The sequence below is a fragment of the Globicephala melas genome, chromosome 2 (genome assembly GCF_963455315.2).
Source record: "Globicephala melas chromosome 2, mGloMel1.2, whole genome shotgun sequence".
Taxonomy (NCBI): domain Eukaryota; kingdom Metazoa; phylum Chordata; class Mammalia; order Artiodactyla; family Delphinidae; genus Globicephala; species Globicephala melas.
Genome location: NC_083315.2, coordinates 149,725,769 through 150,014,126, shown reverse-complemented (window position 1 = coordinate 150,014,126; position 288,358 = coordinate 149,725,769). Strand labels below are relative to the sequence as shown.

The 288,358-nt window shown below is 43.6% G+C and overlaps 7 protein-coding genes, 1 non-coding gene and 1 pseudogene across 19 annotated transcripts; 4 read left to right on the top strand and 5 right to left on the bottom strand.

Annotated features, from left to right (window-relative positions):
• The first annotated feature begins 9,430 nt into the window (after nt 1-9,430).
• Nucleotides 9,431-22,904, top strand: PGF (placental growth factor). Of its 3 annotated transcripts, none has more exons than XM_070044998.1 (7): nt 9,431-9,844; nt 11,089-11,128; nt 15,468-15,664; nt 16,475-16,551; nt 18,569-18,598; nt 18,704-18,766; nt 21,436-22,904. In XM_070044998.1, the coding sequence occupies exons 1-7, from the start codon at nt 9,770-9,772 to the stop codon at nt 21,461-21,463; spliced, it is 510 nt and encodes a 169-aa protein (XP_069901099.1). In that variant the 5' UTR covers nt 9,431-9,769; the 3' UTR covers nt 21,464-22,904. The 3 variants fall into 3 exon arrangements, with proteins under 3 accessions (XP_069901099.1, XP_030687627.1, XP_030687629.1); XM_030831767.2 differs by having other exon boundaries at nt 11,086-11,128; XM_030831769.2 differs by lacking the exon at nt 18,704-18,766 and having other exon boundaries at nt 11,086-11,128.
• Nucleotides 22,905-37,241: 14,337 nt separating this feature from the next.
• On the top strand, nt 37,242-52,253 carry RPS6KL1 (ribosomal protein S6 kinase like 1). 2 transcript variants are annotated; one of them, XM_030831756.3, is made up of 12 exons: nt 37,247-37,371; nt 37,819-38,511; nt 38,770-39,054; nt 40,343-40,467; nt 41,446-41,538; nt 47,203-47,250; nt 47,644-47,776; nt 48,567-49,154; nt 49,603-49,692; nt 49,859-49,941; nt 51,332-51,427; nt 51,695-52,253. In XM_030831756.3, exons 3-12 carry the CDS (start codon nt 38,919-38,921, stop codon nt 51,803-51,805), a joined length of 1,503 nt encoding a protein of 500 aa, XP_030687616.1. In that variant the 5' UTR covers nt 37,247-37,371; nt 37,819-38,511; nt 38,770-38,918; the 3' UTR covers nt 51,806-52,253. The 2 variants fall into 2 exon arrangements, with proteins under 2 accessions (XP_030687618.1, XP_030687616.1); XM_030831758.3 differs by lacking the exon at nt 37,819-38,511 and having other exon boundaries at nt 37,242-37,371.
• Nucleotides 52,254-54,641: 2,388 nt separating this feature from the next.
• On the bottom strand, nt 54,642-74,430 carry DLST (dihydrolipoamide S-succinyltransferase). Its single transcript, XM_030831760.2, has 15 exons — nt 74,304-74,430; nt 73,694-73,727; nt 71,037-71,085; nt 68,213-68,268; nt 68,000-68,074; nt 67,725-67,780; nt 67,115-67,226; nt 65,453-65,608; nt 65,003-65,079; nt 63,096-63,193; nt 59,594-59,724; nt 58,122-58,195; nt 57,730-57,813; nt 57,160-57,327; nt 54,642-56,125 (listed from the first exon to the last, which is right to left on the bottom strand). The coding sequence occupies exons 1-15, from the start codon at nt 74,364-74,366 to the stop codon at nt 55,991-55,993; spliced, it is 1,368 nt and encodes a 455-aa protein (XP_030687620.1). The 5' UTR covers nt 74,367-74,430; the 3' UTR covers nt 54,642-55,990.
• Nucleotides 74,431-90,743: 16,313 nt separating this feature from the next.
• PROX2 (prospero homeobox 2) lies at nt 90,744-99,227 on the top strand. The gene is made up of 4 exons (XM_030831754.1): nt 90,744-92,061; nt 96,167-96,276; nt 97,328-97,522; nt 99,042-99,227. Exons 1-4 carry the CDS (start codon nt 90,744-90,746, stop codon nt 99,225-99,227), a joined length of 1,809 nt encoding a protein of 602 aa, XP_030687614.1.
• Nucleotides 99,228-119,432: 20,205 nt separating this feature from the next.
• Nucleotides 119,433-185,019, bottom strand: YLPM1 (YLP motif containing 1). 6 transcript variants are annotated; one of them, XM_030831747.2, is made up of 21 exons: nt 183,983-185,019; nt 174,408-174,644; nt 173,281-173,460; nt 171,022-172,016; nt 152,827-154,938; nt 150,042-150,162; nt 144,251-144,671; nt 144,045-144,137; nt 142,640-142,835; nt 142,045-142,163; nt 140,985-141,139; nt 137,723-137,785; nt 137,319-137,438; nt 136,926-137,102; nt 136,755-136,838; nt 136,383-136,466; nt 134,018-134,098; nt 130,788-130,839; nt 125,600-125,730; nt 120,164-120,346; nt 119,433-119,830 (listed from the first exon to the last, which is right to left on the bottom strand). In XM_030831747.2, exons 1-20 carry the CDS (start codon nt 184,853-184,855, stop codon nt 120,200-120,202), a joined length of 6,441 nt encoding a protein of 2,146 aa, XP_030687607.2. In that variant the 5' UTR covers nt 184,856-185,019; the 3' UTR covers nt 119,433-119,830; nt 120,164-120,199. The 6 variants fall into 6 exon arrangements, 4 of the variants coding, with proteins under 4 accessions (XP_030687607.2, XP_030687608.2, XP_030687609.2 ...); XM_030831748.2 differs by having other exon boundaries at nt 142,640-142,754; XM_030831749.3 differs by lacking the exons at nt 119,433-119,830; nt 120,164-120,346 and adding an exon at nt 123,342-124,580.
• Nucleotides 185,020-197,331: 12,312 nt separating this feature from the next.
• On the bottom strand, nt 197,332-203,880 carry LOC115839706 (protein SET-like; annotated as a pseudogene).
• A 2,356-nt stretch (nt 203,881-206,236) lies between these two features.
• FCF1 (FCF1 rRNA-processing protein) lies at nt 206,237-225,528 on the bottom strand. Its single transcript, XM_030831744.2, has 8 exons — nt 225,482-225,528; nt 225,113-225,180; nt 223,849-223,920; nt 223,094-223,242; nt 211,590-211,662; nt 209,750-209,837; nt 208,426-208,520; nt 206,237-207,563 (listed from the first exon to the last, which is right to left on the bottom strand). The coding sequence occupies exons 1-8, from the start codon at nt 225,482-225,484 to the stop codon at nt 207,515-207,517; spliced, it is 597 nt and encodes a 198-aa protein (XP_030687604.1). The 5' UTR covers nt 225,485-225,528; the 3' UTR covers nt 206,237-207,514.
• On the bottom strand, nt 215,275-215,347 carry TRNAE-CUC (transfer RNA glutamic acid (anticodon CUC)). The gene has a single exon. It is a non-coding gene; the product is annotated as a tRNA-Glu (tRNA).
• A 61-nt stretch (nt 225,529-225,589) lies between the features above and the next one.
• Nucleotides 225,590-269,294, top strand: AREL1 (apoptosis resistant E3 ubiquitin protein ligase 1). Of its 4 annotated transcripts, none has more exons than XM_030831735.2 (20): nt 225,590-225,744; nt 243,852-244,167; nt 248,063-248,123; nt 248,955-249,181; nt 250,117-250,354; nt 253,808-253,977; nt 254,221-254,401; nt 254,601-254,848; nt 256,961-257,038; nt 257,813-257,954; nt 258,066-258,187; nt 259,503-259,578; nt 260,106-260,215; nt 261,753-261,932; nt 262,106-262,231; nt 263,966-264,095; nt 264,183-264,241; nt 266,153-266,242; nt 266,669-266,844; nt 266,954-269,294. In XM_030831735.2, the coding sequence occupies exons 3-20, from the start codon at nt 248,108-248,110 to the stop codon at nt 267,054-267,056; spliced, it is 2,472 nt and encodes an 823-aa protein (XP_030687595.1). In that variant the 5' UTR covers nt 225,590-225,744; nt 243,852-244,167; nt 248,063-248,107; the 3' UTR covers nt 267,057-269,294. The 4 variants fall into 4 exon arrangements, with proteins under 4 accessions (XP_030687595.1, XP_060151039.1, XP_030687593.1 ...); XM_060295056.1 differs by having other exon boundaries at nt 243,847-244,167; nt 248,955-249,151; XM_030831733.2 differs by having other exon boundaries at nt 243,847-244,167.
• The last annotated feature ends 19,064 nt before the right edge of the window (nt 269,295-288,358 follow it).

Genomic DNA, 288,358 nt, shown 5'->3' with positions numbered 1-288,358 from the left:
CTGCCACTGGGGCTCCCCAGCACTGTCCAGCACAAAAAAACCTGGTCTTTGGGGTCACGTGTCTAGTATCACTTGACAAGTTCCAGCTCCGTCACTTACTGGCTAGGTGACCTAAGGCAAGTTACTTAACCTGTTGGTGCCTCATCATTCTCATCACTAAAATGGGGCAATGCCGACTCTCAGGACTATTGTGAGGATGGAGTGAGATCGCACATGTGTACAAAAGACCTGACACATAGCAAGTGCTAAGTAAATATGGGTTCCAGAGAACTCCTGCAGGTTCCTGGAAGGAAGGGAAGTGATTCACAGTATATGACATCATCTGGATCATTTGATTCATAATTGGGGAGAATTGGACTCACCAGAGCTGTTCTGGTCTAAAGCTAGAGCTGGAAAGTTAGAGAGTTAAAGTGCAGCTGTCAGCTCCATCTCCACTCCCATCTCCCACCTTCACCACATAATACCCAAGGCAGGCGCCAATTCTGCCCCCTTAGGGTCTCTTGAGCTATAGATTCGAGGCCCCTGGTATTCTCCAAGATGAGGGGAGCTGGAGGAAGAGGAAGATCTTTGGAGGAGCAGCCAAGTGTTCTTTGACTCATAAGAGAGCCGGGGGCCCAAGGGGCCAGCTGGAGGTCCACTGTCTGTCTGCTGAAAGCTCTGCTAGACTTTCTGTCTCCTCCACCCCTGGGAATCCAACCATAAGAGTAACTAATCTGGCTCCCCTCTGCATCCCTTGTCCCCAGCACAGTTTCCTTCTTGTGCTCTCTGGGAGAAGATGAGAGCTGGGAAAAGAGGGATGCGGCTGGGGAGGCAGGTCCAGCTCAGCTGGCCCACAACATCTGTACCCTTAACTGTGGCCTCCCCATGCCTGCTTCGAACTGAGAGGGGATTGGAGAGCGCCAGTTCTCCCTAGGAAGCAGTAATCTGACTCACTCTCCAGGATAAGCCATGGACGATAGCAGTCTTTTTTCCATAAAACTCATATAGAACTGTGGAACTCATGTTCTCACCTTTATAAGGCAAAATGTGGAATAGCACATGTGTTAACAGAAAACTGCAAAATAATGACGACTTAAACAAGATGGAAATTAATTTTCTCCTCACATGAAATAATTTTGGAGTTAAATAGGCCAGGGCTGTTATGAAGACCCTGCAAAGTTTTCAGGGACCCAGTTTCCTTCCAACTCATCTTCAAGGTGCAAGATGACTGCAAGGGCTCCTACCATCATATTCAAGTTCCAGGCAAAAGCTTGGCAGATAGAGAAGTAAGACATGCTTCTTCCTTTAAGGAGACTTTCCAAAGGTCAAACCCCAAACTTCCATGTACACCCAAAACTCTAAGAAGCCCTAAGGGGCAAGGATTGCCAGAACTTAGGCATAAAGTCACTGCCAGCTCCAGAGATGGCTGGGAAGTGAACTCTTTTATCTGGGTGGCATTGGGTCCCATCCCGTCTCCTCACACAGCCACTGTCCTGATTCAGGCCTCTCTCAACTCTATGATAAGCACAGATCTGGTCTTCCTGCCTCCAGGCCAACCCTCCACATCTGGCCATGTCACCCCCTTGCTCAAGAACCTGCAGTGGCTCCTTGAAGCCCTTCGAAGAATAAACTACCAGCTCCCAGTATGACCTGCAAAGCTCTTCACAATCTGACTCCAGACTTCCCTTCCAGACTCATCTCCAGGTACAGATGCACACCCTCCGCACCCTGCACACAGTCCAGCCGCACCAGATTCCTCTATGTCCCTCAAAGGATCTATACCTCACCAAGGTACTCCCCTTGACTACAATGCTCTTTCCACCCTTTGATTCCTGATAAACTTCCATTCATCTTGTGAGATGCTACACAAGCATTACCTTCTCCATGTGAAGCCTTACTTCTGTCCTCTGTGGACCTCCCGGAAAGTCTCTGGAACACTCTCTCACATGTCTGAATGCCCTCGAGAAGACGGCCATCTAAGGTTCAGAGCCGCCCACCCGCATGCTACCACGGGCCTGCAGCAGCGGCCTTGGAGGCTTTGTTTTGCACAGACTTAGTATTGTTTAAGACAGCATTATTAAGCCCTTCGCGCTGCACCGGAAGCTCCTCCAGCACCATCGCTGTCTTGGTGTCCCCAGCAGTGAGCCCAGGGGCTGGCACTGAGCAGGGCTGAATGAGCGAAGGACCCACAGAAGACGCAGCTCCTTCTCTCTCCCATTGTAGCTCAGAGCCCTGCCGATTCACCGGCCTGGCCCCCTCCCTCCGAAGTGCAGAATGACAGCTTGACCAAGGACTAACACTCTTAGGGATGACATTAAAATGGAACAGATACGGGCCCTCACAGCAATCCTCACCCAGATCCACGACGTTCCAATTATGAGATGTTTAGTCTATACTGTCTCCACTGACCTTTCGCCCCATAACAGACAACGTCATTCCTGACGAGAACAGAAGCCCCTTGCCACCCCCTGGGCTCCCAACACTGGGGAAGCACCGAGCCAAGAGTCTGGGTCCTTCGTCCCCTGCCAGCTCTGGGAGGCCGAACGGAAGACAGACTGGCTGCCCAGACTCCGCAGCCTCTGGACATGGTGCTCTGAGGGTGAGGCGTGGGGGTGGGGCTTCTGGTTGCTATTTTCTTCTACCTCTCCCCAAGTGCCCCACCGCCATCAAGTGCTAGGAAGTCCTTCAGTTACTACCCAGAAAGTAGGCAGGACGTTTTTCCTTTGGGGGAGTCCCTGCAGAAGACTTTTGTCACACTGCCACCTTGATGAAGTGGCTGGGGCATTAAGACCTCCTTCCCCAGGAAGCATTAGGCCCTGGTTCTAGGGCCCATCTCCCTTCCCCTTCCAGCTTCTGGGTGGGTGCCTCGTCTGGGGGAAGGGACGGTCAAGATTCTCAGGCCAGGGAGGTCCAATATTGATTTTGATCCCCCATCCCTACACATGCACGCACACGCACCAGCAGCCTTCTCCCCACTCTTTCTGCTCCCGTAGCACTTTGCAGCTTGACTCTGGTTCTATAGAGGCTAAGTCATAATTAACTGTGATTGTCTATGACCTGGGAGCATCTGTCTCCTTAGGTGAATGGTACAGAGAAGGGGCCCGATGGATGTGGGCGCCCTCTCCTCTCCCATCCTCTCCCACTCTGTGGAGAAGGAGGTTTCTGAGGTTGGCTCCACCCCTTGAAGGGCAGAAGAATAACCCAGAAGCCTTGCCTCCTCTGGGATGGTTTTCCTGCCATCCGTGGTAACCATGGTGACCATGGCGAGGTCTGCTTGAAGCTCAGTGGGGGTAATCTGGCCCACCTCGTTCCCCTCTCCCCAGGAAATGATTATAGCAGCTGAAGTTATTAAACACTCACAGTGTACCAGACACTCTGCTATGTGATCGACTTCCACTTTCTCACTCAAGCCACACAACCAGTCTCTGAGATGGGGTTAGAAAGCTGAAAAGACTTGCCCAAGGTCACACAGCTAGAAAGAGCCAGGCTCTTAATCCCTGCCTGACGCTCCTTCCTTGCACAGCCTCAGCTAGTCCTTGCCCATCCCTCTCCCTTCTGCTGCTTGCCTGGAACACAAGAGGTACTACCCCGGCGGGAGCTACTACCCACCATCATCCCTCAGGCCTCCTTGGTGGAGTGGGGGAGGAGAAGGTTGACCTGCCACCCAAGCCACCCAGCTGTTGCAGAGGCAGGACAGCCCGGAGCTGTCACAGACTCTCCAGTTCTCAGAAAGCTCTGTTCCACATCACAGCCGATTAGTTACAAATTGCTTCCTCTCCTCGTGTATCACTTACACAACAGAGAGAAAGGGGAGATTGTTCCTGAGGGCAGTCTCCCCGGGGCCTCGCACCAGGGCAGCTGGGAGACACAATGGGAAAGAGAGGAGGGGCTAGGAGGAGAAAGGGGGAATAGTCACAGGAAATAGGATGTGGGGGGTCCCAGCAGTTGGGGAGGGACCCACTGTGTCCACCCCGGTAGGCAGCAAGCAGGCAGGGGACCAAGGCTTAGCAAGGGCCCTGAGCTGTGAGGGCAGAAAGGGGAAGCAGCTATGGTACCAGCTCAGAGGCTCAGTTCCTGGAAAGCAGCTTGCCAAGGACCCCCAGCTTCGGAGGACAGCCCCTGATTGGGTAGCCGGAGCACAGCAGGTGCCCGGCCTCTGGATTTCTCGAGAGCTTTGGACACCCTGGGATCTGAACAAATGCCCTCCCTCAAAGCAGCTGGCCGGCCCTCCAGCCCGTCTGGTTTCAATAAAGCTCTTCCAGTCTGGAAGAGCCTGGAAGGAAGTTCAGTGTCAGTGAGGCTGCTGGACACGAGGTGCTGGCTGTGGCCCCAGAGCCTCCCTGTGCCCTTGGTGTTCCTTGACTTTGCTGCCGCCACTAAGCTACATCCCTCCGTTAAAGCAGAGGGCCAAGCATGCACAGAGTACCCCTTTGTCATTCCACTTAGCACAGCTGAGACCAGCTGGCATTTTCACAAAGGGCTTTACTAAAATACTAAGGGAGAACAAAAGGGAAATAATTACAGAAAACACAAAAAACCCAGGCCCGGCTGCCAAGTTCCCAAAGTACGGGTTTCTGATCCTTTGGTGATGACACGTTGCCCCAAAGGCCTGGGACAAGGCCGCAGGCACCTTGCCTGGCCGCCCTTGTTCGCAGCCTCGTGGTGGGCGCCATCTTAGTTTCCAGCCCTGGGAACCACTGGGTCTCCCGTGGGCTCTGCTTTTGTCTCCCTTCCAACTCGGACCCGCCCTAGGCCTCCCACGGGGTTCTGGTGTCTGGGCCGAGGCGAGGCGTGAGCCTTGTCCCCTGGGGGCTGGCAGGGCTGTGGTGACCATCCCAGGGCATGATTACATGGCAACGGGAAGTTGTTTTCCCACACTTACCCCACCAGAGAGGCCCACACAAGCTGTCTTGAGCACAGGGTCTAGAAGGGCTACCTCTGAGGGCTGAAGGACATCTGCGTAAAGAATGAGCAGGCTTGGGACGTTTTCCCTGTGGAGAGAGGAGAGAGTGCTCTGAGGATGGGCCCACCTCAACAAACATCAAGTAAGCCCCTACTGTGTGCCGGGCACTGCACAGGGTGCTGGGAATCCAAGGGTGAACAAGTGTCTGCCCTCTCAGATCTTACAGACTGAGGAAAGACAGACCAGCGTCTGGGCAGTGATGGTGCTGAGGGCCAGGCACCGCGATGGGAGGGAAATTCCAAGTGCTGGGGGAGCCTAGGTGAGGAGTGTCTCACCCAGTGGTGGCAGCCAGGGAGGCCATTGGAGCCTGAATGAAGTGCATGGAGAGGAGGAGAGAGGCTCAGGGTTGAGGCTGAGGAAATCCCAGCCCAGAAGGCAGGAGGAGAAGGCAGAGAGGGCAACCAGCCATCTTCTTGCTGGTGACTTTGGCTAGCTGGTGGCTGCGGCACGTCCAGCCTATAGCGGACAGGCCTTCAACCTGCGCTGCCCGCTGCCGCTCTCCCTGCCAGCCAGGAAACAGGAGATTCTAGTCCTTGGACGCTCTGCTGCTCACCCACCTCTGGCCACATCCAGATCTGGGGCTCAGGGACAAGGTCAGAGGGAGTGTGCTTCTCTAGGGCCACCTGAGATGCCACTGCAGAGGCTGATGCTCGATGTCATCAAGGGAGACGGAAGAGGTCATAGTCGGGAAATAGATCAGAGGGTCAAGACTCCGAAGAGGCCAGGCCAAAATGAGAAAATGAGTCAGGAAGCTAAAAGCCAAGAAATAGGGATGGGCTGACGCAAGCGTTTCAGGCTAAGACCATGACTAATGCAAGGTGTGGGAAGCCCTGTGTTTTAGGGCAGCCCCGGAAGGCAGCCCAGCATGCAGGACTAGAACCCATGGCTGCTCAGGGTGACTACTGTCATGGTCCAATCAGTGTTTCTACGGCCTAGACCCTTGTGTTTACCTGTATTTACCTGTGACAGGGTCAATTCCAGGCCCGGGATGACAGTGTCTGTCTCCCACACACCAACCTTCAGAGCTTGTCAAGCAACCACTCTGCTCCAGCAAAGGGAAGATCGAGAAAAGCTTTGGGACACCAGCTCTGCCTTCAAGGTATTTGCTACCTGCTTGCAGAGAGAGCTTGTGCTCACTGGAAAGAGCGCTGGAGAAAGACCTAAGCTTGATCCCCATCTCTGTTCCTTCCCTGGTAGCTAAAGGTCTATGGCCCAATTACTTAAACTCCCTGCACCTCCATTTTCCCATCTTCAAAATGGGAATATTTAAAACCTACCTCATAGGGTTGTTATGAGAATTCAATGAGTCGAAGTGCTAAAAGTGCCAGGCACACTGCTTGACACATAATAAGTGCTCAAAAAATACTTGTTCTCTCCCTGAAACAACAACAAATGATCACCATCCTACAGCTAAATGTTGAGTTGTGAACGCTGATGCTACCAGTGCTCAGCACCTGGATCTACTCAGAAGGTGTCAGGGACAGCTGGGGACTGATTGCCTGGATGGTGATGGTGAGAAGTTGCGTGTGTGTGTCTGTGTGTGTGCACGCATGTACATGCATGCACACATGCACATCCACGCGCACGCAAATCCCTGCATCCTTTTTCTCCTCTGCATTTGGCAGAAGCATAAGATTCTTCTTTTTCTGTCTCATGTCCAAGATGGTGAGGACTCTACTCTGCAGTGTCTTTTTTTTTTTTTTTTTTTGCGGTACGCGGGCCTCTCACTGTTGTGGCCTCTCCCGTCGCGGAGCACAGGCTCCGGACGCGCAGGCTCAGCGGCCATGGCTCACGGGCCCAGCTGCTCCGCGGCATGTGGGATCTTCCCGGACCGGGGCACGAACCCGTGTCCCCTGCATTGGCAGGCGGACTCTCAACTGCTGCGCCACCAGGGAAGCCCTGCAGTGTCTTTATATCTCTAATAAGAATCAAAAGTTGAATTAGAAATCATGCCTAACAGCTACCATTTCCTGTACCCCAGGTGCTTTAGCAGTCCTCACCTATGAGGTAAGCACTGTTATTATTCCCACTTTAGATGGAGGAAGTCTGGGCTCTGAGAAGTAAAGGAAGTTACTTGAAGTTATACAGCTGGTAAGGACTGGAGTCACAATCCAGGACAGCAGAGCCTCAGCACACCTGCCCTGGACTGGATGTGAGTAACAGTAAACCTCTATCTGACTCATGGATATTCTGAAAGTCTAATTGGTTTCCCCTAGCCTGCCCTAGCTAATTCATCTCGCAACCCAAGAAGCCAAGTTTAGAAGGATATGGTCTCCAGTTTAGTGACAAAAAGACTGAGGTGCACTTGTAGGAATCGCAGACACTGCCCAGGCATCAAGCTTATTCCAGAGAGTAGAAAGGGAGCTGCAGCATTCCCACCCATCTGTACCTACCCACCACCCCCCTCCTTGGCCCTGGCTGTGAACGTAAACTTCAAGGGAACCACCACACCACATGCCCAGTGCCTAGAACATAGTAGGGCTGAAGCAATACATGTTGCATGAAAGGACGGATAAATGAAAACAAACACACACAACACGTACAATCTATGCACCCTTATACATACACAGTTATAGGCAAAGGTGCCCAATGCATAAGTGCTCAAAACACTCAGTTATAGACAAGCATATACAAAACAGATACTTCAACACACACACTCATACACAAAACACACCCATGTCCACATTCACAAATCCAAAACATGCATATGTATACACAGATATCATGAGCAAGCATATATGATCCAGATATGCACAAACACACATCTACTCACCCCAGCGATGCCCAGACATCCTCCACCAAGACCCTGGGCCCAGGAAGGAATCTGTCTGCTCCATGAGCCTTAGCATGTTGGAGCTTGTCAGAAAGTTCTTTGCCCCCCCTTAGCTGGCTGGTGACTGGCCCCTGGCTCCTGGACCTCCGGGTTTGGGGCCGGCCAGGCAGGAGGCAGCATCTCCGGCAGCCCCGCGTGGGTGGGCGGGCAGGCAACGGACGCAGAGGTCACTGGGGTGAGAGCTGGGGCTGCCCTGGCCTCTCTTTTCCTGGCTGGAATGTGAGATGTAGGGGCCACCTCTCAGGCCTCCCTCCTCTCTCCCAGCCGCCCACCAGCCCCAGGCCCAGGCCAACCCATGACCCCAAATCCTGCCAGGTTCTCGTAGCCAGGAAGTGTGCGCGGAGGGTGGTGGTGGTGATGAACACTCGAGGACCGTGGGAGGCATACACAAATAACACAGAGATGCACAGTCACACACAGAAGCTGGCCCGGATACTCACCCACGAAGACACACACACAAAGACACAGGCAGGCATACAAGTTCACAATCCCACTGAATGCACATTAGACACACTTCCAAACACAGAAGAAAAATCAGGCACATCCATCACACACACACACACACACACACACACACACACGCAATCACACAGGCATACAGAGATACCAAGAGACCAGACGCCCACAAAGCGACATTTGCACATACAGCAGATGCACACAGACACTCAGACCACACAGAGACTGATAGCACACGTGGATCTTCACAACTGCACGCAAATGCCCACACACAGGCACAGAGACACGCACACACAGACCCCTTCCGGCAGACCCCTGCCATGTCGGAGCACTTCCTCCTCCTCCCGGGACCAGGAGGAAATGCTGCACTAGTAGGCCACTCTCCAAGCCACATGTGGCCGGCTTGCAGGCAGGGCCCGGAAAACTGCTTGCCACAAGAGGAAATAGTGCTGAAGCCCCCGCCAGGTGCCTGCCGTCTGAGTGCCTGGCCAGGAGGATGGTGCATGGGCTGAAGAGACAGCCACATGGCATGGGTTTTGTCTCTGTATGTTAAACACACACGCACACGCACACACACACACACTTTTCAGGAGTACATATGTATGTACAACGTATACAGGGAGGGGCACTCTTGGAACCTCAGTTTCTTCATCTATAGCATAGGGTTGATAATTCTTTCACCCTTGAGGATTATGGGGATGGCATAAGGTGGCACTGTGACGTACCAGAGCAAATCACTGCCTTCCTGGGGGTCTGGAGCTGCATCTCTGCAGAGGCCTAATGTCAGGAGCCTTGTTCGCAGGCGTTGGGCTCCACACCTTGCTGCCCCCGCCCAAGGTGGCCGGCCTGGAAGAGCCGGAGCCAAGCTGGGGGCCCCTCTCCTGGGCCAGCACTGGGCGCTGCCTGGCTCAGCCGGCGCCCCGGGCAGCAGGCTCCGAGCGTCCCGGGAGAAGCTGCGGGCTGGGCTCCGCCGGGCGGTGAAGCCCGCGTCTGGAGGGCCCCTTCCACGCACTGCCGCCCGAGCTCGCTCAGGTCCGCGCCGCCCGCCCGGCCTCTGGCCCCGCGCGGCGCCCGGCCGCTCCCTAGGACTCGGGTCTGGAGCCTCGTCGGCGGTGGGCGGGGCGGGCCTGCAGCCCCGCCCCCACTCGCGGGCCCTGAAACCCAGCGGCCGACAAGCTTCAGTCCCAGAAGGGAGCTGCTGTCTGAGGAAGAAGCTGCATCTTCACTCGCCAGCCACGAGAGGACCTGGGGTCGCGCCGGGCGCCCGACGGACCCTCCTCAGGGACCCGCCTGCCCCACACCGACCGGCCCTGCCGGGCCCTCCGCACCAGGTGCCCCAGCCGCAGCCTTACCTGCGGGCTCCAGAATCCCCAGGGCTTCTAGAGGATGCTCGGGCCACCGACAGGGACCTCGGGGCAGCAGTGAGGGGGGGCACCCAGCCCCCCATTCAGCTCCTGTCCTCCTGTGCCAGGGGCTCCCCCGGGGTACGAGCATGGTGGTTTTCCCTTGGAGCCCCCTGGCTTGGTACGTCTGAGAAGATGCCTGCCATGAGGCTGTTCACTTGCTTCCTGCAGCTCCTGGCTGGGCTGGCCCTGCCTGCTGTGCCCCCCCAGGTAAGACCCCCACGCCCCAGCCTGGCTTCCCTAATCTTCCCACCCCCAGCACTGGGAACAGGGGGCTCTGAACTCACAGACCCACTCCCGGGAGCAGCACTTCCAAGGATGTCCACACACTTCCCACGAGCCAGGCTGGACCACGTCGTCTGGGAGGAGTCCGCAGGCTGGGCTGTCCCAGACCTCAGCTCCGGGGTCTGTCTTGGCGGGGGCAGGGAAGCCACAGGGAAGGGAGGGAGGTTTCCTGTCTGGCCCCTGGAGCCCTGGTGGCTTTGCTAAAAGCATCTCTCCACTAATCCCAGGCGGGTCCCTGGCCTTGTGGTCAGGGTCGAGGCCCTGTGACCAGGCAGGCGCCCCCAGGACCTCTGACCTGGCCTGGTGGAGGGAAAGCCGGCTGAAAAGACTACTGGTGGGGAGGCTGGGCCCTGCCCCCACCAAGGCTCCAGGCTGAGCCCAGGCCTCCTGGGTGGGCTGGGGGCAAGACAAGGGTCCCACTGCTGTGCCCTCTCTCCCGGATGGGCAGCTGGAGGTCCTGAGTGCAGGGCCTGGGGAAGTGAGCAGGGCCCTTTTCCCAGGAGCTGGGTGAGTCTGGCTGTGAGCCAGCTTGGGCAGCGAAATCCTGACAAAGCCAATGAGCTCCCTTCCCACTGCGCTGTCCCACTGCCCTGGGAGTCCCGAGCCCCAGCCCAGAAGTGGGTGGGCTGGGCAGTTCCACGGGGCGGAAGGGCCATACCACCCGCCACCCGCCGCCCGCTTGCCTGCTGCAGGGCTGGTCAGAGGTGTCACTTTACCGGCAGCACCGGCTCCTGGCGCCACCCGCTCCAGCACCTCGGCTCTCACCAGCTGATCGCCTCCCCCTGGGCTCTGGCACCCAGCCAAGGCGAGCTGCACAGGGCCCAGCAGGGCTGCCTGGGGGCTGGGTAGAAGGGAGACCCCAAAGGATCGCCAGATCTTTGGGACAGAGCAGGCAAAGGGTCTCCAAAAGCTTCCAGCCTCCCACCCTTTCTAAATGAGGAAACTGAGGCCAGAGACGGGGTGGGATCCACGGGACCCACCCAGGGTCCCTTGAGTTTTTCTCGTTGAACCTGGAAGGAGCCAGCCGTGAGACAGGGCAGAGTGTGTGCAGCGGGTGGGAAGGAGCTCAGAGTCAGAGGGGCCTCTATGATCTTACCGACACACTGGGCCCCAGAGCGCAGAGGCCCAAGGTGGTCCCCCTCATCTCTGCACCTTTCTGTCCACAGCAGTGGGCCTTGTCTGCTGCGAACGGCTCATCAGAGGTGGAAGGTAAGCTGCCTGGGCCCAGGGGGCGGGGGCGGGGCTGGAGGGGCTGGTGCACAGCTCGCCAAGTCCTCACCTCCTGGGCCTCTGCAGAGGATGGGAAGGGTTGGGAAGGGTGGGTGCAGGCTGATACTGAGCTGGGGAGAGTCTGCAAACTGGCTGACGCCCTGGCCGACAGAGTTGGCAGGGCCTGAGAGATCCCCCCATTGTGACCCAGAGGCCTAGAGAGGTGTCTTCCTGGGCCAGGGTCACCCGGCGCACAGAGAGCAGGGCTGGGGCCCGTTTACCCAGGATTCGTCAGGTTGGGGTTCATCAGAGCCCCTTCCCAGCATGATGTAAGGGGGGCAGATGGGGTCTTTGAGGGCAGTGCAGGCAATGAGTGCCAAGGGCCAGGCTGGGGGTCTGTGAGCTGGATGCAGTGGTCCAGCAGTCAAGAGGACCAGGGAGGGGCAAGAGGACCTTCCCAGTAGCCAGCCCTGGAGGAGCTTCAGGGACCTGACGAGGCCTTTCCATTGATTACAAACAGACAGAATGAGTTGTGCCTTCCCTGGCCCCGGCACTCCCCATCCAGGGTTGTATCAAGAGGGAATCTTCAAAGGGTGAGACAATTTGCCTAAGAGACATACGTGCAGAAGGCAGGAGGCCCATGCCAGGCCCCCTGCCTTGCCCCTCCCTCCCTGCCTCTCCAAGACGTGCAGCCAGGCCACACACCACTTTCCACGGAAGAAAGGGAGCATGTAAGGACATGCACATGCACACGCGTGGTGACCTCTGTGAGCTGGGAACACCCTCCCTCTACTGCCTGTAGCCAGCCTCTCCTGGGCCTGACCATGCTCTGACGGCTGAGTCCCAGGCCCCTTGGGCACTGAGAAGGTGGGGGTGGTAGCAGACGTTGATTTCATTGATATCCTCTCCCTCCCCCTGCTTGCCCTCTGGGATTGGCACAATTTTATGCTCTCTGGGATTTGGAGAGAGACCCATCACCTACCTCCACCCCATGGCCTTTTTGATGCTTTTAGTATATTTCAGATAACAGCTATCAAGGAAGTCTGAGCCTCAGTTTCATCATCTATAAAATGGGAGCATTAAACTACATGATATCTAAGGTTCTTTTTCTCAGATTGTAGGATTCTCTGACTCCATGGAGGAGACACAGGAGTATATTTCTCCCAGGGACCCGAGTGAGGAGGGACCCGGGAAGTGTCGATCCATTAGGACAGCTCACCTGTCATCCTGATCAATTAGGGAGCCTGTATCATGACCAGGGAAAGAGCTTTGGACCCCAGTTATCAAAATCCTGAAAATGCCATCCCCTCCTAACACCAGACAAGAGACAGAATGGTCTGTGCTTTGCAGCCGCAGACGTTGATTTTTTACTATTACTACTCATGGTAATATTATCAGGCATTTACTATAACTCTGTGCCACAAGCTGTGAACTAGGAAGGCACTCGTATTCTCCACGTTTTATAGATGAAGGCTCTGAGGCTCACAGAGGCCCTTGGGGTCACCTAAAGCCTTGGACACTCTTCAGTGCATGTGACAGAGCTGGAGCGCGTGGCACCGAGCCTCCCCACGGCTCACAGCTGAGCAGGCATTGAGCAGGGTGTCCCCTGCCGCAGGCTGGGTGTGTGCCCCACCGGTGACCACCAAGAGGATACCTGCTGGGCTCGGGCTGGTGGCCAGTGGCTCTGCCCAACCCGGTCCCCCCACCCTCCCAGTGCCCCCCCCCCCCGGAGCTTGCTCTCAGGATGAAACACTTCCCATCTGGGGTCTCCTCTGTCCTGGGTGGTAGGCAGCTGGAGCCAGACGGGAGGCTCACCCAGGGGCTGGCAAGAGAGCCGAGAGCCCACTTTTTGGCCCCGGGAGCAGCCAGGCGCCTGCCTCGGCCACAGCCTCCTGTTCCTCTCCCCGCACCCCGGCCTCTGAGCAGGTCTGGGGCTGCCCTCAGGAGCAGCTGAGCAGAGCTCTTTGCCGAGGGGCTCAGCCCACAGCTGGGGGCGGTCACAGCACTCCCTCAGCCAGCCCCTCGCCCAGCCCCCTCTGTTTCTCCCACACACCCAGACAGCAGCCCCAGGAATGAGCTGCCCCCTTTCCTGGTGTCTGCCAGGTAAACCAGGCCCAGCCCACCTCCTTCTCAGCCCTCTCCCAACACCATCCGGCCATGAGGCCCAGAAAGCGGTGGGCTTCAGGGCCCCGGAGCCTGGGTCCTGTTGCCGCAGTCTGCCTGGTGGATGAGGGGAAAGGAAATCCCTTCTGCCTCCTAGGCCCTGCGGCTCTGCTTAACCTGGCGGTGGCCCCATGGCCCAGCTGGGTGGAGTTTGCTTGCAGGATGGTAGGGGGACGGGGTGCCCCTTCTCTGCTGCTCTCCCCCTCCCTGATGGCTGGTCCCGGGGCAGGACCCTGAACCTTCTGTGGCACTTTGGCAGCTGGCTATCCCTCTGCTGTTATTTATGTTTTCCGAGGCAGAGATTAAATGTTCAGAGTTGTGTAGTGCTTATGAAGGTTTTAGACTAAACACGCACTCATAGAGTTATAATAGGGAGGTGCTCCTCTGACCTCTCCCTGCAAAGGCTGGCTTCCCTGGGGCTTTGGAACGACCTGGAGGAGAGGGCCTTGTTTCCCACTTGGGTCCAGGGAGAGTGACCCAGTGGCCTGGAGAGGCAGGATCAGGGAGGTCTCTGGTCTCCCTCCCATCCCTGGGCCCAGCCCCAGTGCCCCCTAAGCAGACAGGGCAGAATGGAGCAGCAGACGCTCAGATAAGCACAGTTTATTGCTCTGTGGCCGCTTCAGCCAGCTCCACGTGGACACACTGCCTCTTGGGTATTTTCCACCGGCTTGCAGCCTTTCCCGAGGGCCTCTGCTAGGGCTGAAGTTTATTTTTCCTCTGAGATTACCCTGAGACTCACGTCCTCGTAGGCTCAGTAGAATGGACTTCAGCCCCTTCTGCCTCCTAGGAAGGGACATGGAAGGTAGTGAGGGGCTGCTAGGAGAGGCCATTGCCCTAGGGCAGAGGCTGCAGCGTCCCCAGGTGGCCCAGCTTCCCTGTCCTCCCCCACCAGCTGAGGATGACCACCAGGTACAGAGCAGGATGACCCAGGACTGGAGATGTGTCTCTGCTCACGGTCTCACAGCTGGGCTGCGTTGTGTGCACAGAATCACAGACTGCCTGTCAGATCTGGGAGAGCCCTTAGCAACCATCTATTCCCAACCTTCTTCTTTTTCCTCAGCTGAGGAAACTGATATACCCAGAAAGGTGAAGTGACCGCCCCAAGGTCACACAGCCAGTGTAGGGCCAGGACTAGAAGCCAGGTCTCCTGGCTCTGGCTACTCACTTCCTGTGAGCCTCTGTTTGGGACCAGGCCCCAGGCCCTCCCCTGAAGGAGCAACGTCTTTTGAGAGACTCCAGATCAGCCCGCAGAAGTTCCTGGTCAAGACCACCAGGACATCGTGGGGGTCAGGGATGTCCCTGATAACCTTCAGTGAATTCTCATCTAATCAATCAGTAATTACTTAGCCTGTGTTTACTGGGTGCTTGGGTCCGTGTCTTCAAGGATCCTCAACTTGCTTGTAAAAAAGATAAGAGCCACCAGTGACGGAGATAAGGCAAGCCCTTGGGGCTGAGTTATGCTCAAAAAAGGAACATCTGTTCACGCTGGACAAGTAGGAGAAGGCTTCGGAGAGGAGGAAGGGAGGCGGGCCTGGGGAAGTGGGAAGTGGGCTTTATTTGGTTAGAAACGAGAAGGGGGCAAGGAGCATGGACCTCAAGTGGGAATTAGGATGATGTGGCCCCGAGCTCTCACGAGGGTGGCCTGACCGAAATGGAGCACGGGAATGGGGCATGTTGCTGACTGCAGTCTTGGCCACCAGGCAGAGGAGCTGGCCCAGTGTGGGCAGGAAACAAGGACTAAGGGGAAGGCTAACCCTCCCTGTGGGACTCTGCAAGCCAGTCTTGCAGAACTGACTGTTTTCTGCCAATTCCCCAAGACTGAGGAAGCACCAGGTCAGGGCTAAGAAAGATCCAGAGGGCCTGGGGAGCTGCCAGAGCACGCTCCTCGAAGCTTCAAGGCACCGAGGCAGATGCGGCCCCTGACTTGAGAATAGAGCTGAGAGCTCAAGACACTGAGAAATTCCGTTCCACTGGGATTTCCATCCGGCAGACGGGTTGGAGGTCCAGCTGTCATCCCAGAGGGATCACATCAGGAGTTCAGAGCCAGGGGAGCTCACATAGGCAGGGGGCTTCCTGGAGGAGGGGGTGTGGGCTGAACCTGGGAGGACCCGCAGGGCCTAGGCTTCAAGGAGCAGGCCCCTCCTGGCCTGACGCAGCTGTCTGTGCCTCCTCGCAGTGGTGCCCTTCCAGGAAGTGTGGGGCCGTAGCTACTGCCGGGCCCTGGAGAGGCTGGTGGACATCGTGTCTGAGTACCCCGGCGAGGTTGAGCACATGTTCAGCCCGTCCTGCGTCTCCCTGCTGCGCTGCACGGGCTGCTGTGGCGATGAGAACCTGCACTGTGTTCCAGTGGAGACGGTCAATGTCACCATGCAGGTAAGCGGGCTCTCCTCCTCGTGTCCGGGCCTGCCCCTCTGTCCACATGCTGCTCAGAGGGCCACAGAACCTGCCCCCGAGGGGGCCCGGGAGGGAAGGAGGGCAGGCCAGGGTCACAGGACTGGGACTTACGCCCAGGCCTATCCTCTTACCACAGTGCCCCTCCTTCCTGAACCCCTGCCCCAGCTTTGAGCCCCCTCACCTCCTCCCTTACCAGCTTTCTCAGCCTCTGGCTTAGCCCTGCCCCAGGACCTAGGATATCTGGTTGAGGTTGGAAAAGAAATCTGTTCGGATTCAAGATGTCCCTGTTTATACCAGGGACATTTGGCATTTCACGCCCTGAGCTTTCTTACACACTCACACCTACAGTGGTTTTTTGAGCACTAGTTGAATAATGCCAAGCGCTATGCTAGGTGCTTCAGAAATGTTACCTCAACATTCGATCCTTGGAGCTAAGTGATATTCCCATTTCACAGATGAGGAACCTGAGGTTCAGAGATGTTATTTCACTTGCTCAGCAGGTGGAAGAGCCAAGCTTTGAACATAGGTCTCGCTGCCTCCAGAGCAGGGACCCCCTTCCTACACTATTGCTATGCTGGTGGCCCTGGGACGGGAGGGACAGGGGCCTCCCTCAGCTCCACATGCAGGCGGGAGGGCTATTTGCCCCACACTCAAAGCGAAATGAGGGTGTGTAGTCCAAAGGCTGGTGGGAAATAGGGAGCCTGGTCCTCATGCAAGGGGAGGCTGGAGGGAGTATTGGAAACCCCAGGCCGCCCCCAATCCAGTCACCCAACCTTCCTCTCCCCTCAGCTCCTGAAGATCCGCTCTGGGGACCGGCCCTCCTACGTGGAGCTGACGTTCTCTCAGCATGTGCGCTGCGAGTGCAGGTGGGTCCTCGGGTGTGGCAGGGACAGCCCCCACGAGCCTGGCAGCTTCAGCCAGGGGCTGCCCGTCCCTGCTTCCTAGTTGAGGGAGACCAGGGAAATCGGCGACCAGTGGCAGCTGCTTGTGTCTCCCCATCAGCCGGTTTTGCCCAGGGAGCTGGCCCCAGCAGCTGGACTACAGCTGCTGAGAAACCACAGGGATGGAGGGAGCCAGGGTCCCTCCCAAACTTGCCAGGCTCAGGGCACGCCATCTCCCTCCTCAAGCTGGGAGGCAGCTGCCACGGCCCTGGAAGAAGTGACTGGACTTAGTTCTAGGCCAGGCTGGTGCCCACGGGAGGGGTCAACTGGCTGAGGCGCGCAGAGACGGACAAGCCCTGGTGGGAGGGAGGGGCAGAGGGAAGGAGCTTTCTTTAAAGTCGCTCCCCCACCCGGGAGAGCCTGTCACCAGCACATCTTGCTGCTGGCGCCCAGGGTACTCTGAGCACTAGTTACCAGGAGCAGCAGGCCTGGCACTGCCAACCGGGCACAGGGAAGAGAGAAATGGGCTCAGGTGCTCTCCTGGTACCCCTGGGCCATGGATGGAGACACCAGACAAGAGGTCCTGAGCCCTATCCTGGGGCAGGAGGAGGGGGAGGACCACCATTTATGGTGCATCTCCTCTGTGCCTCGCCACGCATTAGGCACCTGACTGTGTTTTCTCATTTATTCAATAAACATCCATTGAGCACCGACTGTATGCTAGGCACTGTCCCAGCTCCTTGGGATACAGTGGTGAGCAAGAGAGACCAAGTCCCAGCTCGCCTAACAACCCTAGGAGATAGGTACCATTGTCGTCCCATTTTACGGATGAAGAAACTGAGGCTTGCTATGGTTACATGATTTGCCACAGCTAGTGAGTGGACCCCAGCCTGTCTAACCCCTAAGCTTGCCCTTTTTCTTGCTACCTCTCGTGGCCGTTACCACACTCTCCAGGAGCCCCGGTACTGCCCTGGGCTTGGTCCTGCCTACTGTCCTGGGCTCTGGCCACCCCTTTTGGATCTGTACCACTGTTAGAGGCCCTGCCCCAATCTGTTTCCTCCTGTCCCCCCTTGCCAGGGCTTGGCCATATAACAACAGTTCAGTAACAAACCCTCCCGGGCACAGTGCTTGACAGTGACCTTTCACCTTCCACATCACCTTTGCCCTCACAGCCTCTCTGTTGGGGCAGACAGATGAGAAGACTGAGGGTCCAAGAGTGTCTCTGACTGGTCCCAGATGGCAGAGACACGACCAGGCAGTCCCAGGAGGCGCTGGTACCCTGCCCTGGCTCCCAAGGGAGATGGCCAGCCTAGGGAGTCTTCCCTGACCTCAAAGCTTGCTGTCGCTGCGCTGCCCCATGCCCCCACTCTGGCTCCCAGGGGAGACTGAGGCCCTGTCCCCTTCCAGAGGGCTGGGCAACAGGGCCACCTTTCTTCTCTCTTCTGGGTCAACAGCCACAGCGCCCGGAGGCAGAGCCAGGACAAGCCTGGTGACTGTGGGGCGTTCAATCAGCTCCCCTCACCCCACCCTTCACCCTGGCCCCCTGATGTTGCCTGCACCGTCACACATCCTCAGGGTGGGGGGTGGCGCGATGTCCACCTGACAGGTGGCCTTGCGCCTCATTCACTGTCAGCGAGGAAACTCCCAGAGGGCGCCCAGGAAGGAAGGGCAGATGCGAGGGAAGGAAGTGAACAGAGAAAGGCAGCAGAGAGCAGACTCATTCCCCAGATTTGATGCCAAGAGGCAGAGGAGAGCAGAGGGTGTGGAGAGGACCCCCAAGAGGGCATTCACACCTCTCTTGGTGGGGTCACCAGGGGCTAGAGTGGGAGCGGAAGCCCCAAGGCCTCTGGGCATCTCTCCCTAACTAGCTCCATGCTACCCCCTAGTGGCTTCAGTGCCAACTACAGGACCAGCGCCGGTGATGTCCGAGGGGGCTTAGCGGGGCAGGGAGCCCCCGCTTACTGCTTTCCTGATTCTCCCCTGCTCCTCTCTGTTTTCCCAGGCCTCTGCGGGAGAAGATGAAGCCAGAAAGGTAAGCAGCCTGGCTGGGGCACCGGGCTGTTCTCAGGCCTGCCAGCCCCTGTCCTAGCATGGGGGTCCCCAGCCACTCTGTCCTGACGCTTTTGGCTTATTACAGGAGGAGACCCAAGGGCAGGGGGAAGAGGAAGAGAGAGAAGCAGAGACACACAGACTGCCACCTGTGAGTGCGCGGGGGGCCCAGGGATGGCAAGGAGGCTGGGCCAGAGGGGAGCCCAACCCTGCCAGCAGGGTCAGTGGTCGGGGAGGGACAAAGCCAGTGGTCGGGGGCCACAACCTAGAGATTCTAGGGCCTAGGAAGCCTCAGGTGAACCAGGACAGGAACCAGGAAGCCTTGCTTCTTGTCCTGGCTTAGCTCTAAGTTTCTGTGTGGCCTTGAGCAGGTCACGTCACCTCTCTGAGCCAAGTTTTTCTCTGTGTGTAGAATGAGGGGTCAGGGGGTCCACCAAGCATTCAGTCGGTCTACATTTACTAAGCACTTACTGTGTGCCAGGTACGTCAGTGGGCAAACCAACAAGCTTCCTGCTCTTACAGGGCTTACATTCTAGTGCTAAAACGTCCAAACACTCAGCCAGGGCTACCTCCTGGTGGCCCTGGGGAAGGTGTAGCCCCTCACCGGCTCCCAGACCAATATTTCTTCCACCCTCCCAGGGAGCCTTGGGGTCCACTCGCTTCCCTTTCCCTCTCCATGTTACCTGCCCATTTGGCTTCACATCCGGAGGACTAGGCTGGAGTCCAAGCCTGAGTGTTGGGAGAGCAGGATTAGAGAAGGGAAAACCCAAATCTGTGAGAGTAAAGAGTAAAAATAAAGGATTTCATCATGCACAGTAACTCAGTCACACCACGGTTCTCCTTCAGGGCCTGTCTCCTTCCACCAACAGGACTCAGGAAATCATTTCATGCCATGGGACTGGGGCTGGCCAAGTCCTACCCCATGAGCCCAACCCTGCACGAGCGGAGACCTCCACCCCACTCTGTGAAGATAGGGATGCTGGGGAGGATTCTGGGTGGGTCCTCTGCAGGCACATGGCACTAATTTCTCCCCTGGGCCCAAGCAGCGACTGGGGGAGGAGCTGGCAGTGTAGTCAGTGCGGGGCTCCCCAGCTGGGCAGCCCCAGATGGAAAGCGGCCTGTCCTCTATCTGCTAGGGCAGCAGTCTTCAAACGTTTCATTCGGGAATCTCTTGAAAGAAATTCAAAAACTCACGTGCTCCCTTGTTCACTTTTAAGTTGACATTGAACTTTTTCATCAAAATTGTAAATAGTTGCAAAGGATGTAACTTCTGGCCGATCATGAATATTAATATTTTAATATAAAGCCATTATATCACTCTCCAAATGTATCCTGTGGAATAAGCCATCCTAATTTAATACCATCATCCACTCTTAAAAAAACTGAACAACAGCAACAAAAAAAATACATGAACGCTCTCCTTTGATAGTTGAATATTTCCATTGCTTCTTTTTTCCTTGAACTTGTCTTTCCACTTTACTTTCCCCACAGAATTTCAGCCTAATGTAGTATTTTTTTTAATATTCAAATGTCTTTTATTTATCACCTTGTCATATTTATCTGCCACAACAATGGTTTGAATTATTTTAAATTTTCTGTGAGCAGAAAACTCGAAATTCAATTTTCTCTTGGAATGAATTATCACAATAATTATTATCAGTAGCAACTGATCAAAACAGCACAAATACATCATATTTTACTAGATGCTAAACGCAGAAGTACAACCCATCTTATTGGGAATGCACCTCAATGAGATGGATGCAGCTACTTCTTTTCAATTAGTTAATGAACTCAGTAACGAATGTTACCTCCTGCCAGATTGAGGCAGGATTCAATAGTAATCCCATTCCTGTGCATCGTTTTTTATAGATGAAAAGACTGAAAAACCATGTTCACATAAACAGGTAAATGGGACTGGAAGTCACTCAATCACTTGAACTCCTTCCAAGTTGTTTGCCAAAAACCTCAAGGTGATCTGCTACAAAAATTACTTCTCATGACAGATTAACTGACAATTTGGTTAAGCTGTTCTTCAATTTTGTTGAAAGCAGACTTGGAAACCACCCCACTTGCAAAATGCTTGCTTACCCAGTCAGTCACCATATTTCCTTTCTCAACGCCTACAACAATGTCTCAGATGGTTATTTTATTCAGTGTCCCCTCGAATCCTTCTTACCTTGGGGAAAAGTACGGTAACAGGATTTAGAATGGACAAGATGCTTCCTTCCTTCCTAAGGGAGAAGGGCAACTGGGAACAAGATGGTGGGAAGCAGACCTCAGGTGGAGAAGATGGGGGAAGCGGACCTCTCATGCAGACAGTTTTCAGGCAGAGTACATGGGAAGGCTGAAAACGAATTTCTTTAAAACCATCAGTACATACACCTTGGAAAACCTTCACGTACACCTAGGGGTTCCCATATCCTCATTTGAAGACTGCTGTCCCAGAGTAAGCAAAGGCATTGGTGCATGGAGCCAAATTGCGTTCAAAGTAGACTTCGTCTCTGACTAGCTGTGTGACCTTGGGCAAGTTTCTTAACCTCTCTGAGCCTCAGTTTCCTCATCTGCAAAAGGATGATAGTGCCTTACTCATGGGATATTTTTAAGGGTAAACGAGAGAGTGCTTAGCGCGGGGCTGGGCACCTGGGTGCGTGCTTGGTGAGGGGTAGCTCCTAGATGCTTCTTGGCCTCGTGCAAGCAGAGATCCAGGCTTCCCATGCTCCCTGTCCAAGCTTCCCCTCTGGGTTTGTCCCCCCTCCCATAGGAGGGACCCCACCCTCCACACTGGGCTGATACCCCCTTTCTGTGTCTGATCTCTGGCAGGTGCGGCGATACTGTTCCCCGGAGGTAACCAGCCCCTCGGAGGAGAGAGACCCCACACCCAGCTCGTGTATTTATTACCGTCCCACTCTCAGTTACCTCCCTGCTGGCACCTGCCCTCTATTTATTAGCCAATTGTATCCCTGCTGAATGACTCACTCCCTCCAAGAGGAGGGGCAGGGAGGGACAGGACCCTCAGGAATTCAGTGCCTTAAACAGAACGTGAGAGAAAGACAGAAGACAGACCCATGTGGCTTCAGCTTGGGAAGAAGCAAGACGTGTGGCTTTGTGAGGGGCAGGCCAGGCCCCAGAGGCTCCGGGGGTCACCAGGGGGCTGGAGAGGGAAGGACTGGAGACCCACCGCCTGCCCCCCGGCCTTGGGCTCCGCATGGACCAGCAGCCCTTGCTGGGGGAGCTCCTGGCTGGGGTGGGAGTGGAGAAGCCTGCTCCCACTGGCCCTGCTGGGAGAGTGAGCAGGCAGCAGCTCTGCACCCTCTTCCTGGCAGCAGCTCTACCCCTGGAGATCAGAACATTCAGCTGTGGAGAACAGTGGTTGCCTGGGGGCCTTGGCCACTCCTTGTCCCCTAGGTCTGGCCTCACATCTTGCCACTGCTTGTGCTGGGACATTGTTCTTTACGGCTAAGGCGTCACCATCCTGCCCCTCCCAGGGACACAGGCAAAGAGTGGCCCCAGGCTGGACATGGAGCGAGCTGCCCCCGCGTGGCTGTTTGACCACCAAGCCAGATTCTCTTGAATAAAGTATTTTAGTCTGGAAACAGCTTTCCAGGGGAGTGTGTCGGCCAGAGCAGCGGGCAATAGCAGGACATGGAAGCAGGACAGAAGTAAAGGGACCGTGGGCTCCAGGGCTCCCCGGGGGTAGCTCGAGCCTGTTGCTGCAGCTCCCTGGGGCATCTTCTCCCAGGTGCTTTAGGCACGACCCTGAGGCCCACTCCTCCCGTAATGAGGGGTTCCCAGGATGGAGGCTTGGCCCCAAACTTGGGAGGCCCTGACCCCAGCCACCCCGATCACCCTCAAATTCAAGAGCACAGTCCCCTTCCTCTCCCCGCCAGGGCCACCCTATACCCAGCCCAGTGCCCGACCCTCTGGACCCTGAGTGAATGGGGGCTCCCAGGTGCCACAGACTGTGGCCCTGGGGGACTGAACTGCACCACCTCCAACCCACGCTGGCTGCTGAACGCAGGGATTGGCAGATGCTGCCTGATCTCTTCCTCCTTTGACCTCCTGTCTTCCTCTGTCTTCCTCCTGAACACCTTGGCATGAAATGAGAAAAAAATGTTTTTTCTTTTTTCAATCCCATACACTTACTCTCTGATTCCCTTCTGCCTTTGACCCACAAGATGTGTTTGTTTTCCTGTTGTGTTTTGGGAAGGGGAGCTCCCTGTTCTCTCTAATTGCAGGCTGCTCAGACAAAGCCACAAGGCCCGGGGGCAGGGGCCCGCCCCAGGCTTTGGAAGGAAGCCACGGACCTCCAGTGAGGTAGGTGGAGTGGGGAGGCCCTGCTGAGGCCCTTGGTGGTCTGTTCACCGAGGCCTGGGCCCCCCTGGAGGACAGTCTGGTCAGAATGTGCTTCTGGCTGGTGATCACAGAGTAGGGGTGGGCCAGCCCCGGGGGACACGCTTTGCAAAAAAAACGCACTTTCTCTCCAGCGTCTCCACTCTTGGGCTGTACGCATTCTGAGCCGTTGCCTCCGACAGACTGAGAACTGAGAAGAGCACCCCTCCCCCTTAGGCTCTGATGTGGCCCCAGGGACCCTACCGCAGCCCTTGCAGCATCTCCAAGGCTCTCAGATTCACAAGTCACCCACATGGAGGTCTGCCTCCCCACCCAGACCAGCCACCTCTGTAGAGAACTAGACAGAGACCAGGGGAGCATCCAGAGGCCAGAAGCAGAAGTCTGCATCCGGGCCAGAGCCTCACAGCAGGAGTCAGTAGGAAAGGAGCTGACTGTCCACCTGACTACACTGGTCGTCCTTTCAAATCATTTAGGACCTAGAGGGCCCTTTTCCTTTGCTCTTTATATATTTGTGGAGCCCCACCTGTGTACCTGACACTGTCCTAGGCCCCAAGGACTCAGTGGGAAATAAAACTCCCAGGACCTGCTCTCATGGATCTTGTATTTAGTGGAGAGACAGACCATAATCGTGGTCCAATAAGGATGTTGGGTGGACTTTATTCTTTTTCAAATTGGAGACTGGACCATAACTTAGGAAAAAGGGGTCTTGAGTATCCCACACTCTAAAACAAAGAAGAAGCAATTTGGGGCTGGACACATCTGCCTACAGGATTTATTAAGAGATGGCTGAAGTAATCCTGCTAGGCTCAAACATCACCCAGCATCCCCTTCCTCAGTCTCCATAAGCGGAGGACCAGGGAGGGGGAAAGGAGAGAGAAGGAGGGGAGGTCACCAGAGACCTGGGTTGCTGGCCCCTTCTCGTCTCCCTGGAGCTGGATTTGTCATTCAGATTAGCCCATGTGCTAGCTGGCTGGGAGTTGGAGGAATGGAGAACTGAATAGTGAGTAACAGAGGATGGGGAGAGGGGACACCTCAGCACCTCCAGCGGGAGTTTCCAGGGGGACATAGGGGAAGGTGAATGGCCACGAGCCTCCTTTCCCGTGTTCTCCCAAGAGGGATACGTGCAGATGAGGAAACCCCAGAGGCTCGAGGCTGTGGACCTAGGGTTGGGACAGTAGCTGAGTGGAGGTGTCAGGTATAGATCTGGAAAGGGCACACAGTAGGGAGCAGTGCGTGGGGTAGCCCTGTAGTGTGCAGTGCACCCACGTGAGAGTGGGCATCTAGATGCCCGTCATACGAGGCACATTCATAGCTGGAGAAGAAATGGCCACAGCGAAGAGAAACTTTCCCCTAATTTCTCCTTCCCGGCCCTGTGAAAAAAGAGAAAGGGACTTTGGCGAGGAAAATAGAGAGGAGTACAGGGGCAGACTACGCCTCTCCCCGCTCCCTTGAGCCAAGTCCAGGCCCTGCCCAGGGGAGAGAAAGGGCTTAGTCTTAAATTGGATGGACCAGCCTAGATGGGGCTGGACCTTTAATAAATTAAAGTGACAGGAACATTAGAAGGTCTGCCCAAGATGCTATTAAGAAACAGGAAAAGGAGGATCAACATAGTTAATCTACAAGCAATGAGGAGAGAAAGAAACTGGTTTGTTTGTGCTCCCACGGTTTGCTCAATAAGCAATCTATACATGTAAACAGAGAAATTAACGAGAAAATGACTTATTGCCAGAATACGGTTCTGGCATATTAGAGATGGCCCTTCCTTTGAGTTGACCTGGGTCTGCTTTGATCAATAGAGTATAGCAGAAGGGACTTTATAATTGTTCCAAGTCCTTTAAAGAGCACTGGCAGCTTCTGCCTTGGTCTCTTGGAACCCTGGGCTGCCATGTAAGCAGTCCAACTATTGTGAGGTCACCATGTTGGAAGGAAGCCCAAGCTAGCAATTTAGATACGTATGGATATGTAGGCAGGGGTAGCAGCCAGCTTCCAGTTGCTCCAGCTCCCAGGCATTACAGTCATCTCAGCTGAAGCCCCAGACCCCATAGAGAAGAGAGACATTAGCTGTACCCACTGTCCCCTGTTTGATTTCCTAATCCATAGAATTATGAGATGTAATAAAAACAAAGTGTCTGGGGGCAGTTTGCTATGCAGCAATAGGGGCTGAATGGAAAATAAGGAAAGGTGATGAGATAGTGTTTGGGGAAGGTTCTCTAGACCAGGAGGTCACGGAAGGCCTCTCTGTGGAGGTGACATTTATGGTGAAGTTATGGTCATGTGAAGATCACTCCAAAACAGGACAAGAGCCCTTTGAACAGAAAACACAGCTGATGCAAAGGCCTAGAAGGAATCCCAGTGTGGCTAGAGCGTGATGAGTAAGGAAGGAAGGGCCAGGAGATGTGATGTTAGAGGTAGGCAGGTCATGAAGGGCTTTGCAGGGTAAGGAGTTTGAATTTTGTTGTAATGTAGAGGGAAACCACTGGAGGGTTTCAAGCAGGGGAATGAAGTGGCATTACGTACATTTTTGAAAGATCACTCTGCCTTCCATGCGGAGGATGGACTCTAAGGGCACAAGCCCAGAGGTACAAATACCACCTAGAAGGCTATAGCAAATCCAGACAACCAATTATGGTGGCTTTGTCTAGGAAGAAGCACATGGAATGGAGAGAAGTAGAGTTTGGTCTTAATTATGCATGTGGGCTCGTTACTCCGATCATTCATTCATTCATGAACATTTTTTGAGTCTACTAGGACCAGGCATTTTGTAGCAGATACATGTGTGAAGGGGCAAAATATGTTAGCACATGAAAGTCTTTCCAGCGTCCCCACTTCCTAAAGAAAATCCCATTCTGGAAGAAATAAGGATAAAGAGAGAGGTCTTAGCTGGAAAGACTAAGTTGTCTACCTGAGAACTAAGAGAGAGAAGGCACGATTCTGAGAGAGAAATAAAAGATGCCAGGGCCAGAGCTAGAGAAAGAGCTTGGTGCTCTGCTTGGAGCTTCTGATGATTTAAGACAGCGTGGGGAGCGAAGGAAGGGTTTGGGGAATGTTGCTACACTTCCCTAATGCTGAAGGCCCTAATGTTCTTAGGCAGAAACCCAACCCAGTGAAACACCTGGATTAGCTAGGATTACACAGAGATAGCTAAGACATTGTCCCTGCTCCTAGAAAAACTCGTCAAAGGAATCAGATACGCACAGGTGATCACAACAGAAGTAAAGAAGGCCACATAGCTTCAGCAAAGGCAGATGGAGTGCTACTAAAGAAATCTGAGCTGAGCTGATTTACCCATGGAGAAAGTCAAGGCCAGCTTTGCAAAGTCAGTGACATTGAGGAATAGGCAAGCCTGAGTGCAGGGAGATGGCTGGGGAAGGTGTTCTAGGTGGAGGCAACCCACTAACAAAGACCCAGAGGTGCCCCCTCCCCCAAATCCAGGGTAAAAGCCAGGGCTTTTCCAGTGGTTCAGTGTGACTGATGCGTAAGGTAGGTGCAGCAGAGGAGTGATGGTTAAGGCCAGAAGGTGGGCTGGGCCCCAGGCGCCATCCTCGGGGAGTCAGGACTTTGCGAAGCAGCGGGAGGCACGGAAGTGTTCTAGGCAGGAGGGTGACGTGATCTTGGAATTCCAGGCTGAAAGAAAATTTACAAATAATCCATTTCCATACCCTCATTTTGCCAATGAAGAAGCTGAGGGCCAGGTGCGTCCAAAGCCGTGGAAGTTAAGTGAGTCAGAATTTCACAATTGACCAGTAAGTGACAGGAATGGAATTGAATCCAGATCTGGATCCAAACTCCGTGCTCTCTACCCCTCACCGCATCATGTCTCCTCAGGATGGAGCGCAGAGGAGAGGAGGGGAGGAGAACTGTGTCTGCTCCAAACCTAAGAGGCAGGCCAGACATCTGCGTGGTGGGTCCACAGAACGGGCCCCTCTGCACACACTGGTGGGAAACCGAGGCTCCAGACAGGGCGGTGACAGGACAGAGCCTTGGTGTGGAAGACGGCTCTGTCAGCACCGGAGCCCGGCAGCTGTTTTCCTAGAGAAGGCCGACCCTTCCCTTTCCTGAGGGAAGCCTGGAGTGTGCTCTCCCTACCCCGACGCTGGCTGTGACAGGCAGATGAGGGCCTGGTCCCTGCTAGCCATCTGTGGATCCCACCTCACAGGCCACAGGGCTCCAGGCCAAAAAGATAGTGTTTCTAGCCCCTGAGGTAGCTTTTTACCATGGCAACCACCAGGCAGGACAGTCCGGCGGGGAGGAGGGTGAGGGCTTCCCCACGGGGCTGGGCACCCTCCCACCTGCATTCCTCCCACGGAGAGGGCGTTACCTGGGTGACGGGCAGAGGGCCCTGCGGCCATACTGACCTTCCGTCGAGGCACTTTGGAGAATCAGCCCCTGTCCTCACTGGACTCGGAAGAGGAGAGTCCCCCACCGCCAGCTCCCATCTCTAGGCCTATCCCTTCTTCTCTCCCATCTAAGGCCCCGGCTCCCCCACCCCCACCCCCACCCCCACCCAGCAGTCAGCCCGGGCCCCCCATGAGTCACCGTGTGAGCCACTCAGCAACGGGAGCCTCTGTGCTCACACAGCCAGGCCGGCAGCCCTGGTTGTTTACAGACATGTAACCGCCTGACGCCCCCAGCGGGGGTCTGAGGTTTAGACTGTAATGATGGTGATATCCGCCCCTCCTTGAGCTCTTTATCCCTCCCAAAGCTGTCCCTGCCACAGTCCTCTTCGGAAGCCTGTGAAGTCTTTTCATTTGCCAGACAAGTTGGAAGGAAGTACTGAGAGGGTGAGAAATCTGCCCGAGGAATTCCAGCCCCAGAGTCTCTGGAGGGTCCAGGGGGCTGACAGCTGGCCGCGGCTGCCACACAGCGAGGCAGAAGCTGAGGCCTCGCGGGCTCTGATCAGCTCGTGGACCCCGGGCCAGCCCTTTGGGGTCATGGAGGTCATCACTCAGGAGGGAGGGCCCAATCGGAACCTGAGGGTAGGGGGGAACCTGAGGGTAGGGGGGCACCCGGGAGCTATGCCTCCCCCACCCCAGGTCACTGGAAATACAACTTCTCACCAGACCCACGGAGGTAAGGAGGGGATAGCACTCTTCTCTCACAACCAAGTCGTGAGTCCCAATCCAGGAAGCTCTGGGTGCCTTTGGGATCCTTCTTTAGAAACCAGTCCTGGCCAATCAGGATTAGCTCTAGCACAAAGACTCCCCCTGGGCTGTTTCACTGAGACCCTTCATCTTCATGTATGTGTGGACTGCCCTGCCATCTCTTCCCTTCTCTTTCCTTCTCTTCCCATCCTCTCAGGAAAAGATGGATTGTTATGTGGCTATAGTAACAAGTAACTCTTAGCACCAGTTATCTACCCGGCTTCTTCTATGACCACTTATTTCAGTAACCATGCTCCTGGAGCCGCACGCTCCAGCAGTCATAGCCCACCCTTCTGAGAATAACCAGCCAGCAGCGAGCTCACTCCATTGACGGCGCTTCTAGAGCCAAAGGTCGACCATTCCTAAACACTCTGAAAGTTGACCCATCGCTGAACTCCACGCTTCCCCAAAGCCTATATGAGATGACCTCTCCCCCTTGCTCAGAGATGCCTTTGCAGGTACAGCTCTCTTAAGCAAGCAGTACACTCAAGACTCCTGTTTCTGATAGTGAGCGGTCACATCTTCCTTTAAAACTCTGCCCCCCACCCAGATATTTCCTATAACCTATCACAAATTCCTCCAAAATCCAGAGAACGAGCAATACATTTTTTTCAGCTTTGGTATAAATTTGGCCTAAGCTGGGACCACAAGTGCCTTCCTTCTTATCCCTCTGCCCTCCCCCAACATTCCAGCTCCATCCTGGACCCACATGGAGCATCCACAAGACAAATAAACCTCTCTTTTGATAAAGTGGATCACTTCCCTTGGCATAATTTTGGGCATGTTGCGTTATGTCAAATGACCCCCTCCTCCTCCCACCACCAGGCATGAAGACAGGGAGAAGGGAGGAGGTGGAGGAGACATCCTGACACCGAAATGAGATCGTAATATATTCATGATGTTATAACTTGCTTCTTAAACTTCATATGTTGTAGACATTCCCCACGATAGATATTCTTCTACGATATAGTTTTTTAAGCACTGAATTGCTTTGCGTCACTTGGATATCCCGTAATTTGATTACTCGATCTGTTGCTGGATATTTAGTTTCTCTTTGTTGTTGTTGTAATAAACAATACTATGATGAACGTCCTTGTGGATATGTCTTTGTGTGTAAAAGTCTTTCCCATCATAAAAATAACAACAGCAGCCGGAATTAAACCCAGACTTCAATGGCACGTTCACCCTCCAGGGGCCTCCCTATCCCAGTCTTGTGCTTTAGATCCCCGTGTTTTGAGATTTGTCTATATTTTCAGTCTCTTTCTTGGCATTTCTACTCACTATCATAACATAGCCCTGCGAAAGTGATTCCAGCGATTTCCATGGTGCCAATCAGAGTGTCCAGTTTTCATCTTACCCAACAGCACACAATATTCTGAGAATTAAACTCCCAGTCCTTTCCTCAGCCTACAGGCCTCCATGAGGTCAGAGCCCTGTCCAACTCCCCAACCTCATCTCAAGCCATGTCCCCTCTTTCTCTAAAGCCTAACACACTTACCTTTTCTTAGTTCTGGGAATTTGTGGTACCCCCCCTCAGGGCCTTTGCTCATGCAGTTTCTTATGCCAGGAAATCTTTCCACCCTCCCACGCCCAACTCCTTACCCTTGCTGACTAATACACATGCATCATCCACAACTCAGCTCAAAGACACTTCCTCAGGCAAGTTTCCCAAACATCCCTCCGCATCAGACTAGGTCTAGCCCACCATTAAAGGCTATGGAGCACTGTCTACTTCCTTGTAGCATTAATCACTATATGCTGAAAAATAATTATATATTTTCATGTATATATATATATATATATTTCATATGTAATTTTTTTTTTTTTTTTTTGTGGTATGTGGGCCTCTCACTGTTGTGGCCTCTCCTGTTGCGGAGCACAGGCTCCGGACGCACAGGCTCAGCGGCCATGGCTCACGGGCCCAGCCGCTCCGCGGCATGTGGGATCTTCCCGGACCGGGGCGCGAACCCGTGTCCCCTGCATCGGCAGGCGGACTCTCAACCACTGCGCCACCAGGGAAGCCCCCATATGTAATTTTTAAAAATTAATTTATTATCACAAATAATATACGAGTTTACTTTGCCCTTTAAAAACATAGAACATTACAGGTATTGCAGAGCTTTATTTGACCACTACCCAGCTCCTCCCCCAAGTCTCGCTCCCTGCCTTCCCCCACTTCCTAGATAACATCACTGTTATGAGCTTAAGATGATCAGCATCGTGGCTCAGAGGTTCGGTTCTGGAGCCAAACTGCTAAGATTTGAGTCCCAGTGCTTGCTCCTACTTCCTATGTAACCTTAAGCAAGTTACTTAATCTTTCTCTGCCTCAGTTCTAACATCTGTAAACTATGGATTAATAATCTTAACTAATAGGGTAGGATTAAGATTTATATGAGATGTTCCATGTTAAGTGATTGGGGTAGTGCCAGGCTCATAATAAGTGCTGAGTAGAAGTTAACTATTACTATATGTGATAGTTAATTTTATGTGTCAGCTTGACCGGGTCATGGGGTGCCCAGATATATGGTTAAACGTTATTTCTGGATGTGTCTGTGAGAATGTTTCCAGACGAGATTAGCATTTGTATTGGTAGATTCAGTAAAGCAGATTGCCCTCCCCAATGTGGATGAGCGTCATTCAATCCACTGAGGGCCTGAATAGAACAAAACAGTGAAGGAGGGGAAAATCCACTCTCTCTGCCTGACTGAGCTGGGACGCTGATCGGAGACTTATGCCCAGTGTTCCTGGTTCTCAGGCCTTCAGACTCAGACTGGAGCTAGGCCAGGCTTTTCTAGGTCTACAGCTTGCAGACATCAGATCAGCAGCTCATGGGACGTCTCAGCCTCCATAATTGCACGAGTCATTTTCTTACGGTAAGCAACCTATCACCTATCTATCTATCTATCTATCTATCTATCTGTTTATCCAACCTATTGGTTCTGTTTTTCTGGAGAGTCCTAATACTCTATAATATATAGATCGTATACAGTATTTGTGTGTGTGTGTAGTTTAAAAATATAAATATAGGGACTTCCCTGGTGGTTAAGAGTCCACCTTCCAATGCAGGGGACCCAGGTTCGATTCCTGGTTGGGGAACTAAGATCCCACATGCTGTGGGGCGACTAAGCCCGCGTGCCACAGCTACTGAGCCCACACACTCTGGAGCCCACACGCTGCAACGAAGAGCCCTCAAGCTCTGGAGCCTGCACGCCACAACTAGAGAGAAGCCCGTGCGCCACAAAGAAGAGCCTGCATGCCGCGACTAAGACCCCACGTAACCAAAAAATAAAATAAATAAATAAAAAATAAATATTAAAAATATAGGACTTTCCTGGTGGCGCAGTGGTTAAGAACCCGCCCACCAATGCTGGGGACATGGGTTCAATCCCTGTTCTGGGAGGATCCCACATGCCACGGAGCAACTAAGCCCATGCGCCACAACTACCGAGCCTGCGCTCTAGAGCCCGTGAGCCACAACTACTGAGCCCGTGCGCCACAGCTACTGAAGCCTGTGCACCTACAGCCCATGCTCCGCAACAAGAGAAGCCACCGCAATGAGAAGCCCGCGCACTACCACAAAGAGTAGCCCCCGCTTGCCGCAACTAGAGAAAGCCCATGTGCAGCAATGAAGACGCAACGCAGCCAAAAATTTTTTTAAAAATTACAAAAAATAAATACATAAATCAAAAATATATATAAATATAAATGGCATCATATGGCAGGTAGCTCTTAGGAACTGACTGTTTTTACTCAACAATATGTTTTTCAGATCTTGCATGTTCGTACACAGAGATTTAGTTCTGTTTCATTCCTTTAAAATGCTGAATAATAATAATAACTCAATATATGAATATACCACATTTTATTAATTCATTTCTACATTGATATTTCACAAGATACTAAATTTGGAATTTTTTCCAATTTTTTAATATTGCAGGCAATGCTGCAGTGGATATCCATGTATATCCTTACGTATCTTAGCAAGTGTTTTTTTATTTTTAGATTAAATGTCTAGAAGTGGAATTGATAGGTCATAGATTATGTGTATTTCCATTTTAAATAGTTCTGATAAATCACCCTCCAAATATACTAATTCCCATATCCCTCCCCACCAGGAATATTTAAAAGGTGATTTCTACCTGAAGATCGTGCTGATATTCTTCGATACTTTCTTCTAAAATTTTGAGGTTGTTCTCTTTTTTTTAATTTAGAATTTTAAACTTGAATTTAATTTTGTATAAGGTATGAGGAAGAGATCAATTTTTTTTCCTTAAGTCAATTGTCCCGACACCTCTCATGAAGAATTCATCCTTAGCCCACTGGTTCGAAATGCCTTCTTTATCCTAAGTCAAATCCCCTAGATACATGAATTTTTTTTTTTGGACTCCAGTCTATTCTTATCTATTTATGTGTACCAACGTCACCTCTTTTAAAAATTGCAGCTTTATAATAACTCTTTAGATCTGGTAAGGCAAGATCCTAACCCCCACCATTTGTTTTTTTCCAAGGGGCTGGGCTATTGTTGTATATTTCCATATACTGTGTAAAATCGTCATGAGATATTATGTATCTGTATGTCTGTGTCTTTACTACTGTTTTTCTCCATTAGAAAAAGAGCTCCAGGAAGGCGTTTTTGTTTTGTTTTATTTACCACCATCTCCTTACTATCTAGAACAGGGTTAGGCCCATAGTAGGCCCTCCATAAGTTTTTGTTAAGGGAATGAATAAACATATGGATTTTAGAAGCATCCCATCAAGTACTACAGAGTGTTTTTAGTATTTTGATTGAGATTGCATTGAAGTTTTAAATTATTTCGGAGAGAATCAACATCTTTACGACGATAGTCATTCCCTTATTGAACACAGCACGTCTCTCCATTTTTTGTGACTTTCAATTTTATTATTTCCTCCATGAAGGTCTTATATACTTCTGATTAGTTTATTCATAAGCATTTCATAGTTTTTGTTACTGTGATGAATGGGATTTTAAAGTTATTATTACATTTTCAAATTGTTATTGTTGATATATAGAAAAGTTCTCTTGATTTGTAAATATTGAACCGTTCTAACTCACTAATTGTTGCTCTGGGTTTTCTAGGTGAGTAATCACATTATCACAAATAATGGCAATTTGGTCTCTCCCTTTCCAATCTTTAAACCTCTTCTTTTTTTTTGTTTTGGCTTGTTTGTTTGTTTACATCTTTATTGGAGTATAATTGCTTTACAATGTTGTGTTAGTTTCTGCTGTACAACAAAGTTAATCAGCTATATGTATACATATATCCCCATATCCCCTCCCTCCCACCCTCCCTATCCCACCCCTCTAGGTGGTCACAAAGGACCAAGCTGATCTCCCTGTGCTATGCAGCAGCTTCCCACTAGCTATTAGCTATTTTACATTTGGTAGTGTATATATGTCATTGCTACTCTCTCACTACCTCCCAGCTTCCCCTTCCCCCCCTCACCCCGTGTCCCTAAGTCAGTTCTCTTCATCTGCGTCTTTATTCTCTTCTTTGTTTTTAATTTCTTATCGTGTTAGTTGTAACTTCCAGTATATTGTTGACGAGTAGAGATCTTGGCTCATTTCTGACTGCACTGGGGTATCATTCAAGATAGGTCAAGGTTTGCTGCAGTAACAAACAGTCCCAAAATCTAGTGGCTCAACACAATCAAAATTTATTTCTCATTTACACCTCATATTCAACACAAGTCATGGGTCAGGGAGGGGTTCCTTATTGTTATTTCTCAGAGACTCAGGCTGATGGAGGCTAAGCATGTGGACGTGTGCTTCCACAATCACTATGGCAGGAGGAATTATGTACTGGCTTTTGAAGCTTCCACCCTGAAGTAACTGCTGTTCGGTCCACTGACATTTCAAAGCAAGTCGCATGGCCAAGCCTAACTTCCAAAGGGGTAGGGAAGTGTGATCCTTCCATATGCCAGAAGAACAGCTGGACCGTGGGAATGCTTCTCATGCTCCACCGTTACACATGGTGTTTGCTCTAAGTTTCTGGTAGATAACCCTTTATCAAGTTTAGAAGTAAGTGCACGAGTTTGTTTAGAACTTGTTAAGTAAAGAGTTTCTCCTTATCATGAATGAGTGTTAAATTTTATCAACTGTTTTTATGTCATCTGTTTGATGTGTAAATGTTATTTTTCTCCCTTAATTTGTTAAGGCATTTATATATGCTGTTTCTTTACCCAGAACATTCTCCTCCGCTGTCCTCTTCAAACAGTTTTCCTGGTTAATTCTCATTCTTTAGAGCTCATTCACTCATCCAGCCAATATTGATTGAGCAATGCTATGTGCCAGATGTTGTTCTAGGCACCTGGGATACATCTGTGATACATCTGGGATACAGAGCAGATAAAGGTCTTGCCCATGTGGATCTTACACTGGGGGGAGGTAAGAAAAGAAACGTATAAAATAAATAAGTAAATTAGATAGCATGCCAATAGTCTTGAGTACAACAGAGAAGAAGCAGAGCAGGGCAAGGGAGAAATGGAGATGTTGGGAGGGTATAGTCAGAGTAGGTTTCTCATGATATCAGGGCAACGACTCAAAGCAGGGGCAGAGTTTACTAGGTAGGTATCCAAAAGCAGACTGTTCCAGGCAGAGGGTAGCAGTGGGGCAAAGGCCCTGGGGTGGGAATTGCCCTGTGGGTTCTAGAAGCAGTGAGGAAGTTCCGGGATTGAAGCTGAGTGAGTGAGCCCGGCAAGGGATGAAGCTGGAGAAATAGTAGAGGAGGGTGACTGTGAGGGCCTTAGAGGTCATAGCAGGGCCTTTGAGTTTTTCTTGGACTAAGATGGGAGCCCTTGCAGACTTTTGAACAGAAGGACAGAATCTGACTGAGCTTTGAAAGGATCCCCCTGATGCAGTGGTGAGAACCACCTTTAGGGTGGCAAGGGTAGAAACAGGAAGACAGGAGGAATCGCCTACGATAACTCAGGTGTGAGATGAAGATGCTCCTACGAGAGTCATAGCAGTGGAGGTGGTGAGAAGTGCTGAGATTCTGGATACATTCTGAAGGAAAAACCATGATGATATTCTAATGGACTAGATGTGGAGTGTGAGAAAATAAGAGAAGCCAGGATGGCTTTATGGCTTTAATGGAGCTGGAAGAGTGGAAGAGGCTTTAGGTGGAGAAGGTTTCAGGTGGGGGAGGATCAAGGGTTCAGGTTTTTTTTTTCTTTTTCATTATGATAATTATTTTATTGAGATAAAATTCACATATCATAAAATTCACCTCTTTAAAATGTGACTTCGATGGTTCTTAGAATATTCATGAGTTGTGCAACCATCACACTAATTCCAGAACATTTGTTGACCCCCCCAAAAGGAACCCATACCCATTATCCACTCTCCTTCCCCCCCCCAGACATCTACTTTCTGTCTCTATGTATCTGCCTATTTTGGAAATGATATATAGATGGAATCATACAGTATGTAGCCTTTTGTGTCTGACTTCTTTCATTCAGCATAATTTTTCCAAGGTTCTGGACTCTTTGAATTTGAGGTGTTTTATTAGACTATTAAATATTTAAGTCTGGTAGAGAGGTGAGGGCTAAAGGATACAGAAAATATAAGATATCTGTAAATATATATATAGAATCATCAATATATGGAAGAATACTACTTAAAATCATGAGACTAGGTGCAATCCCTCATCAAGTGAGTAAGGACAGAGAGAAGGAAGATGCCCAAAACTGGCACACTCGAACATCTGGAAGAGAAGAAGCCATCACAGGGGACAGAGAAGGGGCTGCTGGTGAGAGGGAGGCAATAGAGAGTATGGGTCCTGGAAGCCTGGGGAGAAAGTGCATGGACAGAAGGCTGTGATCACCTGGGTCAGATGCTCCTAAGAGGTCAAGTAAGATGAGGACTGAGAAATGACCATTGGGTTTAGCACCCAGGAGGTCATGGAGCTCCTGGTTGACCAAGAGCTATTTCAGAGGGATGTCAGGGAAGAAAACCTCATCAGAGCGGGTTCAAGAATGAGTGGGAGAAGAGAAACTGGAGACAGGAGAGACATCTCTTTTGAGGAGTTTTGCTGCAAACCTGGGGTGGTAGATAGGAGAGAAGTGAGGCCAAGAGTGTTTTTTGTTTTGTTTTCAAGATGGGAGAATCAGCATGATGTTTGTTTCAGACAGGAATGAACGAGCAGTGGGAGCCAAAAATTAATGATGTAGGAGAGAAAGGGGAGAATTGCCGGACGGGGTTCCTTGAGGAGGTGACGGGACAAGATTGATCCCAAGGGGAAGGTTGGCCTTTGATGGGGCTCGGACAGGTCATCTGTCGAAAGAGATGGGGAGACAGTATGTGGGTGCAGACCTGGCCAGAAGGCAGATAGTAGGCAGGGTAGGAGTCTGTGTTCCTAAATTTTCAAGCGATGGAAGAAGCATGGTCTTTGGCTGAGTGAGGGGGAGGAGGTGTTGGGAATTAGAAGGGAATGGAGTGAAAAGGTATCTAGAAGAGAGCAAGTGCACTAGGGAAGAATAGTGTGAGTCCAGGCAGCATTAGGGTGCAGGTGAGGTCTGTGTGCCCAGTTCAGATATCACCCCCTCCTGAAAGTCTTCTCACCCCCAGACTAGGTCACTCCCCTTGCTGCCTCATGGCCCCTGTGGTGCTTCTCTCTCGCAACTCTGATCACAACTGGAATGAAATATCAACTGCATTCTTTAATTCTTTAATCCCTGTAACCCTCCCTAGACTGTAAACCCCATGAAGACATGAGCAGAGACTGTCCCCTCCGTCGCGGTATCTTGGCATCTAGCTCCTCCCACACAGTAGTCTCTCAATACATAATATTTAAATAGTTGAATAAATGAATGAAGTAATGGATGAGAAAAGTCCTGGAAGCTACATGTGTGCTTTTAGTCGGCCTAGATTTCTGAAGCAACTCCTTCCGCATCCCTGTGAGATTCTGGACCTCCTCTTTTCGCAGTTTTTACCCCCACCCCAATCCCTTCCCCGCCCCCCTCCCCTTCCCCCCCCTCCCCCCCCTCCCCCAGCGTTCCGTTTTGCGGGCGCTTCTGCTTTAAGGGCCCCGCAGAAGTCGAGCCGGGCGCTGATTGGTGGTTTATTCTAACGGATAGAGGATGAGCTCATCTGCAACCAATGACCGAGCTGCATCCGGCCAGACCCCTGCACCTGGGCGGAGGGCTGAAAGCAGCCGCCCACGGTGCAAGGTCCCCCGCGGGGGCGAAGGGGCAGTGGCGGCCGGGCTGGGTCTGGCCACGCGGACCGAGCTCCTGGCTCGGGCAGGTACGGTGTTTGCCCGGCTCCTCCTCCATCCCCCTCCCCTAGGAGAGGATGCCCCCTCTTCTCACTCCCCCAGCCCGCCTTCCTCGGAGACCCCCGAGAGGCGGTGCACCTTGCGTACCGGGGACTCGCGGGTTGGACGCGACGCTTTCTGGGTCCAGGCGCGGCTATGCGGTTCTGCCCGGAGGGACCCGGCCCGGCGGGTGGTCCCGGAAACCGGGCCCTGACACAGAGCAGCCCGCCCTGTCGGCCTTGGTGCCTCTGAGCACGGGACTCAGCGCGGCATGTCCCTGGTGACTAGGCCGAGTGGGGAGGGTGCGGCTTCCCTTCCCCCCTCCCTCCACCTCCTGGCCGCATCCTGGCCAGAGTTCAGCTCCCCGCTGGCTTCACAATGTGGGTTTTCCTCCCCGCCCCACTCCCCATCCTGTTCTCTCCTCCCTCTCTCCACAGAGGCAGAAATGACCTGGAGTTGGCAATTTGGGCCCTGCTCCTTCCCAGTGGGGCCTGAGGGAGCGAAGGTGCAGAGGCTGCAGTGAGGGGCAAAGGCAGCTCTGCTGGCCTCTCTCTGAGCCCTTTCCTTTCCTGAAGACACTGCGCTTATCCCTTTGGCCACTTGTATCGCACACTGCTCAGGGAGGAGCTGCTGTACGGTCCTTGGAGGCCACGTGGCCTCCTGACCTTCTCAGAGACAGAGCCAGGAGGCCAGAGGCATCCCCTCCCTAGGGCTGCTTGGGCTCTGACCTCATTCCTCTAACTCCACCCAGAGTGGCACTGAATCTGCCACTCAGTCATCTCATTTGCCCGCAGACTTTAAGGCCAAGCCCTGTGCCCGGCTCTCTGCCTGGCTTCTTGGGGGTCCTCACTCCCTGGCCACACTGACCTCAGGACCTAGGGAAATGAAATAAAGCAGGGGCAATCCATTCTGTTCGAGGAGGTACCATGGAGCCGAACCTTGAAGGATAAATGAGATTCCCATGGGAGGACCAGGGAGGGGAGAACAGGCAGGATGGAGGGAACCGTATAAGGAATGGCCTTTGGGCCCCGGGCCCTGGCTTCAGCCTCAGAGTGTGTGACCTCCATGTTTAATGTGTATAGAGGCCCTTTGCAGGCATATCCTCAGCTCTCTCCAGTGCTCAACACATAGTAAGTGCTCAAGAAATACTTGATGAACTGAATTTGAATTGAAAACAAAAAACCCAGAGCCCAAAGCATGTTATTATTCTGTTATTACCACCACTTAGGAAAGGTCTGGCTCAGTGAGGGATATTACCCACATTAGCTCTGATCCCTCCAGCCCTTGGACGTGAGCATTAGTCTTCCCAATACTCAGTGGAGGAAACCAGGGTGCAGATGGGGTGTTACTCCCAGCAGGATTCTCCCTAATGCCTCTGCTCATTCCAGGTCCCTGCTCCAGGGCAGCCATGAGCCTGGTGGCCCGTGAGTGTCCCCCTGGCCCTGGCCTGGACCCCGAGCCCTGCTCATGAGTGCGGTCCCAGGCCCTAGTGTACCGGGAGCAGATTCGCAACCGGGTCACTCCAGGGGCATCTGACATGACCAAGCGCGACTACCTTGTGGATGCAGCCACACAGATCCGGCTGGCCCTGGAGCGTGATGTCAGTGAGGAGTATGAGGCAGCCTTCAGCCACTACCAGAATGGCGTGGACGTTCTGCTCCGAGGCGTAAATGGTGAGGCTGGGGCTGGGCAGGGACGGAGGCCGGTGGTGAAGGGCTCATCCCGCCATCTGTCCATCTGAGCTGGGCGAGCAGGGCTCTCTGTGTGGGCCCTGCAGGGCCTCTGCAAAGGACAGTAATAACAGTTCTCATTTATCGAACGGTTCCTATACACCAGGCGCTGGTCTAAGGGCTTTACTTGTATCAACTCATTTCCCATTCACAGTAATACAAATCACTGTATATGTTCTTGCATGTACTTCCAAATATATAAGAATGATTTTTATTCCTGTTTTCCAGATGAGGAAACTGAGGCACAGGGCAGTTAACTAGCTTGCTTGAGACCCCACAGCTGTCAAGTGGCAAAGCTGGGGTTTGAACAGTGTGGGCTCCAGAGGCTGTGCGCTTAGCTCACTCAGCTTGCCCGCCCCTGGAGCTGGGCTGGGGTCCTGCCCTCGGGAGGCTTGCATTCTAATGGGGGAGATTGATGAGTTGATGATGGACTATTATAGTCCCAGGTGGCAAGAACAATGAGGAGGAACTGAAGGGAGGGAAGAGGGAAACTGAGGCCAGATTAGGCTGGCATAGGGCGTTTTCTAGAAGTCAGAACCCTAATCTGAGTACTGAAGAATGGTGGGCATGTTGTCCAGCTGAAGGGCTGGGTGGGGCTCCAGAGGGAGAACCGCACAGGCCTGGAGGTGAGAGGGGAGGCCTGTTCAGGGAAAAGGAAGGCATTTCCAAGTAGGGGGAGAGGCTGGCCCTGAGGCCACTTGGAGACCCCTGAGGGCCTTGGTGGCCAGGCTGGGGGTAGGAGTCAGGCCCCAGTTCACGCTTCCTACCCTCCCTCCGATGAGACCTCTCGACACCTGGGCTTCGTGCCTGTCCAGTGACTTCCTTTACCCTCCCGTCCTGATCCCCATTCTGGCCTCTTTCACACTGGGCATCAGAGATAGATAGAACGTGTGCTCTCTGGGGGCTTCTGTCTCCTACTCTGAAAAACGGACATGGAAATCCACACTGTGTCCCTTCCCAGGGTGTGATGGTGGCCAGCGAGGTAGTAGGTGCCAACTGTAAAGTGCTGTAGGCTGAGTGGCGACTGTGGTTCCCAACCTCTCCTGCCACCATCCCTCCTCCTCCTCCCCTGCTGGTCTCCCATCCAGAGGAGGACCCAAGGACAGAGGTGGGGTCAGAATCCACTGAGCAGCATCAGAAATAGGCACTACCTCCTCTGGAGGGCAGAGGGCGGGCAGTGGGAGCCCAAACCCCAGCGTCCTCCCAAGGACAGGACCCCTCCTCCCCACAGTCGACCCCAACAAGGAGAGATGTGAGGCTGTAAAGCTGAAAATTACCAAGTACCTGCGGCGGGCGGAGGAGATCTTTAATTGCCACCTGCAGAGGACGCTGGGCAGTGGAGCCAGCCCTGACACGGTAAGGAGACCCCAAAGGCCTGAGGGCTCTGAGGGGAGAGAGCTGAGGCCCTCACCCCACAGGCCAAGGAGCTGTCGCCCGCCATCCTGGGCGGCAGGCAGATGGTGGAGAGCACTGTTCGGCTGGTGTGTGTGCCAGGGCTGCCCTCCTCCCCGCTCCTGGCTTCCTCTCTATCCCACACTCTCCGTAATTCATTCATTTGCAAACGCTTAGTGAATCATCTCCAGTCCAGTCTTACGCCCCCACAGAGTACACACACACACACACACACACACACACACACACCCCTCCCTACCCTCACGCATGGCCCGTACACGTGCTCACCTGTGCGCACACTCAGGCTCCCAGATCTCTCTGTGTTTGGCTGGGCTGCAGTGAGTATTCGGAGCAGACACAAATACCCACGTGCATATACACACACATGAATGTGTGCATATATAAATGTGCAGAAGTCCTCTCCCCAGACGGCTTTTCTTGACCCAGTGGGCACTCAGACAGGGTTGAAGATGCACGCACACTTCTCAAGCCCACAGGTGTGCACGTACACACCCCTTCTAGGCTTGCTGCACCTTGTAAGCTGCTTCCCCCAAAGCAGGTGCCTGGGCCACATGCCTTGGTCTTCGAGGCGTGTTCCCCGAGATGCACATGTTCCCAGGTTACTTCCCCCCTCCCTGGGCGTATCTGCCTCCTGTGGATGAGGCTTCTGAGAGGGGGTTTCTGAAGCCCTGAGAACTCCCTGTGTCTGGGAGGAGGGCTAGGTGGGGACCGAGCTGAGAGGGTGGCCTGGCCACCCTGGACCAAGGTCAGCTTCTCTGCTCAGTCTGTCCCTGTGAGGTGGGCCCTGCCTGTACCCTGGTCCTGCCCTCTGTGGCCACTGCTCTCCTGGCAGCCAGGGCCCTGCCCACTGCCTGCTGAGAAGGCTGTGGCTGAGTAGGACTCACCCTGAGGCCGCTACGTGGCTCTCTCCTGCCTCTGCAGGGTTTTAGCAGCCTGAGGCTGCGGCCCATCCGCACACTGAGCTCTGCCCTAGAGCAGCTGAGGGGCTGCAAGGTGGTTGCGGTCATCGAGAAGGTGAGTGAGCACCGCCCGAGGTGTGGGAGGAGGTGTTGCGTATAATTGGGAGGGGCAGGTGTTGGAAAGGGGTCAGAGGGTCCAAGGGGAGGAGATGGCTGTGGCGGTCCCGCACCCTTCCTCCACCCCAGCCCACGCCAGTCAGCTCTGGAAAGGAAAATGTGAGGAAAAAGCAGAGGCGCGCAGCTCCTCTCCACAGCCCGCCAGCTCAGACGCAGAAAGCCACTCCCTCCGGGGCCCCCAGCCAGCCCGCGCTGCCCTGCCTGCCTGCCCCATTCCACTTCGCCAGGGCTGCAGCCAGGAGTCTCCCCACCTAGCACAGCCCAGAGGTTCCTGTGGTGGGAGTGCGCTTATCTCCAGAAACCCGTTCTGCGGATGGTCGAAGTGGGCTGGTGCCTTGTCCAGGGCCTTGGCAGCTCTGCCCTTTCTCTCCTGGCTCCTCCGGCCACCCCCCCATCCTGACCCCATCTGGGATCTTTTCCCTTAATTCAGGGCAGACAGGAAGATAGGAGCTGACAGCCAAACCTGAACCTGGGACACTCTTCAGAAGGACAGACGAGTTGGGTCAAATGAGATTTGAGCCAATATTGGATCGCTCTCCGCCCCAGCCCAGGGATACCTGAATATTTGCTAAAGCGTTTTTTTCCTCAAACTGGCTGTTTATCAGAATCCCCTCGGGGAGCTTCCTAAAAATACAGATGCCCGGGCCCCATCCCAAACCCACTGAGTCAGAATTTCTAGGGTTGAGCCCAGGCACCTGTAATTTAAAACACTCATGGGGGATTTGGACGGGTCTGGGAGCCCGCAGAGAAAAGGGGACCGGTGTGTGCTCCCCGACATGCCGAGGGTGAAGTGCTGGCCGGGCTGGCACCGCGTGGCCACAGACGAGCTCCTTTCCCTGTCTGGGCGCTGGTTTCCTCATCTGGAAGTGGAGGTAAGGATCCTCCCACCCACCCCCGCCCCACCCAGCGTGATGTGGGAACTAAAGTGAAATGATTCGGGGGAAAGGCCTAGCACACGCTAAAGCATTTGATACAAGTTTGGTGGCCGTGAAGGCGAATGACGAGAGTGTGTGGCGAGCAGGCTTCCCATCCCAGCCTTGCTCCAGCTGCTGCTCCCAGGTCCCTGGAACAGGCCCCAGTCTGTCAGCCAAGGCCCAGCAGCTTCCATCTGCCCAGCCCTTCCCTCCCATTGCGCGAGTCCACGTGGCTTGGCCGCTTCCCCGGGCAGGCGGAGGAGGTGACAGCCACCACTGTTTCCCCGTGTGGGATCCCACCGAACCAGTGGTGTTTTGGAGAGAGGGGTTCTGGGTCAAATAAGTTTTGGAAACAGTGAGTTAAAGTTACATTACTTCAGTTTTTTAAGTATAGGAAGTTTCAAGCTTTTAGGATGCAGATGTACACAGTGAATCTCCAAGAGGGAGGTCTGTGACAGTATTCCCCGAATTTGAATTTAACCCCGGACACACATGTGCAAAGCATTTTTGGAATCCCATATACTGAGGCCTGTGCATATGGGCATTAGAAATTCAGGCCAAGCCCAGCCATTCTGTCTTGAGAGTGCCCTCTTTTCTTTCTTTTTATATACTTTCTTGGGCACTCAATTTACTTACTCCACCTCCCTCGTAAAATCCTGCTTTCGTTTTCTGAGTCATTCCCAAGCCAGGAACACCAATCTCCTCAAATTAGGAGAGGTGTTGGGGCCACTGGGCCCAGGTCGCTGCAGCCAGGCCTGGATGAGTATCACCACATTCCATACCACAGCTCTGCCCAGGCAGATCTGGGCAGGCAGGTGGGAGGGCAGTACCAGCCTGCAGCAGCTCGCAGACTCAGGGGGAGCAGAGGGCCTGGCTCAGGAAGCCTTGAGTGCCCCCAGAAACACCCCACTGTGAGGGTTAAAGGGGCTGGGGAGCGGGGGGTCCCTCGGGACCGAAGAGATACTGGCAGGGGTAGGGGGTGGCAGGGAAGAGCAAGGAGGGTGGATCAAGGACTAGGCAGGCAGCAGGCCAGGAGAGCCAGGGTCTGCTCTTGGGGAGCCTGGGGGGCTTGGGACACAATGCTGCCTATTTGCTGAGCTTTGTCCTGGAGCCAGGCCCTGAGTCAGGGAGGGGAAGAAAGAGAAGACCAGCCAAGTCACTTCCGTGTTTTTGGCTCAAACACAGGGGTGTTTTTTGAATTATTGTTAGTTATCAGCATTTAAAAATTGGCAGGTTTCGTAGAGAAGTCCAGATTTCCTACTTATCCTGAGAAATCAGAAGCTCTGGAAATGCTGCCTCACATTCATGTCAGCCGGAGCAGAGGACGGGCTGCCCGATTTAATGGGGCACCTGCCCTCCGTCGGCCCCTTTCTCATCCTGCCCATTGGCTCACATGCCCAGCCCCTGTGGACCTTAGTGCTTGAGAACCTGCTTGAAACTTCTGGATTTGTTTGCTCCAGGAGGAGTCCTCCTGGCCTTGGTACTGTGGACATTTTAAAAGAAAGTGCTAATGTGTTTCACCAAAGCTTTCATTGTCCCTGAATCCCGAGAACTCAGTGGGTTTCATTTTTAAAAAAGAGATTTCCCTTTTTATTTTTTATTATTTATTTATGGCTGCATTTGGTCTTTGTTGCTGTGCACGGGCTTCTCATTGCGGTGGCTTCTCGTGTTGCTGAGCACAGGCTCTAGGTGCGCGGGCTTCAGTAGCTGTGGCTCGAAGGCTCTAGAGCTCAGGCTCAGTAGTTGTGGCTCACAGGCTTAGTTGCTCCGCGGCATGTGGGATCTTCCCGGACCAGGGCTCAAACCCGTGTCCGTTGCGTTGGCAGGCGGATTCTTAACCACTGCGCCACCAGGGAAGCCCGAGATTTCCCATTTTAAAATGATGAAGGCAGGCACCCTTCACCAGAACTGCCTTCCACCTTCCCGATAGCAATACTCACCTGACATTCGTAAGGCCCATTCTAGTTTGCCAAGCTGTCGCATTAAACCCGCTCGGTCACCCTGGGGAGGAAAAGGGTTATAAACCTGTGCAGTCCGCTACAGTAGTCACCAGCCACATAAGACTATTTTAATTCATTACAATTAATCAAAATTAAATATTCTATTTCTCAGTGGCACCAGCCACCTTTCAAGGGCTTGATAGCCACATGTGGCTAATGGCTTCTAATGGACAGTGCAGATATATAATATTTCCATCATGGCAGAAAGTCCTACTGGACAGTGCTGCATTTTTTTAAAGGTATTTATGTATTTATTTATTTTGGCTGTGCCAGGTCCTAGTTGCGGCATGTGGACTTCTTAGTTGTGGCATGTGCGACCTTGTAGTTGTGGCATGCATGTGGGATCTAGTTCCCCAGCCAGGGATCGAACCCAGGCCCCCTGCATTGGGAGTGCCGAGTCTTTCTTACTCACTGGACCACCAGGGAAGTCCCTGGACAGTGCTGCATTTTAATCATTGTCTTACAGAGAATGTAACTGAGGTTCATAGAGGTCAAGGGACAAACTAGTGCTCTATAGCACAGAGCAAAAGAGGAAGGGGATTTTTTTTATTTGCTTGGTTTAATGGGAAAATGCCCCCTTTTGAAATACCATGAAAGAGAAAGGAGTTTAGAACAGAAAAGAAAAAAAAATTCCCCACCATCCTATCTAATTCCGAGATAATCACTGTTAATGGCTTGGTCTAATTCTTTCTTGATAGATGTGTGTGTATATATACATTTTTTCTTCTCTTTTTTAACACACTTGTTTCAATGTACTGATCAAGTTTTATTTCTGGCCTCCACGACCTTCACTGCTGTTTTTTTGTAAACGAGAAGACTTGCCCAAGACAAGACAAGGTGGAGGGGAATCCCACTTGGCAAGTGGCAGTAGGGAATTATCCGGGGTGTCAGCACTTGTGGGAAACTGTATTATCCTAAATGACCCCAGAGTTCTCTTTCTTTCTTTTTCAAGCTTTGCGTAAATTTGGCCAAAGAGTGGGGACTAGGCTGGACTCCATCTCTGGCTGTTGGAGGAGAGACCTCTAGTGGTCAGAAGGGATGCCTCACGCCTGCTGCCCCTGTGCTCAGAGTCCACCACCTTCATCTCACTGACGATGGGGAAACTGAGGCCCAGAGGGGAAGGCATGCACCAGGTCACCTGGTTGTGCCCCTATTTGCAGTTATGTCTCCAGGGCTCCGGGATCAGCCTGTCTGGATTCACATCTTGGCTCTACTACTTTTTAGCAGGGGGACCGTAGGCAACGTAACCTCTCTGAACCTCAATTTCTTCATCAGTAAAATGAGTCACTAGTAATGCTCACCTGGTAGGGCTGGCGAATGAAACTAAATGACCTAGATAAAGCCCTTAGCGCAGAGTAAATGCTGTATAGCCAGTGTGGGGTTTCCCTGTGATGATATTAATAATCGTCACTATAGACTATCGAGAGCATGTTATGTGGCAGGCACAGGCTGCTGCTGTACTTGAGTTGCTCGCTTTAATAGAATCCTCCTAATGGCCTTCTGAAGGAGGTACTGCTATGACCCATTTTGCAGTGAAGAAGGCCAAGGTTCACAGAGGCCATGTGACTTGGCAAATGTAACTGACATTCCCACCGCCTTTACATTCTCCAAGGGCCTTCCCATTGGTGGCCTCAACAAACCAGTGATAAGGGAGGGTGGGCATTTGTAATTCCTGTTTGGTAGATGAGAAAATCAATTCACTCACCCAAGATCTGAACCCCAATCCTAGGCTGCAGCCTTCGTCACTGTCCAGTGGCCTGGCCTCAGGGCCTGGTTCCCATGTGCCACTACGGGGAACGTGTGCAGGGCAGGCTGACGGCTAAGAAGTCACAACACCAGGGTGTTGGCCTTGCCCCCCACATGCCCCTCATCTGGGCCGAATCTTCCGCTTTCCTCCCCTGACGTGTCCTCTCCTATGGCTGGGGTCCACCCCTGCCCACCATGGAGATGAGTCTAGGGCCCAACTCCAAACAAGGCTCTGCCCAGCAATTGGCAGACCACTGCCTCCAAGCAAAACCAACAGGAGAAGGAATGGACTGCCCTCCAAAGATAGCCTCCAGAAAGAAAGACCATTTAAGAGAAGGGGCTAGGGGCAGGGGACGAGACCTGAAGGAGCACAGCAAGACCACAAGGTCTCGGGCACCACTGGGGCCACATTCTCAGAGCCTTGGCTTCTTCACCTGTAACATAAGAGATCAGAGAAGGTGACTGGCTCTGAGGTCCCTTCCAGCCATGACACCCTCGGACCGTACAGGATGGACCACTCAGCATGCATGCGGGAAGCACCGACTACCTCCCTGTCCTATGCAGGCCTCTGGGAGTACAGAGCTGGCCACGTGGTCCCTGCCCTCTCGGAGCTCACAGCCCAGCGGGGAGACAGGAAATTAGGCACAGTGTGATAGGGTGAGCCCAGAGAGCACTGGAGACAGAGTAGGAGCCCCAGCCTAACGTGAGGGTTGGGAAGGCTTCCTGGAGGAGGTGGTACCTGAGCTAAGACCTGCAGATCTAACAAGGGTGGATGAGCAGGACAGGTTCGATGTCAGTTTGGCGGTGGGGGGTACACTCTGCACTACCAAAGCCTGGCCTCCCAGCCCAGCCTTGGTGGAGGACCCTGGGAGGCTGGGGCTGGGGCCATGGAGTCCCGGGAACTAGCATGTGACTTGACTAGTGCCACCTGGACCTCGGCAGGTGCAGCTGGTCCAGGACCCAGCGACTGGAGGGACCTTCGTGGTGAAGGCAGGTGCCGCCCAACCCCCTGCCGTTCTGCATTCCCCTTTGGACTTTCTCAGAGCTCTTGGAAACCCCTACCCCCTGGGGAACCTCTACCCAGAAGCCGTATGGGAAACCCACACTCCCTCCAATTCAACAGCTGTTGTTCTGCCCCCAGCATGCACCCCGCCTCCCAGAAATGTGCACGTGTGCACACGCACACACACATTGCCTCATCCTTGGACCAGAGATGGGAGGGCCTGCCTTCCAGGGTGTAAAGAGGGTTGAGGGTCAGGTTAGGAACTGGGGGCAGGCAGCTGCTCTCCAGGGTGGCTCCCACCCTTCGTCTGGTTGCCCCTGAAGAGCAGAGCAGCCTCTGGCCAGTCCCCAGCTGATCTGCCTGCTCTGCTCCCTCCCCAGAGCCTGTCCAGGTGCCACGCGGTGAGCCGGGAGCGGCTGACCATCATCCCACACGGCGTCCCCTACATGACCAAGCTGCTGCGGTATTTTGTGAGCGAGGACTCCATCTTCCTGCACCTGGAGCATGTGCAAGGTGAGGGGGCCCTGTCAGCTCCTCAGGCCTTTGGGATGTCGTCCTGTCTCATCCTCTTAAACTGCCGAGCCCAGATGCCCAGCACAGACCAGGGGACCCAGCCTTCCTGGAGGATGATGGCTGCTGGGGGCTTCTGTGTGGTGCCAGGGGGGCAGGGGACGTCCTGGGAGGATGTTCACATCTTGGGCGGGTGAGAGGGCATTTATGCAGATGTCCCCTTTGTCACCCTCTCCTCCAGTCTTGGCTCTTTTCACTTTCCTAGTCTGTGCCCACCCCTCAGAGTGGCCCCGTGGGGTGATGGTGCTGAAGCTGTAAGGACAGGAACTGGGTCACGTAGCAGATATTTATTGATCAACTATGACTTTTTTTTAAATGAGGTACACCTCTCTGGGTCATGATATACAGTCGTCGCAGGTCCGTGCCTGGCCTTGTTTTTATTTTACTTACTTAAGCTTCATTACACTTTTCTCCCTTAAAAAAAATTATAATACATTGAACACTGGCGAACCCACCACCTAGACCAAGGACATTAAGAATAATTTACATCTCCTTAGGGGTTAAGCACCTATTTTGTGCCAGGTTGTGAAGCTGGGGCCACTTTAGGTGGGTGGAGAGGAGGGGAGAGGGCATCCTAGGCTGAGGGAGGGGAGGGAGCAGAGGTGAGGACCTGGAAGGCAAAGGGTCCGTGCCCAAGACGGGGGGTGGGGGGTGGCGGGAGTGGGAGAGGGACCTGGGCCCCACGCTCTTTTACTCCTGTCCCCATGCTTGCTGCACCCTCTGCACGGCCCAGGAGGCACTCTGTGGTCCCACCTGCTCTCCCAGCCGTGCCTCCAACAGTCTGGGACTAGGTCTGGCTCCAGCCTGGAGAGGATGAAGGCTCAGCTCGACTCCCGACTCAGTCTCCAGACCCCAGCTCGCTTCCCACCTGGCCACACCTGCCTGCAGGACGGAATCCCCCTGGAGCCTCCCCGGACTTCTCAGAACCTTACCCCGGCCAGGGGGGCCGCAGCCATCAGACCCCAGAGAGAGGCTGAAGGTGAACCCTCAGCCGGGACCGGCCCTTCCTGCTCCTGGGACCTTCCAAAGGCCCCAGGTGGCCACCTGCACCACCAAGCCAGGCGGGGGCCCGGCCAGAGCTCTGATCCGGGGCCCCCTTGTGGGCTCCCTTGGGTTCGTGCAGGGGCCGGCCGGGTGCTGGGGGGCTGTGGCCGAGGCAGAGGTCGGAGCCGCCCCTCAACCGGTGGAGCCGCCTGGAGTGTGAGGGAGGAGCAGGTGAAGCAGTGGGCAGCCGAGATGCTGGTGGCCCTGGAGGCGCTGCACGAGCAGGGGGTGCTGTGCCGGGACCTCAATCCCCGGAACCTGCTCCTGGACCAGGCAGGTAGGAGCCCTGGGCCCAGGGGGAGAAGAGTGGGCCCTCACCCTACCCCACCCTCTGGCGGGAGGCCCCCGAAGCCTCAAGACGGAGAAGGAAATTTCCCCAAAGTCAAGCGGATGCAGAGGTTATCTGCTTCTTCCCTTGCCTCCCCTCCCCGGCCTTTTCAGGAAGGACTCTGCTGAGCCTGGTTGGTCAGGGTTGAGCTTGGGAAACAAACCCTTTCCCTCGATGAGCTCAGGGCAAGGCTCCTGTGAAGACCAGGTTGTTTCGGGGCCTCGGCGTTGCGGGGGGGCGGGCCCTTAGGGAGCTTCTGCCCAGCGCAGCCGCTGGCCGCTGCCTTGTGGCTGTTGGGAGAAGCGCTGGAGTCCCCTGCGTCACGCCTGCAGCTCCAAGATGACTAATAGCAATTTTTGTCCCCTTTTATTCCTCCCTGCATGCACTGCATGACAAGGCCACATCCGGCTCACGTATTTCGGCCAGTGGTCAGAGGTGGAGCCCCAGTGCTGCAGGGAGGCTTTGGACAAACTCTACAGCGCCCCAGGCAAGAAGGGAAGGGGTAGGGGGTAGCCCTTGGGTGTCTTTATGTGGGTTGAGCCAGGGGACTGAGGATGATGGAGGGACCTGGGGCACCTGGGTAGGGTGAGTGGAGGGGAGACACGCCTCCTTGGGCAGGCGAGACTGAGACACGTATGTTCTTGTTCCCACAGAGGTGGGTGGGATTTCTGAGCTGACCGAAGCCTGCGACTGGTGGAGCTTTGGGTCTCTGCTGTATGAACTGCTGACGGGAACGGTGAGCGGTGTGTGGGCAGGGTGTAGGGCCTCGTGGGTGTCACTGAATGTAGGAGGGGCTGGGGTTAGTCCAGCCAGTCGGTGTTGGGGCAGAGCCTGTCTGGTTCCCGGAGACCTGGCCGTCGGGCCCAGTGTTCTGCCAGCACAGCTCCCGCCTCCACCGCCAAGACCATGAGAGACCATGGAAGCCACTCCCACCCAGGCCATGGCCACACTTCGCACCGCTGCCAGATGAGTGGCTATAGCTAGGGAGACTGTCAACTCAGTGAGAGTGGAGTCGGGATGATCAGGGAAGGTTTCTGGAAGACAGCGTCCGGGCCTGGATCTGGAGGGAGGGTGGAGTTTGACACAGCCCTTTTACTTAGAAGGCCACCGGATCATCCCCCAAGCCTCCTCTCCCCGCTGCTCACTCCCCGCATCCACACCCTTCAGAGCTATAACCCCCAGACTTTGGCTGGACGACCAGAGAGAGGGCCTCCTTCATCCCAGGCTGGCAGCTGCCCTGTCCGGCCTGGGTCAACCCAGAGCTTAAAGTTCCCCTGGCAAGTACCCTTGCTCAGGATGATGGCCTCCGCCCTCCATCCTCCCTCGTGAGCTCAACGCCACACCTGGGGCTGGTTAGGTCGGGCAGCAGGGAGAGGCCAAACTGCATTTGAGCAGGAAATGCCCCAAGTGGATGCAGTGTGACCGGAAGTCCAGATCTGACGGGTCCCTCCTGGCTCCCTCCTGGTTTGGTCCTGTAGCCAGGGCCTTTGAGAGCCCTGGTTGCACACAGCCCCACAGAGTGGCTCTCTCCTCTTGGCCTCCCACGTCTCCAGATCAGGGCTTCTGGCCTTCCTCCTGGTCGCTTCTTGCCTCTCTTCCTGACCTCCAGACAGACCTCTCTGCTCCCTGCAGCTGCACCCTTCTGGAGCACAGAGAGGTCCTACCTTCTTCCCTCGCCACAGCCCTGCCTTGGCCCTGGCAGTAGGACGCCATGTCAAATGAGTCGCCCATGGAAATTTTTTTTCTGTAAGGAGACAAGTTTCAGTGCTATTCCTGATAGAGTGCCTGCCCTGACTGCAACCCAAGACCGATGTTTCTAGCAAGCTTGGAGCCAGAGGGACCTGGGTTCAAACCCTGAACTCAGCACAAATCCCTTGACCTCTCTGAGCCTGCTTCTTGTCTTTAAAATGGGGGTAGTAATACTTACTCTGAAGGTTGTTGTGGAAATTACGGATAATGGGTCTCAGGCATCTTCCGCAGCCTGACATGCAGTAGATCTAAAGCAAGAGGCAACAAGCAGCAGCAGCATCATCCCCATGAGATGTGACACAGGGGGAAAAAGATAAAACCTGGCCGCCATTGGAGTGTACAGACCCTCCTGGGGTCGCCCCCGTGTGTCTTCCCAGGCGCTGTCCCAGAGCCACCCCTCAGGAATCCAACCCCACACCCAGCTCCAGCTGCCCGAGTGGCTCAGTCGCCCCGCAGCCTCCCTGCTGACTGAGGTGAGGTGTGGCCGGCCCGGAGCAGGCAGCTTCTTTGGCCTGAGGGTGGACAGAAGGGAGGACAGAGCCCTGTGTGTGAACAAGCCGCCCAGCCTATTAGGTGTCTGATGTGGGTGCAGGAGGTTAATGGGGACAACAAATTTCTATATGTTGGTGGCCAAACACCAGTGTCTCCCAGGGTAACACTGGGGGTTCTGTGGGCTGGGCTGGCTGGGAGCAACGGGGTTGGGAAGGCCTGCCCAGTGCTGACTGGGCCTTTCTCCACAGCTGCTGAAGTTTGAGCCCACCGGGCGCCTGGGCGCTGGAGGAGGCGGTGTCAACAAACTCAAGTCCCACCCCTTTTTCAGCACCATCCAGTGGAGCAAACTGGTGGGGTAACCGGAGGGGGTGGAGTAGGCAGTGGAAGCAGCTGGACTGGTCTGGATCTCCTCTCTTCTCTTTGCCTGCCACCCAGAGCTGGCCATTCTAATCAGCGGCCCTCGGGCAAAGAATGAAAGGCAGCTTGCCTTTCCTGCTCGGGCCCCTTGGGCCTCAGAAGTCTCTTCACTGACCAGGAAGGGCCTACGGAGTCCCCCAGCCACGTCCTGGAGAAACCCTTCCTAGATGGTGCTGAGCGGGAGGGAGAGAGAGATCTCAGCCTGTTAGGCAGCTTGAACCCCTCCACCCATCAGTCAACAGTCACCTGCTGAGTGCACACCCTGGACTTGAACTTGGACCTACCATGTTAAAAGGTGCCTTCCTTTGCATTAGCTCTGAGCTACTGACCACCTGCTGAGCCGTGAAATTTTGTGACTCATTATCTGCCATGTGCCCCACTCGGGATGTCTCTGGAGACTCACCTCAGGATACTAGTCCACTGGCTTAGTGGTCCCAAACCAGGGCTGCCCTGGCTGGTCATCTTAACCATGCAACTAGTGGGCCTCTTCCACCAGAGGCTACTTTTGCAGGGGGTCGGGAGGCTGGGGAAGCAGGCAAGAAGTCTGTAGTGGGCATGGGGTGGGGTGAGGGAATGGGGCAGGACAACCCATTCCCCTCTCCTGACCATGCCCCTTATCTTGTGATTACAGACTTTGGAGAGCAAAAGGAAAGGAGGGGAGGAAAATAAGGATAAAGAGGAATGGGGGGAGAGAGGAAGGCACAGCTCTGCCACTTAGAGAAATTTTGGAAACAAAGAGCTCCCTTCCCCGGCTAGCCCACCCATGTGGAGAGAAAGGAAAACCTGCCCCATGGGTCTGAGGGGAGACCGCCATTCAGTCTCCAGGCTGAAGCCACTTGAAGAAAAGTTGTACCCACTAGGACTCCCTTCTCGGACGTTCGTCCTGTTTACCATTTTGCATTTTAGTCTTGAGGGTCCACTCAATCCACTGCCCACTGTGACTTCATATCCTTTTGAAATGAAACCACAAAACACATGGAATGATTGCCCAAGCTTTTAGCCGGAAGCAAAATGTTTCTGGTCTCGGAAGAACTGGGGTAAGTAGTTATCCCCAAAGACAATTCCCTCCCCAGATTTGGGGGCCTTCTTCCTCTCAGGACTCACCCTGTCACTGGGGTGTGGCATCTAAGACAAACTTCCACAGATCTCCACCAACTCCTTCCCGCCTGCGTCTCCGGCACCACCAGGTGGCGCCTCTGACACCACCCTCCAGTCTGGCTGTGAAGGCCCAGCTCTAAATCTGGGGCTGGGGACCTGTTGTGGGCATGGCGCGAAGCTCCTCAGGCCCTCTGGACGCGTCTGGGGGACGTGGCAGGTGCAGCCTTTGGAAGGTCCTGGCTCTCCCTGGGGCTTGCCCACGTCCCTCCACCCCGACTCCAATAAAGCCTGCTGTTGCCTCTGGTGTCCTTGCCTCATTAACGCAATGAGAGGGGATGGGGAGATGGGAGGGTTCCTCCAGAGCAAGCTCCACGATAACCAAGAGTGTGCTTGGATCCTGCTAGGAAGGAGGAAGCAGGGCTGGTAGTGAACAGCACGCCAGCCTGTACCTAGCAGAGCAGTTGTGAGCCCCCCAGAAAGTGGCAGTACTGGGCTCCATGAGAAGTAAAACAGGAAAAGACATCTTTGAAGAGGGTCATGGTGCCTGGGGGTGGTGCAGGGGAGTGGACCTAACCCTCACGGTGACCTCTTCAACAGATGGTGGCTCCTGAGAACTGGAATTCAAAGAGGGAAATGACAGGACCCGGCCAGAGCCTGGTGGAACCCGCTCCAAGTCTGTTCCTTCCGCTACACTCCCTCAGTCAGGTCAGAGCACCTCCAACTACTGTACAAAGTGCAAGTTGCTTCTGGAACTTCTGGGCCTCATTCATGCAATGAACACTGCACATCCGGCACTTTGCTAGGCCCTGACTTTAGAATACTGTGGTCCCAGCCCTTAAGAGGCGTACAGTCTATTTCCATTTGATAAAAATGGGGCTAAATGTACCTCCTTTGTAGGTTTACTAAAGAAATTAAAGCTTCTAGCTCCATGCCCCAAACCTGACCTAAAATTCTTCCTTTCACTGAACCCAAGCTTTTTCTACTAGCTCTAGTTCTACCCTCTAGGAGCCACTCTGTTCCCGTGACAGACCTTCACATGAACATGGTATCACCGCAAGCGAGATCAGCAGGCAGGGACTGCGTGTGGAAAAGCCAGGCTGAGTTTAAGCCTGGACACCATCAAGCCTATCACACGTAGTCAGCGCAGATTATCTCTCAACCCCGTCTACTCGCCGTCACACACCACTTGCTCCTAGGAGGTGATCTACCCTCATTTGTTCAAATCAACCTTGAGCATCTGGGTACCCACGTGGCAATCAAGTGCAAAATGCGAAACTATGTTGCTCCACCACTCCCCCATCCATCCCAGAAATAACGCAAGGCAACGCCACCAAAATCTAAATGTCTGTTGGTGTTTGAAGGGGCTTCACGCAGGTGAGAACCAGTTTCTCTTCAACAGTGTGGCTTGCCGGGCTCACCAGGTTCAAGGAAGGAAGTGCCCTGGAAGGAAGCCAGGGCACTTTTCTGGATGAGAGGGACATTACGTGTCTTTCAGTGCTAATGACAGTTACAGTGCTGGAGACTTGCACAACCTCAGTAACCAAAAGAAGTACAGAAGCAGGAACCCTGTCTGCGAACATTTGCCCTTTAATTTGCATTTAAAATCAGTTTCTTTAAATATTTTAGTTACAAGTTCTGAATAGTGAAGACATAGGAGATGCTGCAGGCACTCAGTACTGGCTCCCACCCCTTCCCCCTACCCCAACCCCCAGGCCTTGCTTCTTCGCTCAAAATACAAATGGGCACCCTGCACTAAATAAATGGCTCCCTGTGTCAAGTGTCAGCAGCCTCAGGCCTGGATGCAGTTGGATACGAAGCGATGAAGCCCAGTAGCTTTCATGACAAGACGTGTGCATTCAACCATCCTCCGAAGAATTCCAATGACTGTGTCCAGACCCAAAGCAGTACCTCGTAGGTGACATCGGCCATTTCCCCACTGTGCACTAGCATCTTGGGCTGGTTTCCACCACAATCCATCCTCTCCCAGACCTGTGTTCTGTGGAGGAAGCGCTAAGGCTCCGCTCCCTAAGGGCCATGATACAGGAAGGAACAGAACTGCCTCTTCAGCCCACAGGCTTAAACCAATGGAATTTAAAAGCTCAAGACAATGTGAGCCAGTCCACAGTATGCCTCCTTCACTCCAATCTCTACCAGGCGCCATCCAGCCCTTGGTTGTGACACGCTGTCTCCCTGCCATGTGCTAGAATCTGCTCTAGATGAGAATAATGTGGTAGAATGGTCCCAGTGGTCTGGAAAGGTCGGCACAACCACAGCTGGGCATGCTTGTGCCAAAATGGGTCTTCCTGGTACAAAGCTATGACGGAGAGTGTGAGGGCAGGCCTGGGCTCTGCTCCAGCCTCATTTATAACCTCTGACCTCAGAAGCTGTCCTCCCCTCAACACTGCCTACCCATCCCCTGCCCCTCCAGATCCCCCAGCCTGTGCTTCCTGGAAGAGGTAGAAGAGGCAGCTTGAAGTCAGTGACAGCTGAGAATGAAGATGCCATTTAAGAAGCAAAGCAGCACCTCCTGGCCTGTGGTCAATACCTCCACACGGGTGGAACCGAGTAAGGACGTGCACAGCCAGGACAGAAGTTGCTCCGAGCTTGGGAGGCACAGCACCCTCCTAGGCATCTCTGGAGAACAGACTTTCAAGAGATAGAAACTTAATCACATGGTCCCCGGCAGTTTCCCTATGGTATACTGGACGGGGGAGAAGCAAAATCATCTCAGCGGAGGGCTAATGGAGAAAGGCAGGAATATTAATGAGCATCCATTAAGGCTCTCTCTCTCCCTCAAGCCTAAGGAAATCAGATATTCGAGGGTAAGAGAACGGCGCAGAGAGGGAGAGAGCCTGGCAGGAACACCAAGAGACCTGTGACTGCTGGTTACATAGTGCCCTGGTTTCCTTGCTTGAGAACAACAGCATATGCCTGTCTGTCACCAGGCTAACCCGGGGCCCGTGAGGGGACAGGGAGAAGACTGGTTTTCAGTTCCTGCATGGTTGATGTGTAGGGCGCATGGCTTCCTCCTACAGGTCCAATAGGAGGACTCTGGGATCCTCTACCGCTGCCTTGATTTTCCGGAGGAAAGTCACGGCCTCTCTGCCATCGATCAGCCGGTGATCATATGTCAGGGCCACGTACATCATGGGCCGCACCTCCACCTACAGAGAAGAGAGGTCGACAGGTTTGTCTGCCCCGTTGTCTGCAGCGGGGCAGAGAAAGCCCAGATGAAAGGGGAGATGACACAGCACAGCCCATAGTTAAGTTCCCAGTTGCAGAGCCTTTCCTGCTTTGCTGCTTCTGGATACGTACAGTACATTCAAAGACCAAGCCCTACCCTGAGTGCAAAGCTCCCACACTCAAAAGCTTAAACCAAGAAAACAGGAGTCTCCTTACAACTGCCTTTAAAAACACAAAACAAAAGAAAACAAAACACCATGCTCTGCCCTCTCACTTGTCTGCTGTCTACAGGGAAGTTCCTCTTCAGTTCTGGCTGCCTGCAGTTGCTTCTTTCCGGTTATAGTAACAACAAAAAAATTTTTTTTTATCCTGGGGTCCACAAATTCTCTGAAACTCTATGCAAAGTTGGGTGTATGAGCATTTTCAGGGAAGATCTATGATTTTTAGATTGAAAAAGGAGTTAGTGACCCAAAAAGGTTCTAAACATAGGAGTCCCAGAAAACATTTTCCTACCAACATATCTTCTAGGGCCAGCTCCAGACCCTTTGCCCTCATTCCGTGAACTCCCAGAAAACCTCTAAGCCTCATCATTACAACTTGGCAGCTTGTAGATGGCTCTGCCCTGCTGTCCTCTGTTCCCCAGGAGCAAGGACCATGTCTTCAACTGTATCCCCACTCTCTACAGCACCTAGAGAATGAAGCCTGTTGACTAGTCCCAGATGAAGGAGCAAGCTTTCTCAGCTCAAAGGTTCTCAAACTTTAACGTGCATCAGAATCATCTGTACTTTCTGCTTCACTAGGTCTCGGAAGGGGTCCAAGAATTTGCATTTCCAACAAGTTCCCAGGTGCTGCTACTCCACACACAATTTAAGAACCAGTGCCTCAGCTAGTAATTAGAAACTAGGAGATGCAACTTATGCCTGAAAGTATAGCAAATCTTTTATAATGAGCATCTAGTTAGACTTACCTCTCCTTATCGCCTAGCTGCTAGGACATTAATGGTGATGTTCCCTACCTTGCCTCCCACGACCACTGGCCTATCAACGATGGCATGCATGCCCAGGATGGCAGACTGAGGGGGGTTGATGATGGGCGTTCCAAAGAGTGAGCCAAAAACGCCTCCGTTGCTGATGGTGAAAGTACCACCATCCATATCTTCAATGGCAAGTTCATTCTTCCGGGCCTAAAAACAGATTTTACAATTGAAAGGTAAGGTCAACCCAGCTTTCTTCACCTAAAGGAAGTCCAGAAGGCTCATATCTAAGATCAACAATCCAAGGTCTAGCTTTAACGCGAAAGCATTCAGCTAAGATGCCTATGACTAGTGCTCCACCAGGGGAAAGGACTTCAGAATCTTTACTTTTCTGTGGTTTCCTCTGATGAGCTCTTCAGTCTTAAGAGCACGATAAGCTCCACCAGGAAGCTGTACTTCAGCTCTCGCTTGTGACTGCTGTTCACAGGGGCCACGCACTCCTTTCAGAAGAAAGTGAGGCTCCAGCTCCCTGAGCACCGCTCACTGGCCCAGCCTTCCCCAGGCTCTCTTCCCTGACCTGCCCAGCAGCTCATACCATCCTTTCTCTTTTACCTTCTCTCCCAGTTCACTGATGGTTCGCTCAATATCGGCATAATTCATAGTTTCCACATTCCTGATGACGGGAACCACCAGACCCTGATGAGAGTGAAAAGTTCTTTTCAGTTGCAAATTAATAGTACCCTTTATAGTTGTAACTCTCTTGATTCAAGCTTATGGTCTCCCCTCCCCCAGAATATCCCCCAGACTCATGATTAACAGAGTCTAAAATATTTAGGCTTGCCAGAGATAGAAGAACGTGGTATGGTCAAAAACAGGTTACTCTTCTAGTAACTCCCTTCTAAAAAGACAGAACTACAGGAAAGATCTCTCCCAGGGGTCTGCTTCTTCACACAGGTAAGGAGAGAGTCAAAGATCAGAGCTCCCCACTTCTTGCCCCAACATACCCGAGGCGTGGCCACTGCAACGCTGATGTCAATATAATCCCTATACACCACCTCTTTGGTTGTATCGTCAATCACTATGAGAGAGAAAACACACATTACATACAACTCCCTAGGCCTAGGCTAGTGAGGAAAAATTTGCATTCATAGAGGAAAAAACCACGGTGCTTGGTACAGTGTGGGGTGACCAACTAGCACAAAACCCACCACGTTACAAGTGGCAGCTGACACTCCTCTTACTCCCATGCCAGCCAACTGTAACTTCTCCCAAGTGCCCTGACTAAGCATGAGCACAGGGGCATCCGTTTCCTTGGCAGCCCTCAGAGGGATCAATACACAGGCTAACACAGGATAAGTATGTGCCAAAGTTCTTGTTAGCTAGCTCTACTCCAGCCCTCCCTTAGCTAACGGCAGGTTTAAAAAGTGTTCCCAAAAAGGGCAAATTAGTAAAGGAAGTGGGGGGATGGGGATGCTGCCCCTTCTGCTGCCCACTCTCAACAAGAAGGCAAGCCTCTTTCTAGGAGACTCGGTAGGAAGCAGGGTGGTCTGAGAGAGCAAACCAGCAGCTAAAAATTTAGGTCTGGTGCTCGTGAGAAAATACAGGCTTGGGAATCTTTTTCATAGAAAGTCTGCATTGTATTACAGATAAGACATCCCGGGAAAAGCATGTAAAGTGAGAAAGAGGTCAGGGGAACTCTGAGAAATGCCTACATGTATGTGTAGGCAGAAGCGATGGAGAGAGTCATCAGGAAGCATAAGAAGAACGGAAGAAATAAAGAGATACACATCAGGGTGAAACAAAGCCCTTCCACCCACCTTAGGGCACACCACTTGGCGGAAGGGACTAGGACTTCTATTTCTAGACCTTTAGGGACCCTGCACTGCTGAGGGTTGCAGAAGTGCCACTGTCCTCTCTAATCTTCCAGGGAACAGAGAATTGTCTCAATGGAAAAGAGAACTGCTTGTTAGGTCAACATTCCAATGATGTAGGTGAGCAAAAAGTAAGGAAAATGGGCACCAAGTCCAGGAAAGAGGGGCCAGGCCCAAGACCTCCCAATGAGGTCCACTGACCAGAAATCAAAGGTCACCCTGGAGCTATGCCAGGTGTAAGAGTCAGGTCCCAAGATAACAGGGCTTGTGGGAGGGTGGGCATCAGCCAGAACACAAGTCTCCACACTGACACGAGAAGCCTGGATGGCTGACCTGGCTCAGAACTGCCTGTCGCCACAGCAGCTGCCAGGCTATGCACTGTGAAGAGAACCTGTTCTGTCCAGCTGCGGGGGAGGAAGTAATCATGACGTCCATTTGGGAAGGTGAGTCAAGAAATCCCCAGGGAAGGTACTCAAGTTTTCACACGTATGAAATAAGAAGTCTTAGTCTGTCGACCGCCGTCTTTGTGTCTGTGTGTGGGAGCAGGTGTGTGTTTACACGCACACCTCCCAGGACCTCTGTGATTCTAGCCACCACAAACTCACCTGCATTTACAACAGGCTGCTCCTGCAAGGCAAAGGCTGAGGCCTTCACGAATGCCGACATGAAGCCTAGTTTGAGGTTATGTTTCTTCAGAAAAGCATCTCTGTGCCGAGACCTCATCTCCTGGATGTTACTGCAAAGACACATTAACATTACAAAACAAACTGACCACAAAAGCAGCCTCAATTCTGACTTTCATACTGGTTTCTAACTCTGTGTACACAGCTGCGTAAGCTTTATTCCCTTACTGTAGACCATCTACCTAAGTTCAAGTTTTGAAATAGTCCACCAGAGGTCAACACAATAACTTTATTCCTTTACAAAACCTGGACCCAAAGGAACCGGATCCAATCTGTCTTTAAGGTAGATTGAGTCCTTTACAGGGCTCCTTTGTGTTCCAGAAGTCAAAGATTTCAGTTACAGACAATATGAACGAGAGCTCAGACAGCACAGCAACATCCTCACCCTGGACAAGAAAGTGACTTCCAGCTACACTACAATCATAAGCCATCCACACCGAAAAAAGCTTTTTTTTTAAGCATAAACAAAGTCTGCAAAATAAGCACCATTCTTTTTATCTCATTTGATTTATTTTCAAAATACCACCAAACCTGATTATGACTTCCTTGTGACATTCCTCCTGTCTCCTAACTAGTGAAGATGAAATAAACCCCAAAGCCCCACAGGTTCATGGGCTTCATGGGAGCAAAAGCAGTCATGACTATCTGTGGATGGGTATAATCCAGTGTTGTTTTAGGCTCACAAGAAAGTCAGTAGATTCATTCATCTCCCCAGAGTTAGCAGTTCCATCCGCTTGTTCCTTCTACCGTTTTTTTTTTTTTTTGCGGTATGCGGGCCTCTCACTGCTGTGGCCTCTCCCGTTGCGGAGCACAGGCTCCGGACGCGCAGGCTCAGTGGCCATAGCTCACGGGTCCAGCTGCTCCGCGGCATGTGGGATCTTCCCAGACCGGGGCACGAACCCGTGTCCCCTGCATCGGCAGGTGGACTCTCAACCACTGCGCCACCACGGAAGCCCCCGCTTGTTCCTTCAAACAGGTACTAACACCCACCACACGTGGGGGTCAATGCAGGGCACCAAGATATAAAGATAATAAAAGACACAGTTCCTGCTGTTAAGATTAGTTTGATGGACGTGGTTTCCCTGGTATTTAGAAAAGTGACCATGTGCGGACCTAAGCTTTTTAAAGTACAAGCAGCAAGGCCCCTGAGAAGCCTTTGCAAGGTGACCAGTCTTTGTTCCTTCAGGGCTGGTTTTTCACATACATACAACACATGTGCAACAGAGTTAGTGGGAAATGGCTTTCCCATCATTTTGCTGCAGAAACCTCTGTATTTATGGGAATACAGTTCCGTGATGGAAATCGAATTTAACTTTATCTTAGGCCCAAATGCTCAGTTCTCCCTTTCTCTCTATAATGGCCTAATTTGACATTAGCACGAAAGATAAGATGATATAACTTTAACTCCCCCCTTATACCTTTTGTTTTTTAAAAGGGAAGTTTTCCTAGGGAGACTGATTGGTTTTAAAATGTTTTGTTTTCCTGAGTCTAACCTCATTTAGTGCTAGGATTACCACCCTAAAGACATTACTGGTTCCCAAGACACAAGAGCTGCAGAAGAGGGAAAGAGAAGTGATAAACATCTCTGCTCTCAAAACTGCCCAAATGCTATTGTCTGGTCATTAAGTAGTTTCTATTTCAGAGCTCTGCCCTTGCAGGCAGAGGCTGGGACAACAGGGGAGAGGAGAAGGTCTCAGAAAGGCCCCTTATGGGTTAGCTGATCAGTGCAAGACCCAAAGGGCACTCAATCTAAACCAGATTACTGACTGCAGTAAGACCCCAGGCCATCATTAAGTGACACTTCGATTAGCTGCTGAAAGGAGATCCAGCTATTGTACTTACCTTCAATCAAAGCTGTTGGGCCAACTGCATCTTTCAAGGCCACAAATATTTACATGTTTTGTCTTAAGGAATTGGGTAGAATTTCAAAGCCCAATTCGATTTGTGTACAATTTGGCCCTAATGCACTGAAACATAAGCTGCAGCCCTTGTGATTCATTAGTCAAGGTCCTTCCCTACATCCTATGGATAGGAGAGAAATCTTTGGCTTGAATGACATCCAGTCTTTTGGGAAGCTTCACAATAGAATGTATGACATCTAGTGAAATGGGCCACAGAGTCCTACTCTGTGAGTGCCACAGCACACTCCCCTCTCTACACTTCTCAGACTCCTTCCAAAGGAGACCAATTTCCTTAATGAAATGTAGATTCACAGACTAAACACTTGGGACAAAAATAAAAAACAAAGAGATGACCTGAAGACTTGATGGTTTTACCTCCTGTATTAACTATGAACTCTTACTCTGGCACTTAAAACATTCTGAAGTATGGATCCAACTTTCTTTACCATTCTTTCTTACACATATTTCTCACAGCGATTGTTTCTCAAATGTGTCATGTACTTTCCTGTCTGTGCCAGGTCCATATTGTTAACATCTTCTGGAATGACCTTCCTCCACTATGTCAAAGTGCTAGTCGTTCTTTAAGGTCTATTAAAAATCTCTTTCCTCCAGGAAGCCTTTCCTGATCCCTACCTCCACCCTGTCACCTCATAAACAAATGATCTCATTCTCTTCTCCACTTCATACGTTTTATATCCTCCTGATACTGATACTAGAGATTTTACTTTCTATTTATCTAAGCAAGATGGTAGCTCTATGAAGGTAAGGGCTCTTTTTCACTCATCTTTGCATCCCCCTCAAATATAGTGTAATATACTGTGCACAGTAAGCACTCAAAAACTGTTTGTTGACTTTAACTACATTCTCTTCCCTACAGTCCTGACACCTATAAACATCAAAGTCTTGAAGAAGATAAGTGAGTCAACGATTAGCTCACTACAGAAATGGGTACACTGAATTAGCCCCTTTGGTTAATTCTGAAGTTTTTCTTTAAAAGCACAACTTGCTTCCCATTTCATTATCAAAGCTGGGAAAGGTGAAAGATACGACAAGCCTATGCCTTTCCACCCACTCAATTCTGAGTCGCTTAGGAACACACATAAGGAGCAGTCCCAGTGAGAAGGAAGCAGGGTATGGCGCCTGACTCTGGACACGCTGTCAAGTGATTCTGTATCCCTAGGGGAGCCTTGTCAGCCTGGATGCCCTATCTCTCTACTTGTCAGCTCGACAGTAGTCATTAGATTTTAAGACTATTACCAGCCTCGTTTATCAGAAATCACAAGATTCAGGTATAAAAGTAAAAGGCTAAGTTTTTTAGGTCACAGAGGAGGCAGGCACAGTATTAGGAAAGTCGATTAGAGAGTGAAACCAGTGGGTCACTCTGTATAAGTCAACAAGCACTGCAAAGAAGTACTTCTTTCCTGTTAAGTTAGTTTTAGAATCAGCACTAGGTAGGGACTTGGGCAAGTTCAAGTGTTCTCCAAGAAAATGGGCACAGGGAGGAAGAGGACTAGAGCTCTCACCTCATGTCAATCTCATTGAAAGTGGTAAGCATTGCGCAGGTATTCTGAGCCTCCTTCAGACGCTGAGCAATGCGCTGCCGCATCCTATTCATTTTCTCCTGAAAGGGAAAGTGGGACAAGTATTGACCACCTGGTCTCTCTGGAACTAACCCTTCACACTTAGTCTGAGGGAGCACTGGGCTTCCTAGGAGTGGATAAGGACAGACTGTAGTATCTAAATACAGGGAGAGATCCAGGCTTCCTCTTTCCTGTGGTGGCCTTGCTCCTCTGTGCAAGAACAAGGAAACGCAAACTACCCACTCAGATGTGCCTGAAGTTTGACCAAGAATAGAGGCCTACAACAAACACATGAAAAGATGCTCAACATCACTAATCATTAGAGAAATGCAAATCAAAACTACAATGAGGTTATCACCTCACACTAGTCAGAATGGCCATTATCAAAAAATCTACAAACAATAAATGCTGGAGAGGGTGTGGAGAAAAGGGAACCCTCTTACACTGTTAGTGGGAATGTAAATTGATAAGCCACTATGGAGAACAGTATGGAAGTTCCTTAAAAAACTAAAAATAGAACTACGATATGACCCAGCAATCCCACTACTGGGCATATACCCTGAGAAAACCATAATTCAAAAAGAGTCATGTACCACAATGTTCACTGCAGCACTATTTACAATAGCCAAGACATGGAAGCAACCTAAGAGTCCATCGACAGATGAATGGATAAGGAAGATGTGGCACGTATATACAATGGAATATTACTCAGCTATAAAAAGAAATGAAATTGAGTTATTTGTAGTGAGGTGGATGGACCTAGAGTCTGTCATACAGAGTGGAGTCAGAAAGAGAAAAACAAATACCGTGTGCTAACACATATATATGGAATCTAAAAAAAAAAATGGTTCTGATGACCCTAGGGGCAGGACAGGAATAAAGACACAGACATAGAGAATGGACTTGAGGACACGGGGAGGGGGAAGGGTAAGCTGGGAAGAAGTGAGAGAGCGGCATGGACATATATACACTTCCAAATGTAAAACAGATAGCTAGTGGGAAGCAGCCGCACAGCACAGGGAGATCAGCTCGGTGCTTTGTGACCACCTAGAGGGGTGGGATGAGGGTGGGAGACGCAAGAGGGAGGGGATATGGGGATATACGTATGCATATAGCTGATTCACTTTGTTATACAGCAGAAACTAACACAACATTGTAAAGCAGTTATACTCCAATAAAGATGTTTCTATTAAAAAAAAAAAAGAATAGAGGCCTCGGATATGGTTTGATTTAAAAACCAAAACCAATTTATGGAAGAGTGTGGGGTAGGGCTAGCCAGCCCAGGAGTCATTGCACAAAGGGAAATTTCTGGTAATAAAGACTTGCACGAGAATAGCTACTGGTGGAATGGAAACTCAGAGGCAACAAACTTTTGAGGCTATAGTATTTTTAGGAGGTATTCTCAGGCAGAGGAACCCACCCTCTTGACCATACTTCCTTGAGGTCTTATGTCTGCTCCTGACTGCCACTGGGTAGCCCTCAGCTAAGTATCCCGGAAGTATAGGAATAGAGCTCACTAAACCACCTCTCTGAAGTATGCGTTATCGTGGGAGGGAAGGGATGCGTCACTAGGCTACCATCCCCTGCGTATATCTTACTCACCCACAGCATCTCGCTGCTGGCATAACAAAGTGGGAAAAACCAATGGACAAGTGTTCAGAAGACCTCTGGTTCTAGTCCTGTCATTTGACAGTCATGTCACTGAACAAGTCGCATCCTAAACTCAATTTCCTTGTCAAGGCCAAGGGAATCAGCTGCCAGCCATTCAAACGTAGGCAGAGCACACCCACTCCATTAATCTCAGCACTGCCCCTCGGCTTCTTTCTTGGAAGTGGTCCTCAGAGACTTACCCGATGTTCTGAACGCAGACCTGTGCCAGCTCCTGGCTCAGCTACTGGAGGGGCAGCAGTGGGTTTTACGGCAGACACTGAAAATGAAGAAAGGGTACACTGCATCAGAAAATGAGAAAAATTTACTTGAGTACATGCCAGTGCTTTCATACCGTACTGTCACTTAATCTTCAAGATATGCTGAGGTGAATTACTATCATTCCTACTTCACGAACGAACAATCTGCTCAGAGAAGTTAAATAACTAGCCTAAAGTCACACAGCTATATACTCAGCTAAAAAGCTGAGATGCAAACCCTTTGTATCAGGTCTTCTGATACAAAGTCTAGAATTCTTTCTACAAAGCAGACAGTGGAGCCTGTTCAGAGCCGTAATTAGTCTTAGACTGTGAGGGAACATAAGATGAGATGTTGTTCTCCCACATAAAGACACGTGGGAGCCAGAGGCTTACCTGGTTTGCTAGTGAGAGGTTGTGAGGGCGAGGGCACTGGTGGCATCTGAGTGGGTACAGATGCTGCAGGGGGAGGAGGAACTGCCGATGCTGCAGGTTCTGCTTTTGGGGCTGCAGCAGCAGGAGCTTCGGCTGGCCTGGCCTTAGCAGGAACAGCTGAAAAACAGGAAAAATAGATGCCATTGGCACTATCTAGAATGGAAAGCAACCAAATTGCAGATACTAAGTAGAATTTAGCAGCAAAAGCTCTATCTCCAATCAATTAACAAATGCTTCCTGAGTATTTGCTATACATGTAAAGCTTTGAGATACACAGAATGATTTAAGGCACTATGCTTCTATTCCCCAGGGCTCCTAGATGTCCTACATTAGATAACTGACTTAATTCAGCTGCCTTCCTGATTTCACAAATATCTACTGATCATCAAATTCAGCCAGTACTTTCAAAGCACCTACTGAAGTCCATGGTAATGTAAACTTCAAAGCAAAAGAAACCCAGGTAATTTAAGATGTTAAGATACACACGTAAGAGCAACACCTTTCTAGTTATGGTAATACCGATCGTCTCCTCTTCTATTTTAACATCCCATGTGGGAGAATACTCTTAACTATTAAAACTTAAAAGTTTAAATAATCAAGGGCACATTTAGACTGAAGACTTCAAAGCATTTTATCTAGGGTAACTTTATAAACCAATGAGGTGGTCAAGCAATATAAATTCACAACTTTAAATATTTTTGATTTTACCAATTTGGACATCACATCTGGGTTTACATTTAAATTAGAAGAACAATCTCTTAAGGAATGATCAGAAGATGAAATTCTCCAACTAGAAGAATCAATCTTATCCCCTAGCCTTCTACTGTATGTTGTTTCCATTCTGGGCTTCTGGTCTTGCCCTGATCAATCATAACGATGCAATCTACCATCTTTCTGCTTAACTATCTTAACAATGAAAAAAATACTTTAGTAGTTACAGCATTTAATTAAGAATCAGAAAGTTCTTTTCTAATCTCTAATACTGGCTGTGAGATCCAGTACAAATTCATTTCCTTATTTCTCATTTCTTCCCAAGAGAAATCCAACTCTCCCTAAAAAATGTTATGAGAGAATAGATATGAAAAAACTACACCAAATTCTCTATAACAGACAGGATGAAATACTACTTCTCGTTTTAGAAGAGTGGCTCCCAGCCCTAGCTGTGTATCAGAATCACTTGGAGAGCGTTAAAAATAACAACAACAACAACAATGAAAACTATGATAAGATAACCAGGATCTGAAAACCCCAGATTTAATATATCAGAATCCCTGGGACTCAGAATCTAGGCATTTGTATTATTTTTAAAGCCTCCATGTGACTCTGATGCCGGGGTTGGGGTGGGGGGAAATCACTGTCTTTAGAATCTTCTTCATTCCTATTTAAGAAAAGGTCCAGCACAATAAAGAACAGAGTATTATGAGCTTTACTTTTTTAATACCCTTTTCTTCTAAAACTTGACATTTAAAGTTCACAATATAAATAGCTCCCCTCTTACTGCCTCAAAAAGGGCAGAGGGAATGCCAAATGGTCTTTGAGGTATAAAGGAATTAGTATATTATGCTCAGCCCCAGTTCCAAGGGGGAACACTGGAGACCTTGACAACCAGGAGAACTTCTTTACCGCCAGTTTTCCTGAGTGTGAAAAGAGGAGTGCCTCCTTCTACTTTTCCCCCATCAGGTACCAAAAGAGCTTCAATCATGCCATTTGCTGGTGATGGAACCTGCACAGATGTCTTGAAAAGAAGACAGATGGAGAAAGAGTCCAAATTTTTACTCAGCATTAGAAAATTAATTGTATAGAATCTCAAATGAGTCACAAGAGTTGCAACACAGATACACAAGACCCTGTATATAGAAACACCAAGGCCACACTTTCAGAGTAAGAGTAATCAATGCTACTGTGAAGATTCACCCTTTCTGTCCTTTCTCAGAACACTAAAGCAAGATTCAGTTAATGTGTTTCCAAGTGATACATAAAAACAACTGGAAACAGCTCATGCACACACACACAAAAGCTATAAAACTAAAGCTATTAAAGTACATAGTACATACACCTAGAACAATCTAAAATTAAACTTTTAATGTTTTCTTTTTAATGAGCTATTCCAACAATTTTACAACTGAGGCAGTTAAAAATTATCTATAACCAACAGTTAAGTCCCTGTTCCTTTCATTAGGTTAAGAAACCAAGGGGAGACCATGAAAAGTTGGTACTAATAGGACAAGCCTACCTTGTCAGTTTCAATCTCACAAACCACTTCATCTTCTGCAACTGTGTCTCCAACAGCTGAAAAGATAGTCAAAGGCTACCTCTTAGGGTGCAGGGGGGAACCCTCCAGTAGCCACAAAATCCCCATTGGCAGGTGTGTTACAAGACCCCTTTCCTAAAGCCAGGGGAAAGTACACTGCAGGTAAAGAAAAGGGTGGAGCCACTGATTATCGTGGGGGTAAAGGGGACTTTTCAAAAGTATTTAAACTTAAGAAGTGAGAAGGCACTAAATCTTACCTTTCTCCCACCTGACATCCCCTTCTGTGACAGATTCTGCAAATGCTGGGGTATTGACTGTAATCACATCATCCTCTAGTAAAAGAGGGGGAAAAAAAATCACATAGTCCACATTTCTCCTTTTTAATTTTTTTCTTTAATTAAATTCAGTCAATTGTTGTTCTTCCCATTAAAACTCCATTCCCAATAAGGTAGGGAGCTGAAGGTACTTACTGCACACCGCTGTAGTTCTGAAAAAGCGAACACTGAAGACACTACCGCTGTTAATGCTAGAAAACAAACATAAAAGTAAACTCCTTTAACAGGTGATTCACTCACATTTTAGTCTAGATAAGGCATCACGGGTCACCTTCCCTTTTTTATTTTCATTTTTTAAATTTTTATTCGAGTATAGTTGATTTACAATGTTGTGTTAGTTTCTGCTGTCAGCAAAGTGAATCAGTTATACATATATCCACTCTTTTTTAGATTCTTTCACCTTCCCTTTATTTTTTATTATTATTATTATTATTTTTTTGCGGTACGCGGGCCTCTCACTGTTGTGGCCTCTCCCATTGCGGAGCACAGTCTCCGGGCACGCAGGCTCAGCGGCCATGGCTCACGGGCCCAGCCGCTCCGCGGCATGTGGGATCCTCCCGGACCAGGGCGCGAACCTGCGTCCCCTGCATCAGCAGGCGGACTCTCAACCACTGCACCACCACAGAAGCCCCACCTTCCCTTTAAATCAGTGATTCTTGACTAGGAGTGCCCATCAGTGTTACCTGGGAGAACTTTTTCAAAGCATACATGTCTAGGCCCCATTCCCAGAGATTCTGACTCAGCATGTCTAGAGCAAAGCCTGGATGACTTGGGTGCCTTAAACAGTGAGTCCCTTGGGTGAGTGAAATGTGCTGCAGTGAAATGCCAGCTCTCCGAGAACAGATCTAGTTTGGGTCTTTGAAGAAAAAGATAGCATCTTGGCCCTTTGCATACCCACCAAAAGGACTCAGCTTCCTGATGACGTTTTTTTCTTAACTAAATGCAAGTAAGATAAATTGTGTGTCCTCAGGGTACATGCCACTGTGCCACATACAACAGAATTTCTGTCCACACGATTATAGATTTATATAGGACAGCAAGATGAGACAGTTAACAAGTAAAACAAAGTGTTATATGCAAAACAAACAAACAAACAAAACACCAAAAAACTGATACAGTATCTCCTAATCTGTTCTCTTGCCAGGAGGCAGCATATCAGTCCATTCTGGACTCATTCAAGAGGAACTTCAAAAGAGCAAGGTAGGGCTTCCCTGGTGGCGCAGTGGTTGAGAGTCCGCCTGCCGATGCAGGGGACACGGGTTCATGCCCCGGTCTGGGAAGATCCCACATGCCGCGAAGCGGCTGGGCCCAGTGAGCCATGGCCGCTGAGCCTGCGCATCCAGAGCCTGTGCTCCGCAATGGGAGAGGCCACAACAGTGAGAGGCCCGCGTACCACAAAAAATATATATATATATTACCTTGTATGCACAAAATCATTAATAGTGGTTACCACTGGAGAGTGGGAAACGTAGATATATATGGTATCTATGGTTATCTGTTACATACACACACATTTTGGAAGAGTGATTTGGACTGATGGGGACTTTCACTTTCTACACTTCAGGACTGTTTGAATATTCTACCATAAGCATCTTTATAACAGAAAAGTATAACAGATTTAAGTTGCCTTTTGATATTTTTATTTTTATAATTTCAAAATAACTATAAGGTCTATGTAAAATCAAGGGGAAAATGTATGTTATTAAAAAAATACAGAACACAAAGTGTTCTGCCAACAGTTTACAACCATGTATAGGTACATGTTCGTAGGCAAGAACTAACAGGTAATGTATAAATGCAGAGACTGCTCTCTGAGGACACCCGAGAACATGGAGCACTGGCTGCCTCTGGGAAGAGAAACTTGGTGGCACCGGAGAACAGGAAAAAATCTTCTCATGGACACTCATTTTACTTCTGAACCATGTAAATTTATAAGCTATTAAATAAAAACATAAAACCAAAAATAGTTTTACAATAAAAGATTTTTAAGTAAAATGGGTACCTTATTCATGAAAAAAGACAATATACAACACAAAAACAGTTATTAGAGTAATACCCTAATGTGTGATCCTTATCCCTCAAAGTTTAGGGTATTTTAAAATAATTTACTTTTGAATAGTTATTTATTGCATTTATTGCATAGGATTTGTGGCTGCTCCACTTTTCATTTAAACTGCAGATGAGTAACACATTTTGAATATCCCTAAATAACTTTTAAATTACAAAAGTATTAGATGTTAACAGTAGAATACTTAGAAACAGCAAAAGGAACATTTACAATGGGATTATGCTTGTAATGCACAGTGAAGAAGGAGCCAATCTGCTCACCCTTCATTTTGAAGATCCTACCTGTAGAGAAAATAGCTTGACAGCTGCTCAACAGGTAACTAAAGAGCATCCTCTTACCACCACCCTGAAAATACTTGGAATGCAAAGTAGCATTAAGCAACATTCATAAGCAGAAGTTAATCTGAAACACACATGGGTGGCCTTTCCCCAAACTTTGCATTATGCAATAATAGCATTCCCTCTGAACTAGGCAAAGTCCCATGACTCAACTGACTAGTCTTCTGCTTTTACTGTTTCTAAAATGAGTAACCATGCAACCAAACAGATGCTCTTAATCTCCACAATAAATGTAACCTCCAGTCCCTCAGCTTCACTTGTATCCAACCAGAATATTTAGGAGCACCCTTCTATATCTATTCCCATAAAAAGAGGATTCCAGCTTCACTTTCATTATAATCTAAACACCTCAGGACAGACACACTCCTGGTCCAGCACTTAACATGGGGCTGAAGCTCAAGCACATGTCATAAATTAACATCAAGATTAGGTAGAGGGACTCAACATAACCAGCTTGATTACTGGGCTTGAAAGACAGTTAAGACAGCAGATGGTTCAACTGGTGTCTTAAATACCCCATGTCCACATATCTGTGCTTCCCAGTGATACTTACACAGTCTTCCTGCTGTCAGGGTAACCTGGTCCCTGACATAAGGAGATCCCTGCAAGAAACAAAACAACTCTTAACCAACAACTCTTTATCTTATACAGGATACCTGCTGGGAATGGAAAAGAAGTCTGTTCACCCCCTAACTCTGAGGTAGAACAGGATCAACAGCAGGCAACAACATAATCTTTATCACACAGAGTCCTGCTTCTTAAACTTTTCCACCATAGCAATAGTAATGGCAGAGAACAACAGGCATGTGGGACTTCGGGTGGGAATGGCTTTGAGGAAGAAAGGGGAGAATTCTATAATCTTATTTATCTTAAAACTCATAAACTTGCATTATCCCTTTATGTTTTCATAATAAAATGCTCTACTCCCCAAGACTTCAAATACAATTGAAGCTTGAAAAAGACACATGATGGCTTATCCTGTGACTACATATAGCCTAATCAGAGAAGCAGTGGGAATGTTTGATCTGAGTTTGTTTCCCTGGTTACTTAAAATGCACTGAGCAGGAAGTCTTGTTGCCTGAACCCCAGTAGCAAAGACTAGGCTACTTCAGGCCTAAGGTCTCCAGCTTGCTCTAGGACCGAGCAAATCATTGTCCCTCCTTTCAGTTTATTGTCTTCCTACACTCTTCCCGAGGCCTTCCACTCTGGTCATACTCAACAAGGTGGGAGCTCCCTTCTGCCCCACCAATTGTCCTTATCACAGATAACTGCACTTCTTCAACTGACAACTAATTACTATATCTGCTTCACCTGATTATATTCTTTCATGTGTCTTATTTTTTCAGATCTATTAACAACTCTTTCTGAACCACGGGCACGGTAAACACCAAATGGGAGACAATTCTCTCTTGTGCCCTCCTCCTTACAAACAACCCCAGGGTTTCAGAGGCAAGTTAAGTCACCTCTATATCCAGTAACCAATGATGCTGCAGTACAAATCCCAAACACAGCATATATTTGAGCTAGAACAGTCAGCAGCCCTTACTGATTTTTGGAACCCTAACTCCAATTTAGAGTTCATCCTATAGCAAGTTTCATTTGTACAGCATTTAAGAGTTTATAAAAAGCTTTCACGTAATGACCTCATTTTGATTTTTGTGTCTCACAACTCCCTGAAGTGGAACGACCATCTGCCATTACTCCCGTTTCATATATAAGCAGGGCTTCTGGAGGTTAAGTGACTAGCCCAAGGAGAAGCCCTGAACCACAACGCAACCCCCAAATACAAGGCTCTTCCCACTGTCCTGCCAATCTATGAAGTGGAGAAAATGTTTACTGACATTTTTCAAAATTCCAAGTTAAAAAGTTTATTACTGAGAGTCCACTATGAGCGAACACTGTGCTAGGTGCCTATGATCTCATGACTCTAAGGATAAAGTCCAAAAACTTTCCATATTCCTGTCTAGCCCTCCCAGACAGGCTTCCTTTCCATTTCTATGACCGGTCAAGTCTCTTCCTGCCTGAAAACCTTTGCACAAGCAATCCCCTTTGTTTAGAATATCGTTCTCCTGGCCAACTCCTATGTATTCTTCAAGACTTAGCTTAAATGTCACTTCTTTGGGGAAGCCTTTACTGACGTTGCCACCACACTCTCCACCCTCCCAAGCCTGGCTACATCATCCCATCCTCTCATTACACTCCACTTCTCCTTTATAGTAATCACAATGTAATTATGTCCTTAGGTATGCATAAATATATATTTGTTTTCTCTCCAAGTAGCTCCTAAGATCCTGGAGGGTAGAGACCACCTCTATCCCTGTCACGTAGCACACTGCCTGGCATGTAGTAAGAATTCAATAATCTGTTGATTATATGAGTAAATGATAACATGGTGGGTTAGGAGTTCGGGCTGAGGAATAGGCAGACCTGGCTTGACCAACAGTTGGCTGCATCACCTTGGTCAAGGCACTTAACCTCTCTTAAGTCTTGAGTTATACATTTGTAAAATAGAGAAAACACCTCTTTTACTCTTTCTTGATGATTAACTGAAAAAATGCACAGGAAGCACTCAGAACAATGCCTGGCACACAGAATGCCCACAATAAGATCAACTCATTCAACAAATACTTATGCCACGCATATAAAGAACTGTTGAGATAAAACCTAAATTCTCGCTAGTCTCTATGCCATCTTCTATCTCATGCCACTCTCTCCCTCAACTAAAATGCTCTGGCCAAACCACCCTTTTTCCAGTTCCAAAATACTGCCAAGCTTTTCCCTCCTCAGGGACTTTGTACATGCTATTCTCTTTCTTTCTCCTGCTTTTCATCCGGCTGGCCTGTCACATCCTCTGGGTCACAGCTTTAGTGTCCAGCTTCGTATGTTTCCTTCTCAGCATTTAACCAAGATTCACAATAGTTCACTTGTTTAGCAATTTACATTTTGTCTTTCCCACTAGACTGTAAGCTCCAGGAGGGCGAGAACCCATCACTGCTGGATCCCTTGTGAGGGCCTAGCATGGTGCCTGACACTCAGCAGATACTGAGTAGCTAAGTGCTAAATGAATAAATGATAGCTGTTATTAAACAACACCTGTTTCACTTCTATCTATCTGAACACGATGCGAAGAAACACAGGCACCCCGATTTCCTCGCATACTGCTCTGCCCAGGAGGAGAGCATTTTAGGTGACGGCAAGGGCAGAACTTACCAGGCAGGGAACGTCTCCCTAGAGGGCAGTTCCCCTGTTGAGAAAGAAGACATTATCGACGTCACCCAAGACGAAAGGGGAGAATAAACAGCTTTCTCTTTCAAGCACAGACTCAAAGCTGCCCAGGTGCCGGTGACAGGCGAATCTCATGACTCCAAAAGGTGAAGGCAACAGCCTGGGCGGGCTCTCAGTCCGTCAGCACACGGGGCCTGCCAAACTATCTCAACTTCCCAACCGGATTGATATCCACCAACTTAAACAGAAAGGAAACGGGCCCCCGAATCCCGTCGGGGCTTCCGCGGCGCCTTCTCCCGAACTCTGAGTCTCGTGCGGGGGCGGGCGCGGCTCTAAGGCGGCTCCTCCGCCCGGGCGGAGGGTGGGGTCCAGCAGGGGACGGGGCGCCGGCTGTCTCGGGAAGGCGACGGGCCGGTGAGCTCCGCAAGACGGCCCCGAGGGCAACAGCGGCTCTGGGCCGCCCAGCCCGCGGCCTCCGAGTCCCAGTGCCCTTGGTGCCCGGCCTGGCCGGGGCGCCACGCCCCTGTCCCCAAGCCGCCCGTCCGCCGCCGGCGAGTTTCTCACCCGCCGGGGCCCCGGCCCGGCCGTACCATACCTTCTGGAAGGCGGAGAGCGAGCGGCTGAACGCCCGGGACAGGAAGCGGGACCGGGACAGCATCGCGCCGGCGGTGGCGGAGGCGGCGGAGCGGAGGGCAGGCGACCACCGGATATAGGGCCCGGCAACAACCGGAAGCGGGGCGGGCCGCGGCACCCGCCGCTCGTGGAGGGGTGTTCGGAGCGAACCACTGGCGGGCGGGGGGAACCGACGGGCAGCGCGGAGCTGCCACCGCCTCAAGCCAGCTGTCCGCGCTGGTGAGGCTGCCGCGCTGCCAGCTGGCCGGGGCCGGTCCTCCCGAAGGTGCCCCTCTGTCCTGGCACCCAGGGGCACCGCGCCGTTCCTCCTCTGCACTACCGGAAAAGAGCCGAAGGCGGCATGGGCTTCGGACTCGGACCTTGGCAGACTTGCCTGCCTTATCTTACACTTGTGTGGCCTTGGGCAGGTGACATTGCCTTCCTAAGCCTCAGGTTCCTCAAATATTGAAAAAAGCAATAATCACTTGCCTCGGTCCCTAACACCGGAACAAAGAAACAGAACCCCAAGGAACCTCTAAAGGGCTCCCATTGCCCTTTAACCGAGCTGAAGATCTTCACCAAGTAGACTGACTTCTGCATCCACATCTCCTGATCTGCCATAGTGCCAACTCAAACTGTCTCCAGCTGAGCTAATTGTTCCCCATACATCCTGTACATTTTGAAGGCCATTCATTTGTCACTCTACCCCCAGAATATAAAATCCATAAGATTAGGGACCTTGTCTGGTTCACTGATGTATCCCCAGCAATTTTTTAAAATTACAGTTTTGTTGCGATATAATTGACATGTAGCACTGTGTAAGTTTAAGATATACAGCATAATGATTTATGTGTATCATGAAGTGATTATAACAAAAAGTTTAATGAATATCCGTTGTCTCATATAGGTACAAAATTAGAGAAATTAAAAAAATTTTTTTCTTGTGATGAGAACTCATGACTTATGCTCTTAAAAACTTTCATATATAACATACAGCAGTGTTAATCTATCATGTTGTGCGTTACCTCCCTAGTACTTATTTATCTTATAACTGGAAGTTTATACCTTCATCCAATTCCCCCACCTCCCTCACCTCTGGTAACCACAAATAAGATTTCTTTCTCTATGAGTCTGTTTGCTTGTTTTTGAAGTATAATGTATCCCCAGCCCTTAGAACAGAGACTGTCACAGTTTAGGTGTGCAATAAATATTTGTGGGCTGAATTTGGGCCTCCCAGCTTTGGGCAGACCATGCTTCAAAGTGAAAGCAGGTAGCCCTCCCTCTACTCTTTAGTTTCTCCTCCCCTTAAAGCCCCAGGCCCCTGAGTATCCACTTTTATAGTTTGCCTTCCTAATAGAAAAGGTGTTCTATAAGCTTCAGTTTGAATTAAGAATGAATGAGCCACTTGGTGCCTACTCACGTTGGTTTCTTTAGCTGAGTCTTCTTGCCTGGTCCTTAGGAGCTTTACGATGCCTTCACTCACCCAAACCCTGAAAGCACTTCCACTGCAATTCTGGAGGGATGAGCAGAAGCCCTAACTTTAAATAGAGAAAACACCCTTGTCCTGCAGCTGCCTCTGATCAAGTCCTCAGCATCCTTCACCTGGATTGTTTAAAAAACTTCCTGGGGACTTCCCTGGTGGTGCAGTGGTTAAGACTCCCCCTGCCAATACAGGGGACGTAGGTTCGAGCCCTGGTCCGGGAAGATCCCACATGCCACGGAGCAACTAAGCCCATGCACCACATCTACTGAGCCTGCGCTCTAGAGTCCGCGAGCCACAACTACTAAGCCCACACACCGCAACTACTGAAGCCCGGGCGCCTAGAGCCCATGCTCCGCAACAAGAGAAGCCACCGCAGTGAGAAGCCCGAGCACCGCAACGAAGAGTAGCCCTCACTCACCGCAACTAGAGAAAGCCCACACGCAGCCAAAAATAAATAAATAAATAAATTTATAAAAAATGTAAAAAGCTTCCTGAAAGGACCTGGGCCTCCACTCTCACTTTCTCTAACTCATCCTCCACACCTGTGTCAAAGATGTCTTTAAAATGCAAATCTAATCCTGTCACTCCCCTGCTTAAAGTCCTTCGGTTGCTTCTCTGTCAGTAGGGTAAAGTCCAAACTCTTCAACTTGACCAGGCACCTGATAACCTGGCCTCTGGCTATATTGCGATCCTCTCCCTAACCTTCCCCACCCCCATTCTCCCAGGTGCTGAACTTTAGTGCTATTTCACTCCTTCACATCTTTGCCCAGGCTGCTCCCAACTCCTATTTACCTAGGGACTCCTAATCATCCTCTAAAAGTCTTTTGAATCCCTTCCTAATCCCCTTTAGCAGAGTTAACAGGTATCTTTTCTGTTTTTCCAAAGCATTGTGTCTGTATCTCTACCTTGATTGTAATGTCATTTTTACCTGTCTGTCTCCTCTATTGGGCACAACAGCAGAAGGAAAGAGATGGCTCTATTTTCCTAAATCCCCTGCACAGGACACAATGGCTGGTACTCTGTAGGTACTCAATAAATACAACTGGAATGATTAAATACTGCCATGCTGACAGCACTGCTGGATGCAGCTAAAGAGTCCAGAAACAGTAATCAGGACTTGTGGCAATCCTTTGCAGGGGTTGCTGTTAATATTTCTTAGATAACTGCTTATTTTTTTCAGTTTTACATAATTAATTTTTGAGATTCTGATTGAGAGTTTAGAAGTTCAGGCCTGGATAATGTGGCAAAGCATTTCTCCTGGAGTTTCAGTGATTGCCCAAGTTAATTAGATGTTATAGTCAGACACCACACACGTAGGAGTGCACACACACACACAGTTGCGTGCAAAATTTCTCTCACAGGATAAAGGTTAAAACTGATTTCCTTGAGAGTCACATATGAGCTTCCGTGGAGCCCAGGGTCCAACTCAATAAGCTCACACCTTCTTCTGTATCTAAAGCCTTTCAGGACACAGCATCACCTATTGGGACAGGAGTTGATAAATACAAGTTCATAAACTTGTGTTTATGGCAGGGTTCGAAAGAAGATTTTTATGGCAAAATATATATTCAAAAGGGTGTATAAATATATGTGTATGATTTAAAGAAAAGTAACAAAAAGAATACCCACACTCGCCATGCAGCTTAAGAAATGACAAAGCCCTATGTGACCCTCCTTGCTGGTCGTCCCAGTTAACCACTGCTATACTGAATTATATATTAACCATCCCCAGGCTTTCATTGCAGCTTCAATATGCATGTGTCCTAAACTGTACACATGTTTTTGTTTATTCTTTAAATTGAGGAAAAGATGTATTTAGTTTCAAATTATATAAGAAAAAGAAATGTGTTTCTAGGAAGAATAAGTGGCTCAGTTAATTTATAAAAACACCACAGAGAGGGCAGCTCAGCTTCAATAATACACACAGCATTCTTTTTCTTTAACTGAAATTCCCCAGTATTCATAAGTGTGGTCTGAACCATACACTCACATCCTTACTTATATTTTTTCTAATATTATTGACCAGATGATAGATGGAGCTAGAGCCTGGGGTCCATAAAATAGAGACTATACCCTATATTCACTTTGAATTACTCATGATACCTAGATTCCATCTATCTCTTCATTCAGTTTAATTAAAAATAACGGATAGATGAGTACTCAGCGAAAATCTAGACATTTTGGCCTTTTTTTTTTTTTTGCGGTACGCAGGCCTCTCACTGTGGTGGCCCCTCCCGCTGCGGAGCACAGGCTCCGGACGCGCAGGCCCAGCGGCCATGGCTCACGCGCCCAGCCGCTCCGTGGCATGTGGGATCCTCCCGGACCGGGGCACGAACCCGCGTCCCCTGCATCGGCAGGTGGACTCTCAACCACTGCGCCACCAGGGAAGCCCCTTGGCCTATTTTTAAACGTAATATAAATGGAATACCTGTGTCATTCTGTAATATAAATGGAATACCTGTGTCATTCTGTGATTTGCATCTTTCACTCAACATTACATTTTGAGGCTTTATCCATGTTGAATTGAGCTTTAGTGCATCGATTTTCATTGCTGTATTTCACAACATTCACTCCACTTCCCAAAATGAAGGAGGAGAAGTTGCTAAAATTCTAGTGATGTTGGGGGGAAATGATTTGGCCAGTGAGTTCTCCCCAGCTCTGCCAAAGAAGGGGGCTTTTGGCCCAGCAAACAGCCTCCCCAAAAGTGTTCAGACCTCTGCTGGAGGGAGAAGCTGCATAGCCTTCCTGCAGAGCCGAGATGCCATATTTTTGGCGCTGGCCTGGTTTCCATATCCTCAGGATGCGTGAGGGGTAAGGAGAAAGATGTTCACTTTGGAGCTGACTCTCTGGAGAATCTGGAAGCCGAGGTCAGGAGCTCCCTGCTGGAGGCCAGTGTAATGGGCGAAGCTGGGTAACTCAGTCTCAAAATATCAAGGGGCTCCGTGGATCCTTAGGCAAGGACAGAAGAGATGGCCTTTCAAGAAGGTCCTCTCTGAGCTGGCTTTTCTGGACATCTGAGATGGGGTGGGAGTGGGAGATGGCAGGGGGGCAGCCAACCAGCTCTGGCCTCTATCTGCATATTCATAACCCCCCCACACTGGTTGGCTGCAATAGGCAGCCCTCACTGTCCCCAGTGCCAGCGGCTGCAGCAGGGCTGGGTCTGTCAGATGGTGCCTTGCACTGAGAAGAGGTGGGAGGCTTCCCTTACCCAGCCACAGGCACCAGGCCTGCCTGGGGAGGAAGCAGGGAAACCAAAATCACTTCATGACTGTGGCTGTGTTGCTGCTCCAGTTCCTGGGGTGGCGAGCCCCACCTGGCTGAAGAGCCCAGGACCGGACCTCCCGAGGGCATCTTCTCTGTGAGTAACACCATCCCTTCCATTTACCTTTCCAGAGCACTTTTTATGATGATGGAATGTTCATTTTAAAAAATTTCAAGTATGCAGAAAAGTGGAGAGACTAGAGTAACAACACCCATCTATAAACCCATCACCTAGATTTAACCATTGTTCATATGTTGCCATATTTGCTTCATCTATTTTTGTTGGCAGAAATAGTTTCAAGTAGATCACAGACAGTGAGACTTTTCACTCCTAACACCTCACTCTCTAATACCCTGGTATGCATCTCCGAGCAGTTTTGAAGCTCATCTTTCATTAGGTTCTCAGACAGTCTTAGTGAGGGGGTGATTATCATCCCCATTTTAGAAAAACAGGTAAGGCATAAAGTGTGGCTTGCGGGCAAATGGCTGGGAGTAGAGCCCAGACCTACTAACTCTCAGCTTGGAGCACCTGTCTCAGCCACATGAAAGGAACTCTTTATGTCCAGGGGTGTTGTCCTAGATAACAGTGAGACATGGCAGCCGCTGTGTGACCTTGGGCATGTCACTTCTACCTCTCTGGGCTTCAGCTGCCTCATCCATAAAGCACAGGCATGGTTTGACAATCAGAGGTTCCTGAACACTGGTCTGTGATGTTTTCCTGATTTTCGGAAAAGACAATATAAAGAGTTTTTTTTACAAAGCTAAATTTATTTGGATATTATGCCCTTCCTGTTTTTTTTTTTTAAACAGGGTGGTTAAGATTCTTTTTTTATGAAATAAAAATGATAGGTTGCAGTCTTTTATACTTATTTTTGTGCCCTTAACCGCAAATAAAGTGTCAGCAACTCTCAAGCTGATCCTTTTGTTTTTTTTCATTTTATTAATGATTGAAATCTAAAAGCCTGGAAACCACCCACTGTACCAGGTGATTCCTAAGCCCGTTCCAGTGCTAAAGGTCCATGGCTATGGGGCCTTCCAAATCTGCCCTACGGGGAAAGGAAGCTGCAATTTAAGGAGCACCTATTATCAGTGCTGGAGAGTGCAAGCACTGGACATGTGTTAACACCTGTGATCCTCACCTAACCCCTAGTAAATGGCATTGTTATCAACCCCATTTTACAGACAAAGAAACTGAGGGAGGGAAGAGGCAAAGTTAACTTGTATGAGATCACCTAAGAGCTGGTGAGTCTGACCCAGATCCAACACCAGTAGATGATTCTATAATTCATGGGCACTAGTCACGCAGACCACCAGGGCTTCCGACTTGGTTGTATCTATGTCTGTCGATGGTCAGGGCTGTGCACATTGGGCCGTCAGGCTGACCTCCTCTCACCATTTCCATCATCAGCCAGTGCAGCGGGGAGAGCTACTCAGGGCTGGACCAGAGATGAACGGGTGCCCCCGCTCCCACCCACAGCCATGTGGGGATGGATGACGCAGGGGACCCTCAGAAAATGAAGCAGAGGTGAGGTCGTATATGAAAACACCTTAGTAAAGCACGGAAATGCTGTATGTCCTTGAGATGTGCCACCTTGAACAAGTCTTAGGTGGCAGCTAAAGTTTGCTGAGCCTGCTAAGTACGAGGATGGGAGGCTGTTCAGAAATACTATGGATCAGGCAAGAATGTATTCGTATATAAATGTGTGATTAAGTGATCGTTATTATGAATCACCCGTGGTGGGCCCTTAGATCCCAGGACATCTGTACAGAAGAGGCTGTTTCAGGATAAGGCATTTTCCTCCGTATTTCTCCAACCATATTGGAGTGGTGATCTACTAGGTTGGTCCAATCGGAATCCAGCTGAGTCTAGGAAGTGAATGAAAAAAATCCTGCAAAGATAAACACTAAAATTTCCCAACAAAAACCTTGCAGGAACATTATCAAGGAAGTAACAATAAACCTCATATAAATCTGGTCTGAGCGTCAGTCATAGGGATGAGAATGACCTAGCATCTCGTGGGCTTCACATGGTGCCTCTTATCTAAGGACTCCTCGTAAGCCCACCTTGTTTTATTGATTGGTTCTTAGTGGCCCTGCTGGAGTTTGTCAGAAGTGTTTGCCGTTCCCTAAATGTGGACACACCACAGAAGGGGAAATACGGCCTGTGAGCTGCTAGTCTCACCCCAGGTGGCCCTGTGGGCAGCTCTTCCCCTTTGCCCTCTTGGGCAGAGCTTTTGGGAGATCTCAAGGGAGATCCCATGGAAGGGCACAGACTCGCAGGGAGAAAGGCTCTCATGTCAGGAGGTGATCTGTGCAGTTGAGCTGTCCTTTTAGCTCGTACCCATGGTTTCAAATACTTCAGCTGAAAAGAGATGACACACAGCTTCTTTCTTATGTCTATTATTTACTTGAAATTCAACCTCACCCTCATTTTACACTTTCTAGCTATAAAATCCTACATACCTTTGGAGTTAACTTATAAGCCCTGTGTTCTGTGCTTGTGTTTGTAGCTGAATTTTCTTCTCCAGTGAGGTTCTTCCTGTCTGGTCCCAGAAATGTATGTCTGGGAAAGAGTCAATAAGAGAAAAACACCAGTTTTGTTTGTTTGTTTTAATAGACTTTATTTTTTGGAACAGTTTTAGGTTCATGGCAAAATTAAGCAGAAAGTACAGAGATTTCCCATATATATTCTGACCCCAAACATGCGTAGGCTACCCTATAAATGCAAGTTTTATTAAATTATCCAAGGCAAGGGATGCCTTTTTTTTTTTTAATTACGAGAGTGAGAACATACCCACTATGGAAAATACAGAAAAGTAAAAAGAAGAAATAGAGAAAAAAATTACCTATGGTTCTATCACCCATGAAGAACTATTGCTAACATTTTAATGTATTTCTTTCTCATCCTTTTCTTCTTTGTATTTTTAATATGTGATTTTTCTCTCCTTACTATAAAATAATGTTTGACAAACTCTTCTCAAACATGATTTTTTAAATGGCTGCATAGTATAGCATCACATAGATGATATCATACTTTATAGTTTGTTTAACCACTCTCTAGTCTTATAAATAATATTAAGATAATCATTCTTGATATAAATCTGTGGGTATCAGATCATTTTTAATTTTTTTTAATTTTTATTTTTAAAAATTTAAAAATTTATTTTTGGCTGCATTGGGTCTTCGTTGCTGTGCGTGGGCTTTTTCTAGTTGCAGCTAGCGGGGTCTACTCTTCGCTGCGGTGCACAGGCTTCTCATTGCGGTGGCTTCTCCCGTTGCGAAACATGGGTTCCAGGCGCACGGGCTTCAGTAGCTGTGTCTCGCGGGCTCTAGATCATAGGCTCAGCAATTGTGGCGCATGGGCTTAGTTGCTCCACGGTGTATGGGATCTTCCCGGACCAGGGCTCGAAACCGTGTCCCCTGCATTGGCAGGCGGATTCTTAACCACTGCACCACCAGAGAAGCCCTCATTTTCTTTTTTTAATTTTTAAAAATGTATTGTATTTTATTTTATTTATTTATTTATTTATTTTTGCTGTATGCGGGCCTCTCACTGTTGTGGCCTCCCCCACTGTGGAGCACAGGCTCCGGACGCGCAGGCTCAGCAGCCATGGCTCACGGGCCCAGCCGCTCCGCGGCATGTGGGATCTTCCCGGACCGGGGCACGAACCCGTGTCCCCTGCATCGGCAGGCGGACTCTCAACCACTGCGCCACCAGGGAAGCCCAAAAACAATGTATTTTATTTTTTAATAGCATCTTGATTTTACTTCGTAGATGTAGAGTCATTGACTCAAATGATATAAACATGTTTAAGTTTTGTAATATACACAACATAACTATTTCTCCCAAAATATATGAAAAATGAGCAAGAAATACAAATGATGAGATAACATTTTCACCCATCATATTGGCAAAGATTTAGAAGACTAACTCTGACAAAAGACTGACATGCTCACTGTTGCTGAGGATGAGACGATATGTGTTCTTTTAAAGATATGTTGGTAAGAGAGCAAACTGGCTATTTAAAAGTGTATATACAAGTAATGCATGAGTACTTTCTTATGAAAATTCAATTAATGCAGAAATATACAGTCAAAATGGAAAATTCTCCTTCAGACCCTCATCTTTACTCCCGATCAGTTGGATATAAACTGGAGGGCAGCTGTGTGACAAGTATGAAAGTTTAACATATGCCTAGTTTTGGACCCAGAATTTCCACTTCTAGAAATGTAACATAAGAAAATAATAGGATAAGTTGCCAAGGATATAGATAGGAGTGTTCAACCCAATACTACTCATAATAACAATAGCTAACACATCAGCAATTTACTATGTGCCAGGAGCTGCTCTAAAAATGTGACATATGTTAACTCATTGGATCCTCACAACACCCCTATGATAACAGTATGTACTATGGTTATTCCCATTTTTTTGACGGGAAGGCTCAGTACAGAGAGGTCACAAAGCTAGTAAGTGGCTCTAGGGATTCAAATCTAGGCAGTCAGGGGCTTTCCTCGTGGTACAGTGGTTAAGAATACACCTGCCAATGCAGGGGACCTGGGTTCAAACCCTATTTCAGGAAGATCCCACATGCCGCGGAGCAACTAAGCCCGTGCGCCACAACTACTGAGCCTGTGCTCTAGAGCCCGCAAGCCACAACTACTGAGCCCACGTGCCTAGAGCCCGTGCTCCACGACAAGAGAAGCCACTGCAATGAGAAGCCTGCACACCATAACGAAGAGTAGCCCCTGCTCGACAAACTAGAGAAAAGCTCACGGGCAGCAACGAAGACCCAATGCAGCCAAAAAATTAATTAAATAATTTTTTAAAAAAATCTAGGCAGTCAGACTCCAAGGTCCATGCTACGGCTATAATGGTGAAAACATAAGAATGAACTAACTGTCCCTAGAAAGGGAATTTATTAAATAAGTTATGGTACATCCATACAGTGGACTAACTGGCTTTCACAGTGCTGCTGTAGATTAATATTCATTGACACGAAAGAGGCAAAAAAATTGGAAGCTATAGAACTATGCATTTATGATTCCATTGTTGGTTTTTTAATGAAAATAATTATGGAAATTTATCTGTACACAGAGAAAAACATTGGAAAAAATGATGAACACCAAAATGTTAGCTGTGATTTTTTTTCTAGGAGGAAGTGTCTTTCTTCTCCTATTAATACATTTCTATATTTGGGGTAAAATGATTCTGTATTACTTTCATAATCTAAGAAAGGCAGTAAACCTATTTTTAAAGGGTTGTGACAATGGCTACTTCGATCAGTGAATGTGAGAGTGCTGCTAGTTAATTTTCAGACAGAAAGCATTGTTGCTTCAGGCCACACCCAGATCAAGGGCTCTGGGCAGCAGGCTGGCTCCAGCACAGAGGTTTCCTGTTTCTCAGCTGCCCAGATGCAGAGTTTCCATGATTGTCCTACAGAGACGGGCGTAAACGTCTCTGGGCACCCAACCACAGCAGAGTCTGGCTGGACTTCCAGTTTCTGACCTCAAGGCATTCTTGCTGATTTTTGCTTCATTGAACACACTGAGTCCTGTCTTTTACTCTAGCAGTTGTGCCTTCCGGGGCACAAAGACTACACGGAACACTGGCAACAATACCTTCAATAACCCACAAGGGAGATTTGGCAGTTGGTGGTTCTATGCTCTTCTGTCTATCTGTCTGTCTGTCTGTCTCTCGGTCTGTCTGTGTTGATTTTGTTTCATGCACAAGGCTCTGTGCTAGGTGCTAGAGAGATCTGAAATAATGTACCTCTAATGAGGAGACAAAAGTCAGTCTAAAGCGCTGAGAGAATAATTTATTTAACTGAGTCACCACAAATCTGGTGACAATTCATGGTCAGGCACTACTTGGGGACACAAGGCGGGAGCTCAGAGTCTGAAGGAGAGATGCACTGATAGCTTCAGAAAGGAGCTGATATTTCAGTTGGATTTTGAAAGAGGAGTAGAGGTTTCTCAGGTGGAAAAGCAGGAGAAGGGCCTTCCAGGTGGAGGGAACAGTAGGTGCAAAGACCCAGAGGCATGAAGGGGTTTGGTGAGCTCAGGAAACACAGCCCAGGACAGTGCAATGCAGGTAACTGTTTTTTGTTTTCTTTTTTTACAAATTATTATTGTTTGTTTATTCATTTATTTATTTATTTATGGCTGCATTGGGTCTTCGTTGCTGCGTGCGGGCTTTCTCTAGTTGTGGCGAGCGGGGGCTACTCTTCGTTGCGGCACGTGGGCTTCTCATTGTGGTGGCTTCTCTTGTTGAGGAGCACGGGCTCTAGGCGCCTGGGCTTCAGTAGTTGTGGCATGCGGGCTCCATAGTTGTGGCTCGTGGGCTCTAGAGCGCAGGCTCAGTAGTTGTGGTGCACGGGCTTAGTTGCTCCGCGGCATGTGGGTTCTTCCTGGACCAGAGATCAAACCCGCGTCCCCTGCATTGGCAGGCAGATTCTTAACCACTCAATGCAGGTAACTGTTGAGGGTAGTGGCTCCAGAGGAGTTAGAATAAGACCATGTTATGAGGAGCTGAAACATCTGAACCTTATGGTTGATAGGAAGTTAGCAAAGGCTTTGATTCCATGGATGGGCATAAGCAGACCTACAGTTCAGAAAATTCATGCCAATGACAATGTTGCTGAGAAAACTGAAATAATCAAAAGGGACTTCCCCCAGCTCCCATCACCGCATCTACCCACATGCCAGCACCTGCCCACATACCTGCCTTTCTACTGCCACCACCGATAAACTGAGGGTTCTCCTCTCTAAAATCAGCCCTCCTCGTGTGCACCACATCACACCCCCTCCTTCCTACCCAAAGACAAGGCTCCAGAAATTCTCCCCCTCTTGCCTATATTAACAAATACTATCTTTCTACAACATCATTGCTATTAGCCTGCAAATATCCTGTTATTCCTCCTGTCTTGAGAAATCCTCTCTCTTTCTTTTTTTTTTTTTTGCGGTACACAGGCCTCTCACTGCTGTGACCTCTCCTGTTGCGGAGCACAGGCTCCGGACGCGCAGGCTCAGCGGCCACGGCTCACGGGCCCAGCCGCTCCGTGGCACGTGGGATCTTCCTGCACCGGGGCACGAACCCGTGTCCCCTGCATCGGCAGGCGGACTCTCAACCACTGTGCCACCAGGGAAGCCCTCTCTTTTTTTTAAATTTATTTTTTATTGACATATAGTTGATTTACAATGTATTAGTTTCGGGTGTACAGTTATACATATATACTCTTTTTCAGGTTCTTTTCTATTATAAGATATTGAATATAGTTCCCTGTGCTATACAGGAAGTCCTTTGTTTATCTGTTATCTGTCTCATATATAGTAGTGTGTATATGTTAATTCCAAACTCCTAATTTATCCCTCCCCCCCATCTCCCCTTTGGTAATCATAAATTTGTTTTCCATGTCTGTGGGTCTACTTCTGTTTTGTAAATAAGTTCATTTGTATCACTTTTTTTAGAGTCCGCATATAAGTGATATCATATGATATTCGTCTCTGTCTGACTTACTTCACTTAGTATGATCATCTCTAGGTCCATCCATGTTGCTGAAAATGGCATTATTTCATTTTTTTTTATGGCTGATTAGTAGTCCACTGTCTCTATATACCACATCTTCTTTATCCATTCATCTGTTGATGGACATTCGGGTTGCTTCCACGTCTTGGCTATTGTAAATAGTACTGCTATGAACACTGGGGTGCACGTATCTATTTTTTTATTCTTTTCCACCCGGCATGCGGGATCTTAGTTCCCTGACCAGGGATCGAACCCATGCCCCCTGCAGTGGAAACACGGAGGCCTAACCACTAGACTGCCAGGGAATTCCCAACATGTATCTTTTTGAATTAGAGTTTTCTCCTGACATATGTGCAGGAGTGGGATTCCTGGATCATACGGTAGCTCTATTTTTAGTTTTTTAGGAACCTCCATTCTGTTCTCCACATTGGCTGCACTGGTTTGCATTCCCACCAAAAGTGTGGGAGGGTTCCTTTGAGAAACCCTCTCTTGACCCACTTCTCCTTCCAGCTACTGTCCCATTTCTCTCTTCTTTACAAAACACCTTGAAAAAGTTGTCATGGTTAATGTCACCAATTCCCCTTCTTGTCCTCTCCCTAAAATTCAATCCAACCAGGCTTTCCCCCCCTCCACTCCACCGAAACTGCTCTGATCAAGATCCCAAATGACTCTGATTAACATCTGGAATTACTAACTTGAACGGTCAATTCACAATCCTTATGTGACTTGACCTCTCCCGACTCCTAGAAACACTTTCTTCACTTGGCTCCCAGGACCTCACACACTCCTAGACTAGACTAGATTTCTTCCTAGGACTGATTGGTCCTTGTGTTTCCTGTTTGGGTCCCCTCTGGCCCCAGCCTCTTCATGCTGTTAAGTCCTAGGACTCAGACCTCAGCCCCCTCTCTATCTACATTGACTCCTTGATGAGTTCACCCATCTACACACCAGCAACTCTCAATTTTATATTTCTAGCCCAGATCTCCCCACTGAACCTGAGGCTTAGTTATCCGACTGCTTTCTCAACACCCTCATTTAGATGTCTAATAATTACCTCAAATTTATCATGTCCAAAACTGGGTTCCTGGTATTCCTCCCCAAGCCCGCTCCTTCTGCAGCCCTCCCCAGCTCAGTTCATGCAACTCCATCCTTCCAGGCCAGACACTTCAGAGTCATCATCAGTAATACTTCTTTTTCTCTTGAGCCTCACATCTCATCTGCTAGTAAATCCCATTGGCTCCAGCTTCAACATATATCCAAGACCTGACACAAGTTCCCACTTCCATTATTGCCACCATGGTCCAAGCCATCTCATCAGGGTTATTATCATCTAGATTATCGCAAGAGCCTCCTAAGTAGTCTCCCTGTTTCAACCCTTGCTCCCCACCCCCTTGTTTATTCCCCACCCAGTAGAGAATGAGCCTTTTAAAACTAAGTCAGGTCACATTGCTCATAACCTTCCAATGGGTCTTCGTTTATCTCAGAGTAAAGCCCAACGTTTTTACAAATGACTAACAAGGCCCTATATAATGGCCTTCCATTACTTAGTACGTTATTACATCTGCCTCCCTTTGCATGGATGTTAGCTTCACATGGGCAGAGGATTTTGTCTGTTGTCAGCACTCAATCCATGTTTGTTGAATGAATAAATGAATGAATGTAGAAGAAGGACCAGAGTAAGGAGAGGCTAGAGGATGGGGACCAGTCATGAGGTATTGGAATTGTCCAGGTGAAAAGTTATGAGACGTGGAATCGGGAAAACATAAGGGGAAAAGCATGGCAGAATGTAGTTCAGAGACATTTTTGCCCAAAAATTTACCAGCCATGGTGACCAAATTAATGTTGAGGATAAGGAGGTGGGCAGGGGTCAAAGAGACTCTCCAGCTTGTGGCTTGAACAATAAGATAGGTAGCAGAGAGGTAAGGCAGAGGGGCAGCTCTAGAGTTTGGGTTTGAAAATGTTGAGTTTAGGAAATATTCACTAAGTAGTTAGAATAACTATAACCAAACCTCTCTTCTTTTTGGAAGCTACTTAACTGAAAATATACATGGTTTATACTATTGTTGTATAGTTCCTCTTGGTTAAAATATCAATTCTTCCCGTGTAGTGATCATTATTAGTTAGAAAGCAGCTAAGGCATGCTCAATGACCCAGTTATGCTTATTAGATGATGTGATTTTAAAATAATTTTTTCATATGATACAAATAATATATATTCATTGCCAAATGGTCACAGAAGTTAAATGTTTCTCTCTCCAAGAGGTGGTAAACCATCCAAACTGTTGGTAAAACTTGGTGATAACAAATTATTTAATTTATATTAATTTGGTAAGTCACATTTTTTTTTTAGTAATTTACAAATGTATTCCTTACTCAAAGCCAGAATCTTCTAATCACTCTGAGCTGAGAACCTAGCCTTCTTTCAGTGGCGCTTCCCCCATGACGGCATGGCAGATGCCACCACCTCCCACCCTCTGCCCGGGCACTTGGTATGACGTTGCTCATAGAAAGCTTGTGTTGTGCGGCTGCCAGTCACCTGCCGGCTCCAGGTGGAGGCTGTGGTCAAGTCTACTGACTAGAACCCACTGGATGCAGAAGAGCTGAGATTTCCTGGAGCAGAGAATTCCAAGTAAGCTTCAGGATGAAAGTGGGAAGAAGAAAGCAAGCTCTCTCCCGCCATCATTTGGACTAGAGCAGCAATCGACAGTGAAAATTTGTAAAGAAAAGAGAAATTCACTTACCTTTTCTAGGAAAGGATGAAACTTTTTAACAGGCAGAGAAGTCGGTCTCTTATGCAGGTCTTTTCATCTTCAGGGAGGGAGCTGAAGTGTGGCTGCAACAGAAGAATTGGAATCTTGTAACTGAGAGCCACTCAGCCTCACTGAGCCTCAGTTTCCTCATCTATAAAATGGGAGAATTACACTGACTCTCAAGGTTGGTGTGAGATGCAATGACGTTACATGAACGAATGTTTCGTAAACTCAAAGTGCCTTATACCTGCTACCGGAAGCCTCCTGGTTCAAGTGCAGTGTACTTTGATACTCATGGGAATAAAACAGCTTTACTCAGTCTTTTCTAACATAGCTCTCTCCTTCTCCCCATACCTTCATCCCAATTTCCAGTCCCTTATTGTGCTTTTTCTTCATAGCAGTTAGCACGACCTGAAAATGTACTTATTTATTCTCTCTTCCCGTTACACGCCCAGCTCTGTGAGAGCAAGACTCTGCTGTCTTGTTCACCACCGACTCTCCAAGTGCCCAGAAGGCCTGATGTATAGTAGATGCTTAAAAAGTAGCTGTGAAACGTGGAAAGGTAGATGCATAACCTGACACTTCCAGGAGCAAGATAGCATAGCGGTCAAACAGCGGCTTCTCAAAATTTAGTTTGCTTGTTTTAAAGGCAGGTGCCCTGCCCCAGCACCAAGAGATTCTGATTAATTAGGACTGGCAGGCCTACTGAATTTGCTTGTTTTAACAAGCGCCCAGGGTGATTCTGTTGCAGATAGTCACTCTGAATCAAGACAAATATTGTTCTGACTCCAGCCTGACACTTACTAGCTGTATGACCTTAGGGAGGTAACTTCTTAACTCCTCTGAGCCTGTTTCCTTATCTGTAAAATAGGACTGACAACATTCCCACAGAGCTGTGATGAGAAATAAATTAGGTAATGGATGTAAAGTTCTTGGCCCAATGCCAGTTATGCAGTTAGCTGCCATTATCATTATCATTACAGATTATTTTATTGTTATGCCCTGGCAGGAGAAGAATCTTCTTGGAGAATTGCTCTTCAGAATCTCCTCAAAGTGTGGTCTGGACCAACAGCATCACCTGGGAGCTGGTTAGGGATGCAGAATCTCTGCCCCACTCCAGACCTGCAGACTCAGAATCTGCATTTTAACAAGATTCCAAGGTGATTTGTTTGCACGTACAAGTTTGAAAAGCACCGCTCAAAGTCACACGTACTGTTTTCTCCTGTCTCTAATTTCAGAGTCTGACCAGGAGGTGGGTAAGCCCCGGCATCGTAGAGTCTGAATCCTTCCTCTTTGTGAAGAGAAGCCCCCAGCTCACTGTAGGTGCACCTCCAGCTGAGGACCTGAGGGGGAGGAATTCTCTCACAGCACCCTGACTAACAGCCTCTGAGGAGCCAAGGGATGAATCCAAACTTCAGCTTGCTTTCTCAACCATCCCGGGACTGCTCATACCTGGCAGAACCTCGTACCAAAGATGGAAGAAGCCCGTCCCCCAGAGAACAGGGCAGAGACTCCCCATTTCCCTGGAGCCAGGTCCCCAGCTCCAGCCTCGCTGACCCTGACTGGTTTTGGGATGAGCACATCCAGGCAAAGAGAGCCAGAGTAGAGACCATCGTCCGAGGCATGTGCCTCTCCCCTAACCCTCCGGTGCCAGGCAATGCCCCAGCCAGGGACGGCCCGTGCTGCCCAGAGAAGGCCCGGGAGCGGAAGAGGAAGCAGAATCTTCCCGTGCAGCAAGGCCCCCTGAAGCCAGGCCCTGCCGGGGACCGGGGAAGCAGGAAGGGGGGCCCTCGGGTGAGAGAACAGCTTCACCTGCTGAAGCAACAGCTAAAACACCTGCAGGAGCACATCCTGCAGGCTGCTGAGCCCAAGGCCCCAGCTCAGGGCCCGGGAGGCTCAGAGACAGGGAAGGACCCTCTGAGTGTAAAGCAGAGGGATGGCTCTGGGTCTAGGTCCTGGGCTGTGCACAGTGACCACCGCCAGGGTTCCAGCGGGGACCTCTCCAGGGTGGAGAAGCACAGAGTGTCTGAGGTCAAACACCAGTCTGAGGAACCCAGGCTCCTTCCTTCTGGAGCGCGAGCTTTGCTGGAGATTCTGAAGAAAGAATTGACGGGGGCCATATCCCAGGCTGTGGACTCAGTATTACAGAAGGTGCTATTGGATCCATCAGGCCACCTGACTCACCTGGGCAGAAGCTTCCCGGGACTGGTGCCAGATGGTAGAAGCGAGCCCTCGCCTCCTGAGGGAGGTGGCTGTAAAGATCCCCTTCCTCTGGCTGTCTTGCCCAGGAGGGCCCAGCCACAGACAGGGGCTCCACTGGGAAACTTATCTCTGGCCAAGTCTCTAGATTCTCCCAGGTACCCTGTCTCTCCGAGAATGATCCCCAAACCCTGTCAGGGTCCCCCAGCAAACTGTCCCTTGACTGTGCCTGCCCACATCCAGGAAGATCAGATTCTCAACCAGCTACTGGGCCATAGGCCCAGTGGCCACTGGAGGGGCAATCTTCCGCAGGACTCATCTCCCCAGAGCCACCCCTCCTCAGAGGCGGCCCTGCAACCTTGGCGAGCTGCCAAACTGCGACCACTGGCTTTGAGCCAGCAACAGTGCCCTTGGCTCTTCAGGTCCACCTGTTTGGAAAGACTGCCCCTCGTTCCCTCAGTGAAAATGGAGCAAGGTGGCCTGCAGGCCGTCACGGACGCACTTCCTTTCTCTTCAGCCCTTTACATATCCTTTACTAGTAATCGAAGTTCTCGTTGTCACAGCCCAGAGAGACAGGAAGTCTGGACGATGAGGGGAGGGGGGGACAAATAAGTACCCAGCGCAGGGAACAGCTCTTCTTTCCCGGTGGTCTTCTTAACGTTGCTTCTGGGCCTCCCTCCCCTGTGGCTCGTATGTGTTAGGCTCCTGAGAAAGTGGTGACCACAGTCTGGGATTTAAGGATGCTTGGAGGGGTCCGTCACCTTCCTCTGTGACACATCAGATTCTACCACTACTGACTGAGTCCTTTGGGTCTGAAAGGGTTTTGTCTGTTTTTAAACCCAAATTGGCTCCCAAAATACCCTGTGGAAGGAAAAACCCCACCATTTGGTTGTCAGCTGCCCATAGACCTTGGCACAGCGGGTCAAAGGAATGGCCTCACCGGAGGCATGGCTCCTGGAGCCTCTTGGCCCTACAGGCAAAAGGCCTGCTCTGACCAGATAATTCACGGGGAAGAGATGAGGGACCAGAAACTTCTGGAGCAGATGGGAAAGGGGAAGTTTTCTGCAGGGACTAGACCTGAGGGGTGAGCTGAAAGGGCTAAGAAGATTTCAGTTTAAGGACTAACTTCTAAGCTGCAGCTGAGGAGAGAGCACACATGTGGAGGAAGAGGAGGCCCCCATGGGGAAGCCTGCGGGGCCCAGGCTGGTCTGAGAGGGTCCGAATCTTTTTTTTTCAATTTTTATTTATTTATGTATTTTTGGCTGCGTTGGGTCTTTGTTGCTGCGCGCGGGCTTTCTCTAGTTGCGGTGAGTGAGGGCTACTATTCGTTGTGGTGCGCGAGTTTCTCATTGCGGTGGCTTCTCTTGTTGCGGAGCACGGGCTCTAGGTGCGTGGGCTTCAGTAGCTGTGGCACTCAGGCTCAGTAGTTGTGGCTCGCAGGCTCTAGAGCGCAGGCTCAGTAGTTGTGGCTCACAGGCTTAGTTGCTCCGCGGCACGTGGGATCGTCCCGGACCAGGGCTCGAACCCGTGTCCCCTGCATTGGCAGGCAGATTCTCAACCACTGCACCACCAGAGAAATCCCAAGGGTCTGAATCTTATTGCATCATCTTTGCAACCCTTAGGCAGACCCCACTCTTAAACAGTTTTTTCTTCAGAGTAACTCTCCCTCAGGATGTTAACAGTTGTTGAAGTAGGAGAAAAAGTAGCTTGGGTAAATAAACACTGGGTTAGTTCCATTACTGCGGGACTTGTCAGAGCCATGCTTAAGTCCAATGAAAAGCTCTAAGAGGAGAATGTATGCAGCCCCAAACTCATATGACCAAAGGATCCTTTTCCAACAGGCATCTGTAGGACTCAAGTTCCTGAGAACATATTTTGGATGTTGCTTTTTTAGGGAGCCAAGCCCACGCTGCTGCTTCTCAGGGACAGCCTTACGTCGAATCTCCTTGTGCCTGTGGAGTCACACAAGCAGGTGTGAACAGTCGTGCCCTCTACCTGGCAAGCAGTGGTGAGGACGCAGGATGGGATGGGGCCAGCTCACTACCACGCCAGGCCTGCCCTTGTGTCCTAAATGCTATGAGCACCCCCTGCTGGTCACGGGTGTTAGAAACACTCCCGAAGCTCTGGCCCCGCTGGCTGCTTTCCTGGCAGGCAGTGAGCAGCTACAAAACCAACGCTGAGAGCACCTCACCAGCCACCAGTAGGCATAGAGATATCAACATAGGCAGAATTTCTCATCAGGTGATAGCCCTCTGTGAGGAAAGCTATCTGTCGGGCCTCTGATAAGAGGTTACTGGTTAAGACTCTCTGTCAAAGTCAGGTGGTGGAAGAACCTCAAGGGCTCAGTCCCCAAAGATTCTCTGCTGTCCTTCCCCTGTGAGGGGCACCTGGCCCTGAGAAATACACACACAGGGGTGTGCCTGGCCCTGCCTCATGACATGAGGATTGGGCTCCAAGAGCTTCAGGAGGTTTCGGGGGGCACCCGGGTCAGGTACTTGGCTACCTTTGGAATGATTGGGGGCCCCCAGGCAGCATCCTGGCCCCAATTATTCCCTCATTCCAGCATTAGAGATTTATTCCTCTGGGCCATGAAAGCCACCTAAGAGCAAGTTCTTCACGTGGCACGTGGAATACAATGTTGAATGGATAAGGTTCTTGCTCTCAAGGACCTGCACATTCACATGATACCCCTGTGAAACAGGTAGAGCAGGTATGATGATGAGACAATGACGATTTACTGCACACCTTCTCTGCGGCGGGCACTGCGACTCGCAGTTCCCCTGCTCACCCCCTTAGCCACAGTTCTGAGACACAAAACGCTCTGAAAACCTCTATTTCTTTCCCCTAAGGTTGATGGGAACTCACTTGGTTGCAAAACCTGACTGCACTGATAGGAGGCTATTTATAGACTATCTCACTTAGCATAATTAGTCATTGATTTTGCTGTGGGAATATTAAACGGATTAGACTCCTGCCACAGACCCTGCTGTGGGTGTTAACTAACACATCGTACATGCACCGTATTACCTTTATAAAATAACAGGGATTCTGAAGTCTGGCCTCCATTTGGCCCAGAGTTTCAGATAACGGATTGTGGGCCTGTGTTATCTTACCCTCCTCAATCATCCACTCTAGATCAGTATCAGGGAGGCAGAGACAGAGAAGCAAAATAACTTGCCCAAAGTCAAAGACAGACACATGCAGAGACAGGATTCAAACCCAGCATCTGACTGCTAAGCACAAGCTTCAACCACTACACTCCACAGTTTAGAAATCAGGCCCAGAGAACATAAGTGGCTTGCCCAAGGTCACACAGGGTCTTGGTGGCAAAATCTGTATCTGAAACTGGGTCTTTGGACTCAATCCAGGATTCTGTCCACAGCATTTATGAAGGATAAGAAGTAGGGCCAATGAGGCAGGGAGCAGGGGCCTCCTGGACAGCAGCCTGGGTGACTGGCCAGCTATAATTATAATCAGTTGCTTGGTTTCCTTCGGGTAAACTGACATATCCTACTGAGAAGTCTTTATTGTCCTAAGGCTACAGCTCAGGCCTGAGCTCCGGGGTAACTCTGTATGCTTGCACTCAGCCCTAGGATTGTTCCTGGGAATGCTAAGTGTTCTTGTGTAAGAATCTTTTATTTCCCTCTCACCCTGGTGCTAGTTTTCACACCACAGCCCCCTACTCTTATTAAAGGGGAAGGAATCTGTTCCCAGAGTGAGGAATGAGTTGGAATAGAATTGCCATATTTGTGTATGGATTAAAGTTGACCATTTAATCACTCCCTCATTCCTTCATCCAACAAACATTTATTGAGCACCTACTATGTTCCTAGCACCGGGCTAGGCACGTGGAATACAAAGATGAAAGGATAAGGTCTCTGCTCTCAAGGAGCTAACAGTCTAAATGGGGAGACAAACATGCAATAAAATTCCAATAGTGTCATTGTTACAAAAAAAGGTTTATACAAAGAGTGTTGGTAGCCCAGGGTAAGGAAGGCCTAATTTGGCAAGAAAAGGTTTCACAGCAGAGGGAACATCTGATTTGAGATGGGAAGGATGAGGGAAAATTCTGCCAGGCAAATGGAGAGCAGTTGCAGCCCAGCAATTCAAGCTTCTTGAGCCAAAGTTAACTGTGATCTGGTACTCAGTCTGGTTAGATGCTCGTTGGCGTCAACACTGCAAAGGCAATGATGAGAGCCAGAATGGGACCATCGAGTCGACTCCTCTCATTTTACAGATGAGGAAACTGAGGCAGAGAGAAGTAAATCTCTACCTGAGGTTTTGAAATGGTTTATCTGGGAGAGAGTTGCCATCTCTTCCCATCGTATTGTGAAATCACACACACAGTACAACAAACTGTATTTGATATCACATGTGCCATAGAACTTTTACACATCAAAATGCTTTATAAATTCTGCAACTTTACTGTACATATATGGTATTCAGCATCTGGAAAGAAAAAGCTTATCTGATCATACTTGCTAGAGGCAGAAAAACAGAGCAAATACATCATTCAACCAGAAAAAAAATAAAATAGAAAGCATAAGGAACAGGGCAATTTACTATTTGGATAATTTGACAAAATTATTTGATAAACTGGTATTAGTTTTCCTTGACCCTGGGATAAATCCAGGAGGGCCTCAACCCTGGTCACTTGAAGAAGGCCAAACTAATGTTTTTCTTCACACGCTATCCCAGTTCCAACCTCCTGAAGGCTTATTTTCCTGATGTTCAGGTAAACTCCTTCAACTCAGTTTCAGCCTCTGCAAAACTCCCAAGTGGCAGCGGGTTTTTCCCATGTGAGGCAAGTCCTAGGTCATCATATGTGCACTTTAGCTCCCCTTCATGTTGTGGATGGAATTGGTGGCATTTTTGGTCTGGGCTGAGAAACTGCCTGAATCATCAGGGGTAACTTTGAGGGTAGGAAAGTTGGGTGTCTGAATTTAAGCTTTTGAACTGTAGGTATACCCAGAAACATACGGGGAGAGAGGCAGGGTTAGAAAGAACCACTAGGAAATGGCGTCTTTGGCCTAGTGTTCTGTCTTTGCTGGGGACGCTATGAAAAAAAGAAAGAGTGTATCAAGAGTTGGACACTGTCCCTGTCAACTTTACATTCAAACTGCTGTGTTTCAAAATCGACTGAAGGTGCATACAGATCAATGTGACAATAAGAAAAATGAAGGTCTGGTGGCTGGAACCAGGCCTTGCCTGTTTCCATAAAGTTTCTGAGGGCCTCCTTTACCCTGGGTATTGGGTTAGGGGCTGTTAATACTTTGTATCTATATCATCCCTTTGCTGTTTTTGAGCTCTTGCCCTCATATCCAATTGCTCGGTTGATCCCTGCACCAAGCTCTCATTCTGATTCATTCCGCAACTCCGAGTTGCCAGTAAATGGCTCTCTGATCTTTACCTTTACCCCTTTCCTTGGCTCTCTACCTGGCAGAGGGCTCTGGGGCTGCCATGCAGTCTACCTGGGTGCAGCAGAAGCTGGGACCACACTAGTCTTGACCCTGGACCCTCCCAAAGTCACACTTCAAGAGTGAAAAACCTTTATAAATCTAGGCTATAAAATACATTTTCTAATGGGCATTATGGCCTAATTCAGATTTTTCTGTGTATAACTGTATAGGCTTAGAAAACAGCTGTGGCTTCTTTTTTAAAGAAAGCCCTTTTTAGTGTTGCTTGAAGCCATTCTTGTTAACCCCTGTGTTGAACTGGAAGCTGACAGTTCTGACCGAGCACCTCACGGCAAACGTCTGAGTTCATGGACCCTGTTGTTTGTACAGTTCAACCGCTGCATTACCTCCCAGATGATCAAGTGGTTCAGCAACTTCCGTGAGTTTTATTATATCCAGATGGAGAAATTTGCCCGGCAAGCAATTTCAGATGGTGTCACAAATCCCAAAATGCTGGTGGTTCTCCGCAACTCGGAGCTTTTTCGAGCTCTCAATATGCACTATAACAAGGGAAACGACTTTGAGGTAAGATCATGTGCTTGGGTCCCAGGAGGACTGATGAGTGCCTTCCCTTTGTGATTGGAGTTTTAGAAAAGATCCCCTTCCGTGTCTGTCCTTACATCACTGAGAGCAGGGCAGCCTGGGGCCAATCTCTGTACCATCCACAAAGATTACAGCCTGCACATCTTCTCTTAGGCAACTGATGGATGCTGCAAACTGAATGTACAGCCAGTCTTTATTCATAAACTTGGCCAGAGGTCAGCTGTTATGCCATTTTAGACAATACTCTGTAATGACCGAGTTACACAGCCTGTCGACCTTCTCACCTTAGCGCCAGGAGGCCCAGGACTGAATGCAGGGCTCAGCTGCAGCGCCTAGTCTTGGCCTAGGTTTTCTTTACAACAGTCTCTGTTCTTTCAATCATTTGGTTCTTATCTTCATTCTCCCTTGAACAGTTTTATCTGTGGGTCTCCCATGGCAAGTCACCTCAAATCCTTTCTGGAAATAATAAACAATCCTCAAGCTTCTCAGTCCTTTGGGGATCTCTGTGAAGGCACGCTGGTGGCACCGTAGAGGTAAAGCATCAGTAAAGGGTGAGCAGGTGGCCTAAGTGTCGCTGGTGAGAACTCGTAAGCTTCCTTGTGTGTGGCTGACAGCTCGGTTAGGCTGGCATCTTGTTCTGCAGGTGCTGGGTGTGTCTGGTCACTGACTACACTTCCCTCTTCTCGCATTTCTCACTTGACTGTGATCACAAAGCAGTGTAATGACACCTCCAAAAAAGAGAAGCACTGCTGGCATCCACTGGTTAGATGCTCCATCAGAGTATGTTTGGAAACCTAAGCCTACCTGTGGGGAAAATGGACCACGCCTCCTTTGTGAGGCTCGTGGGGGTCAAGGCATGTGGTTGGGAGGCAGCGCTGCCACGTCTTTCCACGTGCGGGTGTCATCTGGCACGCAGTGGTGGCAAGCCCCAGGCCAGGCTGGATCTGGAGGCCCTGTAGGATGTCCCATCATTAATGGTGCCAGTCTGGGTGAGGTCCTGGAACATCTTCTTGAGGCCCCCCCACACCCCTGCAAGCCTCCTGGTTGGCTTTGGGAGCAGGAATGATTCCAAGTCCTTCGAACCCAGTCCCAAAAGATGGCAGAATGAGGTACGACAGTCGTAAGCTTGGGGGCAGTTCTTTCCACATGAGGCACTAAGGAAAAGAATACGAAAAACCTCTTCTGAACCACAGATTTAACTTCAATCAGAGTCAGTTTCCCACTTACTAAAAACGCCACTCATTAGTGGAATCAGCTACTCCTGCAAAGGAAGTGTCCCTAATACGCTTTCTCCCAGGGCTGTCTCATCAGTACCATCATTTTAAGGTATGTATTTGATGAGGGAGGAAGAGATTCCACAAGTCAGGGGCCAGTAGAGCAGGGATGCTCTGATCAGCCCACAACCCTAGGAACAGGCAGCATCAGGCAGTGAGGTCTGTATGGTGCCAGTGCTTCACAGCCTCACGTCTTTTCTTCCTTGTGGGTCTCTTTGGGAGTGCAGGTCCCAGATTGCTTCTTGGAAATCGCCAGCTTGACATTACAGGAGTTCTTCAGGGCTGTCTCCGCAGGCAAAGACTCAGATCCTTCCTGGAAGAAACCCATTTACAAAATTATTTCGAAACTGGACAGTGACATCCCAGAGATATTCAAATCTTCCAGCTATCCCCAGGAGCTGTTTCGGAATTAAGGTCCCACAAAGTGAGGGGCGACTGGCCTGGGTTTCCTGGGTTTATCTTAAATGGCAGTCAGTACAGCTGTAGTCATATAAAAAGAGCATAAGGAGAAACCCCTCAAATAGGTACCATTACCATTTTTGATCATTTATTTCCTTTTCCAGAATTACCAGAGGCTTAACATTAACTATAAAATATTGTAAAAGGAACACAACAGTTTGGAACCAGAAGTATCTCCACGCCACTGTTTCCAGGTATCATGACCCTGGGAACTTGCAGGTGTCTCTGCATCTGTAACATGAGGTTGTATGGATAAAAAGACGTGTCCTAAAGTGCTCTGTGAAATGTTTCTCACTACACAAATGTTATTTTTTTTCTCCTTCATCCTTCAGATAAGGCTATCTTATTTGGGGTTTTTATAAATTGCTGTTTCGAGTTACCTATTTATCAAGCTCCACTTATTTGAAAGACACTTTCAAATACATTACCTTTAAGCTTTTTACCCTGAAACATTTTTAAAACAACCAAACAGAAGTTTTAGAACTGTAAGATAACTCGCCAAAGGCTATGAGGCTAGGGCATTTGGGTTGGTAGGGGCAGTCAGGAGTGTGGAGCAACCCATGGCCTTCTGATGCCAGGCTGCATGTGGACCACCTCATGCTGCCGCCCATGCTCTCACACAGGCCACCACCCCCGGTGAGCATCCAGCACTGATGCGGCACTAGATTCTGACAACCCCTGCCTGGCACTTAGGAGTGCTTCATCACCCGGATGTCCACCGATCGTTCCAGCAAAGCCGACACAAACTTTCTGCAGGACCTGAGTGTTGCCGTACATTCACATTTATCTGCTGGAAGAGTTTATCAGCTGAATAACCCACACAGTCTCTAGGTGACCAATGCAATTAATGCCCCAACTTCCCATGTGCAGAAGAAACTGAACTTCAGACCACGAAAGCTAGAAGGGCCTTAGGGGCTCATCTGGCCTACCCTGCTTAAAAGAGGAAGGAGGAATGAAGCCCAGATGCGAGGCTTTGCACAGACCATGGATGGCTTAAGTGGGACAAATACAGCATCACACAGCAATGGAAATTCTCCTGCTCCATAAGGACATTACAGCCCATGGTCAATCTTTCACAGATAAAGGAATTCATGAAATCAACATTCCTTTCACCTACTGCTCCAACACAAATTGTGACTTGCTCTGAGCATATAGGCAAGACATCTGCAAAGCTGAGTAACTGTATCTAGCTTCCCAGCTAGTCAGGGTCAAGTCTTTGAAAGGATGCCAAAGGTGCGCAGGCCAGGATAGGCGTCACAGAGCTTGAGCTCTGTGCTCTGATTAAGGGGTGTCTGTGACTTCGTTAGTTTACTTCTTTTCCCTCTGTGCAAAACAAGTTTCCACATTTAACTACTCCACTTCCTTGACTTTTCAGGTCAGCTGGATCAGATAAGATGAAATCCCTAAATTATTGCTAGATGTATCAACATAAAAAGGTAGGAAAGACGACTTTCTTTTGAATTTTCTCTTACTCCAAATAGCTAAGAGGAAAAACAAAACAAACATACTCAGCCCAAGCCAGTCTTTTTGGGCTGCTTTAAGGCTATTTGTAAGTGTCCTTCATCACATCCAACTGCACTCAGATGATCTTTGCCCTATTTTCTCCCACAATGTTCTCTTCACAAAAATGAAGGACTCCGCCAAACCTCAGTTTTAAAAGCAAGCAGGCACTGAGTATCCTGAGCAAGGGCAATCAGGCATCTGTGTTTGGGGACAGAAGAACCTGCTGTCCAGAGTGACATTACATAGTTATTTAAGACATTCATGGGAAACAATTCCAAGTTCACATGATTGTCCAATATGAACAGCCACTTTCTGTCCCAAACCTGAAATTCATTAGTTTTAAACACTGAGCCAAGCCACCTCCAGGGCAGTGAACCTTGTCCCAGGGACCAATTAGATGAAATGTACAACTCAAATTGAAAACATTTGGGTACTGCAGTCTTTCCAGGAAGTGTTCTCTAACCACTGAGCTAAACACACAAGAATGCATAAATATATATGCTCTGCCAACAGAAGAATTCTAGTTTACTATATTTTTCTGTCTCTACCAAGTATGGTGGGAACACATTCGAGCATAAGCTGAGATGGTTATTGTGTTCTTTTAGCAGTCATAATATTGCCAAAGGTCTGCTTATTCTTTCCATCAAGGTGTTATGTGGATATACCCAAATTAGACATGCTCAGTGTCTGGTCAAATACTGCATAATTGTCCAATCCTTCTTTGTTGGACAGCAGGGGCTGGACTGTGGTTTAAGATGATGGCACTATTGAGGACTTAATATCCAATGATCAATTGAAAGCAGGCAGTTAACTGGCATTCCATGCAGAAAAATGTTCATTAGGACCCTTTATTTCAAACATGGTTGTATACAGTATACACAGCTCCAGACCGGATTCATACGGTGAAGAGGCGAAAGGCATCTCCTAGGTATATAAGGGGCTACCCGAGCCATTTTCTTTCCATCAGAGGAAGGGCATACCTGGCAGCGATAGCACAGCACTCTTTAATAAAGTTCTGCACCCCAGACCCAGGGAGGTACACAGGTCCACTTTTAAAAATTGTCTTTGTTTTCAATGACGTAATATAGAATCCTCAGAAAGAATAATTTAAAATAAGCCTTCCATAACATAATTTTACATGTGCCTTTAAGAAAATATTTCTTTTAAAATCTTTATAAAATTGGCTGAAATTTTGGTAACCAGTTTCCTGGATGAAGTATATATTCTAAATGTTCATATTTATTTATTTATTTATTTTTTGGCGGTACACGGACCTCTCACTGTTGTGGCCTCTCCGGTTGCGGAGCACAGGCTCCGGACGCGCAGGCTCAGCGGCCATGGCTCACGGGCCCAGCCGCTCCGCGACATGTGGGATCCTCCCGGACCGGGGCACGAACCCGCGTCCCCTGCATCGGCAGGCAGACCCTCAACCAACTGCGCCACCAGGGAAGCCCTTTTTTTTTTTTTTTTTAAGTGAAGTACAGTTGATGTTGTGGTAGTTTTTGGTGTACAGCAAAGTGTAAATGTTCGTAATACTGGATTCTATCGTTTTTCTTTTATAGTTTTGAACCTTTGCTCTGTAAAGCAGATCAAACATAGTTTGATGATGCATGCATTCAAAACAAAACAGAACGTTTAAAAATCCATTGATTTTTTACACAAACTCTATTAGGTAATTTGTTATTTCACATAATACATGTGTATTTGTATTTCACACAATGTAAGATCATTTTCTCAGGACTGAGAAAATCAGAAAAGATAATGAGATAAAGTGATGAGGGGGAGAGCTGAAGTTATAGTTCTGTCAGGCTGATGCTTGTGACAATATGGCAAATACAATACTTCTCATGAAAGTATATTCTTGGTCAGATTTAAGTATATACAACACACACTGTAAAGACTGAGCTCTGGTTACATATTTGAGAGCATTACTAATGCATGCTGTATCTCTGAGGTAGATCATGGTACCTACACTTAAAACTGTGTACTAAGTGCTCACCCATGGAGAAAGATAATTCTTGAAAAGGGTATTTTTCAGGGGTAGACAATTTCTATAGACCAGAAGAAGCTCTTTCAGACTATATAAACCTAAAGAGTATAACCAAGTGTCCAGGAGTTGAATGCTCAATCATATTCTTTTAGAAAACCAGATGCTAGGCCCCAGAGGAAGAAGGGAATGTCTGATGAAACGTTGAGGGCAGGTACAGACAACGAAAACAGTATAGGAACACCCACTCCAAACCCCACCAGTTTCACATGTCCATCTACTCACACTGAGGAGTCTGCCTGCTCTTTCACCAAGGGTCTCTCGGGGTTATTTGTTTCTAACAATCTTACCCTTCACACTGACAAACTCTTGTTTTGCCATTTCCCAATTCTCCAGCATCACCCCTCAAACAAACGTCAGGTCCTAGAGTCTTCCCTTAGAAAACCCTTTTTCTCCCCATATTTACTGATTTCTGTGGCTCAGACTCCTTATCTCCTTGACAACTGCTTCTCCTTAACTAAGTCTGAAAAGTAAGCAAGCACTGAGTACCTCAAGCAAGAATGTCGTCTCTCCCCTTCCCTTTCCCCCACTTTATCCTCAGCTATCTGATCTGCTGCCCACCCCCCACCTTCACTTTCCCCCTCAACCAATACCTTTCCTAAGTAGAGTTCTGTGGTTAGGTGCATGAGTTCTGGAGTGCCTTGTCATTCTGGCTCAAGTACCTACCAGCTCTGATCTCTGCAAGTTACTTATTCCCTTGGCCTCAGCTTTTCCATTTGTAAAACAGAGATAATAAAATAGTACCTACCTCATAGTACTGATGTAAGTTTTAGGTAAAATCATACATGAAATTCTCAGCACACTCCTAGCGTACAGTAGGTGCTCAGTAAATATTATTAGCTACATTATTACTCAGCAGTCATAAACTGTTAGCAAAATCATGAACTTGTACTCCTAACAGTGAAGGAGAATTATTTCTTAAGAACAGCACTGATGTGTGTGACATTACTGATATAAAACATATTCTGAATTTCATTTTTACTATAACCATGTAGTAACATGTACTAGTATCTGTAAAGATAGCAAAAAACTTAGCTTTAAAGTGGTATGTTAACGTTTTCTGAGAGGTAAACAAAACCCAGCCTAAAAAAAAAGCCATGTGCCATAAACTCTATATGCTTCCCTCACTCTTTATAACAATCCTATGTTGATGTGCTGTTTACCTGACACATGACATAGCTATTATTGCTATTTGCTAGTTGGTTGCTAAGACATCAACCTGCTTTTCTGTAGGCCAATACATTGCCTTTTTGACACCCTTTTAATTATAAGCTTTGTGACTGATGTAGTATTTCTAAAATTATTCAACTTGCTGTCTTCAGCAACTGCTTTTTGAGGCTGTAGCAGTATCCATTGGATAGACTGTTTCTGGCTTGAGTATTTTCTGAATTAACTTCTGCCATTTATTCAAAACATCTTTGTAGTTGTTCCACTTGTTAAAGAGGCTGTTTCATTGTTTTCTTGATTGGGTGGGTGGGTGGGTAGGGGGAGCATGTACTGACACAACCCTGATTTTCCTCTCTTAACCTTTAAAATCTATTTACATTTCCACAAAGAAAAGCGTGCTTTCTTATTGAAAATAACCTGACCTCTTCTCTGGTTCTTTTTCATTTAATAGTCATTAAAGTTGATTATTTTCTTCCTCTGTTCTCTCATGAATATGGGTCCGTGATTACCATTTTCAGAATATTTAAGACTCTAAATGTTTTTTTGGCTACTGTTTCTAAATAAACTGACTTTTTCAAATCAAGATTTATGAGACAATAGGATTATCAATTTGATGCTTTGCTGAATTCTCACTCTATGAATCCCTAACAAAAAAATACACAATTACATTTGGTAGAATATATTCTTTATAAATACCACAAAGCTGCTTTTATTCAAGATTACTATCTTGGTGTTTAGACACTTTATTCCTCATCATATATCCCCTTACTTCATCAGGGCTGAGCTTACTGACTCTGGACCAACCAGAACAAACTCCAGAACTCCTCTCCTATGGAACTCTTGCCAAAAATAGTGTCAGAAATAAGAGTTTCTAGAGAAGAGAATGGGGTGCAGGTATTAGAACAGAACACACATATGAACAGTTTTTGCTAGACTGTAGATTTGTCGGCAAATCCTGGGAACAGAAAGCTTAAAATCACTGGACTTACATTCCTAAACACCTTAGTTTTGCTATACTAGATGCAAAGATAATTAAAATCCTCATACCATGTGAATGGTAGTTATGATAATGTATCCTTTCTCTCTTGAGTGAGGCAGAGTTTAATATGTTGACAATGCTGAGAATATGCTATTAAGTGACAGTTTTCACTTCTTTACTATAGAATCATGGCTATTCACTTCAAATGTATCAGGGCATTTCTCTGGCAGATGGACAGTCTTCTCACTGTTTCAGGAACTAGAAAGATGCACTATTTATTGAGCAAATCTCAAATGTTCCAAAACTTGGCAGAAAAAGAACTCCCAAGCATTGAGTCCATTGCTGTTGTACCAGAACTGGTGAATTTGCCCCCAAAATGAAGATCAATAACAGATTTTTCGGCTTTGGGGTATATACTTAACAGTTCACTTCCTTTAAATAAAGCGACCACAATTTACCTTTTCAAAGCATAGTTACCGAGAAACACACTTGTATTGATGATCCCATGAAAAAAAGACCAAAAGCCACTTGAGGTTGCAAAAGCTATGTGGCACCTCCCAGCAATACAAAGTCCTGAACTCAAGTTGGGGATGGGACTACGAGCAAAGTGACTCATTCCATATCTTTTAACAGTTCTTCAAAATCCCATGTGAAGTACTGTATCATGATTATGGTAGTGGTTACGCAAAGCCACACATGATAAAACGGCATAGAATTACACACACATACACACTTGAGTGCTTGTAAAACTGGTGAAATCTGAACAAGCTCTGTGGAGTATACCAATGCTAATTTCTTGGTTCTTATGTAAGATGCTAACATAGGGGAGGCTGGGAGAAGGATGCATGAGGACTTCCCTGTACATTTTTTTTAAAAAACTTCCCATGAATCTATAATTATTTCAAAATAAAAAGTTAAAGAAAAAAACATAACCCACATAGAATCAGAATCTTTAAGAAAGGGTTCTATTGAAGGAGAGATGCACTCTAAGGAAGAAGCATACAAAGGCCCACACCAGCACAGACTGGAGTGCTTCTATAAGGACACAATTTTCATTGTTAGGGTCTGTTTGGTCTTGTTCTGTTCTGAGTACACAGATAATCGAACTATCAGCTAGTTCTGCTCTTTGGGATCAGAAAGAAGTCATGGAAAAACAACCTGTCCTGCGTGCTCACCACACTCCTCATCTGTCTACAACCTCCCCACAAATCACATTTCCCCTCTAAACTTCCAAGTTGAAGTAACATCGTACAGCAATTCATTTCTTTGTATTGTTAGGAATCTTCACCACAACTGTGAATGTCTTGGCTTGTTTTCAGGCCCAGGGGCACATATGTGTTTTAGATTAAAAGACGTTTTAAATCTTGGCTTTATTTGCTCCCAATAAGCCAGATTCTTCCTGTGCCTAAGCTGTTCCTTGGCTATCAAGGACCTTTGGAAACTAACACTAACTCTTTCAGGCTAGGTGGATTTTATTTTTCACTTTAGGAGTTTCCTATTAACAAACAGCCTTCCTACACCTCCAATTTCTTCCACACTTGCGAAGTTACTGACAGACCAGGGCCTTTGGAAAGTGTGATCAATGAACCTACCTTCAGACGGAGATAAAATAAAATTTAAAACCTCCTTTAGCCTACCAGTTCTCAAGCTTGGCTACATATTGGAACTACCCAGTGGACTTTAAAAATTACCAGTGTCTGAGTCCCACCTCTAGATTCTGATTTAATTGCTATGAGGTGTAGCCTGAACTTTGGGAGTTTTAACAGATCCCTAGATAATTCTTATATGCAAAGTTTGATAACTACTGCTTTCGCACACAACTCTTCACATGGAACACTTTTCATATTTCATCACTCTTCCAAACATGCATAAAGAAAAGAGTAATCATATGCTTTAGTGCTCATGAAATACTAAGCAATTATTCAACTTGAAACATATCAACTCTTGGATTAGGGCCTCCACTGTCAGTACCCTTCCCTGACCATAAAACTTTGGGAATGCCTTGTAGAGGCCCTACTGACACGCTCAGGTTCATATCTAATGAAAGTGGAAGGCTCATATGAAAAAGAGGAGATCCTCTCTTTTCCTCTCTCTCCCCCTCCCTCTCTGTCTCTGTCCTTCTATATATATATATTTTTAAAAACACTTTATTTTTTAGAGCCATTTTGGGTTCACAGCAAAATGGAGCAGAAGGTACAGAGATTTCCCATATATACTCCCTGCCTCCATTTAAGCACAGCCTTCTCCATTATCAACATCCCCACCAGAGTGGTACATTACAAATGATGAATCTACATTGATATATTGGCATCACGCAAAGTCCATAGTCTTCATTAGAGTTCTCTCGGTATTGTACATCCTATGGGTTTGAACAAGTGTATAATGACATGTATCCACCATTACTGTATCATACAAAATAGTTTCACTGCCCTAAAAATCCCTCCTTTTCCATTAACCCCTAGCAATCACACTAATCTTTACTGTCTCCATAGTTTTGCCTTTTCCAGAATGTCATATAGTTGGACTCATGTAGCATTTTAGACTGGCTTCTTTCATTTAGTAATATGCATTTAAGTTTCCTCCATGTCTTTTGATGGCTTGATAGTTCAATTCTTTTTAGAGCTGAATAATATTCTATTGTCTGGATGTACCACAGTTTATTTATCCCCTCACCTACTGAAGGATATCTTGGTTGCTTCCAAATTTTGACAATTATAGAATAGAGCTGCTGCAAACATCCATGTGCAGGTTATTGTGTGCCCATAGTTTTCAGCTCCTTTGGGTAAACACCAAGGAGTGTGACTGCTAGACTGTATGATAAGAACACGTCTACTTTTGTAAGAAACTGCCAAACTGTCTTCCAAAGTAGCTGCACCATTTTGTGTTACTACCAGCAATGAATGAGAGTTCCTGTTGCTCCACATCCTCACCAACATTTGACACTGTCCACGTTCTCGATTTTGGCCATTATAACAGGTGTGTAGTTGTACCTCATTGTTTTAATTTGCATTTCCCTAAAGACATATAATGTGAAGCAACTTTTCATATGCTTATCATCTGTATACCTTCTTTGGTGAGGTGTCAAGGTCTATGGCCCATTTTTAAATTGGGTTGTTTTCTTATTGTTGAGCTTTAAGACTTCTTTTTGATTTTGGATAATAGTCCTTTATCAGATATGTGGTTTGCAAATATTTTCTCCCAGCCTGTGGCCTGTATTTTTATTCTCTTGAATGTGTCTTTAGCAGAGCAGAAATTTGAATTTGAATGAAGTCCAACTCATCAATTCTTGCTTTCCTGGGTTATGCCAAGATCATCTAGATTTTCTCCTATGTTCCCTTCTAGGAGTTTTATGGTTTTGTGTTTTACATTTAGGTCTGTGATCCACTTGGAGTTAATTTTTGTGAAGGGTGTATTCACTTATTTGCATGTCAATGTCCAGTTGTTCCAGCACCATCTGTTGAAAATACTATCTTTGCTCCATTATATTGCCTTTGATCCTTTGTCAAAGATCAGTTGATTATATTCATGTGCATCTATTTTGGGCTCTCAATTCTATTCCATTTAATTATTTTTGTCTGTTCTTTCACAAATACCACACTGTCTTGATTACTATAGTTGTAATAGTAAGTCTTGAAGTCCAAATTCAAGTAAGTAGTACCAGTCCTTCAATTCTGTTCTTCAATATTGTGTTAGCTATTCCAGGTCTTTTGCCTCTCCATATAAACTTTAGAATCAGTTTGTTGACACCCACAAAAAATTTTGCTGAATTTTGATTGGGATTACATTGAATCTATAGATCAATTTGGGAAGAGCTGACATCTTGACGATATTGAGTCTTCCTATCCATGAACATGGAATATCTGTATTTAATTTCTTGCATCAGAGTTTTGTACTTTTTCCTCATATAGATCTTATCTTGTACATGCCTTGTTAGATTTATACCTAAGTACTTGATTTTGGGGGGTGATAATGTAAATGGTATTGTTTTAAATTTCAAATTCCACTTGTTTATTGCTGGTACATAGGAAAGCAACTGACTTTTATCAATTAATCTTGTGTATCATGCAACCTTGCTATAATTGCTCCTTAGTTCCAGGAGTTTGCTGATTCTTTCAGATTTTCTACATAGACAACCACATCTTCTGCGAGCAGCTTTATTTCTTCCTTCCCAATCCATATAATTTTGTTTCCTTTGTCTTACTGCATTAACTAGGACATCTGATACAATGTTGAAAAGCACTGGTCTGAGGGGACATCCTTGTCTTGTTCCTGATCTTAGGGGGAAAGCTTCAAGTCTCTCACCATTAAGTATGATGAAGTATGTTAGCTGTAGGGTTTTCACAGATATTCTATATCAAGTTAAGGAAGTTCCCCTATATCCCTAGTTAACTGAGAGTTTTACCATGAATAGGTTGGATTCTGTTAAACACTTCTTCTACATCTATTGATATGATGTGGTTTTTCTTCTTTGGTCTGCTGATATGATGGATCATATTAACAGATATTTGAATGTTGAACCAGCCTTGCATACTTGGTATATCTCCCACTTGGTCGTGATATATAATTCTTTTTCTACATAACTGGATTTGATTTTTTTTTTTTTTTTTGCAGTACACGGGCCTCTCACTGTCGTGGCCTCTCCTGTTGCGGAGCACAGGCTCCGTATGCGCAGGCTCAGCAGCCATGGCTCACAGGCCCAGCCGCTCCGCAGTATGTGGGATCCTCCCAGACCGGGGCACGAACCCACGTCCCCTGCATCGGCAGGCAGACTCTCAACCACTGCGCCACCAGGGAAGCCCTGATTTCCTAATATTTTGTTGATGATTTCTGCGTTTCGTGAGAGAAATCTGTAGTCTGTAGTTTTCTTGTAATGTCGCTGGTTTTGATATTAAGATAATGCTGGCGTCATAGTATGTTAGGAAGTATTTCCTCTGTTTCTATCTTCTGGAAGAGATCATAAGGAGTCGGTATAATTTTTTTCTTAAGTGTTTGATAGAATTCCCAGTGAACCCATCTGGGCTTGGTGTTTCCTGCTTTGAAAGGTTAATAATTATTGATTTATTTAATAGAAATAGGCCTATTTAAATTGTCTATTTCTTCTTGTGTGAGTTTTGGCTGATTGTACCTTTCAAGTAATTGGTCTGTTTCATCTAGGTTATCCAATTCGTGGTCAAAGAGTTGTTCATAGTATTCCTTTGTTATCCTTTTAATTTCCATGGAATCTGTAGTGACATCTTCTTTCATTTTCAACATTAGTCATTTGTGTAAGGAATATTCTTTTTTTTTTTTTTTTTTTGCGGTACCTGGTCCTCTAACTGTTGTGGCCTCTCCCGTTGCGGAGCACAGGCTCCGGATGCGCAGGCTCAGTGGCCATGGCTCATGGGCCCAGCCGCTCCACGGCATGTGGGATCTTCCCGGACCTGGGCACGAACCCGTGTCCCCTGCATCGGCAGGCGGACTCTCAACCACTGCGCCACCAGAGAAGCCCAGGAATATTCTTTTAATAAAAGTTTTAATACCTAAATAAATGAACTAGATTCTCTTAAGAAAACTGACCTTCACTAAAACAATATATATATATATTTTCCTGAAAAGGGCACAGTATCAAAACCTACACTTTCCAGGATTATTCAAACTAGTATTTTAAAAAATGTGTGATGTGAGAAAATATTTTCATGGTTCCTGTGGATTCAGCTGTTATAATTCCAAAGGGAGCAGAGAAAGACTTGGAAAAAAGAACTTCATGATTAAGGGAGACTATCTTCTCAATTGAAAATTTAATTTCCCCACCACTGTAACACATCATCCAAAAACATTAATTTTGAACCATGGCTAGAACTCAGAACCTATTTTGCTTACCCATATCAATTCCAAATTAACTGAAAAGGCAGAATTCAAATGACAGCAGCATAGAAAACTAGAATTCTAAAATACCAGAAAAAAGCATTTCTTTTGAAACCCTGGACATTAAGTTCAGACTCTCTCTAAAACACATGGATAGATAATTATTAGGAGGAGATAAAAAATTGTTTCCCTGTGGCCCAGTAATTTAGTTCTGTATTTTCCCTGGAAGATTTGAAGATATACCCCAAAAGGGGCATTTACAAGGATGTTCAATGCAACATTGTTATGACAGTGAAAAATGATCACAAATAAGGGAATATAATCTATGTTATATACCTATAATAGAATAGACACATACACCTATGTATATGTGTACATATATATGACACAGTGGGTCTGCAAAACAACGTGTAAAGATATCACTCATGGAAAAAACAATAAAACTATATCCTTATAGATACATGTATATGTATACAAACGCGCAGAAAATGGTTTGGAAAGCCACACTCCAAAATGATAACAGTAACTACCTCTAAGACTTTAAGGTGTTTGTTGCTCAATGGGGGGTTTTAGTATTATATGTCATATGTTTTTTTAAATAATGAGTTCATATTTTATGGCTGAAATGAATTTGAAAACGATAATGCCCCAAAACATACTTTAAGAAATCAAACATATCAAAAGTATACCCACCTTGACACTGATAGGTGCCAACAAAGAAGCCGAATGACACGCATCCTCTTCCCCCAGAGGAAATAGTAGAAAGCAACGGAGAGTTAAGAGAACATTCTGGTCAAATTTGCATCCAGGTATGGCTGCTTAGCTGTTCCACTTAACCAAAGGGAATTCTTGCTGTCTTCTTTCTGTGGGGCAGGTGTGTGCCCACTATTTAATTGTGCACACATAAGGTGCTTACCTGCATCTTGATAAATGGAAGCACTGGAAGGATGTTAGCCAAGGCGGGCAATACACATGCTTCCATGTCAAAGCAAGCAATGGACAAAAATCAACCCACTGCAAATTCAGCATCAGTACATTAGGTATGTATTACCATCTGGCTCAATGAAAACAGAATTGCTCACTCCAAGACATCAGTTAAAAGGTGCTGGTCAAAGTATTTTTATACCATCTATGTGATATAACCTGATGTTTCCTTTCCTATAGAATCTCTTCTTTGCAATAACTGTCTTTCAAGATTCACCATCCCTTATGGTATATGTCAGAAGTCCCAAAATGATGGCTGAAATATGTGACTTTCAGATGTGATTTGTTTTCTCTCTACTGTATTGTCCCCATGGTATTTTTGAGAAGACTATTTCAAACAAAAATCCAGATTTCTACTTTACCTTCATCTGGTAACACTGGGTCTACCTTGCTTCATGGCAACCACTGGCTGGAGAAGAACTGTCTCACTGAGATAGGGCAAGCACTCTGCAACATCCCAGTCCCCACCATGCCTTACTGCCTCCCCAGTACTGAGACTGAGAGTCAGTTGCCAATATCATTCTGTTTCCACTGCTGTTTTTCTCACAGGAGAGTTAGGAATAAAATTAATACCTGTACTTACATTTCTACCAAAAGTGGAAAAGCTAAAGATACAGAGTGTCAGATGTTTTAAGAAAAATGGAAAAGAGGATACTTTTCTATGAGAATGAAGAATATTTCTACATGTCCAATTGCAAAAAAGTATGTTTCTGCTGAAATAATATAACTTAACATGCCATTGTGAAACTACTGGCCAATTCTCTCACTTATGATATCTTCCTGTCCATATTAGGGATTTGAATTTCTAATGCCTGATTTATATAACATTTATGGATATGCCACCAACCAAAAGATACAGAGGCAGTGAAGAAGCAAACAAAAATTGGAGTTCTGTAAATTACATACATTTTTACCTATGTGAATTAACTTCACATTTAAATATACCATGCCATCAATTCTAAATATGCTTGTTGAAAAAAACCACAAAAAAGGAAAGCATAAATAAATAAATACGCTTGCTGAGCGCCAACTATACGTAACAGGTACTGCATATTCAGTATTACAAGGATGAAGATGAACAAAACAGTTCTTACTCTCTAGGAGCTTGCATTTGGGAGTGGGAAGGGATGGGGAAGAAGGAATAGAGAGGTATATAAGTTACTCTCCTAGAAAGGCAAATTAAGATAGTTACAATTTCTAAAGGATAAGATAAAAAGGAGGCAGTAAACCAAGAAATTTTAGGGAGTGTTGCGGGAACAGTAAGTCACACAGCATACCTGCAGTATCGTGTACATATGGTAAGAAAGGTAGAAGAGAAAGCTGTAGTAGTTGGGATCATGTTATTGACAGACTTCACTGCTAAGTTGATGCGTTTGTCTTCAATAAAGTGGGTATTAGGGAAGTTCCAAGTGAAGTAGGAATAACATTTGTCATTGGAGCCAAAGCAAATAGGCTGGTTACACTGCATAAGAAATAATAAATTACAGAAAACAAAATTACTCCTATAAGCTATCTGAGCTTATAGCTCAGATATAAGCTTCTACATAAGGTAGATAAGCTAGCTGCTTCCATAAGCATAGATACATGAGTGGTTTTCTAGAGAAAACCCCACTGCTCTTGTACAAGAATCGATTCAATACTCGTGTCAATTTTTTTTTTTTTTTTTTTGTGATACGCGGGCCTCTCACTGTTTTGGCCTCTCCCATTGCGGAGCACAGGCTCAGTGGCCATGGCTCACGGGCCTAGCCGCTCCGCGGCATGTGGGATCTTCCTGGACCGGGGCACAAACCCGTCCCCTGCATCGGCAGGCGGACTCTCAACCACTGTGCCACCAGGGAAGCCCTCTTGTCAAATTTTTAAGCTTCTGTGATTAAACAGAAATGTCAACCAATCTAATAAGTAATAAATGAGAGCCCATGTGTATAGCTACTCTTTGCTTCTTGAGAGGTCAAGATAGTTTCAGAGGTGATCAAATGGGTCACATTGTTCCAGGACCACAGAATTTAGTAAACACACACCTGTGCACATGCACACACAACATACTCAATACCGGAGGATATGCCATCCTAGAACTTATGAGGCCTCATAAAGGGGGTGTTGTAGTTAAGGAAAAAGAAAGTGCCAGGTTACAGACTTGGAAAACCAAGGTTTAGCCTTGGTCTGCCATCAGGTAAGTGAGCAAGTCATTTCTCTTCTTTCAGCCTCAGAAACTTCACCTGTGAAATGAAGGGACTCAACAGGAATGAGCTCTATGGTCTCTTCAACCTCTTGCCTAATATCAAGAATTTCAATTCGCAGCCTTCAAGTGTGAAATGACAGGCAGCCTGTGTGCGCTGAAGCATTCACAAAAAGACCAAACAAACCAAACAAAAAAGTTCCTGGTGCTGAAATATTGAAGATCTCACATAAAAATCCAGTTTTCTCACTTCTCTTGAAACCCCAGAAAATCTGGCAACACAAGATCCAAATCCCCAGATGGCCACAGTCTGCTGTGGTTGAGCAGGTGCCGCCTCCCCTTTAACAGGACCTACCTTGTTTTCCAGTTTGCCACAGTCTCCACCCTCTGCCTCACACATGTGTCACCTGTCCGACTCTGAGTGACCACTGCCATACACATAGGAGGCATCCCCTCTATTTATTCACTCTACAGATATATGAGCCATGCACTGAGCTAGATGCTGTAAAAGAAAAAAAAAATTAGACATGCCTAGTCAAGAAATAGGAACTCACTATCAGAAACAATAGATTTGAGAGTGGGATTTCAAGTCATGGTGGAAGAAATTATTTCAATTCTTCAAATATCAAAGGAAAGGGATCTATAATCTAGATCAATATTGTCAAAAAACAAGAATATGAATATTTGGTAAAAAATTCAAGCTTCTTAAGTAGAAGATTCAAAGTCAACTTCTTCCCTACATAATAAACCATTAAGTCTACAGGTTCTTCGTAGGATCACAAATGCAGATTCCTGCTAGCAGGCCGAGGGCTGTCCATAACTGCAGAAGCTCAGCCTCAGTCACGAGGATGCTCCTTGACTACAGTCTGATGTGAAAGCAATAGAGCCTGAGATCAGATGAGTCACTGAGGTGCAAAAGCATAAATACCTAGGTACAGAGGAGGACAGTGGACTAAGGTCTTAACTCTTAGTCACGTGTGGACCATGAACCATCAGTCTGGCCACTCTAGCTCTCTAAGACACACCACGGTTCTTTACTCTGTCAGAATTCTATCATGCAGGATTTTCCAGGAAACAAGATTTGCCTTTTTCATTTCATTTGTCATCTCCCTTGACAGTTCACTGCTGTGATGTGTTGTGTTGGCTCTTAAGCACCTGTCACCCTCTGAGGATGTCTATGTAAAGGATGCCATTAGTAGTGTTCCTTCATTGCTAGAAATTAGGCAAGGATAGAAGTGGCAGAATGATGACAATATATGCAAGTCACAATTTATAACAGCAAAAGACAGCCTAAATACCCATCAACAGAGACCTGGTAAGTTAAATTATGGTAAAGACATAAAATAAAACATTCTACAGCTATAAAAGAGGATGGGATGGAATGCTATTGAGGAATAAAAAGGGAACAAACTATTGATACACATACCAACTTGGATAAATGTCAAGGGAATGACACCAAGTGAAAAAAGCCAAAACACCAGTCCCCAAAGGTTACATACTATATGACTTCATTTATATAACATTCTTTAAATGATAAAATTACAGAGATGGAGAACAGATTAGTGGTTGCCTAGGGTTAGAGATGGGGCGGTGGGAGGGGGAGGAAGATGGGGGTGGATACGCAAACCTACACACGTGATAAAACTGTACAGAAACAGACCCACACAGTATATATTCCATGCCATCAAAAGAACAGAAATACAGATACATTTCTAAAAATTATCAGTAAAGCTTCTTACAATAAGAAGGTACCTTTGGAAAACTAAAGAGGAGGAAAGAGAAGCCGGGGAGAAGAGGGAGAGGGGAGTAGGGGTGGGGGCATGAGAATGGGAATGTTCTATATGACCAGAATGACCTCTAAGACATACTACAAAGCAAAAAACAAAAAACACCATAGTAGTGTGTGTAGCACTCTACCATTTGGGTAAACTGAAACAAAAATGTTAATGCTTATCCACAGAATTTTTCTGAAAGGACACAAAAGAAACAGTCAACACTGGTTGCCTCTACAGATGGGATAGTAGGAGGCTGAGGACTTGGATGGAAGGGAGGAGATGTTACTATACATACTCTTGAACCTTCTGAATTTCATACCATATGAATGTATTACTTATTCATAAAAATTACTATTTTCTTTTTGAATATATGACAAGGCCAATCAATGCTTCAGTGCCTTTGTTCATACATGTGGTCTGGCAATAGCTTTCCATTACTACTCATCCCCTCCTGGGTACTTATTAATGAGCCTTTGTACGTAAGTGATTCTCTTACGCCTCCATACTAGTTCTGAAGATCAGTTTCACTGGTTACCTGACAATGCTTCTAAATTATTACTCTTTCAACCTACACTCACTGCACTATTTCATATGGCCTAGCTCAGTTATAGTAGCTGACTATAAAAGGTGACAATTATCTTCAAGCCAAGTGAAAATTTTTAATTTTAAAAGCTTATATGAGAACAAGTCAAAAAATAATGATGATGCCAGCTACCAATTTTTGAGCTTGATACTGTGCCAAGCAGCTTTACAAGCATTATCTCAATTTACTCCTCACAGAAACCTTTAATAGGTGAGTTTTGTTATTTTTATTTTATAGATGAGGAAACTGGAGCTCAGATAGGGTAAATAATTTGATTAACGTCACATAGGTTCTAAAGAAAGGAACCTGAACCTGTATTAGGGTCTGTCAATACTAGAAATGAGGAATCATTCTTCTATAGCCTAGTAAAATGCATCTCAGTTTTGGTAACTCTGAACTCTAAAATCCATCTGAAACAGCTGTATGGTCTCTTTGTAGCTGACAACCTGCTGCTTTTACAGTGCTAGCAGTAAGCTGGCTCTAGACGTCTGTTGTTACCAAAATACCTGCACCTTGTGTAGTTAGGAAGATAAAACACTAAACAAAAAGCTGAGGTGCCTCCAAAGTAATAAATTTTTAGACAATCCAATTCAGAATTTAATAGTTGGTCTCCAGATGAGATGGTACTTACTCTGATCTGTACAATCAACAATCAAATTCTTTCACAAGACATGAATCCAACCAGAAAATTTAAGATTTTATCTTTATCCAAAAAAACTTCTGAATTAACTATTGATATCTTAACCAAATTTGAACTTCTGGAAAATTATGTGAATCAAATAAGTGTCAACAAGCAGACTACCGTGTATTATTAATGGCTTTTGATCTCTGTATCAGTCACAACATATTTTGAATATGCCAGCTTAACCCTAAATAAATTGATTCCCAAATAGAAAAATTTCTGCATCTCATCTACCACATTACTTGCACGGGAGTTTATAAGTAGAGTTGAATTGCTGAAGTGAGAGGTTTTACATTTAGTTTAAAAGATCTGAAACATTAAAGATAACTGGAACTTTCCCCAACATCGGACTATTTTGTATTAAGACACAGATACCACAAAAGATTTTAAACTTAATTATGTTTAAAATAAAAATTAAAAAACACGTACCAAGCAGCTTTCTGAGATAAGGAAAACAATGTTAATAAATAACAGTAAAATGCTACCAAATAAATGCAACCCAAGTTTGGTCCTCTGTATTCCAAGGACATCTCTTAATAAACTTAAAGTGTTTGTGTTATCAAGGCAATTTCTAACCACACCAAATTTCTCCAAGATATTCCTGATCTTTTTCTTCTATTCTGCTTCTAGCAATAATGTAAATTTAAGAATTTCTTAACAGCAAAGTCAAATATCAACTGACCATTACTTTCTTTTTGGTGCCTGATCTTTTTTTCATTAATCTCCTTTCATCGAGGTTATGTGTTATACCAAGTAGGCAACATTCTATGTTCATCGCCTAAGGTCATGTTAATCTGTATCTTCTAAAAATCAGCAGAGGCTATTTCTGACCCTGTTCATTTTTCCCTCCCCCCTCTTGGCATAAGATCGCAGACACAAAGCCATGGCTGCAAGGCAAAAGCATGACAGATTTAAAGGGATTCGTGGGTGATCAACACTTCTCATTTCATTGGCATTCTGAATACTGTCAGTCAGAACATAAAAAGGTTAAGAAAACTGAAGTAAAACACTCTCTCTAAGAACATATATACCTCCTGAACTAAAGAACACATTCTGGAAATTTTGTTTTTTGATGAGAACGGACATTTGGTAGATTCAGTAATTAGTAAGTTGGTCTTTGTATAAATGATAATTCTATTGACTATCTTGTGATGTACCTTAATTCAACATAGGAGAGGCGGCTGAGAAAGATCACTACATAGAAATGTCTTGTCGGCCAATAAGCAATCAAAGTAGCTTGTTAAACACTACAATCACCAGAAGTTACTTAATGTAGCAAATTATACATTCAGGATTGACTTGTTAATAACAAAGCCTCTTACATGTAAACATTCAGAATTGCAGCAAAGATAAAAAAAGTACAGAGTCATCAGAATTTCCCGTTAGTCTTCAGCACTATAATTTCAAGCTCTTGAACCCAAAAATGATACTATTTGAATGGTAATAAATATTATAATAAATAATAAATATTATCTCTATTCACACAGTATTTAATGTAGGTCATAAAACTAAAAGGTTTTTATTTGTAGCCCAAAAGTAAACGTTTCAAAATATTCAAGCCTTTTGTAAACAAATTTACAGCTTACTGAGTTAAATTACATAGTGGGAATGATGTCTGAGAAAGAAGTCTCTTCTCTGTCTTCTCTCATGCTGGAAATAACTTTTTTTTTCTTTGCAGAATGAAAAAGGGAAAAGAGCTCCTTTTCTGTTTTTAAACAGGAACGATATTTGGGTTTTAGCTCTGTATGTTTCTAGGCTCCACCTGGTACCATTCACAAGAGAGGAAATTCTATGCAGAAGGCCATGCTTCCCAATCATGAACAATCTGGTAAGAACCTGAAAACTTGACAGGCTTAAAGGCTGCCTACCAGAGCACCCTGCATCGCCATACTCCTGCCCTGCAATCTTGACTTAAAAAATCAACAATTCAAGGTTAGCAGTGAGGCAACAAGCTCCCAAGCTTCATGGAGTACATCAGTTTTGTCTACCAGGAGTCAAAGCCAGATCAGGGAAAAATCAAAACGTAACAGAACGTGAAGGGAGAAAGTAAGAAGAGGAAGGAAAGAAAAGAGGGAGGAGCAGAGAAAGGATCCAAAAAATAAAGAAAACAATAAAACATCATGATACAGAACAGATGTGCTCCAGGGAACTGAGGAATATTTGAAATTGTCTCTACTAGTCTTCAAGACACCAAGATAGAGAAAGAAATCAGCTATAAAACAAAGGTAAGTGTTGTGAACATCACTGAGCCTTGTGTTTACAACATGAATTATGGAATCATTGAGCTACATAATCTTGAATGGAAAAGAGGTTTTGGGATGTTCAATTAGCATGTAATTAGAACACACCATATTAAAAAAGCAATAAAAATAAAATTAAGAAAACAAGAGAAAGGGGCTCATGCTGTACAGCCCATGAATCTCATTGGCTTTATCATGAAAGTTTATTTTTTTTAATCCTAGTACAATCAACTACCAGTTACATACAGTAAAAAAACAAAAACAGCCACAAAGCAATGATGATAGAGATAGTCTGCGACACTGTACAGTGGAGGAAACGTTGTCTGTTGGAGTCCTCCGGCAGATCTCCACCTGGCTTCGGCAGTTAAGCTATCAATCCCTCCCTCCCCAAAGTAGTTAAAAAGAAAAATTAATGTCTTGCTTGGGTAGAGCAAGATCCTAATACCTCTTGGGGACACTGGAGAACTTTAAAAAACTAAAGCAGTAGAAACAAAACAAAAACTGAAATGTGGAAGCAAGGTGACACACAACGAAGCTCCATGAGGCGTTGGCTTCAGACCACCTCAAAGCGAACCACCTGGAAAGAAAAGAAAAGGCTGTCACAGCAGGAAGGAACAGACAGAAAATTCAGCAGACCTTAGTCTCTCTCATCACTCCACTCCTTACCAAATCTACAGAATCCAAGCTTTTCTTAAGTCTTATATTTTTATAAGTAAGCCAGGTTGCAGAAAATTGCTTCCTTTTCTAATACCCTGTATTGCAAATGCTGGCAACTAGCACATACTTACTCTTTTAGAACCAGAAAACAATACAAGAAGAGAAGCATTTTTAGCAAAGCATGCTGTCTTCTTTATCTCAAACTCTTCAAAACAACAAACAGTAGGCTATTTATATGACTGCGTACCCTTACCTTAGGGGAGTAATGACTCCATTCAAAAACTAAGTCTCATATATATTTGGTTCGATTGAGGGCTTTTTCAGCCAGGTGACCACTTTCATCTGTGATCTTCTCCCAATCAGTCTGTCCGACCACAAAACCTATGGCCCTTTTCCTATCTGCATCCTTCTTTTCTTCCAGGTCTGCCCATCTCACCTAAAAAGAACACAGCATTAGGCTGGGCTTTAGAAAAAATAAGTATGCAAAGAGCCTCTTAGCTTTCTGAATAGTCTAATGGGTAGGATAACTAATTTAAAGCCAGGAGGTTAAAAACTTAGAAGTTAACTGTGGAGGACTGAAGAAAGCCATATACCTTAAGTTACAGAAAGAAAACTCTCTAGTCAATCACCAAGTCCTAACCACTCCAGCTCCTGAACAGTTCAGCCCTCAGTTCAGTCCTATCCCCTTCCCCCTCCTGTCACTCCTTTTCAGTTCACTGGCCTCATTTTTTACCTAAGGAAAAGCACTAACCTCTACCTAGTCTTCCTATCTTCATTCGCACTCCCTCCGATCCACTCTGCCAGAGGAATCGTCCTAAAATACACACAGCTTTAAATCTGTGCCCTACCTACAGAATGAAATCCAAGCACACAGGTCCCTCTGGATCTGGCCCTGTCTATTCTCCTGCAGCATCTCTGGGCAGTACCTATGGCACTTTATACAGCAACACAAAATTACTTCCAGCTCTCAAAGCACACTGGGCCATTTCTCATCTCTGTAAGGCTGCACAAACTAGTCTCTCTTCCTGAAACATCTTTGTTCTAACCTGGTCCACCTGGCATGAGTCTAGTCATCAACCCTTGCTTTATCCCTCTTGTCCTTTGCCAATCAAATAATTAATCATTGCTTCCCGGGAGTTACTTCTGGATTTTGACATGTCTAGTTTTGAACTTCCATACTGTATTGCAATTATCCACTTACAGATCTCTCTTCCCTAACAGACCATATACACCCTAGATCAAAGACTGAGTTGTTGTTTTTTTCTTTTTTAAAAAACTTATTTATTTTTGGCTGCATTGGGTCTTCGTTGCTACGCGCGGGCTTTCTCTAGTTGCGGCGAGCGGGGGCTACTCTTCGTTGCAGCGCGTGGGCTTCTCATTACAGTGGCTTCTCTTGTTGCGGAGCATGGGCTCTAGGCACCCGGGCTTCAGTCGTCTCAGCGCCTGGGCTCAGTAGTTGTGGCTCACAGGCTTAGTTGCTCCGGCATGTGGGATCTTCCCAGACCAGGGATCGAAACCATGTCCCCTGCATTGGCAGGTGGATTCTTAACCACTGCGCCACCAGGGAAGTCCCGAAAGACTAAGTTTTATTTATCTCCACATAATAAATTGTTTTGAAATTTATCCTTAGAAAACAGGGAGCTGGTATGATTACTTTCATTTATGAGATGAAGAGACCAAGAGACAGACTCAGTTGACACCATTTATGGCAAGATTATAACTACAAATATATAGATCAGGGGTATTTTCTATTGGTATTCTGATATTTTTAAAATATGGATTCTTACATGTTATGGTAGTAATTTAAAAAATATAAGCAGATATATCCTCTAAAACATGAAATACTTAAAAGAGACTATGAAACTGTGGTTTGCAATACCTAGTACCAAAGTCTGCAGAGATTGTATTTTAAATATGGCTTGTGATTTATTGTGATTGTGATCTGTGACCAGGAAAGGGAACCGGAGCATGCTCAACCGTGCTGCACCTGGAAATGTGTAATTGCTCTTAGAGGTACACTGACCCTCCCTATTATCATTTATAGGAATGGTAATCAAATGACTAGGCTTCTTCTCCTCCACCACCACCACTGTTTTTAGCAACCAGTTAGCCAAAGATAAGATACACAGTAACAGCTGTGGGGGAAAACTGATAACACCTGACTCTTTTTAAAGTAGATTTTTTGTGGGTAGAAAACCTATGACTCAATTTCTTTCATGGGCCTCAGTAAAAAGCTATTTTAATAAACAATGTGGGCTCCTGTGTACCAAGATCTCTGGGCCTTCTGCCCATTAATGCTGATGTATTTATTTTGACAGATTCATGCACCCCTCTCCCAGCTCTCCCTGGGATCAAGGGTATACATTTTAGCAAAAGATGACTATGGTTAAGGGGAATGAAGAAAGGATGGATGGATGGACAGATGGATTGTGGCCACTGAACAAAGAAACGGTAACCAGTCCACAGTACTTCCTTAGCACAGAGTTAAACACTAATCAATCTTGCCCTGAGTAAACTAACAGCTAATTTTTAAATCTGTAGTTTAAATTCTAAGTCTTTAAAACTGATGCTATATCAACATTATTTATTTACATGTCAGGCTCCTCCAGCGGAGGTCCACTCCTTAAGTGGCCTCCAATTGCACAGACCTGACACACAGACATACAACACTGTAGAAGGAATGAATAATTACCAAAAACACTAAAAATATATGGAGCAAAATAATAACTTTCAACTAGAAATAGCTTCTTAAATGTCAGTGTCCCTCCTAATCTTCCTAGAGGTACTTTTACTGAGATTTACAATCTCAATTTTTTGCCATTTATCTTAACTGTAAAAAGAAAAAAACGTTATAATAAAGAAAACTCTTGACCAATACGCAAAAGTTTCAGATACATATATTTTATCCGTTGTCACCAAAAATATTTCTGAAATGTATGAGTTCAGCAAACAAGAGAAATGTTCACTTTTCCACAGTTATCAAAGAAACACAAATTAAAGTCCATTTTATACCCAACTAAGCAAGTGGAAATTTAAAAAAATAAATTATATTTTAAAACCTAGCCATTTTGGTAAAATTCTAATATCAACTCTACAGAACTACCTTTGTGTTACAGTGTAAATTAATCCCAGAAACCTGCCCAATATTTATAAAAAGCTGAATTCTAGAAATCAAGAGACCCCAGGAGGGCTTCACTGGTGGTGCAGTGGTTGAGAGTCCACCTGCCGATGCAGGGGACACGGGTTCGTGCCCCGGTCCAGGAGGATCCCACATGCCGCGGAGCGGCTGGGCCCGTGAGCCATGGCCACTGAGCCTGCGCGTCCGGAGCCTGTGCTCCGCAACGGGAGAGGCCACAACAGTGAGAGGCCCGCATACCGCAAAAAAAAAAAAAAAAAAAAAAAAAAGAGAGACCCCAGGAAAGGAATGAGTAATGAGTCCTGCATTCCTGGCTACCTGTAGGATTTCCTTGTGCTCTGATGTTGATTTTGGTAAGTGGTTTGAGTGTTAAAAACTATTTGAAGCTGATTCACTTTGATATAAAGTAGAAACTAACACACCATTGTAAAGCAATTATACTCCAATAAAAATGTTAAAAAAATTACTATCTCCTCAAGAAAAAAAAAGCTATTTGAAATGAGGGTGGGAGGCAAGGAGGAGAGTGAAAAGAGGAGCCACAAGAATTAGGATGTGAACCGCTCATGCTCTTTGTCCACCCAGCTTACAAAGTAAATTACATGGGATCACATACTCCTGACTGAAGAGAGTAACAGTTACCTGACTAAAAATGAACTAGAGAAAAATATTTCTCATTTGGAATTATTCACTGTTACACCAAATTATTATGCCCAAGGAAGAGCTGTTTCTACTCTTCTGTTGCCCCAACCTTAAAACTGGAATAAGAGGTATCAAGACAAGTAGTCCCTGCGTGGAGCTGGGCACATACAGAAGGCCACTAACCAGGTCTCAAGACACAGACAAGGGCAGGTCTAGGGACTGTCTGCAGTATTTGAAAGAGCTTTGAAACCTGGAGTCCTTTGTAATGGTATCCACTGTAATGAAGTTTTACTGGCATTTTTATTCTCTTAATAAATATCCTTTTAATATTGAATTACTAAGAGAATTCATAAAAAAGAAATGATGTGTAATGATGATGAAATTATTATTAACTTCATTCTTACTTAGAGAAATGAAAAATGAGATACCTTTTTTTTTTCACCGATTAGATTGTCAAAAGTTAAAAAGTTCAATAACAGCACTGTTGGTGCAAGTGTGGAAAAACAGGCATTTCCTTACATGTGGGTGTATAAATAGGTGCAGTCTTTTTGGAAAACAATCTCACAATATCTGTCAGAATGATAAATCATATTCTATGAGCTTGCAGCTTTAAGACTAAAAATAATCCCTAGAGATATACTGTCAAAAAGATGCCAAGATGTATGCATATGACTTTCACCAGAGTATTATATTAGCAATAAAATGAAAACAGCATAAGCATCCACTGATAAGGGACTGGATAAATAACTGATTATTCAGCCAAACAATGGCACACTAGGCAGGCATTTAAAAAGAACGGTAGGGAATTCCCTGGCAGTCCAGTAGTTAGGACTCTGTGCTTTCACTGCCGAGGACCGGGGTTCAATCCCTGGTCAGGAAACTAAGATCTTGTAAGCTGCGTGGCACAGACAAAAAAAAAATAAAAAGAACTGTAGGTTTGTATATACTCAAATAGAAAGATCAAGACAGACTAGCTGGAAAAGGTTTATGCAAATCATATGTAATATGATCCCTCTTACTTTATTTTGTTTTAAAGGATATATACAATTATCACTTTTATTGAATCTGACATCTACGTGGAAGACTTAGCCAACATCCTGGCTTCATTACTCTGTTCCGTATCATAGCAAAGCTTCTTCAAAAAGTTATCTACATTTGCTGTTCTGCACTTCCTCATTTCCTATTCTTCTACCATCTGCTCCAAACTGGCTTCTGTCCTTCAACTCTCTAAGAAAGCTTGACTTTTTTTTGATCAAACATCAACGATCTCCATGTTGCCAAATCCAATGGCTATTTCTCTTTTCTCAATTTACTTGTCTTCCCTGTATCATTTAACAATGGAGTATTTTTTACTTCTTAAAACATTTACCTCTATCTGAACTTCTAAATTTTGCAGACCTGAGTCCTATTATCACTTCTAACTTAACTGGTACCTCCCTGAACTTCTGATTTTTCACTCCTAAGCTTCCATCTCCCCTACTTTTCACTAACTCAGTAAATGGCACCACATACATGGAATGCTTATGGCCAGAACCCTGAAGAGTCACCTTTGATTTCATCCATCCTGGACCCTCTACATCTAATCCATTAAGAAGTCCCATAGATTCTCTTTAATACTCTACTTTGCACCTGGCTCTTTTGCCCCATGACAAAATGGCACAAGCAGCCATTCCAAACTCCTTTAAGTGGACACCATGCTAGCCACGTGAGGTTCTGTTCTCCATTTTTTAAGTTACTTGTACATTTTGATCTGATCATTTGTAAGGACTCTTTTTTTTTAATGTGTAATATGATACAGTATAAACCAAACCACTCTAAAAAAACAGCATTCATATGATTATCTGACTATAACTTTCTAAAACCAGATGCCTAAACGGGCCCTTTATCTGTTGGTAGTTATTGACAGTCTCTTACCCTCTTCTTCCCAGGCTCAGAAGCACGAGTGTCATAATCATCAGGGAGCTGAAGATAATCCTCCATTCTGCTGGCAATAGCCTCCCAGTCACGTTTCCTTTTAGTACCAGTTCTCAAGCCATCCAACTTGTCTGAGGGACAAACACAGAGCCGCAGCATTAAGGAAGAGTGTGAGCTGGCACACGACACAAAAACAAGGGAAAAGAAGGCTGGAACACTGTCAGAGGGCACATCCGCATTTGTGAGAGCAGCATCACTTGTAGATCCAAACTATCTTCTTGCCTGAGATAATATCGAGTTCTGTGCAATTTCCATTGTTTATCTGGTGTTCATACTGGCAGCCTTTACATTACTATGTTGGTTTAAGTAACAAATATGGGCAGAACAAGAGAAGACACTTGTTTCCTGGCCTCCTTATCCTCCCACCCCACCTAAAATCACAACACTTCAGCTCTCATGTTCTGATGAAAATGCAACATTGGGTTTTTCTAAGAGCAATTTCTTCCATTCTTTCTTTTCTTTAACACAATATTAACACCACCCATTAGATGTGCAGTCATGTGTGTATCGTATTATATGAAAAGCAGGTAGTACAAGAACTTAATGAGCCAAGCTAACGTTCAGAAAGGTTTTAGATTAACAGTTTCTTGGGATTTTGACCACTGTGAGACGATTCGTCATGAGAATGTTTATGAGTAAGTTGATTATACAAATCACCACTTTCTTTGGTTATACTGTGAAGTGCTGTTGACCATCCTGAGGCTAAGGGCTAGTCAGCCAAAGTGGCTGGATCTGAATTTTCTTTCTGAATCCTCAATCTGAGAGGCTTTCCAAAAGCCCCAAACTGTAATCAATTAAATGAACAGGGATTGCTGATTCAGAAATTATTAGATATGAGTTTAGGTGTCTTCAAGAACACACGATGAAAATGTGTGGGGTTTTTTATTGGTTATTAATTCTGATTTTGAATTCTACATGTGAAATATTATGAGTTATACATATACATATATATATATTATATATATATATATGCACTACACTGAAGCACTAAATTTTTGGATCATCTGTAGTTATAAACACACTATTATTAAGTAGGTCAATAAAGGAAAACCTAAACACTTCAGAAACACACAATAACCACATTTCATTTAAGTCCATAAAGGGTGCAGAGTGTATATATAATAGAAACCTTTTAGGCATCAAGGTGGAGAGAACTTGACATGAAAAGAAAAGTACAATGGAAGCAGGAGGGAAGGTGAGTTTATGCTTCAAATGTAGAAGTTATACACACAACTAACTGTGCGTACCATACAGGCCTCAAAAACCAGGAAGATTTTGCATACTTGGTAAAGCTTTTATTTCCTACGTTCCTCCCCCATAAAAGCAATATTATTGAAATATCAGCAAGGCAAACTACAACACTTTACAAAACCCAAGAAATTTTTATCACATCACTTCTGAAAATTTTTAACACGGATTGAGTTCAACAGGAACAGTCTTCTAATCTCCTCTGTAAATCACATGCTGTACCAAATGGCTCTAACCTACATGTATATGACAGGCCATATTATACAAGATCTTAAAGAAGTGACACCTTGATTGCACAGGGACATAGAATATGGTATTAGAAAACCAACAAAGTCCCACAAACAGTAAAACTGTTCTTAGTTCAACAGTGTACAGTATTAGCAGAAGAGTAAGCAGCTCCAATACACTTATTGAATAAACCTCAAAGGATTTCCAAACTTAATAAGATCAACTTCCACATTAACATACTTCAAAGGAAAATTTCATATTTCAACTCTAAGAATAGAACATGGCCAGGCAGCAATACAGAAGGGCAGTGAGAAAACTGCAAGAACTTTTCCTCATACACTGGGTGTATGACAGGAGTTACACACCAGGAGTCCCATATTTGCAACATGGAAGTTCAGAAGAGCATGTATTTCTAGTCTGAACACCCTTGTTTGTAATGTTTAATTTGAAATTTTATTGTGCACAACATGTTTAAAGTTTCCTTCTTGGGGCTGAAGAAAGGTTCATACCTCTTCCACATGGCATCCTGGAAACCCAAACACACAGATGTATGGCATAAGGTGAAGGAAGAGGAATCTGGGGTATTTGTTAGTTACAGAAGACGACTGGTGTCCAACACACTCATACTAATGATTTTCAGAGGTTTGAATTTCAAAAGGTGAAGTTTTAAGATGAAGATGAAAGTATAAATATCCAACTTGGCAGGTCACAGAATTTTACCACATCTTCAAAACAGTATATATTATTATTACAGCACAACAGAAAAAAAAATTTAGATATATCTATATATTTTCTAAACATAAATGATATTTCTGAAAATTTGATCACAGTGAACACACAAGGGTTACGTGCCTATACAAATAATAATTGCATTCCAACTGTGAAGAGATGAAACCGCCTGACATGTAGAAGGCCAGTACACAATAACTCATAAGCAGAGACAATGACACTGAGATGAGAAAAGCAAAAGTACTCGATATGAAGAAGCCTAAATTAGGATGACAACAGTCTCAAATATTCTTTTGGTTTTTCAGTTTGAGAAACCAAAATCATGTCAGTGGAATTTAAGTAGCTTGAATGCTGAATCCCAGCATTTGCTGTGGCATGTAACACCCACCCTCCTTGCATTAGGGTGCCTGTGTCCCAGCTGGAAAGGAGCCATTCAGGTGCTACTGAAGGTGGGCCACAGGCAGTCTTCAACAGCTCCATGACACCCATGCCAGATGCAGCTCAGGCCAGTTCTGAATTTTTCTAAAATTACACCACTTCCAATTTAACACTCACACATAGGTATACTGTACTTAATGAACACAGATCAAGACTCTACAATGAGATTTAACAGCTCTTTGAAAGATTATAGGTAAGTATTTTCTCACTGGCAGACTTATTTGTAAATCAAAACTCCTCAGTTACAGATTCAGCTTGTCTAGCTCAATGTATGACACTGCTAAAGCTTAGTATGTTTCCACCCAGCATAATCATGTTACCAAGAGTAATTTAAGAAATGTTGGTAAAATACTCAGAAAAATAAATTGTACCTGCTAATCAAATCTACTGAATTTGCTATGATAAGGAAGGCAACATAAACAGGCTAATTCTCAAATGAAGAGCCTCATGTTTCAGGCTCTTCTTCTTTTTCTCAATTGGCTCCATGGGCCAATCTCAAAGAAGCAAGCACTTTCAGGAATGCTCACACTCCATCTGCCTTTCTCTAAAGATGATATAGCTCTCAAGATAACACAGTGGTGCAAGAGGCAAGTCATTATACGAAACATCACTGTCACAAACAAAAACCCAACTGCAAACATGTAAGAATTTATTTCCTAGATTCATTACTAGATCTTCAGTGCCTTTAATTGAAATGGTTTATTTAACAGTTCTATTTCTGGATCACTGTCTAACATTCTGCCTTTAAAACGGACTGAATTTATATGAAATGTATTTTCTGAGAAGCAAATAGTAGATAGGCCAGAATTTTTTCCAGAATTGATACCAAGATTAATGTCATATTATCTTGAATAATCATCATAACTAAATTCCATTTTCCTTTCTCTTTAGAAATTAGAAAGGAAAATAGAAAGTGGACTAGCTCGGGTTAAAAAAAAAGCATTATCCTACATAATATATTACATAAGGCCTCTAAAGATTATATGCTCAGCTAAAATATTTTACAATCCCCATGTCTCTTTAATTACCATTTCTCTTTGCCTCAAAAGATAATCACTACTTAGAGAACCAGAAAATAGGGAAATGATCTTATAGTCTTATAGGTTATTCTATAAGTACAGAACTTCAGATTTAATCTAATCTTAAAATAAACATATCTAAAGCATTATTATTAAAAAAGTAACTTGTGATTGTTATTTTCCTACATATTTAATTGCATTTAAACACTTATGAATACTTTAAAAGTTTAGGGAAGGAGATGGTTTATTATTAAGATTTCCCACAGAGGGAGGACGAATGCAAGAATATGTCAGAAACCACATTATCATTTTCACATGCCATACACTAGAAAAAAATCCTAGACTTTGCAACAAAGCACCTATCGCAACAATATGGTAATACTACAGTTTACGAATTATCTTTTCACATAGGACCTGGTCGTCATCAATGGCTCACATGATCAGCTGGGCAAAATAAAAAGCATAGACTATGCAATTGTGTGTAAAGTGCATCCCTCTGATGTCAGAAACACAGATAATATGCCCCAAACAGTGAAGTAGCTAAATGACTCAAATTTGTTCTATAAATTTAAGATATATTTCTATGGTTACTTCAGCTTTGGAGTTCCAGTATAATTCCAGGAGGAGAAATGCAGAGACCAACGGTCATACTTCATATATTAGTAAGGTCCATCTTTTCAAAAAATCTTATACCATTATCTTAAATTATTTACTAATACATCTTAATCAACATGTTAAATGGTTCTCTTTAGGTGAGGTAAAAAAAAAATTGTTCTGCAATATTACCGTGAAATATTGGGGTAAAATCCATTGGATATTATGATTTTCTGCTTGACAAAGAACCCCATTTAAGCAACTCCAATTTTTGACAATAATTTTCACCAGTCTACCTTGTAATCTGGCACTAAAGACAAGCTGGAGGAAAATTTAAACGGAATCTTACAAAGCGGGCTCCTCAAAGACCTGAATTATAGATCTACCTCCCCAACTCAGAAACTCTAATTTATTATACAAGGAAAATAACTGCCTTTTAATTAATTTTTAAACTTCAATATTTATTATTATTACTACCACTATTACCCAAAGTATTCATAATCAGGTTCAACTTTGGACTGCAGTTAAATATTTTTTTAAAAAAGTAGAAACCTCACCTACACCAACATTTCTGATTAATATAAATGAATGGATTTTAGAAGTGACAGTGTTTTATTACTAAATTTATCACATATTTCCATTTACTTTAAAAACTTTAAGTGGTACCGAAGGTAGTTCTTTTAAAATACTCTTCTTTCACTCTGTCACAAGACATAAAATGAAAGCCAACAAAATAGACTGAGGATGTAAGGTAGGCCAAAAATCTTCATTTAAGCAGAAACTTTGGGAAATTTGTTCTTCTTATAGCAGAAAGATCTATGACCATTACCATCAGGTATCACATATAAAAACAGGAAAAAGGAAATACCCACCTAGCTTTGCCTCAGATGTGTCCATCTCCCATTTGCTTTTCGGAATGTAACCCTAAATCGTACACAGAGAGAAGCTCGAAGGGTTAGAAAGAGACACATACATGCACATCACTTTTGAATTGGAAAAGCATTAAAACTGGGAATGGATTCAGTTTCCACTCACTATTTATAAATATATCCTGAGGGAAAACACAGTCTCATTATCTTTGAAGAAACTGAATTACCAAATTCACCAAACTTCACTGCCCAGATTTCAGAATAGTCACTTTAGAGTGGTATCATGAAGGCGCTTGGCGGCAACTACAGTTCAGGACACACAACTGTAGTCTGAACAGCAGCTATATAGCCAATGCGGTAAGAATGTATGGTAGTTACTGTGCTCAATTAATATCATTCAGAGTAGCAGAGAATTTATAATACTAGCTAGGTTATTTTCTAAATACAACTGCTATTATCAAGTGATAGTAGCCATGAGGTCCAAAGAGTGTTCTTCAAGACAGTTACTTTATATTCCAGTGTACTTTTAGATACTCAAAAGAAGGGAGAAAACTTGGTATCACTGAACACAATTATGAAGTTCAACTTCATTTTAAAATGACTCAATCCATTTACCAGTTAGATCTTACAAAGACTAATTTTACTGAATCAATTTCAGAGCATTACTTTTTCATCAGTTGGAAACTAGATTATTATTTCTGACGTCTTTTAAAAAATTACATCTTTCTATTATATGAAAACCCAGAAATCTCCACAGGCAATTTATATCTTATTTAATAAAATAACTGGGTGGTTTATTTCAAACAAAGTCCTACATAAGATTTTCAAATTTCACAATGTACCTATTTAGCTATGTAGTAAGCCTTTCAGTTTATTCACCTAGCAAGTGTATGCTTTTTCCACATAATTCACTGATTCCCCCTTTCCTTCATTTGGACTCTGTTCTCTATTAGGTCTTAACATACAGAACTTTAATATTAGGTTAGGACTTATTATATAGGACAGGTTCATCAAAGGTGTCAGCATCTTCTTTTAAGAATCCATATATCTTTCTACTATTGGGAATGTTCAAGTTCATAGAATAGACTGACACACGGGTAAAGTTGGAAAGTATGTTGAACATTTCATGACAATAGCTTCTGTGTAAGAGTGTACTAGAGTATCATCATTCTTCCAGGAAATCTACACGTTTTATACATTTCTAGTCTTTAAGCCAGACTAATAATTCACTTTCAACTAATTAGGCAGTATTTCAGATTATAAATTATACCATCCTTTCCAAATACATGTTTAGAACAAACCAAGACAAAGGCTGAAATGATGGTGCTAAAAGTTTAGTACTGATGGAATTTGTACAGTTGTATCTCAAAAACTCATCTGAAAACCTTAAACATCACTAGAATAATATATTTATAAATTCTGAGTCAGATCTATGAGGTTCACTGAAGCACTAAAGAAGACAAAATATCATACCAATGATCCCCCCAAAGGAGTCTCTTAACCAAGAAAAGTTTGGATTTCACCCAGCTATAGTAATCAGTACAGAGTAGAAAATGTAAAGTTCAGTGAAAATTCCATTAAAATGGTCTGAATGACACAAGACTTGCTCTTAACCCTTTCCAAGGGTCAATTCTCCAAGAATCTTTTACTCTTGGAATAGAACCCAATAGTAGAAGATCTCGATTCTGCATTTTGAAAAAAGGTTAAGAGAAGGTTTGTAACATGAAGATAAGCAAAATGAGTACATTAATTTCCCCCTGCTGGAACCATCTTTTTCTTCCTTAAAACTTAAAATCATTTTCTCACTGTTTGAAATATTAGGCTACTTGGAAATAAAAGAGATAGTTCAGCAGGGTAGAGTTCTAAGGCTTCATTGCCATGTTTCTGATGAAAAAATATAGTATTACAGTGTGTTTCACTTTTAAAAATAATAGTACATTCAATTAAAAGTTCCAAGTTTTGACCTACACCTAAGCAAGTCAGATGTTATGAACCATATGCTGAACTGAAATCTCCACAAAAGGAAGACAGAGCTTCAGAAAGCTAACATTAGAGACTTCTCACATGATCGACTGCTAGTACACACGCTGCAAGTAGCTAAACTGGTCATTAGCCATATTCCAGGACAGCGTGGACCTTTAAGTGAACTTCCTGCCTACGTCTTAGATCATGTATGTCAAAATACAACCTAATTAATAAAAATACTTCGTTTAAAGAAAAAAAAACATAGGAGACTCAAATGCCATTAACTTTAAAGCTTATTTTTTAATCCACATATGAAATCTAGGAATGTAGAGATTGACACCATCTCTATGCAAACACACAGTTTCTATTCAGAGTCCTCTATAACACACATGGGTTGATGGGACCACTCCTTAGAGAGAATGTATTCTCTAGGGGTTAGGAATCAGGGTTCTCGCTTTGCACATTTTCAGAAGAATATGAAAAGCAGCTTTAGCAAGGGCTGAAGTATTAAATAAAACAAATAATATTTTGAATTTAAAAAGCAACACTATTCCAAGGCACTGCTAATCTCTGTACCCCATTAGCAAACACTGAAAATAACGTAAGTCTATAGGTCGCATATTCTTGAATGACAGGGTAAAGGCAGACATCACTACAGAGGTGTGATCAAAAGCATTTACAGTAGGTACACGGGATCTTTGAATTCGCACTACGTAAGCCTTTAATCAGCCTAAGCAAAATGCATTGCCTACACAGTCAAATCATTTTCCCCATCACTTAATAGGATAAAATGCGGAAGAACAAATCCAGCAGTCAGTGGCAACCCTCTGCCTCCTCATTCAATAAGTTCTTCTGCCTCAGTTTATAGAAAATCAATTTTGAGCTCTTATAGCGAAGAAGAGACAATTATGCATACATTGGGTAGGCTGTACCACGTATCTGCTGGAATGTAAGAATACCCTTTCAAATGTAATCGATTTTCTTAAAAAGTGTATTCCCCTAGAGCCACCCACAAATAGATGAGTGAGTACAAGGGTAAGTTTCTTAGCATTCTAAAAATTTTCTTGTAACAACACAGTAGAGGGTTCTTTTCCTTTGGTCAGGGGAAAAACAAAAAGTATCCAAAAGTCTCCTTGAAGATGATTATGGGAACTTTTACCATTAAGGTGCAATATCAACAATAGTCATCTGATCACAGAGCTGAATTTAAACCCTTAAGAATTTTAATAAAGAGACACTTTGTTCAAAGTGGTTGTTCTGTCTCCTACCAGTTCGCTTTCCTCTTCCTCTGCATCTTTCTTTTCATCCTTCTGTTCTTCAATATTTGCATCAAAATCTTCCATCTCCACCTATAATACCGCAATAATCACACACAAAAAGACTGAGTTAACATCTAGGAAAATGTTGAGTCCCTCACTGAGATATGAAATGAGCACAGTTGCCCAGTGCAAGACACACAGACTTGCTGTTACATGCTAAGTAATTTCTAACACCCTAAACTTTGAAACAGAACTGACAGACAAGATGATATTCCTGCTTTTCATTTTCCTGGGATATCCATCTTTGTAATTCTCTATGAAGTTGAGTACAATGATCTAAATTGATGGTTATCTGTTTTGAATGACAATGGATTACTAGGATTTCTTTTTAAAACCTTTAGCAAGTATTTTTTCAATCAAGTAAAACAGGTATGATTCAAATTTCAAAATGTAAGAAAGGGTACAGTGAAAAGTCAGATGATAATAGCTTGGCCCAGAATAGTAGCAATACAAATAGAGAGTAGATAAATCAGAGAAGTATTTATAAGGTAAAACTGACAAAACTTGTAGACTGACTACATGGTGGAGGGGTAGAATCAAACACTGGTACAAGGGGAAAGTAAAGAGTCAAAGATAATGGAGAGTAGAGAGTCAGGGTTTCAGCAACCAAGTGGACTGATGGATCTAATTACTAAAATAGAGAATGTGAGAAGACGAACAGGTTTGGATGAATTACATATTGAATAGGTTGAGTCTGAGGTGTACTAAGATAATACATATTTTTTGGTAAAGAATTTGGAAAATAATGGTAGAATTATAAAAATCACCCACAACCCCTCCACACAGATATAATTACTGTTAAGATATTGGTGAAATTCATTCCAGCCTTTACAATTTAATATTAAGGGCATAGAAGTGGCAATCCAAGGTACCAAGAAGCCTGATTATCGATACAGAATGTGCAGATTGAATGTAGAGCCTAGGATAGAGCCCTAAAGAACTCCAGCGTTTAAGGACTGGGTAGCGAGAGAAGCCAGCAAAGGAGACTGAAAAGGGATGGCCAGAGATGCAAGAGGAAAACCAGGAGAAGGTAGACTCACAGAAGCCAAGAGAAAAATGGTTTCAAGAAGGTGGACATGGTCAACCATGTCGTATGTGGCTGCAACATTAAGCAAGAGAAGTGAGAATTGTCCATTGCCATGGAAATCTTTGGTGAGAGAGTCTCTAGAGAATGGCTGGGGCAGAAGCCAGAGGAAATGGGATGAGGAGTGGCATGGGAGGTAAAAACACGTAAAAATACAGTGACAACACTGAGTACAGATAACTCTCATTCACAGGAAGAGGTCAAATGAAACAGAAGTACATAACTGATTAAAAGAGAAAAATCTCCCCTTTTCCATAATAAAGATTTATTTATTTCAAACTAGTAATTGACTTAGACAAGAATTCGCAATCTGTGAAAATCTGTCGGGGAACAGGATATTAACAGTATCAAAGTATCTCCCTACAGATTACTTATTAGGAAGAGAAAAATGCAGAAAAATTTGATGGATATCACCTGAACCAAGTGATCAACACTTAAATCACCAATAATGAAATAAGATGACATCATATGACCCCTGATATGATGCAGTGAGAACACAATGTCCCTTATGTAGAATTCCTGCTAATGTTTAACCTAAAGCTAATCATGACAAACCCAAATTGAGGGGCATTCTACAAAACAGCTAAGTGGCCTCTACTCTTCAAAAATTTTTTGTCTTCCATGACAATGACATAGCTGAGAAACCATTTTTTGTATTAAAGGACTGGATCCTGGATTTTAAGAAATTCTTATAAAGCACAGTATGGGAACAACTGGTGAAATATGAATATGGACTGTATATGAAAGAATTCAGGAAATTTATATTACCTAATATAGTATCTTATCAATGTTAAATTTCTTATATTTGATAATTGAGTCTTCTAGTTTTGTAAGAGAATGCCCTTGTTCTTGGGAGATATCTACTGAAATATTTAGGGCTAAAGGGTTTATGAGGTCTGCATTTTAACTCTCAAATGGTTCCACAGTAAGAAGAATAGTAGTAGTACTAGTAGCAGTAGCAGTAGCAGTAGTAACAAGAAGAGGAAGAAGAAATCTAAATAGAGAAAAATGAGACAAAATATTAACAACTGGTGAATCTCAACGAAAGTCATGCAGGTGTTCTTATATTGGGTTGCCCAAAACGTTTGTTACGGTTTTCCATTATGGAAAAACCCAAACGAACATTCTGGCCAACGCAATACTATACGTGCCATTTTCTGTCATTTAAATTTTTTTCAAAATAAAAAAAGGCGTCGCTCTTGCACTGCTTTCGAGCCAAAGGACGCTCACCTCTTCAATAGCAGCATCTTGCAGCAAAGAACGAATGTCCAGACGCATCATATGACGAGGCGCCGTTTCCCAGTGATCGGCCATCTAATTGAGAGATTCAGGAGGTCACGTTATCTCTGGAAACTACTCAAAGAAAGACCAAGAGAATAGCCAAGACAAATTTAACTAATACTGTGAAGTCTAACAGGCTAGTTCCAGGAAGAGCTAGGACACCTCGTACCCTTAGATACAAAGGGTAAGAAACATTTACTAAAGCAGGTAGAAAATATATTTTGAAAGTAAAGGGGATAAATAAGAATTTCCAGGCAACAGTGATGAAACAGGCAAAATGAAGTTTAGAATGTTACACCCTCTGTGCTTCAAAAAAATCACCTTATTTATTTCTTTAAGCTTTCTTCCATGAATATTCCTCTTGCTACAAGTCTGGTTATCTGCACTCATTTCAGCCAAATACACCTAAGGAAGAATGAATAATGATTAGGCAAACAAATGCAGCACTTACATGATAACATAAAGTACTCTCAAGTTCTTTTAAATCTATACCTCAAATCCCTTGGTTTTTGCTGCACTCCAAAACTGGTCAAAATGTCTAACTCTGTCATTGATGGCATCCAGGATGATGAAAGGGAAAAAGCCATCATCCAGAGTCTTTTTGAAAGTTTTGAACATGCTGGTGCGGTAGGTTTCCTCCATCTCAGCTTCATATTCATATTCCATTACCTAAGATCCCCCCAAAGAGATATGGAGTTAGCAAAAGCAAAGAATCATCTTAAATCTCTTCCCTCGTTAGCATTTGGATACAGACAACTTTCTAGTCTTTCCTTCATACCTGAGTACTAAAGTTTGTGTTCAAAAAAACCACATTTCTCTCTGAACATGTTTTCCTTTCAATGCTATTTATGAATCAGGATGTAATCTGAGAGGAATATACCATACCTTTTTTTTCACTTTCTTTCCAGAATCTGGATCTTTTTCTTCCTTTTCCACTTCAGCGATGAAGTAATCATCCAGGCTTAGAACTCTGGGTGCAGGTCCTCCAAATTCTACCTCCTTATCCTGAGAATCATATATTCAAGAAAGTTAAAGAGAATTCATGGAATAAGTTAATAAATGTGCACAAAGTTTTTCCTGTGGCTAAATACCACGCAATCTTCTTGTAGTTTCAAATCAAGCAGGGGCAAAGTATCTGCCTAAGCAGATCAATATTTATGATATAGCATCTACCAGATGGGCCAACTAGAATGGATCAAATGGGAAATATCTGTATCAATATCATATAACTTGCTAAGAAGGCAAGTGGCTAACAAAAGCAACTGATTCTTCCACTTTCCCATACTCACTCGAATAAGTTTCGCAACATGTGTCTTTCCACTGCCAGGCAATCCTCTCATTATAACAACAATCTGAAACACAACGAAAAAAAAAAATCACCCAGGGAAGATTTTATTTCACAGTGAGATCTTAGAGTTAACAATGACCTATCATTCTCCAGGACAGACCATATGATAGGCCATGAAACAAACCTTAATACATTTGAGAGCATAGGAATAATACAAAGCATGTCTCTGACCACAATGGAGTAAAATTAAAAATTTGGGAAATTCACAAGTATGTAGAAAGTAAACACCATACTCCTAACTAACCAGTGGGTCAAAGAAGAAGTCAAAAGAAAAATCAGAAAATACTTTGAGATAAACAAAAATGAAGACACAACATAAGACAGTGGAAGAACAAACTAAACCGAAAGCAAGCAGAAGGAAGGAAATAGTAATATTAGACCAGAAGTTAATAAAATAGAGAACCGAAAAACAAAGAAAAATCAATGGAGCCAAAAGCTAGCTCTTTGAAAAGAGCAACAAAATTGACAAACCTTTAGCTAGACTAAGAAAAAAGAGAGAAAATTCAAATTACTAGAATCAGAAAAAAAGCGGGGACATGACTGCCAACGTTACAGAAATTTTAAAAGGGTTATAAAGGAATACTATGAACAACTGTATACCAACAAATTAGATAAATGAAATGGACAAATTCCTAGAAAGACACAGCCTACTGAAACTGACTCAAGAAGAAATAGATACCCTGAATAGACCTATGATAAGTGAAGAGATTTAATTAGTAGTCAAAAAACTGCCAAAAAAGAAAAGCCCAGGCCCAGATGGCTTCTTCACCGAATCCTAACAAACCTTCAAAGAAGAATACCAACTCTTCACAAACTCTTCCAAAAAACAGAAGAGGAAGGAACAATTCCCAACTTATTTTATGAGGCCAGCATTTCAAAGCAAGCATATAATCTGATACCAAAACCAGACAAAGACATCACAAGAAAATTACAGATATCTCTTAGGATTATGGATACAAAAATTTTCAACAAAATACTACCATATTGAATCTAGCAACATATAAAAAGAAGTACACAACATGACCAAGTAGGGTTTATCCCAGAGATTCAAATTAATATCTGAAAATCAGTTAATGTAATACATTGTATCAATACAATAAAAAACAAAAAAATCTCAATGCAGAAAAAGCATTTAACAAAATCAAACATCCTTTCATGATAAAAACATTCAACAGGGGCTTCCCTGGTGGCGCAGTGGTTGAGAGTCCGCCTGCCGATGCAGGGGACGCGAGTTCGTGCCCCGGTCCGGGAGGATCCCACATGCTGTGGAGCGGCTAGGCCCGTGAGCCATGGCCGCTGAGCCTGCGCGTCCAGAGCCTGTGCTCCGCAACGGGAGAGGCCACAATGGTGAGAGGCCCACGTACCGCAGAAAAAAAAAAAAACATTCAACAAACTAGGAATGGAAGGGAACCTCCTGAACTTGATAAAGGACATCTAATGAAAACCCACAACTAACATAGTACTTAATGGTGAAAGACTGAAAGTTTTCTTTCTAAGATCAGGAATAAAACAAGGATGTCCACTCTCACCACATCTATTCAACACTGTACTGGAGGTCTAGCCAGAGCAATGAGGCAAGAAAAAGAAAAAAGGCATACACATTGTAAAGTCAGAAGTAAAACCATCTCCATCTGCAGATTACATGATCTTATAGATAGGAAAAACCCTAAGGAATCCACGAAAAATCTATTAGAACCAATAAATGAGTTCAGCAATGTTGAAGGATATACAATCAATACGAAAAAATCAATTGTATTTCAATACAACTGAACAATCCAAGAATGGAATTAAGCCATCTATATCTTCCTTTTTTTTTTTTTTTTTGGCAGCACCGTGTGGCTTCCGGGATCTCAGTTCCCCGACCAGGGATTGAACTCGGGCCACAGCAGTCAAAGCACAGAATCCCAACCACTAGACCACCAGGGAACTTAAGCCATCTATATCAATAATAACATTACACATGAATGGATTTAAACAATCCAATTAAAAAGCAAAAATTATCAGACCGCATAAAAAAACATGATCCAACTATATGCTGTCTATAGGAAACATACTTTATTTGTGTCACTGAAAGACACAAATAGATTGAAATTAAAAGGATGGAAAATGATATATCAACAGCCACAGGAAAGCTGGAGTAACTATACTAATAATAGATGAAACAGACTCTAAAACAGTGACATACATACATATACAGAGTCAAACTTCTGATGGAAATCTCCCGTTTTATTTAAACAGAACCATTTTATTTAAATGGAATCTAATTATTTTGCAATATAAGATAAATTTAAGAATGTATACATATGGAGGAAAATAGGTCTAAACTAATCAAGTCTCCTAATTCTCCCTCTTTTAGTTCCACATACCATAAAACCAAATCCTCTTTTCCCTTCTTCAAATTGCAATTAATTGAGTTCTTATGAATTATTTTCTAAAATTTTCAACATTTTTTTCTGCCAAGCAATTAAGCTCTAATTTCTTAGATTCTATAGGGTAGGCAGTTTATGAGATTTTATGATGATTTGGAGATGCCTTTAATCTGATATTAATACTATGTCACACGTGGAAACAACCTAAATGTCCATCAACAGATGAATGGATAAAGAAGATGTGGTACATATACACAATGGAATACTACTCAGCCATAAAAAGAATGAAATAATGCCATTTGCAGCAACATGGATGGACCTAGAGATTATCACACTAAGTGAAGTAAGTCAGAAAGAGAAAGACAAATACCATGATATCACTTATATGTGGAATCTAAAATATGGCACAAATGAACTTAACTACGACACAGAAACAGACTCACAGACACAGAGAACAGATTTGTGGTTGCCAAGGGGGAGGGTGGGGGGGGATGGACTGGGAGTTTGGGATTAGCACATGCAAATTATTATATACAGAATGGATAAACAACAAGGTCCTACTGTATAGCACAGGGAACTATATATATTCAATATCCTGTGATTAAACCAAAATGAAAAAGAATGTATATATCTGTGTAGCTGAATCACTTTGCTATATAGTAGAAATTAACACAACATTGCAAATTAACTATACTTTAATAAAATAAAATTTTCTTAAAAATTAAAAAAAAATACTATGTCACTGAAAAGTACAGAAATTCTGTTCAGGATACTAAAAAGATTTCTTATCAGCTTCTAATTTGCAAGAAAGCTAGTCATTTACATAGGACTTACTCTCTCAGGTCTGCTCTCTCGGCCAGGTGGTTTCAAAATATCATCCACATTCTTAGATTCAGGTTTCTTCTCAACCCGCGGAGCTGGAGGTGGCTGGTGGCTCAGTGAAGGAGCTGGTAGGGGCATTCGCTCCTCTGGGTAAGTTCTTCGTTCTCCTAGGATTCCAGCAGTTGAACAAATTACTATTTACACAGTAATTATTTAAAATTTTAACTCTCTCCACTCCTCCTAAGGTAATATAACTTATGGTGATTCGGGGGCTACTTTTATCCTTAATTAGAGATAGTTTAAGATAATGTAAATCTATTGAAATCAAGAAAATGAAAAGATTTAGGTATGATTTCAGGCAAAAAGAATGTTCTGAAAAATACTGAATTCATCCTTGTTTGTATTAAACTTAGGAAAAAGTTAACAGAACACAGAAGAGTAACATGTACTCCTGAATAGTCCTGAGTGTGATTTATAGTCCGTCTGTATGTAACTTCTGCTTTACAATATTGAGAACAAGTCATCAGCTTAGGAAAGCTTGTTTGTATAAGTAGGTGTGAATTTCTAGTTTAAGTGTAATTTGTAACAGTGAAAAACTAAAAGCAACCTAAATGTCCAAAAATAAGAGTCATATATCTCATCCACTTGATGGACTATCATAGAGCCATTAATATAATAGGTTTATGTATGGAAAAATGTATATAGTACACAATATCAATGGGAACAAGCACAACAAAGAAACTGTATTTATACTTTGATTACAACTTCATTAATATGTGTGTGAAGAGAGAATGACAGGAAATATACAAAATTACAATAGTTGTAGTATGGTAGGTGGTGGGATTATAAGCGATTTTGTTTCTAGCTTCCAAAATTTCTTTAAAAATGTAAAAAAAGCAATTTACATTTTATTTCATCAATTACATGGCTATTTTTGGTGATAACGTTGTCACCTCTGAGAAATCTGTGAGTGCATTTTACTCTGAACGTTTAAATCCATAACCACAATGGAAAGCATCTCATGTTGCTTTCAGTTCTCAGCATCTTTATAGTTAACAAGGCACTAACCTACCTCCAAACATGGACGGTCCTTCATAGGCTGGTCGGTCAGACTTCCGATCATAGGATGGCCTATCAAATCCCCCTCTTCTGGATGAGGAATGGTCTTTTTTGTCTCGATATGACTGAGTCCTAGAAGGTTTAACAGGAAGTGCTTTGGTAAATGAAAAACATATGGAGGTCTCTTATAATGCAACACCATTATCTGCCCAATTTCTTCTATGGGTACTTATTATACATAGTTAATACTTATATTTTCATTTTGCTTTCCCATTTAGATCTGCTGTGCATACACACATCCACAGAACTCACAAATTGCAAAAATAAATTGTTTGCCTATTAATTAAGCAATGACTACAACTTTGTCAACAATACTCTTTCCTTTCCTTTCTGGCTATCTCCAGCTCCCATTTAACTCTCTGGAATTCAAGCTCACAAAACTCAACCACCTAGTTTCCTGAAAACTGGTACTCTTCCCTCTCCAGATTACACACACATGCATGAGAAAAATACATCATTTACTAAAGTTCCTTTAACTACACTGACATTTGCTGAACTTAAGTATATGGTAATTTGCACACCTGGCAAAGATATTTCTCATAGCATACCTATCATCTCGAGGTCGGCGTTCTCTGTCAAATCGATCCCGGTCATAGTCAATAACACCACGATCCCGGTCTCGATCTCTATGTGTCTCCCGATCCCTTTTGAAATCTCGATGATCTGCCATGACATTACTTTGACGATCAAAATAAGGCTCACGATCTCTGTCTCTATCATAACGATCTCGTTGGCCTACATGCTCTATAAAAACAATATAAAATAAGAACTATATCCCTTTTTTCTGAAATAAAAGCAGAAATGTACAAATCTAAATTTAGAACTAGCATAAACTGTTGCCCTAAATTCAACTTATAAATAAATCTTTTAGCTATATTAAAGGGAGGCCCACATTCTAAGAGGACTTCTGTGAGCTGGCCCCTGCCTAACCCTAGTTCCCTCTCTGATCTCACCTCCTACTACCTTCCCCATCTCTTTGTGATGCAACCACACTTTCCCGTTCCTGAGACCTACCACCCGCCGTTCCCTCTGACTGGGACCGTCAGTTTGCAGATGCTTCATGGTTGACTCCTTGTCATTCAGCTCTCAGCTTCACTGTCATAGCGGCCTCCTCTGACCACTCTGTCTAAATTAACCACCTTCACTCTCCATCACATCAAATGTTTCATTGTCTTTATAATACATTCAAAGGTCTGAAACAATCTTGTTCATTTATTCTTTTTGTTTGTTTTCCCATTAGAATGTAATTTCACAAGCACAGAAACTTTTATTTTTCTCTTGCTGAATTCCCAGTGTCTAGAACAGGGATTAGCAAACTTTTTCTGTAAAGGGACAGACGGTAAATGTTTTATGGGACATACAGTCTTTGTCGCAACTACCCCAGCTCTGGTTTGTTAGCATAAAAGCAGCTGTAAACAACAGCTAATGGGAGTGTGTCTATGTTCCATTAAAACTTTATTTCTGGGAATTTCCTGGTGGCACAGTGGTTAAGAATCTCCCCACCAATGCAGGGGACACGGGTTCGAGCCCTGGTCCGGGATGATCCCACATGCTGCACAGCAACTAAGCCTGTGCACCACAACTACTGAGCCTGTGCTCTAGAGCTCATGAGCTACAACTACTGAGCCTGCGTGCCACAGCTACTGAAGCCCATGTGACTAGAGCCTGTGCTCTGCAACAAGAGAAGCCAATGCAATAAGAAGCCTGCACACCACAACGAAGAGTAGCCCCTGCTCGCCACAACTAGAGAAAGCCCACACACAGCAATGAAGACCCAATGCAGCCAAAAATAAATATATAAATTAAAAAAAAAAACACACACAAAACTTTATTTCTGAACACTGAAAAAAAAAAAAAAAAAAAGGGAGGCCCAGATAACCTTACCAAAAGGGAAATCATGAGATAATTGGGTCCTAAAAGGTTTAAAAATACTGATCTCTCTGGGACTCCTACCTGTTTCAAAAGTTGATCTTTCAGGTAGTGGATCTGGACGCAGAGTTATTCTTTCTCCATAGGGTATCTGCTCAACTTTATTAGTGGATATGTCTGGTAAACAAAATCAGGGATAAAAACACTGTAAGAGTGAAGCTTAAGGAAGCCAAAGCTGAAGCTAACAATTCCTTTAGAATCCCAAATACAAATTTGCCACTTTCACTCACCTCGGCCATGGCCATAATCGACAGTCTGCTGCACTGGTGGTGGTTTGGACATTGGTGGCATACCCATAGGCACCGGGCCAGGAGGAGGGATGGAAGGGTGAACAGGTGGGGGTGGTAACACTGGAGCAGATGGAATCGTTGCAGCTTCAGGTTTAAATTCCGAATTCAGTCCTTGTTCATCATTTGTATCCCAGAGGCCATAGAAAGAATCTTCATCCCAGCGTTCTTGTTCCATAGCTGAAGTCTGTGGCTTTATCACTGGAGGAGGAGGTGGTGGTGGAGGAGGAGGGGGTGGCGGTGGCGGTATTGGGATAGGCGGCCTGGTCACAGGAACAGATGATCTTGCTGGTGGAGCAGAGGGTCTTACAATTGAACCTGGTGGTTTACCCATAGGAGGGGGTGGTCTATAGGACCCTGGAGGCTGGAGAACAGAGTAAATGGCTTAACGAATGAGCATACCATCATGTTTTCACATATCAGTAGAAATTAAAATCTGGTTCCCAATCCATAGAAGAAAAATTTGATATATTGAACTTACTCAAAATTCAAAACTTTTTGTACTTTAAAATACACCATTAGGGAGAAAATATGTGCATATCACCTATCTGATAATGGACTTGTATTCAGAATATAAAAATCTCTTATAAGACAAATAGTCAAAAAAAATGGGCAAAAGATTTGCATATATTTTTCCGAAGAAGATATATGAATGGCCAATAAGCCCATGAAAATATACTCGACATCATTAGTCATGAGGGAAATGAAAATTAAAACCACAATGAGGTACCATTTCATACCCAGTAGAATGGCTATAATTGATAAAATAGACAATAACAAATGATGGCAAGGATGTAGAGAAACACAAAGACTCTTAGACTGCTAGTAAGAATGTAAAATTTCCACTTTGGGAAATGGTCTAACAATTTGTCAAAAAGTTAAACCTCAATTTACCAAATAATTCAGCAGTTCCATTCCTAGGTCTCTAACCAAGAAAAACATGGCCCCCCCAAAGACCTGCAAACAAATATTTGCAACAGCATTATTCGATAACCCAAGTGTCCATCAACTGGTGAATGGACAAACAAAATATGGTATAGCCATACAATAGATTGTTACTTGGCAATAAAAAGAAATGAAGTACTGATTCATGCTATAACATGGATGAACCTTGAAAACATTATGCTAAGTGAAAGAAGTCAGACACAAAAGACCACATATTGTATGAGTCCACTTAAATTAAATGCCCAAAAAGGCAAATCTATAGGGACAGAAAGTAGATTAGCTGTTGCCTGGGACTTGGGTAGGAATGAGGATTAACTGCAAATTGGCACAAGGGATCTTACTGGGGTGATGAAAATGTTCTACAACTGGATTATGGTGATGGTTGGACAACTCAGTAAATTTACTAAAAATCACTGAATTACAAACTGAAAATGGGCAAATCAGATTATGTAAATTATACCTCAATTAGGTTGGTTTAAAAAAGGAAAAAAAAAAATGCCCTCAACACTATGACCTCCTCCCTTCCCTGCAATGAACCACCCTCTTTTTCTTCTCCTTCCAGAAAAATTAGGGTGCTAGCCAATTTGATACAAGTATCCCAGGCCCACCTCAAACCTACTGAATTTCTGTGAGTGAGGTTCTAGCATTAGTTTAAAATAAACAAAACTTCTGTAATTCTGATGTTCACCACCTGGTTAAGAATCTCTGCTATAAACTATCTCCCCACTATGGTAACCTATCTCTTCCACAAAAATAGTGAATTTCCAGTGAGAGAAACAAACTCTAGCTAGCTCCCTCACTTCTACCTAATTGTCTGACTGACAATAGTAGTTTGTGGCAAGGCTGGTACCAACACACAACATCAGAACTGGGAAACAACAAAACAAAGAAACCAAATGGGACATTTAGTAATCTCTCTGACAGCCACCAAATGCCAACAGGAATGTATATTAAGGAAACAGTAGAATCTCTTGGCAGATAGGTTCTATTTACTTAATACTGAAACCCAATTGTTAAATTTTATTTTAATCTTTGCAATCAGAGATAATTTTAATCTCTGATTCGAACACTCTTTACCCATTTCTCTTAGTTCTATGTTTCTGGTTTGTTCTATTGACAAACAAATTGACAGCTGCTTTAGACCTTGGAAAGCCAACAATACACATTACTTATATATTTATTCATACACAGGCTGCGTGTTAAACTTTTTGAGTAACAAAATTACATTGTGGCTAATACGTAAGAAATATTATTTAACAAGAGGCCACTATAGGCTGGAGTTAAAGACAAATGACTATTAGGTAAATGATGTAAGGTAAACTGTAGGTTACAGCACTTTAAACTTTATTAAGGGAATGCCCATACATGACAAAGCTACTGCATCTGGAGCACAGCTACCCAGACATGCTTTAAATATCCTAAGAATTCTGGACTGTGTCTACAAATAAAAAGTGTTTTCTTCATATTACATAGTGAAAGCAATATATACATTTGTGAAAAACAGAACACCTCCTACAGTATTTACATGAGAAAGGATTAATATCTGTACCATACTAAGGATAACATAAATTAGTAAGAAAAACCTTAAGAGTCAAATAGATAAAATAGAATTTTTATAAGAAATGTAATTAACAATTATCAGAAAATATTCATGTTCACTAATTATCAAAACTACCAAACATTTTATTATTTTTTAAAATATTTGGCTGCACCGGGTCTTAGGTGCGGCACGCAGGATCTTCGTTGCCGCACTCGGGATCTTCGTTGCTGTGTGCGGGATCTTTAGTTGCAGCATGAGGGATCTAGTTCCCTAACCAAGGATCAAACCTGGGCCCCCTGCATTGGGGATGCAGAGTCTTAACCACTGGACCACCAGGGAAGCCCCACTACCAAACATTTTATTAAAATATTATATCTTCCAAAAATATTAAGTAGCTGATGCTTGCAAGGCTATAGTATAGTTGTTATATAACTATTTTAGAGAGCTGTTGGCTATATTATAGGAATCATTAAAAAGTCCTCGTTCTTTAACTAAAGTATACCACTGTAGGACTTTAAAAGTACTTTTAAGAAGTTATCTAAAACAAGTATTTGAAGCATAATGGGTAGTGGTTTGTAGAAAATAAAGAACGCAGATGTAAGCTTTTATCTATAGAATGGGTAAACAACAAGGTCCTACTATATAGCACAAAGAACTGCATTCAATATCCTGGGATAAACCACAATGGAAAAGAATATTAAAAATGTGTATATATGTATAACTGAATCACTTTGCTGTACAGCAGAAATTAACACAACATTGTAAACCAACTATACTTCAATAAAAAATATTAAAACTAAAAAAAATAAGAATTTGATACAAAGACATTTATTAACATTGTATTAATAAAAGATTAGACACAGAGGTTTAACTTTGTTAAATGGAATAGTTTTAATAAATTGTGCATCAAAAATATAAAGCTTGTAGCAATATGTTAAAATGTTTATGATTGATTTATCAAGTGAATAAAGCAGAAATGTGGATCTATAATCTACAGCTTCTACTATTTGCTAAGAGAGTCAAAGATAAAAGATGTAGTTCCTATCCTTATGAAGGACAGGCAAGATAAGAGAGAAGGCAAGACAAGACAGAAGGCAAGACAGACAAGAAGACAGACAATCCAAATACAGTATGATAAGGGTTCTGACAGAGGCCCATAAGATGTTACAGGCGTACATGCAAGGGCAATTGTCTTACACAAGTGGAAGAGAAGATACAGAGATGAGTTCTAAAAAATAAACAATTAACTAGTTGGAGGAGAGGATAGGAAGAGAAAAAAAAAGAAACTCTAGGTTTAGAGAACAACATGCATATGCAAAGGCATGAAGTAAGAGCCAGTCACACTCATAGAATTGTCAGAAGCTCCATGTGGAGGGAAAGTAAAGAGAGGGAGTAGCAAGTAATGGTAAGCAGAGCTTGGGCCAGCTCAGGAAGAACATAAAAGGCCAGGCAAAAGAATCTAGATTTTATCCTGAAATGAACACAAGAATACTGAAGCGTTCTAAAGTCAAGGTACAACATGGTGAGATTTATGTCTTAAAATGTCCATTTTGGAGACTTCCCTGGTGGTGCAGTGGTTAAAAATCCACCTGCCAATGCAGGGGACGTGGGTTCAACCCCTGGTCTGGGAAGATCCCACATGCCACGGAGCAACTAAGTCCATGAGCCACACTACTGAGCCTGTGCCCTAGGGCCCATGTGCCCTAGGTCCCGACGCCACAGCTACTGAGCCCACATGCCACAACTACTGAAGCCCACGTACCGCAACTACTGAGCCCACGTGCTGCAACTACTGAAGCCTGCATGACTACAGCCTGTGTTCCGCAACAGGAGAAGCCACCGCAGTGAGAAGCCCGTGCACCGCAACGAAGAGTAGCCCCCACTCGCCACAACTAGAAAAAGCCCGTGCACAGCAACGAAGACCCAATGCAGGCAAAAAAAAAAAAAAAAAAAAGACAAAGACATAAAATGTCTATTTTGGCCAGCAGTCACATCAGTGCTGCCTAAAGTAGAGTGTAGGGTAGTCCTAACTACAAAGTGGCATGAGAGAACTTTTGGGGGCAGTGGAAATTTTTTTTATCTTTTGGTATACATTTGTCGAAACTCAAACTGTGGGCTTAAAACATATGTAAATTATAACTCAAAATCTGATTCAAAAAATATTTTAAAAATAATCACTCTGGAAGCAGAATGAAGAATGGATCAGAGGCGAATGAGATGGAGAGAGATGAATTAGGATGTTTCTGAAATAATCTAGGCAAGAACTGACAAAGGCTAGAACTGAGGTTGTAGGGAAGTGGAGGATAGAATACTTGAACAATATTAAAAAGATAGTAAAATTAATCAACAGAATGACTGAACACAGAAGGTTAGAACAGAGAAAAGAGTTAGGGCTGGCTTCAGGTTTCAAGTTCGGGTGACTAGGTGATAATGAGGAGAAAGAACAAGTTTTCATGGAGGATGGTAATGAGCTCCATTTTAAATATGTTGAGTTTGGCAGGAGACACACCCAGAGAGAAACCCTGTAGGCAGATGGATGCATACACAGGCCAAGAGATATGATTTGGGGAGTCAACATCATGGTGGTTGCCGACATCAACAATTACATCCGAGTGTTGTGTGTTAGATTAGGATGGAAGGGAACATTGAGAAATGAAGAGTTAATCTGATGAAATGGTTCAGCAGTGTTTTTTTCTCTCTCTCACTTATATTTGCATGATAACGTTTTTAAAGCCCATCACTGGCTTAAAGGTAAAACGAAAACAGCAACAACAAGGGGAGAGCTTAATCACACAAGTCTTTAACGTAGCTTCACTGCCTGAACTGGGGCATGATGTTCAACCCCTTCCCTAGCTAAAGGCTAGTAGCCTGAAGAGGCAGGGAGACTACGAAGCTCACATGAGCAGGGCTCACAGGGAGTCCCTACACTGTCCAAATGGAAAACAGGACTATTTGAACAAAAAGGATTACCAGGAAAATTCTACAATTTTGTGAACACAAAGCCATATATATAGTTCAGGTGTACTTGGTGTACTTATCAAACCCTGGGGGAAAAAGCATTTCTGTCACACTTTCGACCATACTCATAATATTTTCAAAGGTCCATTACCATTAGCTTTTTACTTTTCCAAAATTTACATTTTTTATAGAGGAAATTTATACTTATTGTAATACAAAAAAAAAATCAAATGACATACAAACATACAAAGTAAGAACCATTTCATTTTCTGGGCACATATTTTCCCATACCGGATACATTCCAGGTCTTGAAGATGTATTCTGCAATCTCGAATCCTGGGGTGGTAGATGGTCAGGCATCTGTGGCTCAGACCCATAGTCTTTCATCTTTTGAAGCTGTTCTTTCTGTTCTCTGTAAACAAATAAAATTGCCATTGTACATAAGGCATGTGTTCTCCATTCCTAAATAACTATAATTAATATTGAAGAACAAAAAAGGAAACTAAAACCTTTTTTCAAACCCTCTGCAGTGCCCATAAAACATCTCCAGGGTAATACTCTCTTGCCTTTATGAGCTAACTGATCAGTCATCTACGACCTATAAAATAATGATAAATTATTGAAGATCTTCAAGGACCGATTCTAGAACCTGCCTCTTTAGTTTATTTTAATATCTCACCTACTTGTCATGTTTTTCTTTCATCCAACAAAAATCTCTCTTGCTATTTTTTTTTGTTCAATAGTCTTTAGATAAGAGGTTGCAAAATGGTGGCACATGGGCCAAATATCAATGTATTTGGATATATATGAATATATAAAAAGGTTTTTTAAAATTTAGCTTCCATATTAGTTTTAAAATCTGAGCTAGCTGCCATTACTTACAAAGCAAAATAATATATTTTTCCATATAAATTCAAATTTTAAAGAGATCTGCAGACACTGGGCCTACATTCCCACATGCCAACAATCGGCTCAGTGGAGTAGTGGCTGCCCGCTTTAGATGAAGCAGTTTGCCACAGTCCTCACCAAACCCAGTAGAGTTACACTGGCCCGCTTTCACTCATTTTAGTTACCTGTCTGGTTCTTGTGGGCATTTTAGTTTACAGCCCCTGCTGCATACAGTGAGAACAGTTGTCAGTCTAAACCTTTAAAAACAACACTTCATACTCCTAAAGAGTAATTATGTTAACTCTTCCAGTTTTTCTTTAAATCGCTGGTCAAATTCCCTTCACTTTTCCTTACAATGCCCACAGTAAACACATACAACATCTACCACAACCTCTTCAGACCTTTTCCAATTTTCTCCCTACCATTTTGTAAAGTATAATGACCCAAATGGACACAAAGTAAGGGTCAAGTATAAAAAAAGATTATTTTCTGCCTCATGTAAATCATACTATGACTTTCCCAATACAACGTGACTGACTTGTATTCAACTATGACCACTCTTACCCATCACTTCATATATTTTGTTTTATTATGTGGCCTAGAAAGAGCTTTAAAAAAAGGATGATGAGGCACCTTGTATCCAGCATTTCTATACAAAGCAATAACGGGTGAAAAGGAGATTTCAAAAAGGAAAGGAAAGAAACCTTGGCAGCTTAGTAACACCAATCAGCTTGGTGTTCTCCATAAACAACATAGATTTTAGAGACTGGGTTCAAATTCTAGGTTTACCAATTCCGGTAGCCAAGTGGTACTCTCTGAGCCTTAGTGTCTTTGGTGAAGTGGGAATACTACTGCTTATCTTTGCAGGCCTTTGAGATAGGGATTTGAGATAGGAGGATTGAGATAATACATGCTAAATTATCAGCACAGTGCCAGCACACAGTAGGTGTTAAATTAAAGGTGTCCATAATTTAAAAGTGAACAGAGAATAGCTAAATGTTCTATAGCATACTTTCCACATTTACTACTTTCTTCAGGAGTAATCTGGAAAAGTCAAATCTCTTAAGAGTGTATCATCTATAGACCACAGAAATCTGTTTTGTTTCCTGAGGCACCTGATCTTTCATCTTTACTTACAGGTATTTTTCCTCATTATACTTTTTTAGTCATAAAGCTTCAGTTATAATTTCAATCAGCATAATCCACAAATGTAGACCAGAATTGAAAAATGAAAAAAAAACAATACATTGGAATATATCAAAAACTAACCATTAAAAAACAAACAAACAAACAACTAACCATTAATTTATTTTCCCAAAACACTGCTAATTCCTAAGAAATTACTCAAAAAGTAATTTCGCATTGCAATCTGTCAGTGACTCCTAAATTCTCATCTCAGGATATAGTTGGTATAAGGATTACATGAATTAATACATACAAAGCACTTAGTACAGTTCCTGGTACATAGTAAGTGTGCAATAAATGTTAGCTTTTATTATTACTGCCACTAATGGGAAGCATTATGTAGATACCTATAGATAGTTGGGTGATTGTAAATCAAGAAATCCAAATTCTATTCTCCATCTCACAAAGAAAATATTTGATTATGTAGAAACAAGTAACATCCTCAAGTAGAGATACCTGCTTCTAGTTATAATGAAAGATAAAACATCCCAAAAAGAAAGAATCAATAGTTAGATAAATCTGAGGCTGCTTCCAGGTAAACCATTCTTAGCTTCAACAGAGAAAAATATAAATCCTTTCAGCACTTTCCAAAGTTATACCAAAGATTAGTGAATATGAAGTCTATCAGATCTAATACCAAAGAGCAAACTGCCTCAGGGGAAAAAGGGGATTTTACGTATGAGCTCTGTGAAATCCAGAGCACTGGAAAGTTGAAGTTTGAACTTGAAACAATCACAGGCATGGCACGTCGGCAACATAGCTACAAAAGCCAAGAATGGCTATCAAATTTGCATATTTCAGGACATAAGTTTATAATTAATACAGTTCCTAAATATCCATCCTACCCTAAAACAGCACTCAGTGACTAGAAATTAAAATTAAAATCATGTGGTAATAAGAACTTGAAAAAAAATGATTCCATTCAAATATAACACATCATTTTAAAAAGAGCAGTCTGAATGCGGTTTTGACTAAAAGAAATGATCTTAAGTAGTTAACTTACCGAAGCATTTTCAGTTCTTGTGCAGCTTTCAAAATGATTTCATGCTGCCTCTGACTGAGAACCATTACCCCTCCAAGGCCTTGGTCAGAGTCTAAGTTTGCATCCGACCCCATCATTTCAGAAGAATGATGTGAGGAGGGCATATGTTCCGCCATGGGGGAATGTCTATCCACATCAGATGGGTACCATCTGTCTGACAATCGTTCTCTTTCCCAGTCCATTCTGTCAGGAATATAATCTCGCTTTTCCCGCCACGTATCTCCTCTTTCTGGGTACTCTCGGATCCTCAACTCACCCCTATCACGGAAATCTCGATCATACCCATGGTCTCGATTTCTTTCTTCTCTCCATCTATCATCCCGATATCTATCCACAGGTGGAAGAGGTGGGAGGGGTGGTAAAGGTGGAAGAGATGGAATATCTCGTTCATGGAACTGTGATTCTTGTTCATCCAGTGGTCTCCCATAATCTCTGTCCCACTCATTATCCAAATTTCTATCATACATATCCATAGGTCTTCCAATCCGATCCACATCCCTGTCCAAGTCCCTGTCCATTTCCCTGTTGTAGTCCTCATCCATATCCTGATCTCTCTCCCAATCATCCCACCAAGGGCCTCGTCTATCTCCATCGTGAGATCGAGATGGTGCCGGAAACCTGTCCTCTCTGTTATAGGAATCTAGTGTATCATCTTGATAGTCATGTTCACATTCTCTCCAGTATCTCTCTCTATCCCAATCATCAAGTCTTTCTCGTTCCACTGGAGCATTTCTACCATCTAATGGGAACTCTTCATGCCCTCTCTCTTCTCCATGGTTCCACGTTGCCCTAGGAGGCTCATCTCGGTGATACGAATACATTTTTTCCCCACCATCTCCTGGTTCTGGTCTAAATGGACCTCTGTCACGACCAAACTCTGGTCTTCCCAGACCCCTTTCCCGACTGCCAGGCCCTCGAGGTGGTCCCGTCTCCCTGCTCCCGGCTCTTCGGGGTGGTACTCTCTCTCTACTCCCAGGTCTTCGAGGGGGTCCTCTCTCCTGACTGCCAGCCCTCCGAGGTGGTCCCCTTTCTCGGCTGCCAGCTCTACCCCTCTCCTGGCTGCCTTGCAGACCACCTGGCATTTTCTCCCGACTGCTTCCTGGCCTCACCAACCCTCTGTCCCGGCTGCCTTCTCCTCTACTCATCTTCTCTCGACTGTCTTCTCTTCTACCCATCATTTTATCACGAAAGTCTTCTTGCTTGACCAGCCCTGGGCCACGGCTGATTGCCTGGCCTCGACCTCTATTTACTAGTCCTTTATCCCGTGTGTCTTCCATTCTGCTTTGCCCAGGACCTCTGTAAGATGAGCTGCTGCCTCGATTGCCTTCTAACCTATTATCTCTGTTATCTGGCCGAGGCAGCCCTTTATCTTGGTTGTTTTCTGAATGGGGAAGACCAATACCCAAAGGTTTAAAATCATTATCGGCAGTTAGTGATGATGATGTTGCTACTGCTGTTCCTCCCTCCATCCCCCCTGTTTTTGAGGGAAAAGTAGATTGAGAAGGTACAGGTTTATTTGCAAGGGGTACAGGCTGAGTAACAGCTTGGGCTTTGTCCATTTGAGTCTCCATACTTTGAGAATTCTGGTCCCAATTAGAAGGCTCTATGGGCCCTTCCGAGACTTCGCTTTTAGGTGGCTCTTGTTGAGAGTCGCTTAGATTCTCATTTGACTGAGCCGCCTTGGCATCCTTTACATCTGCAGCAATGGAAAATGCAGCTGATTGCATTTTAAAATTCTTCTGCTGGTTACTACTGGTGTCTGCTAACGGTTCTTTGTTTCCTGGTTCTGCTTGTGACTTAGGTTGCTGCTGATGTTGCTGTCCAAAAGCTGGTTTGGGGCCTTTCCACTGTGGTCCACTCTGTCGAGGACTGAGGGATGTATTGGGGGTAATATAGAACTGAGATGCTGGCCCCCGGGGAATCATTCCCCATTTGCTCTTAGCGCCCTCTGTTGGGTGACCTTCATATCTGGGTCTTGGCCCATCGGGGCGATTTCCTTCAAAACGAGGCCCTTTGGGTCTCGGTCCTTCACACCTTGACCCTAAATCCTCAAATCTTCGAGGACCATCAAATCTACAAGTAAAACAAAAGATATTACTCAAGACAGTAAAGCAGAAAAAAAAAATTCTCCATGTAAAAATATTTAAGGCAATCTTGCCTTAGTATCTGTTTACAAAAATGACTCTTAGTCATTAAACAAACCCTGAGATATCTATATCTTAGAACCAGTATGTTAAGGTGGCAGAGCTCAGAAGGTCTCAGGACAAATCTCCTGCAGCAAGTCACTGATATACTGAATTGTTCAAAAGCAATTATAAATATTGTGCCTTAGTAGACAGAAAAGGCCACTCATTTCAAACAGAAAAAAAAGTCCCGTAGAATTCTGAAAGTACTTTTAGAGTTAAATTATAACTAAAAACTAAATATGAAACAATTAACAAGATAATATAGGATGATTACAGATATTGTTGGAGCTAACATTATCATCTTGACTAATTGACAAAAAGTTGAAAAAACAGCAGCCAGCTATGTCTTAAGAGCATGCCCTGACATTTAAAAATCCGGACAGATATTTTTGCTAGGGACCCACTTGCATATTTGGTAAATATTTAGTGTATATCCTCTGTCAGGCACTATGCTACATCCAAGGGATACATGAATAAAATGTCTTCTTTACCCTCAAAGGGTTTACAATGGAAAAGAAAGAATCTGTTACAACAGGTGAATTAATTCAGCTGGGTAAGGAGTTGGAAATTACCTTAAGCACGTAGAGCCACTAAATATGACGTGATTTTTAAAAGATTTCTCTAGCAGAAAAGTAGTAAATGGATAAGTGGGAAAAGCTAATTGTAGATTGTCTCTACAATTTAAGTGAAGGTGAAGTCTGTTCTAAGGCAGTGATTGATATGAGGATGTAAAGGAGGAGATAAAGAGAGATGTGAAGGAAAGTAAAGCTGATAAATTTTCTAACAGGTGGGATTAAAATAATGGAAAAGGAAGAATTTAGGATGGTTCCAAGGTTTTTTGCTTCGGTGATAGTGATGCCTGTCATGCCTCTAATGAGAAATAGAAGGGTTTTTCTTTCATTTGTTAGGGAAATAAATGAGAGTAATAAATTCGGTTTCAGCAAAATATTAACTTCCCATCCCTGTGACATCAGTCTTTGGTGATCTAGAAGTCTTAGTTTCAAAGGGAGAATGCTTCTATCAGGGGACACAACAATGATTCTATTAAACTCCAGTTCAGACTGCCATCTGGCCACTTTGGGTTCTGAATCAACAAGCAAAAAAGGGAGTTACTGTACTGGCTGGGGGGGATTAATCCTGTCATTCAAGGGGAAATTGGGTTATTTCTACACAGTGAGGGTGAGGAATATGTCTGGAATGGAGGAGATCCTCTAGGACATCCCTTAGTACTTCCATGTCCTGTGATTAAAGTCAACAGAAAACTAAAATAACTCAATTCAGGCAGGGTTGAGAATAGCTCAGACCTTTCAAAAATGAAGGTTTGGGTCACTCCACCAGACAAGGAACCAAGACCAGCTGCGGTGCTCACTGAGACTAAAGGGAATATGGATTAAGTAGAGGAAGAAGGCAAGTTATAAATACCAACTGTAATTACATGACCAGTTGCTGAAATACGGGCTGTGATAGTTATGAATATTTCTTCCTTAACGTTTGATATTAAATGTTTAAGTATATATTTATTAGTCAAACGTTTTTGATTGATTTTTCTTCCTTATCATCTAACGTAAGATGTATTAGTACTAGATAGCTTTATATCTCAGAATTTAAGTTACAGAATATCAAAGAGGGGATGTAAACCAGCTAGAGAATGACGATTTCCCCAAAGACAGAAAAGGGGCTTTATAATCTTTTCTGGGGAAAGGGTTAGAAAATTTCAGGTTGACCAGGGATAAATGTTTCATGTTAGACACAAAAATCTCCCGTGACCCACCCTAATAAGAAACATAGAAGAAAGAAAGAAACACGGCTGGAAAATGTACTTCAGCCCAGCCAAGTTGACACTATATAGTCATCGCAAGAAATTAAAAAATACATAAACTCATGCCGTGGAGCGACTAGGCCCGTGCGCCACAACTACTGAGCCTGCGCTCTAGAGCCCAAGAGCCACAACTACTGAAGCCTGCGTGCCTAGAGCCGGTGCTCCGCAACAAGAGAAGCCACCGCAATAAGAAGCCTGCGCACTGCAACGAAGAGTAGCCCCCGCTCGCGACAACTAGAGAAAGCCCACGCGCAGCAACGAAGACCCAATGCAGAAATAAATAAATAAATAACATTTAAAAAATAAATAAATAAAAATACATAAACTCACTATAAACAGAGAGAAGGGGCTACCAGTAGATGAGGATTTTGTTTTTAAATTCTGGAAGACAAAGAACAAACATGAGTGGTAACATATGGAACAGGAAGAAGCCGCAGTTTAGAGTGCTGGTAGCAGAGAAGGTTACAATCAAAATGGGGCTGGCCTGCCCACAGAAACCCAGAGAGGGTCAGGATTCTCAGAATCCAGGGATGCTGGGGAAAGACAAGTAAGACTTGGGGCTAAAATTATGTAAATTAAAATCTATATTCAGAACCACTGATCAGCCTTTCTCTGGTCTTGAATGTCTCTAAATGCCTGAATTTAAGGGTCCCGTAGCGTTAGCAGTTTTTTGCCCTATCACTTAAAGCAAAGTCTGACAATTGGTTAGCCCCCCACATATACACAGAGCTCCCAATCAGCTTCAGTGTCTCCCACTCTTAAACATAAATGGACAACCAGAGATCACAATATATTTGAGAAATGTCTCCAAAATGAAAAGAAGAGTGGGAGCCCCATTGGCAATGATTTTTTGATTCTGACATCAAAAGCAAAGCAACAGGGACTTCCCTGGTGGTGTAGTGGTTAAGAATCTGCCTGCCAATGTAGGGAACACAGGTTTGAGCCCTGGTCTGGGAAGATCCCACATGCCGCGGAGCAACTAAGCCCACGCGTCACAACTACTCAGCCTGCAAGCCATAACTACTGAGCCCGTGTGCCACAACTACTGAAGCCCAAGCACCTAGAGCCCGTGCTATGCAACAAGCCACCACAATGAGAAGCCCGCGCAACTCAACGAACAGTAGCCCCCGGTCGCCACAACTAGAGAAAAGCCTGAGTGCAGCAGTGAAGACCCAATGCAGCCAAAAATAAATAAAGTAAATAAAAGCTTTTAAAAAAGCTTACTTAAAAAAAAAAAGCAAAAGCAAAAACAAAGTGGGACTACATCAAACTAAAAAGCTTCTGCACAGCAAAGCAAACCATCAATAAAATGAAAAGGCAGCCTACTGAATGGGAGAAAATATTTGCAAATCATGTATCTGATAAGGGGCTAATTCCAAAATATATAAAGAACTCATACAACTCAACAGCAAAAAAAGAAACAATATGATTTTAAAATGAGCAAAAGATCATAGATACTTTTCCAACAGACAAATGACATTTTTCCAAAGAAGATACAGAGATGTCTCTCCAAAGAAGACATCATGAAAAGATGCCCTACATCACTAATCATCAGGGAAATGCAAATCAAAACCACAATGAGATAGTACTTTACATTTGTTAGAAAGGCTATTATCAAAAAGACTAGAAATAACAAGTGTTGGCAAGGATACAGAGAAAAGGGAACCCTTGTGTACCACTGGTGGGAATGTAAACTGGTGAAGCCCACTATGGAAAACAGTATGAAGGCTCTTCAAAATATTAAACATAGAACTATCATATGACCCAACAATTCCACTTCTATTTATTGGAAGAAAATGAAAAAACTAACTCAAAAAGATATATGCACCTCCCCCCCACCCCGTGTTCACTGCAGCATTATTTACAATAGCCAAGGTATGGAAACAACCTATGTTGTTGATGGATGAATGGATAACGAAGATGTGGTATATACATTCAATGGAATATTATTCAGCCACAAAAAAGAATGAAATCTTTTCGTTTGCAACAATATAAATGGACCTGCAGAGCATTATGCTAAGTGAAATAAGTCAGAGGAAGACATACTATATGATCTCTCTTATATTTGGAATCTTAAAAAAATTTTAATTAATTAAAAAACCAAGCTCATAGATATGGAGAACAGACTGATGGTTGCCAGAGGCAGGGTGTGGAGGTGGGAAAAATGGGTAAACTTTTTGTTTTCTTTTGTTTTTTAGTTTACATAAATTATAATAAAAATATATTCAACCTCAAATTATATATCCAAATTACTAATCAAGTGTGAGGTTAGATTAAAATATTTTCAGGCATGCAAGGGCTCAGGAAACTCCAACCCACAATTTCTTAGTTGAGCATGCACTCCAGGAAAAGGAGGCACTAAACCACAAACTGGAAGCCATGAGATTCAGTAAACAGTGAATCCAATCTAGAAGGAGAGTCAAGGGAAATGCTGGAGTAACAGCCATATGACAGATCTTGAAAGCAGCAAACCAGCCAACCAGCCCAGGCAAAAGCAAGAGAATGCATGAATCTGGGGGAGAGATCTCAAGAGAAAAAGAGATGTTGCTTTTGAGTCTGGAGTTGGAGGATTATTTTAAAGATGTTGCAAGAAGAGGGACTTACCTGGTGGTCCAGGGGTTAAGCTCACGTGCCACAACTACGGAGCCCACGCATCACAACTAGAGAGCCCGCATGCCACAGCTAGAGAGAAGTCTGTGTGCCACAACTAGAGAAGCCTGTGTGCCACAGCTAAGAGCCCATGCACTGCAACAAAAAGAGCCCACGTGCCACAACTAAGACCCAATGCAGCCGAATAAATAAATATTTTTTTAAAAAAGATGTTGCAAGAAGAAAGGCAACTAGAAATTCTAAAAAAGTTATTATGCTAAAGGAAATGTAATCACAATACACTGTTTACCTCTATGAACATTATTTACTGAATGAAATAAATATATTGGGCAGATGGAGTTAGAGAACAGTATAAGAACTAAACCTTTATCTATCAGAATAGGAAGTAAACATGTAGTATCTAATGTGTAAGTATACATGTGTAAGTCAAGAAAGTAGCAACACATTATTTAGTGATATGAAGGTAACTACCAAAAGAAACAGCTAAAGAATTAAAAGATGTCATTAGGAAATATGTCTAGGGTGGTTTGGGGCAGTGGGTGGTTGTTTCTCTTGATTTTTAAAAAACCAAGTGTGTGTATCACTTTGATAAAAATGTAAAATGTATTTCTTTAAAAGACACACAGAGAGTGTTAGCCCTAACCAGGAAAAGGGCTTCTTCTGAGAGTACAAGAAAGATTAGGATGGCAACTTAAGTAATGGTAAGGCCGGGAAGTGAGTTTCATTGGGCCTGAAAGCCTTGATTATCTCTGTGAAGCAGGAAGCTAAATGAAAGATACAAAGAGAAATAATGATGTTTGCTAAGACAGAGAAAGCAACATTAGCACAGATGGTCTATGCAGAATAGTGAAGGCTTGACACAGCTATTGTTGGACAAAGAGGAAAGGAGCTGACCAGGTGCTTGTCAAAACCATGTCACAGGGAACTCCCGGTTAGGACTCCGAGCTTCCACTTCGATCCCTATTCAGGGAACTAAGATCCCACAAGCTGCGTGATGCAGCCCCCCCAAAAAAAGGTACGTTGCAATGCTAAAGATAAAGACCACATATTTATGAAGGTAAAGAAGTATGCCATTTCAGGTTTTGTGATGATTTGGTTCCTTTTCTTGAAGTTACATTTATTAATTCAAAGTGTCTGAAATAACACCTTAGGTCATTAAAGATATGTAAAGTCATCTGTTTTGTACTGAATTCAGCAATTATTAGTTCATATAAGTGATAAGAGAAGACTATATATAATACACAAGTCAGTATAAGAACACTTTTCAACATGTTAGCTAGTGTTATAATCAAATTCTGAATATGAATGAACTGCTTTTTAACTAAACTGTGAACGCCTTGAGAATTTTACCCGTAACTAAGACATTCTGGCGTAAGCAACATTTATTGAACACCTACTAATTGTCGTGTACTGTGTTAGTGCTGGAAATAAACTGATACCTAACCTCAAGGAGTTCACAGTCCATAAGAAGAATGAAACAAGTAAATCAACAGTTAGAACAGAATTTGATAAATATGGGGCATGTTGGTCTTGCTCACTTAAGTATCCCCAATGTCTGACTCACTGAAAGATCTCGACACATAATTACAGAAGTGCCATCCCCAGGGCAGGAAAAGTAGGGATTGATAAAGCAAAAAATGACAGAAAGGGGATTCCAAACAAGGAAAAGAGCATAGGCAAAGGCCAGAGGAAAGGATAAAGGAAGCAGAAGGCACTAAAAGATGTAAAGATACAGAAGAAGTGAACATGGCGGAAAAGTTGTAAAACGTAATGAACTCACTTCTGTAAGCCTCATGCCTGCATATATAATATGCAGTGTTTATGAAAAGGTAGGGTGCTTTGCTTTTAGATTTAATTGTTGACCAGGAGCCAAGGGTCATCATTTTATTTTTATTTGGGGAGTCAGAATATGTTAAACCAATTGAAATATACTTTCAACACTACATATAAATGGAAATTAGTTATCAATACTGCACTTCAAATTTTTCAAAGTTCAAGGATGTTAAAAATGTCAGACTATCAAATCCTTTTTGATTTATAAAAGTAAAGAGCTTTTAGGCCTTTGGAATAAATATATTAAGAGATACTCATATTAAACATATGTACGAAAATAAGCCATCTTTACATCAACACAATGAACTACTATGACCTTTTTAACGTATAAAAACGTACTGGAAATAAAGTACAAACGTAGTATACATCCACTAAATACAATCACACAAAAACACATGCATTGTACATTGGTTAGATGAAAAGAAAAAAAGACAAACATCTGGTGTTTAAATATTTTGAAAATTTTTGCTTGTACAGTTAGGTATTTCATAAACTTCTAAAAAATAAAACCCCTAAAACTAGGTATGAAACCATTAGAACTAGGTATAAAAATTTCAAAACTTGATACAAAAAATATACTCCAAATTGGGTACAAAAACTTAAGAGGGATGCAGAAATACAAATACCCTTAAACAAGATAATGTCTGATTATCACAATATATAAACACATTCACATCAGTAGACCACGGTAATTACAAGATTTTAAATTCTGGAATCAAATTCCTGCCCTTTTAGTTTTCATGTGAAATAATGCCATTTTCTAATATGTATAACCAAGATCCTAAAATCAAAATTCCAAAGAGAAATAATCACTATAAACAGGAAAAGCCATGGCAAATGGAAGCATTAAGAAAAATTATGGTGTTCATAGTCCCTTGTTAAACCTAGTAAGACAGCTACAGAATGGAAGAGGTCACAATTCCAATCCTAAAACTAATCAAAAATAGGTATAACTGATCAGAAGCCTTGATATTATTAAAATGTCAGTTCTTCCTCAACATGGTCAATAGAGTCTATGCAATGTTCAGCAAAATTCCAGCGTATTTTTGAAAACTGACAAGCTGCCTCTAAGCATTATATGGGAAACAGAAAGGACCAAGAATGGTCAAGACAATCTAGATCAGGGGTCAGCAAACTACGGCCCAGGGCCAAACCCAGTTAAGACTGATTTTTAAAATATTTTTATAGGTTAAAAAAAGAAAGAAAGAAAAAGGAAGAAAGAAAAATATTTGACAGAGACCAAACATGGCCCACAAAGCCTAAAAATATTTACAATTCAGCCTTCACAGAAAATCCCTGATCTAGAAACACAGAATTGGAGGACTTACACTAAGAGATATCAAGATTTATTATGAAGCTACAGTAATTAAAACTATTTGACAGGCTTCCCTGGTGGCGCAGTGGTTGAGAATCTGCCTGCTAATGCAGGGGACACGGGTTCGAGAGTCCTGGTCTGGGAGGATCCCACATGCCGCGGAGCAACTAGGCCCATGAGCCACAACTACTGAGCCTGTGCATCTGGAGCCTGTGCTCCGCAACAAGAGAGGCCCGCGCACCAAGATGAAGAGTGGCCCCTACTTGCCACAACTAGAGAAAGCCCTCGCACAGAAACGAAGACCCAACACGGCAAAAATAAATAAAATTAATTAATTAAAAAAAAAAAGAAAAAAAAACTATTTGACACTGGTGCAAGGATAGACAAATAAACCAAAGTAATAGAATCCACAGACAAATCCACATATATAGTCACTTGAGTTATGATGGAGACACTGTAAAGTAGTAAGAAAAGGATGACTTTTTCAATAAATGGTACTGGGGTCAACATGATAGCCATATGGAAAACAATGAACTTTACCCTACCTCATACTATACATTAACAAAAAAATCAATTCTATATGGATTGTTGATTTTAAAATAGAAAGGTAAAACAATAAAAGAAAACAAATACAATAATGTATTTATGGGCTTGGAGTAAGCAAAGATTTCTTAAATAGGACATGAAAAGGCACTAACCATAAAGAAAAGATCAATAAATTAGACTACTAAATTAGAAAAATCAAGAATTTCTATTAATCAAAAGATACCATTGGGCTTCCCTGGTGGCGCAGTGGTTTAGAGTCCGCCTGCAAATGCAGGGGACATGGGTTCATGCCCCGGTCCAGGAGGATGCCACATGCCGCGGAGCGGCTGGGTCCATGAGCCATGGCTGCTGAGCCTGCGCGTCCGGAGCCTGTGCTCCGCAACGGGAGGCCACAACCGTGAGAGGCCCGCGTACCGCCAAAAAAAAAAAAAAGATACCATTAACCCTTGGGGTTCATTTGGGTTCACTGGATTCAATTATAGTTTTTGAGTTTTTTAAAAACAGTTCTATTTGTAAGGATTGATATTTCATGACTTTTTTTTTTTCCTACAGGCTTTCCTAAGAACAAAGAGAAAATTTACTTTTTGAAAAAGAGAATGAAGTTTACATTATCTTGCAATTACCATATAGGTCCACTGAATTCTTTCATAAACCTAAGATACATTATGGAATCTTCTTTCTATATACTGAAACTAAAGATCAAAATACGAAGACAACAAAAGAATGATGGAATTGTAAAATAAGCTGTCACCCCTCCTTGCATTGCCCAAAATACTGCAGATTGCTTTTAGGGTTCATTGAGCACAAGTGAGAATTCAGAAATTTTCATTTCCTGACAAAGAAAAGTGACACAGAAAGTTGTGTCAAAATTATTAGATGGGCCTTCCCTGGTGGCGCAGTGGTTAAGAATCCACCCACCAAGGCAGGGAACACAGGTTCAAGCCCTGGTCCGGGAAGATCCCACATGCCGCGGAGCAACTAAACCCGTGCGCCACAACTACTGAGCCCACACTCTAGAGCCCACGAGCCACAACTACTGAAGCCCGCGTGCCTAAAGCCCATGTTCCATAACAAGAGAAGCCACCACAATAAGCCCGCGCACTGCAATGAAGAGTAGCCCCCACTCTCCACGACTAGAGAAAGCCTGCACACAGCAACGAAGACCCAACACAGCCAAAAATAAAATAAATGAAATAAATTTATTAAAAAAAAATTATTAGGGCTTCCCTGGTGGCGCAGTGGTTGAGACTCTGCCTGCCAATGCAGGGGACACGGGTTCGTGCCCCGGTCCCGGAAGATCCCACGTGCCGCGGAGCGGCTGGGCCCGTGAGCCATGGGCACTGAGCCTGTGCATCCGGAGCCTGTGCTCCGCAACGGGAGGGGCCACAACAGTGAGAGGCCCGCATACCGCAAAAGAAAAAAAAATTATTAAATGAATCAAAAGATAAATGCAGAGACAGCTACGCTCTAGGTCCTAATAATGATGTGAAATTAATCATACAAGCAAAATCTCTATGAGTCCTCGGATGACAATATCCTAGATGAATACTCTCAAACTCAAGACAGGATGAGTGAACAATATATTTCTAAGGACAGAAAGGAAATGTGGTATCGTCATCCAGTTAGTTATTAAACAGGGAAGACTTCATCACATATTTTTGGCAAGAACCTGGACCATTCTGCTTTGCTAAAAGAATATGTGACAGAATTATTTCATCTTCTATAATGTTTGTGTGTCAAAATTTACTTGATGCAAAGAGTTTTATTCTTTTAAAATTTTTTTTTTTTTTTTTTTTTTGCGGTATGCAGGCCTCTCACTGTTGTGGCCTCTCTCGCCGCGGAGCACAGGCTCCGGACGCGCAGGCTCAGCGGCCATGGATCACGGGCCCAGCCACTCCGCGGCATGTGGTATCTTCCCAGACCGGGGCACGAACCTGCGTCTCCTGGATCGGCAGGCGGACTCTCAACCACTGCGCCACCACGGAAGCCCTCTTTTAAAATTTTTAGGGGCTTCCCTGGTGGCGCAGTGGTTAAGAATCCTCCTGCCAATGCAGGGGACATGGGTTTGAGCCCTGGTCCAGGAAGATCCCACGTGCCGCGGAGCAACTAAGCCCGTGTGTCACAACTACTGAGCCTGCGCTCTACAGCCCGCAAGCCACAACTACTGAGCACGCGTGCCACAACTACTGAAGGCCACACACCTAGAGCCCATGCTCCTCAACAAGAGAAGCCACTGCAATGAGAAGCCCGCGCAACTCAACGAAGAGTAGCCCCCACTCGCCACAACTAGAGAAAGCCTGCGCGCAGCAACGAAGACCCAACGCAGACAAAATTAAATTAATTAATTAAAAAAATTTAATTAAAATTTCTAGTAAGTTGTTTTTATTATGCCTTTATTCTTAATTCTGTAAATTACTTGTAAAATTACTTTTAAATTAAAAAAATAAAAAGGTTCCAGGACTTCCCTGGTGGTCCAGTGGGTAAGACTCCACGTTCCCAATGCAAGGGGCCTGGGTTTAATCCTGAGTTGGGAAACTAGATCCCGCATGCATGCCTCAATTAAGAGTTCACATGCCGTAACTAAGAGTCCACAACTGCAACTAAGAAGCCTGCATGCCGCAACTAACAGTCAGCATGCTGCAACTAAAGATTGTGCATGCTGCAAGTAAAACCCGGCGCAGCCAAAATGTAAATAAATAAATAAATAAATAAATATATAGATTTGTCTTTTTTTGTTTTTTTGCGGTACATGGGCCTCTCACTGCTGTGGCCTCTCCCATTGCGGAGCACAGGCTCCGGATGCACAGGCTCAGCGGCCATGGCTCACGGGCCCAGCCGCTCCGCGGCATGTGGGATCCTCCCGGACTGGGTCACGAACCCGTGTCCCCTACATCGGCAGGTGGACTCTCAACCGCTGCCCCACCAGGGAAGCCCCTAAATAAATATTTTTTAGAAAGGTTCCAATGCACCATCTAGATGGTAAAGTGAAGACTACTTTTTTAGTATACTGAAGGATAAGAATGCAAAAAGTGCTGCAGAGTGAGAAACAGTCAAGACAATCTAGACATATGAACTGATATCTAGTATATATAAAGGACTCCTACAAACCAATAAGAAAAAAACATAACCCAACAGTAAAACAGGGAAAAGACTTGAATCAGCATTTCATAAAAGAGGAAATCCAACTGAACGAAAATCAAATGGAATGGAAGTCAATCTCATTCGTCATCAGGGAAATATAAATTAAAGCCATATTACAATACCACTAGACATACACCAAGATTGCTAAAATTTTAAAGTTTAATAACACCAAGTACTAATGAGGATACAAAAAAAAATGGAATACAGAAACACTGGTGGTGAGAGTGTAAACTGACACAACCACTTTGGAAAACTGTTTGACAATATCTATCAAAGCAGAACATATTCGTACTCTTATGACCAAGCAATTCCCATCCTTGGCATATATCTAAACAAAATTAAATACAAACACACACACACACACACACACCCCTAAGGGGACATATATAGCACCAAAGACACAAAGCGGTGTTTTTCATAATAACCACCAAAAACTTAAATGACCATCAATATTAGAATGGATAAACAGATTGTGGTATATTCATACAATAAAATACTGTAAAGAAATGAGAATGAAACAAACTACAGCTACACACAACATGGCTGAATCTCACAATAATATAATGTTAGGTGAAAGAAGCCAGACTCAAGAGTACATACAGCATGAGTCCATTTATATAAAGTTCAAAAATAGGCAAAACTAATCTCTTGTGTAAAAAGTTGGAATAGTGGCTATCTTTGGGATGAGGAAAAATGGGAAGGGGCATGAGTGGCACTTCTCAGACACTGTTAATTTCTGTTTCTTAATCTGAGTCGCGATAACACAGGTGTATCTGTGAAAATTTACTAAGCTGTACACTTATGATTGTGCACATCTCTGTATGTTCCTCTTCAATAAGTAAGTTTTATTATTGAAAATAAAAGATTCTTGGAAACCAACATCTACTAACATGACAGTTTACTGGAGCTGTGGTAGTCTTCTACAAGACTTGATGAATCCAATGACACATACACATATAAACAGTTTCAAAAAGCTGCCCCAGATGCTCAACAATGTGGTGTGCTACTCACATATGATGCATTTATGTCACTTGATTTTTTGAAAACCTTCAGTTTTTAGAAAGCAGCCTAAATCTGGATTTTTCAAAAAACTCAAAGTAATTTCCAGTACTTTATTTAACAGTGCGTAATTGGTAAATCAGTTAACTGTATTCTCAGTTCTTGTTTTTCTACCCAGCTTTGTTTAAGAAACCACACACACACACACACACACACACACACACACACAGAGTGGCTTACCGTATGTTATATATATAGCAAACGCTGAATTCAACTAATAAAGGAAGTTCACAAGTTTTCTTAATAGTGTGGATTATTCTTACCTCAGTCTCTTTTACTCACTGACCGGCTTCCCACTGATCTCTTTTTCTCCCATGTAACAAAGGTTAAAAAAAAAAAAAAAAAAACCATGCCTGGGCAACAGTCACAAACTATACTTTACATGGGCTAAGTGAACAAAAGAAGTAGAAGGGTAATAGAAATGGCAATGACACAGCTAGATCAGGGAAAGGTTTTTAAAACAAGGTAGGAAAAAAAAAAAACAAGGTAGAAATGTGAGCAGGATACAATTCAAGGACAAAATATGCCATCCTTATCAAAGCTGCAGGTGGAAAAAGCCAGGAAGGGATATCTCATATCTAAAAACAGTGTAATCTCCATTCGTGAAGATTCAGCAGACTAGAATGCAGGCCCAAACCTAACTAGACGAAATGTAAAGTCTTAGGGAAAAAAAAGAACACAAGACAAAAAACTGTACAAGTTCAGGGTGACAGAGAACTGGCTTAATAACAGTAAGGTGAAAAAGACCTGGCTGGCCAAATTGATGTTAAGCTCAACATGAGTCAACACTGCGAGAGTACTGACCCCCCCACCCAAAAAAAAGCAATTTGTTCAGCTATATAAGTACATTTTTATAACAAAGTTAGTAATAGGCCTATGGTCTTTCTCCATCTGAAGTAAGTGTTCATTCTGAAGGAGACTGATAAACCAAAGGCCCTTCAAAGGACAGTGAACAGGGACTTCCCTGGTGGTCCAGCAGTTAAAACTCCATGCTCCCAATGCAGGGGACCCAGGTTCGATCCCTGGTCAGAGAGCTAGATTCCACATGCCACAACTAAAAAGATCCTGCACGCCACAACGAAGATCCTGAGTGCTGCAACTAAGACCCAGCGCAGCCAAATAATCAATCAATAAATTTTTTTTTAAAAAAAGGACAGTGAACAATACAGCAGGACAAAGCTAGCACCGATGTTAATATGAAGAGAACTTCAGTTTATGTGATGGCACAGCAGAATGGTTAAGGTGGGTGGAGGGAGACAAGAGGATGGTCTTTAGACAACGGCAGGATACACTGTAGAAGAGGGACAGGGTAAATCACTATGTGTTGCACCACACAGGCAGATCTAGAATCAACAGGCAGAAGTCAAGGCAACACATTTATGTTCAATGTAAGAAATACAATTTCTGTAAAACTGTCAGCACCTCGTGGGGCAGTGTTCCTTATCACAGTGCCAATGCTCAAGCAGAGCCCATCAGCTGCTTGTCACAGGAAGCACAGTGGACTTAAGAGTGGGTCAGAAGGCCCTGGATTCTAACCCCACCTCAACCATTTATTTGCCGTGTCATCCGGGGCAATTTATTTATAACTTCTCCAAATCTCAGCTCCCTTTATCCATTTACTTCATGAGATCACTGAGAGGAATAAATGAGCTAATATGTGCAAGACCTAGGATGACAAAATGCAACACAAAGGTGAGTTGCTATATAGAGGGCAAGTTGCACTAGGTAACTGCTAAGATCCTCCTAGCACTGAAATTATTAACTGTACCCTGAGGCAAAAGAAAAAAAGTTAAAGTAGGTCCTAAATTTACAAAGTCAAGATTTGGTAGGCAAAAGAGAGAAAACATTATTATGACAGAAAAAAGGAAGCAGGAAATCTATGTTTTATGAGGTTATAAGAACGTACTTCTCATATAGCAAATCAGTTACCGTATCTAAAAGGTAATGCTCAATCCAGGAGATAAGTAGGAATTCAAATCAAGATGAAACACATGCCAAATAAATCAGGACTACAAATGCACTTGTAATCACTGACAGGATGAACATCACTGAATCACGGCATTAAACACAGTGCTTAACTAGTGCTCTTGCTCTGGGGACCCTCTGGACTCAGCTCCCACTATGTGGACTTAGGCTCTACCCTCCCACCTACATGATCCTGAGCAAGTTATCCAATCCTCTCAGCCCCAGTTTGTAAAGGGTAAATGTAGGATATGAAACTGCCAAGTTCACAGGTTGTCGAGAAGACTCCATGGATAATGTATGTAAAGCTTCTGACAAGGCTTCTGGTACTCAGCGGAATTCACGTTAATTGCCTTTAATTAGCTTTCATTTTTGGATGGAGTTCTGTTTTCTGAATATAAACTTGGAGAACAAATAAAAAATATATTTTGTTTTCAAATATTGAAATTAGGTTAAAATTTAAAATGATGATGTAGATCCATCAACACTGAGATGGAAAACTAACCAATGCTGACAAGTGGAAAAACCAAGTTACAAAATAATACACTTAGTATGCTTCCATTTTTTTTTTTTTTTGCGGTACGCAGGCCTCTCACTGTTGTGGCCTCTCCCGTTGCGGAGCACAGGCTCCGGACGCGAAGACTCAGCGGCCATGGCTCACGGGCCCAGCCGCTCCACGGCATGTGAGATCCTCCCGGACCGGGGCACAAACCCGTGTCCCCTGCATCGGCAGGCGGACTATCAACCACTGCACCACCAGGGAAGCCCTGCTTCAATTTTTTATGACATATGTTTTAAAAATTATTACCTCCAGATAGTAGAATTAGGTGACTTTTACATTTTTTCAATACTTTCCTGTCCTGTCTAAATTTTGTATAAGGAGTATTTCCAGTACGATTTCCAATTGGAAAAAAATCTGATTGAAAATGTTTTTCTATAAGAAAATTATCATTTAGGCCAACTTGGGGAAAAAATATTTTTACGAACTTGGAAAAATAAATTTAACACCTTTTAAAAGGTAAAAGAAAAAATTTAGAAACTACTAGTATATGTTTTGTGTGCTTTTCTAAAAAATGTGGTTCAAACAAAAAAAAAAACATCTCCTAAACTGAGGAAAATATAAAGGATAAAAGTTCCATGGGGGCAGGGATTGTGTCTGTTATGTTACATTCACTGCTGGAGGCACAAATATTAATAAATATTTGCTGAACAAATGGATAAAATAAAAGTCCTATTTACCCTTACACTAAATTCCATTACCTTATTTCACTAGATGCTTATTCATTTTTATCTCCAACAGCTGGCATATCATGTCACAGAAAGTTACCAATCCAGTTATTTGTTACATAAACAAAAAGCAAAAAAGATCAATAAATTTAATAAAAATTGCTTCTGAAGCTAAGGAATTGATAAGCATTACTCTAAACCACTACATTCATCCTGGACTAAAATCGCTACATACAGGATAAAAGCAATGACATCAAAGAAAGGGGGGCATGTTGCCATTTCTAGATTTCATTATGTCATGTCTAATAAGTGAACAACACTAACATTATTAACTGTAAACCAGGAATGTATATAAAAGTACAAAGAGAACATAAAAGCCTACTCAGCCTGTATCAGCAAAGCAGCAAAACCACCACACCCCCACTCCCCACCCGCTCCCAAAAAAAAGGCAGACCTACCTTGGGCCTCTTGGACCTTCCAAGTAACTGCTTCTAGGAGGATCTGGAAGCAATCCACCTGACCTCCCTGGCATGTCCTTGACTGCAGTGATTGGCTGAGATGGAGCAGCTGAAGACTCCCCAAGTCCTTGCTCAGATGAGAATGAACTGTACGGCAGAGCAGACTTGCTCAGTGGAGCTTTAGAATTCACTTGTTCAGATGGGCCAATGGCTGATTGCAATGGAGGATGGTAAGTTGAGGGTGGGGCTGAACCAAAAGACACAGGAGTGGGAAGCAGTGCTGGTCTAGGTTTCTCTGGAACTTGTGAGTTCTGAGAACTGGAGGCTGGTGGAACTGGGGCTGTTGTTAACTGAGGAGGTATCCCTTGTGGAACTCCAGGGGGAGGTATTCCTGGAGGAGGTGTGGCTGAAGATAATGGTGGGAGGGGCATAACAGGTGGAGGCGCTGTTGAAGAGAGAGACGGTGGGGGAAGAACTGGTGGCGGCCCTGCAGAAGAGAGGGAAGGCGGGGGTAGAACTGGTGGTGGCCCTGCAGAAGAGAGAGATGGAGGCATCACAGGTGGGGGCACAGAGGTTGGTAGAGAAGGTGGCATCACAGGTGGGGGCATGCCAGGTGGTGGCACTGAAGTAGGCAGGGCAGGGGGCATCACTGGTGGTGGCAATGATGGAGGCAATACCGGAGGAGGCATTGTTGGTAGAGGTGGAGGCATCTGAGAATATGGGACAAAAGGTGGCGGCATGGACATGTTCCCCATATACTGGTTCTTCATGTTCTGAAATGAAGTGACTTTCTCCTGGAGATAGGTCTGAGTGGCTTTCATATGTCCCTGCCATGTTTTCCATTGCTTCTCATACTCCTGAAGCTGATCTTTGTGAGGATAGGAATGAAGCTGTTCCTCCCACAGCTGGAACTCTCGCTCCCATTCTTGGTAGAGATGTTGAAACTGCTGCTGCTGCATCTCATAATGCCGCATCTGCATATCTACAGACATGGTCTACAAATAAAGGGATAAAAATTATTTCAAGACATTCATATAAGAAAATTAATCATAAGTTAAAATATTAATGAACCAAGGGCATTTGCAGCCTTAGGAAATTAGAACACAAGACTTTGGGAGGCTAAGGATAAGCTTGTTAAATCCTTTCCATGATGATCATTCGCCTTTCTCCCTTTGACTTATTTATATGTTATCACTGAGTTGGAAAAAATCTACCAAACACTAAAGCGAATAGCTGTCTCAGCAATAAGTATTTTTCAAGTTTTTATTACTACTATGGGTCATTTTAAATATTACTATTGAAAATGATCTGTTATAGACATATAAACATAAGTTTATACCTCACAGATACAAGACAAACAAGTATCTAAGTCACTTCATCTTTTGTGGGGCATTTGCTTAGGTTTTTTGTGGTGGTTGCTTTCATCTTGCTGGTGGATTTCTGCTTGTTACTGCAGTGCTTTTCAGGCAAAAACACAGGTTACCTTGAAGTGACATAAGAAGCCCTGGTTCTTCTTCTTTTTTTTTTTGACCACTCTGCGCGGCTTACAGGACCTTAGTTCCCCAACCAGGGATTGAACCCCGCGCCCTCAGCAGTGAAAGCACAGAGTCCTAACCACTGGACCACCAGGGAATTCCTTTTTTTTTTTTTAAATTGAAGTATAGTTGATTTACAATATTGTGTTAGTTTCACGTGTACAGCAAAAAAAAAAAACAAAAAAACCATATATATATATGTGTGTGTGTGTGTGTGTGTGTGTATACACACACACACACACACACACACATTCTTTTTCAGATTCTTTTCCATTATAGGTTATTATAAGAGAGTGAATATAGCTCCCTGTGCTATACAGTTAAGTCCTTGTTGTTTTATCTATTTTATATATAGTAGTGTGTATCTGTTAACCCCAAACTCCTAATTTATCCCTCCCCCTGCTTTCCCCTTTGATAACCATAAGTTTGTTTCTATGTCTGTGAGTCTGTAAGAAGCCCTGGTTCTTAAATCTCTTAGCAACAGTACTCTAACATCTGCCTGGGTTAACATGATCAGAAGATTCCACTATACCCGCCCTTCCCCAAGAGCATTTTCACAATACCACATTTCCAAGCCCCCAGTAATGTGACAAATAACTACTTGGGCACTCCAGACGAAACATCTGATATCTTTCCTTCTTCATACTTAAATCTCTTTCATGAGAAACAAATCCCTTTAACATCCTGGGGCAATTTCCCATGTGGCAACTGAGGAAGCACTCACCTGTATATGTGGTGGATGCTGTATAATCTGCTGGTACTGTTGTAGGATCTGCTGTAACTGAGTGTGCTTCTGCATTATTCCCTGATACTGGAAGCCAACTCGATGCTGCTGGTGCTGCTGCCAGTGTGCTGCTGCAGCCTGCAACTGTTTTAACCTGGCATCTTCTTCTGGGTCCTCAGACTAAAGATAAAAGAGAGGGTACAGTTTTTTTCTTTTTCTAAGTCATAAACAGCAACCAAATTAATAAGACACCTGAATATTTTATAAAGTATTATGTTGTAATAGTATTGTGTTATAAAGTCCAGAATCCCTGCAACTGTGAGAAAAGCTATTCTATCCTTAGATAAAATACCTAGTTCTATCTATACTGTGATCATGGATACTAATACAAAGGAATTTATAAATCCCACAGTCTTTACGAGAATAATCACCTCACTGTTCCTAAATAGGATAACCATTTCCCCAGCAGAAAGTCAATCCACAGTTACTATCCTTTTCACTATATGAGAAATTTCTTTTTTCACCTTAGTCACTTTTCACCAGCTGCCTACAGTGTAATCATCATGTTTCATTAATGTTTCCATATAAGGCTCTTGGGAGAACAATGACCTTTGGACCAACGTGAGAACTTTCCATGTGCCAGTCAGTATGCTAAGCAACAAGGATTATCACATTTAATGCTTTAATAGCTCAATAAGAAAGCTACTATTTGAATATGCCCATTTTGTAGATGAGGAAATTGAAGCATAGAATGGTTAACTAACTTGCTCAGAGTCACCACCAGCAAGTAGCAATGCCCGGGCAGTTTGACAATAAAAGCTCAATCTCTTAATTATTGCCCTGTGCTGCCAATATGAAAACACCCACACTTGCATCCCTTTAGTGCTTAGAGACACTCAATTCAGAAGAGTGTCTAATTCTTCACTCTCACTTAAACGATGAAAAAATGCCTTTTCTAAACCCGATATGGCACACGTCTGACTATCCCACAAATGAAATTTTACATGCACTTAAAAAAAAAAAAAGAAAATATATATCCATTTATATATAACAAAGGTACATATATATATGAAGCAGAAAAAAATGGAACAACTTAATAAATACCAAGTAATTAACTTCATGGTTACCTGGGGTTCCTCAGGTGGGAGAGGAGGTGGTACGTCCTCGTTAGGGGGTGGTAATGGGGGCTCCTCTGATGGAGGGGGTTCTGGTACTTGGCTGGTGGCAGGTACAGTAACTTCTTCCTTTACTGGCTCAGCTGCATCCTTTGCTACAACAGGACCTTTTTTGTGTCCCGGCAAATGCACTTTTGTCCTCTGCTGCAAACTAAGCAGGTGCTGTCGATACCAGTACTGCTGCTGTTCCTACAACAGAAACCATTTTTAAGTCAGAAAGAGAAAAACAAATATCGTATATTAACGCATATATGTGGAACCTAGAAAAATGGTACAGATGAACCGGTTTGCAGGGCAGAAACAGAGACACAGATGTAGAGAACAAACGTATGGACACCAAGGGGGGAAAGTGGCGGGGATGGTGGTGGTGGTGTGATGAATTGGGAGATTGGGATTGACATGTATACACTGATGTGTATAAGATGGATGACTAATAAGAACCTGCAGTATAAAAAAATAAATTAAATTAAATTTAAAAATTAAAAAAAAAAGAATTTTAATTGACAATCCTGTATATCTGCAACTTGGTTTTGACAGGGAGCTACACTTGTGTCTGTGTTCATGTATTTATATATAATAAAAGGCAAACCTGAACTGAGAAAGGCAAATAAATAAACATGATCTTTCAATTCCTCCCCCAAATTTATATATTTAAATTAAACCATACATGTTAATTCAACATACTTCTCTATTCTCATTAAAAAAACATGCTTTTGGAGGTGAGAGTAGTCTTTCTGATAAAAGATCAGAGTAAATCTTTTCAGTATTCATAGCTATTGTTTTTAACTTGCCTTTAGTTGGTTCAGTTTTATCCACGGGGGTCTCGTGATTAATGAATATAATAAACAGTCCTACCTCTTCTCTCTGTCTTCTCTTCCCTCTTTTAAACACCTGCTGTATCATTAATCTTGCCATATCCAGGTATATATACATAAATGAAAATACACTGTGTTTTAGAATGCTTTCTATTTATTTTAAAAGTTTCACTTTGTCTTCCAAGTTATACTGTAATTTGATTTTCTGGAAGCTTATTTTGTGCTTCCACTTTCTAAAAATTACCACAGTAATAAGTTTAATGTGGAAAAAAATTAGAAGATACAGCCTATCCTGATTATTCATGGATTCTGTATTTGTGAATTTGCCAACTTGCTAAAATTTATTTCTAACTCCAAAATCAACACTCAGGGAACTTTCACAGTGATTTGTGGACACGCGTAGATGGGCAAAAAATTAGTTATCTGACTTGCACGTTCCTGTCTGAGGCAGAACACGGCCATGCTCTGCCTTTTTGTTTAGCTCTTATATTGTAAATAAGTGTTCTTTTCAAGGTCTATTTAGGGCCACATTTTTCACATTTCTGTACTTTTTGGTTGAAGATTTTGCTGTTTAAAATGGCCCCAAGCATTGTGCTGAAGTGCTGTCTAGTATTCCTAAGTGCGAGAACGCTATGATGTGCCTTAAGAAGAAAATACTTGTGTTGGATAAGCTTCTTTCAGGCATGTGTTATAGTGCTGTTGGCTGTGAGTTCAATGTTAATGAATCAACAATATACATTAAATAATTTGTTTTTAAACAGAAACACATATAAAACAAGGTTATGTATTGATTGGTTGAAGAAAATGTGACCGAAGGCCCACAGGAACCTAACCCTGCAGTTCCCCCAGGAGCAATCGTTCAGTATTCACTAATTCAGTGTTCTTGACAACTTTATAAAATATAAATACCTCAAATAAAGAGACTCGACTACAAATAAGCAATAATTAAAATCAATTTTAAAAAAATCTCACCACTCAGAAGTAACTACAGGATCTTCATTATCCCAGTGTTCACTATATAATTCCCCATGGTTACAAGGTGGCATAAGGAAAAAAAAGTTGTCATAACACTAAAATATTCACTAATGAACTGCCCTATATACTTCTATAATTAACAACAGCATATAAACAAAAAGAAAAACAATAGCATACACTTCTACTACAATTATAAAGATGCAGGATCTAGCAGAAGTACTACCAGTTAACAACCAAAAATAATTTTTATAATAGGAACTGCAAAAGAGAATGACATGAATATCAAATGTTGAAAAACAGCCCTTGGAAAAATGTATAAATCCCTAAAATATTTTTTCAACATATTCAAAAATGAAATAAATGATGATAATATAGTGTTGTCACACAATTTTGTCACAAAAATTAAAGTACAGAAACCTAATCTACACTTTATTCTTTATAAACTCTAAGACTCAGCTGTTCTTTATGATTTTTGAGCTTTATTTTTCAAGATTGTGTCCCAAATTAAATTTTTTACTTTTTACAATAAACTTTTGGTCCTTGTGTTAAATGGATTCATTTTACTTGCATTCACTGAGATTCATTGTCTCTGGATAACCAGGATTTCCTATATTGTTACTATTTTACTGTATATCCTCTCCAATTTTCCACATGCAAATATACATGATACTCTTTTCTCATGAAACATACTGTCTTGTTATCTGTTTTCTCATTTGCAGAAAGTAACTGTCTTGGGAGAGAGGTGTTTCATGCTTTTCTCATATCCTGTCTGGTGCTTAAACATAGTGCTGGAACACACAGTAGAGTGTCAATAAATAGTTGCTGATCAGCTAAAGACTTCCCTTCTAGGCTACTAATTTCTATGACCTGAAACTTGCTACATCCCTTTGGAAGAGTAAATTCCATCTCACTAACTCCATCCTGAAGTTTGGGTCATGACTGGGTTTTTCTCTTTTTTATTAACATACACATAATCATCAGCTCCTGAAATATAATTACTTTTACTATTCAACATGAAAAAAAAAAGAAAAAAACCAACACACTGTTCATGATAGTCAACAATTATGTGGTATTAGAACATTTTCAACTTTCTTCCATTATTGTATGAAAATACTGAAAACAGCAACAGGCTTGTTTTTTAGCTTTAAAAAATTAATAAACTCTTTCAAGTAGAAGTTAAAAGTTTCCTTTTTTTAAGTTACTTTGAAAGCATCACCAAAACATACAAAGATGCAAACTATCTTTCATAAACTAGAAGCCAGTGGCTATAGATAGGAAGATTATTCAGGTCTAGATTCCTTATCAATTTATACCCACCTTATTCTTGTGCTTTCTATCTTTGTCTTAGACCTAGTCTAAGGTTAAGAACCTTGTTAGGAGCTCAGGTACTTGTTGATTTACTAACAGTATGCACTGCAGATCAATTTCTACTTAATATGAACCCAATAAGCAGAAATCAGATCTAATTCAATCCTAGGACGAGGCTTTGGCACATTTTTAAAGCTCTGCAAATGAATAATGATGAAATCATTCAGAAATGTCCTCAGTGACCCCAGAGGAGGTTGCTTTATCTCTATTTTAAAAAGGAATAAAACCTGCCTGGACTTGCTAATGAAGCTGAAATAGTAGCCAGTTCTTCTGAATGTCCCGTTATATCAGACAACTCCATCTCATATGGGATGTTAGTTCATAGGTAGAGGAAAATCACAGTAAATGTCACACTCAAAAAAGAGATTGAATAGGGCTTCCCTGGTGGCACAGTGGTTGAGAGTCCGCCTGCCAATGCAGGAGACACAGGTTCGTGCCCCGGTCCGGGAGGATCCCACATGCCGCGGAGCGGCTGGGCCCGTGAGCCATGGCCGCTGAGCCTGCACGTCCGGAGCCTGTGCTCCGCAACGGGAGAGGCCACAATGGTGAGAGGCCCGTGTACCACAAAAAAAAAAAAAAAGAGAGAGATTGAATAGAGTTAAAAAGTAAGGATGTATCTGTCATAAATACCAAAAAAGATGCTAATTAATTCAGCAAGTATTTACTGACCACTTGCTACCAGTACAGTAAGGAACTAGGTACTAAAAGATTCTCCAAGTAGGGAAATATAAAGAAGGAGGGACAGGGAGAGAGAGAGAGAGGATGAATGAATGAATGGATGAATGAATGAATGAACACATGCATCTATGTGTGTGATGCTTTAAAGATTAATTTTGAAAGGTTGCCTTTCCTGTCCAGGTTGATTAGGATAAATGCCTGTAACATTAAATGTTCAATGTCATATCCTAAAGCAAGTGGGATGGGGAGGGGGGACTTGGTAAAATAATGAAATGGATTTCCATTTTTTAAATTTATTTAAAATATATTTATTTTCAACATTTTTGAAGTTCACACTCTATTCCAGGAATTAAGGTCCCATCTTAAAAAAAAAAACTCCTTTACTGTGCCTCTTCCTCCAGCTCCTGCCCACATACTCTCTCTCTCTCTCCTTCAGTCAAACTTCTTAAAAGAGTTGTCTATACTCACCATCCCCATTTCCTCACCTTCCATCACTCCTCAAATCAATGCAATATGGCTTCAGTCACTATGAAACTGCTCCTGCCAAGGTCAACAATAATCTACATGTCAGTAAATGCAAAAGATAACTCACAGTCTTCATCTTGCTTGACCTCTCAGCAGTAACACAGCTGACTACACCCTCCTCCTAGGAACAGTCTTCCCTTCACTTCTGTGGCACTGCACTGTCCTGATTTTCCATCTACCTATTTGGCCTTTCTTCCCATTGGTTCCCTTAGGTACTGTGGTTCTGCAGGGCTAGGCTCAATGTCCTTTAAACTTTATTCTTACTCTACACACACTCCTCAGGAGACCTCATCTATTTCTGTGCCTTCAAATACCATTTTTATGCCGATGACTCACAAGTCTATGTCTCCCAGATCTCACTTCTAGACTCCAGACCTGTATCTAACTTCTAACTGGACATCTCCATTTAGAATCTTATGTCTCAAGGATCTTAAACTCAGTAAGTCTAAAACTGAACTCATCATTTTCCCTTCCTCCCCAGACCTGTTCTTCCCCCTCCTGTAGGTTATTAGTATATGGAACCACCATCCACCCAGTTTCCTATCCCAGAAACCCAGGAATCGTCCTTGATGCCTCCCTCTCCACTACTACTCAATCTCCAACTGGATTCTAGCACCAAAATATTTCTCCAGTCTTTCCACTTCTCTCCATCTCCTCCATCACCATCCAAGGCCAAGCCACTACTAACTCTTGCCTGGATCACTATTCACTATTCTCTCTAAATCACTCTTGCTCCTTTCGATTCCACTCTCCCCAAAGCAGTGTGAACTTTCAAACAAGCCAATCTGTCACATTTGCCTATATAAAATCCTTCAATGGCTTCCTACTGCCCTTAGGATAAAGTCTTCATAGGTCCTCCCTGGCCTGGTTTGTACCTTCAGTAAGCCCTACTGAACTTAATTCTTTGAACTCGTATCTGGTTATTTCCTACCCATTCTTCAGGTTTCATTTAAATATTACTTGCAAAGGGAGGTCTCTTCAATTAGGTGAGAGCTCCCAGCTATATTCAATCATTTGAAAAATATTTATTCTTCACCTACTATGTGCTAGACTCTGAGCAAGGCCCTGTGAATACAATGGTGAGCTTAAAAAAGCTCACCTTTTCCTAATCCTTATGGAATGGTCTAGTGATATTTTCTATTTTATAATTCCACAGCACCTTACACGTCTTCAATTACTTTTTAAATGTCTTTTCCCCGCATTGGAACAAGTGAATGAGGGCAGGTACCTTGTCTATTTTGTTCACCATTTCATCTCCAGTACTAAGCACAGTTCTTGGCACACAGTTGTTACTCAATATATATTTAAGTATTAGATAGTGACTAAAAACTCTAATCAAAGTCAACAGCTTTACCTAAATAAGTTTTAAGAATAAAAGAATAAATCACAGTTCATTAAAAAAAAGACCAGTATGCATTTTAACTAGCCAGTCCTTTAAAACACACAGAAGAGTTAATTCTTCAAAAATGACACATTCCATTATATCATCACTTTACTCTGAAAACTAGAAATTAAATGGAAGAATATCAAGCACTTATCCTGTCTTTTCTATGCTAACTGTATGTCCAATCAAACAGCCCTAGTTCATGAGTGAAAGTTTTTCTTTACAGAATTCCTTATGGTAAATGTAGAAGAAACAGCAGAAAAAAAAATCACCATATTGCAACCTCTAACAAAGAAATAATTTACTCAAGCAAAGACCATCAACGGATGAACCACTAGATGAAATATTAGATTGAAGATTGATGGGAAGCTTTACAGCAGAGAAACCAGTCACCCCCCCCTTGATCAATCTTGGCACCACTAACTATGGGACAGCCAGGCATTGAGTGACTCCTGATGGGATGCAAATGAAGTACACAGCACTTCCTAGGTTACGAAGTACACTTGCCAAAAGAAAGGTGAACTTAAATCTAAGAAGGCTGCACAGTTAATGCCTAGTTTACAAAAAAAAACATGGGAGAGAGAGGAACAAGTCAAATGACACCAACGAGACAGCAGACAAATCCAGGACATGGGACATTTTACAGGATAACTAACACAGATTTTTCAACAAGCTCAATGGCAAGGGTAGAGAAACAGAATAGGAGAGACTGACCTAAATCAGGGATTCTCAAGTGAGAGTGATTTTGCCCCACAGGGGATATTTGGCAATATCTGGAAACATTTTTGGTAGTCACAACTGGGGGCTGCTACTGGTATCTAGCAGGTAGAGGCCAGAGTTGCTGCTAAACATCCTACAATGCACAAGACAGCCGCACAACAGAATTATTCTGCCCCAAAATGTTTATATTGAATCCCAATTTGAACAAACCATCAAAACTTTATTAAGTCCATGGGGGAATTTTAACATGGATAATATCAAGGAATTATTTTTATTAGTATGATGAGACAATAGGGGAAATCTGAAGAGATCTGGTATTAGATGATAGAAACCTGTTAATTTTGTTAGGTGTTATAACGTGTTTACCTTAGAAAAAGTCCTTTAAAAAAAAATGTCTAAGAATGTAGGAAGGAAATGATGTGAGATCTAAGATTCATTTAAAAATATTTCAGCAAGAACAACAGTAAAGGGGCTTCCCTGGTGGCGCAATGGTTGAGAGTCCGCCTGCCGATGCAGGGGACACGGGTTCGTGCCCCGGTCCGGGAAGATCCCACATGCCGTGGAGCAGCTGGGCCCGTGAGCCATGGCCGCTGAGCCTGTGCGTCCGGAGCCTGTGCTGCGCAACGGTAGAGGCCACAACAGTGAGAGGCCCGCGTACCACAAAAAAACAAAACAAAACAAAACAAAACAAAACAAAACAAACAAACAAAAAGAACAACAGTAAAGGCCTAGGTGAAGCATACATGGCAAAATCTTGATAGCTGTTGAATCTGAGTGATGGGTATATAGGGAGAATCATACCATTTTCTCTACTTTTGTGCATGTTTAAAATCTTTCACCATAAAAAAATTTTTAATGAAATATTCCAAAAATAAAATATGAATCAACAAAGAAGGGTTAATTGTCAGAGACTGGCACTGGCATGAAGAAAATGTTTACCACCTAATACACCAAAGTATCCTAAGTCTAGAACACGACAACGCTTGTATCTTATTCAACAAAACTTTGTGGAGAGCTGACAAATTGGCAAGACACTGGCCTAGGTGCTACAGGGGATAAAAAGGTAAGTGAGGCAGTCCCTGTCTGCAAGGGACTTAAGATTTGAAGAACAGAACCAAACCACACAGGTAAGCTGAAGCACGGCTTCATAGAGACCCTGATATTTGAGATGTGCCTCGAAAGCAATACAACTGTAAGGGGGGAGAGAGGGTTGAGGAAGTTGGGATGAATTCTAGAGAGAGGTAAAAAAAACCTAAAGAGGCTTAGCAAGGGCCTTCTTGATCTGGCCCATTCCCACCTCTCAAATCTCATCTTCCACCACTTTCTTTACAGCTCTCATCAAAGAATTTGAGGCACTGAATAGTCAAAGCACTAAAAGAAGTTCACTATAGACAAGGGTACAAAGGCAGAAAAACAAAAACAGTGTTCGTGCTAAATATTCATATTAAGGACCGGTCTGATTCCCGCCCCCCATCCCCCACTACCAAAAAACAATTCATTTGTCTAAGAGGCCAGAAAAAGTCCAGTAGAGATGAGGATATAAATGTCATATTTTGGCTTGGACTAACTCTGAGAGTGCTGGACAACAAAAGCACTGGAAATCTCAGAGTGGGGTGGTAAAGGGGGCAAAAATTCCATCTCTATTATAATGGAGGAATCTGGAGAAATAACCTGATGGGATAGTACTAATTTGGTGTAAGCTAACAGAATCTCTCATTCTACTGTTTTACCCCAGCATCTCAAGTGTTTTCTCCTGATGATGTGCCAAGCACCACATCTTGCTTACTTAAAACAACCTGTTTTCAGCTTGGTGCTTTGTGACCACCTAGAGGAGTGGGATAGGGAGGGTGGGAGGGAGGGAGACGCAAGAGGGAAGAGATATGGGAACATATGTATATGTATAACTGATTCACTTTGTTATAAAGCAGAAACTAGCACACCATTGTAAAGCAATTATACTCCAATAAAGATGCAAAAAAAACAAAAAAACACAACCTGTTTCTCTTCTTAATTTCTAATGCCAAACCACTGTAAAATTAGAATAATATCTTTTGGAAATCTTTATATGTAAATCTGAGCTTGTAGATTAAAAGATTCTCTTTTTTCATGAGGGAATCTAGGTAGATTACTAATTGCTAAAAGTGTCTATTTTAAGAAACCAAAACAAATTATTTCTTCCACTTTAATTTTATCTTCTTTCTCAAGACAGGAATTCATTTATTACTGCTACCCTATCAATCTTTGACAGGGAAGCATCACTTGAAAGAGAAGTTTAGAAAATTGGCTCTCTCATGAATGAAGAGATGTCACCACCATTTTTTTAAAACTTGGCTGAATTCCAACGCTGTTACTGTGGAGTAAATGGTAACAACAATGCAATGCAGCAAATTGGTCATGTCTTAAAACTATCTTTAAGTGATGTGAGAACAGGATGTATGGGTCAGTTCCTTAAATGACCAACAGATTCCCAAAAAGGTCAAATATGTAGACTTCCCTAGGTATTGCATATATATCTATAAACATAATTAGGATGTTCCTGATTAGAACAAGATTTCCACCCTTCATTTGCTGAGACTTCTTAATTCAGGAAGCTGACAGCTATCAGTGGCCCTTAATTTTCTTTTAAAGAAACTAACTGGTCATAAAATTCATATGCATTTCAGGTGTCAGCCCTTTGAGAAGCTTCTTTTTTATGCTGCCCCTAAAATAGAATTTTAGTTTAAGTTACAATTAAACAACAACAACAAAAAAGCCCTTTGCAACAGCAATAAAACCTAGAAGCATGATCAAAGGAAACCAAGGAATACATCTGAGAAGTAACTCTTGAGTCACCCATCACTCTGGTGTCTAGAAATATCTTCAAACACTGTTCTTTTAATAATCCACATTTAGCTAATTGAAAAGCTGGGATGTCAGACCTTTGACTTTTATGGACTACCCTGGAGTGTAAATTAGCCAGTTATGGTGTGTTGGAATTAGGCTAAGCCCTGGGTAAAGCCCCCAGGCCTGCTCACTTAGGGCCCTCTAGGTGAGAGGCGCAGCTTGGGCAGATGTTTTCTTACCTGTGGAGTCATCGTAGAGGGATCTGGCTCAGGGGCAGCTTGCTGCTGTTCAGCACTCTTGTTCTTGGACCCGCTCTCCAAAGGCTCTTGCTGGACAGTTGTCTTATTCCCAGAAGGGGCGGACGGCGGTGGCGGAGCTAGCAGCTGGGATTTAGAATGGCCTTGGGAGGGGCGGGAAGGAGATGCCTGAGAAGAGGGCAAGTAGGACTGGGAATGGCTCAAATAGGACTGCGAGGAAGAGGAAGAGGAAGAATAAGATGGGGTGGGCGCCAGGTAGGACTGGGAAGGTGGGGACTGAGAAGGGGACGGCTGAGCGGGAGGCAGGTAGGGCTGAGACGAGGCCGGGGGGTAGTACGAGGGTGGTGGCTGAGGTGGAGGCATGTAAGATTGAGACGGGGTCATGTAAGACCCTGGCGGTACTGGGGGAGATTCAGGGGGAGAATCCAGCTCCATGGGAACCAAACCAGGAGGCCCGTCTCGTTGGTGGTGGAGCATCTGGTGTTTGTACTGCTGCTGCTTCTGATAGCTGAGAGCCGGCCCAGGTGGCGGGGGCATCGGCGGCGGCGGTGGCTGCCAGTCCCCGTAGCCGCCCCCCGGCATCACCGGCGGGGGCGGCAGGGGGGGCGGAGGAAGGTGATGGGGCTGGAGCACGCACTGCATTTGCTTCTGGTGCATCTGCTGCAGCTGCTGGAGCTGCGCCAGGTGCTGCTCGCGGAAGCTCATGAAGCCAGAAGAGGAGGGGGCCGCGGGAGTCGTCGAGCTCGAGTACCCGGGCCCCGGCGAGGCCTCAGGAAGCGCCACCGGCGGTGGCGGCGGGACCGGCGGCGGCGGATAGTGGCTGCTCCCGCCATACCGGCCCCAATTCGGGTACATATCGGAGAAGAAGGCGCAGCGCTCGTCCCGGCGTCGTTACGCGTCGCAACCGACCTCCAGGAGCTGCGGCGGCGACGGCGACAGCCGGAACTCGCGGCGCCTACAGGCCCCGGAGCGTGTAAACGGAGCGCGCCAGTGCGCCGGCGCTACCGAGCTGCGCCCGCGACCGGGAAGGTGGGGACGGTACCGGGGCGATTACGCCTGCGCAGTAGCCACCGAGAGGAGAACAAAGGCAAGATAGAGCGGCCCTTTGCTTGGCGACTCTCGGTTGCCACCTTCCTTCCGGTTCGGATAATGTTGGGGCGAGCTGAATGTTCCTATATAGCCAAGGAACCATAGAGTCTCACAGCTGAGAGCGGTGGTAGAGATCCTATCGCTCTACGGGTTCGCTTTTGAATGGAAAAAAAAAAAAGGTTCCATTCACAATAGCAACAACAACAAAAAACCATGAAGCAGGTAGGAATATCACTAATAAGAAATATGCAGAATCTATATAAAGGAAACTACAGAACTATACAGACTCATATCCGAGTGGAATAAAATTAGACTTGAAATAATGGAGAGGTTTACCATGGTTCTGAATGAAAAGAGGAAAAATTATGAAGATGTCAGTTCTTCTCAAATTAAGTGAATAGACTTAATTCAATTCTAACAGAAAGTCCAATTAGGAACAAATCTGTGAAGATGTATTCTGAAGACAGAATGTAAGAGTACATCAATTCCTGCAGGTATTGTAAAAGGGAAGAAAGGGAATTCTTTAGAATAATTCAATGCAGAAGACTTTATGTTGGAGAATATCAGTCAAAGGAAAGATAGCAAAAGGCAGATAACAAAATTGTCTAGAGAGGACCAGATTGGATTTAGAAAATAATCCAATCTCATGTAATACTAAACATGAACCCATTTGGCTTGAGAGAATCACTGAAAAACAAAGCTGATACACACTGAATTCTGAAAACAAAACAAAACAAAAACCTACCTAACTCTGAGACTATTAAGTGTGTCAATGTGTCAGTTGTGCACCACTTACAGGTTTGACCTTGCTTCCATCTTAATAACCCAGATCTTCACCTCTCATAGGAGGTGGATGTGAGCGGAAAGTGGGGCAGCTAAGTTTCCTTTGGAAGAAAAAGCTTTTCATTCTCAAATAGGAATTTAGCTGTGTTTCTTTTAGCTTTTATTGAAATATAAAGTATATACATAAAATTAGAAATCATAGTGGACAGCTTAGTGAATTTTCACAAACCAATCACACTTGTGTACAGATCAAGAAACAGAACATTACCCAACTCAGAAATCCCACTTGTAATTTTAATATTTTCAATTGAAATTCTCTTTGAAAATTATAAAAATAAATGTAATTTACTATAGAACAGACAAGGAGAAAATCAGATGATCATCTCATTAGATGCAGAAAAAGAATGTTTTCTTTCATTTCATAAATTTCAATATCCATTTATGATTTTTAAAAAGATTTGCAAGCCAGAAATAAAAGGAAACTTCCTTAATCTTATACAGAGTATTTACTAAGAAAACTACAGCAAACATCACAGTTAATGCTGAAAAGTTGAAAGTTTTCCCACTGAGATCAAGAAGAGATGTCCACTGCTATCATGTCTGTTACGGATTGAACTGTGTCCCCCCACACACCCCAAAAAAAGATGTTTAAATCCTAACCCCCAGCACCTCAGAATGTGACCTTATTTGGAAATAGTGTTGTCCCAGGTGTAATTAATTAAGATGAAGTCCTACTGGAGTAGGATGGGCCCAAGTGGTCTCCTTATAAGATGGCCATTTGAAGACAGCACACAGAGAGAATGCCATATGATGGTGAAGGCAGAAATGGAGTTATGCAGCTGCAAGCCAAAGAATGGAATAAATGGAATTCTCATATGCTGCTGGTGGGAGTGTAAATTGGGATGACTACTCTGAAATACTATTTGGCACTATCTACTAAAGCTGAACAGCCCCAGAGCCTATGACCCAGGAATCCCACTCCTAAACATATAACCAACAGAAATGCATATATATGTTCACCAGAAGGCATGTACAAGAATGTTCACAGCAACATTATTTGTAATGGCTGAAAACTGGAAAACAATACAAATGTCTACCTACACTAGAATAGATCATCAAATTGTGGTATATTTGTACAATGGAATACAAAACACCCAAGAGAATGAATGATCTATAACTACATGAAACCACTCAGATGAATCTCACAATGTTGAGCAAAAGAAGCTAGACAGAAAAGAATATATACTATATGTTTTCACACATATAAGTTCAAAAATAGACAGAATTTATATATAGTGTTAGAATTCAGGACAGTGGAGGGATAGTGACTGAAAGGGAGCTGCTAATGCTGTTTCTCGATCTGGGTGCTTGTTACATAGGTATGGTCAGTTTATGAGAAGTTCATCAAGCTGAACCACTTTTGATTTGTGCACTTTTCTGTTTGTATAATTCAATAATAATGTACCTCCAAGAAAATTGTGAAAGATGGAAGTTCAAAAGAATAGTTACTGTAAAATTGACTTTACATATAGTTCAAAAATAGACAAAATTAAATCATAATGTTAAAAGTGAAGGTAAGGACTACCCTGGCTGTCCAGTGGTTAGAGCTCTGCACTCCCATTGTAGGGGGCATGGGTTCAATCCCTGGTTGGGGAACTAAGATCCCACATGCCACACAGTGAGGCCAAAAAAAAAAAAAAAAAGGAAGGTAGTGGTTGCCTTTGGGGAGAAGGAAAAGTGTAGTGACCAAGAGGGGTCACAAGTAGGGTTTTAGGTGCTAACAATGTTCTGTTTCTTGAACCAAGTGGTAATTACATAAATATTTGCTTTGTTAAAACTTACTGAGCTGTAAATTTATCCTTTGTGGTTTCCTGTTTGTGTTTTGTACCTCACAATTTTTTTTAAGTTTTTAAGAGTGGGAAGGAAAAGAAAAGTGATGGTAGTGGAAGACAAAGAAAGATGAGATTAGGTTGAGGAAGGCAGGAAGCTTTCTCTTTGCCTTTTCCTTTCCTACCTGGCATGGTAGGTTCTAGCTGTCAGGCCCCAGGCCCTGTATCCAGAAACCCTCCCTCAGCAAGGCACCTAATAGGGAAACAGCAACACTGTTTAAAACAGGCCCTTCCACGTTCCCCTCATTGTTTCAAGATAGATATCAGCATTGTTCTAGATCCTATAGGAAATCCTATCTGCTACATTCTTTTTTTAAAAAAATAAATTTATTTATTTATTTATTTTATTTTTGGCTGCGTTGGGTCTTTGTTGCCGTGCGGGCTTTCTTTAATTGTGGCAAGCAGGGCCTTCTCATTGCAGTGGCTTCTCTTGTTGTGGAGCACCGGCTCTAGGCGCGCGGGCTTCAGTAGTTGTGGCATGCGGGCTCAGTAGCTGTGGCTCGCGGGCTCTAGAGCACAGGCTCAGTAGTTGTGGCACACGGGCTTAGTTGCTCCGCAGTATGTGGGATCTTCCCAGACCAGAGCTCGAACCTGTGTCCCCTGCATTGGCAGGCGGATTCTTAACCACTGCATCACCAGGGAAGCCTCTATCTGCTACATTCTTACACTTAAGGAACTAACATATAGTTGGCCATTCAAATTTTGTAGCCTGCACAATTAATTTTCAAAAGTCACAGCCATCTTCGTTATACAGAACCCATCTCCAGAAAATTATTTAAAGGAAAACTCATTGTTTGTGTAATACTCTCCTCATGACATTTTAGTAACATTAATTTCAAGTTATATGATCAACCCCAAGCCCATTTTTTAGAGACTAATTTTACTAATCTAGAATGTAAAAAGTAAAGTTACAATGAAAACGTAAAGTGCTCTTATTCAAAATGAAATAAGGGATGAATTAAATCACACGGAAGGTTTTGTGTGGGAAACTCTGGGGGGGTCAGCTGTTAATTGTCAATGCTGTCAAAATCAACTCAGCATGAGCCTTCTCCGGGTTAGGTTTATAATCCAGCTGCCCGGGACTTTCCTGGTGGTCCAGTGGATAAGACTCTGTGCTCCCAGTGCAGGGGGGGCCAGGGTTCGACCCATGGTCAGGGAACTAGATTCCACATGCCACAACTTAAAGGGTTCGCATACTGCAACTAAGACCCGGTGCAGCCAAATAAATATATAAATATTAAAAAAAAAAATCTAGCTGCCCTTCTTTCCTTATGTTTCATTCTTGCTGTTACTAGGGAGACTTGGGTGACGGCGGGGACAAGGGAGTGACATTTGATTGGTTAGTGGTTTGAAGCCATATTCTGATTGGCTGGTGGCTTGCGTATTATTTTGTGGAATAAAATCCCTGCTACCTCTTGCAGTTTGTATCATTCTAAACAACAGGATCTAGAGGCAGATTATCTGCTATTGGACCCCTTAAGATTTGGGATGGATGGTGTCTAGGCTCGGGGTAACCTGGTCATATATAACCTTGGCAGTGTGAGTACTTCTTTCCCTTCTTATCACCATGGAGTTACGCTTTCATTTTATCCTAAAAATAAACTCCATAGGTGTTAATAAGTAATCTCAATTGCATGTGGTCAGTCCTTCATTCCCAGTGGATCTGCACAGTTTAGGAGAGGCTGTAACTTGAGAGTAGTTGATCCCTTACAGTTCTTTGGATGTTATCCATAGCAGCAGCTAAAACTTTAAAAGAAATATATTTGGAAAGATATTATGGAAGTCACAAAACAGACAAGAAGGCCATATAACTAGGTCTAGGAGCAGGAAAAAGCCAATCCAGGAGCTATTCTACTATCAAAGCTCTGGATGCTGTATGAAACAAAGTTAAACTCTTTTTTTTTTTCCTTTAGCCACTCAATGCCTTCTCCGATATAGGGGGTGGTGAGAGTGTTGCAGGAAGGGGAACCTGTCCCAGGGCTAAGAGTGGGCTCTTGTCTAACACTCGGAAATGAATTGTCTGAGGAGACACACGTGCTGACAAAACAAGACTTTATTGGGAAGCGGCACTCAGGTGGAGAGCAGGAGGGTAAGGGAACTGGGGAGGACTCTCTGCCACATGGCTTGCAGTCTTGGGTTTTATGGGAATGGGGTTAGTTTTCGGGTTGTCTCTGGCCAATCTTTCTGACTCAGGCTCCCTCCTGGAGGCTCTCGCAGTGCCAGGCCAAAATGGATTCCAGCAAGGATTCTGGGAGGTTGGAAGGACATATGGATTGGCATCTCCTCTCTCCTTTTGACCTTTCCCGAATTCTTCCAGTTGGTGGTTGCTTACCAGGACCTCCTGTTTAAGATAACTCATGCAAGTGGTTACTATATTGCCTGGCCAGGGCTGGCAGTTTCAGTCAGTGTTTCCCCTAACAAGAGGAAGGATTCTCCAGTTCTCCCCTTCAACATCTATAGTGAAAAGGCTGGGCACTCTGATCTAAATCCTAATACAACTGCATATAATTTGAGTGTAACATGCCAAGAAAAAAGTCTGGGTACGGTTAGAAAGGAGGAGAGGATGTGAGCAAACAAAAGCAACAAATACCCACTCCCCTGGGGGAAGGGCCTCCATTTTCAGGCAAATGTATTCAAAGACCTGGGCATAAAAAGGAGATTAGCATTATCAATCAAATGCAAAAAGAATACCACCACGAAGATTTTGAGAGAGAATAAACAGAGGCTTTCTGAGCAAGGTAAAATTGGGAATGATTTTAAAATCAAAGAATAAATGTATTAATTAGGAAGTAGTCCAAGCTGCTATAGCAATGAGACACTGAAGTACAGTGGATTAAGCAAAACAAAAGTTCATTTTCACTCATAGAACAATTCAGAGGTAAGCAGTCCAAAGTCGTCATCTTCAACCTAAAGCTTCCATCTCTGGGTTCAAGGTGGCTGCTCTGGCTCCTGCCATCAAATCTGCATCTAGTCAGTAGGGAGGTAGAATGGGATAGGGGAGCATACCTTTAAAAAAAATTTTTTTTTAATTAATTAATTTATTTATTTTTGGCCATGTCAGGTCTTAGTTGCGAAGCACGGGATCTTCGTTATGGTGCACAGTCTCTGTAGTTGTGGTGTGCGTGCTCAGCAGTTGTGGCATGCGGACTTAGTTGCCCCCCAGCATGTGCGATCTTAGTTCCCTGTCCAGGGGTCGAAGGCCCCCTGCAGTGCAAACACGGAGTCTTAACCACTGGAAGGCCAGGGAAGTCCCAAGGAGCATGCCTTTTAAGGTCATAACCCAGAAGAGATACTTATCATTTTCAGTTACACCCTGTTGTCTACAACTTAAATGGTAGGCCATGCCTAACTGCAAGGAAGGCTGGGAAATAAAATTTCTACTTGGGCAACCCAAATAAAACTCATAAGACCTATTATTAAAGGAAGAAGGGAAGAGTGAATGCTGGGACAACTGGCAATATCTGTTACACTGACAATGACAAGTTCTAATATGGCTGTGGAGCAATAGAAACTCCCACACTGTTTATGGGAGTACGAATGTGTACAGTACTTAAAGAATAATTTGAGAATATATTATCTTCAATAATTTGAAGACATACAATGCCTTATGACACAATTTCACTTCTAAGTATATTATCTTGGATTACAAATACTTTTTTACATATATACAAGGAGGCATGTAAAAGAATAAAGCTCTGTTTCTAATATTAAAAACTGCAAAAACTTAAATGATCATCTATACGAGCATGAATAAACAAATTGTTTAATATTCACACAGTGAAATATCATATGGCAATTAAGGTGAGTGAACTAAAGCTAAAACTAACATGGATGAATCTCACAAACATAACTCAGAAAAAAAGAGAAAGTTGCAAAATACTATATACTGGATATATACTCCAAAGAATTGAAAGCAGAAACTTGAACAGGTATTTGTACACCCATATTCATAGCAGTATTAGTCACAATGGCCAAAAGGTGGAAGCAACCCAAGTGCCCCATCCACAGATGAATGGATAAACAAAATGTGGCTTATACATACAATGGAATATTATTCAACCTTAAAAGGAAGGAAATTCTGATACATGTTACAACATGAATGAATCTTGAACATTATGCTAAGTGAAATAAGCCAGTCACAAAAGGACAAATACTATATGATTCCAATTATATGAGGTAACTAGAGTAGTCGAATTCATGAAGACAAAAAATAGAATCAGGATTGATAGGAGTCGGGGGAAGGGAAGAATTGGAAGTTTTTGTTTAATGGGTACAGAGTTTCAGTTTTAGAAAACAAAAAAATTTGGAGTTGGACGGTGGTGATGGTTGCACAACAGTGTGAATGTACTTAACGCCACTGAACTGTACACTTGAAAATGGTTAGCATGGTGAATTATATGTTATGTATATTCTACCACAAAAATTACTATATACAGCATGTTTTCATTTATAGGCAACTCAAAAGCATACACATTACAAACATATTGTTAAGGTATTCAAGTAATGGGTAAAACTATAAAATAAACCAAAAGGATGACAATTACAAAATCCAGGAGAGTGGTTACCTAAGAGGTGGGGTGGAGGTGAGAGAAGGAGGGAATGTAATCAGAGAGGATTATATAGAAAGTGTCAAAGTTATGGGTAATATTCTTTTTCTTAAATTAGGTTATATGTACAAGGGTGTTCATTTTAGTAATATTCTTTATCCCTTAAATATACTCTATGTATGTAATATTTTATAGTATCTATATATGTTATACAGTATTTCATACAAAGGTATACATTTAAACACATATCATATATACTTAATATAAATGTATGCTTTTGAATGTATGAAGTATTACATATTTTTACGTGGGAAAATTAAAGGAGAATTAAGAAACATTAAAGTGGGTTACTTGAGGAAAACTTCGAAAAACTGATGTTCAGAAACTCTCTCTAGGCTGAAACAGTTCCAACTTGTATAGTTCCACCTCAAACAACAGGTTTGTTTGAGAATGAGGTGTAGTGAATACTATTGTCTGCCTTCAGGACATCCATTTCCTTCTTTCTTCCTTCTTGATAAAATCCTAGTTTTGTTCAGGAGTCCACATCTCCCCTTACATATCCCATGTCACTGAGAAAAAGATGACTATCTTCAGCTCCAAGAGTAGGTCGCTGCAGTTAAAGTCAGTCATGCCCATATCATCCCCTTGCCTTTTATTGGTTCAGAGATTCTGGCTTAACCTAATTAGCCTGTGGCATTTCTTTTTTATTTTGTTTTGTTTTGGCTTGGTTTTTTGGCCCTGCTGCGCAGCTTGTGGGATTTTAGTTCCCCGACCAGGGATTGAACCCTGGGCCCTCAGCTATGAGAGTGCAGAGTCCTAACCACTGGACCGCCAGGGAATTCCTTGCATGTGGCATTTCTTAGGCCATTCAAAGATTGGCATCTGTCCAAAGTTGGCACAATCATGCTGACGAGCAGGATTTTTATTACATGGTTTGGGGAAGAAACCCTATTTCTTTCTAACCCGTACACTAACACTAACCCGTACCCTAACACGTACCCTAACCCTAACCTGTTGTCGTAACCTAACCTGTACCCTAAATCGTACCCGTTCCCTAACCCTAACCCTAACGCGTACCCTAACCCTAACCCGTACACTAACACTAACCCGTACCCTAACACGTAACCTAACCCTAACCCGTTGTCGTACCCTAACCTGTACCCTAAACCGTACCGGTTCCCTAACCCTGACCCGAAACCTAACCCTTACACTAACCCGTACCCTAATCCTAACCCGTACACTAACACTAACCCGTACCCTAACACGTACCCTAACCCTAACCCGTTGTCGTACCCTAACCTGTATATGAACAAGGAACATGTTGTTCCAACTGCTGTTTACAGCCAACTGGGGGGAAGGTCAGAACTGAGAGATACGGAGCTTCAGCCCTGATAGTGCTGTTTATAGAGCTCACTACCTTTGAAACTCCTGTTATTTGAGATGTATTTCCTTACAGTTTAAGGTAGACTGAGTTAGGATTCCCGCTACTTGAACTGGAACAACCCTAACTGAAACCTGGAGGTACATTTTAAGAATACATAGAGAAACAGGAACCTCAGACACACAGTTGGGCCCCATGGAAGTTCAGGAACCCTACTTGTCACTACAAGAAGGGCTGAATATGTAGGTCTCACAGAGAGTGGAACGTAGCTCAGAAACTGGGTGGCCCTTAGGACCCAGTGTAGACCTGGCTGTCACTCCCTCAGCATTAGTAAGTTTTTGATCAGTTCTTATCCCAGGACTCTGCCATCTTGGTACTCTTGTTTCAGGTGCACCCCTGCTTTTCTTTATGTATGATTTCTTTTTTTTTTTTTTTTTGCGGTACGCGGGCCTCTCACTGTTGTGGCCTCTGCCGTTGCGGAGCACAGGCTCCGGACGCGTCAGGCTCAGCGGCCGTGGCTCACAGGCCCAGCCGCTCCGCGGCATGTGGGATCTTCCCGGACTGGGGCACGAACCCGTGTCCCCTGCATTGGCAGGCGGACTCTCAACCACTGCGCCACCAGGGAAGCCCGTATGTATGATTTCTAATCTTGCTATAGCTGTTCAACTCTTCATGTCTTGAGATCTAAATTCCCCAAAGAGAGGATCGATTTCCTTAAGACAGTCCATCTCATGAACCCCCTGCCAATCTATAGATAAGATGTTTGTGGGTAAGATGCCCTACCCTTGACTCAATTAACAGTAGTCGAGGGACTTCCCTGGTGGCACAGTGGTTAAGAATCCGCCTGCCAGAACACTCTATGACATAAATCACAGCAGGATCCTTTTTGACCCACCTCCTAGAGAAATGGAAATAAAAACAAAAATAAACAAATGGGGCCTAATGAAACTTCAAAGCTTTTGAACAGCAAAGGAAACCATAAACAAGACCAAAAGACAACCCTCAGAATGGGAGAAAATATTTGCAAATGAAGCAACTGACAAAGGATTAATCTCCAAAATTTATAAGCATCTCATGCAGCTCAATAACAACCCAATCCAAAATTGGGCAGAAGACCTAAATAGACATTTCTCCAAAGAAGATATACAGACTGCCAACAAACACATGAAAGAATGCTCAACATCATTAATCATTAGAGAAATGAAAATCAAAACTACAATGAGATATCATCTCACACCAGTCAGAATGGCCACCATTAAAAAATCCAGAAACAATAAATACTGGAGAGGGTGTGGAGAAAAGGGAACACTCTTGCACTGCTGGTGGGAATGTGAATTGGTACAGCCACTATGGAGAACAGTATGGAGGTTCCTTATAAAACTAAAAATAGAACTACCATACGACCCAGCAATCCCACTACTGGGCATATACCCTGAGAAAACCATAATTCAAAAAGAGTCCTGTACCAAAATGTTCATTGCAGCTCTATTTACAATAGCCCAGAGATGGAAACAACCTAAGTGTCCATCATCGGATGAATGGATAAAGAAGATGTGGCACATATATACAATGGAATATTACTCAGCCATAAAAAGAAACGAAATTGAGCTATTTGTAATGAGGTGGATGGACCCAGAGTCTGTCATACAGAGTGAAGTAAGTCAGAAAGAGAAGGACAAATACCATATGCTAACACATATATATGGAATTTAAGAAAAAATGTCATGAAGAACCTAGGGGTAAGACAGGAATAACGACACAGACCTACTAGAGAATGGACTTGAGGATATGGGGAGGGGGAAGGGTAAGCTGTGACAAAGCGAGAGAGTGGCATGGACATATATACACTACTAAACGTAAAATAGCTAGCTAGTGGGAAGCAGCCGCATAGCACAGGGAGATCAGCTCGGTGCTTTGTGACCACCTAGAGGGGTGGGATAGGGAGGGTGGGGGGGAGGGAGACGCAAGAGGGAAGAGATATGGGAACATGTATATGTATATGTATATGTATATGTATACATAAATGTATATGTATAACTGATTCACTTTGTTATAAAGCAGAAACTAACACACCATTTTAAAGTAATTATACTCCAATAAAGATGTAAAAAAGAAAAATCCACTTGTAAAGGATTATTGAGATAGGCCTTCTCACACCCTGGTGGTAAAAGTATAAATTAATATAATTTATCTAGAATGCAACTTATTAACCTATGCCTGAGTTTTAAAAATATGTATTGTGACTTCAGGAACTTGAGCCTGTAAATATACTGTAAAATATAAACAAACACGAAAATAGATGTATAGTTCACTGTTATTTCTAGAAAAAATAGGAAATAATCTAAAATCTAACAATAGAAGAAATAGAAGAGTCTACAATTAAGAGTTTCCATTTATTGAGTTTTCATAACATGTCCAATTTTGTCAAGGGCTTTGCAGATGTGATCTTATTTTGTCTTTATAATGACACAGGGAAGTAGGGACTCTTCACATTTTATATTTGAGAGATTTCTATCAGAGAGAGTAGGGACATAGTGGACATTACCAAACTCACACGTGGTAAGGTTTGCATTCATGTGATTAAAAAGTGAATGTTCTTCAATATTACGTACTTCTTTCCTCTATAGTAATACTATGCATCCTTTTAAATGAGCTGTTCATTTTGTTGAATCACCACTGAATTGATCTAGAAATAATGCTGGTGAAGCGTAAATGTTATTTCATTAAAGTTTGGTCATTGATATCAAAAAAAAAAAAAAAAGAATCCACCTGCCAATGCAGAGTGCACGGGTTCAATCCCTGGTCAGGGAAACTGCAAGTTGCAGGATGCAGCCAAAAGAAAAATAAGTAAATAAACACCCTATACACTTCATTTAGGCATATCATTTGTTGATGTTTTGCTACATTCTCTCTCTCCCTCCCTCTTCTATCTATCTATCTATATATCTATCTATCTGTTTTTCCCCAATCCATTAAACAGTTACTTGAAGCTATTGTGACCCTTCACACCTAAACATTCAGTGGGTATTTCCTAGGAACAAAGCTATCCTTACATGCAACTACTATATACTATTCACTCTAAGGAAACTTAACATAAATACAATTACAATCGGCCCATTATTTAAATTTCCTCAATTGTCCCAATAATATCCTTTACAGTTTCTTTTTTTTTGGTGTGTGTGTACACATTTAGTTTTATTGTAACAAAGTAACTTGTACACTTCTAACGTTTAAAACTGAACATCATCTTTCCTTTCCAGTGAAACAAAAAGAAAAATTTAAAAATAAACAGGAACAAAATTACAATAGAGAATGTCAATTGCAAATAAGATCCTACAGGTTCTGCAGATTCTCCCATCGAGTGGTAGGGCTCAAGTCATCATTAGGAGAGAATTGTATTTTAAAAGTGTCATCTTGGGCTTCCCTGGTGGCGCAGTGGTTGAGAGTCCGCCTGCCGATGCAGGGGACGTGGGTTCGTGCCCCGGTCTGGGAGGATCCCACGTGCCGCGGAGCGGCTGGGCCCGTGAGCCATGGCCGCTGGGCCTGCGCGTCTGGAGCCTGTGCTCCGCAGCGGGAGAGGTCACAGCAGTGAGAGGCCCGCGTAACGCAAAAAAAAAAAAAAAAAAAAAGTGTCATCTTAAATTGCAAAGATGTCCGTTAAACATCACAATTAAACATGCCAGAGGAGAAGCCATGTTGTCAAAATGCCCACTTAACCCACCCAAACATCTCAAACCCACCCTTTGCTGACCTTCTATAACCCCATTTTTTAAAGTTTTTTTTTCTTTTTTTAAACAAGAGAAAGTAGACAGATACATGTTGGTAAACGCTAACTGTCCATACTCACATAGAGACACAGTGTAATCTCTGAGCCCAATATACAGAGAAGGGAGGAAAAAAGCTAGAATTCTATGTATTACTACACAGGGGCCTAGCACCCTCCAGCTTCCAGCAGAGCTAAGGGAGCAGAAGGTTTTTCTTTTTTCCCCACAGAGAATGGTGGTGTTGATTACATAAAGTTTTTGTTGAGACAGGAAAGGATAAAAATGAATTTGGAACAGAAAGGGGTAGAGATTCTTTTCCCACTGAATTCTGCTCAAGGTATTTTCCCCCAAAATAAGTTGTGAGCCATGGTATAAAGGAGAAAAGAGACCTCAAAAACAGGGCAACTGAGCACAAGAGGAGGAGAAAAGAAAAAGACTGCAACTTGCTCCCAGAGACTGGAGAAAATTAAAAAAGGAAGGTTGGAATCCATCAGTGTTCCATTAGTCATCTTCTCCTTCATCTTTCTCTCCTCCCTCCCCCTCATCATCATCTTCATCTTCTTCACCTTCATCCGCATCCCCTTCTTCATCAGTATCTTCCAATCCTTCTTCCTCTTCATCATCATCTTCTCCTTCCCCTTCCTCATCATCCACGTCCAGAACCAAGTAGTACTGTAATGGATTTGGCCAAATATCATCTTTGATGACCTCTCCTAACTCATCTGCACCTGCATCAGAATGATCAGTAAACCAGGTGAAGCAGCTTTCTGGTTCCTCATGCTGTCTCTTCCTGCTGGCTTTATTCTGCGTTTGATTTGAACGTTTTGTCAAATTCTTTCTGGACTTCCATTTGAGTGGACTTTGAAGATGGATCACCACTCTCATTCAGATGAAGTTCTTTGGAGAGAACTTTATTTTTGAAGTCAGGGTTTTCATCAAAATAAAAATCTATTCTGTAACCTGAGTTAGTATCTTCAAATTCTGTCACTTCACTCTTGTCAAATAATGCAGCGCCTCTTTGTCCTCCTCCCCAAGCAGTGCAGACACTTGTGGATGGTTAACAAATGTTACCCCAAAATTTGGGATTTTGGCCATCAATTCCGACCTCTTCTGAAAAACTGGTTGGCGGAGTTTGTTATATTTCTGTTCTACTTTCAAAATCTCCTCACTGGCTTGTTCGTTAAGTCTGTCTGTTTCATTTTGTACTTCATCAATATGTTCAATTGCTTCTTGCTGTTCTTTTTCTTCGTTGGTCAAGTTCGGAGAAGCAGACGTTTCCTCTGGCCTGGAGGCAGGAGTCAGTCTCGGTTTCTTTGGTTTCTTTGCTTGAGGTGGAAGTGAAGACTGGTGTTTGGGGGCCATGCTGGGAGAAAAGCCAAGAATCCACCCAAGGGAAGACGCTCGTACCAGGAGCTCTGAGAACTCTACAGTTTCTTATTTTTTTAATTCAGGGTACAATCAAGGATCACACATTGCATTTAGTTTTCATGCCTAGTCTCCTTTAATATAAAAACAGGTCTGTAGCCTTTTTTTTTCTTTCATGACTGACATTTTTTAAGACTCCAAACAGACTGTTTTGCAGAATGTCCCTAATCTTTGGATTTCAGTTTCCTCATAATTAGATTTAGGTTTTTTTTTTAATTTGGGGGGACAAAAATACTAGATAATTAATGTATCCTTATATACCTCACACCATGATGTACATTATGTCAGTTTGTCCCATCAGTAGTGACATCAAGTTTGATCATTTGGGCAAGGCAGTGTTTGCCAAATTTCTCTATTGTAAAGGTATGTATAGTAATTTATGGGATAATACTTTGAGGTTCTGAAAGTATCTTGTTCCCTACAGCTTTTTACCAATGCTTCTGACATCCACTGATGATTCTTGCCCAAATCAGTTATTACAATGGTGATTGTAAATGATTTTATATTTCTATCCTTCCTTCTACATTTATTAGTTGTAATATTCCTATACAAAAAAGCTCCCCCATCTCTCCCATTTTCTTTGTTTACTCTTAATATCTTATGGACACATGGATTCTTTATTAAAAATGAACATGTTGTACACCTTACATTTATACAATGTTATACATCAAATATATATCAATAAAAATTAAAAATAATCATGTGATAATCCACTACTGTCATTACTAATTTTGATCCTTAAATTGTGTCAAATTTGACCAACATGAAACTTTTCAAGCTGGTTCCTGTTTCTTTTGGAAACTTTTCAAGCTGGTTCCTGTTCCTGGTTCCCCATCAATTTTTGAGCACTTCCTTGCATTTTTCTATAAGTAAAAAATTTCCTTATTATGAAGAGGGACCAAGATGGTGACATAGAAGGCTCATGAACTTCCTTCCTCCCACGGACACACAGAATGTACAGCCACGTACAGAGCAATTCCTCTGGGAGAAATCCAGAAACTAGCTTAGCGACTTCTACACATCGAGTAGATGAGAAAATACTCACCTCAAAATGGGTAGGAAAGGCTGAGACACACTCTCACCATGAACCTCACCCTCAGTACAGGGCCATACAATTGGGCGGGGAACCCCCAATTCCCACCTTCTCCCTGAGGAGTGAAAGGTTTGGACCCACATCTTGTGCTCCAACTTTTAAGGTTCTCACATCAGGGATGGGTCCCTAAAACACCTAGCTCTGAAAGCCAACAGGGCTTGTGTCCATGAGTCCCACAGGACTACAGCAAACAGAGGAGCAATTCTTAATGGGTCTGTGACTTCCTTTGATCATTAAACTTTCATTTCTCACTGTGCCATCGCTTGGATCTTGTAATATGTTTTTTTAATTGTAGTAAAACACACATCACATTACACTTGCCATCTTTATCATTTTTAAGTGGATATTTGGGTTTCTTCCACCTCTTGGTTATTGTGAATAACGCTGCAATGAACATGGGTGTGCACATATCTCTTTCAGACTCTGCTTTGAATTCTATTGTATATATAACCAGAAGTAAGATTGCCAGATCATATGGTAATTCTATAATTTTTTTGAGGAACCACTTCAAAAACTACTATTTTCCATATCAGCTGTACCATTTTACATTCCTACCTATAGTGCACAAGTGTTCCAATTAATAGGATGTTGGTCACATCCTCACCAACCCTTGTTCATTTACTGTTCTTTTGATGGTGGCTACCCTAACTGGAGAGATGTAATACCTCATTGTGGTTTTGATTTGACTTTCTCATATTAGTGATGTCGAGCTTTTTCATGTGCTTGTTGGCTATTTGTATATCTTCTTCAGAGAACTGTCTGTTCAAGTCTTTTGCCCGTTTTTAAAATCAGACATTTTTGTTGAGTTGAAGTTCCTTATAAATTCTGGATATTAATCCCTAATCAGATATATGATTTCCAAATATTTTCTCCAATTCCATAGATTGCCTTCCACTCTCTTGTTTCTTTTGATACACAAAAGGTTTTAAGTTTGATGTAGTCCCATTTGTCTAGTTTTGCTTTTGCTGTCACACCCAATAAATCATTGTGAAATCCAAAGTCCTAAAGTTTCCTCCTAGTTTTATAGTTTAGGTCATGTGTGTAGGTCTTTAATCCACCTTGAGTTAACTTTTGTATATGGTGTAAGAGTCTAACTTCATTCTTTTGCATGTGGGTATCCAGTTTTCTGAGAATCATTTGTTGAAGAGACTGTCCTTTTCCCATGTGTGGTCTTGTACCCTTGTAGAGAATCATTTGGCAATACGGTCAGCCCAACATATCCGAAGGTATTGCACCGGTGGATTCAAGCAGCTGGGGATAGAAAATATTTGGGGGAAAAAGTTCCAGAAAATTCCAAAAAGCAAAATTTGAATTTGCTGTGCACTGGTAACTATTTACATTGCATTAGGTATTATAAGTAATCTAGAGATGGTTTAAAGTATATGGGAGGATGTGCATAGGTTATACGCAAATACTTCACCATTTTATATAAGGGACTTGAGCATCCACAGATTTTGGCATCTGTGAGGGTCCTGGAACCAAGCCCCTGCTAATATAAAGGAACGGCTGTATGTGTATGGGTTTGTTTCTGGGCTCTCTATCGTTGCATTTGGTCTATATACCTGTCTTTATGTCAGCACAACACTGTCTTGATTACTACTCTGCTTTGTAGTATGTTTTGAAATCAGGAAGCATGAGGCCTCCAACTTTGTTCTTCCTTTCCAAGATTGTTTTGGCTATTCGGGATCCCATGAGATTCCATACCAGTATTGGCTTTTTTTCCTTTCCATTTCTACAAACGTTATTGGTATTTTGATAAGAGATTGTATTGAATCCATAGATCACTTTGGGTAGTATGGACATTTTATTGCTATTGAGTCTTCCAATCCACGAGCACAGAATGTCTTCCCATTCTCTTGTATCTTCTCTCATTACTTTTAGCAACATTTTGTAATTTAGTGTACAAGTCTTTCACCTCCTTAGTTAGGTTTACTCCTAGGTATTTTATTCTTTTTGATGCTATAGCAAATTGGATTGTTTCCTTAGTTTCTTTTTTGATTGGTCACTGTTAGCATACTGAAATGCAACTGATTTTTCCATGTTGATTTTGTATCCTGAAACTTTTTTGAAATCATTAATTAGTTGTAACAGATTTTACAAATGGATTCTTTAGGATTTTCTATGTAAGATCATGTCATGTGTGTACAGAGATAATTTTACTTCTTCTTTTCCAATTTGGATACCTTTTCTTTTTCTTGTCCAACTGCTCTAACCCAGACTTTTCAACATGTGCTTTATCAGTCAGTATAGGCTAAGTTATGCTCTTGTAAAAAACAAACAAACAAACAAAAAAACCAACCCAAATCTCAGTGGCTAAAACAACAAATGTCTATTTTTCATTTACCCTAGTGTTGGGATGTTCTGTGGGATCCAGGCAAAGCAAGGTTCCATCTCTATGTTTTCATGATTTGAAAGGCAGGCCAAAGGGAGCACAGTTCATCACATAATGACTTTTAAAACTTCTGCCTAGAAATGATATATGTCATCTTCACTCACATTGCCACACCTCACTTCAAAGGTGGTGGAAAAGAGCCATCCTACCCTGGGTCCATAAACAAGAGAGCCAGAAATATTTGGTAAACAGCACCAACAACTGCTACACTCTACCCTTCTAGTTACCAAACGTTGATTTCACTTTCTCTACCACAGGCCACGTATACACTACACAACCCCCTCCTCCACACAGACATTCTCCAAGTCCTGTCCAATCATATGACATCATGCTCAAAGTCCAAGAGATCTAGGTGGAGCACAGCTGTCTCTACAGCAAGGGGTATATGTAGTAGTATCAGTATCAGGAGGTGTGGCTTTTTTTGATCTAGAGACCTATGCACCAAGAGGGCAAATTATCTGCCCTTATAACACCAAATATACAATTGGTGGAATAGGAACAGGACAACTACAGTGAACACTCCTATTCAGAAAAGGAAACAAAACAAAACACATAGAAGTGACTAGTCTCTAGCAATTCTGTCTACAAGATGAACTGTGCAAGGGCACCTTACTTTGGGGGTAAGGAATTCAGAAAAGCTAAAAATAAAAGGACAGGCAAAAGTAGATAAGGCAAATGCATTACAGAAAAGAAAAAGAAAGCAAAGATCCTGTTCTTAATATAAGAAAAAGTAGAATTCAGGCTAAAGAGCATTAAATGAGACAAAAAGAATACACTATAATGCTAAAGGCTACAGTTCACAAAAAAAAATATCAGTTATGAGTATCCATGCACAAAACAACACAGTAGCAACTTTCGTCAAGTGGAAACTCTAAGAAATGCAAGGAGAAATAGACAAAGTATACTAAGATTAGAAAACTCTATTTCTCTCAGTGTGAGACAGATCAAAGAGTCAAAAATAAATGTAAGGATACAGAATACCTAAACAATCAGGTAGATCTTATGCATAAATATCAAACCTTTTATCCTGATAATACCAGATAATACAGAATGTACCTCCTTTTCAGGTGTACATGGAACTTTCATGAAAGTGACCATGTTAGGCTACAAAGAAAACCTCAATATTTTCCATATTGCATATTCAAACAGCATATTATTTCTGCATGCCTTTTCCCATCTTTTAACTTACTGAGGTGTAATTTACAAATAATAAAATGTACCCATCTTGTGCACATTTCAATGCTTTTTGACAAATCAATATATCCAAGTAGCCATCACAGCAATCAAAATACAGAAAATTTCCATCATCCCCCCAAACTCCCTTGTACCTCTACAAGAGCCAATCTTCTCTCTCCACATCGGGCAATCAATTTACTTTCCATCACTATAGATTGGGTTTGTGCTTCCTAGAGTTTCATATGTACGGAATCATACAGTATACATTCTTTTGTGTCTGGCTTCTTTCGCTCAGCTTAACAGTTTTAAGATTCATCTATGTTATTGTATTAGTAGTTCATTCTTTTTTTTTTTTTTTTGCGGTACGCGGGCCTCTCACTGTTGTGGCCTCTCCCGTTGCGGAGCAACAGGCTCCAGACGCGCAGGCTCAGCGGCCATGGCTCACAGGCCCAGCCGCTCCGCCGCATGTGGGATCTTCCCGGCCTGGTCACGAACCCGCGTCCCCTGCATCGGCAGGCGGACTCTCAACCACTGCGCCACCAGGGAAGCCCAGTAGTTCATTCTTTTTATTGCCAAATAGTATTCCATTGTATGAATGCACAGTTTGTTTATCCATTTACTTGTTGATGGATACTTCGGTTGTTTCCAGTTCCTATCTATTATGAATAAAGATAATATGAACATTGATGTACAAGTCTCTGTGTAGACATGTTTTCATTTCTCTTGGTTAGATTTCCTAGGAGTGGAGTTACTGGGTTGTGTGGAAAGTGTATTTTCTCATTATTTCCAACAGCTTTGTGTCATCCTGATTTAGGCACATCTTGTAAATACCATATAGCCACAAGATTTTAAAAATAGCCAATCTGAGCATTTGTCTTTTAATAAGGGAACTTAACCTAGTCACATTCATTCATCCTGACTACTGTGTTTGGACTTCTCCCTACCCAACTTAGTTTTCTATTTTCCATTATTTCTTCTTCCCTCCCCTCTTCTGCATTTCTTTTTCCTCTTTTCTTTTAGAATTTACATATAGTGAAGTATACGGATCTCCAGTGGTGTATTCTGCTTTTTTAATTTTTTTGTTAATTGAGCTTCCCTTTTCCACTTTATTTCTGTTGGTTTAGGAGACGTACAACTTATATTAGTTAGGATTAGGTTTGGCTATACAATTAAAGTAAAACCCAGGTAGCCTTTTCTAATGTATTGGCACACCTGGTCACTCAATTCCAAAGCCAACACTATCTAACAGTTCTCCCGCAGAAGAAGAACAACTCTCCAGTAAGAGCTCTGATTAAGACTATTTGGCTTGACCCTGATCACCCGTGTTTGAAATAATCACAATGGCAAAGGGAATAAGGAGGTTCTAATTGGTCCAGTTTGACTCTAGGTGCCTCATATAAGTGGAATTACAGTATTTGTCTTTTCGTGACTGGCTTATTTCACTTAGCATAATGACGTCAAGGTTCATCCATATTGTAGTATGTGTCAGAATAGTATAAACACATACTATTCCACTGCATGTATATACCACATTTTGGTTATTCATTCATCTGTTTGGACACACTTGTGTTGCTCCTACCTCTTGGCTATTGTGAATAGTGATGCTAATGAACATGGGTGTACAAATATCTCTTCAAGATCCTGCTTTCAATTCTTTTGTATATATTCCCAGAAGTGGAATTGCTGGATCATATAGTAGTTCTATTTAAAAATTTTTGAGGAACCGTCATACTATTTTCCATAGCAGCTGTACCATTTTACATTTCCACCAGCAGTACACAGCAGTCCCAACTTCTCCACATCCTCGTCAACACTTGTTGTTTATTTATCCTTAACAGCAGCCATCCTAATAGGTATAAGGTGGTATCTCATTGTGATTTCAATTTGCACAATGATTCAATTTCCCTAATGATTAGTGATGTTGAACGTCTTTTCATGGGCTTTTTGGCCATCTATATGTCTTCTTCAGAGAACTGTCTGTTCAAGTCCTTTGCCTATTTTTAAGTCTACCTCATTGTTTTTAAATGCTCATGACATTCCATAGTATAGGCATAACACAGTTAAAACTTTCTGATGGATATTTACATTCTTTTCAATTTTTCTCTATTATAAATAGTGGTGCAGTAAACATCCTTCTATATACACTTCCTTGTACACGTGTGAATTTTTTTTACACATTTATCATGCATTTACATCACACTGATCATGTGATGCAAATGCACTGATCATTTTAAAGGAAATCACCTATATGATACCTGTAAATAACCAAAAAATAGAACTGGGCTCACACGATATCTGCAATTTTTATTTTAGTGGATCCTGCCCAACTGCTGTCTGAAATGGTTATACTTATCTGCATTCTTGTCAGCACTACATGACTATCCATTTCCTCATACCCTTGTTATATACATTGGAAAATCTTCTGGTCAGTTATTTGTCTTAATTTTGGGGGAAGCTGTTTTGCAGAGAAATCTAATTTTAATGTATCCACACTTAGCAATCTTTTCTTTTGTGGCTTTTATGTTCTTCATCTTCTTTTAAGAATTCTACTCAGAGCCTATACACATTTTTCTTGTTTTTTTCCTAATACTTTCATAGCTTAAAAAATATTTAGACTTTGATCCAGTTGAAACATTTTCTCGTGAAGGATATGAGGTAGAAATCTAATTTTTTTTCAAATGGATAGCCAACTTGTCATTATAATACAATAATCACTAACATTTATTGAACAACACTTACTTGTAACAGGTACTGTTCAATTCAACCCCATCTTATTGGGGTTGTTTTGAGGATTAAACAAAACATTTAAAAAGGGAAACAAAGAAGGCATCAAATGGCTATGTGGTTTGCCCAATTCGTATAGATATTAACTGGTGAAATCAGGATTCTAACCCTAATGGAATGACTCCACAATATTTGGCTTTTAATGTAATTTCCTTTTCACATAGATTTGAAATACCAGCTTTATAACATACCAAATTGCCATAAATATATAGGTCTACTTATGGACTTTCTAGTCTGTTTCAATGAGCTATTTGTCCATTCTTAGCTATGTTGTGATCATGTAAAACATCTAATCTGATTATGTTATCCACCCTAATTAAAGTTTTAATAACTCCCCATTGACCTTAGGATTAAGTCCAAACCCTTTAGCATGTCATATAAAGCCCCCTCCCTCCCACCTCCTACTTCTGGAGTCTCAGATGTGGGTACAGACACCTTCTCTTTCTAGTTCTTTTTAAAGATTAACTCAAACATAACTGCTTCTGGTCTTTCTCCCCTCCCCATTCCAACCAAGCAGAAAAAAATCATTCTTTCCACCTGTATGTCTACTCCCTCATACTTTCATCTCAGCATCATTATTTTATCGTATTTATTCATCTACATGTTTCTCTTTTCCATCATAAATGAGTATCTTGAGGATAAGACCATATCTTATTAAATACCTAGTATCATCTTAATAAATATTTGTTGAGTAAATCAATATAAAATGACCATCAAATTATGTGAGCAATTATCTGATTTATAAAAAGATGCAACAAATTTTAAAATGACACAAAATATAATTTTCAAAACAACATTAAAGGGGCTTCCCTGGTGGCGCAGTGGTTGAGAGTCCGCCTGCTGATGCAGGGGACACGGGTTCGTGCCCCAGTCCGGGAAGATCCCACATGCCGCGGAGAGGCTGGGCCCGTGAGCCATGGCCACTGAGCCTGCGCGTCCGGAGCCTGTGCTCCGCAACGGGAGAGGCCACAACAGTGAGAGGCCCGCGTACCGCAAAAACAAAACAAAACAAAACAAAACAAACCCAACAACAACAACAAAAATATTAAAAAGTGAGTGTATTTAACCATACTGAGCTCATTACAGAGCAAATGGGTGAGTGGAATAATAATTCATGCTATAGCATGTTTAATGAACTGGCAAAAGAGAAAGTTGGTTGAAGGAAGGCAGAGGAAATTTGTCTTTTAAGAATTAGAACCGAGGGGCTCCATAATCATCTGGCATCCGCTCAATGTTGTACCTGATCAGAACAAAAAATTAACACTGGTAAGAAATGTGGGTCCAGAACCCACCTTAAAAACCCATCCTTTACTGATTACATCACTCTCACCTCCTGTTGTGAATCCTTTTTGTCAGTGGGAACTAAATTTTAAAGGCCTATCATAATGAATGATTTACAGCAAAATGCTGACTATATTATCTTTATTCTTCAAAGTGAGAAAGTTAAGTTGGGGAGCCAGGCTCTGAGTCCAGGTAAGTCCAAGGCCCTCACCCATATTCTTCCCATTCTGTTGTGTTTGTCCCAGGATAAAAGCTGGCCAATAATATCTGAGGACTGACATAGGAATATCCAAGAAGGATAAAAAGCAGCTTTTGTTTGTTTGTTTTGGCTTAAAATAGTGGTCATTTATTTATTATTTAGTACAACTGTGAGGGCTGATTAGGTGGTTTTGTTGCTGGCCTCCCTGGACTCACAGACCTGCCAACAGCTGGGGGCCCAGCTGGCACTGGGTGTCCACAGCTTTTGTTTTTTTAATAAACTTTTAGTTTCCCAGATGAGGTGCTAATCACATGCACTAGGTTTCAAAAAAATATTTCTAGCCAAAAAGATTAGCTTGATTTTAATTACTGCTTTGTATTTAAGGCCACACATCTCCCTATTTCTTCTAGTGATCTTACTGTAACAATGTGAATGTCTGCCTCATTCCTAATCCTAGCTCTATCTTTTGCCTTTGTTCTTGTTACTTTGCCTCATTTCTTCAAATAGAACTATGTAAACATTTGATACATCAATCTCTTTCAAATCCTTCTATAACTTGACCTCATTTTTAATTGATATCAATTATATACTTTTAATCACTTCCCTAAGAGAAAGTTCTCACCTATGGTTAGAAATGTACATGATGGGAACTCCAGGGATCTTCCGGATTCTTCGTTTAAGGTCCCGGTCAACTGTGGCCACAATGTAACACTTGTGCTGGAAGAGACCCATTGGGTGTTCACATAGAGCTCATTCAGTGATACTGGATACAACCACTGGCTAGTCTGAAGAACTATTCATTTTCACAGTAAATAGGAAAGGAAAGGCTAAACCAATTTGTTGAGTAGCTACTATGATCTAGGAGCTCAAATTTATAAGCTGCCTGGGCTGAATGTAGTTCTAAGAACCTTGAGGGGGAGAAGATAGAAAAACTATTTAAAAGCTGCAAATTGGTTTTTGTCTTATAAGTGGAGAGGATTTTCCTATCTGTGACAGACAATTTCTTGGTTTTGGGAAAACGCCCTTAGAGACTCTACACAAAGGTAGAGTAAGTGCCTTAGATCCGAGGGCACAACTTTTGCGGTCTGTGGCATCTCCGGGGCTGACTTACTCTGAGGCCTCCTAGCAGTGGGGGTAGGCTACCTCCTTGGCCCTAAAGCCAGAATAGGATGATCTCCAGGACAAGTCTGAATCAAACAGCTCTAAAAGCACTAACATTTAGCTACAGTTTGGAACTAATTTGTATTGTACTTTACTTCCATCCTACCCAAATCTCTCACTGAGTTTTATAAAGAGTTGCAGATTGGTGTCAGCCATGCTGTGGGAAATTAAGGGAAATGCTGGCCCCACCCATGGGATGAAGTGGCTAAAAGGACGGCAGTGTGGTCACCAGATGAAGATGATTATCCTCAGCAGAGAGAGGCTCTTTAAGTGCAATCAGTAGCAAAAGTCCTTGTAGTATTTGACAAGGAAGCCAGAACACAAGAATCAAAAACCTACTTATTCTAGGGTATGTGTGAAACAGCATCCTGGGAGACTTAGACATAACAAAATTCCTACACAGGGAGTAAATGGAACCTCACTTTAGATTCACAGGGAGGTGGAATCTGATACATTATTATGTCTATACTCACTCACTTAAACCATCTCACAGAGAAGATGTGTGGAATAAAGAATCAGTAAATGCTCCAAATTACACACCCAATAAATGCAAGTGCTAAGATTTGAAATCCTCCCTCAGCCAGTGATCTTTCCATTATGGTTATAGTATACACTTCCAATCCATTTTCTCAAGTAAATGAGGACACCTACACTTCACATGAAGGGATTCTATATAATTTTTTTTTATCATTTATATTCCTAGATACTTTACATGAACATTCAGGAAATACGTTTATCTTTTTTTTTTTTAAATAGCACAAAGTACATATTAAAAATGATGATACCTGAGTTACTCTTTGTACTAAGCAGTCATCTGCATAGGTTCCTTTGTGTGTGCATGGTAATCGTTCAAATCTTGGATCCTTGGCAATCCTATATGGTTATAAAAGTGGATTAATGAAAACATTCAAGCAATTGAATAACTTTATGACTCTCAATCAGTGAAATAAGAGTAATGTGATCTATCTGGAGCTTTTAAGACACCCCTCTCCTCCTGAAGTTATCTTCTAATTGAAAGACAATTTAGAGAGAAGGGAATTACTGACTGACAGCTGCTGTGCCTTACATCACGTACTTGTCACAAAACTGAATTATTATATTTCCATTTTACAGATAAAGAAGCAGATTCAGAGAGATTGATTAATTTGTTCAAAGCTACACAGCTGGGAAAAGCCAGGATTCAAAACCAAATCAATTTTAACCTAACTATTTTACTTTTAGAAAGTTGTCTTACACACATGTACAAGAATATAGGCACAAGGATATCACTACTACACAGTTTAGAAGAGTGGAAAACTGGAGATAATCTGATTATCCACCAGCAAGGTAAAAGTTAAATACATTTTGGTACCCCTATCCTATTTTAAAAAATGAGGTAGAGTTGTATGTACCAATGTGGAAGGACAAAAAAAAAAATCATATTCATTAATGTCTTCACTGGTCTCAACAGAAAGGTCTTTAGTATTGGGAATGTGATAAGCTTATGATTTTCCAAAACTCTAGTTTTTCACTTGAAAGCTCAATTTTTATCATTGGTAACTAACAGAGTAAGTTGTTTTCCTTGAAGTGACAGGTTCATTGCATTGATTTTTGAGAAAATACTTCCTAAATACCAAAGTCTGAAAAATCAGTGTTTGCCAGTTGTTCTTCACATAAAAATGATATTTCATGAAAAAGAAGCTGGTTCAGCTCACAACTCAAGCACAAAAATGCTTTTCATAGAGACAACGTTCATCCTTTGGTATGTTTTTCTTCTTCTTCCAGTTTTATTGAGATATAATCGACATACAGCACTGTGTAAGTTTAAAGGTATACAGCATTATGATTTAACTTACATACATCATGAAATGATTACCACAGAAAGGTTACTGAGCATCCATCAGGAGAAATGCTTTATGCGTACTTCACATTTCACCACACAGAATACTGATGTGTACTGCAGGGTTGAGATTTAACGAAGTTAATGAATTTTACTGCTCTGTTAAGCATATTCTTAAGTGACTGGCATTTTTTTTCAACTGCCAGTGGGTGGTAGTGAAGAATACAGAAACTACTAGCATTATTTGGGCCCACTGCCTTGATTTGTACTAAGGCACTGGCATTTTTTGCATTCAGTGCAAATGTCAGCACAGTGACAAAGGCAACATCTTGGAATTATTATGAAAACAGTTTTGCAAACTCCCTGCAATGGTCTCTAGGACCCCTGGGGTGGGGGAGGGTTCCATGAGCCACACTTTGGGAACCACTGCTGTAAACTCAAGGGCACTTTCCAGATAAACTCAAAACTTCTTTAGGTAAACTCAAAATGCTTTACATGTGAAATTCTGAAGAAGATAACTAGATAACAAACTAACAGAAAAACACTTTCTAATTGAAAATCTAGAGGAACTTAAATGGAGGCCCATGAAACCAATATGACTAAGTAACTTAGTTCAAAAAGCTTCAGCTTGAAAACCTCTAACCTTCCAATGTTTGCTTTCTTCATTATAAATAGTTAACTAATTTTGTATGATTTTTATTTAAACTAATCAGACAAGAAATCTTCGGATAGCAAACAGTTGAAGGAGGGTCAAAACAATCTTCATTACACCAAGCTAGAACAAATCTGGACCAGGTCCTTCCTACCTTAGAGCCACTCGATACTTCTGCCCCAATTTCTCAATTTCAGCCATTACGCAGTCAGTTATACAAGGGATACCTGTTAGGAAAAAAAAATTAGTTAACAGAACTTGTAAAGGAACTGATTTAACTCTCTCTGAATTATATCCGGTTGAGAGTATGTACGCATGTATGTATGTATGTATGTATATGTATTTACTGTTTGCCGTGCCACACGGCTTGAGGGATCTTAGTTCCCTGACCAGGGATCAAACCGAGGCCCCCAACAGTGGAAGTGCAGAGTCCTAACCATTGGACCACCAGGGAATTCCCCTGTTAAGAGTCTTTGAAATGACAGCAAAATAAGCACAGTACAGTGAACAGTAAGAACTAGAGAAGAATAAAATCCTTATCTATAAAGAAACTAGGGAACTGTTCCAACCCCACATCACATTCCATAAAGTATCTGTCATAAACATAACTGGGGAAAAAAACTGAGCTGGATCCTTGTCATTGTTTATATATTAAAATAAATTCTAGATGGAAAAAAATTTAAATGTGAATCAAAATATTTAAATGTGAACCAAAAGAAACCGTGAAGTTAACCAGAGAATATGAATTTGATCACATAAAAATATAAAACTTCTGTTTGACAACTATCAAACAAAAAGTCATACTGAAGTAAAATAAAAATAAACTGGAAAAAACATTTTTACACATTTGTCAAAGGGTAAATTTTCTTAATATACAAAGAGCTTTATAATAATAGCTTGGAAGCACTGAAATTAAAGCTGTGATTAAAAAATCTTCCAACGAATAAAAGCCCAGGACCAGATGGCTTCACAGGCGAATTCTATCAAACATTTAGAAAAGAGCTAACACTTATCCTTCTCAAACTCTTCCAAAATATAGCAGAGGGAGGAATGCTCCCAAACTCATTCTACGAGGCCACCATCACCCTGACACCAAAACCAGACAAAGATGTCACAAAAAAAGAAAACTACAGGCCAGTATCACTGATGAACATAGAGGCAAAAATCCTCAACAAGATACTAGCAAACAGAATCCAACAGCACATTAAAAGGATCATATACTACGATCAAGTGGGGTTTATCCCAGGAATGCAAGGACTCTTCAATATATGTAAATCAATCAATGCGATACACCATATTAACAAATTGAAGAATAAAAACCATACGATAAGCTCATTAGATGCAGAAAAAGCTTTCAACAAAATTCAACACCCATTTATGATAAAATCTCTCCAGAAAGTAGGCATAGAGGGTACCTTCCTCAACATAATAAAGGCCATATTATGACAAACCCACAGCCAACATCGTTCTCAATGGTGAAAAACTGAAACCATTTCCTCTAAGATCAGGAACAAGACAAGGTTGCCCACTTTCACCACTATTATTCAACATAGTTTTGGAAGTTTTAGCCACAGCAATCAAAGAAGAAAACGAAATAAAAGGAATCCAAATTGGAAAAGAAGAAGTAAAACTGTCATTGTTTGCAGATGACATGACACTATACATAGAGAATCCTAAAGATGCTACCAGAAAACTACTAGAGCTAATCAATGAATTTGGTGAAGTAGCAGGATACAAAATTAACGCACAGAAATCTCTGGCATTCCTATACACTAATGCTGAAAAATCTGAAAGAGAAATTAAGGAAACATTCTCATTTACCATTGCAGCAAAAAGAATAAAATACCTAGGAATAAACCTAAGAGACAAAAGACCTGTATGCAGAAACCTATTAGATACTGATGAAAGAAATTAAAGATGATACAAATAGATGGAGAGATATACCATGTTCTTGGATTGGAAGAATCAACATTGTGAAAATGACTCTACTACCCAAAGCAATCTACAGATTCAATGCAATCCCTATCAAACTACCACTGGCATTTTTCACAGAACTAGAACAAAAAACGTCACAATTTGTATGGAAACACAAAAGACTCCGAATAGCCAAAGCAATCTTGAGAACAAAAAATGGAGCTGGAACAATCAGGCTGCCTGACTTCAGAGGGGTGGGATATGGAGGGTGAGAGGGAGGGAGATGCAAGTGGGAAGAGATATGGGAACATATGTATATGTATAACTGATTCACTTTGTTATAAAGCAGAAACTAACACACCATTGTAAAGCAATTATACTCCAATAAAGATGTTAAAAAAAAAAAGGAAGGTGGGAGGTAGATGTAAGAGGGAGGAGATATGGGGAGGTATGTAGTATATGTATAGCTGATTCACCTTGTTATACAGCAGAAACTATCACAACATTTTAAAGCAATTACATTCCAATAAAGATGTTAAAAAAATAATAGCTTGGAATTATGTGTTATTTGCCAGACACTGTGCTAAGCACAAGGATTATCTCGTTTACTCTTAAGAACAATTCCTATCAGGTAGCATTGTTATTATTATTCCCATTTTATAGATGAGGAACCTGAAGTACAATGAAGTAACTAGACAGCAAAAGGTGAAGCCAAGGTTTGAACTGAGACTGTCAGGCTTCAGAGTGGGTTCTTAACCACCAGGCTACATTTCAGTTCATAGCAGAAGACATACAAATGGTCAATCAACATAAAAATGCTCAATTTCACTCCTAGTTAAAGAGATATACATTGAGACAAGATTATACTTTCTACCTATTAGGATGGCAAAAATTAAACAGATGAAAACACCCAATATTTGAAGAAATAGGTATCCTCACATTGTAAGTAGGTGTATAAATTTGTATAACTATTTGAGGGCAATTTTGCAATACCTATTAAAATTTAAAAATATATACTCCCTTGATATTGCAATATGGCTTCTAGAAAATGTATTCAAAAGAAATATTCCACCCTAACACAGAGACACATTCACAAAGATATTCACTACAGCTTTGTTTATAATAGGGTAAAAACTGGAAATAATCCAAATGTCTAGTCTTTAAAAACGACATATTTAAACAACAGAATACTTGTAGTGGGGTGGGGGAGGAATGGACTGGGAGTTTGGGGTTAGTAGATGCAAACTATTACATAGAGAATGGATAAACAACAAGGTCCTTCCCTGTATAGCACAGGGAACTATATTCAATATCCTGGGATAAACCATAATGGAAAAGAATATAAAAAAGAATGTATATATGTGTACAACTGAGTCACTCTGCTGTACAGCAGAAATCAACACGACGTTGTAAATCAACTATACTTCAACAAAAAAAAATAAAGAATACTATAAGTGAAAAAAAGAATAAGGCCCATCTATATATATTGGCACAGAAAAATGTTCAAGATGTATTTGTTCAATGTAAAAAGGAAGGAGAAATAGATAACTAAGACGTGATCTATCCATACAATGCGATACAATGGAATATTATTTGGTAGCAAAAAGAAACGATATATTGATTCATGCTTTAACATGAATGACCCTTGAGAACATTACACTAAAATGAAAGAGGACCAAAAATATGTGACCCCATTTTAACGAAATGTCCAAAATAGGCAAATCTATAGAGAGAAAGCAAATTAATGGTTGCCTATGTGCGGCAGGGTGGGGCGGGGGGTTGGGGGGAATAGGAAGGGTTGGGGGATGATGGCTAAGGAGCTCAGTTTCTTTTCACATAATGAAAATGTTCTAAAATTGACTATGAATACACTAAAAGCCACTGAATCATATATTTTATTTATTTATTTTTTTGTGGAATTTTAGTTCCCCGACCAGGGATTGAACCTGGGCCCTCGGCAGTGAGAGTGCAGAGCCCTAACCACTGGACCACCAGGGAATTCCCTGACTCATATATCTTAAATGAGTGACTTATATGGTATGTGAACTAGATCTTAAAGCTGCTTTTTTTTTTCAAAAAAGCATGAAGATAAAAAAGTAAATAATGCATGATCTATTCTCATTAATAAACAAAAGTAACCTCTACGCCACAGAAATTGTATATGAATTTTTAAAAGCTGCCCCTTTCTGAGGAAAAGCTTTATAGGGAACTTTCATTTTCTTTATGCTAGATTTTCTTTTTACAAATACATTAACACTCTTGAAAGCAAACAAAGTTAAAAAATCTTAAACTAAAATACAATGCCCAGAAGAAAAAGCAGTTGTAAAATGGAGGAAAGAAGAAGTCAGGAAGAGCAGACAGTCATGGAAACAGACGGCAATACATGTCTTAAAAGGATCAATTTCAGAGCCATGTAGCACTGAAGCAAGGGCTTGCATCAGGAGCAGGGAAGCAGGCTCAGGAAGATGACTACAAAGAGGACTCATGGGCAGAAAAGAAAGCTCATGGGTAGCTAACCATGCTCCTTTGTTAGAATATCAAATGCAAGGGACCAGGAGCTATGAAAAGGTCAAAGGGGCCTCTCCAACGCAAGAGGAAGATAAAGGCATTCTTTTATAAATAAAGGCAAGTGAAGAAAAATTAAATAAGCAGAGCTTAAAACAGTTAAGGAATCTCCTACGTAACTGAATTTGTACTGTAGTAGAATGTTTCTTCAGACTTTACTTTGAGGTATTATGTTACACAGAAAGTGGTATTTTCCTTAATAAGCTTGTTTTTGGAAAAGGCACCATGAGAACATTTAGCTGTATGCATTATAGCTATACTCTATGGTATCCATATCTGCAGAAGAACCTAACTATAGGACTAAAGCTATCCTAAACAATCATCTTTTTTTCTTTTTTTTTTTTTTGGCCACACTACGCGCTTGTGGGATCTTGGTTCCCTGACCAAGGACTGAACCTGCGCCCTCAGCAGTAGAGTGAAAGTGCCGAGTCCTAACCATTGGATGGCCAGAGAATTCCCCTAAACAATAACCATTTAGATAATAGTGGCAGAGCTATACAGTCAGGGAAGCAATTCACCTCCAAGGGGCCATGCTTGAATCCTCCATCTATTTCATTTATAAATAGGTCACAGCATTCCTGGAGAAGCAGGAACGCCATAGGAATACAAGAAGTCTACCAAGATTAGTGTCTTCCCTCATACAGGCCACCCTAGTACACTTTTACAGGCATGGTAGTGCGTCAACTTCAGACTACTCTTTATGATTTCTAAGAGGCTTTTTAAAAAATTAAAGTATTAGATGTGGGCTTCCCTGGTGGCACAGTGGTTGAGAGTCCGCCTGCCGATGCAGGGGACATGGGTTCATGCCCCGGTCCGGGAAGATCCCACATGCCGCGGAGCGGCTGGGCCCATGAGCCATGGCCGCTGAGCCCGTGCGTCCGGAGCCTGTGCTCTGCAACGGGAGAGGCCACAACAGTGAGAGGCCCGCGTACGGTTAAAAAAATAAATAAATAAAATAAAATAAAATAAAGTATTAGATGTACATAGATTAAAAAAAATACGAAAAGGACTATATGAAAAAGTAACCATCCCCTGATCTTTTCCCACCCCACCAATTCTGATCCATAGAGATGACTATTTTAATTCATTGGCTGTTTTTCTCACTTGGTGGTTACCTTTATAACTTGGTTAATAATAAACTTATGCAGTTACTTTTTTTTTAGGAAGATAATTGAAGATATTTATTGCAACATTGGTTATGTTAATGTATATTTTCTAGATTTTTTTCATCTTAGTGCATCCAAGTTTTGAAATGCTTGAAGCTGTACAAAGGTCTTCGTAGCATGTATTAACATGGAAAGGTGTTCATGATACATTACTCAGTGAAAAAAAAACAGGTGGCCAAAAAGCATGCATAGTGTAATTCCAATTATGTTTAAATCTATATTTTTATTAATTGTAAAAGGTTGGAAGGTAATACCCAAACTATTAACAGTGATTATTTCTGGGAAGTAAAATCACGGCCTGATGCGGGGGAGAACTTTTGCCTATTCTTTTTATGTTCTGTATTGCTTAGTTTTTCGTTGTTTTGTTTTTTAAATATGTATTTATTTATTTATCTAGTTGCACTGTCTTAGTTGCAACAGGTGGGCTCCTTAGTTGCAGTTCACTGGCTCCTTAATTGTGTCACGTGGGCTTCTTCATTGCCGCAGGCAGGCTCCTTAGTTGCGGCACATGGGATCCTTAGTTGAGCATGCAAACTCTTAGTTGTGGCATGCATGTTGGATCTAGTTCCCTGACCAGGGATCAAACCCAGGCCCCCTGCATTGTGAGCATGGGGTCTTAACCACTGTGCCACCAGGGAAGTCCCTGTATTGTTTAGTTTTAATGTACATGTTACTATTATAATTTACATAATTTAAACACATGTTAAATGATTTTTGACTCACCACTTCCTGTAAAACAAAGTCTAAACTCCTTAGCTTTTTACTTAAAGCACTCAACAATTTGTCTCCAAACCACTTCTGCCAATCTTTAAGAAATGTTTGTGGATAGAATTGAGTTTCACCTTCACTCTCACACTTATACTCACTTGAGCCCAACTATTCTCACCAAATTTGCTCTCATGTTTTCAACCTTTGGGAGTGTCCTTTCCTTTGCCTGGAATGCGCTCTCTCTCTCTCTCTCTCTATTCACTAAAATCCAACCAAGCTATGAAGCTCAGATCAAGTAGCACTCACCCTCTCTTGAATTCCTATATTATATAATATCTGATACTCAAGAAGTGATCATTATCGAATGAAGAAATGAATCTTCAAGTTTCTGTTTAGTTTTCTCATTTGTAAAATGGGGACATACTACTCATCATATTAGGTTATTGTGAGGATTATGATAATTATGAAAAGCACTTAACACAACACCAGAACATAGCAATTCATTGTTCAAAACAGCTGGCATTATGATTATCTTCTTTTCATCTATTGACATCTCCTCTCTCCATCTAGATGGTCAAATCCTGGATGACAGACACAGCTCACCATATATTCTAGCACCCTTCTTTAAACTCTGTGTAGTAGAGCCACTTCATATTTATTGTTAATGGTGACAATGAAGATTATGAAAGAAATATACCACTAACTTTCAAAGAAATAACAAATCACTTAGTTTGGAAAATACTATGACTTCATGGTACCAAGAATAACATATTAACATGGAATTATAATAGTAAAACATTACTGAGATGAAATATACAAATAAAACAATATGTTCTTTCTTCAGTGAAATCACAGAAAATAGGATAGGTCATTCCTAGAATTCTATTTTCACAAACGTAGTCAATACTTACTAGATGCCAGAAAATAGTAGGGAATTATTTACGGAAAACACCAGACGAATTTGGTTTAATATCTTGTTGGCAGATAACACATCATGCTTCTATAGAAGTTCCATGTGTTCCAGAATTTTGATGTAATAGGATTTTACATACTGTCATAAAAATAGAATGCTCTACTGCAAAGAAATAGCAGGAGTGACCAAGTCTTGTTATGTTTAGTTCCTCACATTGTTCCTGTCCAAAATCACTGCTACATTACAGCCTTCAAATTTCAGTCAATTTACTGGCAGCTTGATTGGATCAGTTTCTGTTCCCACTTAATCCCACCTGACAGATATGATCTGGGTGGCATGGCACAGTGCCACTGAAACGACTGGAGTCCCTGATACAGTACATTACCCTAGAACAATAAAGTCAGATTGTTATTTTATCTTTGGAGGCCTAAAAATTATTTTTCTGAGCATGGCTTCTCGTTTGGTTTGTGTGTCTGCTCAGTACTTTACAGTTAAACCAACTTTGTCCCTCATCAGTGTGTAACTCTGTGTCCAGTATTTCAAGAAGTCAAAGTGTGAATCATTAAAATAAGATACATAGATGCCTTATTTTTTTTGTTTTGTTTTCGTTTGTTTTGTTTTAGCATTATTTACTTATTTATTTTTGGCTGCGTTGGGTCTTCGTTGCTGTGCATGGACTTTCTCTAGTTGCGGTGAGCGGGGGCTACTATTCATTTTGGTGCACGGGCTTCTCAGTGCAGTGGCTTCTCTTATTACGGCTTCTCTTGCTGTGGAGCATGGGCTCTAGGAGCGCAGGCTTCAGTAGTTGTAGCTCGCGGGCTCTAGAGCGCAGGCTCAGTAGTTGTGGCACATGGGCTTAGCTGCTCCACGGCATGTGGGATCTTCTCGGACCAGGGCTCGAACCTGTGTTCCTGCATTGGCAGGCAGATTCTTAACCACTGCGCCACCAGGGAAGTCCCTTAAATATTTTATTTAAACTTAAAACTTGGGGGGGAGGGATAAATTGGGAGATTGGGATTGACATATACACTCTACTGTATATAAAATAGATAATAAGGACCTACCGTGTAGCACAGGGAACTCAATACTCCATAATGGCCTATATGGGAAAAGAATCTAAATAAGAGTGCATATACGTACATGTATAACTGATTCACTCTGCTGTACACCTGAAACCAACACAACGCTATAAACCAACCACACCCCAACAAAAATTCTAAAAAAACCTTAAAACTTATACGTGTAACTAGCATCTTTTTTTTTTTTAACATCTTTATTGGAGTATAATTGCTCTACAATGGTGTGCTAGTTTCTGCTTTATAACAAAGTGAATCAGCTATACATATACACATATCCCCATATCTCCTCCCTCTTGCGTCTCCCTCCCACCCTCCCTATCCCACCCCTCTAGGTGGACACAGAGCACCGAGCTGATCTCCCTGTGCTATGTGGCTGCTTCCCACTAGCTATCTATTTTACATTTGGCAGTGTACATATGTCCAAGCCACTCTCTCACTTAATCCCAGTTTACCCTTCCCCCTCCCCGTGTCCTCAAGTCCATTCTCTACATCTGCGTCTTTATTCCTGTCCTGCCACTAGGTTCTTCAGAACCATTTAATTTTTTTTAGATTCCATATATATGTGTTAGCATATGGTATTTGTTTTTCTCTTTCTGACTTACTTCACTCTGTATGACAGACTCTAGGTCCATCCACCTCACTACGAATAACTAAATTTCATTTCTTTTTATGGCTGAGTAATATTCCATTGTATATATGTGCCACATCTTCTTTATCCATTCATCTGTTGATGGACACTTAGGTTGCTTCCATGTCCTGGCTATTGTAAATAGTGCTGCAATGAACACTGTGGTACATGACTCTTTTTGAATTATGGTTTTCTCAGGGTATATGCCCAGTAGTGGGATTGCTGGGTCATATGGTAGTTCTATTTTTAGTTTTATAAGGAACCTCCATACTGCTCTCCATAGTGGCTGTATCAATTTACATTCCTACCAACAGTGCAAGAGGGTTCCCTTTTCTCCACACCCTCTCCAGCATTTATTGTTTCTAGATTTTTTGATGATGGCCATTTTGACTGGTGTGAGATCATATCTCATTGCAGTTTTGATTTGCATTTCTCTAATGATTAGTGATGTTGAGCATCCTTTCATGTGTTTGTTGGCAATCTGTATATCTTCTTTGGTGACATGTCTATTTAGGTCTACTGCCCATTTTTGGACTGGGTTGTTTGTTTTTTTGATATTGAGCTGCATGAGCTGCTTGTATATTTTGGAGATTAATCTTTTGTCAGTTGCTTCATTTGCAAATATTTTCTCCCATTCTGAGGGCTGTCTTTTCGTCTTGTTTATGTTTTCCTTTGCTGTGCAAAAGCTTTTAAGTTTCATTAGGTCCCATTTGTTTATTTTTATTTCCATTTCTCTAGGAGGTGGGTCAAAAAGGATCTTGCTGTGATTTATGTCGTATTATGTTCTGCCTATGTTTTCCTCTAAGAGTTTTATAGTGTGCAGTTACTTTTTATATTTATTAATTTTAGGCATTTAAATTATTTACCTCTCTTACTCATCACACATGCCTTATCCCATCTTCCCAATTTTATTTTTTTTAATTTTTTAAATATTTAAATATTTATTTATTTATGGCTGCATTGGGTCTTTGTTGCTGCACCCGGGCTTTCTCTAGTTGTGGCGAGCGGGGGCTACTCTCTGTTGCAGTGCGCAGGTTTCTCATTGTGGTGGCTTCTCTTGCTGTGGAGCGCTGGCTCTAGGCGCATAGGCTTCAGTATCTGTGGTACTCAGGCTCAGTAGTTGTGGTTCGCGGGCTCTAGAGTACAGGCTCAGTAGTTGTGGCACATGGGCTTAGTTGCTCTGCGGCATGTGGGATCCTTCCGGACCAGGGCTCAAACCCATGTTCCCTGCATTGGCAGGCGGATTCTCAGCCACTGCACCACCAAGGAAGGCCCCCCGAGCTTGCTAATTTTAATAAATCAATAAACAACATTCACATTACTTTCATTCTGTAAATGTTCATTATATAGTACCTTTTAAATGTTAAAGACAGAGGTGCGCATTTTTTCCTTTGATTCCAATAATTTATTCTTTACAGACAAGTTAAAGTCTAATTTTCATTTGTACCTTCAACTAGATGACTGGAAAATATATAAAGTCACCACAATACGCAACAGATCTATTAGGAAGTTATTCCCTTGTCCTTGGCCTAAATATTTTTTTCCTTCTCATGGTAGGAAGAGAAGATCATTTGAAGGAAGAGATACCCAAACACACAAGGGAAATCTATTAATGGTAAATTGCATACCTACGTGTAAATAAACTACCTTAGATCCTTTGTGGTACAAATAAACATCACACTGAATAAACTTAAGAATAGTTGACCATCATCATTTCTGGTTCTCTGATTGTAAATGGCAAAATGTCTTATTTAGCTTTTCCACATTGGAGTGGAATGGAGGATGTTTCCTACTTAATGTAAATAAATAAATAAATAAATAAATAGTGAGAAGTGAAATAAATTTTCATTTACCCAGAATTTTAAAATCTGTTTTAAAATCCTAAAACAGAAAATTCCCCACCTATTTTTTTTCTAAATTGATGTCTATAATGATGGTCAAAGCATGCTAAGTGTTTTATGAATTGTGAAAGTTTAATTATTCCCAGTCAAGTTTGCATCATATTTCTGTGGGTTTTTTTGTTTGTTTTTGCAGTATGCAGGCCTCTCACTGCTGTGGCCGTGCAGGCTCAGCGGCCATGGCTCATGGGCCCAGCCGCTCCGCGGCACATGGGATCTTCCCAGACTGGGGCACGAACCCGTGTCCCCTGCATCGGCAGGTAGACGCTCAACCACTGCACCACTAGGGAAGCCCGTATATTTCTGTTTTTTCATAAATGTCTTTTTTTTTTTTTTTAACATTTTTTGGCATATTTCTTTTCAGTCCTTTTTTTCTTAAAATTTATTTATTTATTTGGCTGCGTTGGGTCTTAGTTACAGCACGTGGGGTCTTCGTTGTGGCCTGTGGGATCTTTAGTTGAGGCATGTGGTATCTTTTAGTTGCGGCATGTGGACTCTTTAGTTGCGGCACACAGGCTCTTAGTTGCAGCATGCGAGAACTAGTTTCCTGACCAGGGATCGAACCTAGGCCCCCTGCATTGGGAGGGCGCAGAGTCTTAACCACTGGACCACCAGGGAAGTCCCAGCATTATATTTCAATTCACTGAAAATGGTCATTGCTATGGTGAGCAAATTAAATAGCCAGCAATTCAGTTAAACTAGAACCCCATTCCCCTCTTTTCATGTATTTGGATAAGTATGATTATTCTGTACAAATGTCACAGAAATGGAAAGGTCTGATACTCACACTTGGCATACAGACAGTCCATCATTGACTGCACTAAGTCCAGTTTGGCTTTAATGGAAAAGTTGATAAAGTTGGTATCGACCAGGATGTGGTAAGGTGGGCCCAGCTGTGTGTTATATTGGAAGAATAAGCAGGAAGGGTGTTGGGGGCTGAAGGAAAAAGAAACAAAACACAAAGTAATGTCTACACTGATATTTGGTAAAAACAAAAAAAAGAAGTCTCTGCTTGGAACAGTTTGTTCCTTTTTCCTTCCTTTGGAAATAAATCCTAATAAATCCTGTGATGATATATCCATCACCAATCTAGAGCAAATAAGAAAAATAAGAAAAATGTGATGAGGTTTCATAAAGTTAAGTGTATTTATTTAAAAGGAATGACCTTTATCCTGAAAATATGCCCTTACTACTTTTTGGTGACACATTCTCTCTTTTATGAAATGCTGGTATGTTAAAACAAAGGCAATTATTTCTTTTGAAAGATTCTTGGCAAAGAAAAACAAATGATCCTAGATTTAATTCCCAGGATTTTAGGGAAAATTTTACTGCTCTATGAAGTCCAAAAACCTTCAAACCATTAGAATTGGTATATACTCATCAATAACACTTTCATTTGCATAGCTTCATTTGTATAGTTGTGCCAGACAGACAAATGACTGAGCAAATCAGTTCAGGGAAAGCCTGAATTTCTATGAGGTCTACAGTTTTAGAATCTTTCTTCTAGTTTTAAAGGAAAACTTGAAATTTTTGATTACTCACACTTCTCTTTCCTTGAGTGCACTGGGATCTTTCTTTTCTTTCTTTTTCGGTTTTAATCTATCCTTTTCTTTACTAGGAAAAAAAACAAGTAAATTCAATGTAGGAGAGAAGAAAAAACCATAGCAGTTATAACCTCGTGAAAATTAAAAGTTTCTTCTTTTTTTTTGTCTAGAAAGGAAATTCTACTTCGTGACTTCATTATATTAATATCAGCATACACTTTTTGAGCACGAATAACTATGTGGGAAATAGCCTGGAATTAATCAGTAAAACATAATTAAATTTTAAAACCATTAGCTAATAATCCATAAAAATTGTTAATGGATAAATAAATGTTGGTTAGATTATTATTTCGTTCTTAGTCAGAAGCTCTCATATCAAGGATCAAAATCCACTTCCAAGCAGTGGGTAAACAGGCTGACATTTATCTTCTAAAGACTGAGATGCTTCAACAGCAGGAGGAAAAGGGTTCCCCTACATGTCTCTTAAAAAGTGCTAAAATGTGACAATATATATACAAAATTTAACTTTAACTAGAAACAGAATATTATTAGTGGGGCAAATTTCCTTAAAATTACATAATAAATACAGACTAAAGGCCAAGAATACAATTTAATAACAAATGAAGGCTCTAACAACCACTCACTCCTTTGTTCTAAGGCTCAGAAACAGTGAAGTCTAGTCCTTATTTAATAACTCAGTCCATTGTTCACTGAAGCAGGCAAGCTGTTTAGTTCCTCCTTATAATAGGGAATATCATTCTACTCTCTTCTTCCACAGTCATAAATCTTCTTATAAGATTTATAAAGTGGAGACATCTATGTATTTTCCCATTTTTTCTTTCAAAAATACTTGAGTTTTCAGGTGCTGGTACAGCCATGGTCTCTGACCTCACTGCCTTTCAAAAATTATAACAAACCTTTTTTTCCCGGGGAATGTGCAGTGTAATGGCAAGAACATAGAGATAATCCTACCTACCTCACAGAACTGTTAGGAGGCTTAAATGTGATATGGCAGATACAGTATATAAAAACGGTGGTACAAATTGAACACTTAAGCGATGATGAATTCCCATTCCATTCACCAGTGTACCTGCTCATCAGCTAAGTGACTGTTATACTTTATTACCCTATGCTATATAAATCCAAGACACAATAATATCAAAACTAAACACAAAACAACAACAAAAACTTTTACTACTTATCCCCTCGTGACTTCTATATCTCCGGGCAGTCTATGAACCCAGTTGATTCCAGAAACTCACAGCCTCTGATCTCTGAGACTAAGCATTCGCTTCATGGTCGCATACTTCCGTGTTTTCTTTTGTTTCCCCTTAAAACAAAAATTTTAGAGTTAAAAGAGTTGAAAGTACATTGCATCTTCTTGAGTTCCTTTTCTTTTGTCCACACCCCTCTTCCCTCAAATACGCAACTCTTCTTATTCTAGCTGCCTCAACTCAGCGCTCTCCCCACTCGCTAGAGCATAACAGGCACCACTCCAAGCAGCTTAAAAGCTAAGATCAGAATGAAAATAAGCAAGGGGAATATTCTGGAAATTTGGCCAATGGCTACTCCCTCAATCTCTGTCCCAAACGTGGTCTGACAATGCCCCTTCTCGAACCCTCGTCTCTCACCATGTTCACGCCGCACTGTTGTTTCTTCCGGAATCACCAGCAGCGCGACACTTTTGCGTCAGCCGTATAGCGCTTCCGGCAAAGGCTAGCCCGGAAGCGGAAGCCGTTTTGGGCAACGGAAAAGCCCAAGCCGGTTCCCGACCCTGGCAGTGTTCTGTGCTGGGTTTTCTTGGGGAGGGTCGAGGGACGGTTTTCTGCTGGTGCTGCAGCAGCCTCCCAGGGTAGCAGAGCTGGGACTTCGCCGTGCTGCATCCCCTGCTCGGGTAATGTTTCTCTATTGCATCTCTCCAGCACGGGGCAGAGCCCAGAGGACCTGCCTGCACTAGAGTTCCAGAGAGAGGTAGCGCAAGGGTAGGGGGGACGAAATTCTGGGTTGCCCAGTAGCTTGGGGAAACACATTCTCCTCATCCTTCAGCGCTGGGGCATCAGGTCTTTATCGTGCTACTCGGAGGCTCTGGTTCCTACTTGGTTCTCCCAGCCGGCATTGTGCCTGGTGTAGCCAGGTGGACGATCCTCATGATTCTCCCCCGAGTGATTACCGTGTATTCATCTCGGTGAAGCGAGGGATGGAGCAGCGTTTGAGGGCCTTCTTTAGATTGTCTCTAGAAAATTGAGGCATAAGCTTGCATATGTTACTAGTTACCAAGCCAGGAAAATGTTGGGAAATAATTAACATGTATTGTGAAGGCTTGGTGTGTCATCTTTAATGGAAAAGGTAGAGTTTTTGAGAACAAAAAGGGAAAGATAGCTTCCATTTTTTGAGTACCTCCTAGGTACTCTGGTGGTTCTTAACCTTTCGGAGATCCACGGACTATTCTTTAACAAATGGGTACACATACAACATTTGCCATACAATTATGAGACTCTTGGACTCTGAAGCCCATCCGTGAACCCTCTAGGTGTCTGCGCTTTAAGTTAAGAACCCCGATCTTACATACTGTATTTGGCACTTTAATTATATTACCTTCTTTGACCTTCACAATAACTTCAGTACCCTCTTTTTACATATGGGGAAGCTGAGGCTCAGACTTTGTTCAGGGGTTTGTTTGGGTCTGTTTGATTCCGAAGTCTGTACTTAACTTACTGCACAAAGCTGTCCTAGTGTTTGAAATCCAAAAAGGTTATGAGGTTAAAAAAAAAAAAAAAAGCTGACCATTGCAGCATAAGCCTTACTATGAAATATAGTATATTAACATGAAATTTGGAGCCTAACTGGTGGAACTAAAAATCCCTGTTCTGCCTCTTACTAGTTGTTTGTAATTGGGTGATTTTATCTGTGCTTCAGATTCTTTACCTGTAAAATGAATAGTATCTGTCTTACAGGGATGTAATCAAGACTAAATTAGTTGATGAAGTTCCTAGCACGACTAAACCCTATTAAAGTGTTTTCTGTTATCGTTGTGTGTCTTCTGTCAGAGTATGCCAATTGTGTATTTTAATATAGTTGCTCAATTTGGAACTTGAATGTGTTGATAACCTCAAAAACTTTATTACGTTTTCAGTTCTTGAAAAGCTCAATTGCAGGGTGATTTCTTGTGTTGATTTGAGTAGACAGTTTTCTTCCTACTTCTGCTTCCCCTTTTAGGCACGCGTGCATTTAGATAGCTTTGTGGGGCACATATCTGACTCTGTAGGCTCTGAATTTTTGATATGGAAATAATTTTATTATGGGAGCATCTACAGATACTGTATGTGCCTCTTGCTTTACCCCATTTGTGGTTACTAGAAGTTCCTAATCTTTCGGGAACAGCCTTTCTGCCAAGCTGTCATGGTGATATGATAGCCACCACTTTTTCGATGCATTAGAACCTCTTGGTGATTAGGCAATTAGCTTCTTAAGTAAACATGATTGGTGTGTTTATTTTAAACATTTGGAGACTGATTAGTGTTATATATAGGTTCAGAGGGAAAATTGCATATAATTAAATAGTCATTTGCATTTAAATTCAGGCATTGACAGAAAAACACTCCCTTGGTAATGTGTACCCTGAATTTTGGAATCCACAAACAATAATACATTAAAAAAAAAGCAGTTTGTAATATCTATTCTGAGACTTTTCTGATTTCCTTGATTGTTAAAACTTGATAGGGAGCTAAATTAATGTAGGAACACCATGGGGGATGAGACCATACTTAGAAAAATATGTTTTGTTGCATTGTAATCTTGTTGCAATCTGAGATTCTTATGGTCTAAGATTAAAGTACTCTGATATTCTATAGCATATTTTGATGGTGATGGGAGGGGGAGATGGTGTTTTGTGTTGGGTGGGAGCAGAAAGTAATTGCTTTTGATTACATACTTGTGAGAAAAAGAAATAATTTTAGTCCTTCTCAGCAGTCAAGAGGTTGTTTTGTACTTTTCTGCAGTCTTGAAGAGAAAGAATTGTTCAAGGCAGTCGACCCACAGTTTGAACACATAATTGGGCTTGGACTTCATTCCATTCACTAATTGGTCTAACTTACTAATGTTAAGTTGTTAACAAATTTCTATATAAAATTTTGGATGATGAAAGATTCCAACATCTTGTATTTCAATGTTAGAAAGTTAGAGGTAGATTCACTTTTGTGGCCATTAAGAGAAAAAAAATTCACAGATATTTTCTTCCTTTTCAAGTTACAGTTTTTACACTTATTTTTATGTCTCATGTGATACGAGTTTTTCTCCCAACAAACGTTAGTTGCTGTTAGTTATTTTTCAGTTAGCTTGACTGCCTCTAAATATGGTAGCATATGTGTATAGCATTCCCTACTCCTAAGGTATCGATATTGAATTGGTTCGTAAGGATACCTCAGAAGTACATTACCGTTGCATGTTCATTCATTCAGAAGGCATTTATTGGGGGCCCATTCTGCTCCAGGCAATGTGCTGGTTACTCTTAAAAAGTTCAGGCCTGTATTGGAGAAAGACTTGTCTACAGATAAATTATGGTAGGTGGTTGAACAGATATGCAAATTGAAATATTTTAGAGGAATTATTCTACTTGTTCATCTTTCTGGTAGTGGTTCAGGTCAGAGTAGTGTTGTGTAATATTTATTTAACACTGTAACATACCATATAACAGATCAAATTTTATGACCTTAATGGATCAGTTTACCTTTTAAATGACTTTAGTCATTAAATAGCTTAAGTGTAGATTTTAGTTATCTTTCTTTGGTTTCTTTGCCTTTTGAAGGGTTTATGAATGCTTAGCCTTCACTGATATTCTTTTGTATAGCAGTTTCCAAAGTTTTGAGGTTGTTTAACCTTATTGCAGTGTGTGGGTATGTGTGAGCATGCCTGAGACTTGATATGGTGTTATGTCACCATGACATTTTCCTGAAGGGACTCTTGAAGCCTGTACTACAAATTATGGTTTAATAGAAAGAGGTGATATCGTTTAGATATTAGAAACCAAACAGTTATGGTAGCTATATGTCTTTTCATTTAGCCTGATTGGAAACAGCACCATATGATTTTAATATGAATTTTTGTTACTTTGAATAGTTGAGGAATTGGTTATCATGTTTCTCAGAGCTTTTACCTGAAGCATTCATTTCAGTGCAGTTTGCCTGTTGGTGTTGAGATGCTAATTATTAACATCTGTTCATTGTATTTTTAAAAATTAATTTATTTTTGGCTGCGTTGGGTCTTCGTTGCTGCGCGTGGACTTTCTCTAGTTGCCGCGAGTGGGGCCTGCTCTTCATTGCGGTGTGCGGGCTTCTCATTGCGGTGGCTTCTCTTGTTGCGGAGCACGGGCTGTAGGCACGCGGGCTTCAGTAGTTGTGGCACGTGGACTCAGTAGTTGTGGCTCACAGGCTGTAAAGCACAGGCTCAGTAGTTGTGGCACATGGGCTTAGTTGCTCCGCGGCATGTGGGATCTTCCTGCACCAGGGCTTGAACCTGTGTCCTCTGCATTGGCAGGCGAATTCTTAACCACTGTGCCACCAGTGAAGTCCTGTTCATTGTATTTTTAAAAATACTAACACAATAAATTTTTTTAAATTATTTGTTTGCTTATTTATTTATTTATTTGGCTGTGCTGGGTCTTTAGTTGCGGCACACAGGATCTTTTGATTGTGGCATGCGAACTCAGTTGCGGCATGTGGGATCTAGTTCCCTGACCAGGGATCTAACCCGGGTCCCCACATTGGGAGCATGGAGTCTTAGCCACTGGACCACCAGGGAAGTCCCACAATAAATTTTATTAAAAGATTGAATGGTTTAGTAATGATTTTGAGATCCCTTCCTGCTTAGGTACTCTAAGATCTTATACAATATCCCTGTGTAGTTTCTACTTTCTCTTCCCAAGGTATATCCCTCTTTTTTTTTTTTTTTGGGCGGTACGCGGGCCTCTCACTGTTGCGGCCTCTCCCATTGCGGAGTACAGGCTCCGGATGCGCAGGCTCAGCGGCCATGGCTCAGGGGCCCAGCTGCTCCGCGGCATGTGGGATCTTCCCGGACCGGGGCACGAACCCGTGTACCCTGCATTGGCAGGCAGACTCTCAACCACTGCACCACCAGGGAAGCCCATATCAATCTATTTTTATCCTTTAACAAATGCTAGTTCCTTTTGGACTAGCCTTAAAGACAAAGTGAAATAAAACACTTTAAAAAGCATTTAAAATACATTTCTGCTTTGAAAAATTGGGATTGGCTTAAGTAGATGACCTGTCTTTATGCTTCTGTATGTCTGCAAGGCCATCTGATTCCACTAGAACCATACAAGGAACATGAATTTGGTACCCCACATAACCCACCCAACAGACACTAAGCCCACTACTCATAGAAACCTACTAGCCATACTTAATTCTCTGTCTTTTTTTGACACTTGTATAAGCTCCCATGTCCACCCCAAGAACTTTGACAAAGCAAGAGAAAACACAAGTGCTAGTAAAAGTAATTACATAGTAAAAGTTGCTTTTACATTTTAAAGTTCCTTAAATGCTGGCATACTGTGGATATAAAAGTGCAGAGGATTCTTTTGGTTGATCTCCACACCTCCCTACCCCTAGCATCCATTTCCTCCTTCCTCCTAACAGACTTTTTTCCATGTATTCTCTTTCCTCCCTTGCAGCCACATGCTTCAGGGAAAGCCAACCACCTCTTCACGCCAAAGGATGGGGCTGGTTGGCTAAGAATAATTCCATCCGTCTTTACCAGTCTCTAATTTAGGAAAGAAAATGTAATTCAATCTTGGTCAATGACGTGAGAGATTAAGTTTGCTGTAGGCTTCTGGAAAAGTCCTTCCTATGCTTTCATTGTATTTTCTATTCATTATTCTTTTTGATCAGAGATCAGGTAAAGATATTCTAAGAATATACAAAATACATTTCTGTTGTGTCCCTTTGTTTTTATCCATAGATCCAGCGCAGGTTATTTTAAACCCCTGTCTTGTCCACTTAGGGAAGTTTAACTCCAAGGATAGCCCTTGGTGTATGTGGTGAAACTGTTAGGAAAACAGTTAAAACCTCCCAAGTGTGATCTAGTTTTTCATATCTTGGTGAAGAAGGAAACCCAACTGGGCTGCATAAATGGTTTATATCCATAGAAAAGGATCGAAAATGTTTTGAAACAACGTTTTAACCAAGCATTACCTAAACTGGGGCAGTGACTAGGGAGGCATGATCAGAATCCTAAGGGGGAGTGAGAATGTAAAGTGTGGAACCATATGTACTTTTTTTAAAACCAGATTTTACGTTGGAAAAATTTTAAGTTCATAGAAAAGATGCAAAATAGTGCAGCAAGTTCCTGTATACCTTTCACTCAGATCTCTCCCTGATGTTAATGTCTTACATAATCATGGTACGTTTTGTCACATCTAAGAAATTAACATTGGTATGACATTGGACTACAGACTTTATTTAGATTTCATAAAATTTTCCACTAATACCCTTTTTCTGTTCCAGGATACCACACTGCATTTAGATCATGTGTAATTTTGATAAATTAGGGTCTCCAGTGAGCTTTTTCTGTGCCATGTATGTGGTCCAATAATCCCCTCTGACCAGTGCTGAGGAGAGAAAGTCATTGACCATGAGAATAAACAATACCACATAGGTAGTGTTTTGTAGCCTTTGATTCCCAGAGCACTGTTAATTCAGTGGAAGAGTTGGCTTTGCTCCCAGGAGAGTGGTGTGAAGTTTCCTGAGAAGCTTAGGAGCTGATCCTGATTGAGGGTCCCTTCCCAGCCTCCACTAACACTGTGTGTTCACCTCATAGATTTTTTTTAAATAGTGTTTATTTATTTTTACTTGTTGACAGTTTGCTTTATTTATGGCTGTGTTGGGTCTTCATTTCTGTGCGAGGGCTTTCTCTAGTTGTGGCAAGAGGGGGCCACTCTTCATCGCGGTGCACGGGCCTCTCACTATCGCGGCCTCTCTTGTTGCGGAGCACAGGCTCCAGACGCACAGGCTCAGTAGTTGTGGCTCACGGGCCCAGTTGCTCCGCGGCATGTGGGATCCTCCCAGACCAGGGCTCGAACCCGTGTCCCTTGCATTGTCAGGCAGACTCTCAACCACTGCACCACCAGGGAAGCCCCACCTCATAGATTTTACTATATGGAACTATCACCAATTATTTACTTGTCTGTCTTCTTTACTAGTTTGTTTCTAAGGGGTCAGGGACTATCTTATTTTGGAATCCTAAGCATCCAACATATTGCTTGGCATGTAATAGGTTCTTTTTTAAAAATTTTATTTATTTTTGGCTGTGTTGGGTCTTTGTTGCTGTGTGCGGGCTTTCTCTAGTCGCGGTGAGCGGGGGCTACTCTTCGTTGCGGTGCATGGGCTTCTCATTGCTGTGGTTTCTCTTGTTGCAGAGCATGGGCTCTAGGCGCATGGGCTTCAGTGGTTGTGGCTCACGGGCTCTAGATTGCAGGCTCAGTCAGTAGTTGTAGCGCATGGGCTTAGTTGCTCCGTGGCATGTGGGATCTTCCCGCACCAGGGCTCGAACCCGTATCCCCTGCATTGGCAGGGGGATTCTTAACCACTGTGCCACCAGGGAGGCCCCATGTAATAGGTTCTTAATACACATTTGAAGAAATTAATAAACCCTTGTTTGGTAACATTGATTATTAGGTCAACAGAAGTTTTGTTTTGCATACCATAAGTGTTGAGTTTCTCCTTCAGTTTGAGCCATCTTAAGTTGTCATTTCTGTGGCTAGTTGAGTTTTTCTTCCCAGAATCTTAAACAAGGAACTATAAAGTATTCATTTAAGGTTTCTCTTTCTTCTGATTATATAAATAATTTATTTTCCTTAAAAAATAAGAGTAGAACTGAAAGTAATAGATGGTAGTAGAGTTAGAAATTGTGTTAGCTTTTGAGTATATGTGTGACAATTCCAGTTTCACCCCACTGGGCTGTAGATCTGGCTGTTTGCCTGCCACTTCATGCACAGTTAATGAAATAAAAACTTCCTAGACTTATTGAGGGAGACGGCTTGTCAGATTCAGAGAATTAGTTTAAAACTTTTCCCATTACAGCCAAGATTCGGTGGCCCAGGGTCACCTAAGCATAAAAGCTGCCATGGTGTGGGAACACAGGGGCCTGTTCTAAATCTGTGGATTGGGCACAGTAGAGTCAGTTTGGTAAACAGAAAAAACATCAGGGTAGGAGGGAGTTGTAAATAATGCTGCTATTTTCTTGACTTAGAGTAAAGACTGTGATAGGGACAGAGATGAGCCAGTCTTCTACTTTGTTTTTCTCCAGACATCCCATGAAGTTACAAAATGAGCAATGATAATTTCTTGTTTCATTTCTCCCTGTTTTACTAACATTAGCTTTATATACCTTTCTCCTACTTTCTTTGAACTATTCTCTATTCCAGGGGGCATAGAATAGTTTTATATATACTATTCATTTAATTTTGAGTCTGAAGAACTCTGGATTATTTGAAAGAGACTGATGTAATGGAATCCACATTGAATTAAGAAATGTAGAATTACTTTTAAAAACAAGCATCAGGGGTCCAGAAATTTTATGTCATTTGAGGAGAACTGAGGGACTAAGATCTTGCCTACATTTAGAAATGCCCTTTATTAGATTGAAGAAGTGGAACATCGGTTAAAAGATAAAAATCTTTCCAATTCTGAAACAGACTATAACTTAAATAGTGGTTCTTAATGTGGGAAGTTGATTTTGAAAGAAACAAAGGGATAATAAAACTGTGTGACTAATGATGAGATAAATGGAATGCAGGTATTTCTTAAAAAATCTTGCTAAAAACTTTGACAGTGGATTTCCCTGGTGGCACAGTGGTTAAGAATCCGCCTGCCAATCCAGGGAACACGGGCTCGAGCCCTGGTCTGGGAAGATCCCACATGTCGCGGAGCACCTAAGCCTGTGTGCCACAACTACTGAGCCTGCGCTCTAGAGCCCGCGTGCCGCAACTACTGAAGCCCGCGCGCCTAGAGCCTGTGCTCCGCAACAAAGAGTAGCCCCCGCTTGCCCCAGCTAGAGAAAACCTGCGTGCAGCAACAAAGACCCAATGCAGCCATAAATAAACAAACAAACAAATAAATAAATAAAAATTTAAAGAAAACTTTGACAAGAGATTTTCTTATGCAAAACTTTTAGGTAAAACTTATAGAAGAAAATCTTTGTGACGTTGAGTTAGGCAAAGATTTTTTTAAAGAAATAAGACATGAAAAAGCACAAACTATAAAAGGAAGAAAAAGATTAATAAGTTGGATTTCATCAAGTTAGGAAAATTAGAAACTGTTACTCTTTAAACAACACTGTTAAGAGAATGAAAAAGCAAGCCACAGAAAACATTTGCCGAATGTATATCTAATAAAGGACTTGTATTCAGAATTTATAAAGAACTCTTACAACTCAGTAGTAAGAAGACAGCTCAGTTTTTTAAAATGGCAGAAGATTTGGATACCAAAGAAGCTTTATAAATAGCCAACAGGCCCATGAAAAGATATTCAATATTGTTAGTCCTTAGGGAAATTAAAACCACAGTGAGATACCACTTCACACCTATTAGAATGGGTAAAATTTAAAAGATTGATAATACCAAGCATAAGTGGGTATAGTAACGGGACCTCCCATACATTGCTGGTGGAAGTGCAAGGTGGTACAGCCGCTTTGGAAAACAGTTTGGCGGTTTCTTGTAGATTAAATATATACTAACCACACGACCTGGCAATCGCACTCTTAGCTGTTTACCCAAGAGAAATGAAAACGTGTGTCCACATTACACTTGTACTTGAATGTATACCCATAATAGCCCCAGCCTGGATAGAATGTCCTGTACTGGTGAATGGATAAACAAATTGTTGTACGTCCACATAATGGACGACTACTACCAGCAGTAAAGGGGAATGTACAACTGATACAAGTAATGGCATGTATGGAGCTCAAAAGTGTTATGTCACACACAAAAGACTACATTTTCTATGTGATGTCATTTCTGTGGCATTCTGTAAAAGGCAAAATTATAGCAAAAGAAAGTACATCAGTGATTGTGCAGGAGGGTGGAGGAGGGGGCTGACTGCAAAGGATCATGAGGGAACTTTTGGGGATGGTGAAGTGTTCTGTATCATGATTGTATTTTATATCATAACCTTATACAGTTGTCAAAACTCTTAATTGTATGCTCTAAATTGGTGACTTACTAGATATAAATTATACTTCAGTGAAACTGATTTTGACAAGAGATTTGACAAGAGATTTTTTTTAACCAGTCATTTATATAGGATTAGAGAATGGATTTAAATTAGTTTGGATCTGAATTTGTTATAGGCATTAAAATAATTTTGAAATAATAATATCACTGAACTGAGTTGCAAAGAGCTTACTAGTTATCAGTGTTGGGTCAAGTTGAGGTTAATATTATTAATGAAAACAGATGGAAATAAAATACAAATTTTATTTGAAGAAGTTGCTAGATCAGAGAATGAGAGTTCTAAATAACTAAGGAAAAAAAACTTGAGGGCTGATTTTGAATTCCCCCTCTGGCCTAAATCTTTACTCGGTCTAATACAGTTGACCATCAATTTCTAGAAATAGTCACTTCCTTTTGCCTCCAATAAATTACTTTTATTGGGTGGACCAAAAAGTACCTTCAGTTTTTTAAGTAGAAATAAAAGACACAGTTTTCATTTTCACCACGAACTTTATTGAACAACATTTTCACCCTTTTGTTCCACTACCTTCTGCCATTTTTCAGGCCATTTCATAATTCCATCTTCCCAAAACTTTTTATCTTTTTTGAGCAAAGAACTGTTCCAGGTGCCTTTTACAGTCTTTCAGGGAATTGAAATTTTTTCCATTAAGAGAATTTTGTAAAGACCGAAGTAAATGGAAATCGGAAGGTGCAATGTCTGGTGAATACAGCGGATGAATCAGAACTTCCCAGCCAGGCTCTAACAGTTTCTGCCTGGTCATCAAAGAGACATGCGGTCTTGCGTTATCCTGATGGAGGATTATGCATTTTCTGTTGACTAATTCTGTATGCTTTTTGTCGAGTGCTACTTTCAGTTGGTCTAGTTGTGAGCAGTACTTGTTGGAATTAATCATTTGGTTTTCCGGAAGGAGCTTATAATAGAGGACTCCCTTCTAGTCCCACCATGTACACAATGTCACTTTCTTTGGATGAACTGGCCTTTCGTATGGTTGGTGGTGGTTCATTTCGCTTGCCCCACCATCTCTTCCATTCCACTTTGTTGTACAGTATCCACTTTTCATCGCCTATCACAATTCGTTTTAAAAACGGAACGTTTTCATTACGTTTCAGTAGAGAATTGCATGCAGAAATATGATCAAGAAGCTTTTTTTCTCTTAACTTACGTGGAACCCAAACATCAAAGTGATTCACATAACCAAACTGGTGCAAATGATTTTCAATTCTTGATTTGGATATTTTGAGTATGTCGGTTATCTCCCGCGTGATATAACGTTGATTGTTCTCAATTATTGTTTCAATTTGATTGCTATCAACTTAAATTGGTCTACCCAACAGTGGAGCATTGTCCAGCAATAAATCTCCAGCACGAAACTTTGCAAACTACTTTTGACACATTTGATTAGTCACAGCACCTTCTCCATACACTGCACAAATCTTTTTGTGCATTTCAGTTGCATTTTTATCTTTCTTGAAATAATAAAGCGTAATATGCCGAAAATGTTCCTTTTTTTCTTCTGTCTTCAATGTTAAAATGGCTACACAAAAAATCACCAATTTTGATAAGTCTTTTTTTAAATGCACACTGATATGACAGCTGTCACATACAATCTAACAAAATTGTTTCAAGTGAAGTTAAAGACAGCTAAGTGCTTACTAGAGCCATCTTATGGAAAAAAACAAATGAACCTTTTGGACAACCCAATACAATTTTTCTCCTCTGAGTTTCTTCTCATTTTGATTTGCTAGCTCTTTTTGGGGGGCAAGGGCAGGGTATATTTAACGTTGATCCCCTCAGGCTTCTATGATTAGTCTTTTTCTTGGTCTGCCTCCTTTCTCTGGCAGTCTTTTCCCATTCTCCATGTCTTTTAACTGCCCTCAGGATCCTGGTATCTATAGCTTCAGATGCTGATTTCCACTCATCTTGTGGATATACTCAACTGGATATCCTATAGACACTTTAAACTTAACATGTTCAGTTCTGCACTCATTACTTTCCTTACATATTTGCTCTGCCTCCTTAATTCTCTACCATTATTCATCCAGGCTCCCAAGCATAGAAAATCCTGATTTGTCCTTGGCTTCTTGCTCTCTTTGATCTTTTCAGCCTTGCAGATCACCAATCTGTTGCTTCTAACAGAAATAAAGCATATGCTAGTCTTCCCTCTCTACATCACAGCCAGTGCCTAGTAGCTCCCTTGGACCAGTATCCTCTTGTCTCTCAGCCATTGATCTGTCTTTCTCTTCAGAGTCTCTTTCACATTGCCCCCAGAGTTACTTCTTTTTAAATTGTGATCCTCTTACTCCCTTAGTTAAAAAACATCTCTTGGGGCTTCCCTGGTGCCGCAGTGGTTGAGAGTCTGCCTGCCGATGCAGGGGACACGGGTTCGTGCCCCGGTCCGGGAAGATCCCACATGCCGCGGAGAGGCTGGGCCCGTGAGCCATGGCCGCTGAGCCTGCGCGTCCGGAGCCTGTGCCCCGCAAGAGGAGAGGCCACAACAGTGAGAGGCCCGCGTACCGCAAAAAAAAAAAAACATCTCTTGTGGTTTTGTTGTCATTGTTGCTTAGAGTCTAATAAAATGAAGTCATATTCCTTTAAAATTACAAATTAAATATTTCTGAGCTCTCATTCTTCCTATCCCAAGAATGTCTTTCCCTCCCGCCCCTTTTTGGAGGTTCTTCTTGATGCATCAGGATTCCTGGGTAAGAGGGTAGGCTCTGGAATCACACTGCCTGGTTCCTTCAGTTGTCAGCTTAGTGACTACAGACAAGTTATTTGAGCTCTCTGTACCTCTGTTTCCTAATCTCTAAAATATGCATAATAATATGGTTACCTTATATGGTTGCTGTGAGAGTTAAATGAGATAATATATGAAACACTTCAAACAGTGCTGGCATATAGTAAGTTCTCAGTGCAGGTGGATTCTTCTTTTTATCATTATACTTGAAAAAGAAATCCAGAAAGCTTATTATTTTGGATGGTTGCTGTGGTTGTTTCCAAATGAGATTTCTCTGGATCTCTCATCTTTCCTGATGAGGAATGAATATAAATGAAAACTGTATAACTTGGCTGAACCAAGTTCCCTCAGGTACACTCTGTGCCATCTTCCTCATTTATTTGGGTTGGGCTGCTTGGGCATAAATCACCATCATAACCTGACACCCCCACAGCTTGGTTTGCACATAAAGCCGTATCCCCCAGGGCTCTCGGGTCTAGTTGCCAGTCTCAGCTGGTCCTCCCTTCCCTTATATTCCAAGTCTTGCTTCCCAAGCGCAGCTGAATTCCTTTCTTTTCTGGGTGCATCTCCATTTTATATCTGAGGCAACTGAAGATAAGCTAAGTAGATAAGCTAAGTAGCTTGTCCAGGATTGCTTCATTGTGAGATTCATGCTCTTGACCACTGCACTGTACTGTACTTAGAATCAGTCACCCTGTATGGCCCAGGTGGTTTTCTAAACACTTTGCTTTTGTAATGCTTAACTTTTTATCACTCTCTCTCGACTCAGTACTTTTACTTATGCTGCTGCTTCTACCTAGGATAGTGGTACTTTTTTTTTTCTTTCTGCCTGGCACATGCTTACTCATTCTTAAGTAATAGCCCCTTTGCCACTCATGTGAACACTTCCCCACTCAGGCAAAGTTACTTCTCTCCTTCCTTTGCCCTCCACATATTGTTTTTTCCTCTTTTGTGGTACTTGCTACGTTGTATTGTCCAGCTCCCACATTGGACAGGGTTCGTGGAGGTTAAGAAAAGACCCCGTCTTATTTATTCTTGTGACCTTAGCTTTTAGCACACAGTCTGGCATGCCACAGATGCTCAACAAGTATGAAATGAATGAAGAATGAATGATACAGAAGAACCTAAAGATGTTGGTGGTGAATTATAGTGAATTTGCTAAAACACAAAGTTTTAGCAAATAATTTTTTTTTATAATTATATGCAGTGTTTCACAGAACTAACCCCTGAGGGTTTTTTTTTTTTTTTTTTAATAATTCTACAGCATTTCTATTGACTGATTGATTGGCTGTGTTGGGTCTTCGTTTCTGTGCGAGGGCTTTCTCCAGTTGCGGCGAGCGGGGGCCACTCTTCATCGCGGTGCGCGGGCCCCTCACTATCGCGGCCTCTCTTGTTGCGGAGCACAGGCTCCAGACACGCAGGCTCAGTAGTTGTGGCTCACGGGCCCGGTTGCTCCGCGGCATGTGGGATCTTCCCAGACCAGGGCTTGAACCCGTGCCCCCTGCACCGGCAGGCAGACTCTCAACCACTGCGCCACCAGGGAAGCCCAGCAAATAATTTTAAGCTAAGGGAAAATATAGATATCTAGGGATGGAGGAACATAGCAGAAAAAATAAAATGTGAGTATATGAAATGGGTGGTAACGGGGTAGTATATCAACAGTTGAGGGGGGGTTGCAGTGTTTTTCCAAATTTTCGGCTCAGGTACCTCTAATGGTAGAGGATAGCGGGCACGTAACCCTTTGGGGGCTGGGAACAGAGCCCCAAGGAGCCTTTCTGCTTCAACTACAAAATATATATGAACGTTTTGAACCTACCCATGTTTTATCTTTAGGAATTCTTGCATATTTTGCATTCTATTTTATTATCTATGAGTTTGTTTTAATATGAGAATATTTTTTCTCCCCACTACCTCATCCTCTAATAACTAGACGCAGTGGGAATGTGTCCATTTATCCTCTGTCTTCTAGCACATTCTGGCATGCCCCAATGCCCACATCTGGGGAGCATGGAATGGGGTTGTAGTCTAATACAGCAGCATTCTAGCTTTCTGTTTTGGGGGATAGTTTAGTCAGGAGTATTATGTCACGGAACCAAGGAGGGTGAGCTCATCTTGTTCTGACTAACGAGGCTGTTCCTGGAAGGCTGCAGTCAGTTGGAGGCACCTCATTACCAGATCGCTGGGGACCAGCTGGAGAGAGTTCACAGAAGACCCACAGGAATGATTAAGAGACTGGAGGGGCTGACGGATGAGGAACGGATAGAAATGAAAATTGCATAACTTGGCTGAACCAAGGTAGCAGGAATACACAACTGTATAAATATCTCAAGAGTATAAACTTGATGGGGGAAGGCAGTCTTTTATGGTGGGATTTTGGGGTGGGGAGAATAAACCAAGGGTGAAATTAAGCAAAGGAAAATATAAACTAATAATCTAAAGTGTCTGTTGGTACACTTTGTTTCTTGGAACCTCCTTAGTTGGACCACTCTAACTTGTGGGCCTTTTTTTAATTGAATGATTTGTTTTTTTTAGTTTGACTTCCATGGACTTGCGGCTGGTGCTTCTCTGTGTAGAGAACGCTGGAGACTACATCTTAACAAAGCGAACGTCTTTCTTTTGTCCTGTCTTGCTTTGTGGGACTCAGTGGTTGATATTTGGAACTCCTATGTGCTGCCACTATCTCTTTATGCACCAGAATTCTGAAGTGGACTTTCACATAGTTTTCTTTTTTTAATTAATTTTTTATTGGAGTATAGTTGATTTACAATGTTGTTAGTTTCTACTGTACAGCAAAGTGAATCAGTTATACATATACATATATCCACTCTTTTTTAGATTCTTTTCCCATAGAGGTCATTACAGAGTACTGAGTAGAGTTCCCTGTGCTATACAGTAGCTCACAGTTTTTTAGAATAGCACTGTAAAAGTAGAAACTCAGTATGTATTGTAGTAATTTTAGAAACCCAGATACAGTATTTGGTCCCTGAGGTACTGGTTGGTTTCAGGAAATTATAGCCTTGATGAAATCCAAGCATGATTATATGAAACACGTACTTGGGAAATGATTGTATGAAATTCCTATTTGGAGTATGGAAGGCATAAAACTTTTAAATAACAGTTGAAATTAGCCAGGAGAAACATTTGCATAATGTTGCCAGTTTTATAGCCCTTTTCCTAAGAAGGGGTAGTAGAACTGGAAGAAAGTGATTTTTATGCTTTTTTGATATATAAAAATGAGTTCATTTATACAACACATTTATGTACTTTTAAGACAAAGTCATCTATACCAGAGATTGGTAAACATTTTTTTGTAGACGGTCAGATAGGAAAGCTTTGTAGGCCATACATCTCTGCTGCAACTGCTCAACTCTGTGTTGTAGTTCAAAGGCAGTCAAAGGCAAAATGTAAACGAATAAACTTGGCTGTGTTTATTCTTCTTTTACAAAACTTTTTTTTTTTAAACAAAAACCAGTAGCTGTCTGGATTTGGCCTGCAGGCTGTAGTTTGCCAACTCCTCCTGCAATAGACCCTTGCTCCTGAAAGCATGGTCTGCAGACCAGCAGCATCAACATTACCTATGAACCTGTTAGAGATGCAGAATATTGGGTCCCTTCTCAGCTGACTGCTCTAGAGTCTAGACCATGTTTCCTGAACTTTAACATGCATAGGAATCACCTGGGGAGCTTGTAAAAGTATGGACTCTGAGGACTTCCCTGGTGGCGCAGTGGTTAAGAATCCGCCTGCCAATGCAGGGACATGGGTTCAATCCCTGGTCTGGAAGATCCCACATGCCACAGAGCAACTAAGCCCGTGCGCCACAACTACTGAGCCTGCACTCTAGAGCCGAGAGCCACAACTACTGAGCCCGTGTGACACAACTACCGAAGCCCTCGCGCCTGGGCCTGTGCTCTGCAGCAAGAGAAGCCTCCACAATGAGAAGCCTGCGCACCGCAACGAAGAGTAGCCCCCGCTCGCCTCAACTAGAGAAAGCCCGCGCGCAGCAACGAAGACCCAGCGCAGCCTAAATAAATAAATAAACAAACAAACAAAAATATTGTTTCCTTATTTGAAAAAAAGGGTAACTTGCCTTTTTAGGGAGAAAAAAAAGAGTATTTAGAAACTTTTTATGTGTTCCCGCATCATTAAGAATTTGGGGGACTTCCCTGGCCGTCCAGTGGTTAAGACTCTGTGCTTCAGGCTTCCCTGGTAGCACAGTGGTTAAGAATCCGCCTGCCAATGCAGGAGACACAGGTTCGAGCCCTGGTCCAGGAAGATCCCACGTGCTGTGGAGCAACTAAGCCCATCCGCCACAGCTACTGAGCCTGCGCGCCTAGAGCTTGTGCTCCGCAAAGCCACCGCAATGAGAAGGCTGTGCACCGCAACGAAGAGTAGCCCCCGCTCTCTGCAACTAGAGAAAGCCCATGTGCACAGCAACAAAGACCCAACACAGCCAAAAATAAATAAATAAATAGATTAATAAAAAAAAAAGACTCTGTGCTTCCACTGCAGGGGGCACAGGTTTGATCCATCCTGTATGCCGTGTGGCACAGCCAGAAAAAAGAATTTGGAAAATACTAAAAGGTACAGGTAGAAAATAAAAACGTCTATAATTCAAAACACCTAGAGATGACCACATTTTTATGTTGTTCCTTCCAGTCTTCTGTATGTAATATAATATTTTAAAAATTGGGCTCATGATATGTAAATAAGTTTGTGCTTGCTTTTTCATTTAACATTTTATTTGTGAGTGATTCACTGTGATATTCCTTTAAAGTGTAATTTTTTTAATGCTTATATAGCATTCTAATGGATCTCTTATAGTTTATGCAGTTCTTCTCTTGTTTCTGGCTCCTTTAAACTGGTTCCAATTGCTAGTTGACCCAGGTTTTGGCTGATGTACTTGGCAAGTCTATCACCATATTTTAAAATAATTACACATACTTATTTATTTTTAATTATAAAAGTTTGACAACTTGTTTGATCTGGTGGCTTTCACCCATTCTGTTCTTCTGGTCTTGTTAGCATTTTGTGTTTTCTTTTTTGGTCTCCCATGATAGAGAAGCAGTAGAGTGGTCATCAGAAGCATGGAGTCTGAGTCCAGGTTGTCTGGGTTTGACTCAACTCTACTATGTACTGTGTGTAATCTTGAGAAAGTACCTTGAGAAAATGCCTCAGTTTCCTCATCTGTAGAATAGGGATAATTGTATCTGTGTCTTAGGGTTGTGAGTTAATACACATGAAGCACTGAGAACAGTTCCTGCCACGTGGAAAGGGACTGTCTCTTTTCATTTACTGATCAGTAGTTTCTTCTCATGTGTTTTATGGCGGCTATTCTTGCCAGAAACCCCTTTCTGCTACATTTAGTTCATGAATATCTTTGAGTTACAGACTGACTTTACTGAACTTTGTTACTCAGTGACTTTATCTTGAATGGTCACAAAAATTTTCCCCTTACTCACAGTAGCAAATTTTACTGTTTTAAAGATAAAGTCAGTATTGTTTAACCGTGTCTTGGAAATGCATACGTGGGTACAAAGGGAGCAGACTGCATAGGCTGACTGATTGGGTTTTAAAGCTCTTTGGTGGTTTCCTCTTTCCAGCTGAGTATTACCTGATTCCTTATCAGGGCACACAAGGCCCTCTGCAGCCAAGCCCTGCCTGTGCTCTCCTTTCATTTCTCTTCACCTTGTTCCCAGCCCCATTAAAGTGAAACTGGGTGTGTGGTTGTGACGAGGCTCGCTCTAAATCTGTGCTCCACTCTGCATCTGCTGAAGGGTTGGAATCCACTGAAGTGCTGGAGCTCTCTTCTGGGGAGTGACGCAGCTAAGCCCGTGAGATCGCCCCTTGGCTTTTCTTGCGGACTTTTAATTGGGAAAACTTGGTCAGAGATTACCTGCCCTTGGTTATGTTTAGTGCCACAGGGTTTCCATTGTCTATTCTATACCTCCTCTTTGTTGTTTTCTGGGGGTTCTCTTTGAGAGATAAAAATCTATTCCACTGACTCTTTTTTTCTTTGTAGCGTAGGATCCCGAGACAGCAGAACAGATGCACCCTTTGGCAGCCAATTGCACCCTGCACTAGAGAGAAGTCCAGGGATGTTATATTTTGGGATTATATTTCTCCACCGTGGAATTCATGCAGTTCATTCCAGAAACATTGACCCTCTGCTTCTGTGACACACCCTCGCTGAAGGTCTGATGGACAGACACTTTCTCTTGACCTTGCAGCTGTTTTCTTTCACGTGGAAGTTGGAAGACAAGGTGAAAGTGGCCAAAAGTTACCTGCTTTGGTGGATAGGTGTGCTCCCCTTGGTTCTCAGAACATGGGCCCTCGTTTAAAGGTAAGGTGACAGACTAGTTAAGACTTACTTATTATTGGGATGTAGAACATGGACTCAGTGACCAGTTTCTAAGCCCTCTCAGCAGGGGATAGCATTGACGTGCACAACTGCAGTTGGAATTGACTTTGCTCCCAGCAGAGCAAATTTGAGTATGAAGAAATCAATTCTCCATTTCTGGGAATAGACTTTCTCACAACCAATCTTCAATGTTAGGGCTAAAATTTATTTGATATTGTAATTATAAATCTTTTACTAAAAAAAAAGGCAAAGAGTTTTAGAATATGTATATCAATCAACTTTCTAACATTCCCTTGAGACATTTCCCCTTTCCTTTTTTGTAGGTAATTGTGAGCCAAAGTTCTGTAGTATTGAGCAACTTGCCCAGGATCTTTTAGTAAGCAAGTGATATTTTTGCATTAGATAATTGGTACTGCATTCCATTTTCCTTTGTAACGTTTTATTTTTATTTCAAAAGATTTAAAAAGGGGCCGTAAGCATTTGTCTTTCTAATTTTATCCTCGGTAAGATTGGGTAATGCTTTTCACACTTTCTTTTACCAGTTTCTTAAATCTTTTCTCTTCCCAAATACTTCACTATCCCTATGACTCCACTCTTTTTCATGATTCAGTTATATGAGGTTAAGAACACTGGGCTTCAGAGTTAGACAGGCTTGAGTCACTTAACCTGCTGGAAGATGTTCAGCAAGTCAACTTTTCTAAGCCTAGGGTTTTTTTTTTTTTCAAGTCTCTAAAATAAGAATAATAATGCTTATTTACCAAGTTGTATTGGTGACAATTACTTGGGCTAACATGTAAAACACCTAGTACATTGTTTGGCCTGTGGTAGGTGGCTCAATAAGGGGGTTGTAAGTTATGGTGGGGTGGGAGCAGAGACAGGGCAGAGAGGGCACGACAGGTACAGTAAGAGGACAGAAAATGCCTACAGAAGAGGTGAATCTGGAATAAAAGTGATTTGAGGGGTCACCCTAAAAGGAAACCCTGTACTCAAAGACAAAGGCATGGAAGCTTTGTGATAGCATCCAGAAAGGAGGAAAATGCAGAAGGAAGGCAAGTTTAGAATGTGACCATGGGTAAAATTGAGAGATGGGTAAGTATTGTTGGGGAGTTTTTTTGAGAGGTATTGTAGAGAAGTGGGACAGTTTATAAAGATCACATCAATGAGTGATGAATTGACAGAGCTGACTCCCTGATCACAAGGAGGCTTCACAGAGAAGAGAGGAGAGTTTGGAAAAAAGTAATAATTGGTATGCTGAGTTTTAAATAATAAAGGGAATTGGAGTAGAAATGTAGAATTGACCTTTTGGAAAAGGTCTAGGTGATCTAGATCAGTGGTGATGATTTGGTGGAGTGACAAGTGAATGGGGAAAAAATGGACAAGGACTTAACAAGGTCAAGTTCATTATTATCAGCCACGAGGACCAAGAAAGACTATGGCTGTTCCACACCGTTCCCCCAGTATCTGGCGTATTAAGTAGGTACTCAGTATTTGTTGGATGAGTTATTTTAGTATTAATTTTTAAAATCTTCATTATAAAAATTTTCAGACATAAAATTAGAAAAGTTTAAAGAACTCCCACATAGGCAGAGATTTTAAGTATGGTAAGAGAAACCTTGCCTTTTGTAGTTCTGATGCATTTCTCATTGAATGAAGTGTGGACCAATAGAGAGGTTTTCTCAGTTTCTTACTGTCTCTGACACAAAGGAGTAGTGATGCTGCTACTACTATTGATAATAATTATAATAATAATTAAAACTGAGAACTCACTGTGTGCCAGGCACCATTCTAGGCTGTTTACATGTGTTAACTCTTTTCATCCTCACAACACCCCAGTGAGGTACACACAGATATTAGCCCCATTTGATGGATAGGGAAACTGGCAGATTATAGAGAGATTAAATAAGTTGTCCGTGGTTACCCTGTGAGTGGCAGAGAACGGATTTGAACCCAGGTGGTCTAGCTGTAGTCTAGTCATGCCCTCATCCTCTATATTATTCTCTTTGCTCTACTGTTTGATTTGACAGTCTTGATGGCTGTGGAGAGTTATAGTGAAGTCCTGTCACACTAAAGGAGATGGTGTCATAGAAATTATTAAACTTCATCTCTTTTTACGGCAATGAGAATTCTGAAGCTTAGACAGGTCACACAGTTGCAGCCCTGGAACTGGTCTCCAGGCTCTGACTTACTGCTTGTCAGCTGCCTCTCACAGAAAAGGTTGTTGTGGTTGTCAGAGACAGTACATAGGAATTTTCCCAGCCCTCATGATGTGTGCCATAAATTTAGCATTGCTCTATCCCTCTAAGGAGTAAGAGACTTAAGACCACAAGTCTGTAACATCACCTACATATACTTCATTTTCTACTGACTGCTGTAACTTTACTGAGGGCTAAATGTTCATGTCCAGGATCAGATTGAATGACGTCCAACTGAGGGAGTATTTAAGACAATTAAACTGCTGGTTTCGGTTCCACCAAGTCACCTAGTATATCCTATAAGGCACAGAGAGTTGGTTTTTGAGAGATGATAGCAGCTTTTCAGCATAATGTCCCAGGAGATGAGATTCTTGTTTGGGAAGGAGGCTCACTAGTTGTGATCTCAAATATTGAGTTAGTATATTGTCCTCTGGAGAGCAACTTAATTCATGTGTATTGACAGTGCTAATGTTCCCTGTGTGGCTTTCTTTTCTGGTAGGACTTTGGACACCAGTCTAAATAGGGATTTCTATGAAACTTGACATGGTCATTCCTCAAATTACCTACTCCCTATGGATTCCATTGGATATATTGTTATCAAAGGATCTAATGGCCATTTTTGGTCACTCTTTCTCTTAAATTTTCCCAGCATAATCAGACATAAAAGCACACTTGGTTGGGGAAAAAAAAAAAAAAAGTTGTTTTGGTCCCTCCCAAATCTGAGCATAGAAATTTTCAGCTGTCTTGTCTCTAAGTTATATATTAGTGCTGATAAAAGGTGCTGGGTTGAGATAACATTGATAACCTTAATATATATTGACTTGAAAAGAAAGAATGAATTTAGTGCATTGTGGATTGGAGAGCATGTACAGTCTATGCTAAGGTCAAAACTCAGTGATAAGATAGGAATGTCAGTGGGCATTGCATTTTTCCTTGGCAGTACCGTGAGTGGTTCAAGTGAGTAATAAGATTGAAGTCTTATTCTGGAGATAAGTCTAAAAACAGTGTAAGTTTCCCCTCAGACTCTGGCCCCTATTTGAATTGTTCTGACTTTGGCAGGCATCACTTAGGATGAGAAGTACAGTCTCCTCCTTTGCTTCCTTCCTCTCCTTGGCCTCTCTGCTGAGCTCATCTTCCACAGGGCCTGTTAGTTTGTCTGATTGGTAACAGCAAAAGAAAATGGTTTCTCTTACATGCCCATTGCTTATTATTGGGATGACCCAGAGTTCATTTTAATTACATAATACCAACATGATGGTAATAATCCTTTTAAACATTTTATATAACTATTTCTACTTAGATGAATTACTTCCAGAAGGCAAACATAAGGGGAAAGTGACTCCATTATCTTCCTTGCCTGTGTTAATTAGTACCACTTTGCATGGGGGAGGTAAACTGTCCTGGGGCCCTGGATCCAAGAAGATGAAAGCCATGCTATTACATTTTGTAACTAGAAGTGGCTGTTTGTGGTATTCCTAGGGTGGTCGGTAGATTGGAAGTCTTTAGGAGGGGGAATGATGGTCTCTCTTTCTCTGAAATGTTGTAGGGCACCTGTCAAGCTAGAGAGAGATCAGGGATAGTAAGGCTGGAGATGGTAGGCTCAAGCCACATGCTCTGCTTTGTCTCTCTCTGAGACATCTGTAAGGAAGAGTTAGAGGAAAAACTAAACAAGTTTTCTTCTGCAGCTGCAGCTGTGATCCTCGGCTCTCTGTTGGCATTGAAGGGACCTGATGTTTTACGTCATTGGTACGTTATAGAAAGAGCTCTCTATTATTTCTTTGTTAGGGTTGCTTATATCATTTTTTGCCTCCTTACCTCCCCCTTTCTCCTTGAAAATAGACTTAGAAATACTTCCAGGCATGCCAGAATGTACCTTCACAGAGTTGGCAGTGTTATTCATTCATTTGGGAAGTATTTATTGAGTAATTATGGCCAGTGCCAGATGCTGTTTCCTGTTGAGTCAAAGTCGAATAAGGCAAAAATCTGCCTCCATGGAGTTCATAACATGAAGGGGGAGAAAAGTTATAATAGATGAATGCATGCACGGGAGTTTGAGGGAGCCCAGAAGAAGGAACCCCTAACTGTGGCAGGGATTGGGGAGGGCTTTTGCCAAGTGACCAAGGAAGGGGAAGGCTTCCAAATGGAGAGAGTAGAGTGCACATTCTTTTTACTATGTTAGGACCCAGTACATGATGGGAGGTTGGGGGTAGGCATCGTATGTGGACCATGGTGTAGAACAAGGGTTGGTAATCTTTTTCTGTAAAGGGCCAAAGAGTAAATATTTTCAGCTTCCCAGGCCATACAGTCTCTGTCACAACTACTGAACTCTGCGGCTTTAGGGCAAAGGCAGCCCTAGACAACAGTAAATAAGTGGGTGGAGCTGTGTTTCAGTAGAATTTTATTTACAAAAACAGGCAATGGGTGGGATTTGGTGCGAGGACCCTGGTATGGAAGTTCCTCTCTTCACCCACAGAGGTAGTGACCCAGTGGAGGGTGTCTTTGGAATTCTTGCTTGCTCCACAGTGAGAAGCTGTAATGTGTAACTGGCGGGTGGTGTGTGTGTTCTCTTTTACATAGGTGGCATCACAGTGTCTGTGGTTGCATTCTTCTTCACAATTAAGTTCCTCTTCGAGCTTGCCGCACGTGTAGTCAGCTTCCTCCAGAATGAGGACCGAGAACGCCGAGGGGACCGGACTATATATGACTACGTGCGGGGAAATTACCTGGATCCCCGGTCATGCAAAGTCTCCTGGGATTGGAAGGACCCCTATGAGGTGGGCCACAGCATGGCCTTCCGAGTGCATGTAAGGGAATGTTTCTGTCTCCATACCCACTGGGGTTTCTGAGTCAGTTGCCTTCCAGAATCCAGTTCAGTCTGTTGGTGGTGCTGGCCTGAAACGTTCATGTTCTCCAACACCTCCCCACCCCCACCCCCCAGGAACTTGGGAATTGTTGACATCTGAAGAGTCATACATTTCTCTATCATTTTGGTTTAATAGGTGCTTAGCTTGGAAGAAGTATAAAGCTTAATGTTACATTTTCAAAGTGAGAAAAATATTACTGAAAAGAGTAGGTGCTACAGATTAGGGGTTGGCAAACCATGGCCCAAGGGCCAAATCAGGCCCACTTCCTGCTTCTATAAATACAGACTTACTGGAACACAGCCACACCCATTCATCTTCCTGTACTGCCTGTGTATGCTTTCACGTTTGAGGAGTTCACCACAGTTGAGTAACTAACTGTGTATGACCCGCAAACCAACAGCATTACTCTCTGGCCCTCTGCAGAAAGTTTGCTGCCCCCTGCAATGACTTCTCCACTGAAGTCTTGTGCTTAGCTCCATAGTCTGAACCCCACTAGCCCTGCCTAGTGCTTTTGTTCACTCAGTGCCAGTGGTACCCACTGACTTACCTTTACGTTTGGGTTAGCAGTGATAATATAAGAAAAAAGGGCAAGTGAGACAGGGTAGGCAGCATCTGTGGTTCAGAAGTGTCAAGCTGAAATGGACTCAATGGTGTATTTTCCCCTCTCCTCAGAATACATTAAGAATTTGTTCGTGACTTAATGGTTTTCTTTGAAGCATTGAGAGAATTTGTTCCCTCATGTGTGAGCAGGACTGTAGGAGTGGGTGGATACAGAGATTTACCAGTCACCTCCCTCCTCACACTCTCTCAAGTAACACAGGAAATGATTTTCTCCCCCTGCTCCATAATGGGTGTCCCTCTTCTCCCCACCGCAGTTATTCTATAAGAACGGGCAGCCCTTTCCTGCACATCGGCCTGTAGGACTAAGAGTTCACATCTCTCATGTTGAGCTAGCAGTGGAAATTCCAGTGACCCAGGAAGTCCTCCAGGAGCCCAGTTCCAACGTGGTCAAGGTGGCCTTCACTGTGCGCAGGGCTGGGCGGTACGAAATCTCAGTGAAGCTTGGTGGATTAAACGTGGCCTATAGTCCCTACTACAAGATTTTTCAGCCTGGTAGGTTGTTTTTTCTTTCTTTCTCTCCCTGCATTCCTTCCTTCCTTCCTTTTTCTTTTCCTTTCTTCTTCTTTTCTTAAACAGTGCCTTTGTTGAGATTTAATTCACATGCTATATAATTCGTACATTTAAAGTACACAATTTAGTGGTTTTAAAACTTTGTAGACTTGTATAACCATCACCACAGTCAATTTTGGAGCATTTTCATCACCCTTCACCCTGTACCCAGGTCACTCCATGTTTTCCCCAAATCCCTTAGCCCTAGGTAACCGCTGATCTGCCTCTGTGGATTTGCATACTCTGGGTACTACTCTGCCATTTACATTGCATAAAAGCGTGATCATAACATATGTGGCCGTTTGTGACTGGCTTGTTGCACTTAGCATAATGCTTTTGAGGTTTGTCCATGCTATAGCATGAATCAGTACCTCATTTCTTTTATTGCTAAATAATATTACATTATATGGATATACCACATTTTATTTATCCATTCATCAGTTGATGGACATTTGGGTCGTTTTCGCTTTTGACTACCATGAATAATGCTGATGTGAACATTTGTGTACAGTTTTTGTGTGCACATATCTTTTCATTTCTCTAGGAGTGGAATTGCTGTGTCATCAGCCGGGTAAGTTCTTAAGGGGTGAGGGTGCCAGAATAGACCAAAGGTAAAGTCTTCTGATTTTTGAAACCTTTTCAAGTAAAATCACCCTAATCCTACCCTTGCTGCCAGTATGTGTTTTACTTCTTACTGAAGAGTGTCTGCCCAAGCTTCTAGCATCTTAAGAATTGAGGCCTCTATCTCAACTTTTTTTTACCCCCTTGTGTCCTTTGTGCCAGATAATAGATGTTCATGTGCTTTAAAGCCTAAAAGTATAATCTCTAACTCCTGGTTCTGCAACATACCGTTTAGTGTGCTGAGACCCTGGCTGCCCTGTTTGCCCTGCCTTGGCTTCCTTTTGACGGTGTCATTAGATACTAGCCAGGTTGGTGTCCACTTTGGGAGTCAAACCTAACAAGAGGGGTCTTGAGAAGATTTGCATATGTTTGCATGAAAGGTCCTCAGTTTTCTTTCTCTTATAACAGAGGAAGCCTCTGGACAAGGTGGCTCCCAAGCCTTCTCCCTCTCCAGGTATTTCCTCCTTTGCTTCAGTGACTCACTCACAGACTCCTTTCCACACGAAAAGGAGTTGCCTCACCTTGCCTCCTTGCCGCCAGTGGAGAACAGTTCATATCCTTACAATGTGTACCAGCCCTTTTCTTTTTAAACTAAAACTGAACTATTTATTTTGACATGATTTTAGATTTTCCTACAGTTGTAAGAGATAATACAGAGAGATGCTGTGTACCTTGACCCACTTTTCCCAGTGGTGACATCTTACAGAACTAAAGTACAGTATCACAGCCAGGTTATTGACATGGATACAGTCAAGACACAGAACATTTCCATCACCACAGAGATCCTTCATGTTGCCTTTTGACAGCCACACCCATTTTCCCTCCCTCACCCACCTGTTTTTTAACTCCTGGCAGCCCACTAATCTGTTCTCCACTTCTGTAATTTTGCCTTTTCAAGAATATTATATAAATGGGATCATAACATATGTAACCTTTTGGTTAACGTACCTTTTTTGCACTCAGCATATTTCTCTGGAGATTCATCCAGGTTGAGTATATCAGTAGTTGGTTCCTTTTTATAGCTGGGTAGTATTGCTTGGTGTGAATATACCATACTTTGTTTAACCATTCACCAGTTGAAGAACATCTGGGTTGTTTTCAGTTTGGGGCCATTATAAATGGTGGTTTTAATTTGCATATCCCTAGTGGTTAACAATGTTGAACATCTTTTTATATGCTTATTTGCCTTCTGTGTGCCCTTTTTTGACGAAATGTCTTTTCGTGTATTTCATCCATTTTCTAAATGTATTTTTTGTTTTTTACTATTGAGTTTTGAGAGTTCTGTAAGTCCTTTGTTAGAAATGTGGTTTGCAAATATTTTCTCTCAAGCTTTAGCTTTCCTTTTCATCCCCTTAACAGGGTCTTTCACAGAGCAAGACTTTTTAATTTTGCTGAAGTCAATTTATTGTTTTCCTTTTATGGATCATGCTTTTGGTATCTGAGAACTCTTTGACTAGTCCTAGATTCCAAGGATATTCTCCTATGTTTTTTTCCCTAAAAGTTTCCTAGTTTTACATTTAATATTTAAGGTCATGATCCATTTTTAGTTAACTTTTGTATATTAGGCCAAGATTTTTTTTTTCTTATAGATGTCCAGTTGCTCCAGCATCTTTTGTTGAAAAGGCTAGCTTTCCCCTATTATTGCTTCTGCACCTTTGTCAGGGATCAGTTGGGCATATTTGTGGGGATCTATTTGTGGGTTCTTTGTTCTATACCATTGATCTGTGTGTCTGTCCCTCCACCAATACCGGAATCTTAATTACACAACTATGCAATAAGTCTTGAAATTGAATAAACTGACTCTTTCCACTTTACTCTTCTTTTTTATAATTGTTTTAGCTATTCTAGATCCTTTGCCTTTCCATATAAATTTTAGAATAATACTGTCTAAATCTACCAAAAAATCTTGCTGAGATTTTGGTAAGAATTGTGTTAAAATTATATATCATTAGGGAAGAATTGACGTCTTTGCTATGTTGAGTCTTCGAATTCATAAACATGGTATGCCTCTGAATTTCTTTTTTTTTTTTAATTAATTAATTTTATTTATTTATTTTTGGCTGCATAGGGTTTCGTTGCCGCACGTGGGCTTTCTCAAGCTGTGGCGAGCGAGGGCTACTCTTCATTGCAGTGCGTGGGCTTCTCAGTGAGGTGGCTTCTCGTTGCGGAGCACGGGCTCTAGGCATGCGAGCTTCAGTAGTTGTGGCACGTGGGCTTGGTAGTTGTGGCGAACAGACTTAGTTGCTCCACAGCATGTGGAATCTTCCCGGACCAGGGCTTGAACCCATATTCCCTGCATTGGCAGGCAAGTTCTTAACCACTGCGCCACCGGGGAAGTCCTGAATTTATTTCTTTAATCAGCGTTTTGTAGTTGTCAACATACAAATCTTATACGTGTTTTGCTAGATTTGCACCTAAATATTTCGAGTTTGTTTGTTTATTTTGCAATTATTCACTTATTTTTAAGGCCTGCTTCACTTGTAGGTTCCCAGGGGGGTTCTTGGTACTATATCTATAACTCTCAGTTCTGTTTTCTCCAAGTTTTTCTGTCATTTTGTTTAGTGCTTGCAGTGGTTAGGAATTTGTAAAAATGAGTTCCCAGAAGTTCATTTGAATTAATCTCTTTGTTTTCTTTCTCTTTCTCTGCCTCATAATGGTATTGTTTATCCCTAGGAACTGGGCTGGCACCCAGCTTTCCAGGACTCACTGACTGAGTAGATCTTTGTGCCCTAAAAATCACCTCTCTGATGTTATGTTCCATTGTCTTTGTTCCAGGAATGGTGGTTCCTTCCAAGACCAAAATTGTGTGCCATTTTTCTACTCTCGTGTTGACCTGTGGGCAGCCACACACTCTTCAAATAGTGCCCCGAGATGAGTATGACAACCCTACCAACAATTCCACGTCCTTGAGAGATGAGCACAATTACAGTCTGTCCATTCATGAGGTAAGAGGCTCCCATCTTGCCCTGCGTGCTCCCACCTGTCACTCTCACCCTCTCTAGTTCACTTCCATCCATCTCCTTCTCCCTGACTGTTGTGCCTGCCTTCCTTCATCTGACAATACCTATCTCATTAGTAACTGTGAGACTTCGATTAGCTCGTAGATAGGAAAATTCTTTGTAGGAGTAAATTACTGTGAAACAGGGAAAATTATGTATGGTTCATGTTGCTTTGTTTTCCTCCTGTAGCTCGGTCCTCCGGAAGAAGAGAGCACTGGTGTCTCATTTGAGAAGTCAGTGACATCCAACCGGCAGACCTGCCAGGTGTTCTTGCGGCTCACCCTGCATTCTCGAGGCTGCTTCCATGCCTGCATTTCATACCAAAACCAGCCAATCAATAATGGCGAATTTGACATTATTGTCCTAAGTGGTGAGTTGAGAGAAGAGCTGTGATTTAGTCCTCTTCTCAGGCCACTTGTTCTTTGCACGTCTGCATTCTTCTGACCAACCCCACAAATATTAGATATTTGAGCCAAACTTGGTTTAGAGCTCTGTGGACTAAAGGTCTAGTGATAGGTAACTTTCTCCCCTGTCTTGCACTTTAAACCTTATTCCTTGTTATACTTCAGAGAATGAGAGGAATATTGTCGAACGCAATGTGTCCACCTCAGGAGTGAGCATTTACTTTGAAGCTTATCTGTATAATGCTGCCAACTGCACCAGCACGCCGTGGCACCTCCCGCCCATGCACACAAGCTCTGCCCAGCGCCGGCCCTCCACGGCTCTGGAGGAGGAAGATGAAGACTCACCCTCTGAGTGTCACACCCCTGAGAAGGTGAAGAAACCTAAGAAGGTGTACTGCTACGTGTCACCAAAGGTTGGAACTCTCATTCTTGCCGCCCCCCTCCCCCCCACCAAGCCTGCTTGTAATTGGTATTTGGTTACAAAATCCACAAAGCAACAGTCTGAGAATCAGAGCGAGGTCATTGCCGTGTTGGGGTTCAGGGATAACTGAGGAGGCTGCTTCAAGTTGAGCAGAAGGCCGTGCCTCCTCTTCTGTTGCCCATGTCTGGTTTGGCTGGCTTACATCTCTGTCTAGAGAGTCTGTGCCTTGGGACTTTAGAGCACCTGTAACTTTCTGCTGTTTGATTGCTTCTGGGAAGACTTTTCAAGGCATGGCTCTCAGAGTTTTAAAGAAAGCTACTTTTAACCATTAACAGTTTCTCACTAGTGTAAAAATTACTGTTGGACCCTTGTACTATTTCAGAATAATTTGATCTTTCATTCAGTGATTTGTGAAACCACCACAGATGTCATGATCCATGTACAGGATTGGAATAGAGACATTTTGGCAGAGTCAAGGAGGTGAACTTCCCAAGGCCCCTGAGCTAAGAGGCGCTTTGTCTTAGGGGTTTTCTTTTTTAGTGTTTGTCTTTTGCTTATTCATACAGACCTCAGAAAAATGAGACTCTCGAAACATCCCATTACATTCCTGTAATTGCATAGCCAAACCGGAGCTCTAATCCTGTCCTGTAATTGCATAGCCAAACCGGAGCTCTAACCCTGCTCTACGTTAGAACACTTTGCTACGCATTATTCATCATTTAAAAATCTAGCCTGAATTTGGCCTGGGGGAGTGGCAGAGGGAAATGGTCAGGCAGAGATAAAACAAGACTGGCTGTGACCTGATAATTGTTGAAGCTGGTGATGACTTCATTGTACTGTTTTCTCTTCTTTAGTATGTGTTTGAAATTTTCTTTAATGAAGAGTTCTTTAAAAATCAAGAAAAAAGTCTGACCTACTACATGTTCAGATAACAGGGTTTTAAAATTTTTATTTATTTATTTATTTTTCAATATTTATTTTATTTATTTATTTTTGGCTGTTTTGGGTCTTCGTTGCCGCACAGGGGCTTTCTCTAGTTGTGGCGAGCGGGGGCTACTCTCTTTGTTGTGGAGCACAGGCTCTAGGCGTACAGGCTTCAGTAGTGTGGCACGCGGGCTTAGTAGTTGTGGCTTGCAGGCTCTATAGCCAGGCTCAGTAGTTGTGGCACACGGGCTTAGTTGCTCCGCAGCATGTGGGATCTTCCCGGACCAGGGCTTGAACCCGCGTCCCCTGCGTTGGCAGGGAGATTGTTAACCACTGCCCCACCAGGGAAGCCCCACAGGTTTTTTTTTATTTTTATTTTTATTTACTTATTTATTTATTTTTTCCGGTACGCGGGCCTCTCACTGTTGTGGCCTCTCCCGCTGCGGAGCACAGGCTCCGGACGCGCAGGCCCAGCGGCCATGGCTCACAGGCCCAGCCACTCCGCAGCATGTGGGATCCTCCCGGACCGGGGCACGAACCCGTGTCCCCTGCATCGGCAGGCGGACTCTCAACCACTGCGCCACCAGGGAAGCCCAGGGGTTTTTTTTAGATTAAAAAGTTATTGCATTGTCTTTTCTTTTATTGTAAATGGCAACAGACCTCTTTTTATTCTGACATAAAGGATTTTTATGAACTTTTTTGTATGAGACTCCTCCCATCCCCAACCCCCTCTTCCCCAGCAAATCCTTGGTGCCATTCAAATAGAGATAAAGCAGTGGGCATGGGCCACTGGTGTTCCCTGTCCACTGACTTGGAAGAAGTCTCTCTGAGCAGCATCTGGCTAAGCAGAAGGAGATTTTGATTGTTTCTAGGTGAAGTGTTATCTACTTATAAAGTGAAAACCTGATATCAGATATTTGGAAATGGTAGTAAGACTTGAGTATTAAGATTATGAAATATCTGTGTGAAATTGCATGGTGAGCATAATACTTTAAATTTCCTTGTTTTAAGATAGAGTTGATGTTTTCTATTTGATTTCAGTCCTAAATTATCTTCTTTGTTCAGAGAGGAAAAGGGTTATCATGAGAAATGTAGATGGGGGCTGATATTTGAATTACTATACTCGAATAGAACCTCTTTATTTATCATTCACTTCATTTTCTATATGTTGGTCCTCCAGCAATTCTCAGTGAAGGAGTTCTACCTGAAAATCATTCCCTGGCGCCTTTATACCTTCCGAGTGTGCCCAGGAACAAAAGTAAGTCGAACCTTACATCCGGTTCATGTAGAGCAGGCTTCAGCCTCCAACGTCTCAACCTTTTCTTTTTTCCTTGAAGGACTTTTGTGGTTTCTGGAAGTTCTCATTGTGCACACAGGATTTATTGCCAGATAAAGAAAGAGTTGTTACCTCCTCATGAAGGATGTAGTTCTAGGAGGACACGTGCCTACAGAAACAGCAATTGGTAGCAAGTCAGAATACTTCAACAGTTATCTTTTTGTCCCTAAGACTAAGTTAATGGAAAGGGTGCTGGTAACTCTGACCTGAGTTTGGCTTCCCAGCGTGCCAGAGGTAGCTCTTTTAGCACCAGTAGTCTCATCTGTTAAAAAAATTTTTTTAAAAATTTAAAAAGTGGGGTTTTTTTGTTTTAAACTCTTCTGAGCTTTTGGAATCTAAAGGCAAATCATTTTCCTCCAGCCAGTTTGCCCAACCTATTCAGGTGCTCATTTGCTGTTTCACATATCCTTCCTGCTTTTACCCTTCTTATATTTTATGTTGGAAAGTCTGTAGTGTTGCCTGTGATCCTTACTAAAGGTGGTCTCTGTGACTCGAGTAATTTAAAATAAAATCTGAATCATAGAGCCCTGAGGTGAAAAACAAGGAGATGTACTCCTGGTAGGTACTTACTTGGGGAAAACAGGCTTAACTTGTTTCTGTTGGTTGGTCAGAAGGGCAGGGATGTGAAGGTTTTTTGCTGGATGTGAGGGCTTTATAGATTAACTCCTTTTCTTTTCTTTGTTTTCCTTTTGTTAGTTTTCGTACCTTGGCCCTGACCCTGTCCATAAGCTGCTCACACTGGTGGTGGATGACGGCATTCAGCCTCCTGTGGAGCTCAGCTGTAAGGAGAGGAACATCCTAGCGGCCACGTTCATCCGCTCACTCCATAAAAACCTAGGTGAGTTTGGACAGGGATTCTGCTGGGGTAGGCATTGACCCCAGATATCTGGGTGCCTGCACAGGTGTCTTATAATGAGGCTTAATCATGATGGATCTTGCTGCTCCTTAGGAGGCTCTGAGACCTTTCAGGACAAGGTGAACTTTTTCCAGAGAGAGCTTCGGCAGGTACACATGAAAAGACCACATTCCAAAGTCACCCTGAAGGTCAGCAGACATGCCTTGTTGGAATCGGTGCGTAAAGTTTCATCCCTGTCAAAAGTTTCCAACTAGAAACCTCTGTGATATTTGGTTATATTCCGCAGGTTATCTTTTTTATGAAACCCACATCTCTCTCTCCTTTAAACGTATTAAAGATGGTGTTCTATGCATTTGATTGTACTGCATTTGGGGCAGATTTGTTGGAGGTATGTTATCGAAAGGAGAGACTAGTTGACACTTTGGCTTTAAGATCAGACTGAACTAGCTCCTGAACAATTTCATGGAACTCTTACTAGGCTGAACTAATCAGATTGCTTCCCTCCTCTTTGCCTTCATTATGTCATCTGTAAATAAGAAAAGATGCAGACAGATGACTATTTAACTTAAAAGCATTAAGGGCAGGTGTTAAGTTGTTGTTATAGAAGAAAGTTCCTGTTATTGAATCCCAGGAATAGAAGAGCTCTTGTGGGATTAAAAGGAAATGATTTTTGTTGTCACTCTGGCCTGATGGAAAAGGAACGCCTGATGTGTGTCTGACTCCACTACATAGACACTGGCATAGTTCTTACGTTCCTTGAGAATGAGAAGGCCTTGGTCCCTGTCCAGAAAGTGTTTGTGATATTTAGCTCTGGTAGGTGCTGCTGGAAACCCCTTTTCTCAGCCACATTCTCCTTGTGGCATGGCTTCCAGTTCTGAACCTAGCCTTGTGGCTAAAAATGTCTAGTGGATAGACTGTACTTTACTGAAAACCAAGACTCCTTGGTTCTCTTGCTGACAGCTTACTGATCTGAGCCATTGTTACTTCTTTATTTAAGAGTTTTCTCATTAATAAAATGAGGATTATTAAAAAAAAGAAGTTTCAACTTTCCAGTAAGGCAATGGTATAAATATGAATTAGATTATTTTTTTAATTTTAGATTTCTTCTGGAGATATTTACATTTTAAATATAAGATGGTGGGCTTCCCTGGTGGCGCAGTGGTCAAGAGTCTGCCTGCCGATGCAGGGGACATGGGTTCGTGCCCCAGTCCGGGAAGATCCCACATGCCGCGGAGCGGCTGGGCCTGTGAGCCATGGCCGCTGAGCCTGCGCATCCGGAGCCTGTGCTCCGCAACGGGAGAGGCCACAACTGTGAGAGGCCCACGTACTGCAAAAAATAAAAAATAAAAAATAAAAAAATAAATATAAGATGGTAGTATTAAAGCTTATTTATGAGTAATATATTGCCTCCAGGTACTTGTGGTTATTACATGGACAATGGCAATGTTCTTGTGTTTTTGTCTTTAACACCCAAGAGAGACTGGCCAGTGTTCTGACAGTTTCCTTTCTTTTTCTTTCACTGCTTTTCAGTCTCTGAAAGCCACTCGGAATTTCTCCATCTCAGATTGGAGCAAGAACTTTGAAGTGGTTTTTCAGGACGAAGAAGGTCAGTTTTGAAATTTCATATTCATCTTTTTTAACTCTCCTTCCCACTCCTCCTTGTCTCCTTACCCCGCATCCACAAAAACAAAAACAACCCCCCTACACATACTCGCCACCCCTGCCCCAGCTTCTTTTTCCCTGGGAAAAAGAAGTCATGAGTCAAGACAAAAAGGGTGGCGTTTAATGGCTAATAGCGTGGTAGACCTTGTAAAGCACATACATACAGGGACTTGGAGGGAGAGTTTGAAGCAGAAGGATAAAGTAACCTTTGTAGAGAAATGTCAGTTTCCTAGGCTCTCTGATCTGTATCCCCACACTAGGAGGCATTAGCTTAGTGATCAGAATACCTTTAATCCTACAGAAAGAGGGGATTTCAATAAAAGTCCATAGCTGAGGTGGGATGGAATGGGGGACACCAGGGTGGTGGAATGCAGGAAGTAAGGATCGGAGAGTATAAAATGATGAATAAATGAACAAAAGTGATAAGAGGTGGTAGGCCAGAGTCACTTTTTATTTTTATTATACTTTCAGCTCTGGACTGGGGAGGGCCTCGCCGGGAATGGTTTGAGCTAATCTGCAAAGCACTATTTGACACCACCAATCAGCTCTTCACCCGATTCAGTGACACCAACCAAGCATTAGTGAGTCTGTGACTTCCGCGTGGGTGGGAGGAAAATGTGGATTGTGTTATAATGAAGAGACTAATAAGAGTTTGAACTAATCAGATTGCCTCCCTCCTCTTTGCCTTCATTATTTCATCTGAAAAATAAGAGAAAATGCAGACAGATGAATATATAACTTAAAAGCATTATAATACAGTGGCTATTCTACTCCTTAGTGTTTTAATAATTAAGCCACTTTTCTCAAAACATACCTGAGGGCTTCCCTGGTGGCGCAGTGGTTGAGAGTCCGCCTGCTGATGCAGGGGACACGGGTTCATGCCCTGGTCTGGGAAGATCCCACATGCCGTGGAGTGGCTGGGCCTGTGAGCCATGGCCGCTGAGCCTGCGCGTCCGGAGCCTGTGCTCCACAACGGGAGAGGCCACAGCAGTGAGAGGCCCGCGTACCACAAAAAAAAATAAAAATAAAAAAACATACCTGAAGCAACTAAACTCTGTATAAGATCTCTCTCTTTTTTTAAAATTTATTTATTTATTTATTTTTGGCTGTGTTGGGTCTTCGTTGCTGTGCACGGGCTTTTCTGTAGTTGTGGAGAGCGGGGGCTACTCTTCGTTGCGGTGCACGGGCTTCTCATTGCGGTGGCTTCTCTTGTTGCGGAGCACGGGCTCTAGGAGTGTGGGCTTCAGTAGTTGTGGCTCACAGGCTCTACAATCATTGTGGGGCATGGGCTTAGTTGCTTCACGGCATGTGGGATCTTCCTGGACCAGGTCTTGAGCCATGTCTCCTGCATTGGCAGGTGGATTCTTAACCACTGTGCCACCAGGGAAGCCCCTGTACGAGATCTTTGACTAGGTGGAGTAGAGAAGTAGACTTTGGCTGAAAGAATTTCTGGTTTAGGGAAAAGGCATTATATCATCCAGTGATTAACTTCCGTTTGCAGCCAGGGACCATGAAATAAATATAAGATTCTTCAATTTAACATAAGTCTATCTTCGCCCTTTATCCTCCAATCACTTTTTTTAAAAAAAAATAAATTTATTTATTTATTTATTTTTGGCTGTGCTGGGTCTTCGTTGCTGCGCGTGGGCTTTCTCTAGTTGCGGTGAGTGGGGGCTACTCTTTGTTGCAGTGCGCAAGCTTCTCATTGCAGTGGCTTCTCTTGTTGTGGAGCATGGGCTCTAGGCATGCGGGCTTCAGTAGTTGTGGCACACATGCTCAGTAGTTGTGGCTCGCAGGCTCTAGAGTGCAGACTCAGTAGTTGTGACGCACGGGCTCAGGTGCTCCGCGGCATGTGGGATCTTCCCAGACTAGGGCTCGAACCCATGTCCCCTGCATTGGCAGGCGGATTCCCAACCACTGTGCCACCAGGGAAGCCCCATCCAATCACTTTGAATTACTCAGTGGTGGCTACCAAACAACTAATGCCATTTGGATGGGCTCTTTGATCTTAACACTGAAATTTTTGCTCCCTTGGGATAGAGTTGGGGAGGGAGGATCTTCACAGAACTAGGCTTGAAGAAAAATGGCCCAGGGCCTTTTAATCTTTCTCTTTGACAGGTGCATCCCAACCCTAATCGCCCCGCTCATCTGCGCCTAAAGATGTATGAGTTTGCAGGGCGCCTGGTGGGCAAGTGTCTCTATGAGTCCTCTCTAGGAGGAGCCTACAAGCAGTTGGTCCGAGCTCGCTTCACCCGTTCTTTCTTGGCCCAAATCATAGGACTGCGTATGCATTACAAGGTAACTCTTAGGTGTGCATTTTCTACTAAGGCCCCTGGCCATTAACTCTGGAATCTCTCCACCCTCAGCTTATTATTCTTAAGTTTGAATGGGTAAGTGGTTCCAGGCAGTTACAAATTTCGTTTCTGGGTAAGAGTAGTCATGTTCTGTTCTGTGTCTTTCTGTCTCCTCAGTACTTTGAAACAGATGACCCAGAATTCTACAAATCTAAAGTTTGTTTCATCCTCAACAATGACATGAGTGAGATGGAGCTGGTCTTTGCAGAAGAGAAATATAACAAATCAGGTCAATTGGATAAGGTGAGAGAGAACGGAAGCCTGTGGGTCCCATTTCCCACCCTTCTGTAGAGCAGGGCTCTCTAGTATAACTTTCTGCAATGATGGAAGTTCTCTTTTTGTGCTTTTGAGCACCCAGAATGTGGCTGGTATGACCAAATAACTGAATTTCTAAATAACCACATGTGACTAGTGACAACCATATTGGAGAGCATAGCTTTGGGGCACTGCATCCCACACTGTATGGTCTTGGCCTATTTAAGTGGAGCCAAAGGCACGTATACCCATCCATCCCACCCATTCCTACTTTCCAGTAGAGAAAGAACTAAGTGATAGTGAAATGTCACTGCACAAGCAGCTTTGGAAGGGATGACAGTGTCTTTCTTAACATTAGGGGCAGGGAGGTAGATGACTCCTTTTTTTTTTTTTTTTTTTAGATGACTCCTATTTTAACACTGTGCGTATATATTTTTAAACTTTTTACTAGAAAATTAATGGCCGAAACTATTTGTGATGCAAGTGTGGTTTTGTTTACATCCTGGGGTTAAATAATATCAAATGGTAACGATGAAGCTAAAGTTGCAGTTATAAATAATTGAAAGCAAAATAGCGATGACTGAAAATTTGTGATCACTGGTAGCACTGAACTGATAATCAGATACCTTTGGGAGCACTGTGGGGATCCCAGCTGATGGCCTTTGCACGTGCGTGGGCGGAGCCTGTCTTCCTGACCCAGCACTGCAAGATGTCTAGAGTCACTGGAGTACTGAATTAGGGTCCACAGGCCTAGGGGAGTACTGATTTTAAATGGATTTAATATGAATACTAAATCTTAGTAATTTACTACTTAGGCTACTAGTTAGAAATGCTTACACACATAAAATAAAAATATCCAGAATTGTGCACAGTAACAGAAAAAAAGTCTTACACGTTTAGATCCATTGAGAATCCTTGCTCTGGAGCAAAGTTCTGTCCCTACCGTGCTGTCGTCAGGACCTTAAAATCTGATCTTGTAACTAAATGGAGGCCTTTACTGCTCACCTATGAAGACAACCATGGTCATTGTACACAGGTTTTTCTGGGGTTGTGGCATTAAACTGTGCTTCAGGGCTTCCTCAAAGCTCCCTTAGGAGTTATTTATTGGAAGGAGTGTGCCAATTCTATTTGAGAATCATGCAGTTCAGCTTTTTCTTTGCAGATAGAAAAATCGGGAGCCCAAATATCTAAGTGACTGAAATCCTGTAGCAAGTTAGTCTCCAAGTATCAAGCCATGGCTTTTTCCATTGACTCACATTGGAAGTAGAAGAATGTAGGGAACATCTATGCCCATCTTAGAATTTTTGAGACCTGAGAAGACTTCTTCACTACTTACATAGTTTTATTTATTCTCAATTGGCTCAGGGGGTTAAGAGAAGAGGTCAGTAATCGTTCAATTTTGGATCATAGAAATGTTAAAATGTTGCTAACAAGGAACCATAATATCTTCCTGTTGCATCACCACTGTTTGACCAGGTCAGAGGAGACTTACTGAGAGACCCACTTCAGAAACAGTAGCGAGGAGAATATATAGCAATAGCGGTAGGAAACCTTAAGCTTAGTAACTAAATAAAACCAAGTGTGTTGAAAACCTGAACGCACAGTAGGAACTTGTGACCATGGTGGAGTTCAATAATGCTGTGTTTGTGGGACATACTGGGCAGATGTCATCTTATAAACTCCAATCTACATCCTCTCCCTGTCTTTTGCCTCTTCTTTCAGGTCATAGAACTTATGACAGGTGGAGCTCAAACCCCAGTCACCAACGCGAATAAAATCTTCTATTTAAATTTGCTGGCCCAGTATCGGCTGGCCAGTCAAGTGAAAGAGGAAGTGGAACATTTCCTAAAAGGTGGGATCCTGTCTACTCTTGGCTTTGAGGTGAAAATACTTGTATCCATGGTGTGGATATGGCTTTAACTTGGCTACTTTGTTTCAGGCCTGAATGAGTTGGTCCCTGAGAACCTTTTGGCTATTTTTGATGAGAATGAGCTTGAGGTAAGTGCTTACAATTGACACCCCCTATTCTTGGCTTGCTTTTTATTATGCCCACAGGAACTGGATTACTGCACCTTCTGTTATGAGATGCAGTAGGAAAGCCCTTTAAGTGTTGGTTTTACTTTTGTCACTCTTCCATGCATGGACCCTTTCTCCAGCTTTAAAAAAATTTGAATGTGAAAATTAGGAATCAGCAAATTACTAATTATGAATAGTAATAGTTAATATTTATTCATCAAATATTATTGATAATGGTCAAGTAGTAAAGAATGTTGGTATCCTATACAGTCTTAGTAAATTCTGTGACCTTTAAAGTTGATTTAAGGGAATAATAGAATTTATTTGTTCAGACTGTTTATTGAATGTCTTCTATATGCCATGTGCTTTTGAAGAACTGGGGAGCTAGGAATGAATAAGACCAAGTCCCTGTCCTCATAGAGCTACATTCTAGTGAAGGAAACAAACCAAAAGATGTGATGCATTTCACAGCTTTGTGTTACAACACTATATAGTTAATATATTCTTATTTTAGATCCTGTAACACCCAAAATGTGGCTATAAGATGGTAAATACCTTGCTATAATTAGCAAAATTGAAGTTCCATGAACTTCAGGTATAGACAAAAAATAAAACCAGTTTGCTCTTACCTGCTGCTCACAGATGATACACACAATGCAGGTTACTAGCTTTAGCTTTAACTTCCCGTAGCCTTTATGAGGGGCATGTTTCTGTAAACTATTTCCTGTAGGGAAGAAGTTCTTCTTTAAAAATGGGGAAACAAAAAGTAGTTTCAAGTAGTCTTGCACAGTTTTTATCCTTATTAATTGAATTGGCTTCGAAACAAGAATCAAAGTCTCATGCAATTTTCAACATGTTTTATACCTTTAGATATGAAATCTGAATAATGAACTCTCCATCTCTCAGCCTGAAGTTTCTGACAGACCTGTCGCCTCTTGCTGTCATTTTCTGGGCTGAGGAACAGCTTCTGGTGTAATTTGTTTTATCCTGAAGCAAAGCATTTGTAACAATTCATAAAGTGCATAGGAGGGAGGACACAGTCTCTTAACGGTTGTTGCCCATCCTGCTCTTAGTTACTCATTAGCTTAGCAAGTTCTTTTTGAAGGAGCCAAGCTTCTCAGGCTTAATTTGGGCTTTTCTTTTCTTTGATTAGGTTGTTTCATTCTTTATAGCTATTGGATGAATACTTAGAGTCTGCTAAGTAACTTGCTGGATCTTGAACCAAATTAGAACATCAACAAGATGTTTAGGGTTCTGATGTCATTAATGTTCTCATTTTTTGGCATTCTTTTTCGTTTATCTGACCAAGTAGAGGCAGGGCTGAAGGGACGGTAGTAGAAGTTCAATCCAGAAAAGAAGGATGGATCCTGGGAAAAAGGAAAGGCCATCTAACAAATTCATAAATGCGGCTGGGGTTCTTCATGAAAGGGGAAGGGCCTGCTTTTTCCCCTGGTATTCCCAGGCCACATGCAGAGTGGACAGTCAGTAAATACTCGGTTCCCTTTCTGTCCTCTGTTTCAATTCAAAATAATATATAGCAGCAGTTCTTAATTAGGGGTGCGCATCAGAAGCCCTTGGGACACTTTTTCAAAATACACAAGCTTGTAACCTGTCCCTAGAGATTCTGATTCAGTAGGTCTGGGGTAAGGCCATAGGCATCTGTCTATCTATCTTTTTTTTTTTTTTTTTTAAGCTGTGTGATTTTTACCACACTGGTTAGGAACCATTGGCCTATTATAATGGATTTTCCTGAAGCATTCTGGCATTCTGACCTCACCTTATGTCTCTTTCTTGGTGTTTTCCGTATTCCACATTTTGCATGTTAACATACTTTGACCTTATGGTGGGACTTTGCCCCTCTGACTATCCTCGTAACACCTGACTATTCTGCAGCTGCTGATGTGTGGGACTGGGGACATCAGTGTGTCCGACTTCAAAGCCCATGCGGTGGTCGTTGGTGGCTCATGGCATTTCAGAGAAAAGGTAAGTGGGCCAAATTTCTTTTAGTCGAATTTGTGCTGTCTTGTAAGGAAATAGTTTCAGAAGGAAAAAGTCAAGTAGTCGGAGAAGCAGACATATCAACTGGGATATATGTGGGAAAGTGATATATGTGGGAAAGGCAGGTGGTCATCCAGGCAGACGGGAACCCTGGTCCCTAAGGGCTGTCACGCTACTGCCACAGAGGCAGTACGTTGGAAAGGCAGAGAAATAGAACCAAGTAATCAGCGACTACCCTCCTGACCGTGTAACAATATCAATTCCTTTTAAAGAGGTTGTCGACTCTAGCCGTTCCTACCTGCATGCAGTAACTGGGGCCCACCCCCACTTCAGGATATCCTGTTCCTTCCCCAGGGGTCAAATCCTAAGCTGCACATAGGTGTGACCCCAGCCCTGTGCTCTCCCTGCCAGGTCATGAGGTGGTTTTGGACCGTGGTTTCCAGTTTGACTCAGGAGGAGTTGGCTCGGCTACTTCAGTTCACAACAGGCTCGTCCCAGCTACCACCTGGAGGCTTTGCCGCCCTCTGTCCCTCATTCCAGATTATTGCCACTCCGACCCATAGCACGCTACCAACTGCACACACGTGGTGGGTATCTGACTGCCTGGTGCATGCTGTCACGGGGGATTATCTTTCCAGCCCTTGCCAGTGTTTCTGGTGGTGTGAGTTAATCACTTCTCTCCCCTTGGCCTTCCAGTTTCAACCAGCTGTGCCTCCCTACGTATGACTCATATGAAGAGGTGCACAGGATGCTGCAGCTGGCCATCAGTGAGGGCTGCGAGGGCTTCGGCATGCTCTGACCACTCTCTTGCCATCCATTTGGCTCCCGTGCTTTCTGGAGCATCCGGGTGCACGTAACAGACACAACCACTGACCCTAACGTACACAAAACCATCAGCCAGAAGCTGCTGCGTGCTCTCCGTGTCTGGAGTATTCAGTCACCTGCAAGCCTTGTCCTTCCCTCGCCCCTCCTTTCCCATCCCCCCCCGCAAGCCACTTTGGCAGGTACATAATCTGAGCAACTCACTCAGTCACGCGAGGAGGGCCATGCTGCTATGCTTGCACTTGGTTCTTAGAAAGCTCTCAGTAGCCGGAGTGGCACTGGACTACCTCTCATGGTGACTGATAGAACAAAAGGATCTTTTCTGTGGTGTCAGAACTGGAAAAGGAGCTTTCCTTGCAAGCGTTTCTGGAAATGATCATTAATCCACAAAGAAGAACTCCCTAATAAGCTTTTTCTTGAGTATAAGCATGTGAGATAGACAGACCTAAGAATGTGAAAGATAGCTGGGCTGTTGCCTCCAGTGCTGAATGTGATTCTCCTTTAGGGTTATGGGGCATGTCTAGGCACGTGGCTGGCTTGAAGACTACTGATGCTTGTCCCTGAGTTTGTTCTTTACACTGAGGTGTGGCTGGGCTCGGCCACTCACCTCCAGCTCATGCGGTCTGCTAAGAGCTGGGGGTTCTTTAGATTTCTATTGAAGAAACTTTTGCAGCAAGAGATTGGGACAGTATGATAGCATGCCACCGATCCCTGGTTCTCTCTTTGCTTGGTGTTCCCTGGCAGCACTAAGGCAAGGGAAAAGGAATCAGTAATTTAATTGCTCCTCAAAGGTCCTTAGGGTCAGGACACAGGGAACACACATAGAGGAGATACATCAGATGATAAGTAAACACCTAGCTGTCCCAGTTACTTCCTGTCACTCCATCAGTTACCAACAAGGGCAGCTAAAGAGGGAGGAAGATAAATTAGGTTCACTGTTATGTGATGATGGAAGAGAACCTGCAGCTGTTTCTTGGAAGATGACAACCACCTTTTTCATTACGATTTGAATGAAGACGTTTTCAAGACTCAAAATCTCATTGAATTCCCAAATTTCTGTTTCTAAGAAGGCTTTGCTGCAAGCTACCTTTCCCAATGGGGCGTTCGACTCTGAAAATATTTACAAGCCATCTTTATTGCCAAAACCAGCAAGTACAAAGAGTCCAGAGATGAGGCGGGACTTGCAGCAATGCCTTGGCCTCCTGGAAGCACGCCTGAGCCCTCCTGTTCCCAGAGATCACGAGGAACAAGCCTTCCTGAGCTGCTACAATTCCTGCCTGACCTCACTCCTTCGCAGTTGTCATTTGTCCTTCTTGGCATGGGTGCTGACCTCACTCATCCTTGGGGTCTAGGATCAAGCATCAGGGCCTCTGTACCCCAGGGTCCTCCATGCCACACGGTCACTGCTGTCCTCAGGGACCAGGACAAGGTGCTGCTGCCTGCCCCGGTGTTTTCCTATGGGATATGTACAGGCAAGTTTCATCATCCCCCGGGAAACCTGATGCTGCCCCTCGGGCCCGGAGAGGGTTTCCAGCTGGGGGGCACGTGGGTTGGTTCTGCTGTCTTTGGCTGTTGTTTCTCTTCTGGATTCTGCATTCTCCTCTCCAGAGACTCATGCTGGAGCTCAAGTTGATTTTCTTGGTTAGATCTGTCCTTTTAAGCTCTAGTCATAGCACTTTTCAGAGCATCCTGGGTACCATTGCAGCCCAGCTGCATCCTGCAGTGGTCCTTAGCCCCAAGGTCTTTGTTTAACAAACCCTTTGGTACTGTTGTGGTTTTCTGTTCTTCCCGTTTACCCTATCTCTCCTAACTATTCAAAAGTATCTTTGCTCGTTAGGCCTTTCCTTTGACCTTTTTTTCTAATCCTGCTTTGGAACTAGCCAGTGTGGAGAGAGGTACACCATGTCGGAGAGAAGGAAGAGTGTCTGTTACTTCTTGAGCAGTTTTCTATTCACGTTTCTTATTTTGGCCAGCTTGTTTTATTTATGCCCTTGTGACCCAGATGCTTGGGGAGCCAGCTAACCTCCTGGCCTTTAGTCTCTTCAAAGGAGACCAGGCACCAAGTGAACACCAAGGAAGATGTCGGCATGTTTCTAGAACTTCAGCAGAAACCAAGCCCTGCTGCTGCAAATTTGTCAGGCCAGACAAAAGGGCCAGACAGTTGCAGCAATAGTGTAAATATTTTGTACAGTAAATAAATGAATGTTTAAAAGGACTAAGGAGCAAGTGACTGCTTTACGTGATGATTCAGGACTTAAATTGGAGGTGGGGAAGGAACATAAAAATTTAGAAATGTTTTTGCATTTCCCCAGTAATGCCTCAGTAGCAGTCAGCTTGGGGTTGAATGTACTCCCGGAGCCCTGGCCTGGCCCAGACTTTCTTGCCCTTTCACCCTTCCCTGATTGCTGTCTATGGTGCCAGGCAGGGCCACAGTGCCTGCTTGCACAGAGAGCCAATGGCTGGGACACGCAAGTGCTTGTGCTCAGCTCCAGAAGGAGAAACCAGTTTGGCAAAAGTAGAGGATGTCTGTTCTCATCAGTCTTTTAAACATTAATTAGTTGTTGTTTTAAACATAAGAAACTCAGTGTAGAAAATTTGGAAATTAAAAAAAAGTACAAGAAAAAAAGTTACTTGCCATCCAGAGGGAATAACACTTTGGGGATGGCCTTCTTATTTGCATATAATCACACATGTATTTCTCAATGTGCCCTTGACCCTCCCACAAAAGTTTGCATATGGCAAACAAAAACCCTGTTCCTCAAAAGTTTTTGGGTGGCAGGCGGGACCAATTCTTTTCTAACCACAGATAAGCTTGGCAGAAAGACAAGATCAGACCTCTGATTTGAGCCTTGTAGGAAAAGTGTTAGGGACCCTGACTTTCTTGGGGAAGTAATCATGGTGTCTTTGTGCATTGGTTCCCATTCTGGAAAATCAAAACAAAATCCCCTTTATAATTGTTTTTCTTTTTGTTTTGTTTTTTGTCATTTTTTGTTTTTGTTTGTTTTGTTTGGCCATGGTGTATGCCTTGCGGGATCTTAGTTCCCTGAGCAGGGATTGAACCCTGGCCTGGCAGTGAAAGCGCCGAGTCTTAACCACTGGACCGTCAGGGAATTTCTCTGTAATAGTTTTTAAAATACAGATTATTTTTTCTCCCCACCCCCACCTCCCAGACCCAGTGGATTGGAATCTTAACTTGAAAATTACTGCTTTAGAGTGCATTCAAGGTACTCCCACCTCATCAAGCCCCCTTGAATGGTATGAGATGTCTTAAACACACAAAACAAAATTCTATCCCTCCAACTTTACACTTACAGGTTATTTAACGGTCCTACATCATTTACACATGCTGCTCTTGTGGCTTTGAACGGGTCACTATGAACATTTGTCACTGAGTGATTTCATCCCATCATGCAGTTATTCATAAGACTCAAGAGGCTGGTAGAATTGTTCTTAAGTTAACACAGTAAAATACTGCCTTCAGCTTCTCATGCACTGTTACCTTCCAGCCACTGCAGCTCAAGCTCTGAGACCTCTGCCCAGCTACACTTCTCTTAGGACACAGTAGAGGTTCTCCAGCAGGTGGCTTGACCAGCGGGCTCCTTACCTCTGCTTTGGCTTCGCTTAGGCCCTCAAGCATAATAGACCAGCTCCAGGTATCCTGTTATTCTTTCTTTCAAAAATGAATAATTCCTTTTTTCTTTTATTTTGAGATGAACATATTAAAAAAAAAAAAGGCATACAAGCATGTACATTTTAACAAATAATTATAAGGGAAGAGCACATGTAACCACTATCCAGGAAAGAAAGAAAACATTACAGCACTGCAGAGCAAGTCTCCTCCCACCCTTCTAGAGGTAACTTTTCCTGACTTTTAGAATAATTGTTTTACCAGTTCCCTGTTCAGCCTGCCCTAAAAAATCACAGTGGGGAGGGGGTAAAAAGAGCCCATGTGATCTTTTATTTATTTATTTATTTATTTATGGCCGTGTTGGGTCTTCGTTGCTGTGCACAGGTTTTCTCTAGTTGCGGTGAGCAGGGGCTACTGTTGCAGTGTGCGGGCTTCTCATTGCAGTGGCTTCTCTTGTTGCGGAGCACAGGCTCTAGGTGTGTGGGCTTCAGTAGTTGTGGTATGCAGGCTCAGTAGTTGTGGCACACGGGCTTAGTTGCTCTGCGGCATGTGGGATCTTCCCGGACCAGGGCTCAAACCCGTGTCACCTGCATTGGCAGGCGGATTCTTATCCACTGCACCACCAGGGAAGTCCCCGCATGTGATCTCTTGATAAGATGCTAACCAAAGTCAATTTCTCCATAGTAATTCCTATACCTCACAATTAGTTTTAAAAGTCTTCTGAAACCATCGTTGCCCCGTGAGAATCTAGTTCCCGTTCCTGATGCTGAATCTGAGGAATCATATTCAAAGACCACCAAGTCTCTCTGCAGAGGTTTTTCCCCAGATATCCTAACTTGGATACTCCTTTGCTTTTATACCCTGAAGAGGTTTTATGGATTGATCTAATGTGATCATGAGTCTCTTTGGTGGTCAGCAGCAGGTTCTTGAGTGTAGTAGTATTGAAAATGACTTGGTACTAAATTGTCCCCCAAATTGTGGGATGGGCTAGTATTTCTGATTCAGAGTACTGAATCTGTGCACCTTCTAACAGAAAGCCATCCCAAAGTGCTTGGAGAGCTTAGGCTTTTGCTTGGAGTACAAAGGGAGGGGATTTAGAAATCTGCAGAGGCTGTGGTGATGATCTTGGTCTGTATGTGATAGAGGGGTGCTGCTAGTTGGGATATGCCTTGCTACAGATACCTTCCTTACCAGATCAGTTCACTTTAACGTTGCTTGTATATGAATACTTTGTGGTAGCCACAGCAGGGACCTGGTTCGCTCTGGTGACTCAGGTGTGGTCTCTACAAGATGCTCAGTGAATTCCTGGTGAGGAGATGTAGAGGACACAGTCTCTTTCGAGAAGTTAGAGGAGTGTTAGCTATAGTTCTTTTTCTTTTTTCGGTACGTGGGCCTCTCACTGTTGTGGCCTCTCCCGTTGCGGAGCACAGGCTCTGGACGCGCAGGCTCAGCGGCCATGGCTCACGGACACAGCCGCTTCGCGGCATGTGGGATCCTCCCGGACTGGGGCACGAACCCGTGTCCCCTGCATCGGCAGGCGGACTCTCAACCACTGCGCTGCCAGGGAAGCCCGTTATAGTTCTTTTGATATGGCATCAGAGGTGGCTTTAGCAAAGTTGTCCAGGTTGTCAGTAAGGTCCTGGCTTGTTAATACCAGCCAGCAGCCACAGCTTCTTAAACACAAGGTGGAAATAATGTTGATACGTCTAGGGGCAGGGATCAAACACACTAGCACAGAACCAGAGCATCTAGTCACCTTGTAAGAACAGTAAGAGACTCCCCTTGTAGTCTTCCTTCAGGGAGGTGATGGATAATTTATCCAGGATGAAGCCTGTGGATATGGTTGCTACTTCCTTGCAGTCCCCAGTTAGCAGGCCAGCAGGGCCTTTGTAGTCTTTGATGGCCATGAATGCCTTAAACCATGCTTGGCCGGCCAACCAGGCAACTTTCCGAGTGAGCAAGGTCTTAGGACTTCATCTCTTAGGGGTGACTCTAGGAAGAAGTCAGTCGAGCTAGGTGAGGATATAAATTTCTTTTACAAACTTCATTGTGTCCTAGACCAGGTGGCTCCTCCCGATGACAGGAACCTACCTGTATCCTGTGTTTCTGACTCCAGAGGCCCTGGGCCTCCAGCCTCCCCTGCAGGACGGTCATCTCCTGTCATTTGGCCTTTTCTAAAAGAAGATGCCCCTGAATGCTTTTGCATCCAGTGTGCAGAATGGAATCCTCAAAGGGTAGAGAGCCATGAATTGATGAGCTTGAACTTTCATATTTTATTTTTAACTCCCACGGTTCAACCTTGGGCAAGACAATCTTTTAGTATTAGTTTTCTGACCTGCAAAATGATGTTGTTAACTAAAGAAAATTGACTAATAACTTGGAGCCCTTGGAAAAGTTTTCCTGTATATAATATGTGTGACACCATATTGATTATGGCTTAGGGCCCTGGTAACTTCCACAGCAGGAGACTGTATGGGTCTGGGGGCAGTAGGGGATGCTAGAGTGGATGACTGGTATGCGGTGGGGCTCTGGCTCCACCTTGCCATGTCCAGGCAGGCCAGAGAGAATGGGTATTCAGGACACCTAGTCCAAACACCTGTGAAGAAGAGCCCAGGTCAGAAGAGACCACCTCTCTCTTCTTCATGTGACCCTCCAAAGGCCAGAGGAAGGATTTGAAGGGACTGCATCTCAAGCCATGTCATGTGGTAGGCAACCTAATACCCTTTACTTGCCTTAACTCATCTGATTTCTGAATCGTAATAATAGCTACCGATTTTTGAGCTCTTCCCTTATGCTAGGAGCTTTAATATATATTGTCTCATGTTGACAATGACCCTGCAAGGTAAGTCTTGTTTTCTCCATTCTACACGACACAGTTGAGACTCAGAAAGGATAAGTAGCTGCCATGGTTCCTTAGCTAGTAAGTGGCAGAGCATTATCTGAACATGGGTCTGTTTTATGTCAAAGCCCAAACTCCTCCCACATTGCTGTTTTGTCTCTAGCAGGTTAGCTTAGACTAAGAAACAACCCAGGCACTGGGCCACCTGTGTTCACTGACCCTGTCTCACATTCACTTGGTGACACTGTGTGACAGATGAATACTTTACCTTTGTTTACCTGTCAGTCATTTGAGGCTTTGGGACTTATGAGGAGAGGGCCCTATTGATTCAGCATAGAGAGCTTCTAAGAGATAGAGCTATTGGCAATAGCTCTAAAATTTTTTTGTGTAGAAAGTTCCAAAGAAAACCAGCTAATGACTTGAGTGAAGTGACTTCCAAGTTTAAATGAATCCTGCATAAAGTGTACAAGACACCATTGAGGATATAACTGAGGAAGAATATCCTGAATTAATATCCCAACTTTGGTGGAAAATCCATAGGTTGCAAGCAAATGAAATACTAGAATGAGGTCCGACATGCTACCCAATACCCTGATGTTTATCTCTGGTAACTAAGTCTGCAGAAAAAGCCTCATTTAAATAAATCTTTTGTCTCTAAACTCTCCTGACATGAAACGCAGCACCGTTTGGCATAGGCCAAATCCCTGGTGGTTATCTTGCTGAGGAAGTAAACATTTTCAAGAATGCCAGAGTTAAAGGGAGACACACACCTCAAACAAGACTGACTCTATTGGAACTATAAACATAGTGTCTTCTGCAGGGTGAGGGGTCCTGTGCCTCTCTAGGGTGAGGTCACTGTTTCTATGGATTTGCACGTGGAGGAGTCTTTCTGAATCTTCCCATCTTTTGATGGGCCAACAGTGTTCCCTCTCTACGCAGAACTCCCACTCGAAGGAGTTGCCAAGACAGTCTTCTGTTTGCCCATTAGCAGAGTCAGGGATATCAGTATTTGCAAGCCAGCTGGAGAGCCTTTGATGGTGTTTATGTTATGTTGAAAACAAAATGTTGTGTTATTATGTAAGAGGAAGATTATGTGTGTGTCATCATTTTGTGCTAGTTCTCATAAATCCTGGGTCTAATCCTACTCTCAAGTTGTCATTTCATTTCCTATAAGTGTACCCCTTGCCCCCACTACCAGAAAAAAAAAAATCTGATGTTTCTGTTCCATCACTGGCTTGATGGCCTCCCTTTTCCCTTTAGTTCTTTGCATCTCTGCATTTCAGCAAATATCTGTGGATCAGGCACTATGCAGGGAGCTGGGGACACAAGATAGAATGTGATCCCTGCTTCTGAACAGCTCACAGTCTCATGGGGGGAGACAGACACATAAACAATGCATTTTCCTTAGAGTTTCCTTCCCCCAAGGCTTGAGCACCCAAAGCCATCACCACCTACCCCCATAGTTTCTCTCATTCCTGTTTAATCTGGTGGGGGAGGGGCATTTCTGTTTATGCATTTAGAGCTATTCCAAAGGATAGAGTAACAGCTGCAAGTGAAACTTGTTGAGCTCCTTACACATATACAAAGGGAGAGAAGTTAGTCTCCCTGTTGATCTGCAGAGAAGCAAGAACCCTTGCAAGGATGGATTCCAAACCAAGACCCCGAGGAGCAAGCCCCTAACTGTGCCCTAAGTGCCATCACGCCTGAGCCGTTCCCAGGAAAGGGAAGTCGGTCATCTTAGGACCCCACTCCCCCTTTAACCTTCTCTCCCAGACAAAGCAGACCTGAGGTGTTGACTTCGGCAGCAGGGGACTGGCTAGTAGCCTGCAGATCAGTGAATGAAAGAAAAATCTTGAGTGAATGGGGAGAGGGACGTATCTCCAACACTAACAGCAATCAAAGGGTTCCTACTATGGTCAGAATAACTAGGGGGTGGCGAGGAAAGACAATGTTATTTCCCAGGAACCAAGAGGCATGAAGAGGCAAATCAATTTCATGAGTAGCCATGCAGTTGGTTGTGGCCACTATAGGTGGAAACACAGCTTCGCTCCAGTTTCCCCTGACGTTTCTCAAACCCAGGAAATTGGAGTCCTTGGTCATGTCTTTGTAGTGTGCTGCAGCTGATGCTTAGTCCTCTGTGGTTTGGGCAGATCTTAAAGGTGATCCCCCTGGCTTCTGGGCTGGATCGCAGCTGGAGGGGCCGTTGCCTTGAGGATAACTTTCAGGCTTCTTTTCCCAGAGTGATTTCTCTGATATCTTGTCATGGTCACGCCAGGCTGCATCTCCTCAACAAGTCAGAGCAGCGGAATTACACTTGGGTGTTCTCCCATAATCTGACATTTGCTATCCCGGTAGGGGTAGACAGACGTGTTGTCGGATCCTGGCAGGCTCACGTGTGGCGCTCTGGAGAGGTCTGGAGGTGGGTGTGGGCACCACAGCGATGCATCTGTCTGCTCCATAAGGGTCTGGTTTCAACAATTCTGACTGAGATCCCGCTACACCTTGAAAGTTCTATTGTTTTGGCATCCAAGCTGTGTATTCCAGACAGCCTCTCATACTCGGAAGCAGCACGAAACTCTTTTGTCAGATCATGTCTTGAGTTTTGGCTCCAAAAATATCATTGGGGATTAACTATGGGAGGATTAAAAAAATAAAGCAAAACTCCAGTCCTGACTTTTGGGGGTCAGGCTGGGCTTAGGGGCTTGGCATGGTGGGGAAAGGGGGCCAAGACAGTGGTTGGCACAAGGATATGGAGAACTTCGGAAGCAGAGCCAGAGACTCTGAGGACTGAGGCCCAGGAAAGCCTGGCACGAGTAAACGCTGGGTATTTAACCAGGAACAGTCGCTGTTTTTCTCAGCCTTGGCAGTAAGTCAGGGCAACAAGCAGTTCTAGCAGGGTCCACATCCTTCCTGTTGTCTCCACCCCAGCCTCACTCCTCATCCCAAACATCTGCTTCAGATTTGGGCCCTTTCCTTCTCCCCGATTCCTGTACCAAACCACGGGTGGCAAGGGTGAGGGGTCTGCAGGTGTGGGACAAGGAAGAAGAGGAGGAAAACTCTGGGAAAAGCTTCTGAAACAGAAAGGTTCTGTTTCAGGTGCTGCAGAAGGGTCTGACCTTTTTTTTTAATGTGCCTATATATCACCAGAATCTTACCAGTAAGTTGTTTCCCTCTCGGGGTAGAGGGAGCAACCAAGGGAGGGAATTGGGACCAGCTGGGGAAATCTCCGGGCATCACATGGCCTGCTTTTCAAAGGCAGCTCAGGGTCACTGCAGAGGGAGCAATAGATTAGTTCCCACCACGAGCAGTCGAGTGGTGGGGAGGTGCTAACGAGCTATTAAACACCTCTTCTCTGGCGAGCAGCTGCGATGACAGCCTGTGAGCCAGAGCAGCAGAACTAGCCTAGGACTGGAGGCGGCAGGAGAGAAGAAACAAGCCAGTGCTAGCCGTCAGTCACAGAAGCCTCAGAAGTCTCACTAGAAGGGATCTAAGTTTCTCTGGTACTTGCCCTGAAATCCCAATCCATTTTAAGTGACAGGGACACCCCAAGAGAGAACGCTGAGACATCTAAGGGAGTAATCTCAAAATTCTTGTAAAAATAACAATAGCCAGGGCTTCCCTGGTGGCGCAGTGGTTGAGAGTCCGCCTGCCGATGCAGGGGACACGGGTTCGTGCCCCGGTCCAGGAAGATCCCACATGCCGCGGAGCGGCTGGGCCCGTGAGCCATGGCCGCTGAGCCTGCGCGTCTGGAGCCTGTGCTCCGCAATGGGAGAGGCCACAACAGTGAGAGGCCCACGTACCGCAAAAAAAAAAAAAAATTAATAAAAATAACAATAGCCAGCATCTGACACTGTGCCTTGCCCTGTTCTAAGCACCACCTATATTAACTCATTTCATCTTCACACTGGTCTACAAGGTAAAGACAATTACTATTCCCATTTTACAGAAGAGGAAAATGAGGCACAGAGAAGCAGCTCGCCAAGGTTACATGTCCAGTGATGTGTCTAGGTGTCAAGCGGGCCCTAACACCTTGTATCACACAAGGTCAAAGGAAGTGGAGTTTGGGGGCAGGACAGTCAAATCCAGAGTGTGTTCGTCCTCCAAACCAGAGACAGATTGTGTGGGCTCTGATTTCTGGGACCACAGGGAGCCCGTCTGGCAGGCACTCCTCCATCCAGTCCCACTGTTCTGTGCCTCCTCAGCCTTCTGCTGCCCTTTGAGCCTTTGCTTTCTACCTCCGCCTGCAGGGCAGGTGGCACCCCTCCATCTCCAGACCGAAATCAGCTGGAGGAGGTTCCTCAGGAAGTTGCCTGGGCTCCTGGCCCCTAGCGGGGAGTGGAAGAGGCGCTAAAGTGCAGGAGCTGGCCAAGGTCCGCAGACCAGGAGTCCCATTAAACTTCAAAGCTGTGGGGTAGGAGCCAAGCCCATCATTTGGCCTCACTGACATCCAGCTCACCCTGGCAGGCCTCTGTCTTGTATAGTGACAGGCTGCAGGCCTCTTCCAGCTGCTGCTGCCAGGACTATGCCAGAGCCCACTTTCCACTTTATGTGGTTGCAGCCCCTTTCCACCAAGAGGGAAGAGTGCGCTGGTCCTAGGAGGCCCACCTGATGGCCGGGGGCCCGAGGACAGCGGTTCTGCAGTCATGGTGAATGTGGTCAGACCAGGCCCAGCTCATCCTGCCTTCCAGCCTTTGCTTATATTGTGGCTCCATGAGGACTGCTGCCCTTCTCATTCCATCCAGTGTCCCCGTCCTTCAAACCTAGCTCGTGTCAGAGAATGTGAGGATTCATGAAAATGCGTGAAAGCGCTAGCAGAGCCTGACGCATATCAAGCCTTAAGAAAAAACAGAGATGTATCATCATCGTCATTAACAATGGTAAACCGATATCCATAGCTATCTTTGGCTTTATTGTGGATTTGAAGTTGGAAGATCTGGGTTCAAATCCTGACCTTGCCACTTCTTGGTTGAATACTCTTTGGATAAATTGCGCAATCTCTCTTAACTAGAAAAGATGGATTCTAACACCCACACAGTGTACCCCACAGAGGGAGTAGGAAGCTCAGATAAGATAAAAGATGTGAACAATATTTTGTAAATCACAGAACCTGCTGCAAATGCTGGTATTGCCTTTCTTACCTCCACTGGCTCACAGGGACCTCTGGCGCTTGTGAACCTCCTGCCCGCACCATGCCTGTCCCTTGGGATGATCTCATCCCTGCTACTGGCCTAGCCTGTGGGTGGCTAAATCCATTTGTCCTTCTAGCCAACAAAAACAAGCGTGGAATTTTTTCAGAAGAAACTTTGGTTTCAAAATTAAGGAGGTAGGGACTTCCCTGGTGGTGCAGTGGTTAAGAATCCGCCTGCCAATGCAGGGGACACAGGTTCGAGCCCTAGCCCGGGAAGATCCCACATGCCGCGGAGCAACTAAGCCTGTGCGCCACAACTACTGAGCCTGCGCTCTAGAGCCCGCGAGCCACAACTACTGAGCCCGTGTGCCTAGAGCCCGTGCTCCGCAACAAGAGAAACCACTGCAATGAGAAGCCCGCGCACCGCAATGAAGAGTAGCCCCTGCTCGCTGCAACTAGAGAAAGCCCGCACGCAGCAACGAAGACCCAACACAACCAAAAATAAATAAATAAATAAATAATTTTTTGTTTTAATTAAGAAAGTAAATGAAACCAAGAAAATGCAAAAGAAGAGGAGCAAGTGGACTTACAAATACTGATGTCTCCTGCTATGAAGTCCAACCTCAGGGGCCAAATTCATTGTGAGCCCTGACCACAGGCCTCAGCCTTGCCTGGTGGGTTTGGGGTTGAAAAGCACCAAAGGAAAAGAGAGCCCAGAGCAACAGCGAACCACGCTACACACACACACACACACACACACACACACACACACACACACACACACGCACACACACGGTGGGGATAAAACACACAGACCTTACAATGTTATGTGTCTGAGCCTCAAGTGAGTCTGGCCACCGAAGGCAGAAGTCCTGAGAAGCTAACGAGGTACACAAGCCCTTTCCAAGTTTATGTATTTTTTCAAGTCATAGATTTTATAATACTTGCTAAAGTTAAGATTTTTTAACTGTAGTAGGTTTAGAACACTGTCTCCACCCCAGTTTCTCCTCTGTCACGCCTCCCTTTGTGTCAGTGAGGGGAGGTGGCTGTAGCATTTGGAGGTGTGACTAAGGGAATTTGAGTTGGCGATATATTCAGTTGGGTTTACTGTCATATATTCATTGGTTATTTTGGGAAAACATCCATTTGGGTCATGTGTGATACATTTATGTCTTGTAATATATTTACTGCTAGCCAACCTGGTTAGAAATGGCTTTCTGGAATATTCCCACCGCCCATTCTGGGGGTATTCTTACCTGATGCTGTGACAGGTGCAGAGCCAGAGCCTTATCACATCTGGCACCAGAAGTCTGCAGGCGAGAGAAGAGAAACAAGGGTTGAGATGGATGGAGCAGAAGCCAGTCTGTGAGAAATTCTTCCACTCCTCAGATGGTCAAAGCATATTGAGGTTTTCTGTTGCCTGAAGCTTATAAAATTTGGGGAGGCTGCTTTAAGAAAAAATACAAAATTAGGTATGAATGAGAATATTTACTTAGAATAAGAAAAAGAATCACAAGTTACAAAATTTTAAAAAGCTAGTAAATACCACAAACATCACAAAGTCCAGAAAAGTAATCCAGACCAGCGTCTGGATCTGCCCCTGCCAGTGCTGTGTGTAGATCTGCCATTTCTCCTCTGATGGGATGTGGGCAGAGGGACAATAAAGACAACTTCAGCTTACCCATTTAGGGTTCCCAGGCACGGAGAAAGGTGGCAATAATTAAATATGAATTTTATGCCATCTTTTGGCACCCTGTGCAGCCCCTGGAGGGAGGACACAAACACTCCTGAAGCCAGTGGCTCAGACAGTTTCCCGAATTGAGGGCTGAGAGTTACAGGCCAGCTTCCCACATCACTGGCCTTTGCCATGTTCAGATGCAGGGAGCAGAGATTTCCTCCGAGTTAGAAGGCTACTGTGACTGACTCCTTAGGAACTTGGGAGGACCTGCCTAGGCCAGAGGGTGGCTCTGCAGGAAGACTGGGTCACACAGCTTAGGGGACAACTCCTAATGTTTACTGGGCACTTCCCTGTGTCTTAAATCGTGTCCCTCAAAAGCAGACCCTGCAACAAGGATTTGTGTGAAAGTGAAATTCTTAGGAGTCTTCCCAGGAGTGGGGGAGGGAGACTGAGAAGAGAGAGAGGCCAAGCGAGGATGTGATGTCAAGCAAGAGGTCACGGGGGTGGGGAGGGGGGGAGTGGTTCAGTGTGCAGGGAGCTTGGGAGGTGGAGGTGTTTATACCCCTCACTCAGAGCCGTTGTCGGGTAAGGGCTGCCTGGGGCCCGAGGGAAGCAACTTCCCACGCACTTCCCTGACCTCCATGCAGGCAGCCAAAGCAGGTTCCAGCAGCTGCGGACAGGTGCTGGCAGCGGGGGATGGGGGTGGGGCGGGTCCTGAAGTGATACGGGGACCTGAGGACACGTGGGCAGAGCACCGACAGCATATGCTATGCCCATGCCCTGTCTGCTGCTGCTAACCACTTTAGCTGCCTGGTCCTTACCTGTGGTTCGTTATCACTACCGGTTACCATACATTGATCTCAGTGACTCCTCAGAACAGCCCCATTATCGCCCCCACTTCATGGGTGAAGCAACTGAAGTCAGAGACAGCAGCTGTGACCTGCTCCAGGCCCTTCCTGGCTGCCAGCCCAGGTCTTACCACCCCGTTTGCTTCCTTCAGGAGCTAAGGCACCCTGTCTGGTTTGTGCACCACTCCTACGCACTGCCTAGTGTAGCATCGGCACGAAATAGGTGCTCAATGCATAAAGGATTCCAGAACAAAGGGCTCAGCCGGGGACCGTGTCTCATGATACAGCACTGTGGTGATGCCCCCTTGGTGCCAGCCCTGTGCCAGGGACTACAGGGTGCCCCTGGGGCCTGGAGCAAATGCCTCAGGGCAAAGGCAGCCCTGAGCACAGGCTTGGAGAGTGCCAGGCTGACGAGCCCCAGCTGTATTCTGATAGCACCCTCATTCGCATCTGCAGCAGCATTTGTGAAATTGCCCTCTAAAGGATTCCAGTCTCCTGGGAACGACAGCAGCCTATTTGGGGATGGTTTTCAGTGTGTCCCTCGAGTTTCCCCAAAAAGTTGTGTCACATTCTCAGCCTGTACATGAGTTTAACGTTAGCGTGTGGGACCGTCAGTGGTCTCTGGAACGTGCCACAAGTGGTCCCAAGATCCTGCCTGAGAGCTCAGAGGGCTGTGGACAGCCTCATAAGGGAAAATAAGGCAACTGGAGGTGGAGCCCATATCAATTGGATAAAGTATTTAGACTGTACACAAGCCAATGAAAAAGCACATTTGCCTTTGGAGGCTGTCTGAGGCCCTGCAGGGGTTGAAAGGGAAGAGCAGTGAGGAATATAAAATACCCCATTCTGTCCTGCTTGCAGTGACCATGGTGCCCGGCTGTGCTGCCTCTCCCTGCTGCTGGAGTGGGTAGGGTCTGGGCCAGGAGGGAGAGAGAAATGTTACACTGAAGGGAACCTCAAGCTGGGAAGGGGCTGCAGCCGAGCTGCTCTTGCAGGCTCGGGAGCTCCAGGCTGGTTGCCACCTGCCCTCCCCAACTCAGACTAAATATCCAGCCCTGTGGGTAAGTGAGAAATTCTTGGCCTCGGCCTGCCCGGGCCTCCCTGGCTTAAAATCGCTTTCCTTCATGGAAGAGGGGCTGCCGTCTGCCCTTGGCCTGTTCTTCCTATTCCTCACTCTGCGGGCTCAAGCTGATTGGCAGACTTATCCAAGCATGGAGGGTAGGGGCACTGCTCTTGGGAAGCAGCCAGGAAGAGTGAGGGAGTGAGATCCAGAGACCAAGCACAGACATGGGGTCAGAGACTGAGACAAGAGACAGGGTAAGACAGGCAGTGACATGAAGACAAAGAGATGGAGTGAGAGAAACAGAGAGAGACTGCAAGACAGAAAGAGAGAAGCAGAGAGGGGCAGAGGAGAGGTGGGGAAATAGACATATCGCATAGGACTGCCAGAGAAAGAGAAATGCAAATGAAGAAGAAAGTAGGGGGCAACAGCTGAGCAGACTAACTGGGCCCTGAGCTGGGGCTCCCACATCTGAGCGCAGCCTTGCCCATCAGCCTTCCGCAGGGACAGGAGTGAGTTCTCCAAGGTGGGCCTTAGTGGATGGAGCGGGGACTTCCCACATCCCCACATCTGCTTCCCATCTGCATCCCACTCATGGTGGATTTGCATCCCCAGGCTTTTTCTCCAGAGCCACAATCCATTCAAAACAAACCTCGGCTTTTCATTTGTAGCTGCAAATCCATGCAGAAGTCTGTGGCTCTCTTGAGTTGTAGGGGGCCCCGCAGGCTCTGGCAGTGCCAGTGCAGAACCAGGGAAGGGGAGGAGAGGCTGGAGGAGTGGAAGAGAGAGATACTGGCCCCCCGGCTCTGACCTGCAGAGGACTTGGAGTCCACGCTGAAAGGCTTTTGGGAGGCGCCCAAGACCACCAGACCTCCCAGGCCCCTCCCCAGAGGCTGTACCTGCTGTGCTGGTGACAAGGCCAACTGTCCTTTCCACATCTAGGGGAGAGATACACCAGAGCAGAGCCCTCAGACATCAAGACTGGCCACGTCAAAGCAAGATGCACAAAGTTCTTGATGAATGACACTTATATTAAAAAAAAAAAGTGTTAGGGCTTCCCTGGTGGCGCAGTGGTTGAGAGTCCGCCTGCCGATGCAGGGGACACGGGTTCGTGCCCCGGTCCGGGAAGATCCCACATGCCGCGGAGCGGTTGGGCCCGTAAGCCATGGCCGCTGAGCCTGCGCATCCAGCGCCTGTGCTCCGCAACGGGAGAGGCCACAACAGTGAGAGGCCCGCGTACCGCAAAAAAACAAAAAACAAAAACAAAAAAAGTTTTAAAAGCTAATAAATGGGCTCTGTAAAGGAGCCCGGGCCCACGCCCCAGCATCTGTCTCCTTCATGTCATTCTGCCATGGTAGCTACCTATCCTCTCCTGTCTCCTTTCTCTGCTCCTCCCTTCTCTGGGCCCACCCCCTCTAGGGCTTTTTGATCCTCCTATCATGTCACTCCAGTCCTACTACTGCCTCTCCTCATTAGTCCATTCATTTAGTCATTCACTCACTCATGTCAACCATTCATTCAATAATTCACATATTCAACCACTGATTTCTTCATTCAGTGTTCCCTGAGCACTGCCCTAGGCTTACAGTCCCGTTGCTGTGGCTTGAATGTTTGTGTCCCTCAAGAATTCATATGTTGGAGCCCTAATGCCCAGTGTGATGGTACTTGGAGGTCGGTTTGAGAGGTAGTTAGGTTTAGAAAAGGTCACAAAAGTAGAGGTCCCATGATGGAATTAGTATCCTTATAAGAAGAAGAAGAGACCAGAGCTGACTCACCCTCTCTCTCTGCCGTGTGAGGACACAGCAAGAAGATGGCCATCTGCAAACCAGGAAGAGGGCTCTCACCAGACCCTGAACCTGCTGGCTCTTTGATCTTGGACTTCCCAACCTCCAGACTGTGAGAAATCAATTTCCATCGTTTGAGCCAGCCAGTCTGTGGTATTTTGTTATGGCAGCCCGAGCTGACCAAGACACCAGTCAGTCAAAGAGGCAAATCATATACTGAGTGAAAGTTAAGAGGAGAGGGGTTAGAGGACAGCACAAGAAATGTCATAAGTCAAGGTATGATGATGAAGTAGTTTAGACAGCAAGTTCTCTAGAATTTGGAGAAGGGAGATGAAAATTTGTCCAAGGAAGTGGAAATTTCGGTTCCCCTTATCTCCCTTAGGATATGGCTTCTACCAGGACATGGAGGGGGAGAGCTCCAACATCCTCAAGTCAGCCCTGAAGCTGCCCAGGTCTAGAGTTACAGGAAGACCCCAGGGACAGATTAGGTAATGAAGTGGGGCCTCCTAAGGTGTGAGTCTCAGTGTGACTCCTGCGGTTGCCCGCGGCACTCTCCCGCTGACCATCGGGGACTGCGCAGAGCTCCCTCAGTCCTGCCGGAGAGGCGGGGCAGGGCCACAAGAAGCAAGACTAAAGGCTGGGAATTCAGCCAGACTTGCCTCCAAGGAGCGGCTTGGGCAGAAGAGTTTGGGGGGTGGGAGGGTCTAGGTGAGCAGTGGGGAGAGACTCCAGCTCTGGAGGATGGGGGAGGGGAGGCTGATTACTGTCCTGGGGCAGGGCTTTCCTGGGGAGGAAGCAGGGGTGGGCGGGCCAGGGGTGGGAAGCGGGATGGAGTGGAGATGTGTGTGTGTGGGGGGGGGGGGGGGGTAGGGGGTGGTGGTTTACACTTGGGGACAAGGCAGGAGATGAAGAAGTGCTCGGATTGGGAGAAGGAGCTCAGAACAGCGCCCAGCTTCCTGCTTAGGCATCAGCTTTCTTGGGGATTGAAGTAAGCTCAGGACTTCCTCCGGAATGAGTAGTAAAAGAGAATGTATTGGGCTTCCCTGGTGGCGCAGTGGTTGAGAGTCCGCCTGCCGATGTAGGGGACACGGGTTCGTGCCCCGGTCCGGGAAGATCCCACATGCCGCGGAGCGGCTGGGCCTGTGAGCCTTGGCCGCTGAGCCTGCGCGTCCGGAGCCTGTTGCTCCGCAACGGGAGAGGCCACAACAGTGAGAGGCCCACGTACCGCAAAAAAAAAAAAGGGAATGTATTTGCTGTGTACCTGAAAAGTGCAGATTAGGACAGACTTCAAGCCCATTCTCGACATCATCAGGACTTGGTTTCCCTCCACTCTTGGCTCCACCCTATGGCAGTGGCTTATTCTCAGGCCAAGTCCCCTGCCCGCCGGCTCTTTGCTCACAGGTCCTAACCGTTAGCAGCCCCAGTGCAAAAATCTCTCTGGTGCTGACTGGGTGTGTCCTTGCCTCAACCAATCCCTGTGGCTAAGACAATACAATGCTTTGATTGGTTAAGACCTCCATCCCATGATACCTTGGGGGAAATTACTTGCACCAGAAAAGTGTGAATGGTTTTGAAACACAATTGTCCCCATCCCCTCACTACTGTCTTAAAAAAGTATTGCAGTCTCTTGTAGTGTTGGATTATTTTTATTCCAGGAGAATGTAAGCTCCATAAGAACAGACTTTGTCACTTTTGTTCAGTGTTGGAAACCCAGCACAACAGTGCATGCTACAATGCTCAATAAATAACTGCTGAATGAATTCACAAGGCTGAGTTAATTGCTGTAAACACCCGACTCCTGGCTAGTGATTATTCAATGTTTAGTGTACCATAGACTGTTCTAAGCAGTTTAAACATTTAAACTTATTTAGCTATTACACAATTCCATGACAAGTACTGTTATTATCACCTGCATGTTACTGATGGGGAAATAGAGGCACAGGGAAGTTATGCAGCAAGTGGCAGACCTAGACTTCAGACCCAGGCATATGGTTCCAGCACATGTGTTCGTAAGCACTACCTCATCTGCTCAGTAGATGTGGCAAGTCCACGAGTTGGATTTTTAGGGCAGACAAATCTCCCAGACTATAATTTCTACAGATACTGTTTCTTTTCTCTTCAGGTTAAAAGTTCCTTCAGCTTTCCTTGACCCTCATAGGACAGTGGAAGTGAGTGAGTCAGTGGGACTTGGGAACAGTACCTGTTCCTCCTCCCAGCTGAAAATTGAGTTGGATACAGCTTCCTAGTTGGGGAATCACAGAGGGGCTGAGTTTCTATACATGCACCTTCTTTTTCATTCTATCATTCAGTCATTCAAAAAGATTTACTGAATCAAATGAGACTGGAACATCTTGTGGTGCTAGAAAATAAGGAAGTGTTTGGAAAAGGATGGTGCATGGCAGAAGGACAAGAAACCAACTTGTGGGAGTTTCCAGTGGGCGGAGCAATTTGAACAACACAATAAAATAATAGTAAGACTGGATTATAACCCATAGAATAAAATAAATAGCCATGAATCCCTACTGAAGTTAAAAAAAATATTGAAAAAAAATGAAGAAGAAGGAACAGCTCTTCTTTATAGAAGAATTCCAATTAATAAATATAGAAGTAATGAGGGAAATACAAAATCACCATTAGGCAAACACAATAGTAAAAATCATAGGCAAGATTCGCCAGTGATGGGTGCTAAAATCAGTGGGGAAATGTTTGAGGAGAATCAGGATATTTGCATAGCTTCAAAAAATCTCCCCCTACCGAGATACTTACTAATTACAAAGGGAAGGAGAGTAGTGATTTTTACAGTAGAGAAAGAGTTGAGAAACCCGGCAGACACAAGCTTAACCAAGTGATCAAGTTTAACATCATCAGTAATAGACATGTCCTCATGTCCTGATGAGGAGGGTCCAGCATCACTTCCGTGGTATTCTTACCCAAAATGAATAACCTCAATATAATCACAAGAAAACATCAGATATACTCAAGCTGAGAGACAGACTTAAAAAATAACTGAGGAGCACTCATTAGAAGAGTTAAGGTTGGGACTTCCCTGGTGGCACAGTGATTAAGAATCCACCTGACAATGCAGGGAACACGGGTTCAAGCCCTGGTCCGGGAAGATCCCACACACCACGGAGCAACTAAGCCCATGTGCCACAACTACTGAGCCTGCGCTCTAGAGCCTGCAAGCCACAGCTACTGAGCCCATGTGCCACAACTACTGAAGCCCACACACCTAGAACCCATGGTCCGCAACAAGAGAAGCCTGTGTGTCACAACTACTGAGCCTGCGCTCTAGAGCCCGCAAGCCACAACTACTGAGCCCACGTGCCACAACTACTAAAGCCCATGTGCCTAGAGCCCATGATCCACAAGAGAAGCCAACGCAATGAGAAGCCCGCACACTGCAACAGAGTGGCCCCCGCTCGCCGCAACTAGAGAAAGCCCGTGTGCAGCAATGAAGACCCAATGCAGCCAAAAATAAATTAATTAAATAAATAAAATAAAAGAGTTAATTTCATGAAAAACAAGAACAGACTAAAAAACTGTCACAGATTAGAGGAGACTGAAGAGACTCAACAACTAAATGCCACAAAGGGTTCTGGAACAGAAGAAGGACATTAGGGGACAAACAGATGAATTCGAAAAGGGTCTGTGGTTCCGTTAATAGTCTCATAACTCGGTTAGTTTACCCATGTTAATTTGGTCGTTGTGCTATGGCTACATAAACTGTGACCATTAGGGGAAGCTGGTGAGGGTATGTGTGAACACTGTACTATCTTTGCAACTTTTCTCTAAGTCTAAAATCGTTTCAAAGTAAAAAGCTAAAACATATATTTATCAAGCACCTACTTACTGCCAAGCACCTGGGATACAAAAGCTTACTTGTACAAAGATAACTCTGCGGGGGACAACTCCTGCTTCCACGTAGCAGTGTTTCTCAAACTTCAGTGTGCATTCAAATCCCTGGGGATCTTGTTAATAAACAGATTCTGATCCGATGTGTCTGTGATGAGATGCTACATTTCTAACGAGCTCTCAGGTGATGCTGTTGCCGCTGTTCCATGGACCACACTCTGAGTGACAATGACTTGAAGTATAATAGGAGAGCAAAACGTGCACACACATGGCCACGATGAAAGCTGGAGAGTACGCTGTGTGATGATGGCTGGAGGGCACGTGGGACAAGAGCCACAGGCTTCTCACATGGGTTCCTGCACAGAGAAGGATCCTCCAGGCTATTGGCTCCTTCTGACCTCAGCCTGCTTCTCAGAAGTATTGGCCACTTCTTTCCAGGCTGCCTCTGGTTGCAGCCTT

Bases quoted from the DNA above. Each gene is read 5' to 3' on its own strand.
- RPS6KL1 (XM_030831758.3), top strand. From the start codon at position 38,919: ATGACCAAGCGCGACTACCTTGTGGATGCAGCCACACAGATCCGGCTG. The intron at 39,055-40,342 runs GTGAGGCTGGGG...TCCTCCCCACAG, and splicing joins TCTGCTCCGAGGCGTAAATG to TCGACCCCAACAAGGAGAGA. The intron at 51,428-51,694 runs GTGAGGTGTGGC...CTTTCTCCACAG, and splicing joins CAGCCTCCCTGCTGACTGAG to CTGCTGAAGTTTGAGCCCAC.
- DLST (XM_030831760.2), bottom strand. From the start codon at position 74,366: ATGCTGTCCCGGTCCCGCTTCCTGTCCCGGGCGTTCAGCCGCTCGCTC. The intron at 68,269-71,036 runs GTAAGTATCACT...TTTGTTTTCTAG, and splicing joins CCTGACAGCAGGAAGACTGT to CATTAACAGCGGTAGTGTCT. The intron at 59,725-63,095 runs GTGAGAGCTCTA...GTGTCTTTGCAG, and splicing joins TTCAATGAGATTGACATGAG to TAACATCCAGGAGATGAGGT.
- FCF1 (XM_030831744.2), bottom strand. The intron at 223,921-225,112 runs GTGAGTTTCTGG...TTTTTTTCCTAG, and splicing joins AGTCTCAGAGATCAGAGGCT to TAAAGAAAAGGATAGATTAA. The intron at 223,243-223,848 runs GTGAGTAATCAA...TTTTTCCTTCAG, and splicing joins GCACTCAAGGAAAGAGAAGT to CCCCCAACACCCTTCCTGCT.
- AREL1 (XM_030831735.2), top strand. The intron at 257,039-257,812 runs GTAAGTCGAACC...TCCTTTTGTTAG, and splicing joins GAGTGTGCCCAGGAACAAAA to TTTTCGTACCTTGGCCCTGA. The intron at 266,845-266,953 runs GTGGGTATCTGA...TTGGCCTTCCAG, and splicing joins CTACCAACTGCACACACGTG to TTTCAACCAGCTGTGCCTCC.
- PGF (XM_030831767.2), top strand. From the start codon at position 9,770: ATGCCTGCCATGAGGCTGTTCACTTGCTTCCTGCAGCTCCTGGCTGGG. The intron at 15,665-16,474 runs GTAAGCGGGCTC...CTCTCCCCTCAG, and splicing joins CGGTCAATGTCACCATGCAG to CTCCTGAAGATCCGCTCTGG. The intron at 16,552-18,568 runs GTGGGTCCTCGG...CTGTTTTCCCAG, and splicing joins CATGTGCGCTGCGAGTGCAG to GCCTCTGCGGGAGAAGATGA.
- PROX2 (XM_030831754.1), top strand. From the start codon at position 90,744: ATGAATCCAAACTTCAGCTTGCTTTCTCAACCATCCCGGGACTGCTCA. The intron at 92,062-96,166 runs TTTACATATCCT...TGACCCTGGGAT, and splicing joins ACTTCCTTTCTCTTCAGCCC to AAATCCAGGAGGGCCTCAAC. The intron at 96,277-97,327 runs GTAAACTCCTTC...TTGTTTGTACAG, and splicing joins CTTATTTTCCTGATGTTCAG to TTCAACCGCTGCATTACCTC.
- YLPM1 (XM_030831747.2), bottom strand. From the start codon at position 184,855: ATGTACCCGAATTGGGGCCGGTATGGCGGGAGCAGCCACTATCCGCCG. The intron at 173,461-174,407 runs GTAACCATGAAG...TTTTATCTTTAG, and splicing joins TCCCACCTGAGGAACCCCAG to TCTGAGGACCCAGAAGAAGA. The intron at 125,731-130,787 runs GTGGGTATTTCC...TTTGTCCCTCAG, and splicing joins CACATCTGAGGCAAAGCTAG to ACAAGTTGGATGGCTTGAGA.